The following is a 284,048-nucleotide window of genomic DNA, read 5'->3' as shown; positions in this document are numbered from 1 at the left end:
AGGGATCAAACCCGTGTTCCCTGCACTGGCAGGCAGATTCTTAACCATTGCGCCACCAGGGAAGCCCACCTTCATCATCTTTAAAATAGGAATAATATTAGCTAGCTTCTAGGGTTAAAATGATTAAACGAGTTACTGCATACAAAGAGCTTAGAATAGTGCAAGGCACACAGGTAGTACTCCGTACAAAGTGTTGTTGTTATTATAATCCCTGTTCTCACCATTAGCAATTTCACTACCACCATCTCCACCCTCATCATCACCACCTCCACTGCCTTCCTTAATAGTAATAGCAGCTGTCGCTTACATAGTATTCACCAGGTTCCAGGCACTGTTCTAAGTATTTTATATATATTAATTCAGTTCATCCTTATGACAACTCTATGAGGTAGGCACTATTTTTATCAGATGAGGAAACTGAGGCACAGAAAAGTTAAAATCACTTGCCTAAGGTCACATAGCTAGCAAATGTCAGAAGCAGAAGTCAAATTCAGGTCAAGTTCTTATCTACTGTGCCAAGCTATCTCCCATTAGGGTCTACTCTTTGCCTACAGTATTTGCCACCTTTTGACTGTTGCCAACACCTCCCCATCACCTCCACCATTATCAGCACCCCAGCTCTCTCCCTGACTCCATTATCACAGTAGTACCACCACTACCTCCACAGCTGTCTCCATCTCCAAGAACATCAGCCCCATGCCAATCTCAACCACTACCAGATTCTCAGCACTGTTACTCACAGCCTACCCAGAACAGAGTCTTGCTTCTGCCCTCCCTAGGCTCTGTGCCCTGAGAGGTGTGAATGTTCCCAGTGATTCAGACCTGTTCATCTGGCCAGAGCTGGAAAGGACGGACAAAGAAATTTAAATTGCTACAAAGCTATTCAGGTGCCAGCTAGAATTTAAGGTTGGCTGGAGCCTGCAAGATGTGCTTTGCAAAGCTGACTTCTCAGTTCCCCCAGGAGGCCCAGTATGGTTTAAACACCATTTTAGCATTCTGAGAGCCTCTGATGTGGAAAGACACCTTCTACCTCACAAATAGCTGGGCTGAGAACAGATTTGTCAACACAGACACAATCCCCCCATTTGGCTACTTAGAAGTCTGTCTTCTCAACCTACTGAGAGCCTGGAAGTAGGGGGACACCGTCCCATTCTTCTCCTTGTCCCATTTCTTCTCCAGTCCTCCACCTCCCACCTCCACCCCGCAACACACACCCAACACCAGTGAATAAAAGGACAGGTAAACTCTACTTGGGGCTGGAAGGGGAGGAAGGATCTTGCTGTCCATGGTACTGAGATGGCCTTGCTCTTTAGGGACACACTTGTCCCCTAAAGACACACAAGGTCCCCACTTGTCCTTTACAGATAAGAACTAGTCTTTGATCTTTCCAGGGCCCTTCACAAGTTGCCATTCCCATCTCTGTTCCCCTTTACACACCTTGGGGGTGACTCAAGAGATTGGCGCGTGGAGCCTGATTGGGTTCCAGGCCTGAAGTTCAGTACACGAATGTTTTGCCTGAGCTTGAAGCTTTAGCCCTCTCCTCAATCGTCAGCACCAAGCCACCCCAAACAGGCAAGCAATCTTCATAAAACAGCACACTTGCTGTGCAAACCCAGCAGGCAGGGTCTTGAGCACCCCCCTTCCCTCTTCTTGGCCACCCCTGCAACCCCTATATGGAAATCCTCTGATTCCTGCTGCCAACTCTGGCCCCCCAGGCCAGATCATTGGATGCCTTTCTTGAAAAGATCCCTGCTGGTTTCCAGCTGTGTCGAGGGTACAAAGTAAACAGGAGATGCTTGGGGGCCTTGCGCACAGTAGGTGCAATTAATTATTGAGGCACTGTGGGCCGGGACCCCTTCCTCTTTGCTGGCCCCCACCCTCACCCCAGGGCCCAGCGTGGAACATGCCCAAACTGGAGAAAAGTGAATTGGACTTTGCCTCTTCACCTGGTCAGAGAAAAGACAGCAAGGAGGCCCCAGGCAGACATGGGGTCTCACTCCAATCTTTACCCTGCTCGCCCCTGCCCCCAGCCTCAGATGGGCCATGGGCTTCTCTCTCCAGGAAGGTAATGGCTTCTGGCCTGAAACAACTGAGCCGCTGAGCCACTTCAGATTGGCCTCCCTCTCCCCACCCACTCCTGTTACACTTGTACTTGAGGGCTGGAGGGAGGAGGGTTCAGCCTGCCTCCCCTCAGGGCAGACTGCCCAGACTGGTTCCCCATCCCCTCTGTGCTCTTTTAGGTAATAAACTTGAATGGGGGAGGGGAAATTGTAGTAGATCCCAAGGGGTCTCCCTTCTCCCCAGCCTCCCTCCTGTGGGGGAGGGGGTGTCAGATTTCATTGGCTGTTGGATTTTTTTCTGCAGTCTGCCTCTTCTAATCTAATTATAATAGTGTAGTAACAATAATAGAAGTTCCCACAGCTTGAGCATCTACTCTCTGCTAGCCACTCTGCCCCATGCTTTACATTTCCCTTATATAGATCCTATGAGGAAGGGATTATTTTAGATGTACTCTTTTTTTTTTAAACTTTTGTCTGTGTTGGGTCTTCATTGCTGCATGTGGGCTTTTCTCTAGTTGATGCGAGTGGGGGCTACTCTTGGTTGCGGTGCACGGGCTTCTCGTTGCGGTGGTTTCTCTTGCTGCAGAACACGGGTTCTAGGGCGCTCAGGCTTCAGTAGTTGTGGTGCGTGGGCTTGCTTGGTTGCTCCATGGCATGTGGGATCTTCCCCCACCAGGGATGGAACCCATGTCCCTTTCACTGGCAGGCGGATTCTTAACCACTGCGCCACCAGGGAAGTCCCAAGGAAGGGATTATTTTATCCCCATTTTAAAGATGGGGCCTGAGGCATACAGAGGTGAGGTACCTCACCCAAGGTACCATATCCATCAAGCGTTGCAGCAGGATTTGGACCAAGAAGGCTGGCGGGGAAGGAAGGCCCAACCCACCTAAGGACCACTGAGACCCCACTGAGACCCCACCTGGAGGGCCCCTGGGTGTGTGTAGGGGCTGTTTTTCCCATCCTCATTCCCTTTCATCCTGCAGGCCTCCCAGGTGTACCCCTGAGGTGGGCTCCTGCCTGGGCGGCCCCTCCCCACAGCCTGCTGCTGATTAATTGCGACTCAGCCGCTCCTGCAGCCAACTAATCAGATCTGCCCGACTGGCAGCCAGAGGAATCCTCCCTGAGCATGAAATCAGGCCTGACTGCCCCCTGAGGGGGCCAGACACTCCTATAGGTGTGAGGGGCCAGGCCAACTGGCAGGTCCTCTCCAGTAGGTCAGGATACTCAAGAGAATTTCTTCTTGAGGGTCTGATTCCTCCAGTTTCACCTCCCAGGGATTCAGGATCAGAAAGGCTGCAGGAGGCAAGGCCAATGAGGGAACCAAGCCCAGATAGCAACAGGGCCTGGCTATAGTTACACAGGGAGGGGACTCTGCCCTACATACCCAGCAGCCTGAGACACCAGAGCACATTTTCACCCCACTCTAGAACCACCCTCCCTCACTGACCAGGGTCCAGGGGTCAGCCCAGACCACTTTAAGGTGGATCCCAGATTCTGAAAATAACTCCTTCCCCTACGCCCCCCCACACACCCTCTTCCCAGTGACCACAGTGGTGCACGTGATGGACACAGCCACACATATGCACAGAGCACAGGGGCTGGAGGCAGCAGCCAGTGCCCTGCTTGCTAAAGACTCATTAACCCTGACCCCTTTTCCCCACTGCTCAAGTCAGCCACAGGGTCACTCTATCACTGCTTAGGGCACAGGGTGGGGTGTCCTCCATGCCACAGTAATTGCCCCCTGCCACCTTGGCAGCAGCTGTGGGGACTGAGGAGGTGACTCACGTAGTGCTGTCTGCGCATGCAAAGGATTGGCCTCTCTCAGAGGCACACGGTGTGTTTGTGTGTGTGTGTATGTGTGTGTGCGTGTTAAGAATGCGTGTCCATGGTCATTTTGTGTGTCCAGAATGAGTGCCTGTCTGTGGTCATTGTGTGCCCTCGGCCATTATGTATGGCTGTGATGTTTGTGTGAGGGGTGTGAGGCTAAGGATATACATACCAGCAGCCACAAAGCATACATATTACCACGGACATACACTGAGCATGAAAGTATGTGTGTTCCCTGGACATACCCCAGTCACACACACTGCATATTTTACAGATGAAAAGTGGCTGAGACATTCCTGACAGCCCGCCTTGGTTGTCTTGGAGCTGGGTTCTGTGCCCTTCTCCTAGATGGGTAGGGGAAGCTACCGCCTCTTTCCCCAACCTCCTCCCTGACTCCACCTCAGGGAAGCAGCAGGCCCAGAGGACCTGGTGAGGAAAGTCTTGGACCTCAGCCCTGCAGAGAGGACCTCCAGCCAGAGTCACCAAAGGGACTCAGTGTCATGCCTCAGTCCCTTCCACCTCGTTGCCGAAGCCCAAGCGTGGGCCCAGACTCCAGAGATATGGGCCATCCTGGCAGGCTCACAGTCAAAAAGACACACGCTCACAGACACTGGCACACGTTTGTCCTCAGGGTCCTGCCAGGGAGGACTGGCAGGGAGGTGTGTGAGAGACTGCAGGCCGGGGTGTGCACCTGACCACACGTCTGCATGGGCCATCGTGTGGCCGACATCTCCACCTGCGTCGGGGGTTTCTGCTGGGGCAGCAGGGCGGCAGCACATCTGAATGCACGATGGTGTGTCCGTGAATGGTAGAGGGTCTGCCTGTGTCTGCGAGTGTGTATGGGAACGCTCGTGTGACTGTGAGCCAGCGCTGTGTGAGTGTGAGTGTGTGAACGATCGTAGGTCCAGCTCACATGCGACGCTGAGCCTGGGTGTGCGTGTGTGCGTGCCTCTGTGTGTTCTCACGTGTTTTTGCAACTTGGGAGGGTGATGGCGAGCCAGTGTGTGTGTGGGGGGGGGGGGGGGGGGCTTGTGTACGTAGGGTTATCACGTGTAACTCTTTGCGTGTGAGCGTGTGCCTGGAAAGGCGCCGGCGTCTCGGGCGCGCCCCACCTCGGGCTCCTCGGCGGCCCTGCGGCCTCCACCCACCCGGCGGGGAGCGGTGGGCCGCCCGCCGGGGGGACGCCCCGCCCCCTCCGCCCGAGTAAACGTTCCCCAAATCCCCGAGCCGCTTAGGGCGAAGCCGCCCCCGCGGCCTAATCCGCGCCCCCCGCGGATCTGCATAATCGGGTTAGCGGCCGCGCTCCCTCCCGCTCCCGCCGCCGCCGCCGCCGCGCGCGATTCTCTCGCTGTCACTTAGGGAGGCTCAGCGCGATTTGCGGCCTAATCCCCCGGGATCGCTCGGCCGCCGCTCCCCGAGGGGCCGCCAGATTGTTCCCTTCATAATTGATTGACTCTATTTGCCGGATTGGGACTTCAAAGCGCCGGCGGCGCGGGGGTGCCTGGGAAGGAGCGGGGCCCGCGGCGGGTCGGCCGGCCCGGCCCCGCGAGGCCCCTGCGCCGGCGGGCGCCTTCCAGCCCGCGGCCGGCGGCTGGGGCGGGACATCCGCCCGCGAGGACGGTGGTGGCCACCACGCCGCCGATGAGGCCGATCGCGTCGTGAGCGCCGTCGGCGGCGAGCTCTGGGCCGGCGCGGTGCTCGGCGCTCCCCGAGTCCGGGCTCTAAATCCCCTTCACGACCTGAGAGCCTGCAGGGTGTGACTATCCCCCATCTGGCAGGTGAGGAAGCAGGTTCAGAGAGATCTCTTCCCTCCGGGAACACGTCCTAGGGGCAGCGCCGTTGCAGGTTCTGGGGATCCAGCTAAGAGCCAGACTGCCCTGGCGCTGCCTGCAGGTGCAACGCCGCTCTGGTGAAGGAGGCAGGTGGGCACGCAAGAAACAAGTCAAGACAGACGTGAACAGACAGTAAGGCAGAGCCATGTGACAGTAGCTGGGGGGCGGGGAGGCAGATTAGCCCGAGTGGTCAAGGAAGGCTTCCTGAGGAAGTGATGTGTTCTCAGGAACCTGAGTGGTAGGGGGGAGCATGCTCTGTGAAGAGCGGGGGGGTCCGGGCCACGGGGCAGAGCACCAGCCCTTAGCAAGCGGTGGAGTTGAGCGTGCTACTTGGGCTGCCTGACTCCAAAGCCCAGAGGCTCTCCTCTTCCACCTGCCCAGCCTAGACTGAGCCCCAACCTCAACACGGGCTGAGCCCTTAGCAGAAATGTCCAGACCCACTCGCACAGGCACCTGTCCAGCTCCATGCAGTCCACTGCACTGCTGGCTCCTGGACTGGCAGGTGGGTGCCGGCCCCTGTGTGCTTCGGTGTCCCACTGATCGGAGACTGCTGCAGTGGGCAGCCCTGCCCCCCGGGGCCTTTCTGGAGCTAGCCCACTCCTGAGGAGGCAAGGGCAGGGCACAGGGGAAGCTGGAGCCCCAGTCCTAGCCCCTACCCCTGCATCCTGCCCAGCCAAAGCCGAGCTCCCAGGAATCCCTGGCCCAGACTCGGGAATCCCCAGAAACGCTTAATTAATTCTTGATTACCCACTGTCTCTGCAGCTGCCATTAACCACCTCCCCAGCCTCGGCCCAGTTAGGCCACGTAATTAAATTAGTGCAGGGAGAACACTTCGAGGCAGGAGCAAGGTACTCCTGCCGGGCCTCTTAGAAGTTCTGGGGGACTGAGAAGGAAAGGCTCAGAGACAGCAGGGGAGCATGCGGGGTCACACAGTGGGGCTAGAACTGGGGCTCAAGTGTAACTCCCTCAAATTAGTTCTGGCTCCCTCATCCCACCTCTCTTGAGACCTCTACTCTCAGCACATGTTTTAAACCTTAAATGTCTTTATAATGACAAGAGATTTGCTTGCTGTCCTTAATTAAATTTATGCCAATTCACTGAGCTTTTGAAGGGGTGGATTTGAGGCAGGAGAAGGGAGACCCGGATTTCCATGGGATAGGAAGCAGGAGATGGAGACGAGGGGTGTTCTGCACAGAGGCATTTCCCACCTTCAGGGTCAGGGTGGTGGGGCAGAGGGAGATGATGGCAGCAGGGGCACGAGAAGAGGGAGCACAGTGGAGGACTGAGACTACCACAGGAGCTCCCGGGGCGGGGGGTGGGGGGGGTGGGAGTCACTTTCCTTTTCACAAAAGAAATCAGAGAAAATAGCCTAAAAGAACACCCTGAGGGTGGAAGTATATGCACCGTAAGCCGGGGCAGAAGGGGCTGGGGAATCTGGGCTATAGAGTGAGGAGGGCCTAGCTGGAATCTCCACTGCCACATCCCACGAGCCAGGCCTCCCTCCCTGCATCTTCCCTCCCTCAATCCTGGAGGATGCTGGCTGACAGCCCTCCCTCCCCCAAACCCAGCTCCTTGTCACTTCAGAAAATCAGAAATAAGCCTTAGTGATTAGAGGGAGACGCAAGTGAGATGGGGCTTAGAGGCCCAGGCTCAGGGAGGTGTTAAGAGGCGAGTGGGACTCAGAGTATTAGGGGGGCAGAGCTAATAGCTTCTCTGGATGCCCCTCCCCCCAGGACTGTAGTACCCAGGGGAGGAGGGAGAAGGAGAGGGGGAAGGCAAAGGGATGAGAAGATGTGGAGAAGAGAGTGGAAAGAAGGAGGAGAGGGGAGAAGGAGTCGAGGAAAGAGAGGAGCGAATGGGGGTGGGGAAGAGAGAGAGAAAGAGAGGAAAGGCAAGAGGGATGGGACTGAGGAAGAGGAGACAGTGAGACATGGGGGTAAAGGGGAGGTGAATGGAGATAGTAGATGGGAAGAAGAGATATACAAATTAAATCTCAAGATGTCGTTTTCCCTACTTGATTGAAAAATAATTTTAAAAAGGTAATACCCAGTGTTAATGAGAGCGGAGGAAGTGGAGAATTGAGAGTACAAATTGGCACAATCTTGGAGGTTCTGGAGGTGGAGAGCATCTTGGCAATAATTATCCCCTGGGGCCAAACAGTTCCACGTCGAGGCATCTGTCCCATAGCAACACTGGCCTCTGGCACAGCCATATGAGGACAGAGATGGCTGCTGCAAAGACGCTTGTCATCCCAAACCTCAGAAACAACTCAATGTCCATCAAAAAAGGGCTGACCAAGTACATCACGGGGCAGCCACATCATGGGTTACTATGCACCCAGGAAGAAGGAAGAGCTCTGTGTGCTGACGTGGAGAGATGCAGCTGATATACTGGTCAGTGAATACAGTAGGTTATTAAGCAATATGGGGATTCCCTGGTGGTCCAGAGGTTAAGACTCCGCGCTCCCAACGCCAGGGGCCTGGGTTTGATCCCTGGTCAGGGAACTAGATCCCATATGCTGCAACTAAAGGCCCACATGCCACAACTAAAGATCTCACATGTGGCAATGAAGATCCCACGGTGCAGTCAAATAAATAAATAAATAAATAAATAAATAAATAAATCCAATATGAGTAGTAGGGTCCCAATCTGAAATGTTAAAAAAAAAAAAAACACTTAGATCTACGTGTAGTGTGTATGTGTAAATGTATAGAATCAAATGACAGAAAGGAAAGAGAACTCCCAGTTATTGACCGTGGGATTTATGGGGAGGGGGGGAGGGGGGGGATTTAGCTTTTTACTTTGTACTCTTTTGCATTATGTTTTTACAATAAGGTTTTTTCAAACCTTGTATTAGTTATGTACTAATAATATTTAAGAATACTGCTTTTTTTTAAGAGCGATGTGGAAGGAAGGGAGGCTGGGAGAGAAGAGTAGGCGGGAAGGAGGGAAGAGCAGGAGGGAGCGGGGCGGGGGAGCAGATTGGCCTTGGCCGGGACAGGAGTAGAATGCTTGGAGGCCAGGGGGGGCGGGAAGGAATGGAGGGGAGCTACCATCAGGCAGTGCCCCAAAGTGCCCAAGCACATTCCTTACCCCTGTCCCCATCACAGAAAATCTGGCTGAGGCCTAAGTAATTGAAGGCTAATTGGGTTTTAGGCTTGTTAATGCTGCTGCGAATGTTTGCAATGAGGAGAGCCAGTCGATCCGGATAAATGACTCCCCGTGGGACTCTAGGGTGGAAGAGACACAGGGGAGGAAGGGCCTTATGGATGCTGAACAGGAGCACAGGAGCACAGAGGTTTTACCCCACTGGGTGGGGGGGACGTGCATGGGAAAGTGGAAGGGTCCTAGGATTTCTGTGGGGTGGGGGAAGTGGAAGGGAGAGGCCAGTTCTGGGAGGTTCTGGGGCCAAGCCCTAGTGAGAGCAGGATTCAGGCAGGCAGCAGAGAGGAAACTAGGAGGGAGGCCAGGACTGGAGACCCCAGCCCAAACCCTACAGACTGCAGGGTCGAGGTCTGCTCTCCAAAGGGAGTAAGGAGACAAGTCTGGCCACAGGTAATAGGCAATGGGTGTGCACCAGGGCCTCTGCCCACATCCAGGAGCAGGTTCTCTGGCTCACAAGGGACGGGGTCCCTTTTACAACTACTTCCTGGGCTGGGCTGAAGTGGGCCCTTCATACCCATCAGAGCCTCCTGTAGCTTCAGGCCCACATCACAGCCTTCCCTCCCAAATTCCCCACCACTGAGTCCAGCTCAGGAGCCATCCAGCAAAGAGGCAGCTTGCCCGCTGGGCTGGAGGGTCTCCGAGGCTCCCCGTTCTCTAACCAGTGGGCATTTTTGGCTTCTGACTGTGGAAGCTTAGGGAGGCTCCATGACCCTGGCATAAAAGTATTGACAGCAGAGAAGGGGCCAGAGGAAGGATGGCGCCACTAGTTCCCCCTAAAGAGACCAGCTGATGCCAGAGGAGGCACAGTGAAGGGGAGTCAGGCCCAGGCAGCTAAAGGAGAGAGGGAGACTCTGAGCATGGAAAGGTTTTGTTTTGCAGAGTCGCTGCTGTGTGCCACAGGAGCTGGAAATCCCGACTCCTGAGTCCCGAGGAACCCACGGGTGAGGCCCCTCCGAGGGTAATCCCCACCCTCGATAATCCCCTCTCTTCTCTAGGGGTCAGGAATACAGGATGTGCTTTTAAAGGATCAGCTGCACATTTGTTTCCTTCTCCTCCTCCTCCTCCTCTTCCTCCTCAGGCCTGAGGGACTCAGGCCCCAGTAACAAGGCAGGGAAACGTTTAATGAGTTTGTATTCCCCAAGAGCACGGTGACTGACAGCCGCCCCAGGGGTCACCACTCTTCTTGTCCTGGAAGAGGATGCAGCAGCTGCTGGGCTCTGTGCGGGCTTGTGCGTGCACGCCTGTGCCCCACATATGCACACCTGGGGCTGGGCTGGAAAGGCACTGGCCAGGGACACCGTTCCCATGAACAGAGGCTACTGCGAGTGTCTGGGAAAAGAGAAAGGACGTTAGGACTGCTGTCCCTCCTGGGGGTACCTCTAGCCACATGGCCCAATCCTCCACCTGGTCTCCTCAGGTCACCCCCCACACTCAGCCTGGGCCAGCTTAGTGGGAGGGAGGCGTGAGGCTGCCCGCAGTGGGGTTTGAGGGAATCAGGGGGCATGGTCGATGCGGAGGCCTGTGTCTGCATGGGTAATGAGGCCAGAGACTGGCTTGTCAATAGCATTTAAGTACTTTTCTCCCATTTTCAAGCCAGACTGAATTATTTATTCGTTTCTGGTCAATCGCTGGTAATGTCATTAGCATTTGTCCATCAAAGGTAGGAAACAGGGGAGTGGTCCCCCTCAACTGACCCCCGCGCCCCAAACTGACTCTCAAAGGTCAATCCATCCAGTCCCGTAGCCCTGCTCTCAAGTTACCGAAGGACCAGCATTTCTCAGAGACTTTGTATCCAAGATGTTCTCTGTCCCCATGTGCCACAGCTTCCAACCTAATGGAGCAAGGACCCATAGTGGGCATCCCTCCTATTCTTCTCACTCACACCCAACTTAGAAACCAGTCCTCCCACATTCAGTGACTGGCTGGCCCCCCAGAGAGCAAGCCAAGCCTGGTGATGGAAGACCTGGATGGATCATAGGGTGGAGGGTCCTGGAGAAGACAGTCTGGGTAGGGTCTGCCTCCTCTCTTGGTCCAGAGTCTGGTCTGCTTCCTCAGACTCAGCTCCTAAGAAGGATCCTTCCTTCTCCCACAGACTAGGCTCCCAAAGCAGAATTCTGCTTCTCCTCTCAGACCAGGCTCATAGGAAGTGACCTGCCTCCCCTTCAGATTAAGCTCTCAGACCAGGTGCTTTCTCCTCAATCAGCTCCCCAGACACAATCTGCCTCCCCTTTCAGACCAGGATCCCAGACTGCATCTCCAGGCAGGACCTCCCTCCCCGCTTAGTCCACAGGACTGCCTACACCATGGAAACCAAAGGGGCCAAGGATTAATCCCCAGGGAGAGGACTGCCGGTCTTTACCCGTCTGGGCTACAGGCATCTAGGTCAGGAGCTCCTGAATCCAGGGCCTTCACTGATCAACCTAATCTTCTCTTCCTGACCTTGAGACTTCAAAGGGAAAGTGAAGGGTGAGACTTCTCACAGAGATGGGGGTGGGAGTGTGCAGGGGGCTTATGGGGTATGCTCTGGGAACAATGCCCACCAAGCAGAGGGAGAGGTGAACTGTGATGCAGTTGCAATGGTGGCCTCAGCCAATCCCCCAGGAAGCTCTGGTGCTGGGATGGCCTTGCAGAGTCACCCCGGATGGAGGTAAAGGGGTCAGAGCTCTGTACTCCTGCATGGACCAGTCATCCTGTGGACTGCCTCCGGGGAGAGGGCATAACCTTGGGGGAGGCGGCTGAGGGCAATACCACAGGGAGGAACTTGACCATGAGCCCTCAGCAGCCAAACTCCAACGGCTGCAGGAATGAGTGCCTCAGCCCTCGAGGAGGATCTGGGCAGCACCACAGCATCCACTCGGAGCTCTCTGGGCAGCAGGGGTCGATGGGGCACCAGGAGTCTCAGTGGGATGGCTCAGCTCATGGACATGTGGGTAGCCATGAAAATCAGGGGCCATGGCTAGACAGGGCAGTTCGGGTGGGCACAGCAGGATGAGAAGGTTTGAGGGTTACATGAAGAGCTGGGGTGGTGTTGGGGACATACCACCCGATGTTGGGGGATACCAGTGGACCAAAAAGTTTGGAGGACAGAGAGGGTGGGGGTGGGGGGGTCTTTTGCATGCTGCTCTGGCCTGGGCTCAGGCTGGGCCTGATGGGCTGGGCACGTTTGAGCAGCCTGAGTGGAAGGGAAGAAGCCCCCTCCCTAGCACTGCGGGCTCCTCAGTCCCTAAGCAGGATTAGCCTCCTCTTCCTCAGGAGGAGGGGCTCTGCTCCTGCATCCGCCACCAGCTCTGGCCCTAATCCCCCTCGCTTTCTAATCCACCCACGACTTTCTTAGGCATTAACGTTGGGCTCTCAGCTCCCTAAGCACCACCCTGAAGATGGGAGCCAGGCTCTGAAGGGAATTAGGGCAGCCTCGGAGGATGGCTCTGCAGACAACGGGAGGGAGGCTGAGGACCGCCCCCACCCACCCTGCCTCTCCTCCTCTGCAGCCCACCCCACCCCCAGACAGGGCCCCCGGTCTCATAGGGGTCTCTTCCAGCGAAAGCCAGGCGAGGAGAGGCTGCGGAGAGGGGCCGGAGAGGAAGGGGAGCCCCTAGGGTAGGTGTGGAGTCTGGAGGTGGTGCAGACAAGGATAGGAGGGCCATCACAGCCTGGCGAGGGCAGAGAGACGGGAGAGTTCAGGACACTGTGCCGGGTGAGAGGCAGGAAGGCTGAACGGAAGCCAGATTGTGCGAGGCCTTGAATTCCACCAGCTGAGGAATTTGGATTTTACGCTGGGAAGAGTAAGCAGTCACAGTGGGGACGTGGTAGTATTCAGAGCAACTGCTTTGGTGCCTTTGAAGGACTCGGGGAGAGGGGCAGAAACTGGGTGAGAAGGCTCATGCAATGCCAGCAACAGGCAAGGAGACCCAAAGAGGACACCTGCCCAAGGTCACCCAGCACCGCTCCAGTGCGGCAGGACAGCACAGCGCCCCGTGTGGTGGCAGGTGCAGGTGCAGGTGCAGCCCCAGCCTGGCTCAGGGGCTCCGTGCGCACCTGTGAAGAAACAGCTGGGGGTGCCCTGGGGAGGCTAGATGGAGCCACAGCCCACTGGTTGTTGGTGGCTGCCCTACCAGGCCTCTTAATTGTCTGTTATTGCAGTTATTCAAAACAGGTTGCAGCAGCCTGGCTGCAGCACAGGACAGAAGAAGTGGCTGAGTGAGCAGGACCTTCACCTGCCCCAGGACACCTCCCTCCAGGGGGCGGGAGACCCATCGACTGCACTCCAGGCTGTGAGAGTGACCACACGCAGCCTTCTTTCCTTTGAGAGGGGCCCAGGCAGGGAGCGGAGAAGGCAGGAAAGTGTGCAAGCCCAGGGGTGCCCAGGTCCTGGAAGCCAGGAGAGGCCCATGTCTGCTCATGAGCGGCTTCCTGGGAAAACCCAGCTTCTCTCTCTCCCCTTCACACCCACCTTGCCCACCCCAGCCCAGGCTAAGTTGTCTGCAGGTATTTCTTGGGTGGTTATTAGTATTCATTAAACTAAGTACTTACTAAAATTCTCCTTACCGTATCCCTTGGGCGGGGAAGCTGCTGTTAGCCCATTTTTTACAGATGAGAAAAATGAGACTCAAAAGGAAGTCACTTTTCCTACACTCACACAGCCAGTGGCAGCGCAGAAACCAGGGAAGCAGAGAGGACAGGACACCCATCTACAATCCAGGAAAGCAAAGCCGTGCAGTGGTTACAAGTGTGACTGATGGAGTCTGATGGGTTGGGGTTCGAATCCAAGCACTGACTGCCCATTTCTAGCTGGGTTCCAAGTTTCTCATTTGTAAACGAGTTAATAATTCCAACTCACAGTCCCCCTTCAGCAGATAGACACAGTGTCCCAGAGGGAACCCCGGGCTGGGGGGGTGGGGGGGGAGCGGGAAGACACAATTGCTGTCATCGCCGTTGCCACCGGATCCACTGAGTGGACAGGCAGAGGGCAGAGGCTGGTTCCCGGCTCTGTCTGCCTCCAAAGCGCTCAGATGCACCTGCCCGAAGGTGGTGGCAGGCAGCTGGGGTCCCCAGACTCCTTAAGGAGGGTGGCCATTCGGGCCAGTAAGTATCGAGCGGGTGGTGGGATATTAAGAGGCTGGGAGGCTCATCACGGCGGGTTCGTGAGGCCATCCCGGCGGGCCCCTCTCATTGGGCCCCGCTAATGAGCTTCCGCTGGATTATCCGCTCCCACCTCCGCTCGGTTTACTCTGTCAAATCGAGTTTGCATTTTAAATGGGAATTTGACAAGACGGGCAATTTGTCTGCTGACGAGGTTAATGGGTGTTAGCCCTGCGGACTGAGAAGGGAGAACCCCTGCCTTGGCGCAGCCTGGCCTCTGCCCAGATCAATGACCCCGGCTGCTGCTCCTCCCTCCACTGCTGCCACTCTGGGCCTCCCAGTGGCCAGAGGCTCTTCCTGTGTCCGGCTCACCACCTCCAGGCAGTCTTCCCAAAAGCACCCTGCCCTGGGCCACCGTCTGCTGCTCAGGCTGGGTGACATTCCTTCCGTCTGGACTCAGACTCTGCTCCTGAGGGCTGGGCCATGTCACCTCTCTCAGACTAGGGGCCTCCTCTGTCAGTCCCAGGTTCCCAGGGCAGGGCCAGCTCCGTGCTGGGCTTCCAAGGGCTGCGCAGTGTCTCCTCCCTTCTGCCTCCCTTCCCACCTCCCTCTCCCATATGGGACTTGAAATGGAGCCAAGGGGGCTGGCGTTGCCACATCTGAAGTTTCAGTGCTGGGATATGGCTGCAGTGGTTTCAGAGCCATCACCTCCAAGCTTGAGGCCCCATCTAGACTAAGCCCCGATGTTGGGGCTCTCGGGGGAGACGGGGAACCCTTCTGAGACTTCCTGATGGGGCCTGGCTTCTTCGAGCCACCCCCTCCGAGGCTGAGCAAGAACCCAGGTTTCTGGGACCCCAGCAAAAGCCCAGGAGCAGCACCAAGCCAGGGTGGGCTCGGGCTACGGAAGAAGATGCTTCGGCCTCCCCTCCTCCCAGGGGCCCAGCGCCCTTCTCCGCCCCGGCTAATGTGCCACAATTACCTCCTAAGTGCCCAAACAAATGTGGCTGCTGGGGAAAGTGACACGGGCTCCAGGTGATGGATTCGTGCCATCGGGGAGCCGGGCGGAGCGGGCCCCGAGCGGGGGGGCAACACTAATATTGTATCAGCGTCGGCGCCGGCGCCACGAGCCAGTGATGAATATGTGTCACTTTACACGGCGCACACTCGGGGGCCTGGCTGTGCAGGCATGGAAAATAGAGTGTCTGGGATTAATGATATTGAAAATGATAGAGAGCAGATTGGAAATGGCTTCGCCCGCCCGACCCGCGGAGATGGAAACGTACCTCACAGCTATCTGCCCGGCCCGGCCCCCACCTGCACCCCCCACCCCCACCCGCCACAGAGGCCCACGCACGAGGAGGACCCTGCGTCTCTTTCCCACCAGCAGCTCCTTGGGATGGCACACATGGGGTACACCTCTGTGCAGAGGCGTGGGACATCAAGGAAATCTCAGCCCCTGACTGACCTTTGACCTGGGTCCCAGATGAGCCTGACCACAGTGTGGGTCACTCAGCATAGTGCGCCCCCTGCTGGAGGGCAGCTCAGAGCCCAGCCAGCCGCTCCACGGTGTGGCTGCTTAGTCAGTAAGCGAGGGAACAGGTGTCTTGTCCACTGATGTCATTTTTAACGTTTATGTTGTTTCATGACTGTGTCTGCACACATAAGTACTTGTATTTGTGTGTGTGTATGTGTGTACACCTGTTCACACATATCCCCGTGAGGCTGTCTGACATATGTAGCAATATGGGTACTGTGGTCCCTATGCGTGCCTTGGTGTATGCAGGCATCTATGGGGATTCTCTGTGTGTAAGCGAGTGTGATTTATCTTAGGCCACTTTGTGCAGGGGTCTGAATATGCCTGTGGTAAGGGGGGGTGTGTGGGTGTGTCTATGTATGCCTGTGTATATATGCTTACCCACAGATGGAGGGACTCTGGTATGCGGGCTTCAGTCAAGGAAAACTCTATTATGAGATCTGATCCTAATCACAGGCTAAATTCCCAACCGGGGCAAGATGCCTTTTCCTGTTGGAATGGAATCTGTCCCACTGGGTTTCCAAGTTTGCCAGATGGACGGCAACCCTGAGATCATCAGCCCAGCCCCAACATCAGTCCCAACACACCAAGGTGAGGAGGATTCACGTCCATCAGCCTCATTCATTCATTCATTCATTCTTCAATAAGTACTTCTTGAGGGTTCGTGATGTGGCAGTTACTGTCTTTGATGAAAAGGACAAACGTGGTTCTGACTTCTATCAGAAGAGATAGACACTAAACAAGCAAAGAGATAAGTAGACAAATAATGACAGTGTAAAAAGTGCCACAAAATAAATAGTCAGAAGGCCACGATAGAGTTAATGAGGCGATAGAGCCATCCATCGTTAGATGGAGTTGTCAGGATTGGCCCTTCCATGCAGGTGACATTTGAGCTGAGGGATGAGGAGCCAGCCCTGTGGAAAGAGAACAGTGAGTGCAAAGGCCCTGGCATATCCTAGCCCCTTTCAGGAGAGAGGAGTCAGGAGGCAGGGAGGGTGGGGCCACAACAGAGGGAGACTAGGAAACCAGGGTGAGGAGTTTAGGTTTTATTGTCAGTGGGATGTGGAGCCATTGGAGGGGTGAACCAAGAGACCGGTAAGATCATATCTGCATTTCAAAAGAAACTGGAGGTGTTGAGAGTACAAGCAGGAAACTTCCAGGAGGTTCTGGTATCGGCACCAGGCCCAGGATCCGTGTCCTCCCAGCACTGCCAGCAGCTCCTACATGGACCATCATTAATACCGCCAGCTGGTGTTTCACTGAGGCCCTCCCAGCAGCACCTTGGGCCCTTGGGTCCCCACACTCTCTCCAGTCCTGCTATTGCATCCCTGCCTGGACCCCCCTGCTTCACTCTTCATCCTATAGGGTCTCCTGGAAGTGCTCTCTCCTGAAAACTACCTGAGTCTTCCCAGCCCTGCTCTCTTCTGAAGACCAGTCCCGGGAAATCTAAAAGCTGCTATGAAGATAGCAGGAGGGGAGGAGGGGGCCTCACACCGGCGGTGAGACGTCCAGATCTAGGCAAGCCTCCAGTTCTGCAGGGCGAGGCACAACTCTCAGGCAGCCCACCCTCAGCTGTGGGAACGCTGAACACCACCCCCACTCACAAGTGTCCCCACGGAGTCCCAGCAGATTTGTACCACACAGGGACCAACCCCCAGTCTGTCTGTCCCCTAGGCTGTGAGCTGCTGGAGGGAGGAATACCAGGAGTCTGATTCCCCGGTAGCACAGCGCTGGCACGTGGAGGCCCAAGGGAAACCTGAGTGGAGGGGAAGGACTTGCAGCAAGTCCCACAGGGTGGGGCGGGCAGCAGAGCCCGGTGACCTGACTCCACCCCAGAGCCAGCACCCCTCCTGCTCAGTGCCCCCCCCCATCTCCTCCACAGACACCCCACAGGCTCCCTGCTGGCTGTGACTTTTTTGGAAGAGGCAGTAAGGCCGGCTGAGGTCTCTCAGGGCTGCTTCTCTCCCCTTTCTGCTTCAGTCTCTTGTCTTGCTTTCTCTCTCAAGCTCTCAGTCTCTCCTGGTGTCTCTCAGTCTCTCCCTCCTTCCCTGCCTCTCTCTCCCTGAGTCATTTGCGGAGCGGAGATGGCCTAGCCCATCTGGGAGCGAGAGCGAGGCCGGTGACGGAGGCGCAGGTAATAGCCGAGTGGAGGAGAGAGACGTGGAAATTTATGACATTGAAAATGACTGAGAGAGAGTGTGTGTGTGTGAGTGCGGGAGAAGGAGAGCAGGGGGCGGGGAGGGAGCGCTTGTGCTCTCTCTCAAACACACACGCACACACACACGCACACTCACACTCCCGCCCTACCCCTCCCTCCAACCTTGCAGAGAGGAGAGGACATGGGGGAGAGGGCTGCCAGCCCAGAGATAGACAGACAGACAGACAGACAGTGGGTAGGGGTAGGATGGAGAGGGCAAAGGGAAGGAGGGGGAAGAAGAGCAGGGAGACCAGGAGACAGCGAGGCTGAGGACCTCTGGGGGAGAGACAACCAGAGCATCTGGCTGTGGTACCCACTTATCTCTGTCCTGGTCCCCCCTTCAGGCGCTCTCGTCTGAGGGCAGGCGTGTCCCCATGGCACATGGCAGCAAGGAGTCTGGAGTCCGAGCTGGAGATTATCTAGGGATGAGGCTCAGAAAGGGCCAGAGCATGCTCCAGGTTGCACAGCGGGTCTTCTTCCTCCTACCATGGCTGTTTCCCCCACTCAGGTGCTGGGTTGAGGGGAGCCAGGAAGTGAATGGACTAGCTCTTGTGACCACCTCCAACACCTCCTCCCTGTGGACCATGGGAGGCAGGGGAATGGCCAGAGTGACCTGCCTACAGGGACTTCCCTGGTCCGGTGGTTGAGATTCCATGCTCCCACTGCAGGGGGCGTGGGTCTGATCCCTCCTGGTCTGGTGGTCCAGGAAGTAAGATCCTACATGCCACCGGGTCAAAAAAAAAAAAAAAAAAAAGAATGGCCTGCCCACATCCTTTTGAAGTCGGAGGAGAATCTGTTTCCTTGAGTAAAGTTAAGCCCCTAATCCCCTCTGCCCTTGCCACCCCCTAGACCACCCAGAATGGCACTGCTGGAGATAGAAGTAATTAGACAGCCTTCATAGAACTGAGCCCCCCACCCTACAGCCACCCAGACCCAGCAGGCTACCCTCCAGTCCTGTCCTCAGCTCCATTCTGCTACTCCTGGCTCTAATGCTACTGAATCCCCTCCCGGTCTCCAGACCTTAACCCTGGGCTAAGCTCTGCTCAGATTCCTTCCTTCTCTGGGCCACAGTTTCCCTATAAAATGCCTATACCCATCCTCTTGGGCCAGAGAAGCAGCGTCAAGGCTCAGAGTGGACTTTGGTCTGCCCAAGTCTAGAGATTCTTCTCCATTGGAGGGTGTAGGTCATCTTAGCTCTAGAGGCACTCTCAGCAGTTCTGGCCGAATTTGTGGATGAAGGTGGAGGAGACAGGACTCCCAGGCATCCCCCCACCACACACCCACATAGCCATCTCCCAAGGAAGCCCATATATCACGTAGTCACAGGGCAGAACCCTCCATGCCCAGGACAGGTGCCTTAGGGCTCTGAGAGACCTTGCCTGCCACGGCCACCCCGCCCCCGCCCCTGCCAGCCCCAGCAGCTTGGGGCCTAACTCCGAACAGGGGTCCAGGTTTCCCCAAAGTGAAGATCACTCCCCACTCCACAGCCCTGCCCCCTTCTCCCTGCCAGCCTTACCCTGAGGTCCCTCCCCACCGCCACCCCCCCGCCCTCTCTGCTGGAAAACTGTGCTGGATTAACCCCGCCTAGACCGGGGCATTTGAAGAGATGGTAGAGTGCAGTAGGTGAAAGCATAAGCTTTAGAGCCAGAAAGGCTCTAACTCACCCCTGAATCACCACTCTGTCCTCTGGCTGGGTGACCTTGGGCTCTTTGTTTAATGTCTCTAAGCCTCATTTTCTCGTCTGGCAAATGGAACTGTAAATGCCTGGCCCCAGGATTGTGGTGAGGATCACATGAAATCATAGGTGTAAAGTGACTGGCACAGAGGAGGTGCTAGGCCAGCTGGCACCTGGCCCCCGTACCACATGTAACTGTGTCTCAGCTTTCTGCTGCGCTTAGAGGGATGAGGGTGGGAGCTGAGGGTGGGGAGAGGAGGAGCAACGGCAGAAGCTTCAGAAGCCTCCTGCTCACTTAGAGGTGATGAAGCCAGAGCTACCGTGGGAGCGACTCAGGGTAACCCCAAGAGGGACCTCCCCGTTCTGAGACCCAGGAGAAGGCCACATTTCAAAGGGCCTGCCTGGTCCAGTCTGTTCTGAGGCCGGTGCCCTCATCCTAGAGGCAGCTCCGAGGCAGCGGCGTTGCTCTGTCTGGGGAGCAGTGGGGGAGGTGAGGAGTTCACTAGGCCCACAGGCTGCAGGCCGAGGGCCTCCCACCCAGCCCCCGCCCCCGTGCCCTGGCCCAGCCCACTGTGGCCGCATAAAAGGTGACGGATGGTTAATAGGGGAGATAACGGGATTCATAAGGGAAATTTATCGGTCACTCTGGTGGTATAAATATGTTTATAGCAGACCAAGGGGAAATGAAGAAACCCTAATAAATCACTGCGAAGCCACCAGCCATTAATAGGCGAGCGGCCGCAGGAACCCCAGCGTTGGCGCTTGCAGACAGCCCCTCTGGCTGCCCACTAATGGCGTGGCGGGCCGGCAGACCCATCAGGCCAGAAGCTGGCCCACGCACACCGTGGTGGGAACAAGACCCCAGAGCCCGCCTCTGCTGGACCTAAGCTGTCCCGCCCACCTTGCTGTGGCCCCCTCGGTAGACGTGGGCTCAGTTAGACTGGAAGGGCTGAAGGAGCAGGACAGGGGCACATGTGCCAAGGCCGGGGGTGGGGGTGGGGGGCATGTCACAGGGGTTAAGGAGGCTCTGGAGCCACACCTGCCTTCAAAACTTGATGCTCCACTTCCCAAATCCTGCCCTTCTTTGAATTTCCTTGTCTGCAAAGTGACTTCACAACCTCAGAAAGCGATTGGGAAGAAGAGAAAGCAGCGCTTGGCACTGTAAGCCTCAGCAGATGGCAGCTATTCTTATTCTTCCTTTAGGCAGGGTCTCTCCCTCTGAGGGAAAGTGCTATGCGGATGTGAGAACACATGTGAAAGTGGATTGCACTGTCCCCATTCTATAGGTAAGGTACCTGAGGCTCAGAAGTTAAGAGGCTATCAGGGGCCACACAGCTAGAAGAGAAAGGCTCTGGCTTGATTCCCAAGCCTAGACTTTTCCCTCTGCCCTTTAAACCCTGCTGCTTCCTCCTTCCTGGAGGTTCCCTATCCCCACCCACTGCAGAAGAAGAGGCCCCGAAGCACTTGCTGGTGCTGGGGAGCCAGGCCCCAGCTCCCCACCCCCAACCCCTCCCCTCCCTGCCACTGCTCCTGCCCTTCTCTCACTTACCCTCTGCAGAGCAAGGGCTGGACTCAGTTACTGTGAATTCACCCCAGCACCAAGGTTGCCTGGAGGCTTCCATGTGATCTGCACAAAGTGCTTTACATTTGGCCTTTCCCATCCACACTCTGGGCCTTGGTCACAGCCTCAGTCCAGGCCAAGGTCCCCTCAGACCCAGCTCACTCAGCAAATAATTAGGTCTCCCTCTCCACAGCGCACAATAACCAAGGTCACCTGCCCTTATGGTACTTTCTGATCTCATGGAAAAGTCACAGCTGGATCATGGAATAGAATGGGGTGTGTGCTGAGGCTGAGGCAGGCAGAGCAGCTGGGGAGGCCCAGAGTCAAAGAATGCGCAGGAGCCGAGTAGGAAAAGCATTTCCAGAGAGGGAACCCCTTGGGTGAGAGCCTGGGAGGCAGACAAGACTTCTTGAGCACACTGGGATTAGTTTCACCTGTTCTCTTCCAGTGCTGAGGGGCCGCACAGACACGCCCGCATTAGGCTCTGTCCTCACTTTATCCCTGCTCTTCACCCACCCCTCCTGGTCACCTGACAACACCGCAGCCTGCTCTCCAGTTTCCTGCCAGGACAGGTCCCTCTGCAAACTGTGCTCCCCACCCTATCACTCTCTGGGCCCCGGATCTATCCCCGGGGCCCCAGCCAGCAGCCCAGCCTCCCCCAGCCCAGGAGGACTGGGTCTCGGCAAGGACCCTGGGGGTGGGGGGACGGGCCTTGGCGGTCCTGGGCCTCCACCTCTCCCGCCCCTGCTCAGGGGAGAAGGAACCGGGCTGCCTTTGCCTGTCTGATTCTCTGCGCGTTTCTCTAGACCTCTGTCTCTCGGTCTCGCCCTCCCGTCCTAGTGTTTCTCGCCCTGTCTCTGCGGGTCTCTGGCTGTCTTCCTCCCAGCCTCTCTCCCCGTCGTCGCTCTCTCCCTCCCGGTCTCGGGCTCCGTCTCTCCCGCCTCTCCCTCCCGAGGCCGGGCGGGGGAAATCGCTCCGTAAATAGGCGGATGGCCCCGGGCGCTCCGGGCGCAGACACTCGTTTTTAGAGCCGGTAATTGACTCCTTTCAGTTGATAATTCATGGCTTGCATATGCGCTTTAATGCGGGCGCCCGGGGAGGGCGGCGGGCGGGGCGGCCCGTGCGCGGAGCTGCGAGCGGCGGAGCGGCTGGGGAGCCAGCCGGACTCGGGGCGGGTTGCGTCCGGCCGTCTGTCCGTCAGTGTGCGGGCGAGGAGGGCCGCCTCCGCCGGGTCTGTCTGTCGGCCCACGCGAGACCCGGCGCGGGGATGAAAGCCGAGTGCGGTGGGTGGGGCGGAGAGGCCCGGACAGCCCCTGGGCAGCGAAGCGAGGCTGACCGTCTGAACCTTCGAAATGGATGGGGAGGGGACGGACACCCCTTCCCCTTGCAGCCAAAGGGGAAACTGAGGCCCAGAAGGGAGATAGGTCTTATCTGCATCCCACAGTGCAGAAACAGGACCAGAACTCAAGGCGCCTCCTTCCCAAAGGGTTCTAGTTAGGGGTCTCAGTCCCATCCTTTGTAGAACCAACCACTCCCCAGAAAATTTCCCGTTTCTGAGCTAAACTCCTACCCATGAGTGAACCACCCTCATGCTCTCAGACTGGCTCCCCCAGGAGGAACTGGCTCTTCCCTGGGAATTCTGAACACAGATTTCCAGACCTGAACAGGCCTCTCTCCCTACAGTGACTCCTGGGCTGAGGAGGGGCAGCCCATATCCTCTCCCACGTGGCCTTCACCATCTGTGGATGTCTCATCCTGAGGCCTGGCAGATGTAATCATTATTTCCATCTTACAGAAGAAACTGAGGCTCAGAGAAGCTGGGAGACTTGCCCAAGGCCTCAGAGGAGGCAGAGCCAGAACTTGGACATGTGGGCACCCAGATGAAGCCTTCCACATGGAATAGGAGTGGGAAGGGGAGAGGGAGGTGATGCCCTGTCCCTGGAGGTCCCATATGCACCCATGAAGACCTCAGAGAAACCCCTATGAAGAAAGGCTCTGAGGAAGCCAGTGACCTGCCCACAGTCACACAGACCAGGGAGTGGTTTCCGCTGAAGATGGTGCTGGCAGGAAGTGAGAAATTAGAGGTCAGCTCAGGAGCTGGAGCTGGGGCTGGGGAGGAAGGCAATTGTTGACCCCAAGCATCAGCTCAAGAGAAATGAGAAAAGCCCAGCCTCCAGGGAAGTCTGGTCCAGGATGAGGTTTCTCATTTATTCTGCCCCTTGGGCTGGTATCTGCCACTCCCTTTCCCCAGGCTAATTTCAGCCAAAAATAGGATTCTGCCCCCATCTCCTAAAATCTGCAAATGCACCTGGCTTATTCCTGGTCCTGCTGTCTCATCTATCTCACCACTAGTTTCCTGATCTGTGCAATGGAGTTAAGACTGGGAAAGATCTGATGACAGGGGACTTCCCTGGTAGTCCAGTGGTAAAGAATCCATTCTGCAATGCTGGGGATGCGGTTTCGATCCCTGGTCATGGAACTAAAATCCCACATGCAGCAGGGCAATTAAGCCCACACACCACAATTGCTGAGCCCATGCGCCTCAACTCGAGAGCCCACGTGCTCTGGAGCCTGCACACCACAACTAGAGAAGAGAAAACCCACACACCACAACTAGAGAGAAGACTGCATGGTACAACAAAAATCCTGTGTGCCACAACTAAGACCCAATGCAGCCAAAAATAAAAAAGTTTAAAAATTTGTTTTCAAAAAGAACTGATGACAGAAGGCCAGGTAATGTCCAGACTATATGAAGCTCAATGCTGCCCCCTGGTGCCCAGACTGGTGCAGCCAGGGGGACGCAGGGAAAGGAAGCAGGAGGCACTTAAGATAGAAAATCTCTCTGCCCCCCACTTCTCTGAGGCTCTTAGACCTCCCTCTTATGGGGAAGGAAGGACAGAGCAGGAGCCCTGTAACCCTGACTGAGGGGAAACCATGAGGATCCTTCTCTAGCAGAGGTAGACTCTGTGGTAGAGCCCAGAGAGAGGCAGAGGCCATGGTGAGGTCAGCAATAACCCTGTCCAGCTTGCACCTGGACACCCCAAATGATTCCTTCTATTGTAAGTGGAGTCAGGGCTGCCTTTCTGCTGTGATTCCTGGGGTCTCCATCTTAGTTAAACTCTGGCCCTTTCCTGCCTAAAATTCCATCCTTTGTGTTTCAAGAAGGTACTCAACAAATGTGGGATGGATGGATGGATGGATTCCACTAATCTCCATTGAAATATTATCTCCAGGAGGTCTGGGCTATCAAACACAGGGAGGAATGAGTTCATTAGTTTGCCTAGTTGATTGGAAGTAGGGCTACAAAGAGGAATGGGGTAGGGGAAGTTTTGATGATGTAGAACCTTAAGAGAGTTCAGGTGAAGAGAAGATCATAGGGGAGGGCTCAAATAAGGCTTCCTGGAGGAAGTGGCATTTGAAACAGGGCTTGAAGGGCAGAGAAAACTGTGATGATTCTTAGGTGAAGAGAACTGTATGAGCAGAGGCACAGAGGCAGAAGCACACCTTGTGCTGACAAGAAGGCTCCCTTTGAGGGAATGGGGGGAGGCTGTGCTGTGGTGGAGGCATGCCAGAGGAGGCTGTGGAGGCCCTCAGGAGGTGCTTGATGTCAGGCCAAAAAATTAGCAGCTTGTGGGCAAAGCACTGGGCTGTGAATGGGGGGGGTGGGCGGCGGTATGTCCCAACACCGTGTCTGACTTGCTTTCACTCTCTTGGCCTTGCTCTATGGAACTTTTTCTAGAAAGCAGTGGGAGCCATGGCAAGTTCTTGATCAGAGAAGTGCCTAGGAATCACAGCTCACATCATAGTCAAGTACTGGCAGGCACCAGGTACCATGGACCTTATCAAATCTAACCCCCTCAATTTGTAGATGAGAAAACTGAGGTCCAGAGAGGGGAAGTAACTTGCCTAGCACTGCACAGCAAGCCAGTAGCAGAGCCAAGACTTGGACCCAAGCTCTCATTTTGGGGCTCTTTCCCCTCTGCTGCAATCTAGGACAGCATCTTAGGGACCGAGCTGGAGGAGAGCACCTGGAGGCAGAAGGCCACCAGGAGGCTACAGCCTCGCCTCCCCACCTAGTCCAGAGATCACAAGGCCGGCCAGTCAAAATGTTTATTGAGCACTTCACCCTGCTCCCCATCTTGGGATAATCTGGGGAGTCTGTGTATTGAGCAGCCACACAGAGGGACAACAAAGAAAAACTCTGGTGGGCTTCCTGGAGGAAGAGAAATGAGGCAGCTCTGGTATCCATGAGAAGGAAGGAGAACAGACTTGGATGTGGATGTAGAAAGGCCTCCAAGGAGAAGGCGTGTCTTGTCACTCGGGTTCCCTCTGGTTCTTGACCAAGGTCTCCACCTCCTTCATGAACTGGAGACTCAGTTCCTCTTCCCATGGCAAAATGATGCACTGCACAGCCACCGACAGCCGCCCGGGTCCTCTTACCGCCTGCATAGAGAGAGGGTCTGTGGACTCAGAGCCTGCTTCCTGCTCACAGGCCCATTGCCTGGCCTACCTTAGGTGTGCATTCATCCAAATATCTCACCCCCCACCCACACCCTAACCTCCATCTATATTAAGGTAGAGATGTCCTGGATCTCAGAGTTCCAGGCTTCCTCAGCTCTCAGCAAAACCTGGGAAAACTGTTCTGCTTTGGCTACAATTCTCCAGGATTAAGATATAAAACTTGCTCCCTGTGTAGAGAGCTGACCATAAGGATGAAATGTAAAACCAAGTATCCACCCCAGTGTTCTCAGCAAAGGAAAGAAGAATGTGCAAATCCCTGACTCAGAGTCTGGTTACACTTCTGCAATGAAAGGGGTGCCTTGACCCCAAACACAGGCCCAGGAATATGGGGGCTGAGCCTGAGTCCCCGCCATGAAATCCAAACATACTTGTAGGCATTCAAACATGTTTTCATTGCTTTATGATAATATCATATAAGCCCTTATTTGCCTTTGTCCCTGGAGCCAGGTCACATGGCTTCAAGTCCTGGCTCCTTCACTTCAGCTGGCTGTGTGGCTTTGGTCAAGCCCCTTAACCTGTCTGTGCTTCCATTTCCTCATTTGCAAAACCTCACAGGAACGTTATGGGATTTAATGATTTAATATATATACAGCACTTTTAAACAGCTCTTGGAACAGAGTAAGAGCTCAAGACACATTAGATAGTATCATTATTGTTATTTTCTCAGAATTCAGGTCAGCAGTTCCACTGGGTAACTCTAGCACTAAAATCAATTTCCAGAAAAAATAAGTTACTTAATGTCTGACTCAGACATATGCATACTTTTCAGAGCCAGTCTCTTTCCCTCTCTCTCTTCCTCTCTCTCACCCAAGTCAGTGTTGTTATTTTAGACCATGAATTAAATAGGTCCATGGAAATATTTCCTTTATGAAGCCCTCTCTGAATTAGTAATAGTAGCATTTATTGAACACCTCCTACATACAAGGCATTATGCTAATTGCTTCTCTCTTTTTCGATTTAACCTTTAACACAACCCCGCAAGATAGATGCTTTAAATCCCATTTTCCTGGAGGAGAAACTGAGGCCCAGAGAGGGTCAGTGTCCAGTTCAGTTACACAGTAAGCTCCTAACCATGGACCTTTGCCCTGCTCCACCCTCCCTGCCTCTGGGATGGACTTTCCCTACAGAATTGTCAAGGAAACCACAGTTTTTGCAAAGCATTCTCCCCTGACAAGGACAGAGGCTGACTTGGAGGTCAAATACTGTGTCCTCAGGGATGAGGTGATATCAGTCAAAGTGGTAAAGGGCGAACACCAGGGATGACCGGCCCCACGCTATCCTCACCCATCCCAACACGGGGAGAGGCAGAGAGGGGAACTGACTTCCGGAAATTTTTGTTGAAACTATCTCTGTAGCAGCCCCTGTAGAAGGCCAGTTCCTCCTCGTCCTATAGCATCACAGTGGTGACGGGCACCACCCCGGAAGGAAAGTTCAGGACAATGTACAGGGCCAAGTAGGAAGAGCTGTCCGTAGGAAGATCCAGGTAAGCCCAGGAAATTATCAGCCCAGGAGAGTCTCAGGTGGGAAAGAATGTGGGCGAGCGCCCCCTCGATGTCCTTCTTGGAAGTGCAGCCCTCTGCTTGCAAGAGCCGGTTCAGTGCAGGGAGTCCGCCTGACACTTGCCTCCTGCTCCGCACAGTGGAGGAAAGAAGAAAGTAAGAATATGCTCTGCACAGATGACCAAAAAGCACATGAAAAGATGCTCAACACCACTAATTATTAGAGAAATGCAACTCAAAACTACAATGAGGTATCACCTCACACCAGCCAGAACGGCCATCATCAAAAAATCTACAAAAAATAAATGCTGGAGAGGGTGTGGAGAAGACGGAACCCTGTTGCACTGTTGGTGGGAATGTAAATTGATACAGCCACTATGGAGAACAGGAGGGAGGTTCCTTGAAAAACTAAATGTAGACCTACCATATGACCCAGCAATCTCACTCCTGGGCATGTACCTGCAGAAAACCATAATTCAAAAAGATACATACTCCCCAATGTTCATTGCAGTACTATTTACAATAGCCAGGACATGGAAGCAACCTAAATGTCCAGCAACATAGGAATGGATAAAGAAGATGTGGTACATATATACAATGGAATATTACTCCGCCATAAAAAGCAATGAAATAATACCATCTGCAGGAACATGCATGGACCTAGAGATTCTCATACTGAGTGAAGTAAGTCAGACACCATAAGATAAATATCATATGATATTGCTTATATGTGGAATCTTTAAAAAAGGGTACAAATGACCTTATCTACAAAACAGAAGTTGAGTCAAGAATATAGAAAACAAACTTGTCACCAGGGGATGGGGGTGGGGGGGAGGGATAAATTGGGAGACTGGGATTGACACTACTATATATAAAATAGATAACTAATAGGAACCTGCTGTGCAGCACAGGGAAGTCTGCTCAGTACTCTGTAATGGCCTATATGGGAAAAGAATCTAAAAAAAGAGAGAGAGAGATAATATGTATATGTATAACTGATTGACTTTGCTGTGCACCTGAAACTAACACAACATTGTAAATCAACTATACTCCAGTAAAAATTAAATTAAAAAAAAAGAATCCGCTCTGCAAATCCTTACTCAGTGCCAGTCACTGTGCTCCTCTCTCTACGTTGCTGAGTCCTTGACTCCTCTCCACCCCTGTGAGATGGCAATTACTATTCCCCATATATAAATGGGAAACTGAGGTGGCAAACAGGTACACAGGTACACAGCTAGTGAGTAGCAGAGGATTCAGCCATGCCCTCCAGTACAGGGAGCTCCTAGAGGGCTGGTGTGCACAATGCAATCCTGAGTTGAAAAGGCAGCTCCTCCCAGCAGCCACCTGTGCGCAGGGAGTGAGCATCAAAGCAGAGGGCACTAGAGCAGAGCCAGGTGTGGGACGTGCCATTGGGCAGCCTCCGTGGGGGGAGCCAGAGGAGAGGAATCCAGGCTAGAGGTGGGTTTGCATTCTGCATGACATTCCCTCTGAGACCTGCACCTGCCCTGGGACTGGGTTGCTGCCCTGTGCTGAGGCTTGCATTTGCAGGTGGGCTGGCTGAGGCCACCTTTGGAAGTAAGGCAGCAGAAAGCATGTTAAGAGTGAATGGAGGGCTTCCTAGGTGGCGCATTGGTTAAGAATCCGCCTGCCAATGCAGGGGACATGGATTCGATCCCTGGTCCAGGAAGATCCCATATGCCGTGGAGCAATTAGGCCCATGCACCACAGCAATTGAGCCTGTGCTTTAGAGCCCGTGAGCCACAACTATTGAGCCCATGTGCTGCAACTACTGAAGCCCATGTGCCTAGAGCCTGTGCTCCACAACAAGAGAAGCCACAGCAATGAGGAGCCTGTGCACCACAATGAAGAGTAGCCCCCACTCACAGCAACTAAAGAAAGCCCACGCACAACAAAAAAAGACCCAACACAGACAATAAAATAAATAAATTTATTTTTTTAAAAAAAAGAGTGAATGGAGGGGGCACAGTGGTTAAGAATCTGCCTGCCAATGCAGGGGACACGGGTTCAAGCCCTGGTCTGGGAAGATCCCCCATTCCATGGAGCAATTAAGCCCGTGCACCACAACTACTGGGCCTGCGCTCTAGACCCCACAAGCCACAACTACTGAAGCCCAGGTGCCTAGAATCTGTGCCGCACAAGAGAAGCCACCGCAATGAGAAGCCCACACACAGCAATGAAGACCCAACGCAGCCAAAAATAAATAAAATAAGTAAATTTTAAAAAAAAGAAAAAAAAAGAGTAAATGGAGGGGACTTTCCTGGCAGTCCAGTGGTTAAGACTCTGCGTTTCCACTGCAGGGGGCGTGAGTTCAATCCCTGGTCAAGAAACTAAGATCCTGCATGCCGCACGGCCAAAAAATAAATAAAAATTAAAATGTGACATTAAAAAAAAACAGTGAATGGATATGCTAAGAGAAAGAAGTCAGACCACCAAGCCTCTTACCTATGATTCCATTTATAAGAAATCCTAGAAGAGGCGAAACTATAGTGACAGAAAGTAGACCAGTGGTTGCTGGAGGTAGGGGTGGGGTGAACTGCAACAGGACATGAGGGAAATTTGGCGGGTGATGGAAATAGTCTATGTTTTGATTATGGTGGTGGTCGTACATATATATATATACATTTGTTAAAATTCATCGTTACTCAAAATTGGTGAATTTTATTGCATGTAAATTATACTTCAATAAAGTTCATTTAAAAAGTGAGTGGGGACTTCCCTGGTGGCACAATGGTTAAGAACCTGCCTGCCAATGCAGGGGACACAGGTTCAATCTCTGGCCAGGGAAGATCCCACATGCCACGGAGCAACTAAGCCTATGTGCCACAACTACTGAGCCTGAGCTCTAGAGCCTGTGAGCCACAACTACTGAGCCCACGTGCCACAACTACTGAAGCCCACACCTAGATCCTGTGCTCTGCAACTAGAAAAGCCACTGCAATGAGAAGCCCACACACTGCAATGAAGAGTAGCCCCCTCTCACCGCAACTAGAGAAAGCCCACACAACAAAGACCCAACACAGCTAGTTAATTAATTAAAAAAGAATCCGCCTGTCAATGCAGGGGACACAGGTTCAATCCCTGCTCCGGGAAGATCCCACATGCCGAATAGCAACTAAGCCCATGTGTCACAACTATTGAAACCCGTACACCTAGAGCCTGTGCTCCACAACAAGAGAAGCCACCACAATGAGAAGCCCATGCCCCACAACAAAGAGTAGCCCCCAATTGCCACAACGAAGACCCAATGCAGCCAAAAAATAAAAATAAATTTTAAAAAGTTTTAATAAATAAATAAATAGTGAATGGGGACCTCCCTGGTGGCACAGTGGTTAAGAATTCACTTGCCCTGAGACGAAGCGAGAGAGTAGCACAGACATATATATACTACCAACTGTAAAATAGTCAGTGGGAAGTTGTTGTATAACAAAGGGAGTCCAACTCGAGGATGGAAGATGTCTTAGAGGACTGGGGCAGGGAGGGTGGGGGGGATTCGAGGGGGGGGAGTCAAGGAAGGGAGGGAATACGGGGATATGTGTATAAAAACAGATGATTGAACCTGGTGTACCCCCAAAAAAATAATAAAAAAAAATAAAAAAAGAATTCACTTGCCAATGCAGGGGGCACAGGTTCGATCCCTGGTAGGGGAACTAAAATCCCATAAGCTGTGAGATGTGGCCAAGAAAAAAAAAGTGAATGAAAGCTGGGAATGACTGCTAACAGATATGGGGCTTTTCTTTTTTTTTTAAGATTTTTTATTTTATTTATTTATTTATTTTGGGCTGCCTTGGGTCTTCGTTGCTACATGCGGGCTTTCTCTAGTTGCAGCGAGCAGGGGCTACTCTTTGTTCTGGTGCTCAGGCTTCTCATTGTGGCTTCTCTTGCTGCGGAGTGTGGGCTCTAGGCTCGTGGGCTTCAGCAGTTGTGGCACTCAGGCTCAGTAGTTGTGGCTCACGGCCTCTAGAGCGCAGGGTTAGTAGTTGTAGCACACGGGCATAGTTGCTCCGAGGCATGTGGGATCTTTCAGGCCCAGGAATTGAACCTGTGTCCCCTGCATTGGCAGGCGGATTCTTAACCACTGCACCACCAGGGAAGTCAGGACTTCTTTTTAAGATGATGAGAATGTTCTGGAACTAGATAGTGGTGGTGGTCACACAACATTCTGAATATACAAAAAACCACTGAGTTGAACGCTTTAAATGGTGAATTTATGTTATCTGAATTTTATCTCAATTTAAGAAAATTTTAAAAAATAGTGAAAGCATCAGAGGTCAAGGCCACAGAGGCTGTGGCAGGACTCAGCAGTCCTGGACTCCTAGTCTCCCCACCCCCCACCCCAGCACCCAGTGCCCTCTCACTTGATGCCATGGCAGGATAGCCGATACAGAAGACAGGGTCCAGAGCTGGCACCAGTATCACATCCAGGTCCAGGGATCTCCACTTGGCTATGAACTCTTGCAGATATTCCTGTGGGGATAGTGGTGGGCAGGAGGGTAAGGCCGGCAGAGGTCACTGTTTGTAGGACAAGGTCAGGTGCTGCCAGGCCGAGTGAGGTTAGACACCAGGAAGAATTCCCAGGCCGAGATGGGGGCGGGGTGGGGGAAGTCAGGGTCTTCCCAGGGGCCAAGGTGAAAGGATGGGAAGCGGAGTCTCAAGCTACAGTGATCTGGGGACAACGTATCATCCTGGCCCCAGGGAAGCAGACTATATTAACCTCCTAGGTCACCATCCAGGTGCAGCTGGGCCTCGCCTGCAGGCCAGGACAGATATCTAACCCCTGTTGGGCTAGTCCTGTCATCACCCAGGTGTCTGCTGCCCCTGTTTTGGCAGTCCCTCGAGGTCTCTCTAGGCATACATCACCTCCACTGCTCTGTGCTGCTCCCACAGTTTCTTGGGTGTCCTGCGGAATGGGGAAGACTGAGAAGTCCAAAGGTCAGCATGGGAGGACCCCTTTTTATACAAATGGGGACATGACATCCAGGAGGCAGGGTCTGGCCTCAGTGCCAGCTGCAAATCAGCTGACAGGCTAGGAATGACCCTGTCTCTTGTCCCCTGGCCAAGACACCTTGCCTGTCCAATGTTCCCAAGAGCACACATCCCCTGGTTAGAGCCCTACCACCACCACCAACCACAGGGACCCACAGGCTCCCTCAAAACCACAGGTCCCTTCTCCTAAACTGTGAGACCCCAGGTCCGCCCTCAGGCCGCTCCAGCACCTCAACACCAAGCCCACCAGGCCAAGCCCCAAAGCAAACCCAAGCCCAACCATTCTCCTCTCCCCACCCCAATTCAAACCTTAAGCCCAACTCCAACCCCAACCCAAACCTAACCTCAACTCAGGCCCAACCTTTAACCCAACCTAACCAATTCTAGTGTGCACGCAGAGTTCAACTCCAAATCAAACCCCAGCCCCAAACCAGCCCCAGTCCCAACCCCACCAAAAAGTCTAAATTTAACCCCATGTCAGGCATGACCCTAAAACCCTAATTAGATCCCAAAGTCTACACAGCCCTGCGCCAGTGGACAAGCCCCCCGGCCACATGACCGTCACCCAATTCCCATGGAAAACCTTTGTGAGCTGGACCTGAGGAGACTTGACCACTCACCCCACTCCACCAGTCTCTTCCAAATTCTGGCCAGTCCGGGGCTCCTCGAAGTGGAGAGAAAGGGAAAGACCGACTTCAGAAACCACAGGGCAACACCAGTCTGCCCTGGACAGGGGTCCAGGAAGAACAGCTCTCCTCCGCTCCTCCCCAGGCCCCTTACCACCTCTCCAAGCCCTGAGCCCCAACTAGGCTCCACCCCCTCTCTAAATCCCCTTCCCTCTCACTGAAACTCCCGCTCTCTAAGCCTCTCTGACGCTCCCTCCCTTCTCTGAGAGCACCCCCCTCTTTTGGCTCCATCCCCCCTCTTTCAGTTCCTTTCCCATTGAGCCCTTCTCTGAACAATCACATTCTCTGGGCCTCATCTTCCTCTCTGACCCACCCCACCCCCTGTGGGAGCCCCCTCCCCTTTCTGAGCCTCTGTCCTCTCTCGGCCCCTCCCCCCCCCCCAAATCCCTCCTGCTCTGGGCCCACACGTCCCACGTTCTTCAGGATCTAGGCCAAGAAGTACTTGAGTGGGTCTGGCAGGTGGAGCTGGCTGACCGTGTCCTTCATGCTGGGGTCCACAGTGTCCCCCTTGCTGAGGAACCACGGACACATAGCTGGTCAGTTACAGCCTTTGGCCATAGGCTGGCTCCCACTGCCCAGCTGGCTCCCATCACCCAGCTCCCCTCTACAGATAAGCCACAGAGGGAGGTCAGACCCAAAGAAACACTCTGTTCACACCAGCACCACCCCTGGAACGTGTGCATCCTGAAGACAGGGCCTGAGCGGATAACTTACTACTTAAGGTCACACAATGAGCCACAGGCATCCCAGCAGGCCAGGCCTGCGGCTCCCCTCCCAGGGCTCAAGTTGCCTTCTCCAGAAGGGTGGCCCCTCCAGTGGCGAACAGACCCCCTCTGTACAGGTGTAGGAAGGCATACTCTGCATGGGGGACAGAGAAGGGGATGACCTGGGGAGACAGAGGCCGAGTCAGGGCCTGGAACTCCTCCCACTGTGCCCCGTGTTCTCTCTGCATCAGTACCACACCTCCCTTCATCTCCACCCACCTCAGCTCCTCAACAGGGCCTGGAAAGCCTCTGTGCCCTGCCCGCTCCCTCACCCCGACACGGAGACGTGGGAGGTGTGACAGAATTCGAGCTGCCAAAAAAAAAAAAGAATTCGAGCTGCCTGCTTAACTGTGATCCAGCCCCTTGTCAAGCACTTTACTGTGAGCTCATTTAATCTTCACAGGTGCCCAGTGTGCTAGAAACCTGAGGCTTTCACCTGTGGGGGTGAAGAGACTGGCCCAGCAACTCTCAAAGGGGAGGCAGGGCAGGGATGAGCCACTAGGGCGTGGGAGGTGGGGGAGGAGGGGGAGGGGAATTTTGAGGGCAGAGAGCTCCTTACAGCCAGTTGATGGAGGCAACAGAAACCCCAGCTATAGGAATTACAGGAGTGAGTCCTGGAGTCCCCACCACTGAAGCGGGATGCCTTCCTCACAAGGTGGGGCTCACCCTGCCCCCACCTCCACCCCATCAGTCTTCTCCAAGAAGCTTAGAGGAAACACAGTGCTCTCACTAGCACAAACTCAGATATAACTTCCTTTCTCTCCAAGAACGGACCAGCCCAGCATCCTCACTGGTCTGGCCTCCCTCCCTGGTCTAAGTAAGCCTACCTGGTGTCCTGCATGCTGGAGCAGGCTGGAGGTGAGCCTCACAGCCCTGGCCATGCTAGGAGATGGCTGGGTGAAGCCATCTGATTTGTAGTAGCCAATTCGAAGGGGCCGGTTACTGGAGTACACCTAGGGGCAAGAGGGGCTGGTTGGGGCTCTGAGGGGAGATTTGCCAGAGCACAAGGTGGCCTCACTCCAAGAGCCCTTTGGAGCCTCCCTATATACTTTCCAGGCTTTAGGTTCTCTGAAGAACCCCCTAGAAAAGAATAAATGGATGGGGACATGACTGATTGGGTAGCTGGAGTGGATAGGTAGACAGATGGTAGATAGATTCATGAATGAATGGGCAGGTGTATGAGATGGTAAATGGGCAGGTGGGCAAGGGTTGAATGGATAGGTGGGTGGGTGGATGAATGGATGGTTGGAATTGAGTGGGTGGGCAGGCAAGTAAGTACATGAAGAGACACAAATAACGTGAAGCTAAAGGAAGAAGGTGAGACCAATACAGGCAAATAGTGGATGACAGACAATGAGCACAGGTTGATTGTACCAGGATGTGTGTAGGGAATCAGATGAATAGACTCTGGCTGAATGGTAGACAGAAACTCTCCCTACAGAGCAGATTCTGGAGTCAGATAGGGCTGAGTTCAAAGCTGCTATATGATCATCAGCAAGTCATTTCACTTCCCTTCAGTTTCCTCACCTGTAAATGGGAGGAGCAGTGAGTGTTAAGATGAACTTTTATAAAGAGTTATAAAAGAGCCTTTATAAAGAGCCTGCACATAGTAGGTGCCAATAAAGGCTGTGGAGTGAATTAATGTATAAATGAAGACATTCAGAGCTGGAAGTTTCTGGAGCAATCTTCTGGCCCAAACTCTTCATTGTACTAATGTGGAGACTAAGGCCTAGAGAAGAGGTGTGACTTGGACAGGGTTATCGAGGGGCCTAAAGGCCCAGCTTCACTGGATACCAGGCTCTCTAAACCACACTTGCTGAGTACACCCCCTGTGTGTGTTGGGTATATGATGACGCAGTCTCTCTCTGTGGTAATATCATGTACAGCTCCAAGTGGCAGAAAAGCCAAAGCGGCTGGCATCCAGCAGGGGCGGGGGATGAACAGACTGAGAGCGTGGGCTTCCTGCTTACCGCACCCTGGGCTGGGAAAGGAGGGCTACACGGGGGAGGGTCTGATGGCAGACTGGTCAATGAGGAATGAGGGGTGGGGGGGAGCCCTCCAGGCCTGCTCCCCACCCAGCTCCCCACTTCCCTGAAGGGCAGGGGGAGGACAGTGGGGTCCAGTTGGTGCAGGCACAGCATCAGGCTCTCCACGTCCCAGGCCATGGGGCCAGTCCCTGCGGTCACCACACAGAGGGGGCGGAGGGAGGCAGATACCCCACATGCTTTCTGCTCTGGGGACACCCACTGCCTGGCCCTAGAGGGTGGGGCCCCGCACCATGATCAGGGCAAGAGGAAGAGGCCCTGGGGCCAGCCTGGGTCAGGGGTTGAGGATGGGTGGAGTTGGCAGACAGCTAAAGCACTCTGGTGCTGTAAGGAGATTCTCATCTGGGGCAGAACATCTAGAGACAAGTAGAAGAACAGGAAGCACCTCTCAGTGAGGCAAGAGTCACTGGACTAGGGAGCCACGTAGAACCTTCCCCCGGATTCCTTGATCACCCGTGGGGCCACTCTGTCTGAGATACAGGAAATGTATCTTGGGAGAAATGTCCCTGGGAGAAAGGCAGGCAGGTTTGCCTTTGAATGGATGTGGCCAGACACAGACAAGAGCGTACCTGATTTCTTGCCCTTGACAGCAGAGGCAACTCCAGAGTAGCTGCAAAACCCCACCCACCAGAGCCCAGCTCAGCACCCAAAGGGAAGGACTTGGGTGCCAAAGAGACTTGAGCACCCAGCCAGTGAACTCCCCCAGGGCCCAGCACACAAGAGTAGGAGCTGCTTCAACTCTCCCATGACTCTCTATTGGCCACAGCATAAATCTGAGCCCTATGATTGCCCTTCAAGGCAGTCAAAATAAGGCATTTGTAAAATATCAACTCCTTCCGTAACTTCCCCATCTAGCCCTTCTACACACACATATTGCTCCAGGCAAAATAGGCGGCCTCCTCTAGGAAGCCTTCCCTGCCTTTGATCTGCTTCTGAAAGTTTAAAATCTAGGTCTTTAATAAATCTCTACTGAAGAAAACATCAGCTTCCTCCCTCTCTTTGACCCTCTCTTAGAGCCTCGATCACCTGCTGACTAAGCCATTTAGATGTCTAAGAGCACAGCAGGGCCAGGCGCTGAGTCTGGGAGTATTCTGTGTCCCCAGTACAGGGACCACACAGTGTAGGTACTCAGAGTGGGGTTGAAAGATGGGTGGATGGGTGGATAGATGGAAAGATTAATGGAAATATGGATGGATAGGCGGGTGGATGGATGAATGGAGGCACATGTGGATTGATGGATGGCTAGTCGAGTGGATGGATGATGAATGGACGAATGAATGAATGAAAGGAAGGATGTGAGTAAGTTCTTTGAGGGCTGGGATATTTGTCCATTTTGTTCACTGAGGCGTCCCAAGTACGTAGTACAGTGTCTGGCACAGAGTAAACACTCAATAAATATTTGTCAAATAAATTAAATGGCAAATGAATGGTGAAATTGTTTGATGGATAGAGACTGGGTGGGTGAATGGATGAGAAATTGATATAGATGGATAAACAGATGAATTAATGTATGAGTAAGGGGACGGGTAGGTAGACGGATAGATGTACAGATGAGTGAATTAAATGAAGCAATCAATGAGCAACAGTCTATTCCACCGCCACCTGTACCAAACAGGGTGTGTTCAGCTGTGGCTGAGGCAGGAGTTATTTGAAGCCCTCCTACCTTCACCCACTTCCCCTAGTACTGAGCTAATGCTAGGTGATGTGCGGACCAGACCCCTAGTTCCTCCAGGCTGGGATGAGCCTACGTGCGCCCCTATCACCGAGGACCTGAGATGATATCCTGTGGCCTGGAGGCCACAGACACCACAAAAGCTGGCTGGAATGCAGACGCTGCCACTGGTATCAGTACCCATGCCCAGGATGGAAACCCCTTCTGCCAGCAGAGCTCCCTCATCCCCTGAGGAGCCCTCAGCTGTCTTCTTCAAGTTCAGAGGGTTCAAAGTCTGTCCATATATGGGGTTGCTGCAATCAAAGCTAAGGGAAACAGAAGAAAAGGGGCTGGGCAGGGAAAGTTTAGCTGGAGAAGACTGCCCCACCCATAGAGAGGCTGACCTCCCTCGGAGTCACCACCAGGGCAGGTGAGCTCCTCCCGGAGGACTGGGAACTCCTGGTGTCCCTTCAGCTGAGGTGAGAGGCTGCATCTGCAGGAAAGACCAACCACGACTCCTAAAATAAGGATCAAGGAGCCCACAGCTCTGCTATCAGAACTGGGAATGGGTTACAAAAACAGATAGAAATAGATGCACTCACGACTGAGTGAGGTGGGGGGAGAACAGGAAATGAGAAGAACAATTAGGGAGAAGCTGGAACAGAAACAGGGATGTAACTTTTCAGAACCTTGGAACCTGAGGACCCTTAGAGATGGTAGAATCCACCCACACGTTGTCAGATGAGGAAACGGAGGCTCAGAGGGTAGAAAAGATTTGCCCAAGAACTTGGGTCCCAAGGTCTGCGTGACAGGCCCCCACCTCACCCTCGGCCCTGAGCTTGGACTTTCAGCTGCTGTTTTGTCCTGGGCCCAGCCCTGGCCCCGGCCCCGGCCTGGCCTGCCTGCTGCGGAGACCTGAGGAGTGTCTGGGGGATGTCGGTCTTAATGAAAGGAATATGAAATGTGCTCCCTGGACCTTGAGCACTTTCACAAAGACCCTGTCCTCGGCCGCCAGCTTCCCCAGAAACTGGGCCAGGCCACATGTAGCGTCACGGCCCTGCAGGGAAGTGACATGAGCTCCAGCCCCCAGGGGTCAGGGTGGAATCAGCCGGTGGACACACTCTCACCCCCAGTCCACACCTGCTCACAGGCACCCTCCTGCCCACTGAGACACCAGTGCTGCAGCCTGAGGAGTCACAGGTGGCGGAAGATCAGGGTGGTTAAGAGACTGGGTTTGGGAGCCCAACTCCTGGTTCGGTTCCCGGTTGGCCACTTTCTAACCGTACAGCCTTGATTAAATGACCTGCCCGATGTCACACACTCAGATGCTCACATGTATACATGCATGAGAACCCCCAGGGCTCACTGTGCAGCCATGGGTGTCCTTGAGGCTGGTGGGGACCCCACAGAGAAGGCCTCACTGCCTCTTCTTGAGCTGCTTCAGTGCCTGCCGTTGCTCCTCACCTTCCCCCAGGAAACCCGTCAGGCAGTTCACTTCCTGGTGCACCTTCAGTGCCTGAGCAGCATCGAGGGAGACTAGAGAGCGGCTCAGGGGGCGGCCAAGCACGGGGCACTGAATCGCCCTAGCCCCTCTGCTCACCTTGACTCAGAGCAGAAGTGACGGATGACTGTGGCATAAGCCCCCTCCCAAGCTGGCTGCAGCGCCACAGGGTCACACCTCTCCCCCAGCTCCTCTAAGCAGATCAACGACGGATGACATTCCCCACTTCACCCAGAGCCCCGGGGTTGAGTCCTGACCCTGATCCCTACCTCCTCTAGGTAGCTGCAAAGGCGCTCCCCAGACTCAGCTCAGCAGCCTGAAGCTTCTGGGCCAGCTTCTCCAGGGGCAGCTCCAGAAGGGGCTTGGGGTCCAGCTCTGGCTCCTGCAGAGATGGGGGGCGGGCAGATGTCATACTGCCCCACTCAGGCCCCCGCACACGCAGCATCACACCCACATGCTCCAGGGGACACAGGGTGCTCATCACATGTTCCTGTGCCCCCCTCAGCATTGAAAACATCTGGTCTGTCTCCCGGTGAGCCTGAAAGCCCTACAGGGGCACAGGTGTCCTGTTCTGTGCCTGCTTCCCCAGAGTCCAGCCCAGGGCCTGCTTCCCCCGCCTCCCAACACTTGTGCCGCTATCCAGCGGGGGCACCGATGGAGTGGGAGCGACTCTACATGCACATCTTGGGACGCAGGGGTTATGGAAAGTGAGGCTCAGTTCTGTGAGGTTTGCCTTCAGGGCTCACCCCAGGGCTGACCTTTCCTTCTTTTCTAGTCCTTCCACCCCTGCTGACCTGACCTTGGAGGAGGGCCAGATCCAGTGTGGGTGGCAGGAGTGCTGGGAGCTAGCCTCGACCACAGCACTGGTCAGCTCCCCTCCCATGGCCTAGGTCTCCTCAGAGAGGAAAGGACCAGAGATCAATTACGAGTCAGCCATGCAGGTGAACATAGACAAGCCCCCCAACTGCTCTGAGCCCAGCCCTTCAGTGTGTGAGGGGAGACCTGAACCAGCCCTCAGGACTCCTGTCAAGGGCAAGGGTGACATGACAAGGACCTAGCACACAGCAGGCACTCAAGAAGGTCAAGTTGCTTCCCTTTGTCTTCCATGGTCCCAGCTGAGACCCTGATGCCTGCAAGCTGGAGTGTGGGTTGGGTGGGTCTTTCTTGGTCCTGGAGGGGAGCAGGGGGAGACAAAGGGATTTGCCTGGGAGTTTGGGGGCTCCAAGGCTTCTTGGATTCTTCCTAGTCCTCATCTTACTCTCCTCTGCAGCATCTGACTCTTAGACACTTTCCTTCTGGAAACTCTCCACGCCTTCAACTCCCCGGCCTTCCCCTTGTTCACCAGCAATTCCGCCTCAGTCTCCTCCAGCCCTCTTCCCTCCAGTAAACGTTGGCCTCCTCTCTCCCTACCTGTCCACCTTCCCTGGGGGACTTCCGCAGCCACGTGGGCCCCGCAGCACCCAGATCTCCCCATTTCTCCAGTCCAGGCCTCAGACCCATTTACCCACCCATGGGCCTGCAGTCATTCAGGACTCACCGTTTTGCTGCCAGACCTATTCTTCTTCATGAGATTCCCAACTGATGATGCTCGTGCCACCAGCACAGGGAACCTCAGGGTCACCCTGGACCCTCACACCCGAGCTCTGACCGTGGAAGGATAAATACTAACACGATCACATGTAAGATGTGTTACAACATGTAATACGTGCCAGGCTGCATTCCAAGCCTTTTACATATAATATGAACTACAACAACCCTCAGAGGTAGGTCATGTTATTTCTTCATTTTACAGCAGAAGACACTGAGGCACAGAGAGCAGTTTACCCAAGGCCCTAGATCCACAGCGGACAGTGCAGCCCCAGTGACCATTCTCTTATCCACGCACAGTACCGATCGGTGTTTCTGCCTCCTTCAAATCTCCCACCTCTGACTCCTCGGACTCCTTCCCACCTAGAACCTTCTCTGTCTCTCAGTTTTCTTACAGCCTCCTCACTAGCCTCCCTGCCTCTAGTCTCTACCCCTCCAGCTCAGCCTCTTCACTATAGCCTGGGTGATCCTCTCCAGGCCTTATAAAACCCAAATCTGAACACAAGCCCCAGTTGCCCTCAGAATAAAGTTGCAACACCATCCTCTTCAACATGGTTTACAAGGCTTTCACCATTAAACACATAACGTCACACACAGATATACCTATATTTGCAGTTACCTGGTATTTACTGCACTAGGAACATGTCAAGCACTCTGCCTGTCTCACTTCATTAAATATTCACAAAAACCCTTAGATGGGTGCTTTGATTATCATTTCCACTTCACCAATGAAGGCAACTGTGACACAGAGGTTCACTCTCTTGCCCCAGGTCATAAAGGTGGGGACACTTAAGCCCAGGTCATCTGTAGCTTCACCGCTACCCTCTAATGGCTCTTGGGAGGGGAGCTTTTCTCTTCTTTTAACATAGCAACATTTTACTGAATTCTTTTTTTTCTTTAAGAACTTTTATTGAGATACAATTGACATACCATAAACTGCATATATTTAAAGTATACAATTAGATATTTTTTTTCTTATTAGTAATGTATGTATGGCAATCCCAATCTCCCAATTCATCCCATCCCAACCCCCACCCCCGCTTTCCCCACTTGGTGTCCATATTCTCTACATCTGTGTGTCTATTTCTGCCTTGCAAACTGGTTGATTTGTACCATTTTTCTAGATTCCGCATATATGTGTTAATACACGATATTTGTTTTTCTCTTTCTGACTCACTTCACTCTGTATGACAGTCTCTAGGTCCATCCATGTCTCTACAAATGTCCCAATTTCGCTCCTTTTTACAGCTGTGTAATAGTCCATTGTATATATGCACCACATCTTCTTTATCCATTCATTTGTTGATGGACATTTAGGTTGCTTCCATGCCTTGGCTATTGGAAATAGTGCAGCAGTAAACATTGGAGTGCATGTGTCTTTTTGAATTATGGTGTTCTCTAGGTATATGCCCAGTAGTGGGATTGCTGCGTCAAGGAACCTCCATACTGTTCTCCATAGTGGCTGAATCAATTTACATTCCCACCAACAGTTCTAGAGAGTTCCTTTTTCCCTACACCCACTCCAGCATTTACTGTCTGTAGATTTTCTGATGATGCCCATTCTAACTGGTGTGAGGTGATACCTCATTGTCGTTTTGATTTGCATTTCTCTAATCATTAGTGATGTTGAGCAGCTGGGAGGGGAGCTTCTCTGATGAAGAACTTCCTGGGGGCCAGGCACTGCACCAGGCCCTTTCTGTGCCTGGCTCCTGGTGGGCCCATCTCACCAGCCTCTTCTCGCCTGGTCCCCTCCCATACACTGTTGCCCCATCCCTCTACTCACTAGGCCACTGTGTCATCTCGGTGCCTAGACTCAGAGCTCCCCAGCCTGTTTCCCACAAGGACTTTCAGGAGGGCGCAGACTTGCATCACCCTGGACAGGGCAGGCCTTTGGCTAGAATGCACCTCAACAGCCGCACCCACTGTGTCTAAAATATTGAACTCCTTTGAGTCATGTAGCAGAAGCCACTGCCCTGAGCACTGCGCTACCCCAGCTGCCCTACCCCCACCCCGCCCCCCCCACCCCGCCGGGACTGCACCCACGCTTCACGGCCCAGCCAGTAAAGGGCTCCTCTAGGCACAGCCTCTGGCTCCCTCAGGGAACATGGAGGGCCAAACTATGCTCTTCCCTTGCCCTGCTCTCCCCAGTCCTGAAGAGCCCCACCAGCCTCACCGGAGACCAGCACTCGCCGGTCCACAGGCACTCCACCACGACTGAATGCCAGCCCCAATTCCCGCACAGATACCTGGAGAGGTGGCACCCCGGGCGGCACCCTGTGAGCAAATGCCCGGCATCCACCTGGAGCCCTGAGGCTAGCACTCCCCTGCAGCTGTCCTTACGTGGCCATGGGTGAAAATGGCAGCCTCTCAGGGAGCTGGGGAGAGGTGGGGAGAGCAGGCCAGGGGACACGGGTGGGGGCGCCTCTGCCAGCAGTCCAGTGATGACCTGGCGTGGGGGTCTTTCAAGGGCCCGGCAAAGCTTTTCACCAGCCCTGATGAATGGAATAAATCTATTAGAATAAATTCACTAAAACTCACTAAAAGCTCACTCAGCAAGGACAACATTAGTTTTATTGCTAAAATGAGAACTATCATTTAGATAGTGCTTGCTGTATACCCACTGTAAACATTTAATAACACACTTGCGCACTACAGTTATAACCATCCCCTCACGTAGAGAGGAAGCGCTTAAGGCACAGAGGAATTATTTTAAATGTAAGCATCAGAGTCAAGATTCGAACACAGGCAGCCCAGCACTCTCTGAACTACCGCAGTCTTAACCACCTTGTTACACAACGTCTCCCAAGGCTTGTAAGATCAGGTTCGATGTAATTTATATGACATTCTAATAACAATTTTACGACTTAGTTGACAACAGAGATGCTTGACTATATAAAACCTCAGAGGGTATTTGAAGAGCTAGGAATTGCGTCACTGCTACTGGCTCAGCAGAAGCTGAGTGAGACTCAGCACAAGAAACAACGCATTGGTGTTGAGACTGCAAGTCACCTGAAGACTCAGTTTATTGAGAGAGCTTTGAAAGACAGGGACATCTTCAAAACATGATAGCTACATCCGACAATCCCCACAAGTTTTCTAAAAATTAACAAATTATTTGGAAATTATGAGAATAATTTGATGAAAGAATTGAGCCTCAACTTATATCACTTTTAAGCCATTTTAGTATATAGTTTAGTTTAGAACAAATCACACCCTCCTGTCGAGGCCCACAGCTCCAGGAACACCCGGCCTTCTGCACACTCAGCTGGTGCTGCCTCCACGTGTGGTTTGAAAATCAAAGAAAATATGTTTTTTAAAGTTTTCAGTAAATTGATTTATTATTAATATTTCCAAAGTGGTCGTTAAATATGTCTAATGTCATAAAACCCCTCAACCCTCAGGGTGGCCAGTTTCCACCTGAGGTGACCAGAGCCTCCTAGCCAGCAGCCTTCAGCTGGTAGACCCTATGAATATTGTTTTCTAAGTGTTCTACAGAAATGCTGCCTTATCTCAGGCCTTTCTCTCTCTGGTACTGCCTTTCCTGTTCCTTCCTCCTTTTGGAAAACTCCTACACATCCTGCAAGGCTTAGTTCCAACACCATCTCTCTGTGAAGCCTTCCCCACACAACCCTCTCCAGACAGAGCGGATCACCCCGCCTGCTGAGTCCCACAGCAACCTGGGCATCTGGCCTTCGCCACCCTCAGCTGAGCTGCCTCCCCTCCTGGTTTGCGCAGCTGTTTCCCCCCCACCCCCCACCCCCCAGATTGGGACCCTCTTTAAGGCAAGCCTGGGTCAGATGTCAGATTCATCTGTGTAATGAATCTATCCCCGGGGCCCAGCAGAGGCAAGACCCAGGGGAATCCTTTGTAAAATTTTCCTAAATGGAACTGAATTGAATTGGTTTGAACCCTTGAGGGTTTGACCTGTGTTTCATCCTCCCACCTAACTGGATCAGAAAGCTGGTCACCTGAGACCTTGAAGGTGATGCTGGCAGAGTGACCTGATTGGGAAGGTGCCCGGGACAGACCTGCATAGCTTTGTTGGGAAGAGAATAAGGTGCTGAGAGCCAAGAGGGCTTGAGGGAAGGCTGGAGACGCCATGGGTAACCTCACCCTAAACCCTTAACACTCCTCCAGCCAACCAGACACTCCCCTCCAGGTACCCCCCCAATAACTACCTATCCCGGACACCCACACATACACCGACCAGACGCCCAGACACACACAGAATCAGACGTCCTCACACATCAGACACACAACCATACACGTACACGCTCAACCAAACATGCAGACCCAAACCAGCCACACACGTCTAGACGAATACACAGCAAATAGTAACACATACACACCCAGCCAGGCACACATACCAAGGCAGGTAACCAAACACAAGCAGCACACAGCCAGACCCACACCCAGCCAGCACACAATACAACGCCAGCAGGAGGCACACACAAGTAGACCTGGTGTTTGCAGTAAAGGAACCTAAGCCCAGCACCGCACACAGATGCGGCCTCCCCACGCCCACAGGAATCCTCTCCATCACACAGCTTTGCCGCAGCAACACCATTAGCCCAGATTTCCTCCTCATCAACCAGGGAGGGGCAGCTGCTCTCTGGGGGCAGATTGATTTATCCAACTAATTAGCCCCAATTAATATTAATACACGTTCTCAGGAACTGCAGCAGCTCGGGCACAGAAGCTGCCCGCCGGGGCCATCAATCACCATCCGGGGGACGGCAGAGGACACTCAGGAACTCCAGAGCACAGGGACAGCACCTCAGGCACTACCCCAACCCCCACTCCCCGGGCTCCCAGAGGGAGTCCGCCATTATCACGCAAGATACCTCGAGCCCACCTCTCCTTGGGCAGTTGGGGAGCCCGAGGCCCAGAACGGGACTGTCACATCCTGCAGGCCACACAGCAAACCGCAGGCATGGGGTAAAGTTGTCTCCATGTCTCTCCTTCCCCTCCTCTCTCTGATGCTCTAGGCAGGCTTTGCTGACTTACCCACAGTTCAACCACTTCACTGGAAGGCCCAGCCCAGCCACAGTGACGGCCTCAGTGCCTTGCACTATCCCCAGCCAAGCTGTGCAAGATACGTAGCTTCGTGGGAGGGCCTCATCTCCAGTGGCCCCCTGTGCTTTGCAACCGTCATGTGCTCAGCAAACATTTGCAAAGCCCCATGATGCGCGAAGGGGTGGGGGGTAGGGGAGCGGGAGCAGGGGACAAAAGGCAGAATGTGTAGACCAGGGTCCTGTCCCAGTGGGGTCTGGGGGTGCTCACGGACTGAAAGAGGCCTGGCCTCTTACCTCCAATCACCTCCATCAGTTTATTTTATTTCAATAAATGGCCCAAGTGAACACCCACCATGCTGCTGAGCCCTGTGCCAGGCACCGGGCGAAAGAGAAAACACACTGCCCCCGACCTCAAGGGGCTCAAAGGAGACAGGGACACAAGGAGCCAGTGTGGGGAGCTGGGGGTGGGCGCTCTTCCCTGCCTTCTGACGGAGACGGGGCAACAGGAGGGGCCCTGTCCTGGGGTGGGACCCTCTATTGGGATTGAGGGCTGGGGCCTCAGAGGTCAATGTGCACTCACCTGCTGCCGGAGACGCTGTGCCAGGGCTGCCATCTGCTGCAGCGCCCGTCCCTACACTTCTGCGCCCTGGGGGTCTTGCCCTGGGCTAGAGCCTGCTGCCAGAAACGCAGGGCGGCCCCCAGCAAGGCGGCCTCCAGCAAGGCGGCCCCCAGCAAGGCCAGCAGGAGTAGCACCACCAGCGAGTAAGACAGCCAAGCCACCCAGGCATCATGGGGCGTGTGCGGATGCACCAACTGCTTCCTCAAGGGCACTGCCTTCTTATTTGTCAGCTACACGGCCTGAGCACCCTCTCACGCCTGTTCCCCAAACAGGCAGGAGACACAGCCCCAGCTGTTGGCAGAACCCAACCTCCTCCCAGCTAGTTCCTACTCCCATCTGGACTTAACCCTATCCGGACAAAGTCCCCTGTTCCACAGGCCATGCAGAGGAAGGGGCTTTGGCATAAAATAGCCTGAAGAGGAGCCCAAGACTGCAGGTGACCAGGCTCTGATCGCACCTCCTTCACATCCTCCTCCCCTATCCCACCCTTCAGACACCCCAGCAGCACCCTAATCTGACCCGCACCAATTCTGCATGGCGTTGCCCCTAAGGTTCCCTGTGGCTTGCAAGATAATCACCAACGCCCTTAACATGGCTCACAGGTCACAGGGAGGTGGACTAAAGAGCCCATGGCTGTCCAGAGTTAGCAGCTCACTCTGGGGGCGTCTGGGGCTCAGGCAGAGGAGAACGGAAGGGACACGGGTGGGGCAGGCAGCGCTCAGAAGGCATCCATCCCAGGGGACGTGATGTACGGCGCTGAGGACCAAGGCAGGCAGGCACAGCCCGCGCCGCTGCCCCCGCCAGCCCAGCTGCACTGGCACTCCTGACTCCCAAAGCGAGGCCACACTGCTGCCCCCGAGAGTCTCGCCTCCCTGGTCTTGGTTCTCCCTTCAGGACTCATCTCCCATTTTCTCACTGGACTAGGAGCTCCCTAATAGCAGGGAAAGCGTGCGGAGAAGGAGTCTGTGGGGTTGGGGTGGGGTGGGGTGAGGAGATGGAGGCGACTTCCTGGAGAAGGGGCAGGAAAGACAGGGAAGCAGTGCAGCAGTAGAGCAGGAGGGACTTTGTTTGGGAGCCCTCCAACTCCTGTCTGTTTGGGCCCCGTCCCCTATATCGGGGGGAAGAGGGGAGCAGTCTGTCACATCTGAGGCTGCCAGTCACTGGTGACCAGGAGAATGGTGGCTCGGCCGCCAAGATTGGGAAGTCAGAAGCAGATTTGGTGGGAGGGAGATGGGTTTGTGGTTCATAATGTTGAATCTGAGCACCCAGGGTCGCCCAGGGCCAGATATGGAGTCAGCTGTTGACTGGCTGGTCATGACCTAAAGGGTAACCCCAAGGTCATCCATCCACTAACGCTCTTTGCCGTCTCCAAGGGACCTCCGGAACGAGCCTTCCTCATCGGCAAACTCCCCGTGTCCTTCCTCCTCTTCCCCCACCGTTCCCTTCCCCACACCTACCTGCCTCACTGAACCCTGGCTTCCCCTGACGGCTCAGCTCTCCCAGGCCCTGTGGCAGCCACACCACCCCTGCAGCACCTGGGGCCTCCTTACATCCCCCTTTCCTGGATTGTACCCCTCACCGCATCACCCCATTTTATCTCATCACACTTGCCGTTCACTGATATTATCTTGTTTACTTGTTTCTTGCCTCCCTCCTTAAAAAATAAGTTCCATAATAGCAAGTACCGGGACTTCCCTGGTGGCACAGTGGTTAAGAATCAATGCAGGGGACACAGGTTTGAGCCCTGGTCTGGGAAGATCCCACATGCCGCTGAGCAATTAAGTCCGTGAGCCACAAATACTGAGTGCGAGTGCCACAACTACTGAGCCCACTTGCCACAACTACTGAAGCCCCTGCACCTAGAGCCCGCGCTCTGAAACAAGAGAAGCCACTGCAATGAGAAGCCCATGCACCACAACGAAGAGTAGCCCCCGCTCGCCACAAATAGAGAAAGCCCGCACGCAGCGGCAAAGACTCAATGAAGCCAATAAATTAATTTAATTAAATAAATAAAATTTAAAAAATAGCAAGTACCTTTCAGCCTTTTTCAAAGTACCTGGCACATGGGAGGTGCTCAATAATACTTCTTAAACGGAGGAACGATAGGTGGATGGAGCCCTCCACTCCCGCCTTTGCCTCTATGTATCTCCTCCACTACTTCTATAGCTCCTTTCTAGCAGCATTTAACGTGCTGCAGTCTCTCCCATCTTAAAAAGATAATTTGAAAAACAACTTAAGATCCTCTCAGATCTATATCCTTCATAGCTACCATCCTGACACCTTTCCTCCGTTCCCAGCCAAGTTTCTCAAGTCATCTACACTTGCTGCCTTTACTTCCTCATTTTTCACTCACTCCTCCACCCAATCCAGTCTGGTTTAGGTCAAATCACCCCAACAATCTCCCTGAAGTTAATTCAACAGTATTTGAAGCCATTGCCTCCATCTTTCTCGAAATACATTCATTCCTTGGCTTTTGTGACAAAGCAGCTCTTGGCTGAAATGTCACTTCCTTCAGGAAGCATTCACACACACACACACACACACACACACACACGCACACACACACACGCACACCCAGGATGAACCAGGTACCACTTAGTTTACTCTCATCAAGCAGTGCTTCTGCATTATTGCACTTCTAACAAGTGTTTTTATGTGATTGTGTGTTTGGTGTCTGTTTGCTAGAAGAATGAAAGCTCCATTCAAGCAGGGACTATTGCTGATTGGTTACCCTGTCTCTGTGGTAATTCCTGTGAGAGGAGTTCAATATGTTTATTGGATGGATGGAGATGAAGGGGATGGAGATGGGGGAGTGTTTGGATGAGGACTTGCAGACCAGGAGAAAGTCACAGGTTGAGTATAGACTGGGAGCTATTTGTCCTCATGGGCACAAACCAAGGTCACAGCAGTAGTAAGATAAACGTGCAAAGGGCTGAGCGCAGGGGCCGACCAGGACATCGCTGTTTAGGATGAGAGAAGGAAGTAACAGGAGGGGCCGAGTGGGTTCACTAATAACAAGTCACTCACTCCTCCATTCAACAAGGGCAAACCTCACACAGCCCTGACCCCAGGTGACTTCATCTACCTCAGGTGCCCAGGGCCACCGCCCCCAATCTACATGTGGGAAATCTGGGAGGGCCCGCCAAGGCTGGTTGGGACACTCAGGACTTGGTGAGACTTGATTATGTGGCCATCTCTTATGCCCAGATTGTCCGGGCAGGTGGTCTGGGGTGACACAACCCAGGGCTCTTTCCTTGGCTCTAATCTGATTATTTCTTGGTGACTTCGATGAGGTTGGAGAGGTCCAGTGCTCAGGTTTGAGGATGGACAAAGCTGGGGGGCAGAGCAGAACAAGTGGGCAAGAGAGCCAGGATCCCAAAGGCTCTCAACAAGCTGGAGCTCTGGGACGACCCTAAAAGTTGGTGCCTATTAGGGACAAGTGGCAGGTCCTCTGTGTGTCCTAAACTCCAACATCGCAACCGTTCTGCAAACACCCCCTGTAAACAGACACCAGCAGAGGAGCACGGTGCCTGGACGTGGCTTCTGTCTCCAGGGTCACTTGGCACAGAACCTAGCACCCAGAAGGTGTTAACCACATGTTCTTGGCATGATTGTGCAAACAGTAAGTTTCGAGTCAGGCATGTGGATTCAGGTCTTCTCCGTTCCAGTCTTTGGCCTTGGACAAATCAGCAACCCTTTCTGAACTTTAGTTTCCTCATTTATAAAATGGAAGTAATAATGCCCACTATTTCCGATGAGATAATGTATTATCAACCCCACAGCCTGATCGATGTTGGATTCGATTATTAAGGCACAGTCCCTGCTTTGGAGCGTGAACAGAAGCACCAAGAAGCCCTTTCAACACAGCCTGACAGTTGTAAGAGGATGACCACCCTTACCTTGGATTGGTGGGGCGGGGGTGGGGTGGGGGGGTCTTCAGGTGGAGACATGAGGAAGAGCATTCCAGGCAGAGCAAGCCCAGTGAGCAAAGGGCTTGGAGGTAGGAGGTGTGCAGTGCTCTGAGCACTGCCTGAGGGGCCCAAGGAAGGGGAGGAACCCAGAGTGGTCACCTGCATGGCCAGGTGAAGCATGGCCTTGTGGGTTAGAGCTAGGAGCCTGGACTGGGCACAAGGTTTTAGGCATGATGAGATTTGCTTTTAGAAAGGTCACTCATCTGCCATATGAAAGACAGTTGGAGAAGATCAGTCTGGGGCATGGGGAGGTCAGGCGAGAAGCTGCAGCAGTGGACCAGGGAATAGGGGAAAGGCTGAGACCAGGCAGTAGCCATGTGACTTAGAGGGTCTCGAAGCCGCTGGACTGGTGGTCAGGCAGGAAGAGGCAGCAGGCGGCGTACGCTGTCACTCCTCTGTGCCTCAGCATCACGGGACACCAGGCGGAGGCTCTGACATAGAATCAATCAGATATTGATTCTAATTCCACTGCTTCTAGCTGTGGGATCTTTCTGTAAAATAGGCACACAGATACCCACCACAGGGTTAATAGGATAAAATGACGTGATGACTATAAAGTGCCCAGAAGGTAGATGGCTCATATTCAGAATGTCCTGCTTGTCCCTTGTCCTGATTAGAAGTCACCTTATCACTCCATGCATCAAATACGTAGGTCTTTACTACCTCACTGCCTGCCTCCCTGCCTCCTTTCATTCACCAAATATCCTCCAGAATGCAGCTCTGAGAGGACAAGACCCTAGTCTGCCGCATTCATCACTGAAGTCCCAGCTTCCAGTACAGTGCCTGGTCCCTTGTAGATGCTCACATGACGTCCACTAAATTAACTAAGCACCTTATAGGCACCATTCCACACGCTGCGTATCGTGATGAGCGTGACGAGGCGCAGCTCTCAGGAAGCTTGTTTGAGTGGAGACCAAAAAAAAAAAGTATGATCCCAGATAGTGATAATTCTACAAAGGCATCAGGGGAAACTGTTTTCCAAGTAGGTGATCAGGGAAGGTGACATTGGCGCCAAGCGTTCCAAGCAGAGGGACAGCTAACACAGAAGCTCTGGAGCGGGGACCAGCTTGAGATGATGGAGAGACCAAAGGGTGCTTGTGTGGCTGGAGGACAACGAACAAGAGGAAGAGACCTCTGAGATGAGGCAGGGGAGATGGGCAAGGACCACGTCACGTGGGGCCTCGCAGAACTCAAGGCGGAGACTGGATTTTACTCTCAGATGATTGGGAAGCCATTGCAAGGTCTTAAGGAGAGAGGTGACTCAGTCTGATACACACTTTAACACTGGTTATTAGTGTCCAGATGAGAGGCAGGTGGCTTGGACCAGAGCGTAGCGATGGAGATGGAACGCAGCGGGTACTTGCTTCCCCACTGACGACTTACCCCGCCCTCAGCAGCATTTGGCCCCGTCGTCTACCCTGCCCCCAGCCCTGATCACGAGAGAGCCGATGTGGTGGTGCCAACATCCCCCACCCACACAGGCCCAGGAGCCGCTCAGGGATGGGAGCCAGGCTTGGTGGGGCCCCGGTACCACTGAGCACAGGGCTGGGCACAGCCATGCTGGGGTCCAAGGGTGAAATCAATAAACCAGTGAAGGAATGGAGGAGAGGTGCCCCCACATGACAGCCTCGTGTCTGAAAGTACGAGGCTATCATCAACCAAAGAGAGAAACGGGGCAGGAAGCTGAAGCAGATGGCAAGTGGTTTCATGGAAAGACATGAGGCAAAATGATGTAGCAGTTACGTGACATCAGGGCAAAGTGCAGCAGCTGCTTGGTCATCCCAATCTAGGTGTTCATGTGGGTCAGGCCCTCTAGTCAGCCCTGAGACTTGCCCCACTGAGGCAGGGACACTACTGGCAGAAAGCACAGGTGCCACTGGGCACGTGACTTGGAGGGGAAAGCACCTCTGGAGGAATAGGGAAATCTGGGTGAAGGAAGCCTTCAGAAAGCAGCTTGCCCTGAAAAGAATATGAAGTAAGTCAGATGGGAGCCAGGGGCCCACCCTGCCCAACGGCTCAGGCCAGAAACATCTGTGATAGCAAGCAGTCGAGTTAGGGCTGGAGGCAGGCAGGAGCGAGAAAGCTCTGCCGGCGGACCCAAGAAGCCCCCAGGGTCATCCAGATGAGCTACCCCTCCACCCACCAGGCAATGCAGTCCGGTAAGAAGTGAGCTGGCAGACCGGGAAGAGCTGAGCCCAAGCCAAGACAGCTCACTTCCACCCCAGCTGTCAATTCCCAAACCACCTCTCTCCCTGGGCATGGCCCCAGCTCAGGCCCTGGCCCCTCCCCCACATTAGGAATCATGGTGCAGCCTCCTTACCCTCGCCAGGCTCTGCCCCTCCAGTCTACTCTCCTCACCACACTTGTGTGATCTTTCGATCGTGCCCCATTGCCCTTGAGACTGGATTCAAGTTCCTGACCTGGCCCCCCAAGTCCACCTGGATCGGACCCCCACCTGCTCCTCCCGTGCCCATTCAATGCCTCTGTCTACCAAACCCACCCTGGTCTCTGGACGTACTACTGTTCCTTCTCCCTGGGATGTCCTCGTCCCCTCTCTCAGCCTCTGGGAACCTTCTATACTCAACACAGGTCCTCCTCCTTCAGGAAGCCTTCCCAGAACATTCCTGTGAGCACTCTCTACCAGATCACCTTGTCTTGTGCTCGCCTCCCCAGGCCTGTGGGTTCCTCTCCCCAGCAGCATCCCAGACTCCCCGCTGCCCTATGCCCAGCCCTTTGCTGGCCACTGAGGACAAAGGTGTAGAAATAGTGTCCCTGCCGTCAAGGAGAGCCAGTGTGCTAAGGGAGGCGACCCACCCGCGGCTGCCCACCACACAGTGCAGACCTGGAGGAAACAGTCCACCTACTCCAGGGCTCAGAGGGAGAAAGAGGGCTCTGAGCTGGGCCTCACAGGATTTAATGGTAGAGCAGCAGAAAAGGCATCCTCAGCAGAGGGAAGAAGCAAAGGCCGGAGAGGAGAAAAGACAATGTTTAACAAAGTAGGGCTTAGTCTAAGGGGGAGAGAGGGTGGGGTGAAGGGCTGGGGCCGCATCGCCCGCCCTGAGAAGCCTGTGTCCATCCTGAGAGTGACAGGAACCAGAGGAGGTTCTGAAGCAGGATACTGACGTGCCTGGAGTTGGGTTCTTGAAGGTCGGGTCTCCAACCCCCAGTGCCCTAACGGTGACTGCCAGAAAGTACACAGACCAGGAACAGGTTCCTGACTGTTCGTGGGCCTTCGCCCATGTCATGCCTCCTGGCTGCCACATGGGGGAGGTCAGGACAGAGAGGGGAGCAGGGCGAGGGCCAGACTCAGCGGGTCTGGGCTTCTTGTAGGGGCAAGGAGGGGCAGCAGGGCGGGGTGAGGGGGACCTGGAAGCCTCTGCCCCAGGCTGAACACGTCCTCACAGGGTGGCAGCTGTGCCCTGACGACGCTGCAGCGGGCCTCATGTCCTCTGGGGCCAGGCAGGCAGCCGCCTTTCAGGGCTCATCAGGCGCTCCACCTCGCGCATGAACCGCAGACACAGCTCTTCCTGCCAGGGCAGAGCCACGCACTGCACAGCCACAGGCAGCCCCACACTCTTCCTCGTGGCCTGCAGGAGACACAGGCTTCAGGACAAGAGGGATCGAGGCAGGACCCCACCCCTGGCCCAGGAAGCACCTCAGCTGGAGAGGAGGGGCGGCACAGCAGGGCCAGCCTGCAGTCTTTAGGGGTCTTGCATTAAGAAAGACAGACAAGGGCTACACATGTTTATACTGTTTCCCCCATGGAGAAAGGGGTGCAGGTGTGAGTCCAGGGGAAGAGGGACGCACCTTCTGCAACATCTTATCCCAGGCATCCCCAAAGTAGCCCTTGTAATGCTCCATCTGGGCCTCGTCCTCGGCGGTCACCGTGGTGACAGGCACCACCCCCGCAGGGAAGTCCAGGCAGTTGTAGAGCACAGTATAGCTGATGGCCCCTGAGACACAGCACAAGTGGCTACAGCAGGTCAGGTGACGTTCCGTGACAACTGTCCTTTCCGAGCCTCAGTCTTCCACCCTGTGAAATGGCACCCTGCCTCCACAGACAGGGAGAGGCTCTCTCCTAGGGCTGAGACTTGAGTGAGAGTGACACAGCCCAGGAATCCAGCTTCAGGGCAGGCTGGAGAGGCCACTGATAAGCTTGCCCTGTGCCTTTGTCCTTGTAGCTTCCCCCACCTGGAATGTTGCTGCTGTTTTCTTGGTTTATCTAAATCCCACCTGGACTTCAAACACCACCTCCCAAAACCACAGACTCTGTAACAAGATCTCCAACTTGAATAGTGCTGAGGACAGGGAGCTCATTCCCTCCCAAGGCATCCCACATGACTCCCATCTCTCCAGCCAACCAGATGTGAGCCTCTCAAGGGCAGAGTCCTCGCCCAGAGATGCAACCCACGCCCAGGGATCCTCTTCTTCTACTTCCCACCAGCCCCACCAGGCCCAGGGTTGAACTCATAGAAGAGAAGAGACAGGTGACAGGCGTGTGACGGGGCTGCAAGCCTCACCTGCGGCCTTGCCTGGGCCATTCAAGTCCAGAGCAGGGCCCAGCATGGGGGTGAGCAGCACATCCAGCTCCATTGCTCTCCACTGGGCTATCACGGAGCGCCGGTACACCTGGGGAGGATACCCGTCCACAGGGTGAAGCGCTCAGACCCAGCTCACTTCAGGGACTCTCCCACACAGGCCCTGTGGCTGGGGTGACTCTGGCCCTGCACCTGCCCCAGATCTGAACTGAACCACAACAGGATGGAGGACCTCGGGGTATTCAGACAGGGCTGTTCTCAGGGGATAGCAATTGCTCCACAGAACCATAGATACCACTCTCCCTGCCACGGCAGTGCCACGGAGTGCCGGCTACAGGCAGCACCAGAATGGCAAAGGGACATCCAGGACAGGAGCCTCCAGCTGACCCAGGTTCCTAGGAGCGGCATCCAGGCAAGTGAGGGTCAGATAGCAGGCCCCAAGCGGCCCAGGCCAGGGAGCGGAAGGGGGAATGATGGGTCACTCCAGGGCACCAGTGGGACCAGTGGCCAAGAGACCCCGATGCACGTGCCCTGTCCAACTCCAACCCCCACCCGCCCTACTCTAGTCTAGGGGCTCTGGCCTCACCTCAACCTCGTGATGCAGTTCCCAGAGCTCTCCAGCTGACCTGGACAGAGGGAGTGAGGTCACCGACCGTGAGGGTCACAGCCATGGGGATTAGTAAACATCAGACCCCTCCTCTCAACACCTCCCAGATGCCATTCCTCCTTGGACCCTTCTCAATTCCAGGGCACTCTGAGAAGAAAGTAGTGCAGGGCAGAAGTTCTAATCCCTAAGTTCATGCCCCACTGAGCCCCCAAGAGGGACTTGGGCCTGACTCCTAGCTACCCTTAGGACCCAGGAGAGGCCAGAGCCGCCCAAGGTCCTAAATGCCTGGTAGTAAGAGAAGGAGCAAGTCTGCAAGATGTGAGGGCCTGAGAATGGGGCAATTTATTCCCAGCTTTTCTGGCTGGAGCCACTGAGGGGCAGGCAGAAGTGGGGGGAGTGCAGTTCGACCTCTAAGAGCAGCACCCCTCAGGGGTCCCCAGGATCCCCCACTCCCTGCCGCCTGCCACCTCCTTCCTGGGCCTTTCCACCACTCCCAGCCAGGGCAACCTTCTCCTCACCACCCTCTCCCATTCTGTGCTCTCCCTCAGGCCCTTGCTCTCCAGGCTTTTCCGGACCTTCCTAAGACATCTTCAAGATCCTCCCAAAAGGCCGCAGAGGTTGCCACCCTGCCTGGGCCACTTCCAGCGTCAGAAGTTACTTCTCTTGACTTTTCCTATTGGAAAGCACTTGGACCCAGGTCAGGGGAAAAGGCGGGCTGGCATCTGGGCATGGGAAATATTCTTACCGAGATTTCATGTTCTTGAGAAAGGCTGACAACCTCGGGAGCTGCAGAAGGACAGACACAGTCAGTGACTTGGCTTTGGGCCAGGTGTGGCAATAATCTTCAGACCAAGCTGCCCATGGCTCCTGCCTCTGTCCCCCACCCCAGGTGCCAGGTCAGCAGCCCTTTCAGCACGCAGGCTGGATGAAGACCGAAGGGCATGGGGCGAGAAGAGACTGGGTGGGGAGGAGGGAAAAGCCCCAGAGGCTCCCGCACAGCCCAGCCCACCCCTTCCACTCCTTGTGCCCTTACCAGAGGCCTTAGCAAGAAAGCCAGCAGTCCTTTAAGCCATTGGGGCAGCCTCAGAATTGAGATCAGGTCCTCCAGGCAGGGGTCCACGAAATCACCTTTGCTGGGAGACAAAGGGTCCAGTCCAGACATGTCCACCCCAGGCCATCTTCCTGGCTCACCCCTACCTACTGCATCCCCCAGTCTCTACTCAGTGACTCTGTCCACCTCCCTCCTCACCAGACTCCGGTAACCATGGTCTCCAGCCCCTTCAGCTCAGCCTCTCGTTTCCAATATGTGCCTTGTGTCTGCAGACCCTTTGGGATGCCTGGGCTCCACCCACACCCACTGGAGCTCCCCAAGGCAGCCCTCCCTGTCTCCTTTCCTGGCAAACTCAGCTCAGGGCAATAAGAACTGGCCAGGGTGTGATACTGAGGGCATCCGCCCATGGATGTGGATGCCACTCTGGAGGCACGAGTGGCGCAGTCCTAAGTGGGCGCCGTGATCCTTGTCTCTGAGGCTGTCTCTGGTCTAGATCTCAGGGAGAGGACTCAGACAGCTGATCCTGGAGTCTCATTCCCAGGGCCAGAATGAGGAGCAGTCCCTTCTGCTGAAGGCTGGACCATACTTAGCTACTGGAGGAAGTCCAGTCAGTCTGGGCATGGCCCTAGGAGACACCTTCACAGCCCTGTCCTCTGCCCCTGTCAACTTTTAAGGACTGAAAACGCCCAGGTAGAACCAGCTTCTCTAAATGTAAGCTCTCCAAAGTCCCTTAAAGTGGGTCTGGTCCAACCTACTGACTTTACAGGCAAGAAAACTGAGGTCCTGCTCGAAAGGGAAAGGTGTGGCTCAAGTCAGAAGAGCCCGGAGTCACAACATGTCTACACCCCTGCCCTCCTGCTTGAACCTGCCCTTGTCTCTCAATCTTTCCCAGACAGAGAGGCCACTCCCTGCCTACCTCCTAGCTCCCAACCAGCTCAGCTCAGGGCCAGGCCACGGACACTCAGTCCAGCCTCCCCCCTCAGTGGCACCTTTCCAAAGTCTCCCTGGTGGGCTTCCCTGGTGGTGCAGTGGTTAAGAATCTGCCTGCCAATGCAGGGAACACAGGTTTGATCCCTGCACCAGGAAGATCCCACATGCCATGGAGCAACTAAGCCCCTGTGCCACAACTACTGAGCCTGCACTCTAGAGCCCACAAGCTACAACTACTGAGCCCACATGCCACAACTACTGAAGCCCACGCACCTAGAGCCTGTGCTATGCAATAAGAGAAACCACTGCAATGAGAAGCCCATGCACTGCAACAAAGAGTAGCCCTCGCTTGCCGCAACTAGAGAAAGCCCACGTGCAGCAACAGACAAAACACACCCAATAAATAAACAAATAAATTTTAAATAAATAAATAATAAAATCTTAAAAAAAATTTTAATAAATAAAAATAAAAATAAAAAAATGGTAGAATTTTTAAAAACTCATTAAAAAAAAAGTCTCTTTGGCAAGGTAGCACCAGGCTCAGCCTGCGGTTGAGGGATGACAAGGTCCTTGCCCAGAGTGCTCAGACCTTCTTCACATTCAGCTGAGGCCTGTCCTCCATCTTCCCCCAGCCTGGCCTGCCCCAGGGTCACAGCACCCAGCTGCCCTCCCTGGGTCTACCCATGCCCTGATCTTGCCACAGACCCCCAAAGCCAACATCACTCACAAGTTCTGTAGTAAGCTCTTGCCGCCGTCACTGAACATCCCACCCGCCGACAGGGTCTCCACAGCATGGGGTATGTTCCTGGGCAGGAAGGGAACCAGCTGCAGGGATTGAGAAGTGTACGTCTCACAGTCCTAGAAACCCTTGGGTCCCACTGCCCCCACGCTGCCCAGGCAGCCCCGAGCACGGACTGGACCAACACTGCCCTCACGGTACCCTCACTGGAGCTGCAAAGGTAGCCTTGATGGTCCGTGATAACTTTCTGTAAGATGCACATCAGGAGAGACGTCTGGAGCCACACATAGGCCTGCCTCAGATGAGGGGCCCCGAACCTGCCATCTCAGGGCCTTGGGAACCTCTGATCAGCCATTGACGAGGCCCTTCCGATGCAGCTCACACATCCCCAGCGTAGGGGTGAGTTCACCAGCAATCATGGACCCCGATACTTCTGAGCAGCCCCTTTTTACTGATCCCTCAGGGACTGAATTCCCATCCCCAATCACAAAACAATCAGGGTGCAAGGATGCCAGGGATGGGTGGCAGCCATGGGTACCAGGAATGCTTCCCTGAAGGAGGGGGCGATGCCAGGACTTGCGGGCTCCCACTGCCATACCGTGTGGCCGGCAGCCTCGAGTCTCTGCTTGGTCTCCAGCAGGGCCCGCCTCATGGCCGGGGTGGGCATAGTATAGTTGTCCGTCTCATAATATCCCACACGCAGGGGCTGAGAGCTTGTGTAGACCTGGAGGCGACACACAGGAGTCAGCGTCAAGGCAGGAGAGGGTGGCCCCAAGCAGGGCTCCCAGAGCTCAGAGCAGCTACTCAGCCCCAGACACAGCTTCGAGGCTGTAGCCTAGATCCCCCCAAAAGCTGACTGCCAGCGAGGCCAGCCCCTTCTACCTCTGACTCCGTCACAAAACACCTTCAGAATGACTCTGCAGGTGGGCAGAGCAAGAATGAGGATTCCCACGGGTCCTACGAGGAAACTGAGGCTTCAGGTCTAGACAGGGAGACAGGCCCAGCGTGAGGCCGTGACGCGCCCAAGGCCACTTGTCAGGGCAGAGCAAAAACACTAGGTCAGCAACCCAGGTACCCTGCGTCCTAAGCCGAGGCTCTCCACAGCCTGTTTCGAGAATGCTAGTCCTGGCTCCCGTGGTAGATTGTTCCAGACCCCCTCTTCTCCCTCTCAGGAAGGGGCTCCTGAACGCCTGGGGTCGGTCAGAACATCTCCTCTGCTGAGGAGGGCTAGCTCACTCCCCCCCGCCCCCTCGCCCAGATCTCCTGCCTGCCCAACGGCCCTCGGCCCTTCCAAGGCAGTCTGGGCTGGGTGAGGGCAAGAGGTCTGCAGGGAGACATGCCGGACTGCTGAGAAATGGAGCTTACCTCACACCGCTGCATTAACGTGGCTTTACTATGACGCTGCCCGCGTCGACCTAACTGGACTACTCCTGAACGTGTTGTACGTAAAGTACAGATAGCGTCATCAGTCATTCTCAAAAGACCCGTCAACTCTTCAAGAGAAGCACCAAATGATAGTTTATCCTCCAAGGCTCCTGTTCTGAACCCCTCTCCTCAGAATCCTCACCTTGTTGTGTCCACCAATCCTAACCTGTTACATCACGAGCCATACCCAATCCTAACCAACCCCCCACATGGAAATATCCACCTGAAACCAACGTCAATATCCCAACGTTGCGCCCCTCCCCCATGCTACTAAAGCTCTGTGGAGGCAGCACGTCCCTCCCCACAGAAAGTCAGAAATTCAGCCTTATCTGACCAACAGGCTGTTCTGGTGACATTTTGGGCCGCCAGCATCTGACGTGGCCCACAGATCCCGGCTTTCTCTGGGAGGGAGACATCCTCTTTTAAATGTCCTTAACTCACTCAGCCTCCGCGCCAAGCATCCCACTGGAGGCTGGGGATAGGGACATGAATACGGTGAGAAAGGCTCCTATTTGCCGGGGGTCAAACACAGACAAGGTACAGGAGTTCGCTCTCAAGCTGTTCTCAGCCTCAAGGCCACTCCTGTTCCGCAGTGAGGCCCCCAGGCGGGGCCCGAAGGTGGGCCTTTCCTCAGCTCTAGCTCCCAGCCAGCCAATCTGAAAGCCTCAGGGGTTCCAAATGCAGGCAAGGGCGCCATCTGGTGGCTGTTTGCAGAGGCGCTGCTGCTGGCCTCGGATCCCAGAGGGGTTGATTTTCAGGAGACGGGGCCTCCAAGGCCTGCCTGCAACGCGGGGGCTGCTCTCTGGGCTCAGGAGCACCCGTAAGACCTGAATCCACCCCCATGCCCACCCCACCCCTGCTCACCTCCTCCCTGAAGGGCAGGGGGGGCACGGTGGGGTCCAAGCGGAACATGTCCTCACACAGCAGCGCTCGCAGACACAGCGCCAGGCTCTCCACGTCCCGGGCCATGGGGCCAATTGCGAGCTGTACTGTGGGGCAGGGAGGGGAGGAAAGAGAGATCGCCCGGCCCCAAGGGGCTCTGGGGCCGGGTCCGCGCAAGGGCTGGGCCGTGGCCCAGGAGTGTGAGCGGACACAAGGAGGTAGGAACCCAGACCTAGAGTGGCCTGGGGGCCCAGCACTGCCCCAAGGAGGGGCAGGGGCAGAGGTGGATCAGGCAGACCCCGCTCCTCCAGGGCACAGAGGGAACCACAGACCTCACCTGCTACCTGTCCATAGACACAGCCCTTCAGGCCACTCTTGCTGGATAAGAAACACAAGATGTTGGAAATGGGACATGGCCACCCTCTGCCCAACCCCGCATCCATTCAGCAGCTCGCAACTCTCTCACCACTTTGGAAACTCGGAACCAAGGACTGTGGTGCTGTGACACTACCTCCCAGAGAAACCCCAGTCAGGCAATCCCTGCCTGGATCCCAGAGAGGTGGGAAGCTAGGCCAAGGTCACACAGCAAGAGACTCAGAAGCTCCCTCCACCCACCACCTACACCATACCTGATGCGGTTCCCCGTGGGTTTGAGGCCGCAGATGCCACAGAAGGAGGAGGGGAAGCGGATGCTGCCTCCGACGTCGGTGCCCAAGCCCAGTGGGGAGCCCCCAGCCGCAATGAGGGCCCCTTCACCCCCTGAGGAACCACCTGGGCTCTTGGAAGGCTTCCATGGGTTCATGGACTGGCCGAAGAGGGGGTTACCACAGTCATAGCTGGACGAAGCAGGAAGGGGTCAGCCCATGTCACGCTGGCACCAGTGCCCCTGCCCCCACCCGACACCCCTGAGACCCAACCTGTACATGGACTGGGGGACATTTGTGTGCACGAAAGGCAAGGCGCCCTGTAGCTTCAGCACCTGCACCACCACGCTGTCACACTCTGCGGGCGCCCCCTTGTTCAGGCTCAAGCCCAATGTCGAGTCCTGGCCCTAGAAGGGGGGATGGGCGAGAGGGATGAGGCTGACGAGCTGGGGCGTTTCAGCAGCACGGGGTCTGTTCCCACCAGCACCCCACAGGCCAAGGCCGAGCATACCCAGGGTGCCCTCTCAAGGCCTTTGGACCTGGTACTTCCTCTGAGGGCCTGGGGTGACCCAGGACACAGAGCTGGCTGGCAGGGACAGGGGCAGGGCACACCTTGTAGGTGAAGCACTCCTTGAGGCTCACAGGGACGCCGTAGAGCAGGCCCTGCCTCGGGACCTGGCACAGCTGCGTCTCACAGCCTGCCAGGTAGGTGGTCACACAGTTAGTCCCTTTGTTCACTTCCCAGGCCTGGGGGAGAGAGAAATGGACACAAGAAAAAGTGAGGCTGGCTTTTCTTTTTTTTTTTCAATTGTGGTAAAATCTACATAGCATAAAATTAGCCTTTAATAAAATACCACCCAGGAAAAGGGTAACCAGAAACATGACCCAGAGCCAGAAGCACAGAGGATAACCTAGACCCAGCACCCGCCTCACTGGGGACATGTGACACTAGCCTGACCGTGGCCGTCTCTGGCCATCAAGGACAGAGAGAGAGAGTACTCCCAGGGCTGGGCACAACCAGGGCACTCAAAGTGGACTCCAGAGGCTGAGCTGGGAGGAGGATGACCCTTGGCAACTCCACCCCCTCCTCCAAGCCACACCCTCTGCCCAGTGAGGCTAGGTCCCCATGTCAGGTGGCACTGGGAGTCACTGTAGAGCAGAGCTAGACCCAGACTCCAGCCTCCCAGCACCCAGCACTCCCCTCTGCCCCAGGCCTGGCCCACACCTGCCCAGGCGAAGCTTCCCCTCCCCCAGGAACCCTTGCATCTGACAATCAAGTCTCATGGAGGAGTGGCTGACTAACAGCAACTGATGGGAACGTGGGCGTGACCACTACTGCCACACTCAGGTACGTGAAATCCGTCTCCTGCAGGACGAGGGGAGGGCGATCTGTAGCCAGAATGCTCTCTGTGGAGGACTAAGAGGGGCAGGGGCTTTTTCAGGGACACTGATTTAGAAGAAGCACCCCTATCTGTTGAGATTGTGTGTCCTCTCAGTGCACCCAGCCCAGAGGTGTCCAGTCCTTTCTCCACAGTCCCTCTCTGCCCCCGTCTCAGCTACAGTCACTCCCAGCACTCGCATACACACCCGTCAGTCCCCTGGCACTCAAGTCCGCCAGCTTAGGGGTCATACTCACTGCCACACGCTCTCTTCCAAGAAACCACATCAGATACAAGTCACACTCATAAAGCGCAATTCCTTCTTTCATTTCATTTCCAACACATTTCTTGAGTACTGATTATATAAAAGACATAGTGTTCGGCACTAAGGGGCAAAGACAGATAAGACTCTGTCCACCAAAAGTCCACATTTGCCTTGGGAAAGAGAAAGAGAAAGCAAGCCCTAGAATGTGATGGAAAATGTGCTGTTAGAAAGTGAACACTGAAGAGGAGACCCTAACTTGGGCCGGGAGGGGAAGAGGGTCATGGGAGGCTTCCTGGAAGATGTGACTCCTCTCTGAGCCCTCAAGACTCATCCCAGGGAGCCTGTCTCACTGAGCAGGGCAAGAAGAGAAGAGCCTTGCATGTAAAGGGAACCCCACACGAGCCAGTGCAGAGCACGGCAGGTGCTGGGTGCCAGGGAACTGCCAGCAGCTGAGCTTCTGGTGCCCCAAGCTCCAGAAGGCCTTGGCCAGAGAGGATGCTGGACAGCTGAGAGGGCACCTGGCCAGGAGGCTGGTGCTTGGTCCTGGAGGGAGATGGTGGTGGAGGACCAGAGTGGCTGAAGGAGCACGGCGACAAGGGGATGGACTAGAGAGAGCTATAAGAAGGAAACAGACCAGACTTGGTGACGGATGGGGTGGAGGCGGGAGGGAGAGTCTGGGCTAAAAGCCAGGTTTCTAGCTAAGACAACATGCTCGGTGTCCCCCCACCCCTGGCACACGCATACACACACAGAGTCATTCTCTCTCCCGCTCTCTCTCTCTCTCTCTCTCTCACACACACACACACACACACACACACACACACACACACACAGAGCTCTGGCTCCCTCCCTCCCTCCCTGGCAGCCCTCGGCACTGTGGTCCCACCATGGCCCTCCGTGAGACACAGTCCAGGCCAGGTTTTCCCCCTAGCTTGCAGAGAGAGGGGAGGAAGGAGCAGGAACCACTCCCGCCTTACCTTTCCCACGTAGGTGAAGAGCACGGCCTCAGGAGACAGCTCCCCACCCTGTAACTTCTGTACCAGTTGAGGCAGGGGCAGGGCCAGCAGCTCCTCTGAGTCCAGGTCAGGGTTCTGGGGAGACACCTCGCATCCGTCCCCCACTCCCCGCAGGCTCCATGTGCCTGCAGCAGACACCCGAGGCCCATGCCCCCAGGTCCCCACACCAACCCAGGACACATGTGCCCACCCGCAGCTCTGACACCATACATGTGGTCCAGCCTGGGCAGGCCCTTGCCACCTGTGGACAGTATAGATCTGTCTCTTCAAGAAGCTTACTGGAGGGGGAGCCCAGCGAGAGGCCACACCCAGGCTGATTATTAGACCATTCTGAACAAGCATCACCAGTGGCTACCTACTGTGTGCCAGGCACCATGCCAACGTGCTCCGTGTTTGGGTTAAATCTTCCTGCCATTCCCATGGCACAGCTAAAGAAATTGAGGCTCAGCGAGGGGAAGTACCTCGCCTAGGACTTACAGATACAGTTCTCTGCCCATGCAGCGTGGGCTGCCCCCTGGCTGTCCTCCTGCACCTAACGACTCAACCCCTTGGCGGAGGAGGGCAGAAATAAGCAACCCCCGTCCTGGGTGGCTGGGGTTGGAACTGGAGCCACGTCCAAAAGGGAGGGTTTTCTGGTTCATTCCACAGATATGCATTAGGCACCTGCTCTGGTACCAGGCACCACGCTAGGCAAGAGGACACAGCAGTGAACAAAAAAGTCACAGCCAGGCTTTGGGGGGGCTTACACAAGGTGCAGAGTTGGGGGTGAGCAGATAATTTATAAGTAAACAAATAAGAATTTTAGATACCAAGAAATAAAATAAAATGGATGTGATGAGTGGGCAGCACACAGGTAGAGGGTGGTCAGCGAAAAGCTCTCTGAAGGAGGAGGGACATTTGATCAGACACCCACTGCCAGGCCTTGAAGGCCACCCTGGGTCTCTGGGGTCAGCCCCTGCCTGCAAACACCCGCTGGCTTCCCCCTCGAGGGTATCGGGTTAATTAGTAAACATGGCTAGAGGAAGACACCTGAACTGCAGCTACCATCTCATCTCTACCCTCCTCTGCTCTTGCCAAAGTCACCAGGGACTTCTTTGCTGCTGAATATAACCAACACTTGACTCTGTTCATTCTGCTCCGAGTCTCCCGGAGGCATTCAAAGGGCTCACTTCAGTTTCCTCTGGGCACAGACATTCACTCCTCGCCAGGGTTCCCTCCCACCTCTCCGCTACTTCTGCCATCCACTCATTCAGTCGGTCGAGACAGGTTCTGAGCACCGATTATGTGCCGAGGACTAGTTAGGGCTGTGAATTTAGAGGTAACCAACACAGACAAGTCCCTGCTTTCATAGCTTACTTCAAGAAAACAAGAATTTGAAAAAGAATAAAAGAAAAAAAGTAAATTAAAAAAAAAGTTAACAATAATGGACAGATCACGGTAAGTGAGAAAGGACTTAGAGTCTGTGACCAAAAGAACAGAGGACGGAGTCAGGCGAGTCAGGCAGGTGGAGGTGACACTACCGCGGTGATCTGAAGTGTGAGAAGGAGCCCGGCGCAGGAAGGGACAGAGCCTCCCGGAGCTTCCTCTGCGCACCTCCTCTTCCCTCTGTGATGCTGGGAGACGTCATTCCTTCCCGTGGCTTCCAATCCAGGCCCTCCGCCTACCGCACGGCCTCAAATTGTCCTCTGCCTGACCCCACCGATCCCAAACCCCCTCGCTGGGCTCTTCCCTTTGCTCTCCCTGTCCGTGTCCTCCCCGTGAGCTCGCTGCCTCCCCGCACCCCTTTCCAGCAGCTCCTCTTCACTCAGGAAAGGACGCGACCATCTGTCCTGGACTTCCCCCTCTCCCTCCCACCCACATCCAATCAGTCACCGAGCCCCCTAAGTAGTTCTGGAAAATGGCCACCTCTCTGTCCCTTCTACCAAGACCCTTGCCAGTGCACATCCTTTGTCTCCTTGGTCACACAGGGGCCACCTAACTGGCTGCCCTGCCCAAGCCTTGACACCAGACCGGACAGCACGATGGCCAACCCGGCCTTCCCTCTCCCCTTAAAGTCCCCTTCACACCACAAGCTCCGGGAGATGCATCCAGGCCGTCCTGCATCCCTTCAATGCAACACAGCCTACTCACCCATCACACGCCCAGAGCTGAACGCCTACCACACACACCCACCACACAGCCTTTGAACTCTGGCCTCAATATCAGGAACACTCTACCTCTTCCCTGAATTTGTTAAATGGATACAACTGTTACTTGGGATTTTTTTTTTTTTTAAAATACAGGGAGCTACAAGGAAGAAAAAAAAAAATTCATCCATGAGCTACCCCCCTCCCCCACCCCCAACACACTAGTTAACCCTGGTGACTTTTTTTTTAAGTTATTTATTTACTTATTTTTATTTTTGGCTGCCTTGGGTCTTTGTTGCTGCACGGGGGCTTTCTCAGGTTGCAGAAAGTGGGGGCTACTCTTCGTTGCGATTTGAGGGCTTCTCAGTGCGGTGGCTTCTCTTGTTGCAGAGCACAGGCTCTTGGCAAGCAGGCTCAGTAGTTGTGGAGCACATGCTTAGTTGCTCCCTGGCATGTGGGATCTTCCCCGGCCAGGGATCAAACCCGTGTCCCATGCATTGGCAAGCAGATTCCTAACCACTGTGCCACCACCGACATATTTTTTTAAAGGTAAACAAAATGAAAAGCAAACATTTCCCCCACCTCTAGGACCTCCCTGCCCAGTTCCTCTTCTGAAAAGGAAACCATAGGTAACAGCTTCTGATGAAACCTCACAGGAAAAAAAAAAAACAGTTTGTGGAAAACCCATAATGTATATAGTTGTTTAATATATTCTATTTTCGCACGAAAGGATCATACCATATAACAGTTCTGTGCCTTGCCTTTCTCACCTCACAATGAAAACAGCAAGTTTTTTTTTCTGATTATATAAATATTGCTCATTGTTTTAAAAAAAAAGCCTACCAGTATGGGGAAGAAAGTAAAAATCACCAGAGAGCCCACCACACTGGGATAACGAGGACCAAGAGCCTGGTCGCTGCCGCCGCCCACTCTGCTACAGGATGCTCCAATGTCCCTGTGCATCTCAGCTAGAGGCTATCAGCAAGCTCTCCCCCATTCTCAGCACAACTGTTAATTCTTTCCTCTGCTCTTCTGTGCTGACAGCTGATGACACTGTTGCTAACAGCTATTTTTAAGTCTTCTACTAGTTATCAGGCAACTGAGACATTTTCTCTTTCACAAGACACCAGAGTAAGTCTGCACCTCCAGGAGGCCAATCTGAGAACTCGGGGGAAATTAAATTTGTATGGAGAATGCAGGGAAGTGTACAAATAATGTCTCACCAAGCACATGGCCATCTGTGTGCCTACTTTTTCAAGCAAAGGATACTATAGCTATCACTGAATCACCGCCCCTCCTCCAACTGCTTTTCTCCTTCTGAACCACCTACTGTCCTAATTTCAGGTATCCTAGATTGTTCTCCAAGTCTATTTTAGTTTCGCTCATAGTTTGGGTTTTTTTTTCGTTTTTCTTATCACTTTTGTTCTATTTCAAAATATCTGTTCCATTTGATCATGCAGGCCACCGATACTGATCGAAACAAAAACCACACTGTTCTTCAATACATGCACTGAATTGTTTTGTTTTAAAATCAGCTTCAAGTTGGTCTTGGAGACGCCAAGAGATGGAACTACAGGTCAGATCCAGTCGAAGAAAGTGGCATGTGTAATCCAGTGGGATTTTGACAAAAGGGCTTGTAAGGGATGTGCGGGAAGGGCAATCAGGGTAAAACTACAGGTGCCGAGGCGTGAGCAGCTGTTCTGGGATGGCTCTCCCAGCTGTAATATCCTATCAGTGATGGTCCCTCTCTTCAGCCAAGAAAGGATATTAAAACTCATTCAGGGGGCAAGGTGGAAACAAATGGGCAAAAGCATGTTACAGGTTAAGCCTCACATGGTCAGCAGAGAATACTAGAAACACGCCTCACTCTAAAGTTGCTCTAGAGTCCAGAGAGAGATGAGCCATCTTGTGATGTTCAGGAGGTGCATAGGACTCCCCCTCCTCCAGCAACGCCACGGGACACAGGAGGTACCTGGGTCCCACCTAACTTTCCTGCAGACTATCAGGCAGGAGCTGTGCTACAAGCTGCTGTATTCCCCCAGGGCCCTGCCTACCTCAGGGCCCCTTGCTCAGTGTGGGGCTGGGCTGAGAAAGCCCCAGAAGAAAGACTGCTGAAACAGCCTCAAAACCCAGGAACTCCAGAGCCAACCAGAAAGGAGCCTTAGGGGCGGGAAAGAGAAGGGGCCCCATCCCAAGGCCCTGGCTGAGCTCAGCTAAACCGCCCACCTCCTACTCCTTCCCAAAGCTATCCCCATCAAGATCTCATCCCTTTGCCAATTGCTCAAAACAATGAGGCTCCTGAGATGGTTTTCCCCTTTCTTCTCCCAGCCATTGGGAAACCAAAAGGTAATTTCCCTGCTTTCCCTTCTTTGAGAGCCAAGTTTTGGTATTCTGAGGCCAGGCTCTGCTCCAGGGAGGGTGTTTAAACAGCTTTTGGTATTTCAGGGCCAAAACTTCTACCCCGGAAGAGTCAGTTATCAAAAATACTGAAAGACTGTTGCTCCAGAAGGAAACTGTGTAGATGCTGATGCTTGGAGTTGAAGTGAGGGAAGAACCACCCTTTTACCACCCCACACTCCTGCCAGCTGGTGGGTTCCTTGCAACCAGGAGAGGAGTCCTGTAGGCAGAAACTGTGGGCAGATTCCTTTCCTGCAGCTGCCCCCACACAGCCCTTGGAGCGGGCAGAACTCAGCTAGCTAGCTACACAGGACTAGGAGCCTCGGGAGCAGCCGAGGGTCTCTAGACTGAGCCTGGGATCACTGCAAGGATCTCTGAGCAGGGTACCAAGGAGCTCAGCCAGAGGAAGGGGATGAGACAGTGAAGAATCTGCGCTCAAATCGGGAAAGTGTCCAGTTTGGATTGAATACCTAAAAACTGACTGAGTGTGTACTTTTCAGCCAGCTTGATGAGTGAAGACTGGAACCAGATACATTTTTATTTCAGTAAATAAACAAATACGACATTTCCTGGTCCAGGAATGGTGTGGAGTAAATCCATACCATTACATCCAGCTTAAACCTCACGGCAATCAAGGTCACACCCAGGGCCTGGTGTCTAGGGCCAGGGTCTCCCTTTCTTTCTCCCCTGCTCCTCTCCACTGGAAAGAATGAGGTTGCATCATCCCACCAGGCATCTGGGATCTAGTTCCAGCTCCTGCCTCGTGCTGTCCCATCATCCAGAATGCCTTTCCACGTGTCAGATCCAAATCCTATCAAACACTCTGGGCAAGTTTTCCCTCCCTCAGCACACAGGATATTAACCAGCATTTTGACTCTGAACTGGGTCCAGTGTGTCATACAGGTGGATGGAAAGCCTCCTCTTCTAGGCCCCTCCCCCACTCTCATACACACATGGAGCTGATTCAGAGGAGGGAAAGCTTGTTGACAGATCACCCAGGGAAGGGCTGGAACTAAACTTCTTCATGCAAGTGACTTATACCCCGTCAGACCTGACAGCTTGGTTGGCAGGAATCCAGCTCCACCAGTAACTCCCTGTGGGCTTGGGCAAGTCCCTCCCAGCTCTCTCTTAGCATTCTCAAGCACAGATTAATGAGGTTGAAGTGCAAGCTCTCCGGCTTCCCTTGGCCATCACTTTGTGATTCCAAAGCCCTAAACCCGAGCCTCCTATTGGTTCTCACACTTGCGTTTCAGCGTCCTCCTAGTGACCTTGAGATTCTTTGGCACCGAGCAAAGCTCTTTGACCCAGGGTGGCAACAGCCTGCAACAACCTGCCCTGTCCCTTTCGTTTCTCTTCCTCCCCTAGGCCCCACCTGGCTCAGAAAGGGTACGGAAAGCATTATGGTGAGGGGTTTCGGAAAGTTACAGACCTGCGCTGTCCACACACCTGCGCTGCCCGCCGCCTGCCCCTCCGCGCGCCGGGTTGGCAGAAAGTGCTGCTGCCGCCCCAGGCCCTCCCTCCCTTCCACACACACCGATTCGAACCCCGGCCGTCACCTGAAGCCGGAAGCGCTGCGCCGCCCTGTCCATGCTCTCCAGTGCCGCTTGCTGCCTCTGTCGTGCCCGGGCCGCCGCGCTCCGTGCCGTCCGGCGACTGGACCAGCGCAGGGCCAAGGCCGCCGCCACCAAGCAGCAGGCCAGGGCAGCCCCGGAGGCGCCGGAGAGCGCGGCCCACAGTTCGTCCAGCACCATGATGTCCCGCCGCCGACCGCTGCCGAGCGCAACCGATAAGGAATCAACACGCGCGGACTCCGCGGCAAAACCCGGCCTGGATCGGCCCGGGATCCAGCGCCCGCTGGCGCTGGAGGGGAAGGAGGGGAGGGAGGAGAGGGAGGGGTGGTGGTGCGGCCGCAGGCCCGCGGGGCGGCGCGCTGTTGCCTGGCAACCGACCGGAGGCTGGTAGCGCGCAACCGTCAAGGCCAAGCGAGGCGGCTCGGCTGGGACAGCTACCCCAAGTCCTCGCGCACCGGGCCTGGCGGAGCGGGAGACGGGCCCGCTTCCGGGAGCGCCCTCGGAAGCTCGAGCGCAGCAGCGGTTCGGCGCCCCGGTCCGGCCCGGCCTCTGCCCCGTGCAACTCCCTGCAGATGAGGTCCAGCCAGAGACGCTGCGGGAAAGAGGATGGGGACCAGCGATAGACTGAGCTCCTGGACCTGTTTAATCCCCGCAAGCAGCTTAGCAGCATACTCCCTGGAGAGCCTTCGGTCGGGCCGAGCACTGCAGGGCACCCGCCGCTCCCCTGCGTGGGGCTTCTGGGTGCCAGCCCGAGATGGGCACAGGATGTTCCTCTCAGGGAGCCCACCTGCTCCCCCCTCCCCTCCCTAACCTTGGGACCCGGTGTCTCCCAGCCTGGGCTCTTCTTCATGGCCAGAGCACTCCCCACTTGTCCTTTTGCTCAGCTACCTCCCGCAGACTGGCCTTCCCAGGGTCACTCTTTTCCAGTCCTGGGGCCTCCTGGATTTCACACTCAGGAAACAGAAAGAACTGCTTCTCTCTGGGGACCTGACACCCTTCATTAGGGGGGGTGGGGGGATTATATGTACACACACATGATACTTCTCCCATCTAGGCCTCTCTCACAGGACTTTATATGCTTTATTTCATTTGTCCTACCAGCAGAACTATGAGGAAAGCATTTTTATTATTCTCATGTACAGATGAGGTAACTGAGGACAAGAGGGGTTAAATGACTTCTGTGGGTCACACAGGTGGCTGAATGGGGATTCAAACTCGGGTCTAATCCTAAACCATCGCTCTTAACCATCAAGCAGTACTACCATTACTGCCCCTGGAAGTGAGGCTGTATGGGATGGGATGTGGGAAAGTGCTTTCTGGCTGGAAAATGGTGTCTGCTGAAACACTGCTCTCCATCCAGTTCTGTCTTTACCTCTGAATCCGTGGCTTTTCCTGTAAAAGGCGGGGAATGCCCACCTCGCCAGATTGCTAGGAAGAGTCTGTGAGAGCCTTGCCGTGAGTTGGGGAACCTGAAGGACGTACCAGATCTTCAGTCTGGCCTTATGGAGCTCAAGGTCTGATTGAGAAGGAAAAAAACATGCATAGACCAAGAAACAAAAGACATGCTTTGGTGGAAATGCAGAGATCACATGGCATGAATCCAAAGAGCCTTGGATGCTGACCCGTTGGGCTGAATAGTCCTTGGGAAAAGCCAGATAGCACAGTGGTTTAATGTTTGCCTTTGGAGCTGGCGTGTCTGGTAACCCCTCCTTGTTGTGTGACTGTTCCCCAGTTTTCTTACCTGTAAAATGAGGATAACAGGACCCTCCCTCCCCCAGCCAATTCTCTAGCACTACTGTAAGAATCAAATGAGTCAGTACATGAAAGGCAGCCAGAACTGGGCCCAGCCTCTAGAAAGCAATCCATGAATGTTAATCATTATATTGTTGTTGTTGTTTGTTATTGTTAGACTAGAGACTTACAGAGAGGGGTTTTCTGGCCTGAGAAGCCCAAGCTTGAGAACCAGACTGCCTGAGTTCAAATCCTAACTTTGCCACTTACTGTGTAACCTTCAGTAAGTCACTTTAACCTCTTGTGCCTCAGTTTTCTTATCTGCAAAATGGGAGATAATAATAGTGCCTGCTTCATAGAATTGTGACGATTAAATGAGTTAATGCAAGGGAAGAACTTAGAACAGTGCCTGGTCCCCTGTAAGGGCTCACTAAACGTTAACTCTTTTTTTTTTTTTTAATATTCATTTATTTGTTTATTTATGCTGCACCAGGTCTTAGTTGAGTCATGTGGGATCTTTTTTAGTTGCAGCATGCGGACTTCTTAGTTGAGGCATGCAAGTGGGATCTAGTTCCCCTACCAGGGATTGAACCGGGCCCCCTGAATTGGGAGCGGGGAGTCTTACCCACTGGACCACCAGGGAAGTCCCACTCATTATTATTTTAAGCAGATATGTGATGCAAATATTTCTGGAAAGGCAATGTGGAGGAGGACTGGGAGAGGCAAGCTGGAGGCAGAGAGTGTGGAATGGGAGAGCAGGCGGATGTGAGGATCCAGTGGGGAGGGTTTCCAGGGCTCCACCTGTGTTATCAAAAAAGCATCTGTAATTCAACCCCACAGCATTCCGTGAGCCAAAACAGCAAATACCTGCACTCAGGTGGTGCGTGTAAGGGAGAGTTACTCATATTTGCAATCCCTCAAGCAGGCGCTGGTGGGTTTCCTGAGCAGGATCAGGGTCCTCCCCAACTAGCTGGTGATCTTGAGCAAGTCATCCTTGTGTATCCTCAGCTGTCAAGTGGAAAGACAGGAAAATACCTTGCCAAGTTGGGTTGGAGGTGGGGACAGGGCAGAAAGGATGAGGGGGAGAGCTTGCAGAAGGGAAGGAAGCTTCTCAGATTCCAGAGGGTTTGAAGCCTGTCTTTATTCTAGGAGTGAGAAGAGGGAGTGTGCCCCTGTTCTCAGTAACTGCTCGGCTTTGTTTCCTTTCACTTCTATGAGCCTTTCCTCACAGAAGGGGAGGGCAGGAGCAGCACACAGCCTCGCTCCAAGGAATTCACAGTTCCACAGGCAACACAGGATCCCACACTCAGAAGCACTACCAGTGGGGCACTGGATAATTTTCAAAGCACTGACAGATCTCTGACCTCAGTTAACGAGCCCTCACCACCACAGAGGAACCCTACTATTACACCCTTCTCAGAGGCAGGGCAGAGTTTGTCTCCTATGGCAAATGATTCCAATACCACACCTTTCTATCTCTCTGCTCTTTGCAAAGAGCTCCTCCCTTCAGAAGGGAGCTATTTCCCCAGCCCTGTACATCTGGGCTGAACTTTGTGACTTGCTTTAACGAACAGAATGCAGTGCAAGGGATGTTGTGCTAGTTCTGAGCCTAGGCTGCAAGAGAACTGTTCTCTCTCTCTCTCTCTCCTGGAAACCTGCCACTGCCAGGAGAAGAAGCCCAAACTATTCTTCCAGAGGATGAGGCCACGTGGAGTAGAACCTGCGCAGCCCAGTTGTCCCTGCTCAGGCCCTTACACTAAGGTGAGAGCCCAGCGAAGACAAGCAGAGCCCCCTGAATGCAGATACATAAGTGAGCCTAGCCAACCAATAGACTCAGAATAATAAATGGTTGTTTAAATCACTAGTTCTGGGGTTGGTTTATTACAAAGCAATAGCTAACTGACACACCTCCCAATCCCCATTGCTCCAGGTGAATAACTGAGGCCCACAGACAACCAGGGACTTGCTCAATACTCCATAGTGAGTGGAGGCCCATTGCAAGTCAAACCCGGATCTTAACATATCAGCCACATCTCACCCTTGATCTGTTTTCCTCAACCTGTTTTAACTCATGCCGTGCTTTGGATATACACAAAATGTTTTCTCCCTCCTTAATTTATTTGAAACTGTGGGGTAAGTTTCTTCACCATTCTGCCCCTGAGTTTCCTCATCTGTAAAATGGAGGTATTGTACCACCTCATTGGTTACTGAGAATTAAATGAGTTAATTTTAGTAAAGTGTTTAGAACAGTGCCTGATATATAGCAAGGGCTATATAAAATAAAATAATAGAAAAAAATAATGTGACTAAAAATGAGCCATAGCAATAGCAATTTTATTCGGGAAACGTTTTCATTTTGATCCTGAGAGCTGCATATTTTTCACTTGGCTCTGGTGACATCAGTATGAGTAGTGAGTCAGCTTATATGCCATAAGATTTGTACCCAAGTCAGTGTGGAAGAAAACACCTCATGGGTGGCAAGCCAGTTTTTGAAAATCAGACTTGCAGAAAAGTACATGCCTCCCTTCTTGAGAAGCATCAGTAGGACATCATTACATATTTACCTCGTATTTCACAGAGGGTATATTCTTGGTGGGTTGTATATAAATCAAATCCTAACATAAATCTATCCTTTTTTTAAATATTTATTTTTATTTTTGGCTGTGTGGGGTCTTAGTTGCAGCATTCAGGATCTTTCATGGTATCCCACGGGCTCTTCATTGAGGCGCAGGTTTCTCTCCAGTTGTGGCGCCCAGGTTCCAGAGTGCACAGGCTCAGCAGTTGTGGCACAAGGGCTTAATAGTTGCAGAGCATGGGCTTAGTTGCCCTGCACCATGTGGGATCTTAGTTCACCAACCAGGGATCGAACCCATGGCCCCTGCATTGGAAGGTGAGTCTTAACTATTGGACCACCAGGGAAGTCCTGTAAATCTATCTTATCTAAAGAACTCATCTGAGGAATCATTCTGCAAAGTGAGGATGGCTTTTGTAAAATCAGTATAACTTTGAGGGACATTCAGAATTTTGACTAGCGGTGGACAGAATTTGTGTCTAAAACAAACCTGCCTGCCCAAGTTTCCCTCAGGTGACTAGTCCTTCTCTCTAGGGCTGCCTGCTACTGAACCCTGATACAACCCAAAGAGGCCTCTAGCCCTTGACTCTCTAGGGCTGGAATCTTTGCAATTCCTGGCTCTACCACCGTGAATCCCTTTGAAACCAGAAGGTGTGGGGCCATTGTCCTCAATGACTCTGATGCCACTATGCTGACAGTCTGTATATTCAGCTACCAAGCTCTCTTGACTTCTGCTCAAGCTGGCAACAACCTGCTTACAATTTCCTTAACAAACAGGGGCATCTAAGAGAGAGAGAACCCATATTTCTAGCAGATGCCCTCATCTGGTTCTATGGGTTGGGTGAACATACGGGTAGGGTTAAAATTCAGTATCTAATGACTCTGGCAGGCTGTCAGAATGAGCACAGGTACAAAGGAAGGCCCTAACTCATTTCTCAGCCTTCCTCAAACGCTTTAGGCCCCAGTGTTACTCTGTGCCTTTGAACACACTTCCCTTGGCCTCTAATGCCCAATGTTCCTCCATAATCTTCACCCCAACCCCACAACACACACTTCCTGGCAAACTTCTATTTGTCCTTTAAGACTCAATTCAGAGGCCTCAGGTTCCAGATGGCAGATGAAGCATACGCATTTACCTTCTTCATTAAAATAACAGAAAAACATAGTTTTAAAATAACAGAGGCGTTATTGGTAAACAAACCCCCCAAAAGTAAAATTCTTAGACGGTAGAGAGCAGGTGATATTGAACTGAAGGAAAAGAAGCAGTCTAAGACACCAGAGGGAGCCAAGGTCTTCCCCAAGAAAGACCTGGGGAAGGTCCAAGCAGGAATAGGCCGTGAGGACAGTCTTGGGAATATACAGAGTACTGTTTGGAACTACTATGACTTTGGGGCTGTTCCCTGCCCCCTTCAATAAATAAAGTAACAGTCCATGTTCAAGTCTGAAGAAATACTCTCTAAACAAAGTGCCCCAGTCTGGGAAGGGCAACCACTAAGGATATCAGGGCTTGCAAGGAACAGAACAAAGAGGAACTGAGTGACTCTGGTCCCTAGAACAGACAAGGAAGGGAAAAAAAGAGAAAGGGACAGTGACGTTGTAGGGGTTCCAGCCTACCTGCCTTACTTCTTGGTCACATTCCCTCTCCTGACCGGTCAGCACTCTGGATTAGGAGAAAAGCCTCCTGAGAGGTAAAAGGGACACAGCTCGGGAAGAAAGACATACCACCAGCTACCTTCCCTGACTAATAGTTTGTTCACTCATCCATTCCTCCTACCAGGTGCAGAGGACTGAGTTCATCACACTCCTCAGTTCACAGGCCATTATCATCATTGATCCATCCAAGCCCCTCTCATATTTCATCTATTTATTCTTTTCATCTTTGCTCCCCATTCTCAACCTCCTTCCACCCATAAGCAACTCTTATCATTTGTTTGATGCCTATCTTTTTGTTTGTATGTGATCTTTTAAAATGTGTTGTTTTTATAAAAACAGATGATTGAACTTGGTGTACCCCCCAAAAATAATAAATAAATAAATAAATAAATAAATAAATAAAAATTTTTTTAAAAATTTGTTGTTTTGTATGCATAGCTTTGTTGAGATATAACTGGTGCACAATAAACTGCACATATTTAAAGCATACAGTTTCATGGGTTTTTTACATATGTATACACCTGTAAACCCATTACCACCATTAAGACATCAATCATCCCCAAAAGTTTCCTCATGGTCCTGTGTAATCTAGCCTTCCCTAGGCAACCACTGATCTACTGTCACTATACATTGGTTTGCATCTGATATTTTCTATTCTATTCTCTTTTGTTAAAAAATACATAAAATTGGACTTCCTAGGTGGTGCAGTGGTTAAGAATCCACCTGCCAATGCAGGGGACACGGGTTCGAGCCCTGATCTGGGAAGATTCCACATGCCGCGGAGCAACTAAGCCGGTGCACCACAACTATTGAGCCTGTATGTCACAACTATTGAAGCCCATGTGCCTAGAGCCCATGCTCTGCAACAAGAGAAGCCACTACAACGAGGAGCCTGCACACCACAATGAAGAGAAGCCCCCACTTGCAGCAACTAGAGAAAGCCCGTGTCCAGCAACAAAGACCCAATGCAGCCAATTAAAAATATGAAATAAATAAATTTATTTAAAATATATATATATAATAGATAAGCAATAAAGATTTACTATATAGTACAGGAAACTATATTCAATATCTTGTAATAACCTATAATGGAAAATAATCTAAAAAAAGTATTATGTATATATACATATACACATGTATATATATAATATATATACACATATATATGAATCACTTTGCTTACAGCTGAAACTAACACTGTCATTAATCAACTATACTTCGATTAAAAAAAAAAATCAATGTGGGACTTTCCTGGTGGTTCAGTAGCTAAGACTCCACGCTCCCAATGCAGGGGGCCCAGATTCGATCCCTGGTCAGGGAACTAGATCACACATGCCGCAACTAAGAGTTCGCAAAGTTGCAACTAAAGATTCTGCATGCTGCAACTAAAGATCCTGCATGCCACAACTAAAGATCCACATGCCACAACAAAGATACTGCATGCCACAACTAAAAAAAAAAAAAAAAATCCCGCATGCCACAACTAAGACCAGGTGCAGCCAAATAAATAAATAATAATTTTTTTAAAATCAATGAGAAAAAAATAAGGAGCTGGGCCATGCCTGCTTTATCAGTCAAGAGAAACCAAGTTATACTTCAGTAACAACACAAACTCTCAGAGGCTGAGCACAACAGTTATTTTTCACTCTTGCCCCATGTCTGATGCAGGTCCACGTGGGATTCTGCTCGACATAGTCACTTGGACACTCAGGCTGATGTAGGTTCCATCTCAACATATGTTTCCATGATCACCGTGGTGGGAATGGCATGGCAAATCTGATGCTTTCCTCAATGCTTCCATCCAGAAATGTGGAAGAAAGATACCACTTCCACTAATATTTCATAAAGCAAGTCACATGGCCATGCCCCACTGCAGAGGGAGTGGGGAAGGCAACCCTTCTGAGGAAGAGGAGTAACTGTTCCTTCAGGAGGAGGAGTAACTAGCTATCTCTGAAAAGTCCTAATGCCTATTCCCACAAAATTGATTCCATGACCATGAATGAATCATGGTTTTGAACCATAGTCCAGAAAGCACTAGTTTAAAGGTTTCTTCTGCTGATCTGCAATCCAGATCACTACAACTTTCTTCTACTGACCCCAGCTCTACTGACCCTGGAGACACTCAAAACACACCTGCACCCTCTGCCTCAGCTCAGAGCAGTCCTATGTAGAGGCGGGCATCTCTCTCTTTCTCTCTCTCTGTTTCAGCGACAGAAACATCAGTGATTTAATGGACAGAGAGAGCTTATATCTAAGCAAGGTCCTGGAGTGACACTCCACCACGGCAGGTCAGGACTTGGCGGCAGTCTTTGCTCTGAGGGGTAGGGGTAAGTTACCAGTTATAGGGGGAATTGATGTCAGTTTGGCTCCTTGGTTACCAGGGAAACTAGCAGAGGGCCACACCCCTCACCACCCCTTTGGTAAGCTATCAAAGGGCTAAAGTTAGAACAATCATTAGCTAGGGCCTAGGGCAAGCATGTAGGAAGCTCAGTCAGGTGAATAGGATACAGGTAAAGCAAGCACTGGTCGAGCAGGGGATGTAGAGAGAGCAAGAGAACAAGCCATCTCCTGGCTTAATGTTCTCAGTTCTTCTTCCCAGGATGGAACTTTCAGTTTTCTTTCCATCCTGGTCACTCTCCTAGGTACACCTGACTTTGCCAGTGTGCCTCCTAGTGGGTCACCTCAAACTTCAGTCTGAACAGCAGGGAGTTCAGCAGCTCCCTTACTCAGAGAGGGGGTTGCTGAGGAAGCTTAAGTATTGGACTGACCTTCAGACGGATTTTCTGTTGAGTCAGTTACTTAACTTCCTCATTCAGCAAATACTATTGATAATCATATTCCCAGTGGGAGGCCCATGCAAGTCTAATCAGGTCACTTTCCAGCTTAAAACTCCTGCAATGGCTTCCAATTATTCCAAGTACTCATTCCTTCAGAGCCCACCAGCCCTAGTGCAATTGGCTTCCGCTTGTTCTCTAACCTCATATTTCACAAGCATCCCCTTCTCTCCACGTCACAACATACTAGACCTCTTTCAGGTCCTGGAATATACTCTCTCCTGCCTCAGGAGCTTCAGTCACATGACCTGTTATCTCTGCTGGAGGACACCCCTCACACACACAACATCCCCCTCTGCCTCACTAATTTAACTCCTCCTCATCCCCAGGTCTGCTTGAGCATGTCTTCGTCCAGACTATGTTAGGTCTCCCAGGTATAGCATTCTACACTTCTCTCAGTACTTTGCTCACTTGTAATTTGGTTGTAATCCATTTGTAATTTCTTATCTGTCTTGCTCACTAGATTGTATATCCCTTAAGAACAAGGATTTTGTTCTATTCACCCCTCTCTAGTATCTAGGATTAGGCCTAGCACATATGAGTTACTCATTCTGTGCTGATATGTACCAAACATATTGATGCTGGGGGGTTAGATACTAGCTTCCTGCCCCAAACAATTCTGTTTGGGGATGTGGTGAGGAGAGAAAGCACACAAGGGAAGTGTTATATTCATAATATATACAGAGGGCTGGGGAAGCACAGAAAAGGGAACTGAGTTGTCTGCTTTAGAGGAATCAGAGAAAGCTTCCTGGAGAAGGTGGAAACCTGGGCTAGCAAGATTAGAGAGAAAGGGCATTTAGACAAAAAATGTGTCATGATACAGAGGCACCAGGGGACAGGTTACGCTTGGGGTACACAAAGAACTTGTGAGATAAGGGGATAGCAGAGATAAGACAGAATCAACTGGGGGCCAGGGCAGAGTTTGTACTTGATCTTCCAGGCAACGCAGAGAGAACAAAGGATTGTAAGCAGGTAAATGACAGATATGGGTTTTCTACATGTGTCAGTTATTCATTGCTGTGTAACAAATCACCCACAAAACTTAGTGGTTTAAAAACAACCGTTTTATTTGCTCATGATTCTGGGCATCAGCAAGCTAAGCTGGTCTTGACTGGGGTCACTCATGTAGTTTGGGTCATTTAACCACTTGAGGTTAGAAGGTCTTAGCTTGGTGTCCATCACATGTCTCCAGCCACTAACCTGGGCTTCTTCCCATGGCAGTAGAAAGGTGATAGTGAAAGCTGCAAGGCCTCTTGAGCCCTAAGCCTAGAACTTACACAACAGTCATTCCACCAAATTTAATTCTTCAAAGCAAATCATACAGTCAGCCCAGATTTAAGGGGCGAGGAAACAGACTCTGTGTCTTGGTGAAGGAAGTGGCAAAGCCACATTGCATTGGGACAGCATGTGAAGTTTAAAACTTATAATACCAAGTATTAGCAGGGATGTGAAGGAAAGTACTCTATCCTTGGATTGAATCACCATGATCTGTGTGAGGAATCTTGGCTGTGGGAGAGCTCAAATCAGAAGTTCCCAGTAGGGTTTTCTGTTTCTTTGTTTTTAAATTTATTTGTTGGCTGTGTTGGGTCTTTGTTGCTGCGCGTGGGATTTCTTTAGTTGTGGTGCGCGGGCTCCTCATCGCCGTGGCTTCTCGTTGCAGAGCACGGGCTCTAGGTGCGTGGGCTTCAGTAGCTGCGGCACATGGGCTCAATAGTTGTGGCTCATGGGCCCTACAGCACAGGCTCAATAGTTGTGGCACACTGGCATAGTTGCTCCAAGGCATGTGGGATCTTCCTGGAGCAGGGATCGAACCCGTGTCCCCTGCATTGGCAGGTGGATTCTTAACCACTGCGACACCTAGGAAGCCCCCCAGTAGGGTTTTTATACTACTCTATGTAGTCAAGCCACACACATGTAACCAGTTAGGCCAGTTGTAAACCATCAGTAAAGAAAGTGACCCTGGGAGTCATCAGGGGAGCTTCGGATTTAAATAGCTCATTAGAAATACCAATGCCCTTACCTTGGCCAAGAAAAACCAGACATCCAGATAAAGACAGAGCTTTTGCAAACCTGCTATAAATCAACTCTCTCTTCCATAATATGAAATTCTAGAATAGGCAAAACTATAGTGACAGAAAGCTGATCAGTGATTACCCGGGACCAGAGATGGGGGAAAGGAATTAAGTGCAAAGGAACACAAGGAAACTTAAAAATTAATTAATTTATTAATTTATTAATTTTTATTGGCTGTATTGGGTCTTTGTTGCTGCACACAGGCTTTCTCTAGTTGCAGCAAGCAGGGGGTACTCTTCACTGCAGTGCACAGGCTTCTCATTATGGTGGCTTCTCTTGTCGTGGAGCTTGGGCTCTAGGTACAAGGGCTTCAGTAGTTGTGGCACACAGGCTCAACAGTTGTGGCTCATGGGCTCTAGAGCGCAGAATCAGTAGTTGTGACACACAGGCTTAGTTGTTCCGGGGCATGTGGGATCTTCCCAGACCAGGGGCGAACCCGTGTCCCCTGCATTGGGCAGGTGGATTCTTTTTTTTTTTGAGGAAATATTTTTATTTATTTTTTTTTGGGGGGGTACACCAGGTTCAATCATCTGTTTTTATACACATATCCCCGCATTCCCTCCCTCCCTCGACTCCCTCCCCACCCTGGCAGGTGGATTCTTAACCACTGTGCTACCAGGGAAGCCCAAGGAAACTTTTTAGGAGATGAAATTGTTTTCTGTATCTTGATGGTGATGATGGTTACAATGGTCATCACAATGCATTTAAATAGTACAGTTAAAATTGATAAATTATACTGTATGTAAGTAATAATAAAAAAGAAAGTTGTTTTTTAAGGGCATCATGCTACATTTAATCTTTGGGACTAAACATTTCATTTAATATTTTATTCTAAGAATCATTCATACTGTTATGTCACTGTAGTTCATTTGTTTTGACCCCTGTATACTATTCCTTTGTGTGAATATTCCAGTTTATTTGTCCATTCTCTTGTTTATGGGCATTTGGGTTTGCTTTTGTGACCAGGGCTGCTATGAACATTCTTGTACATGTCTCCTGTGTACACGTAAGAGTTTCTCTTGGATTTATCCCTAGTATTGGAATAACTGAGTAAGTAAATATTCAATTACAGGCGATAAACTGTTTTCCAAAATAGCTCTCTGCTTTTCTTATCTGGGTCTGTCTGTCCCTGAATAGACTGGGACTCCAAGGGCAGGAGACCCTCTCACCTTGAATTATCATTGCTTAGCATTCAATTAGCACCAGGCTGGATACCCAGGAGGCCAAGGCAAGAAACCCAGGCACCTGAGGCCTCCAAGCCTCAGCAAATACTGAGTGCAGAGTAAACAGCAGGCAGAGACCACATACCACACATAGAGGCTAATTAGGGTCCTACTCCCTGGAGCTCTATCTTCCTAGCTTTACTTGATTTTGACTCTAGAAGATCTTCTAGGGCCCTCAGTTACAGTGCAAATACCAAGAAAGGAGGCGGCTTAACCTCATCTAAAATCCTTCTCAGCTGACACCTCTAATACCCAAACAAGGATTAGCAGGAAAGGCATAAAGAACAAAAGGAGTAACAGAAAGAGGAAGAGGAAGGTTAAGGAAAGTGGGAAGAACCCTTTTCTGCACAAGAATCAGTTTTTCCGAAAAAAAAAAATTTTTTTAAATAAAAAAAGCAGTATCTGCAAGTGACCATAAGCAATTTTTAATATCCCTGCCATTAAAGAATTGCCTTCTTTGTGCTAAAGTTACAAAAATAACATAACTAGCAGTCAGGCATTAGATGATGTAATGTTGCCCCAAACACACACCATGTGAGGTGAGACCCTGTGATGCTGGAAGAAGAGCTCTGAGGGATTTGGGGGTTAGCCAGAAAACTTGCAACAGAGCTCAGCCATGGGCCAGGAACAAGAGAAAAACAGAACAACAAAAACAACAAAAAAACCCAAATATAACAAAACAAGACATTAGGAGATTCCTAGGTGCTCGGAAAGTAAAAGGAGGACAACTGCCATTCTGAAAGATGAAGAGGCTTCATTATTTCCCACAATCCCAAATGCTGCATCTCCAGCAGCTCCCTGGCCACCTGTCATACAGGAGCTCAAGGAATACTTGCTAGAGGAGTGAACGATGGAAGAAACACACAAAAGCATACCACAGCCCTGTGGCAAAAGCAGCTTCTCAGCCACATTTGGGCAGCAGTGCTGTTGACAGCAGGAGAAATGGCTGGAATTATTCAGCTCAGGAGAGCTTTCTGAATGTAAATAAGCAGATTATTTTGCACTGGCTTAACATTTTTAGCTACTTGCTCCTTAAATTAGATCACGAGCCATATGGAGAAACTTGGTAGGCTTGTTTAGACCCTTCAGCTGCTCAAGACTTATAATGCAGAACTCACCTCAAGTGTGAAAGGGGCTCTGTAACCAGAGGTCTGTAACCAGGCTGAAGTCCTGGACTTTGGGTACCTGGGAGCTAATGCTCAGTAGCAGCAGCTAGTACAAAAGGAACTAACAATACCTAGACTGACATGAGGCCCCCCAACCACAGCCCCGGCTCCATGGAGCTTCAACAATTTTATTGACTAAATGCTTCTTCCCAAGTTTACAGCTTAAAGAGTGGACCTGCCCACTGGTTCCTCCTCCAAAGCCCCCAATGGGGCAAGAACCTTTAGCACTGGCTCAAAAATGGGGACTGGGGGGTTGGAAGTGGGGGTGTAATAAGTGAATTAGAAACCTGCTGATGCTCCACAATTGGACAGCAGGACAGAAAAACTCCTACTTCCTACTGCTGAAAACTGTCTATAGAAAGACCTGAATGGGACAGAGATAGGCCAGAGTGCATCTCTGCTACTGGTCTCCACGAGAGTACACCCTTTGTCTTCCTATACCAGGACTTCAGGAACAGGGTGATGCTATGTCACTCTACACATTTTGCAAAAGTACATAGGCCCAAAATTGGCCATGAGGTTTGGGATTACTAGCTCCCCAACCTGGCAGGATGGGAAGAAAGAAAATGTGTCCATGAAAAGCTTTCGGAAGTGAGTCAGGTCTTCCACCTGAACCTCGATGCTGTATTGATTGGCCAGGAGCTCGATAGCGCCTTGCACCACATACTCGTTCTGTAAGTGTGAGAGTGAGCAGGTGGAATAGACAACGTGGCCTCCTGGTTTGGTGGCGAGGAGTCCAGCCCTGTAACCAGAAAAAGAGTAGCAGTGACTACTGAGCTTCCCAGAAGCAGAAAGGCAACAGAAGGAGCTGGAAGGATACTATGGGAAGGAGTCTATTGTGGGATAGGTAGCTGTGTACAACCCAACCTTACTCCATGGGCTCTCCTCCAGAAGCCCTCTTGAAATGGTCCCCTGATCTTTGACTCTGGTTATGGACCAAACTCTGATGCTGGCTGTGGACTGAGTCCTTACTCCAGCTCTACACAGCCTTGACCTCAGTAACTATTTTTCAGAATCGTGCTACTCACGGACATGGGGACTGGCATGGAGGTTAAAGTGAATCTGTACAGCCCGTCCTGCCACGTATGTCCTACCACATAGAGTTTTTATGTCCCAGAGAAAGAACACCCATGATGTTTGTCTCCTTCAGGCAGATTCCCAGCCAGAAGACCCTTCTATGGGTGACAGTCTTGGCAACAGCTTCTAGCCCCCCGGCCCCCTCGGTAACCAGACCCCCAGAGCACTCCTGCCCAAAGTCCTGAATTTTTGTAAATCTATTACTCACGCAAGAAGTTGCACCTGCAACAAAGGCAACATCTGCCGCTCCTTCTTCCTTGAACGCTGAAAGATGTTGTTCTCCTCCTCATGAAGGGAGTGCCGGTCTGTGGTACAGGGCACATCCACCAGCACCTGCCCAGGAGTATTAAAGGGTTAAGTATTAGAGCTCCTTACAGGCTCCTCTTCCTTAGGCCCCGACCTGGACAGTTCTGCAGAGTGCTCCCTTGGCCCATCCCCTCACTGCAGAGTATCTGACAAAGCTTCTCACTTTAACCTGGTGGACAACTGTGAAATAATGAGTGGGAAAATAGTAGATCTAGGCATACTCATGGCTGGTCAAAAAACTGAAACCAATATACAAGTAACTGTAATTAAGTAATTGATATCAACCTAAAAAGAAGTCTTCAGTGCTTCAGAACTCTGTCCTTGACTCTGTCCCTAGCTATTTGAATGAAAATATCCAATTTACTGATGATATAATGCCCAAAGGGTAGCTAATATACTGAATAACAGGATTAGGATTAAAAATTATCTCATGCTAGGACAATGTCATATCTAATATGGAAAATTTTAAAGTGAGAGATGTAAAGTCATTCATTTACTAGGGAATTCTCTGGTGGTCCAGTGGTTAGGACTCTGTGCTTTCACTGCCGAGGGCCCAGGTTCAATCCCTGGTTGGGGAACTAAGATCCCACAAGCAGTGCAGCACAGCAATAAATTAATTAATTAATTAATAAAGTCATTCATTTATTTACTAAGTGTCTACTCTGTGATGGGCACTAAAGACCAAAAAAAACCAAAACCAAACCACCACCACCACCCCCCAAAAAAAAAACAATCTTATATTTACGTTTCAAAAAAAGTAAAATCAAATAAAAAAAAGTAAAATCATCTATGGAAAAGATTTGTAAATTTTCAGTTAAGCAGAAATTCTGAGTAAATTAGTAATGACCCAATGGGAAAACAGTGTATCTAGGTATATTCTGATGTAGTCCTAGGATGCATGAATAGACAATGCATAGAGTAAGAGAAATAATGATTACCTTGTATTCTGGTCAGCTCATATTTCAAAGAGTGTGATGGGGCTAGCGTTCATAGGAAAGCGAGACATTAACTAAATAGGAATGCTCAGAGAAGGGCCATTGGGAGTTTAGAAAACACGTGATAGAAGAAATTAATAACTTCTGTTTCTAAGAATGTAGTAAGCTAGATATTTTGTGATACAAGATACCTAAAAAGGCTGGATAAACTATATTTTTGGAAATACTTTAAATGCATAGCTCATAGAAAATTAGAGAAATCCTCAGAAGCCAAAGAAAAACCAGGAGCACAAATCCAGGGAGGCATTCCAGAGCTGAAGCCAATAGCTTTTTTTTTTAATTGAAGTACAGTCGATTTACAATATTGTGTTAGTTTCTAGGGTACAGCAAAGTGATTTGGTAAATACATATATTTACACATATACTATATATATTACTTTTCAGATTCTTTTCCATGCTGGTTTATTACAAGATATTGAATATAGCTCCCTGTGCTACACAATAGGACCTTGTTGTTGTTGTTGTTTTCTCTTTTGGCCACGCCACGTATGGGATCTCAGCTCCCTGACCAGGGATTGAACCCAGGCCATGGCAGTGAAAGCCCAGAATCCTAACCACTAGGTCACCAGGGAACTCCCAGGACCTTGTTGTTTATCTATTTTATATATAGTAGTTTGTATCCACTAATCCAAAACTCCTAATTTATCCCTCCGCCCTTTCCCCTTTGGCAACTATAAATTTGTTTTATATGTCTGTGAGTCTGTTTCTGTTTTGTAAATAAGTTCATTTGTATCTTTTTTTTAGATTCCACATGTGATATATGATATTTGTCTTTCTCTGACTTACTTTACTTAGGATGATAATCTCTAGGTCCATCCATGTTGTTGCAAATTATTTCATTCCTTTTTATGGCTGAGTAATATTCCATTGTATATATGAACCACATCTTCTTTATCAATTCATCTGTCAATAGACATTTAGGTTGCTTCCAAGTCTTGGCTTACAACTTGTAAATAATGCTGCTAGGGACACAGGGGTGCATATATCGCTTTGAATTATAGTTTTGTCTGGACATATGCCCAGGAGTGGGATACCTGGATCACACAGCAACTCTATTTTTAGGGTTTTGAGGAATCTCCATACTGTTTTCCATAGCGGCTGCACCAATTTACATTCCAACCAACTGTGCAGGAGGGTTCTCTTTTCTCCACACCCTCTCCAGTATTTATTATTTGTAGACTATTTGATGATAGCCATTCTGACCAGTGTGAGGTGATACTGCACTGTAGTTTTGATTTGCATTTCTCTAATAATTAGCAATGTTGATGATCTTTTTATGTGCCCATTGGAGGTAGTTTCTATCTTTTATCAATCCCTAGTAACCCAAAGCCTTGGAGGGCAGAACACAGGGCACTTGAGGTACTGAATTGGAATGGAAATCCACAGTAAAGTCAAAATTCTCAAAGGGCTACATGCTCAATCAAAGTATGAATTAGGAGGGAAAAAAAATCAGCCACAATGGGACTTCCCTGGCGATCCAATGGTTAAGACTCTGCACTTCCACTGCAGGGGGCACAGGTTCAATCCCTGGTCGGGGAACTAACATCCTGCATGCCATGTGGTGCAGGCCAAAAAAAAAAAAAAATTAGCCACAATAGAAGACAAGAGAACTTATCTGTTTTGGGTTTGATCCTGGGCAAAAAGAAAAAAAAAGTCTCCCTGAGAATCTGTAACCACTCAGATAGGTTCCAACTCATGATGCCTGCATGATCCAGAAAACCCCCTGTGGAGCAATAAATGATCTTGGATTAATAAATCCCCCAAACTTGGCAAAAGCAAATGCGGGTTCCTTTCTGGAGGAATGAAAATCAACCATTAAACCAGGGTTCTTTAACTAGGCAATGATCATAAGCTGACAAAAAACAAAATCAGGTTTTACACTTCTAGTAAAAGCAGAATAGCTTCTAAACCAATGTTCCTGCTGGAACAATTAGAATGTCTGACAGAATATTTAAAATATCTGTCTGAAATCATTAGAGATCTACTAAGGAACAAAGAACTTGACGGGCTAAGATCCTAGAGAGGAAAAAGTACAGGTAGGTAAGCCAGAAGCATTCAGCTCTACTGACAAATAAGAGGTTGAGAAGTTGAACAGAACTTTCAGCAGTCTTATAGATCAATGGGGACAAAAACTGGAGTTCACAGTCCATACCAAGGAGTAGAGGGTCCTAGTAAAGAGACACCTCATTCCTTGAGCTGGAGCCCTAAAATTAAATACCCTAGGTATGGGACTTCCCTGGTGGCGCAGTGGTTAAGAATCCACCTGCCAATGCTGGGGATACGGGTTCGATCCGTGGTCTGGGAAGATACCACATGCTGCAGAGCAACTAAGCCTGTGTGCCACAACTACTAAGCCCACATGCTGCAATTACTGAAGCCTGCACGCCTAGAGCCTGTGCTCCACAACAAGAGCACTCTAGGGTCCACAAGCCACTACTACTGAGCCCGCGTGCTGCAACTCCTGAAGCTCATGAGCCTAGAGCCCGTGCTCCACAAGAGAAGACACTACACTGAAAAGCCCGCACACCACAAAGAAGAGTAGCCCCCACTCGTTAACAACTAGAGAAAGCCCATGCACAGCAACGAAGACCCAATGCAGCCAAAATAAGTAAATAAATAAATAAATAACAAAAGCGACAAACTTCCAATTATAAAAGAAATAAGTCCTGGGGACATAATGTACAACATGATGACCATAGTCAGCAATACTATATTGTATGTGTGTGTATATATTTAGGGGCGGGGGGGGGGTGCTGTGTTGGGTCTTTGCTGCGGTGGCTTTTCTTGTTGCAGAGCACAGTAGGCATACAGGCTCTAGGGCAAGCGGGCTTCAGCAGTTGTGGCACATGGGTTTAGTTGCTTCGTGGCATGTGGGATCTTCCTGGACCGGGGATCGAACCCGCATCCCCTGCATTGATAGGCAGATTCTTAACCACTGGGCCACCAGGGAAGTCCCTGTATTGTATATTTGAAAGTTGCTAAGAGAGTAGATTTTAAAAGTTCTTGGGAGTTCCCTGGTGGCCCAGTGGTTAGGATTTCAGGCTTTCACTGCCGTGGCCCAGGTTCAATCCCTGGTCAGGGAATGATGTTCCACAAGCCATGTGGCACAGCCAAAAAAGGAAAACAAAAAAGCTCTCATGATAAGAAAAAAATCTGTTAACTATGCATGGTGATAGATGTTACTTAACTAAGCTTATTGTGATAATCATCTCACAATATATACATATATCAAATCATTATGTTGTACACCTAAAACTAATACAATATTAATATGTCAATTATTTCTCTGTTTTTAAAAAGACCTCCATAGATGTATTTAACAGCATATTCGACACAAGTAAGAAAGGACTGGTGAATCAGATGAAATATGATATCCAGATTGAGTCATGATGAAAAAAAGAAAAATATACGAAAGAATATAAAATTTATATGGGATGTGGTGAAAAAGCCTAACATACATGTAATTAAAGTCCCAAAATTATGAGAAAAAAAATGAAGCATAAAAATTATATGAAGAGATAATGACTGAGAATTTTCTAAAACTGATGAGAAAATCAAACCACAGATTCAGGAAGCACTATGAACTCCAGGCAGCAGGAGATATACACACCACCTTTAAAGGAGGTTTTTTTGTTTTGTTTTGTTGTTGTTTTTGTTTTTTTGGCTGCACCACGTGGCTTGTGGGATGTTAGTTCCCCAACCAGGGACTGAACCTAGGCCCCAGCAGTGAAAGCACCGAGTCCTAACCACTGGACCACCAGGGAATTCCCCTCAAAGAGTTTTAATAAGACTTATAGTTGACTTCTCAACAGAAACAATGAATAGCAAAATAAATAAGATCTTCAAAATGCTGAAAGAAAACAATTACCAATGTAGAATTCTATGTCCAGTGAAATTATCTTTCAAATTTGTTCTTTAGACTCAATGTAATCCCCAGCAAAAGCCCTGAAAGTCTTGTTGTGTAAATTGAGAAAATTTATGAAAACCCAAAGGACCAAGTGCCAAGAGAAATTCAAAGATAAAGTTAGAAGATTTAGTATATCAGATATTAAAGACATTATGAAGGCACAGCAATTAAGACAGTATAGGAGACTTCCCTGGTGGTGCAGTGTAAAGAATCCGCCTTCCAATGCAAGGGACGTAGGTTTGATCCCTGGTCAGGGAACTAAGATCCCACATGCCGTGGGGCAACTAAGCCCCTGCACCACAACTACTGAACTTGCATGTCTCAACTCAAGAGAAGCCCGCGCACCACAATGAAAGATCCCACATGCCTCAACTAAGACCCAACACGGCCATAAAAATAAATAAAAATAAATATTAAAAAAAAAAAGACTGTACAGTTTCTTGAAAAGAAAGATAAATAGGCCAATAGAACAGAATAGTGTCCAGAAACAGACCCACACATACGTGGATACTTGACTTATGACAAAGGTGACAAGGCAGAGCTGTGGAAAAGGAACAATCTTTTCAATAATTGATGCTGGGTCAACTAAATACCATTTTTGGTATCCCTAATTTTGTTCACATAAAAATCAGTTCCAAATGGATTGTAAATCTAAGGAGAAAGGTAAAACAAAAATGTTTCTAGAAGGTAATACAAGAATATCTTCATTACCCTAGGGTAGGCAAAGGTATTTTAAATAAGACCCAATGTGAAGAAAAGGGATGTAAATTGGTGCAGCCAGTATGGAAAACAGTATGGTGGTTCCTCAAAAAACTAAAATAAGAGTTGCCATACGATCCAGCTATCCCACTCCTAAGCATATATCCAGACAAAACTATAATTCAAAGAGATACAGGCACCCTTGTGTTCCTAGCAGCATTATTTACAAGAGCCAAGACTTGGAAGCAACCTAAATGTCTACTGACATATGAATGGATAAAGATGTGGTACTTATATATAATGGAATATTACTCAGCCATAAAAAAGGATGAAATGATGCCATTTGCAGCAACATGCATGGACCTAGAGATTATCACACAAAGTGAAGTAAAAAGAGAAAGACAAATACCATACTTATATCACTGATATGCAGAATCTAAAATATGACACAAATGAACTTATCTACAAAACAGAGACTCACAGACATAGAGAACAGACTTGTGGCTGCCAAGGGGGAGAGGGGTTTGGGGGAGGGATGAATTGGGAGTTTGGGATTAGCAGATGCGAACTACTATATATGGGATGGATAAACAAGGTCCTACTGTATAGCACAGGGAACTATATTCAATATCTTATGATAAACTATAATGGAAAAGAATATGAAAAAGACTGCATATATATATGCAGCAGTGCTGAATCACTGTGCTGTACAGCAGAAATTAATACAACATTGTAAATCAACTATACTTCAATAAAATAAATTTAAAAAAATAAGACCCAAAAGCATGTACGATAGCAATAAATTAGACTACATTAAGGACTTCTGTTTCACCCTAAGAGGGTAAACAGATAAGTTACAGAGTAGAAAAAGATATTTATAATACATATATATTCAATAAAGGACTCAATATCCAGAACACATAAAGGAACACTCACACATTAAAAAGAGACAGACATGGGGCTTCCCTGGTGGCGCAGTGGTTAAGAATCCGCCTGCCAATGCAGGGGACATGGGTTCAATCCCTGCTCCAGGAAGATCCCACATGCCATGGAGCAACTAAGCCTGTGCCACACAACTACTGAGCCTGAGCTCTAGAGCCCGCAAGCCACAGCTACTGAGCCCATGTGCCACAACTACTGAAGCCCGCACACCTAGAACCCATGCTCCACAACAAGAGAAGCCACCACACTGAGAAGCTCACGAGCCACAACAAAGAGTAGCCCCCACTTGCCGCAACTAGAGAAAGCCAGCGCACAGCAACAAAGACCCAACACAGCCAAAATAAATTAAATAAAATAAAAATAAAATTTTTAAAAAAAAAGAGAGAGACAGGGAATTTCCTGGCAGTCCAGTGGTTAGGAATCCACACTTTCACTGTGGAAGGCATGGGTTCAATCCCTGGTCAGGGAACTAGGATCCCACAAGCTCTGTAGTACAGCCAAATAAATAAATAAAATAAAAAGTAAAAAGCAAATAAAATTTTAAAATAAAAATAGACACATTAAAAAGAGACAACAGAAAAAAAAGGCAACAGACTTGAATTCTCACTTCAAAAAAACAGCCAATCAACACATGAAGAGGTGTCCAAACTCATTAATCATCAGTGAAATGAAAATTAACATCACAATGCAAATACCATTACACATCCACCAAAATGGCTAAAATGAGGAAAATATATGTTAATGAGGTTGTAGAACACCTGGAATTTTCATGCACTGTAGGCAGGAATGAAAACTCATACAATCACCTGGAAAACTTTGACAGTATTGAATAAAACTGAACATATACATACTCTATGACTCAGAAATTCAACAGAAATGTGTACAAAATGCAACAAAAAGCATTTACAGGAATGTTCACAGCAGTGTTGTTTGTGATAGCCCCAAAGTGGAAATGACCCAAATGTCTACTACGAACACAGCAGTAGAATGGACTATAAGTTGTTATGCATGCACACCATAAGATACAATACAGCAGCAATGAGCAAACCACTGCCGCAGCAACAACATGGATGAATCTTACAAACGTAATGAGAGAAAAAAGTCAGACAAGAGTATGTACTATATGATTACATTTATATAAAGTACATCCATGGTTTTAGAAGTCACAACAGTGATCACCTCTAGGAAGATAGAAAGGGGCATTAGAGTTTCTGGGAAGCTGGTAATATCATATTCCTTGAAAGGGTGGTAATATATTTCACTATAAGATCATTCTTTAAGCGGTATATTGATGATTTGATCACTTCTATGTTATACTCCAACAGAAAAATTATTTGAAAATTATGAAAGGTGATAAAAATGAGCACAACATTTAAAGGCAAACAAGCCTCCTTGCAAGAGTTAGTAGAAACAACAACCAGTAGAATTACACCCCCAAAGTTTTCATATTCAAATTATCTAATGTAGAATTAAAATAAAAACCTTCCTAAATAAAAAAAAATTAAGAGGTTACATATTGAAAGAAATAGTAAGTAAAACAAACACAGTAAATAATTTGACAGAGCTGAAACCAAATACATCAGTGACAACAACTGTTTTAAAAGAATAAAATTTACAGATTGGTTCACAAAGCAAAGCCCAACTCTATGCAGTTTATAAGAGACATATCTAAAAGGAAGTGATTTAACAAGGCTAAATATAAAGAGATGGGAAAAAGTATAACTGCAAGGCATATAAAAAGAAAGCAGTGAGTGGGGAGGCGGGTAGGTATCTTGCCATGAAAATGCAGAGCTCTGGCACTCCAACTGACAGCCAGGTAGAGCTGGGGGAGAGATGGAGTTACTAAGAGTGTATGGAGCCCTGAGATAGTATTTTTCTTTGCATCTAAAGCTCTTAACACTTTTATCTATACAATGGAACATCACTCATCCATAAAAAGATAAAATCTTGCCATTTCTGACAACGTGGATGGACTTGGAGGATATTATACTAAGTGAAATAAGTCAGGGGGAGATAGGCAACTACCATATGATTTCATTCATATGTGGAATAAAAAAAAAAAAAGCCAAAATAAACAAAAAAAAAAACCCCTAACAACAAAATAACCGAACAGCCAAACCAAACAAAAACAAACACACATTCACAATGGACGAGGTAGTGGTCACCAGAGGGAAGGGGGTGAGCAGTATGGTGACGGTGGTGAACACACAGTAGTGTATACTGATGGCAAAACATAATATTATATACAGAAAAATTATATGATGTTATAAACCAATAAAAAATAAATTTAAAAAAGAAAAAAGAAAAAAGAAAGTGCTTAACACCTGCTTGACACATAGTATGTGGTACACAACTATTTGTTCAACAAATCAATTAACAAAGACATCTTCAGGGCATTAAGCTGTTTTCAAATGTCTGAAGCACTTTCATGTGAAATGGAAGGTAGCTCATTGTTCTAGAAGGCATAGCTAGGACCAATAAATGGAAATAATAAAAATAATAAGGACTGTGATTATGACAACGTTATTAAATGCTTTCTATATGCCAGGAGCTATGCTAAGTGCATTCTTATTTAATCTTCACCTATGAAATAGGCACAACTATTATCCTTATTTTACAGATGAAGAAACTGAAAGGTTAACTTGCCCAAACTTCTGTGGCTGGTACATGATGGAGCCAGGATTCCAATCCAAGCAGTCTGACGCTAGAATCCCTGTACAACCATATACCATAAAATCTACAGATTTTAATCCAATAAGAGGAAGAATTTTCCAGCAGCAGAGGTGTTCAACCACCAAACAAACCTCAATGAGCCCATGTCAATGAAAGTGTGCAAGCACAGACTGAACAACAATGATGGCTACTAAATACCTGCCTAACCTTCATGGCCAGTTGCGGTACTAAGCACTTTCCCTGGATATGCTCATTACAAATCCTCATAATAATCTTACATAGCAGTATTTCCTATTTTACAAATGAAGAGGCTGAAGTTCAGCAAGGTCAAGCAGCTTTCCCAAAGTCAGTGAGTGGCAACCTTGTGATACAGAAACAAGTTAGGCCAACAGCAGAGGTCATGCTCTCTCCACTCTGCTGCCTCCATGTCAAAAAGATGAATAGGAGATTCCTACACAGGTGGGAAGCAGGTCTCTCAAGCTATCTATGATTCCATAAGCCTTGGTCTTTCTTCAATTTCTTAGAGTGGCTGAGGCAAGATGGTAAGAACTGGACAGATTAATGTGTCAGATGATAACAGAGACAATAGCTATATACACAGATGAGTCAAAAATCATCTGCACTCTGACTGTAGAATTTATTTTAATTAACTTTTAGAAAAGACAAATACATCCTTTTTCGACACAGTCTCCATACTTTTCAATACACTTTGTCCATCTGTCAACAAGCTTTCGTATTCCCTCATTAAAAAATGTTTTAGGCTGAACTGTGAGCCATGAATGCACCACTGTCTTCACTTCTTCATCAAAAGTGAATCTTTGTCCTCATAGGGCTGCTTTCAGGGGACCAAACAGGTGAAAGTCCAATGGAGCGAGATCAGGACTATACGGAGGATGCTTTAACACCTCAAAACGAAGTTTTTTCAGAGTGTTGACTGTATGGACAGATGTGTGCGAACGTGCATTGTCATGCAAGATTACAACACCTTTCGATACCAGTCCTCTGCATTTATTCCAAAGTTTAGGCTTCAGCTCTTCAATAAGCATCTCACTGTAATGAGCACTGTTGATTGTTGAACATTTTTCCTGATAATGTTCCAATACTGGCCCTTGAGAATCCCAGAAAACTGGAAGTATCAATTTCCCAGTTGATGGTTGACTTTTGAACTTTTTCTTGGTCAGCGACTGAAGATGTTTCCATTCCATAGTCTGCTGTTTACTCTCAGGCTCCTAGTGATGAATCCTTGTCTTGTCACCAGTAATGATTCTCCTTAAGACACTTTCACCTTGTTTAAAGTATCAGTCCAAATTTTGTTTCCATATATCCAAACACTTCTGTTTTATGCTCTTCCGTGAGTTGTTTCAATACCCATCTTGCACAAACTTTTCAAAACCTAAGTCTGTCATGGATTACTTCATTTTGAGCTGTTAAAGCAACCTCCCTATAGTCCTGATCTTGCTCCATTGGACTTTCACCTGTTTGGTCCCCTGAAAAGAGCCCTACAAGGACGCAGATTCGCTTCAGATGAAGAAGTGAAGACAGGGGTGCATTCGTGGGTTTCAGCTCAGCCTGAAACATTTTTTAATGAGGGAATACGAAAGCTTGTTAGACAGATGGACAAAGTGTATTGAGAAGCAAGGAGAGTATGTCGAAAAGGATGTATTTGTCTTTTCTAAAAGTTAATTAAAATAAATTCTACAGCCAGAGTGCGGATAATTTTTGACTCACCCTCCTATTTTTTATATTTTTAGAAGTACATATTTTAAGTAAATATTTTTAGAATGTGCCAATTAAAAGAAAATACAAATAACTTTAAAATATGAAATTACTTTCAACTTCATTCATAACAAAATGTAAATTAGATGCTTCAGTTTGGCAAAAACCAAAAAGTTGAACAACACCAATGGTGGCAGGATATGAGGAAACAGTACTCTTATTCATAACCAGTAGAAGTGAAACTGATTTAGCCTCCACAGGGAGTGATTTAGTAACCTCTATCAACACCCTAAGTATATACAAACTGTTATCCAACAATTATACTCCAAAAACAAAAACAAAAGCTTGAACTTCAGGGCACATTGTTAAGTTAAAAAAATACAAAGTTCAGGGACTTCCCTAGTGGGCCAGTGGTTAAGACTCTGCGTTCCCAATGCAGGTGGCCCAGGTTCGATTCCTGGTAAGAAAACTTGATCCTGCATACCACAACTAAAAGATTCCCACATGCCGCAGCTAAAGAGATCCCTTAGCCACAATGAAGATCCCACACTCAGCAACAAAGATCCTGCATGCCTCAACTAAGACCCTGCATGCCACAACTAAGCAACACAGCCAAGTATATAAAAACTAAAAAAAAAAAGTCAACTGCCTGCAAAGAAGGAAAGAGACAAGCGACTTCCCCAACTTAAAAAAAAAAAAAAATAATAATAATAATAATAATAATAATACAAAGTTTGGAATAGTAAGCATAATATACTACCATTCCTACTTTTTAAAAAAATACACAATTTATATTTGTTTATACACAAAGAAAATATTTCAAGAGGATACAGAAGAAAATATAGACAATAGTCATCTGTAGGGAGAGGAAGGAGGCGGCTGTGAGACAAGAGTAAGAGGAAAACATACTTTTCACTGGATACCATGTTGTGCCGTCTGCATTTTGCACCTGTGTACTATATTAATATTCAAAAATAAATGAGCTTATTCATATTTATTTTACTGAGGATACTGTGTAACAAAGTTGTGAAATAAAAAAATTTTTTTCCAGTCAGACAGGTTCAAACTCTTTTTGCTGCTAACTGCCTCTAATGAAGACAGAAGCCAGTTATCTAAGCTGAACTGACAATTCTGCAGATGGCTGTTTTCACCAACTCACCCATGAGAGTTGGCCAGGCCCACAATTAGCCCTACATCCTCAAATATATATGGCTAGATCCTACCCCCTTAGGGCCTAGAGCCAGGATGGGGATGCCAGATTTGGCTAGCTGGATGTCTCAGGTCAGGGATCACTCACCCGGTCATAGGTATCCCCCTCCAGTTCTCCCCACTTCCTGCCGTCCCATGATGTGACTCGAACTCGATTCCTATCCCTGACATCTTGAGGCACATAGCTGTGAAGGACCTTCAGTAGTCTGCCTGTTCGTGAAGTGGAGAGATCATTGGCAGCAAGATTGCCTGTGGGAGTACACATTTTAGGATTGTTTTTTCTACTTCCGTAAAATATGCCATTGGAATTTTGACAGGGATTGCACAGACTCTATAGACATTTTGGGTAGTGTGAACATGTTACGCCTGTAGGAATAAAGAAACTTCAGAGGCCACAGCACCAGAAAACATCCCACCAGCAATGGTGCTGTTGGAGAGTCAGACCAATTCTCAGGCATAGCCAATCAATGCAGACCCCAGGGGCAGGTGGAGGGGAAACATTATTATACACATAGCACAGTACCAGACACTCTGGAATGCGAGCTACAAAGGCAAACACCTACACAGGCCAGAAAGGTTATGTAAATAAATAAAGCAGACAGGTTAATACATTTATTTCTAAAGAAATACGCTGTCTCCCACTTTTCTTGAAATATGTGTCTCTCTCCATCTTTGGTAGATATTATACATTATTTACCCAAAATTTATTCTCCTCTTATTCCTTAGTAATAGAACTCCAATTTTATTTGAGGAAGTGGGGAGCAATGTTCCCCGAAGACTACATTTCCCAGTCTCCTTTTACAACTAAGTAAGACTATATGACTAAGTTTTGGTCAATGAGTTGCAGGCAGAATTGTTGTGTGGGACTTCTGGGAAGATACAATCAAGAGACATGTCCCTTTTGTCCAGTGTTTTCTTCCTGCCTGTAATTTGAATGTGATGACTGGAGTTCCAACAGTCATATTGGACCACGAGGCAATCCTGAGGATGGAAGTCAGCAATAAAATAGGCTGCAAGAAGAAAGAAGAAGGGACCTTCTTGGTGCTCCAGGGGGTAAGACTGCATGCTCCCAATACAGGGGGCTCAGGTTCCATCCCTGGTCGGGGAACTAGATCCCACATGCATGCTGCAACTAAGAGTCCACGTGCTGCAACTAAAAAAGATCCTGCATGCTGCAACTAAGACCTGGTGCAGCCAAAATAATTAAAGAAAGAAGAAGCCCAGGTCCCCTGATAATTGTGGAACCTCCATACCAGTCCTGGACTGCCTATATCCCAGCTCTCTCACGTAAGAGAGAAATAAACATTTCCTCTTTAAGCCAGTTAGTTTTCTATTGTATACAATCAAACCTAATCCTAAATGATTCACTTTCTTTCATTTTCCCTTCTATGATAGACACGAGTTCAATATCTCACTTTGCTTTTGGCTCTACTATAAGAAAAAAATATTACTGCAAGCTTAATGATAAATGGCAACTGATACCTGGCCTGAGAGTCAAGGAGTGAAAGGGAGCAGTGGGCACTGTGGTGAAGAACTAGAGAGTATGTACCTTATCTAATGGGTGAACCAGCTTAGTCTTCTCACAAAGAAATATGTCCCAATTTTTGAGGGCACTCAAAGAAGTCAAAATTGGATTCTCTGCTCAAGAGAAGTCTGCATCAGGAGATCAACTGAGAAGAGAGAAGCTGGGTTCCAGTTCTGGCTCTACCTCCAACTCATGTAAAAGATTCAAGTTATTTAATCTCTCCAGGGCTCAATTTCCCCCTCCATAAAATAAGAGGGCTGGTCCCTTCTTGCCCTGTAATTCCTGGGATCACAGAGTCATTTGGGAGAGGAGCTGGGATGAGGGTAAGGTGTTGGTAATTCAACATACCTTACAAAAGCAACTCTCAACCACTTGTCTTTGGCCCTTCTTCCGCTTCTTAGTTCCAGTTCCTCCTCACCCAAGTAACCCTACCTTACCCATTCCCCCTTCAGATGGATTCTCACAGCACACAGGCTGGGCTCCCCCACACTGGGCTCTAAGCCATATCAACATTTCTTCTCCATTCCCTCCAGACTTCCAGAAGATAGGGATCAAATGTGGTACCTCTCTGAATCACCTGTAGGGTCTACCTTGAGGCTGGAAGCTAACTCAAACTGTGAAAGTTGGCTGATGAAAACTGGAATAGAAGGGTCCGGCCCAACGAAAAGGCTAGGGCATACGGCAGGTGAAGCCTGGCTAAGCTCCAGGGTCAGTGTGAAAATCACAGTGAGATACCTTTGCGAATATTTCTCAAAATAAAAATACTGCCTATATTAAGGCAGGATGTCGGCCAATGGATGGGTGAAGTGAACACTTACAACGTACAAGGCCCAGGCTGGGCTATACTCCTGAGTAAGACTTGGACCTGTCCTCAAGGAATTCATAATCTTGAGGAGGAAGAAGATGCATACCCAGTAAAGCTCTGAGGCAAGGCTAATGTGCTAACAGTTGCAAGGGTGATGCCCATGGTGTGGAAGCACAGGAGACAGAGGCTGCACTTCTCAACGGTCCAGCAGAGATGATGAGGGAAGACTTCCAGAAGGTGGCACACTTGAGCTGAGGCTGGAAAGCTAAAAGGGCACAGACAGGCCAGCTGTGATAAGGTGGGGGTATTCCAGAGAGAATCCGTAACATGAGCAAAGGTGGAGGTTTATTCAGGCAACAGAGAACAGTAGGTTGTAGCAGAAGCACATAAAGCCTGGGGAAGAATGACATATTAAAGCTATAAAGGGCTGCTACAGCCAGATCATCTCACTTTAGCTGGCAGGCTAAGGAAATGGAATTTAATCTTAGAAACAAAATAAACAGATGCAGAGGAGTGAAAGTATCATGTGGTAGATTAATCAGGGCTCTGCTTTAATCTGCCTTCAGAGACCTTGCTCTGCTCAGCAGTCTTCCTCGGCCAACTGACAGAGAAAGAGAGGAAATTACTGCAAACAGAAAAAGCACACCAGCTTAGCAAGCAAGCACTATCCCACCTGTGCCCTGGAGCAGAGAGCCCATCACATTCAGTGTGCCCCTGACTGGGTGAGGTAGGGAGCCCTCCCTGCCCAAGACACCAGCCCTCTGACTTACGGCAACAGCCAGTCTGAAGCAATGCTAGTGTCTTTCCCCCAGGGGCTGCACACAGGTCAAGCACGGTGTCACCAGGCTGCAGGCCAAGGGCCAGCACAGGCAGCAAGGAGGCAGCATCCATCAGGTAGTAGTCCATGACACCCAGGCTGCCAAGTCTAGAAGAGAAGAGACCACCTTAGAGTCAAATTCCAAGTCAGGAGACCCCATGGAAGTCAAGGTCACAAGTCCATGCCTTCAGCTCTACTCAGCAAAAATTCATTTCTCAGACCCACACTCAGTTATGTACTCACTCACTCAGTCATCCACATAGCAGCCAGAGCAGCCTTTTAAAACCCAGATCAACTCACTCTATTCCAGCCACAACAGCCATCTTGCTATTCCTTAATTAAGCCATGCATACTCCTGCCTCAGGCTTTTGTAGTTGTGCTTTCTGCCTGCAACACTCTTCCTCCAAATATTCATTTGCTTCCTCACTTCTTTCAGGTCCTCCTCAAAAGTTACCCCATCAGAGAGGCACTGGCATTCTCTGACTGCTCTATCTAAAAATAGCAGCCCCCTACTCCCATCTATCTCTCTACCTTGCATTCTTTTTCTTTAAAGTACTTATTATACACATTATATGTATATGTGTGTGTGTATTTTTCCCCTTCTGTCTATTAGAACGAGGGTAGGGACTCTGTCTTGCTTTGTTCATTATAACATCCCCAACACTTGAAACAGTGAAGGGCGTGTAACAGGAAGACAGTTCTATTAGGTTACATACTGAGACACAAAGTGCTCTGTGGGTTCCGAAAACAGTGCTATCCATTGTGCTTGTCAGAGTGAGAGTGACCTGAGTTAGGTCTGATGAAGGAATGGGCCTTCATTAGGTTGGAAAAAAAAAAAAAAAAAAAAAAGACGAGGAGCATTCCAAGCAGAAGAAAACAGAAAAAGCAAAGGCACAGACGCGTGCAAACTCATAACTTCTTTCAGAAACAGTAAGAATTCCGGTGTGTTAGAAATACAAGGTACATGAGACTGAATTTGGAAAGCAGATAGAGGCCAAGGCTGTAAAAGGTCTTAAACCCTATGCTAAGGAGTTTGGACTATAACCTGTAGGCAGTCACCAAAAGTTTTTAAAGAAAATGACATGATTGGCTAGAGTTTTAGAAAGCTAGGTGGGCTAGAAACAGAAATTAGAAATAGAAACACCAATGGGAAAGCTGTTACAAGAGTCCAAGTTAGAGCTAATGAGGCATGGAGAGAGGCAGCAACCATGTGGGTAGAGAGAGGGACAACAGACAACAACCTAACGGTCACAGAAGGACTCCTCACTCCCGACCCAGCTGTCATAAGGGCAACTGTGGTGCAGCCATTCAGCCTGAGACACAGTTCAGCACAGACAGCCTTTGGCAACAGCCTCAAGCACTCAGAAACTTGGTCCCTGCTGCCCTGACAGGAAGGCCCTAGGAGAGATGTGACAAAACATAAGACACGGCACCACTGAGAATCAGCTACAAGAGCTATAGTCCCCAGTCTCAAGGTCATGACACCTCTGGTGTTCACAAATGGGCTCAGGCTGTGATCAGATATTTTCAAAGTCAAATCACACTTGAATTGTCTTTGAAATTGTGTGCCCCCTGCCTCACAAAGAATGACAAGAAATCTGAGAACTCTGAGAAAAGTAAAGAATTGTTATCACACCAGCACTGGCTCAAAAGCCCATTCTCATCAAGTTCCTTCCTTTTGGAAGCATCATTCCTTAACCTTTTCTTTTTTCTTTTTTTGATTTACAGACAGTTTTGAGAATCTACTGAAAGCTATAATCCCTCTTTTCAAAAAAAAAGCACAACAATTTTTCAATTTCAGGAGGTTCCTGGACTCCCTGAATACATCCTTGAACTCCTGACAAGTTAACATCCCCTTGATTTACAGGAAGCCCATCAAGACAAGAAGGAAAAAAACTCAAACATAGAGAGCTGTTTCCCCTACTACGCTCAGGGTATCCTCAGGCAACTTAGGAAACCAAGTGGGTCTTACTCTATGAATCTGCCTAAATCCAGTGTCTCCAAATTGGTCTCTAAGCCTGCTCCAATCTATGCCCTCCTCACAGTGACTAAAATGATCTTCCTGACCTAAATAGACATTTCTCCAAAGAAGACATGCAGATGGCCAACAAACACATGAAAAGATGCTCAACATCAATAATCATTAGAGAAATGCAAGTCAAAGACACAATGAGCTATCACCTCACACCAGTCAGAATAGCCATCATCAAAACATCTAGAAACAATAAATGTTGGAGAGGGTGTGGAGAAAAGGGAACTTTCCTGCACTGTTGGTGGGAATGTAAGCTGGTACAGCCACTATGGAAAACCGTTTGGAGGTTCCTTAAAAAACTAAAAATGGAACTACTATATGATCCAGTAATCCCATTACTGGGCATATACCCAGCGAAAAGCATAACCCAAAAAGAAACATGTAGCATAATGTTCATTGCAGCACTAATTACAATAGCCAGGACATGGAAGCAACCTAAATGTCCATCAACAGATGAATGGATAAAGAAGATGTGGCACATATATACAATGGAATATTACTCAGCCATAAAAAGGAATGAAATGGAGCTATATGTAATGAAGTGGACAGACCTAGAGTCTGTCATACAGAGTGAAGTAAGCCAGAAAGAGAAAAACAAAAACTGTATGCTAACTCATACATACGGAATCTAAAAAACAAAAAAATGGTACTGATGAATCCAGTGACAGGGCAAGAATAAGGATGCAGATGCAGATAATGGACTGGAGGACACGGGGTTAGGGGGGCAGGGGGTGAAGGGGAAGCTGGGATGAAGTGAGAGAGTAGCATAGACATATATACACTACCAAATGTAAAATAGATAGCTAGTGGGAAGTTGCTGTATAACAAAGGGAGATCAACTCGATGATGGGTGATGCCTTGGAGGGCCAGGACAGGGAGGGTGGAAGGGATTCACGGGAAGGAGAAGATATGGGGATATATGTATAAACGCAGCTGATTCATTTTGGTATGCCTCAAAAGCTGGTACAAAAGTGTAAAGCAATTATATTCCAAAAAAGAACCTGAAAAATAAAATAAAATGATCTTCCTGAAGCATAACTTTGATGGGAAAAATAAACAGTAAGAGATACTATTTATAAGTGCTATACTGCAGGTACTATACTAGGTGTTTAATGTGCATCATTTCATTTAGTCCTTACCACAACCCCATGAGGCAGGAGAACCCAGATTCCAGAGCCAGACTGCCTGGATCTCAAATCCAGCCCAGTTGCTCATCAGTTGTGTGACCTTCAGCAAATTACTCAACTTCTCTGTGCCTCAGTTTCCTCATCTGTAATAAAAATACCTACCAGACAGGATTAGTGTGAGGATTAAAGGAATTAACAGAAGTCAAGTGCTTAGAACAGTAGCTGGCACATAGTGAGTTATATTGTCAGCTACTACTACCATTACTTTCCAGATTATTTTCCTGATAAGGAAACCAAGGCTCAGTTATCCAATGCCACATGTCTAATAAGTGGTGAAGACAGGATCCAAACCTAAGTTTTCTTAACTCCAAAGCCTGTGCTTATAACCACTGTACGTTATTACCTTTCCTCTGCTCAGAAACCCTCTTCAGTGGTTCTCTAGAACAGATACTGGCAATTTACAGCAATATGTACTAAAAGGCACATGTCTGAAGCTACCCAGCCCTGGTAATTTCAGCCATTTTATTATAAGCAACCCTGAACCACTAGGAAAATCCCCTTCCCCCAACCTGCAAGCTTCTGGCATTCAAGATTCCCACACGTGGCCCCCCCACGTACTTTTCCAACCTCATCTCCTATTTCTTTTTATTTTTTTTAAATTTTTTTATATTTTTTTTGGGGGGGTACACCAGGTTCAATCATCTGTTTTTATACACATATCCCCGTATTCCCTCCCTTCCTTGACTCCCCCCTCCTCGAGTCCCCCCCACCCTCCCTGCCCCAGTCCTCTAAGGCATCTTCCATCCTCGAGTTGGACTCCCTTTGTTATACAACAATTTTTTTTTTTTTTCCTATTTCTTTTAAGCATACAGCCTTCCCTCAAACCAGCAGCTAGGACAATTGCAAAAGCCTCCTAATTTACAACCCCATTTCTAGCTTTGCCCCTCTCCAATCTATTTTCCACACAGCAGCCAGAATGATATTTTAAAAATTCAAATCTGATCATGTTATTCCTCAGCTTAAAGCCTTTCATGGCTGGGAATTCTCTGGGTCCAGTGGTTAAGATTCTGAGCTTCCACTACAGGGGGCACAGATTCGATTCCTAGTCAGAGAACTAAGATACCTGCATGCCACACGGTGTGGCCAAAAAACAAAAAACCAGCAACAACAAAACAAACAAAGCCTTCACAATCTGGCTCCAGCCTTCTTCTGTAGCCTCACACTCCCATCCCCACCCCCACGCCACCAGCTTTAATTCCTAAATTGTTTTCAGGTCTTATCTTAAATTTCACTTCCTCAGCATTAGATCTCCTAACTATAAGACTTCATAGCATCTTGTACTTTTCTTCTTTAGCACTTATCACAAACATAAATAGTTTTTTAACAGTTATCTCCCTCACTAGGCTCCAAGCTCCATGAGGACTTGTGCACTTAAGAGTGCCTGGCATTTGGCAGACAATAAATATCTGTTGAATGAATGAATTAATCCTTCAAAGATCAATTCCCATATCCTACAACTAACACTAAGCTCTCCTTTTCTCAATTTCTAAAGCACAATTTAGCATTTTATTACAGAGTCTTTTTTTCATTCAAATTCAAACACATCTGAGCATTGGCTAAGACAACTGGGAAGGTCTCCTTTCTTTTTCCCCAGTCTGGTACTAACTTTGTGTCCCTAAGCAAGCCCTATTTCCTAGGCAGGTCCCACTACTTCTTTGGTATCATGAGGTTACTTGTTCTACTCACTCTGATGGGGGCAAAATGAGAAAGCAGTTGTAAATAACACATTTTAACTGCAGAGGGTGCAATAAGTGCTCATGTAAGAAGTGTTTTTGTTTTGGGGGTTTTTTTTTCTTACTTAGACAGTAGAGCAGAGCAGGTTCAAAGTGCAGGTTCTGGGGTCAGACTGCCTGGGTCTAAATGCTAGCTACAAGAGACACGGATGTAGAGAACAAACATATGGACACCAAGTGGGGAAAGCGGGGAGGGTTAGGGGAGAATGAATTCAGAGATTGGGATACCAAACAGTACATTCTAAATATATGCAGTTTCTGTATGTTAACTGTATCTCAATAAAAGTTCTTAAAAAATAAAAATAAAAATAAATAAATACTAGCTACACCACTTACTATCGATAAGGGACCTAAAGCAAGTTAAGTACCTTAACTTCTCTGCATCTCAGTTTCCTCAAATGTAAAAGAAAAACAATAATATTACCCACTTCAGACGGCTGTCGACAGAACAAAAGGAGATAATGCCCAGCATGTATAAGTATTCAGTAAACATCAGCAATATTAGGATCCCTATTAAACAGGACAGGAGCTGCGTCTCTTCCTGTCTACTTCCAGCAGACATTCAGGACAGCCCCAGCCACGGCTCCAAATCCTACCTGGCATTAGGGAAACGGCTGACATCCCCTCTGGCAAAAGTGAAGCATCGAAGGTTTGGACTGCAGGCCGAGGAGGCAGGGGGTGGAACTGCAGTTTGGCCATTCTCAGGTTCTGGGTCCCCGCGGAAGATAGCTTCATTCACAAAATCCTTGGCACTAAGCTGCTCCAGCTCAGCACTCACACAATCCCGGGCAGCAAAGTTATTGACCAGTGCACCATACTTCTGCTCTGAGAGGAGACTGACCCGGATCGATGGCCAAAGATCCCCAAATTGAACACTGTAAGTCATGTCAAAATTCTGCAGAGCCAGTCGAGTGGCAGGAAATTTGGGCTCTGTGGCAGCCTAAAAGAAAGAGAACAGGCCTACTGGTCTTCGAGTCTTGCCTCTATCCCCTTATTGCCTGACCGCACCAGAAACTCAGAGTGCAGGGGCAAACGTGGATCTAGCTAGTGCCCACTCCTGCCTTTGCATCCTGCCTCTGCCTGCCAGAGAAGAGGTGTGTGAAAGAAGAGTAGTGGGGAACCAGCCTTTCTATCTCAGTGTTGTGAAAGTAAGCTATAGCTGCCACAAAAGCATATGGGGGTCACCAGTAAAGAGGGCACTCCTTTGAGGCTTTGAAGCAGACTCTTGAGGAGAGTCTACAGAAGGTTGGTAGAAACTATGTAGGCCCTGGGTGAAGAATCAGGCTTAAAAATAGAAGACGCTTTCTTTCCAAACAGTCCTTCCATTTTCTAAAGCACTTTCATGTCTCCTACTTTAGGTGAGCACCACAAGAGATAGCACAGTGGGATACAAAAAATATCAACCTTCTACATTTGACGGACAGGTGAGGGTAACTTACCTAAGGTCATGCAGTGACTGACACCACAATGCTCAGAATCACAGGGCTGAGGGTCATTTTGGGAAAGTTCCCAGACTCCAGGAAGACGGGATGAGGAAAGCTCACAGAAACCATGAGCTGTGAACCAAAGTGGGGACTTACAGGACGACTGCTATGAGGATAGCAGAGAGGGGCATGAATCAGGCTTGAAGAGCACAGAAGCAGATTGAAAGGGAAAAAAGAGCTCAGCTGATGAGTCCACAAGTTGGTCCTGGTTGCCACAGCTGGGACGCCTGCTATGGCTGGCAGCCCTGTTACTGTCTACGAATTTTGCTTTGGCCTGGATTTCTGGATTGGTCAGACCTCTTTCGCTGCCCTCATTTCTTGTCATGGCGGGGACTCTTGCTCCGACCGTGACTTCTGCCGCGGTGGGGACTCTTGCTCTGGCGCCGACTTTTGCCATGGCTCGGACTCTTGCTCCGGCTCCTGCTGTGGTGGGAACTCTTGCTCTGGCCCCGACTTTTGGTGCGGCTCGGACTCTTGCTTTGGCTCCGACTTCTGTTACGGAGGGCACTCTTGATCGGGACCTGACTTTTGCTTTGTTGGGTACGTTCACTCTGGCCCTGATTTTCAATAAGTTGAGGACTCTCACTCTGATCCTGATTTACACTTTGATGGGTACTACTGCTCCCACTCCGACTTCTGCTAAGATGGAAACTGTCTTCTTGACTCCAATTTGTGCTAGGGCCATGGACACTCTCACTCTGGCTCCAACTTGTGCTTTGGAGGGTGTTCTTGCTCTGGCTGTCACTACTCTGGCATTCACTAGTAACAATAGTCGAACTACAGCTGGCGTTAGTGCTACAGCTGGAACTCTTGGATGAAGGCAAAGGACAGCTGTAGGGGATCTGGGAGGACTTGCGAGAGTCTCGAGAAGCCACAGAGTAGATATGGAGGCTACAGGGCATAGTATCAAGGTGGCCCCGGGCTCGGGGGGCAATGGGTAAATTCTGGGGGTCAAAGGGTGTTCTCAAAGGGATAAAAGAATAGATATGGGTAGAACAAGGAGGCGCCACAGGCTGGCGATGAGGTTGGGGTGGGCCCCTGGGAGTGCTATAGGTGCCACAGGGGGGCACCACAGGTTGGTTATGACACTGAAGGGGACCTGTGGATTGACTGAGGGAACCAGAGAGGAGGCAGGGATTGGGAGTGGGGGAAACCACAGAATACACATGGGTACTGCAGGGGGGTCCTATGTGGGGTCCTCGGGGGCTGGTTGGAGCATAACTATTGGGTAAGACAGGATCACAAGGAAGGCGAAGGGGAAGGGAAGTGGGGATAACTGTTTTGAGGGTTCTAGGGACCACAGTAGGTGCAGTAGTCCCTTGGGGAAGTTCTTTGGGGCAGGCACTTGAGCAAGTTGTGATGGATGTCACCATACAAGAAGGAACAGAGAGACCAGAAGGGCGGGAGGGAGGTGCAGGAGAGGTGCTGGCATTAGGGGATGTGGACTGGTCAGGAGGAATGTGCTGGGTGACCAGGGAGTGACATCTGTGGGGAGCACATGGCTGTTTTAACTCTGAGGATTTGGGGGACTTTGCTTGGGGGCAAACTGCGGTAGGGAGAGGAGGTTCCTTATAGTTTCTGCAGGCGGGCGACTCGGGTGGAGACATAAAATGGTTGCCTGGAGGTGAAGGGAAGAAGGCAGAACAAGGATAGTGGGAGGACGGGGGAAGAGGTGTTTCCTGGAGACAGGGTGGACCAGAAATTGTAGTGCCTGGAGTTATGCAGACATAAGAGCTCCCACCAGTCTCCCAAGAGTAAATGGACTCGATGCAAGGCTTCCTGGAAGCCTGGGACTGGGGTGAGCAAGGAGAGCCAGTACTCCCAGGGGGTAGGTGGATGGCACAGTAAGGGCTCCCAGGGGCAGGTATGTGAGCCTCTGAGGGAAGATGGGAATAGTGGTAAGGGCCCTCCTGAGGTGAGCTGGGACAACCAGATGTGCCTGCCTGAGAAGAGAGTGGGGAGCCACAATAATTTTTCCCAAGAGGTGGGTCAAGCTGTGGTTTAGGTTCACAAGAGTCTGGACGGTTAATGTGGCCATGGTAAAAGCTGCCAGTGGGTGGGGAAGATGCTGGGCAAAGAGGAGGATCATTATAACTTCTCCCTGAGGGCCAGGAAGAGAGCAGAGTGGAGGTCATGGGCCCAGTTTCCAAAACCCTGTGAGAAAGGGGTAAGGAAATTATAGGTCTAGTTTCCATGGGCCGGTGAACAAGAGGAGGTGAAGTTATGAGGCCAGTTCCCAAGGGCCTATGAGTAAGAGCCGGTGAAACAGTGGGGCCAGTTTTCAAAGGCACATGAGTGAGGGGAGGGGAGGTCACCGGGCTGGTTACCCGGGCTGAAGGGTATCCACCACAGTAACAGAGGTAAGTGTGTTGGTCAATGCAAGGGTCTTGGGGACAGGGACGTGGTGTTCTCGGGGGACTGATCCAGCTACAATAAGGGCTCCGCGGAGGGGCAGGGGGTGGCCCCACAAGGCAGAACCGGTCAACACAAGGCCCTGGAGGGGACGAACCCGAGAGGATAGGCTCCCGGCAGCAGGGCCTTCCTAGGAGTGGAGAACAGGGTTCAAAAGAACATCTTCCTGGGCGCAGGGGAGTCCGTGGGGGTGAGGAGGGGGGCGGTGGGGGCGGGGAAGGAATCGGTCGCGGTAGGGAGCGGGGCTGGCCGGTTATGGAAGAAATTCCAGGACTACAAGTGAGGCCAGAGAAAGGATCTCTGGATAAGTGAGCAGAGCCCATGGGGTGAGAGGAGCCGCTGCACCGCTTGCCTGGGTTTGGGGAAAGGCCGGGAGGGTGGTTGCTGTAACCTTTCCTGGGTGCCAGACGCAGCTCGAGGGTGAGGAAGGGGTTGATCCTTCCCGGAGGGCAGCGGAAAGAGGGAAGGGGAAGTCGCTATGTCGCTTTCCGAAGGGTGAGGGCGGCCAGGCTGGAAGATCTGGGAGGAAAAGAGGTCATGCGGGGGGCGGAGGGGGGCGGGAGGGAGGAAGGGGGCGGGGTAGGAAAAGGGGGGGGAGGGGGAGATGGAGGAAGGGAAGTGGAAGGATTAGTGGGGGCCCAGGGGAAGGTAACCAAGAGCCGGGAAACAGGAGACGTGACAGAACTAAAAGAATGAGGGCGGAGGTAATGACGTAACTTAGAGGGACGGAGTCTGGAGTCCGCAGATTTAACAAGAGAGATCGCGGAAGACTCGTGACGAAATAAAAGGGCGGACAGAGGCGATGACGTAACAGACGTGAGAGGGGGACGCCTAGTCACGCCCCCTGAGGGGCGGGTGAAAGGAGGCCGAAGGTGTTCCGGAGGCGCGGGAGAAGCGAAGCTAACTGAGGGTGCGGGGAGTGGGAGGGCTGGGGAACTTTCCCAAAGGGCGCCAGCAGGAGGCTGCTGTCACTGGACCTTACCCATTTCTGCTTATGTCGTTGTCTACGCGGGACCGTCGCGAAGTCCGCATGCTTCAGCATATGCCGCACACCTCGCACTACTAGCGCAGCCATGTCGGCGTGCGCCGCCGGGTAATTCCGACCGGAACCGCAAAGGGAGCCGCACAGGTTCCGGAGAGGCGGTGCGCCCCACTGTGGACGGAAAGGGAAGAGAGTTACGGCTGACTCTCTCCTGGGGCTCCGCCCACCGATACGTCGCAGGTGCAAACCCCGCCCAGCTGGGGATTTTTTGATCCTCTGGAAAAGAGCAGTCATTCGCATAGTCAGTGATAGGAGTAGGTGGGGGTAAGGCAGGGAAATCAGATGAGAGAAGACCATGGTCTGGATTAGTGTGGTGGCAGTGAAGATGGAGAGAAGGTGGGTTCCACTTATAGTTAAGAGAAGTACAAGACTTGTTGACTAATTGGCCCTATCTAAATAGTACGTACTACACCACCAGTTAATAGCTGTCCTCTTACCCTCTTTCATTCTTATGACTTATTATCACCTGATATGTATGTATTTTCTTATAGTCTACTAAATAATAATTTTCAAAAAGTTAAAAACATAAAATATAAAATGAACACATGCCAAAGATTTTATTCATCGTAATAAACTACTTACCCATTATTATCCTAAATAATGAGGGAACCAGTGAGATGGTAAGACTTGTTCAAACGAGAATTTGAGTTTCAGAGATTTAGATTATCAGCCAAAGGAATGCTGAAATGAATTTGCTAATAGTTGCAAAAACATTAATATCCTATTTAACAATAAACTGTAATGTTGCGGATTATCTCTGTTACCAGAGGAAATTAAATTCCATCTCTACTGGACAAAAATTCATTTGCATTTCTATGGATAGGAATTTGCATTGCTCTCAGACAAGATCTGCATTGCCGTCAGTTTTCTACAAGTTAACCTCTACCCCTACAATGTTGTAAGATAGCCTAGTCAATGTAAAATCAAAGGTATACCCCAGCACTACAATAAAAGATCACCCAGTAATCCTCATCTGCCCATTTACAAGTTCTGGACAATTTTTCTGGATTTGCTTCCTCCTACTAGGATGTAGCATTTAAAAGAACAAGGATTTTGTTTAATTCATTGTTAAATTATCAGCACCTAGAACTGTATATGGTACATAGTTGGCTCTCAATAAATATTTATTGAATGAGGGAGTGAAAAATGAGAAAGTAGGGATGTGAGTGTAAACAATTTCTTCAAGAAGTTTGTTATAGGGACCTAGCACTTGTAAGGTGTAGGGAGGTATGTGTATAGAGAAAGGCCCTTTTTTAGAAAGCTCATAGTAATAACCTATATGGGAAAAGAATCTGAAAAAGAATGGATATATGTATATGTATATGTATAACTGAATCACTTTGCTGTACACCTGAAACTAACACAAAATTGTAAATCAACTGTAATATAAAATAAAAAATAAATTTAAAGAAGACATTTAAATCTAGATAAGGATTCAATGAAGAGAGACTCAATACACTAGAGAAGAGATATCCCGACACACCTGTTTTCAAAGGCTTATGCCAAATATGAAGTGTCCGGACCACAGCCACAATCTCCCTGGGAAGGGCCCCTTCCCACTCCAAACCTCAGTTTACCCATCTAGAAATTGGGGAAACGAGAGAGAGGGTTGGACTAGGTCAATGATTCTCAAATGTTTTGGTCTTTGAACCTCTTTAAGATCTTAAAAATTATTGAGATTTTGTCTACCAATATTTATCAGCTTAGAAATTGAAACTGAGAAAATTTTTAAATATTTCTCCATTAAAAATAGCAATAGTAAGCCCATTACATGCTAACATAAATAGCTTTATGAAAAACAATTACATTTTCCTAAAAGAAATTTAGTCAGAAGAGTGGCATTGTTTTGCAAATCTCTTGCAAGTCAGTGTCTGGCTTAATAAAGCTGGATTCTCAGATATTCTTCTTCAATGTGTTGTGATATATTGTTTTAGTTGAAGTATATGTAGAATATCCAGCCTCACACAGATAACGTTGTTAGAGAAGAGAGGGGTAATTTTATAGCCTTTGTAGATAACTGTGAATATTCCTTTATACTACACCAAAATTTGGCAAGTGGTAGTTTCCTTAACTGCCAGTTAGTGGCAGTGTAGAATCTGAAACCATATCAAAGAACTTTTTTTTTAATACTTATTTTATTTATTTATTTGGTTGTGCTAGGTCTTAATTGCAGCAGGCAGGCTCCTTAGTTGCAGCACTCAGGCTCCTTAGCTGTGGTATGCAAACTCTTAGTTGCGGCATGCATGTGGGATCTAGTTCCCTGACCAGAGATAGAACCTGGGCCCCCTGCATTGGGAGTGCCCAGCCTTAACCACTGCACCACCAGGGAAGTCCCTCAAAAAACCTTTCATAGTCTGTTACATTAAGAACTATTAGTCTACAAAGTAACTGACAAAGGATTAATCTCCAAAATATACAAGCAGCTCATGCAGCTCAATATCAAAAAAGCAAATAATCCAATCCAAACTGCATGGAAGACCTAAATAGACATTTCTCCAAAGAAGACATGCAGATGGCTAACAAACACATGAAAAGATGCTCAATATCACTAATCATTAGAGAAATGCAAGTCAAAGCCACAATGAGGTATCACCTTACACCAGTCAAAATGGCCACCATCAAAAAACCTACAAACAATAAATGTTGGAGGGGGTGTGGAGAAAAGGGAACCCTCCTGCACTGTTGGTGGGAAGGTAAATTGGTACATCCACTATGGAAAACAGTATGGAAGGTCCTTAAAAAACTAAAAATAGAACTACCGTATGACCCAGCAATCCCACTACTGGGCGTATACTCTGAGAAAACCATAATCCAAAAAGAAACATAACACAATGTTCACTGCAGCACTATTTACAATAGCCAGGACATGGAAGCAACCTAAATGCCCATAAACAGATGAATGGATAAAGAAGATGTGACACATATATACAAAGGAATATTACTCAGCCATAAAAAGGAATGACATTGAGTTATTTGTAGTGAGGTAGATGGACCTAGAGTCTGTCATACAGAGCGAAGTAAACCAGAAAGAGAAAAACAAATACTGTATGCTAACTCATATGTATGGAATCTAAAAAAATGGTACTGGTGAAACCACTGACAGGGCAAGAATAAAGATGCAGATGTGGAGAACAGACTTGAGGGACACGGGGTGGGGGGCAAAGGGGAAGCTGGGACGAAGTGAAAGAGTAGCATTGATATATATACACTACCAAATGTAAAATAGATAGCTAGCAGGAAGATGCTGCATAACACAGGGAGATCCACTCAATGATTGATGATGACTTAGAGGGGTGGGATGGGGAGGATACGAAGGAGTTGTAGGGGGGTGATATGGGGAATATGTATAAATACAGCTGATTCACTTTGTTGTACAGCAGAAACTGGCACAACAGTGTAAAGCAATTATACTCTAATAAAGAGCTTAAAAAATAAAAATAAAAAGTATCTGCATGTCCAAAAAAAAAAAGAAAGACCATCTTATTCAATGGATGCATGACCCAAATCTTTGGGGAACATTTCTTTGGTGCTGCTGATGTCATCCTGCTTACTGTGATGGCCTACGACTGCTATGTGGCCATCTGCAAGCCCTTGCACTATACAACCATCATGAATCGGCCGCTGTGTGCCCTGCTAGTGGGAGTGTCATGGGTGGGAGGATTTCTTCATGGATTCATACAGATCCTCTTCATCTTCAGGTTACCCTTCTGTGGACCTAATGTCATAGATCACTTTATGTGTGATCTGAACCCTTTGCTCAATCTTGCCTGCACTGATACTTATACTCTAGGGCTCTTTGTTGCTGCCAACAGTGGTTTCATCTGTCTATTGAATTTCCTCCTCTTGATTGGCTTTTATGTGGTCATTCTGCGTTCCCTAAGGACCTACAGCATGGAGGCCAGACGCAAGGCCCTCCACCTGCGTCTCTCACATCACAGTGGTGGTCCTATTCTTTGTGCTCTGCATATTTGTGTGCATCAGACCTGCTGCTACTTTGCCTATTGATAAAGCAGTTGCTGTATTCTACACTATGATAACTCCCATGTTAAATCCCTTAATCTATACCTTGAGAAATGACCAGATGAAAACTGCCATTAGGAAATTGTGCAACAGGAAAGCTATTTCCAGTGATAGGTAAATGTGCTTGGAGCATGACATTGATTCTACAGTTGCAAAGCTGAAAAGGACGTTGTTGATAATCTCAGCAAAGAATGCCTATGAGATAAAGGAAAATATTAACCAAAGAGGGGAGAAGAAATGATTATAAGAAAAGGGAGAAAAACCTAGCCAGAGATTATACTTTGCATATTTGGAAAATTCTACTAAATTGGAGCTTAGTTTTCCTGACTTCATCAATATATGTGGATTAACAAATTTTCATCCTACAGTAATAAAACAACATAAAATTTTTTTAAAAAATCTGTTGGTCTATTTTGTACTTTACTATTATTTTTTAAATTTTATTTTTTTAATTAATTTATTTATTATTGGCTGCGTTGGGTCTTCATTGCTGTGTGCAGGCTTTCTGTAGCTGCGAAGAGCAGGGGCTACTCTTCATTTCAGTGCACAGTCTTGTTGCTGTGGGCTCTAGGCACACAGGCTTCAGTAGTTGTAGCACATAGGCTCAGTAGTTGTGGCTCGAGGGCTCTAGAGTGCAGGCTCTATAGTTGTGGCACACAGGCTTAGTTGCTCCACAGCATGTGGGATCTTCCCCAAACAGGGACCGAACCCGTGTTCCCTGCATTGGCAGGCGGATTCTTAACCGCTGAGCCAGCGGGGAAACCCCCTATCTTGTAGTTTAATTGAATCTTTTGCCCATGCATAATTTTGTCAGAATCTTACAGTGATTATTCGGAAATTGTTGGTTCACTGAGTTATGCAGATCTTGCAAATGTTTTCACATTCATTATACAATATTTTAAAAATCACATTTGTTAATATCACTAGTGATCTCATCAGAAAAGTCTTTAAATGGTAGGAAGATTTTAAGCTTCACAGTGGTGGAAGCAAGTTTTTCAAAATCCTAGTTTTTCATTGAAAGCGCAGAATTTATCTTTGGCAACAAATACTGTCAATTGTTTTCCTCAATGTGGCAGGCTCACTGTTTACTTTTGAAGAAAATGCTAGCATAGTAAAGTACAATTGATTTTTGTCAACTGATCTTGTATCTTGAAACCTTGTTAAATGCAATTATGTTTTGGTAACTTTTTTGGAAACCTTTTCAGATTTTCTGTGCACAAAGTCATGTCTTTTATGACGTCAATTTTACTTCTTTTTTCCAATCTGTATACATTTTTTCCCCTTTGTCTTACTCCATTGGTTATGACTTACAGTACACTGTTGAATACAAATAGCAGTCAGTAGACATCTTACCTTTTTTCCATTCTTAGGGGGAAGGCATTCAGTATTTCACCATTATATATGATGTTAGCTACAGTGTTGTTTCTTTTTAATAGATGTCCTTTACTAGATTAAGGAATTTCCCTTCTATTCCTAGTTTGCTGAGATTTTTTGAAAGTCATGAAATGTTGTTTATGTTTCTTCAAATGCTTTTCCTGCACCTATTGAGATGATCATATGGCTTTTCTTCTTTATTCTGTTAATATGACGAATTATTTTGACTGATTTTTGAATAAGCCAATGTTAAAAACCAACTTTTTGTTTTGGGGGGAGTGTGTGGTAAGGAGAAAGGGAAGATTTTAAATTATGAATTCAATTTCTTTCATTGATATAGGGCAGTGGTTTTCAACCAGAGGTGATTTTCACCCACCCCCGGAGACATTTGGTAACACCTGGAGATGTTTTGGGTTGTTATAGCTGGGTGGTGCTTCTCGCATCTAGTGGGTAGAGGCCAGGATACTATTGAAAACTCTGTAATACACAGAACCATCCCCTCACACAAAAAATTATCCAACCCAAAATGTCAATAGTGCTGAGGTTGAGAAACCCTGATATAGGGCTGTTTGAATTTTCTAATTCTTCTTGTACCAGTTTTGAAAATTTGAGTCTTTTAAAGAATCTGTTCATTTCATCTAGGACATCAAATTTCTACACATAAAGTTGTTCAGAAAATTCTGTTAAGGGACTTCCCTGGTGGTGTACTGGTTAAGAATCCACCTGCCAATGCAGGGGACTCAGGATCAATCCCTGGTCCAGGAAGATCCCACATGTCATAGTAACTAAACTCGTGTGCCACGACTACTGAGCCCACGTGCTGCAACTACTGAAGCCCTCACACCTAAAGCCTGTGCTCCACAACAAAGGAAGCCACTGCAATGAGAAGCCCGGGCACCGCAACGAAGTGTGCCCACCCTTACCACAAGTAGAGAAAGCCCTCTTGCAGCAACAAAGACCCAACGCAGGCAGGCAGGCAGGAAGGAAAGAGAGAAAGAGAGCGAGGGAGGGAGGGAGGGAGGGAAGGAAGGAAGGAAATTATGTTATTATTTTATTATCCAGTGTCTATAAGCAGTGGCTATCAAACTACAGCTACAAGTTAAATTCAGCCTGCAGGCTGTTTTTGAAATACTGTTTTAGCACAGCCACAGCTTGCTTTATTGTTGTTTCTTTGCTACTAAGACAGAGTTGAGTGCTTACGATCTGAATCTTTACAGAGAAAGGTTGCTGGCCCCTGCTTTATAGGAACTACAGTAATGTTATCCTTTTAGTTAATGTAAATTATATGTGTTGTTTGTTGTTTGTTGTTGTTGTTTTGGCAGCGCCACACAGCATGCAGGATCTTAGTTGCCCCACCCATAGACGGAACCCATGCCACCTGTAGTAGAAGCTTGGAGTCTTAACCACTGGATCACCAGGGAAGTACCTGTCTTCTATCTTTTATACTTTATCAGCCTAACTAGAGGTTTATCTATTTTGAGTTTTGTAAAGAACGAGTTTTAGGTTTTGTTGGTTTTCTTCTTTCTTTTCTATTCTTTTCATAGATTTCTGCTCTTTATAATTTCTTTCTTTCTACTTAATTTGTTCTTTTTATTGTTAGCTATCCTTAAACATTTTTAAATTAATTAATTAATTAATTTATTGGCGGCATTGGGTCTTTGTTGCTGCACGCAGACTTTCTCTAGTTGCAGTGAGCAGGGGCTATTCATTGCAGTGCAAGAGCTTCTCATTGTGGTGGCTTCTCTCCTTGCAGAGCATGGGCTCTAGGCTCCTGGGCTTCAGTAGTTGCAGCATGTGGGTTCAATAGTTGCAGCATGTGGGATATTCCCGGACCAGGGAACAAACCTATGTCCCCTGCATTGGTTGGCAGGCAGATTCTTAACCACTGCACCATCAAGGACATCCCAAACATTTTTTTTTTTAATAAATGAAATATCTATTATATTTACCCATAGAGTTACCATTTCTGAGATTATTCATTCCTTCGTGTAGATCGAAGTTTCCATTTAGTATAATTTCCTTCTGAAGTACTTGTTTTAATATTTCTTATAGTCCAAGATCTGCTGACAATGAATTCTCTTGCCTTTTGTTTGTTTAAAACATCTTTGTTATTGAGGTACCATTGGTTTATAACATTATATAAGTTTCCTGTGTACAACATTATATTTCTACTTCTGTATGCACTACAACGTGCTCACCACCAAAAATTTCGTTCCCGTCACCGTAAAGTTGACTCACTTTACCCATTTCACCCTCCCTACCCCTCCCCATCCCTTCCCTTTGGTAACCACTACTGTCTTTAGAACATCTTTATTTTGCTTTCATTTAAGGTATTTTCGCTAGAAACAATTCTTGGGTCAAATTTTACTTCTTTCAGCATTTTAAAGATGAGTTGTTTCTAATGAGAAGTGTGTAGTAATTCTTTGTGCCTTAGTATATTATACATCTCTGTTTAAGATTTTCACCACTGGTTTTCAAAATTTTGAAAATAAGTAACTTGTGATTTCCTTTGTGTTTATTCTACTTGGGGTCTGTTGAGCTTCTGGGAATTGTGAGTTTATAATTTTCATCAAATTTGGAAAATTTTAATCATTACTGCTTCAAATATTTGTTCTCTCCCCTCCATTAACCCCCTGCCCCTCTTTCCCTTTTTCCTAGGCCATTTGATAATGTCCCTCAGTTTACTTTTCCTTTGTTGATTTAATTTTAGTGTTTTTTTCTCTTGTGCTTCAATTTTTATAGTTTCTGTTGCTATGTCTTCAAGAATATTCCAGTACAATAATTTCTCCTTTTTCAATTTCTATTCTTTTGTTAATCTTGTCCAGTGAATATTTTATTTCAGATATTGTATTTTTAAGCTTTAGAAATTCTATTTGATTCATTTTTATATTTTCTATTTCTTTTCTCATTATCTTGATTGCCATTAAATCCTTGAGCATATTTGTAATAGCAATTTCAATGTCCTTGTCTACTATTTTATCATCTCTGTCATTCTGGGTCTGTTTATTTTTTATTGAACTATAGTTGATTTACAAGGTATTAGTTTCAGGTGTACAGCATCATGATTCAGATATATATATATGTATATATATATATATATATATATATATATATATTCTTTTTTAGATTCTTTTCCCTTATAGATTACAAAATATTGAGTATAGTTCCCTGTGCTAGATAATAGGTCCTTGTTGTTTAGCTATTTTATATACAGTAGTGTGTACATGTTAATCCCAAACTCCTAATTTATCCCTCCCCCACTTTGGTCACTTCTCCCCTTTGGTTTTTTTGTTTTCTATGTCTGTGGGTCTATTCCTTTTTTTTTGTAAATTTTGTATCTCTGTCTCTGCTCTTTTTTTTTTTTTTTTTAGATTTCACATATAAGCAATATCATATGATATTTGTCTTTGGCTTACTTCACTTAGTATGATATTTCTAGGTCTATCCACGTTGCTGCAAATGCCATTATTTCATTCTTTTTTGTGGCTAAGTAATATTCTATTGTATATATATACCTCATCTTGTTTATCCATTCACTTGTTGATGGACATTTAGGTTGCTTCCATGTCTTAGCTATTGTAAATAGTGCTGCAATGAACATTGAGGTGCATATATATTTTCGAATTATAGTTTTCTCCAGATATATGCCCAGGAGTTTGTTTATTGACTCTTTTTTTCCTGGTCACATTTACCTGCTTTTTTGCATGTCTAGCAATTTTTTTATTGAGTACTTCGTATTGTGAAGTTTACATTGTTGAATTTGCTGGATTGTGGGTGCTGGGTTTTGTTTAAAATGTCTTGGAGTTTTTTTCTGGCAGGCGGTCAGGGTTTTTGTTTGTGAATCAGCTTGATCCTTTCAATGTTCCCTTTTTAAAGATCTGTTACAGCATATCTTGAGTAGCCTCTCTTTATGATTAGTTTCAGCCCTACTGCTGAGGTATCCCCTTCTGGAGTTCAAGTTCAACAGGAATTCTAGCTGGTCAAAACTCAAACACCTCCTAACCCTCTGCTTACAGATTTGGGAATTACTCAGTTTACAGCTGCCCAGTAGTTCTTTGCCTGGCTACATAGAGTTGTATTCTATTCATTTGCAGCTTGGTATACAGCAACAGACTTTTAAGCATCCTCTAAACAGGATTCAGAGCTTTCTCTCTGGTTATTCCCTCCTCTTTATGATAAAACAAGTATAGTAACACTTTGGTAAACATTCACTAAAATCTGAGTAATGAGTTTAGGGCTGTTTGTTGTAAAATTTCAGCTTTGCTATGTTTGAAAATTTAATAGATGTTTGAAAATGATCAGATTACATACAACAAACATAATATCACCATGTATATAGGTATTTGTGAGGATTATCCATCACCGTGAAATGGGTTCTAAGTCAGAAATGGCTGGAAGATGCTGGCTATCCCTGTAGCTAGGACAATAGCTTGAAAGAGCTTCTAGGTTAAAGTGACCCTTTGCCCCATTTTTACAAACATAATCCTTCAGATTCTCAGAAGATCCATTGCCATGTTTGTCTATGAAGCCTCAGTCCTGCAGGCTATTTTGAGTATTAGCCTGCTCATTACTTCTGAAGCACAAAGCACTCATTTCTGGCATGGCTCCCTTTCTGTGTATGACTGTTTACATACAGGCCTTTCTCATGTGCAACTAGAAGTCACAAACTGGTGAGCCAAAGCCAGCCCATAGGTGTGTTTTACTTGGCCTAATGTTTTCAGAAAGTTAGTCGTCCACATTTAAAAATTGGGAGATTTGGGGCTTCCTAGGTGGCGCAGTGGTTAAGAATCCGCCTGCCAATGCAGAGGTCATGGGTTCGATCCCAGCTCCAGGAAGATCCCACATGCCGCGGAGCAACTAAGCCCATGTGCCCAAAAAAAAAAAAAAAAAAAAAAAAAAAAAAAATTAATTAAAAATTGGGAGATTTCACATAAAACAAGTGATCTGGCAACAGTGGCTGTGCATTTCCACATAGCAACAGTTGACTGCAGTGAAAAGGCAAATTTCCAATGCCTGCAGGGCCTGATCCCCAGTTATTACTCAGGTGGCTGAGTTTGCAACTCCTAGTCCTCTGCTGTCTAATATGGTAACCGCTAGCCACACATGACTATTGAATATAAATTAATTCAAATTTAATTATAATTAAATTTAAAAACTCAGTACCTCAGTCACATTAGCCACATTAGCATATTGGACAATACAGAACTTTGCCATCATCACACAGTGTTCTGTTGGACAGTGCTGACCTACCCTGTCTCCCCAATTGGAACAGGTAACATTTTTCCTATCCCTTGGGCAACATACCTTATTAGTGATACTGCAGAGCCTCATCACTATTTACTGCTTTTATGGGCAAATATGCCAAGTTCTAATAGCAGACATAGGCTTATGGGTGGCTCACAGCACTAGCTGTTGCTTTAAGTCTGAAGTTGGCCTCTATTCTACACATTTGGGACTAATTGCAGTTTTTTTGTTTTTAATAATTTCAAACTTTAACACTGATTTATCACTGACATCTAATATTCAGACTCCATTTAAGTTTTATCAATTGTCTCAATAATGTCCTTAACAACAAAAGGATCCAGTTTAGAATCACGTTGGATGTCATCTCTTTACTCTCCCGAAACAGTTCTGCAGTCTTTCCTTGACTGTCACACCCTTAGCACAAGTAAGGATTATTTTGTACAAACTACAATTTTATAGAAGGTCCCTCAACTTGATTTGGTTGGATTCATCTTATCTATTTCTTGCAGGAATTCCAATGATGCTGTGTTGTTCTCATTGCTGCATATAGGATGTCCATTTATTTGTCCCGTTATTGGTGATGTCAGCTTTCATCGAAGCTACTGTCTGCCAGACTTCTCTGGTGTACTTTCTCTGTTTGCAATTAATATGTATCCCCTTCTCACCAAACTTTCAATTGATTCATTTATTTATAAATAATTAGTATGGTTTGTGGATTTCTATTTTATTCAATGAATTATAATCCAGTACTTTCATGATTTATTTTGATGCTCAAATTGTCCCAGATTTGGCTAGTGGCTTTCGTGTACTCTTGATATGTCCCTATCATTCTTTGAGCACTTCCTTCTTTCTGGAACAAATGTTCAGGCTCATCTTATACTTCCCCCATCCCAGCCCTGGAATCACCCATTTTGCCAAAAAGCCCTTGTTCCTTTTACTGGAGAATGAAGACCTCTTTATGGGCCAAGGCAGGGAATGTGTATGTTCCTTACATAGACACACCAGCATCTATACTTACTTACACTGAAATCTGTATTTAGTTCATAAAAATAACAACACTGCAGGCTTCATTCTGGTTTTATCCTTTTCTATATTTGTAACTCCATTCTCTGCTAACTCTCATTATCTTTAATGTATTTACTAATTGGATCATTTCCCCATGTATTGTATGTATGTAACAAATGTCCCGTTGCCAGCACCCCTAGCCAGGTGCTCTTTTCTCATCCTGCTTAGATTCCAGTACCCATCTCCTCTCCCCCTTAAAAAAAATATTTTTAAAGAAAAGCAACCTTGGGGATTTCCCTGGTGGTCTGGTGGTTAAGATTCCAAGATCCCAATGCAGGGAGAAGAGGTTCGATCCTGGCTGGGGAACTAAGATCCTGCATGCCACATGGTGCAGCCCCAAAATAAACTAAACCATCTATAGATTCCAAATAATAAAAATAAAACAAAATAAAATGAAAGCAATCTTGTTGGACATTAAGACCAAAAACTGTCAAAAGACACTTTTGAGATATAAGAAACTTTCATATGAACTGAGTATTTAATAATATTAAGCAATTACTATTAATTTAAAGTGTGGTAATGGCATCAAGGTAAAATTTTTAAACTCATCATTAAAAGATAATACACTTGCTAGGTAATGGGTACATGGGGGTTGATTATTATTCTGTCTACTCTCATGCTTGAAAATTTTAAATTAAAAAAAAAAAGGACAGAAGGCAAAACTGATCACTGGACTTTATTAAGATGGAATCACTGATAGTTATACAGAAGCTACCAGCCTAGGCCAAAATCCTTGAGGTTCTCATGAACTTAGTTACACAAATAAGAAACAAATGGCATGTTCAAAACCATAAGGAAATATCCTGACGCCCAGGTGATGAAGGCTGGGGTGAATGAATCTGCGCACTTACTTCAAGCTGTTAAAGAGTTTGTGGGCCACCTAGATGGGAAAAAGAAAAGGATGTCATCAACCAGTATCTTTAATATCATGAGTTACAAGGTCCTTCATAACCTGGAACAGCACTGCCTCTTCTCTCACTGCCTGCCTTCTCTTCTTAAGCTCTAGTGAACTCCCTTCAATTACCTGAATATTAACTTCCTTCTAACTGGAACTCTCTTTCTCACTTTTTCATCTTTTAATTTTCCTTCAAAACTTAAACTTACATGTTGTTTCCTGTAAGCTGTCTCTAACAAGCTCCTGTCCCTTCTCCAAAGAAACTTACACCTCCTGTATCACAGTGCTTATTAATTCAACAAATATTTATAGAATATCTACTATATGCCAGATACTGTCCTAGGTGGTGAGTGGGTCACGACAGTAAACAAGGCAATATCTGTCTCCTATGGAATTTAGAGAACAATGAGAGAAATATACATATATTCTGATAGTGATAAATGCTATGAAGAAAAAAAAATAGGGGCAGGGGATAGGGAATAGCAACTTTAAATAGAAGGGTCATAAAGGCCATCCTGAGGTTACACCCAAGAGATTTACCAGTTTACTAACCGTTCTACTTCTGTCTCCTATGCTGGCTTATAACTCAAGTGAAGAACGGGACCATGCCTGTCTCATTCCCAGATCTTAACCCAGTGTTGGCTCATAAAAGTACTTAAGTAACATGACATTTACCATTTTAGCTATTTTAAACTATCATTTCTGTGGCATTAAGTAATTCACATTGTCCTGCAACCATCAATCTCCAGAACTTTTTCATTTTTCCCAAACTAAAACTCCATACCTATTACATAATTCCCCATTTCCCCTTCCCTCCAACCCCTGGCAACTATTATTCAATTTTCTGTCTCAATGAATTTGACTACTCTAGGTACCTCATATAAATGGAATATTTGTTCTTTTGTGTTTGGCTTATTTCACTTAGCATGTTTTCAAGGTTTACCCATGTTATAGCATGTGTTAGTTTCCTTCCATTTTAAGGCTCAATAATATTCCACTGTATGTGTATAACCACATTTTGTTTATCCATCCCACTAATGGACACTTGGGTTGCATAAATATCTAGTCAAGTCTCAATTCTTTTGGGTGTATACCCAGAAGTGGAATTGCTGGATCATATGGTACTATGTTTAATTGAGTAAATTACTTATTTCTTTTTGTTGCCAAATAATATTCCTTTTTATGGATAAAACACATTTTATTTATCCATTTATCAGTCGATGGACATTGTGTTGTTTCCAATTATGGCTATTATGAATAATGCTTCTATGAATATTTGTGTGTAAGTCTGTGTAGAGATGTTTTCATTTCTCTTGGGTATATACCTAGGAGTAGAACTGCTGGGTCATATGTTAACCTTTGAAGAACTGACAGACTTTTCAATAGGGCTGTACCAATTTACATTCCTATAAGCAGTCCCTATATGAGATTTCCAGTTTCTCCATATCACCATCTTTTTTTTTGTCACGATATGGAGAACTGTATATGCATATTTTATATATAAATTTTCCCTCTTTCCACTAAAATCACACTGAAAAAAAAAACTTGTATGAATAATTGTATATAAACCAGACGATGGGTAAAATATGAATATACACCAATGGAAAGGAACATAATGCCACTTCATAATATTTTGTATGTATATGTGTTTATTATGATTTCATTTTTGTTTAAAAATCTGAATGTATATACAAGAAAATGTGTTTATCTCTAGACAGTATAATATCAGTTGGATTTTTGTCTTCATAAAAAAAATTTCCCAGGTAATTCCCTGGTAGCCCAGTGGTTAGGATTCTACGCTTCCACTGCAGGGGTCATGGGTTCGATCCCTGGTCGGGGAACTAAGATCCTGTAAGCCACGTGGCACAGCCAGGAAAAAAAAAATTTTCCCTTAATAGTCAAAATGTACTTAATAGGAGCCTGTGGATGAATATGTGTGCATGTACATTTGTGTGTTTGCACTGTATATTACAAAATTAAAACAAAATTGGGGACTTCCTAGGTGGCATAGTGGTTAAGAATCCACCTGCCAATGCAGGGGACATGGGTTTGAGCCCTGGTCCAGGAAGATACCACATGCCATGGAGCAACAAATCCCATGCGCCACAACTACTGAGCCCATGTGCCGCAACTACTGAAGCCCACACACCTAGAGCCCGTGCTCTACAACAGAAACCAACATAATGAAGAGCCCTCGCACCATAATGAAATGAAGCCCCAGCTCACCGCAGCTAGAGAAAGCCCATGTGCAGCAACGAAGGCCCAACACACCCAATTAAAAAAAAAAAAAAAAAAATGGGGGCACTTTCCTGTTCATTTCATCTAGCATGTCAAATTTTCACACATAAAGTTTTTCAGAAAATTCTGTTAAGGGAATTCCCTGGTGACGCAGTGGTTAAGAATCCACCTGCCAATGCAGGGGACATGGGTTTGATCCCTTGTCCGGGAAGATCCCACATGCCATGGAGCAACTAAGCCTGTGTACCACAACTACTGAGCCTGCACGCCACAACTACTGAAGCTCGTGAGCCCAGAGGCCGTGCTTCACAAGAGAAGCCACTGCGATGTGAAGCCCAGGCACTGCAACGAAGACCCAATGCAGCCAAAATAATAATAAATAAAAATAAATAAATAAATAAAACCCCCAAAAACCTAAATTGGGATTGCTGAAGCATAAATTATGAAAGTTGGCTGAGCGAAGATCATTAACTATTTTAATATTTAAACTATTAAACTATAAACTAGTGGGGAGTTATTTATTGATTTATTGACCCCCTTCACCCATTTCTCCCTATGTCTTTGATTATAGCCACCCTCGTGGTGTGCAGTGATATCTCATCGTGGTGTTTTTTTTTTAATTAATTAATTAATTAGTTTATTGGCTACATTGGGTCTTCATTGCTGCACACAGGCTTTCTCTAGTTGTGGTGAGCGGGGGCTCCTCTTCATTGTGGTGCCTAGGCTCCTCATTGTGGTGGCTTTTCTTTTGCGGAGCATGGGCTCTAGGTTCGTGGGCTTCAGTAGTTGTGGCTCACGGGCTCTAAATCACAGGCTCAATAGTTGTGGCGCACAGGCTTAGTTGCCCCTCAGCATGTGGTATCTTCCCGGACCAGAGCTCGAACCTGTGTCCCCTGCATTGGCAGGCAGATTCTTAACCACTGTGCCACCTAGGAAGTCCCTCTCATTGTGGTTTTGATTTGCATTTCCCTGAGCTAATGGTATTAAGCATCTTTTCATATGCTTGTTAGCCACCCAATCAGTTTTAACATAAACAATCATATCAAACTTTGTCTACCCTATAATTTATTAAAATACCTTACTGTTATATGTAAGGGAGTCAAACACAAGTTTACTTAAAAACAAAACAAAACAAAACCCCCAACTTCTGCACCAACTACTATGTACAAGACACACTGGAGGATATAAATTATTTTAAAGAGCAGCCTTTTGTACTTAAAATTCAAAATCCAGTTTCCCCACTGTTTAGCAGTATAAACTGGACCATCACTTCTCTTCTCTGAGCCTCAGTTTCTTATCTGTAAAATGGGAATATCTTATCTCAAGTGAAAGTGGAAGAATTAGGTAAGATTATGTATGTAAAGTGCCCTGCACTGTCCTGCCCCTAGGATGGAAAAATGGTCAGCACCAAGTCTTCCCTGGCCACTGTAAGTTTTCTCCTTCCTGACTTTAGGCTGACTTACACAGTGGTCCCTTGCATGCAAGAAGTCAAAGAGCTCCTCTGTGCAGTCCTCCTCTGTCTGTGACCTGGAGGATACACGCTCATCACAGAGCTCCAGCCGCTCCCGAGCCTTCACACATTTGTCCAGCTGCTCACATTGCTCTCTCACTGTTGCTAGGGGATCCTTAAGGAGAAATACACACACACACACAACACGAAACCAAAATGAGGGTTTTAGGAAACCCACAAACCATAAGCTTTGATTAATACAACCACCAAACCAAGGTGCTGCCTCTGAATTACCGTGCAGAAGGCCAGCTGGCAGAGTCACACTGCCGCCAGAAATGGCAGAATGGGGTCTCCCATTCAATTCTGATGCTAAGTAGTAGGGGAAAGTTTCACATTCCTGCCTTCCAGGATTGCCAGTATGCACTGAAAGCCTCAGTCCTATCTGAAAAACAAGGTGGTAAAGGAAACCTGGCCAAACTTGACGTAGATCTATAGGAGGCCTTACTTCTTAACACAGCATTTTGGGATATGTAATGTCTGTGAATTTCAATTCCCCTCATCTGACAACCAGGCGTATGCACCCCAGCTGCTCAGCTAGAAAGGCAATGTTAACATTCAGAAGGACCATCTAAGAAAGGTTCCTTCTAGAATTCTTTATTAAACCCATATAGCATATGATTGAGTACCAGGCCTTCAAGATGCTACTCTGCTCCCTGATATCATGACTGGAGAAGACCCAGACCCAGAAAAGAGTCAGCTTCCCAGCACCCGCCCCCACTGCCGACAAACAGGGTACAGGAACTACACAGGAGGTATTAAAGGATTTTTCCACTCCCATTCTCCCCAAGGTGTCAAGATTCCTTAAAATGCCCTTAAGAGTTTCATGAAACTCAAACTTTCTTTTACTGAGATGGTTCCAAACCTGAGACAGCTCTTACCACTAATTCCTCCTCCTCCTCTTCTTCCTACAAAATGAAAACAAAATTAATGTCAGCAGCAATTTTATGACACATATATTCCCAATCATATTGATGTTGTAATCACTGGGGATAGACATTAATCTTTTAAAACTTTCTATATTTTATATTTTGATATTTTAGGAGCCTTGCTAATCACGGAGACAGCCCCTCCCAGGGCTGGCTAATTTCTAGAGTTGGCAAAGAACTTGCCTGGGGGCGTGCATTTCATTCACAAATCAACCAATCCACCTTCTTACCAACTACCCTTATCTAACTCTGCTACACTAAACCAGTTATTGCCCGGGCACTAATCACAACAGGGCTAAGTACAAAACAGGGACCAGCTCAAAGCCCAGAGCCCACCAAGAAATCATCCAATCTTAAACTTGCTAGAGCAAGTCTATCCTGCCTCACCCATTCCTTCTTCCTTCTGCTCCTGACTGGTCCAGGCACTTGCCCATGTGGCCCTGGGTGGTATGGCCTACCCCATTCTCTTGAGCACTAAGAGTAATAAACTCTTCTTTCAAAAACAGTTGTCTCATCTTGGTTATGCTTTGAAGAAGGGTGATAAATATCATTCTAGATAGAGCCACTTATATAAACAACTTTTTACAAATTATACAATTTAAATTATTTTTAAATAAATTGTAAAGTAGTTTAAATAAAAAAAAAAGTTGTCTCCATGCTTGTAACTTTATGCTACCTCATAAAAACAAGTCCTGGGGGACTTCCTAGGCGGCGCAGTGGTAGAGAATCCACCTGCCAATGCAGGGAACACGGGTTCGAGCCCTGCTCTGGGAAGATTCCACATGCCATGGAGCAACTAAGCCCGTGCGCCACAACTATTGAACCTGTGCTCTAGAGCCCGTGAGACACAATTATAGAGCCCATGTGCTGCAACTATTGAAGCCCACGTGCCTAGAGCCCGTGCTCCGCAACAAGAGAAGCCCCTGCAATGAGGAGCTTGTGCACCACAATGAAGAGTAGCCCCCGCTCGCAGCAACTAGAGAAAGTCCGTGTGCAGCAAAGACCCAAAGCAGCCAATAAATAAATAAAATTAATTAATTAAAAAAAAAAAAAACAAAAAAAACAAGTCCTGGGTATATTTCAACAAGGACACACAATCTCATTGTTCATTAGCAACAAACAACTGCACACAACATTCTGAAGTTTATAAGCACTTTCACATCTGTAATGATTTGATTAATCACAACAGTCCCTTAAGAGGCCCCCAGTTTAGGAATAACAAACACTAACTAACTAAACATTTTCTGATATAGATTCAAGCTGTCATACTAAAACTGCCATATCAATTTTAATGTACAGATTTTGCAAATACTATGCTATATGTAACACCTATTTATATCCATAGTGTATATGTAATATATTTATGCTCATTAAATGTTTTAATTCTTTCTGAGAAAACAAAAAGATTCAAGCTGTCAGACGTTCATATGAAATCTGCATAACTTAAGTATTTTATTCTAAATTCTGGTAGGGGGACTTCCCTGGTGGTCCAGTGGTTAAGAATCCATCTTCAAACGCAGGGGACTAGGGTTTGATCCCTGGTCAGGGAACTAAGACCCCACATGCCATGGGGCAACTAAGAGCGCAGCAACTACTGAGCCTGTGTGCCCTGGAGCCCACCAGCTACAAAGAAGAGCCTGCGCACCAAAACTAAGACCCGACGCAGCCAAAAATAAATAATCTTCTTAAATGATTTCTTTAAAAAATAAAATCAAGGGACTTCCTTAGTGGCGCAGTGGTTAAGAATCCGCCTGCCAATGCATGGGACATGGGTTCCATCCCTGGTCCGGGAAGATCCCACATGCCACAGAGCAACTAAGCCCGTGGGCCACAACTACTGAGCCTGCCTGCCCTAGAGCCTCCATGAAGCCCACGCACCAAAATGAAGAGTAGCCCCAAGTAGAGAAAGCCCGCAAGCAGCAACAAAGAGCCAATGCAGCCAAAAATAAATTTAAAAAAAATAAAAAATAAAAAAATCAAATCAAAATAAATTCTGGCAAGTCCTAGTATTACCAGAAATAGCTAATTTTAATCCTTACATCCCAAACCAAGTTAGAAAGAAAGCTAACATTATTTTTTTCGATGCTCTTAACATAAATTGGGAACATGAAAACGGCCAAACCTCACTAGCCAGAACTTAACTAAAGATAGTTTCAGTCATTGCTTTTTGGATTTCTGAACTCCCAGGACACTAAGTAGACGACCAACATAAGTGCACCAAAGGTTTACACAATTCCATTCACAAGCTTTAAAACATCAGGCCCTACCTGTTACTTCTGATTCAGGTGTACAACCTCAGTTTCCTTTCTTCCAAGGGGAGCAGTGTAAAAAAAATTCCCCTTGGGAGCAACAGCATAGGCCTAAATCTGTGGCATAGCAGAGTCTGATCAGTAACTCAATCCATCAAAACTAAGGCATTTGCCTGCCTGTGCATGCATATGTCCACATTTGGGGGAGGGGAAAGAAAAGGTATACATACAGAAAAAGAACTAGCTCAACAATCCCTGTGTTTTCAAAATTCCAATACAATCTGCTCCATTCTCTCCCATGACCTTCAGGGAAAGGTATTTATTCTCACAATTAGCAAAGGTGTCTTCTAAACGTGAAGATGTTACTTAGGATGTAAAATTCTAGTTTTCCATTAAACAAGCTTTCTTAACCTTGCCCTTTAAAAAATTTCATCCTAGAGAAAGTTTTTCCAAAAAACTGAAATCACGATCTGCCTGAGTTAGAAACCAAAAATTAGTATTCTAGAAGCAAGACCTTTATATCCTTTGCCTATGAGCAATGCGACTATACTGATCATTTTTTACATCTTTGATAATTTTTTGTCAAAAGTATCATGGCATGTTTTGGGAAAGCAAATCCAGCACAAGTCTAAATATGGACTACTGCATGTAAAACTTCGTAACAATGAGAAAAACCAAGGTCACTAAATAAAAAGATTCAATCTCCAAGAGGTATAGATTCTTCATAACAAACCTCAGTTTTCTTAATTTTAAGACTGACTACTTATTTACTTTCTTTTCCCTCATCTACTGCTGTGGTGACCCCTACTGAATTTTCTGGTATACTTCCAGCTGAACTTCCTGAGGCTGGCTCCATTTCTTTCTGGTCCTCTTTCTGAAAATAAGACTAGAAAAAATTATGGGATAAACTAGTTTCCAACTATTCTGAACACACAGCTGCCGGGAAGGGGCCGGAGAACAAAGAATAGACAGGAAATGCGATGGGAAACAAAAAACTAGCTGGCTTCTGTAAAACTGTGTTAACACTGTGATTATTCTTGGCTCTAGAACCATGCTGCTTGGGTTCAATTTATGGCTCCATGATTTACTAGCTGTGTGTCCTCGGACAAGATATTCAACCTCTCTATGCTTGTCTCATCTGTAAAACGGCAGCACTAAGAGTACCTAATACTTACCTCGCAAGTCTTAAATGAATTAATATACATAAGGCACATGGAATCGTAAGCAATCAATACATGATTATTACACTGGCATTCTCAGCCTGGGAAAGAGCTCCCTCTTTCATCACAGAATTACACCGCACATCCCCAAACTGTCCCCAAAGACACCTCCCCCCTCCCTCCACTCCCCAAAAAATGAAAACACGTTTTCACAGAAACTAGCGTAAGGCCAGATGCCCGGAACCTCCACAGAAAATATGGCAGGATTCCTGACCCGAGCTGAGGCGAGGGCTGAGTTGGTCCGCTTGCTCCCCAAACCCGGCAAACTAAAAGCTCTGAACACCTGACGGACTAAAAATATAGGCACCATTTTTACAAAAATTTAATCCACACACCATTTTCTCTCTCGTTAAACCTTCACCACACCCAGAGAACGGGGAAGCCAAGGCCCAGAGAAAGCCTAGTCATCTACTTGCCCAAGGTCACTCGACAAACTCCGGGGAGGCGTAGGGGGAACCAGCTCTCCCAACCCTGCAAACTCTAGCGGGGAAACCGGGGCCCAGAGGGCCCCGGCGTGTTTTGGCGGGCTAGGTCCTGAGCCTCAGGGCTATGAAGAGGGTCGAGTCGCTCGCCTGGTCTTACCTCCTTGGGATCTCCGGACCCGGTCAGCATCCTTTGCTCGTCCTCCAGTCCCATGTCCGGCTGCGGGTCTTGACTCAACACGAGCAGCAACAGCGGCACCTATTCCACTTCAGGATCAAGAAGGACTTGTAAGGGTCACTCGGCGGATATCCGGCGACCTGGCCGGAAGTGCGGCAGACTAGTCGTAGTCGCGAACACACGCTCCGATTGGCATGTACTACCGCCCACAGGCAGGGAATAGGGGTAGCTGATATTTGCACCAGAGGAGGATTTGCTAAGGAATATCCCCTTAACCACGCCAGACCCAAATATATTGTCCTAGGAGTTTATTTGAAATATTGGCTTCTAAGAGACTTGGGAAGTATGCAGAAATATTCGATGTTCCTTTAGCGCAATTCCTAGTCTTCCCCACATCACTGATAGAACCGTCCTAACTGCTGACCTTTTCAAGATGGCGGCCCGCGAATGCTACTCTCGGGCTCGCGCACCTCCCCAAGATGGCGGCGCCCGAGGCCTGGCGCGCCCGGAGTTGCTGGTTCTGTGAGGTAGCGGCGGCAACGACCATGGAGGCCACGTCCCGGGAGGCGGCGCCAGCGAAGAGCTCGGCCTCGGGCCCCAGCGCTCCCCCCGCCCTGTTCGAGCTGTGCGGGCGGGCGGTGAGCGCCCATATGGGGGTTCTAGAAAGCGGGGTGTGGGGTAAGTTGCGGGGTGAGGGACTACCTCTGGCAACGAGCGGAGGCGGCCCGGCGGCCGGGGGGCGCGGGGGGCGAGGCCGGGAGGCCTGGGGCAAGGCCCGGCCCGGGGCACTGAAAGCCAGACTGTCGGGTCGGAGGTTGAATTCAGTGACTGACAGGACTGGGCCCTGTAAAGACGGAGACTAAACCGGCAGGTTGGACCCGCACCGCGGCCCGGCCGGGGGGCGCGGGGGGCGAGGCCAGGAGGCCCGGTCTGGGGCGAAGCGGGCAGCGCCTTGGCGACAGAGGCAGGACTGAGTAGCCGGGCCGTGGGCACCGAAGTGACACTCGGGCTGGGCCGGGCTGCGGGGTCTCGGATGTCGAACGGACGGGCAGGGATGGCCCTGCTGCTTGGGGGCGGGGGCCGAAGTTGGGAGGCCCGGCCTAAGGCCAGGAGGCCAGGCCCGGGGCCACCTAACCAGGCCGACGGCGCGGGGCCTCCGGCGTCTGGCTGACAGACGGCGGGGGCCGAGACTCCGGAGGCCAAGCCGCTGGGCAAGGGAAGCCAGTGGACTGGAGAGCGAGGGGATGGAGCTGCGGGAGAGGCCGAAAGGCTCGGGGCGCCGAGGCCTGTCTGACGGCCCGGGGCTGGAGGGAGCGAACTGACGGCCAGGGCCTCGGGTGCCAGACTGAGCGACGGACTGACGGGCAGGGCACGGAGCGCCGGAGGCCGCTCGGATTGGCCGGAGCGGCGAGGAAGGGCCAGAGAGCGGGTGAAGGGAGGCCCGGGTCGGGTCAGCAGTCAACGGAGGCGCGAATGACGGACAGGCGGGAAGGGCCACGGAGGCCCCAGGCGGGGCGACGGCCCGGGGATCCCGAACTGGGTGGGGGCGCGGCGCCGCTAGGAGGCCTGGGTCCGAATGGAGTGAAAGGAGGCCCTGGGCCTGAGAGCGGCCTGGGTTGAGGACGCCCAGGCTGAGCAGCAGAGGCGGGCGGCCTAGGGCGCTGGAATGAGGGCCTGGGAGGATGCGCCGACTAGCCCGGCTGAGGGGCCTGGGAGTACCGTGGAGGGGTGGGCCGAGTAACGGAGGAGGGAGGCCTGCAGGCGGATGGGCACGAGGAGGCCCGGCCGTGGTGTGGGTACCGCTGGTCGCAGCCTGGCAGCTGAGGAAGAAGGCGCAGGTGGGCGACCTGGGCACCGATAGTGAGAGTGAAAGAGAAGAAAGTGAGAGCTCTGGGGGTAGGCCCGCCCGCACGGCCGAGGGAGGCCTTGGGCCTGACAGACTGCTGTTGTGAGGGGGTGGGGCCCGGAGGCCAGGGCTGAAGTTGGGTGAGGAGATCGCAGGCCAGGCCGAGGTCCCGGGGAAGGGGGAGGGGGTGGCAGGAGAGGAGGCCCTGGGCCTTGGGGGTGGGGGGTCTAGAGTAGGCCTCGGGAATGGTTGTGGTGTCTTTGCCAGGAGGAAGGCCCCGATAAGGTCAGGAGTGAGGGCTTGCGGTCCTGGGGTGGAGAGTTCAGGTTGTACTGTGAGGAGGCCAGCGTGGAGAAAAGGCCCTGGAGTTTGGGGGGTTGGGCCTCTAGGAATAAGCCTCAAAGCTGTGGAGTGGTTAAGGAGGTCTAGGGATGTAGAAAGGCCCTTGGTGAGGTGGGGGTGAGGCAGCGATCCTGAAGGGTCTAGTCTGTTAGAAGTCCTCAGGCCTGGTGAGGGGGAGGGGATTGTGGCGGCCCTGCACCAACAGCTAAAAAGAGTAGGGTCAGGCTGAGTCAAGGGGAATGGGAGAAAAGTTTTCGTGGATCTGGGCAGGACGCTCAGAAAAGTCCTGGGGAATGTGGAAGAAGGTACAGTGGATCTGGCTGTGTCAGCCTGGACCTTCTAGAACGCTAAACCTGGCTAGGAGGGAAGAGGACTGGGGGTGGAGGCCTGAAGTTGGGAAGGGGAAGCATTAAAGTTGTGGGCTGGACAGAAGTAAGGAGGAGTCTGGCTTAAGAAGAATGGAGAAAGGTTGAGAGGAGTTTGTGAATAATAGAGCATGAGAACCCCTGTGGTTGTGAGGGGATAGCTAAACAGAGGGGAGCATTATGGAGGGACAGAGGAGGAAGAGCTCCTATGGGCCTAGCCCAGGTGGACAGTCACACAGAATCAAGTTAGGCTTCTTAGAAGAGACAAGTAAGGGGCCTGCTAAGCAATGCTATTTTGGAGGGAGGTCTCAGTGTAGGCTAACAGCCAGCAAAGCCTTCCTGGAAGTAGTGCGCTAGCATTTCTTTGTGCAGGGAGAGAGGAGGGGAAAATGAGTAGAGGCAGCAGAAAAAGATATAATGAGGAATAGAATAGGTATGTTATATACCTTGAATGCCAGGATACAGAACTTGGACTTTATCTTGAATATAGTAGAGAGACTACAGTAGTATAATAGCATAGGGAATTAATGCTTTTCTTCAGCAGGTACATTGAGTACCTACTATGTAGAAAGAATTGTACTAGGCTCTTGGATATCTAGACTCAGTTATTGCATGAGTAAAGCTAAAAGGAGATCCTGGAATGTAAGCTTTGAAAGAATTTTCTTAGGTATCAAGATCTTAAGACTTGTTCTTGGCAGGACAGAGATGCTTTTGACAGGATAAGAAGAATAATAGCTAAAATTTAGTGAGATTATGGCCAGGCATAGTTTTCAAAAGATTACAAGCATGGTCTCCTTTAATTTTCACAATACTCTTAAGAGGTAGTTATTATTATCTCCATTTTAAAATTGAGGGAACTGAGGCCCAAAGATATTAATTTGTTCATGAATTCATAATTAAGTGGTACAATCAGAATTTCACCCAGTTTTGTCCAACTCTAGAGACTAAACCATTTAGCCACAATACTGTAATGCCTCTCAGATCTAGGGAAGTTAGCAAGAGCAAGTTTTGTTTTTAAGATACATTGAATTAAGAGTATGGAGCCTAATTATTTCTATTCTTCATAGGAAAGTGCTAGTTCAGGGTATAGTGGGAGCCCAAAGGGTGTAAGTAGCCAATCTGGAAGAGTGGGAAGGGAATTCAGGAAAGGCTTAATAAAGGGCATGTGATAGTGAAAGAGGAGTAGTTAACATGCTGATAATGGCAAGAACATTCCTGGTGATGAGAACAGCATGACAAAGGCACAGAGGCAGAAAGCAGGGAGTTAGGTAAATGAAAAGTAGTTTAGTATGGCTGAAGTGTAGGAGGCAAAGCAGGGATCTGGAGAAGTTAGTAGGGTCCAGATTAAGATTATTTTTAATCACACATATTGAAAAGGACCTTTTTTTTTTTCTTTTTGGGTGCATTGGGTCTTCCTTGTGGTGCATTTGCTCTTTGCTGCGGTGTGTGGGCTTCTCTCTAGTTGTGGTGCGCCAGCTGTGTAGTTTGTGGTACCTGGGCTCTCTAGTTGAGGCGCACTGGCTAAGTTACTCCCCAGCATGTGGGGGCTTAGTTCCCCAACCAGGGATCGAACCTGCCTACCCTGCATTGCAGGATGGATTCTTTACCACTGGAGCACCAGGGAATCCCTCAAAAGGACCTTTTAAATGCGGAATAGTCCATTATGCTTGGGCAGAAGTGAACTGCCAGCTCCTAAATGAGCCTGTCAGCTTGCTTTGTGGGATTATCTCACCCTTGAAGACATGCATGCTCCTGAAATTCTAGCTGCCAACTAAGTAGCTGAAGATAAGTGGACTAGAGTTTGAATTAAACTTAGGTTAGCTTCTGTAGGTTCCACTTGTCAAATGAGAAGTCTGCCCTTCTCCTTTCCAGTAGGATAAATAATGCTTGCAGCTCTAGGAGAAAAAAGTAAATTTTGTGTTTGGTTTTTGTAGCCCTCCCAGGCCCAATACTTCAAAGCATCTTACCTCTGCTCAATATATATTACTTGGAGAGGATTGAGGAAACTGCCCTCAAGAAAGGTGAGTGTTTTTCTGTCTCTTTCTCAGTCACTGATTGTGAGCAAAGCACCATGATGTTCTTCAGGTAAATATTACACCTGATACCTGCATAGAACTTCATGCTTTTCAAAAAGTACCCTTACACTTATTTTCTTATCTGATTTCTCAGTGTCCTATGGAACACAGAAACAGTATGTGATTCCTATTATAATAAAAATGAAACCACAGGCATACCACAATTAATAGCAAAGCCAGCTAGAATCCAGATCTTTTTGGTGGGGGGCGGGGGGGGGGGGGTTGTGGTTTGGCCATGCCTGGGGCTTGCGAGATCTTAGTTCCCCAACCAGGGATTGAACCCAGGCCGGCCCTGGCAGTGAAAGCACCAAGTCCTAACCACTGGACTGCCAGGGAATTCCTGAACCCAGATCAGTTGAATCTTAGTTTTTCTTTTATCAAGCTGCCTTCCAAACCCCTCACTGGACACGTCTGTTAATAGCTAACATTCATCTAACTAAACCTTGTTCCAAGCACCGTCTTAGGCACTTTACCTGGAGAAACTCATTTAATATTTTCTCAACAACTCTGTGAAATTGCTATTATTCACTACATTTTATAGATAAGGAACCTGAGGTACAGAAAAATTGAGTAACTTGCCCAGGGTCACACAGCTAGACTGCAGTTTGCAGATATTTAAACCCAGGCAGTCTGTCTTTAGAACCATTGCTCTTTACCACTCTGTCATATTGCTCCTGTGAACCTAGAAAAGGACATTAAAAGGATGATGTACTTTGCTCATGGAGACCAAGGAACAGCCAAGTAAACATGATACTTCTCTCTACAGGCCTCTCCACTCAGGCCATTTGGCGCCGCCTATGGGATGAGCTAATGAAGACAAGGCCTTCCAGTTTGGAAGTAAGTTAAGGCACCAGGTAGAACTCTGGCCTGACTTTGCACAGTAAAAGCAGGAATAGCACACAAACACAAGCTGGGTACTGGTAAAGTGCAGGGGCAGGCATGGAATGAATTTGGGAAGAGGGCTCCGATGGCTTTTCACAAAGTTCTTTCCCATTTGACATTTGTCACTGACTTGCTTGCTCACCATGTTTGCAGGTAACACAAAAAACAGGGAAAGGTAGTGATTACAGTGGATGGCAGAACCTGGATTCAGGTCTTGACAGGGCTGGAGCAGTGGTCAAACCTAACAAGATGGGTTAATCAACTCTCCACTTGAGTCTAAAAAATTCCAATTGCATGACCTCAGGGTAGTGGGTTGAGGGGTCTGGCTTAGCAGCAGCTAGTATAAAAAAGATTAAGGGGGTTTAGTCTACAATGTGCTGAAGCTACTCATATAATGACTGTATCCTGAGCTGTGTGAACTAATGTAACTATCATGTAGACTGAAGGACAAAGGGGATGATAGACCTGCTTGACTCTGCAGTGGTCAGGCTATCCCTGGAGTATGGAGAAAGAAGTCAAAGCCACATCATGTGAGTCACATTTGGAAGACTGGAGATATTTTTCCTGAAAAAGAGAAGACTTGGGGAACGTGAACTGTCTTGAAATATTTGAAAGAGGGATTAATAGACTTGCTCTGGGTGGAAGCTAAAGGAGGATAAATTTTTGCTAAACTGTAGAATTTTTAAACTCTGAGCTTATTGGTGATGAAACAGATTAATTCCAGAGATAGTAAGCTTCCCATCACTAAGTGTTTAATAGAATCTGGATAACCACCTGACACAAGGGTATTGTTATCAATAGAAGAAATTCAGCATTGTTGGAGATGCTGGACAAGATGACTTTTAGGGCTCCTGTTAGCCCTGAGATTCTATTATTCATTGGTTCATATATAACTCACTGGAGCTCTCATTTAAGCAGAATTTCTTTTGCTGCTCCATAGTTAGGTGACAGGACAGACTGAGTTCAACAAACATTTACTCAAATTTACCACATACCACATCTTATGCTAAATGTCAGAGGTACAGACACAGTCCCTAATCTTGAGGAACTATCAGTTTAGTGGGGAAATCTGCAAACAAATACATTATGTATGGTAGGGCAAGTGATATGATCAAATGTAGCAAGGAGGTTGAAGGAAAAGGGAGTTAGAAAATCTTTCCTAGGAAGTAGTATTTGAACTGGGCTTTATATGGTGGATGAGGCCAAATGATAAGAGAACAAGCTCTTATCAGGAATTGGAGATCTATTTTGGGGGGATACACTAGGTTCATTAATATTCAGCTCCATATCCTTCAGCTTTTCCACTTCCAGATCTAGATGCAAACCCTGGAGTTCAACATAATGACATTGAGGCCCAACAAAATTATCAGGCATTGTGTACAGGAGTTAGGCCTTATGGGGAAGAGCAGTGGACACAAGAATGTTAAAAAACGGCAACAGCTTCCTGCAACCTTTAAAGAAACATGAGATTCACTTTGACACAGTGTCTCCCAAGTAGTATGGTTGACTAGCAGGTGATGGCGATTGTAATATCTTTCTCTTTCAGAAAGTTTTTTCCACCATTATCTCAAGCTTCTTGGAAAGGAATGTCTGTTTGTTATCTGTTTCCTTGTCTCAGAGTATTTCAGGATATTTAGAAAGCCCCAGGCCCAGTGACCTAACAGTCACCTACACAGAGTTCCTGAATTGGAGCATATCCATTCCAGAGGGTGTCTTCTTCCACTTCCCACTTTTGCATAACATTAACCTTCACTTCATTCATAATTCAAAGTTATTGGTGACTATTCAGTTCCAGGCACTATGCTAGGTTCTAGGTATACAGTGGTGAGCAAGATAGACATAGCTCTCGATTGCTTATAAAGCAATAGTATTTCAGACTGTGTAGTACTAGTGTATGTGTGTATTAAGAGATTTGCAGAATAAAGTAGATATTCTGGAGATAAAGCAATGGAGAAATGAAGGATTATTCAATAAATGGTTCTCTAGTAATTGGTTAACCATTTGGAAAAAAATAAAGTTAGAGCCTCACTTTACAATATACTCAATTTCTATATGGATTAAAGATTACATTGTAAAAAGTAAAAGCACACAACAATTTTTAAAAAGAATAAAGGTGACTGGTTACCTAATCTCAGGGTAGAGAGCGCTAGTAAATGGGCAGAACCAAAAAAGAAAATATGGACACATTTGGCCACATAAAATGCCAACACTATAAACACAGCTTAAAAGGTACATAAATTAGGAATGTTTGCAACAATATTTGCAAAATAAAAGGACACAGAGGATAAGACGTAGGTGAACAGTAGAATAAAATGAATAAAGATTTGGACAAGTCTCAAAATATACAAAAATCTCCAATAAAGTAAAAAATGTTTAATCTCAATAATAAAAAAAAATGGGGAAGTAAAATTATACCTCAAATTAGTGAAGTCTTGTTTTAATTTGGTCTTGTTTTAAAAGGTAATTCCAGGGATGGGTAGAACTTGCATTTTAATATGCTGTTGGTGGAAGCAGAAATGTTGCAACTTTCTTGGTGGGCAATCTGGTGATAATTGTCAGGAGTCTTTAAAGTACTCAAATTCTTCAACTAGAAATTTTAAGCAGTATATATCTTATGGTATATAAAAATTGAGATACTCATGAAGATTTATTTCCAGATGTTCATTACAGCAAAGTTTAATATAAAAAGCTAGAAACAATTTAAGTATTCAATAACATAGAAATTATTAAATATAGTACATCCATATTTTCAAAATATTAATAAAGTCATTTTAAAAATATTTAAGTACGTGGTGGTAAAAATGTTTAATGATGTGGTGGTATAACGTTTTTAAAAAAAAGCCCAGCATTTGAAACTGTTCAGAATTGTCTCAGTGTTATAAACACAAATACCTATAACTTGTCACATATACGTATACATATATACTCCAAAAAGTTGGTTGACACATGATTTTTTATTTGCTTCCTTATAGTTCCATAAACAATATTTCTGTTATCAGAAAAACAGTGGATATATAGCTTATGAGCATTTGCAGGCTCTAACAGTTTAGTACAAGAAAATATTTAGCTCTCCCTAGTTTGTGCACACTTCTTCCTTCCCAACAAGTACCTGAGCTGCCAGCCCATTGTGGATGGGCCAAGGATTGATTGTGTTGGTAAGCAAATGTTATTTCACCTCTTTGGTGGTGCCTTACCTCCCCCACTCTCACCCAAAAGAAAGTATTTAAATCACTTTGTATTGTCTGAGCTTTAGTGTACGAGTCCACAAAATGAGTGGCTTGGACTAGATCTCTCAGGTATTTTTCAGCTTTGAAGTTTTAGCATAGAATCTTCTGCAAGGTGGTGATGGAATAAAATGAATTGCTATCTGCTTATGCGTTAATTCATGAGAAAGAAGCCATTGAGATACCTGCCAACTGATTTTACATACTCATTTAATTTTCACAACAATTCTGTCATGTAGGTATAATTATCTTCCTCAGTTTATAGATGATGAAACTGAGGCAGAAAGAGAAAAATGACTTACCTAAGGTTACAGTTCATGAATGGCAGACCTGGGAATCAAGTTGAGTCAGTCTGGCTCTGGAGTACATGCTCTTAATCACTATGTCATGCTGCTTTCACTGGTTATCACAGGTTGGGATATTCCAATTTCTCCTGTTGTCTTCGTAAGCCAATAAAATGTCTGAAAACCCCAGTTATTTAGTTATCTAAAGTTCATATTGCACACGCCTTATTGTCGGAAACAGCCACAAGATCTTGGTTCGTGTTCACATCTTTGTCCATATTTTAGGCCCAGATCTCATAGTAACCATCTGTTTCACCTGTGAAGTTGAAGCCTTGCTAGGGTTACCTGCAAGTATTCTTCAAGGCTGTGTGGACCAGCAAATGTGTGAAAAAAGTGCTAGAGTGAGGCAGGATTGAAGGATTCAGGAATACCCTCTTTGCTTCCACTTAAGGCTGAATAGAGATTTGGTTGCCCGGTATTTTTCCCTGCTCTCCTCAGGCCCCCACACTACTGCTGGAGGGGCCTTTCTCGCTTCTTGCTGCCATGCAGTTAGCTCAAACATGAAGTCATTCCTAATTATTACCACAGTAGAGTCTTGGGGAATAGCTAGGGCAAAGGGATGACACTTTTGCCTGAGAAGAGGGGCCCAGCTCCTATCAAGAACCTCATATAAACTGAGGGTCAATCTGCTATTAGGGAATGCATGGAGGCAGGGTAGATACCAAAGGAAGTCTTATTTCTAGCCTTGGGCAACCTCAGGCCCCCATTACCTTTGCTTCAGGCTGAATAAGCACCCTGCTTAACAGGCTCTGCCTCCATCAAGTCCATTTCCCATTTCCCATGTGGGGTAATTATCATCATTAACAGCAGCAGAAGTTACATTTTGTATTTTACAGTGTACAGAGTGCTTTAAACTTGCACTGTCTCATCTGATCTTCACAACAAACCTGTGAAGCAGATGATATTATCCACATTTTACAGATGAAGAAAGAGGTTCAAAGAGGTCCAGAGTACAGTGGCAGAGCTGGCACTTTTATCAAAGTCATCAGATTTTCTATGCACCTTGAGAGAATGGGGACTTAAAGAAGTATCAGTATTTGTCTCAGTGTGTCCTTTTGGGGTAGGTAGCAGTAATTCCTAATCTCTAATGTATACATTAGAATCATCTGGGAGAGGTTTAAAAAATAAAGATGCACGGACCTTCCCTCAGATGTAACAACATAATCACCAAGTCTGCATACCTGGCATATGAATTTGGGGAAAAAGCTCCACAGTAAATTCTGATGTATACCAAAGGCTAAAAATCACTTGTGTTCAGAGTTCTAAATGTATTGGAATAGGCTGATGAAATCTTATATCCATCAAAGCAAAGTATTGCCTTGGAGAAAACTAAGACTTGGTCCCTCTCCAGGAATTTCTAATCTGGTTGGGATGAGACATGTACACGGCAGAGAGACTCAACACCATGAGACATAACTACCACTGAATAAGACCTGAGTAGTCAAGAGTATCAGAGTTCCCAAGAGAGGTAGGGGGAGGGGTAGAAAGGGGGACAGACAGACAGTCAATGAGACTAACAGCCTCAGGGAGAAACCAACAGCCTAGAAGAGCAAAATGTTGGAAGGTCATTTCAGGAAGTCTCTTTGATCCAGCAATGGAGAGTATTTCTGGCAGATGTAGGAAAGGACAAAGAAGACAGGTTTGGGTCAGTGAGGTGACCAATTTAGCCAGAGCAGAGCATTCATGAGGGAGATGTGGGAGATAAAGCTTCTTACGTAGGCAGAGGCCATACTGTGAGAGCTTTCCCTGCCAGGCTGAGGAACTGCAAATGTGCTGCAGCCCTGACCCCCTAGGTAGTGGGGAGACAGTGGGGGTTTTAAAGGAGAATGATGTAATCAGAGGTTTTTTTTTTTTTTCCTCTTAATACAAAGATGAATCCAGTGGACTTGTGCAAAAGTTTGGGAAGGGGAACAAGGAATTAGGAAGCTAATGAAGTAGCCAGGTGTTAGGTGATAAGGGTCTGAACAAAGGTGGTAGTGTTAAGAATGGAAAGTTAGGATCAGGTTATAAAAACAAACATGGAAGAATTTACAGGATTGAGTGTTTCACTGGAGAGGCACTACAACAAAACAGTCTCTGGAACCAAATTTCCTGGGTTCTTTTTTTTTTTTTTTTTGCCACATCACTCAGCTCGTGGGATCTTAGTTCCTGGACCAGGGATCAAACCCAGGCCCTCCGCAGTGAGAGCTCAGAGTCCTAACCAGTGGCCTGCCAGGGAATTCCCTCCTGGGTTCAAATCTTAATCCTACCACTTAATTGTGTAACCACAGGAAATAACATTTGTGCCTTGGTTTTCTTTTTTTATTTGTTTATTGGCTGCATTGGGTCTTTGTTGCTGCACACAGCCTTTCTCTAGTTTTGGCGAGTGGGGTCTACTATTCATTGTAGTGCGTGGGCTCCTCATTGCGGTGGCTTCTCTTGTTGTGGAGCACGGGCTCTAGGCGCGTGGGCTTCAATAGTTGCAGCTCACGGGCTCTAGAGCACAGGCTCAATAGTTGTGGGACACGGGCTTAGTTGCTTCGCAGCATGTGGGATCTTCCCAGAGCAGGGCTCGAACGCGGGTCCCTTGCATTGGCAGGCGGATTCTTAACCACTGCGCCACCTAGGAAGTCCCCTGTGCCTTGGTTTTCTTACCTGTAAAATGGATCTAATAGTAATATATACCTCAAAGGTGTGAGGACTAAATGAATTTGCATACACTATTTAGAACGTTACCTGGCTTAGTAAATAGCTAGCTATTGGAAGGAAGGAAACTGGGTTCCATGGGTAGCACCTAGTATCACAGCTGTCTGGAATGTTCTCTGCTTTCAGAGCGTGACCTGTTGGCGAGCCAAGTTTATGGAGGCCTTTTTTTCCCATGTTCTACGTGGGACCATTGATGTGTCTTCTGACAGGCGTCTTTGTGACCAGCGCTTCTCACCTCTCCTGCATAGCTCCCGCCACGTCCGGCAGCTTACCATCTGCAACATGCTGCAGGGTGCCACTGAGCTGGTGGCTGAGCCCAACCGCAGGGTTCTGGAGACCCTAGCCAGTTCCCTGCACACCCTCAAGTTCCGCCACCTGCTGTTCTCTGATGTGGCTGCTCAGCAGTCACTTCGGCAGCTGTTGCATCAGCTTATTCACCACGGGGCTGTCAGCCAGGTGTCGCTGTACTCCTGGCCTGTGCCTGAGTCAGCCCTTTTCATTCTTATCCTCACCATGAGTGCTGGCTTCTGGCAGCCAGGCCCTGGTGGCCCACCCTGCCGCCTCTGTGGAGAGGCCTCCCGAGGCCGGGCCCCATCCCGAGATGAAGGGTCCCTCTTGCTCGGTTCACGCCGGCCTCGCCGGGATGCTGCTGAGCGATGTGCTGCAGCCCTGATGGCCTCCCGGAGGAAGAGTGAAGCCAAGCAGACGGCCAGAGCCGCACCTGCCCCTCGGGTAACACGCCGGAGCACACAGGAGAGCCTGACAGCAGGCGGGACAGACCCTAAGAGGGAGCCGCTCCCTCCAGCCACTTTCCATGAGGTTCCTGGCACCAAACGCCCACCCTCTGCTCCAGCCACCACCTCCTCTGCCTCTGCTTCCTCTTCTTCCACATCCTCATCTAAACGGGCTCCAGCTAGCTCAACCCCACAGCCTAAGCCCCTAAAGCGTTTTAAGCGAGCTGCAGGGAAGAAGGGTGCTCGCACCCGCCAGGGGTCTGGTGCCGAATCTGAAGACCTGTATGACTTTGTTTTCATTGTGGCGGGTGAGAAAGAGGATGGGGAAGAGATGGAGATCGGGGAAGTGGCTTGTGGAGCTTTGGATGGATCAGATCCCAGCTGCCTGGGGCTTCCAGCACTGGAGGCCTCCCAAAGATTCCGCAGCATTTCCACCTTGGAGCTCTTCACAGTTCCACTCTCCACAGAGGCGGCTTTGACACTGTGCCACCTGCTGAGCTCCTGGGTGTCTCTGGAGAGCCTCACACTCTCCTATAATGGTGAGTGCCCTGGAGGGGCAAGGGTTGGGTCTCCCAGCAGCACCAGCTGTGTGCTCAATCCTGTGGAGGGGAATAGGGGGTATGATCAGGAGGCTGGAGATGTGGCCCTACCCGCCTCACAGGGAGGCAGAAGGCACACACATGAAATAGTGGCAGACTGTCAGTGCTAGAGAAGACGAACATAAAGGTCTACAGGCTTGATCTAGTTGGAAGCAGGGGTTCCTGAGGGGCAGTGAGAATCTGAGAGTAAGTCTACTTCAGATATGGTAGGCAAACCAAGGGCAGGTGGGAGAGTATAGTGTATACAGGCCTAACCAGGGCTGAGGTTGGATGTCACCAGTCATATCAAAGCAGCTATAAAAAAGGTGTGGGACACCTTTTAAAAAAAAAAATCAGACCATCAACCTGCAAAATAGTCCTCAGTTCTTTCCCACTTGCTTGTGCCCAGGTCGCCAAACTTCATTTCTGGCTAAATCCAGCAATCTGCCTAGGTTGAACACTGTTAGAGAAAGTTACACAACTGCACATTGGTGCTACTATATACATTGATGGTCCTCAACCTCACATGAACCCTATCTGCAAAGTCAGCTCCATTCCTGCTCTACCACTTCCAAACCCTTCCTTCTCCTTTCTCAGCAGATGACCTCACCTACTTCACAGAGAAAATAGAAGCATCACATATGAACTCCTTCAGGTTGTTAACCAACCTATAAATTCCTACATCTGCACTCTTCCTTTCCTCCATCACAATGGGAGAAACGGCTGTCCCATCTAAGGTTAACTCCTCTGCCTTTGCTCTGGATCCATACCCTCTTACCTCCTTAGGAAAGCTTACTTTTCAAATAACTTAATAAGAGCTAACTTTTATATACTACCTACTATGTGTCTGGCATATTTTAAATATTCTTTGCCCAGGATAAGTCAGTAAATTGTAGAGCTAGAATTCAAACCCAGGTAACCTGGCTCCAGAACTCATGCTTATAAACCACTACTTAATGCTGCTTCGCTTCTCTCAATCAGGTATCCACCAAAAACTACCACACCACCTCTATTCCATTTATTAACTACTGTCCTATTCTCTGTGCCCTTCATGGACAACCTTAAGAGTCATCTGTGCTCTCTTCTCTCATAGCCACTCCAGCCTTGCTTATACCCCCTCTACTGCATTGAGGACCTAGGGGTGACCAAGGTCATCCTTGCTTCTAAGTCCAATATATACTTTTCAGTCCTCATATCTTGGCAGCATCTGTTATTAAGTATTGTCTTCTTCATGAAGCAGTCTCATTTCTACCACCTCAAAACTTTGATTTTTTTTTCTCCTTTTCTGGATGTTACTTATCTCTTAATGTTCAGAGTTCCTCAAAGCTCTCCCACTTTAAACATGCTTCCTGGACTTCGTTTCAAAGGCCAGCTATGCTGAAGACACCCCCATTTTATGACATTAGCCCAGATCTTTCTGCTAAACTCCAGACCTATTTATCCATCTGACAACTAGATACCACAGGATTCGTAAACCACACTCCCCAACCTGAACGCATCTTCTTCCTTCTAAACTGACCTTTCTTCTGTTCTCAGTGACATCATAGATGATTCAGTTGCTCAAAAGAAACTTGGATTCTCTTACTCCACATATATTTGGTTACCAGGTTGTATCTTTACAGTCTGATTCATTTATTTATCTCCGCACCCTTAATTCAGATTACCATTACTTCTCACCTGGATTCATCATTTCAGCAGTTTTTCCTGACTCCATACTCACCATACAGCTCATTGTTTACACCACAACCCAGGCATTTTCAGAAGTGCAAATCCATCATTCAATCATCTAAAAATTCAATGACTTCTTGTCACCATACTTCTTAGTTTTACTTACAAGGTCATTCATGTTCTCACCCTGCTAACCTCTATAGTTGAATCTTGAAGAGTTCCCTCCTGTATACTTTACACACCAGCCACATTTGAGTATTTTTCAGTTCTTGGAACCTACCACATTTGCCTTCAGGTCTTGTATATAACAAGTTCACTCTGCCAGCCACTCTTCCTCCCTTTAGCCTCTTTTGTTTTTTTTGGACTCAGCTGGAAAGTCTTTACTGATGTAAGCTAGACTGGGTGTTAAGTACCCATCCTTTTATTTCCTCAGTAGTCTACTTCCTCACTTCCTATACGTGCTTTTGTTATCAGGCTGTATAGGCAGGAACAAGATTTGATGCTCATGAAATATCTAGCAAAAAAACCTGTTTACCAGGTGCTTACTATGGGTAACATTTAGCTGAATGAATGAATCAACAGGAGGCTGCTCAGTCCAAGGAGAGAGAAAGGTGTGGCTTCCCAGGAATTATTTGCTTTGTGGCATTAAGCAACTGCCCTAACTTTTTTGGGTCCTACTTCCTTCTGTGGGATGTGGTTATCACTTTCTGCCAACGAATCTTTTAAGCTATTCCTTGTTGGATCACTGTCACTCTCCTGCTTAGTTTTTAGATGTTCCCCATGACCTACAGGAAAAGTCCAGAGATGTCTGCTGCTGTCTGGGCCCACCGTTCAGCTAGCAGCCACATGCTGCCCCACCACATCCTATCTTCTGTTTTGTGACTCTGCCCTGACTGATGCTTGAGGGCATGGCCCAGTAGAGTAGACATCAGTAAGCTGGTTACCTGAGGAAAAAGACAATGGATGAATAGTTGAGAATGATTTAAAATAATCTGATTCAAAGCTCAGATTTGGTAGTTATCAACAGAAATATTTGGAGTTGTCTCTGAATGCTACCCCTGCTGAAATTCCCATGACTGACCCAATCTCTTTCCTGCCATAGGCCTGGGCTCTAATATTTTCCGCCTGCTGGACAGCTTGCGGGCCCTGTCAAGCCAGGCTGGATGCCGCCTCCGTGCCCTGCATCTCAGTGACCTGTTCTCACCACTGCCCATCCTGGAGCTGACACGTGCCATCGTGCGAGCCCTGCCCCTGCTACGGGTCCTCTCTATTCGTGTCGACCACCCCAGCCAGAGGGACAACCCTGCAGTGCCAGGGAATGCAGGGCCCCCTAACCACATAATTGGGGATGAGGAGATACCAGGTGACGTACTCTGCGCGTGTATGTCTATCTCCACAGAAATGTGCAGATGTATTTGCATGGGGAAGGCAAAAGATCTCTAATCCAGGCCTGTCACTACACATTCCTGGCTTACCTGTAATTTGTTCCCTTTAGAGCCTGCTGTTCTTAAAGATAACCATGGGTTGGATAGCCCAGTAGGGAGTGACTATGGCAGTTCAGTCTCCAGAAAAGGGTCTGAACCAAGAACAGAACTGACCATTAGACTAGATTGGGCCCCGTGCTGTATGTCCCCTTAGTTCCTGCATGTCTCATATTCCATTCTGTGTACTGTATTATATTTGTGTCTGAGTAGTTGTCTTCTTGGATTAAAAGCACAATGAAGGGCAAGGACTAAATCTTATATTAGCATACTGCTTAGCATATAGTAGGCACTCAAGGACAAGCAGATGAATAAATGATTTTTCAGTGAATCCCTTAAGGACAGGCTGGGACCTGCAATGGGAGTGAAGTAGAGATGACCAGCTGGAATCTTCTCTCCCTACCGTATCCAGAAAACTGCCTGGAACAGCTGGAGATGGGATTTCCGCGGGGAGCCCAGCCAGCCCCACTGCTCTGCTCTGTACTGAAGGCCTCAGGTTCTCTGCAACAGCTGTCCCTGGATAGTGCCACCTTTGCCTCTCCCCAAGATTTTGGGCTTGTGTTGCAGACACTCAAAGGTAGGACCCAGCTAGAATGGTAAAGGGAGGAGAATAGAAGGGGACTTTGCATTGTTCTTTGAGAAAGCTAAGGTCCATAACTTTCCCCCCAAACCAGAGTACAACCTAGCCCTGAAGAGGCTGAGCTTCCATGACATGAATCTTGCTGACTGTCAGAGTGAGGTGCTCTTTTTGCTACAGAATCTGACTCTTCAAGGTAAGTTCTTCATCCAAGAACCTGGGGCACCTATGGGTCCTCAATACAGATCTGCTGTCTCACTGAGAGAGCAAGCCACTGTTCTTGGTCTTATGTCCTCAACTATAAAATGATTATAGAACCTGCATCACCTTCCTTCTAAAAGTTCCCCAACTCAACTCTTCCTATACTAAACATGGGAAGTTACTTACTTGGAGAGTACCTCACCCAAGTTTTTCTTACCTTCCAGCAGCTGACAGAAATGATGGTGGTGGGAAGGGATAAATGTGCTGCCAGGGCTCTCCTCATAGACTTGTTGCTAATGCCTACCCAGCACAGAAGGGAGTGAATGGAGCACTGTCCATGCAGAGAACCTCCCCTGTAGGCTCGAACTCTGGTTTGAATCCTGACTTAGTTGCAGCCTTGCTTGGGGTTTTGAACAAATTATTTTCTCTTTCTGGGACTCTATATAAAAATGTTCATACCCCTCGCTAAGGCCCTGGGGCAGGAAGGGTACCACCAGTTCTCATGCTGCTAATCAGAACGTATTCCAATTTCTCTTGACAGAGATTACCTTCTCCTTCTGCCGTCTGTTTGAGAAGCGCCCAGCCCAATTTCTGCCTGAGATGGTTGCTGCTATGAAGGGCAACTCTACACTGAAGGGCCTCCGGCTGCCAGGGAACCGCCTGGGTGGGGGCAGGGCCCTGAGGAGGGAGAGGGGAAAGGAGCCAGTCCTTTGACCCAGAAACTCAGTGGGTGAAGGCATACACCTCTCCACTGGGAAGAGAGGGGTTTGGATATAGTTGTGCTGGGGCTTTAGGAGGATGGGCTTCTCCCCAGCCAGAATTGGGTTGGGAAACCCTTGTTCCCTTTTCTTGGGTAGAGGTGATAAGCATTTCTCTCCTTCTCTCCAGGGAATGCTGGCCTACTGGCCTTGGCAGATGTTTTCTCCGAAGATTCATCCTCCTCTCTGTGTCAGTTGGATATCAGGTATGTGTGGGGGTGGTGGAAGAGGTGAGGTGGCGGGGACAAGGGATGGAGCTGCAGAGACACAGACCAGGGATTAATTGACTCCTGGGTGTCTAATCCTTTTCACCCCTACCAGTTCCAATTGCATCAAGCCAGATGGGCTTCTGGAGTTCGCCAAGCGGCTGGAGCGCTGGGGCCGTGGGGCCTTTGGTCACCTGCGCCTCTTCCAGAACTGGCTGGACCAGGATGCAGTCACAGCCAGGGAAGCCATCCGACGGCTCCGGGCCACCTGCCATGTGGTTAGCGACTCATGGGACTCATCCCAAGCCTTCGCAGATTATGTCAGCACCATGTGATGGGCCCATGCCTCACAGGCCCATGCTCAGTACCATCAGCTTGCAGGGGCTGAGGCATGGGCTGCCCAGAACTCCCAACCACCAATTCTGTCTTTCTCTTTCTGCCACCTTTTTTCTCTTCTTTTCCTTTTTCCCTTGCACTGAGGTCCTGGAAGCCTTGATGGGGCCCAGCAAAGGCATTCCCACAACTGGGTTTAGAGCCTTTGAGCTCCTTACTCAGCACCCTGGGAACCCTGGGCCAGGAGGTTACAGTGATCACCAATCACTGAGGACAGCCCCCAACCCCTTCCCTGCCCCGGGGTTCCTGCTTTCCTTCAAGCAGGTACCCAGGCTTTAGTGAAGTTTAGGAGTGCCCACTACCAGGCCTCTCCTCTACTGGGCTCACCATGCTGCTCCCAGGCCTCAGTCCCTTTCATACCTTTATTCCTTTCTTTTTTTTAACCAAAAAAGCTTTTTTCTTATAAAATAAATTTTGGGCAAACATCACGCAGCCCTTCTTGATGATTTTTCTCTCAGAGAACAGAATTCAAAAATGCCCTATGGGGCAGGGGGCCCCTTTCCCCATCTCCTTCCTCTAACAGCTACACACCAGACCAGCTGGTTATCAGTGGAGGGCCCGCTGCTCCTCATGGGAACGCTGGTGGAAGACGAAGGTGATGGCAGTGGAGGCAGCATCCCAGGCAGCCTGGAGTACCTCATCCTTGAGCCCCCGCTTATCAGTGCTGTGGTTCCACTGAGCCAGATCTGAGGTGCAGTCAGAACCATCAGGGGGTGGCCAGACCTGGTAGTTGTTGACACAGCGGCGGCAGCGCAACCTGGGGGCAGAGGACAGAGCTGTGGTTACTGCGGATCCCATCTCCATGCTGTGTAGGGTGTTCAGAGGTAATGGCCAGCAGGGGGACTCCACCCACCTGTCATGTGTGTCACTGAGGCTAGCCTCATCCAGGGTAAACAGCTCCTTCAACTCGCCTAGAGAGAAGTGCCGCTCCACATCCTGCTCTTCATCCACCACACAGCTGCTCAGTGCCTTCTTGTGGCTCTGACGCTGAAAGATCTTCTCCTCAATGGTTCCTGCCTGGGGGGCGGGGGTAGGGGTGGAGGCGGGGCCTAAGTCACCTCCATAATAGATGGCAGGAAAACCCAGGGGTTGAAACTATAGCCACTCAAGAGAAGGGGCGATGAATGAGAAGTAACTGTCTTGCAGCAATAACTCTGTTGAGCTAAGCCTGTTCTCCCAGTCTATCTTTTGGGAATATGACTTGTGCATGTCTGCCCACCCAGGATATTTTCTGTACCGATGGAGGGTTTCAGGTCCTGGCTAAATTTGTTCAGGGTGGGCTGAGGTTTGTCTGCAGCAGCCATCACCAGACCTCCACAGCAAGTCCAAGTCCCACTCACTCAAATAAATGTCATTTGGGTATCCTATGCCAGGCCCTGTGCTAATACTAGGATACAAAGAAGAATCAGATATGATCCCTATTCTTAAACTCATACACTAGTGGCAGACAGACATAAACTAATTGGTACAATGACAGAAATCTGTATAGGATAGCCAGGGACCCACAAGAGAAATGGCAGAATGGAATAATGTTGAAAAGCTTGAAAGTAAAGATTATCCTTGAGGTGAATCTTGAAAAATGAATAGATGGTTTACAAGGAAAGAGAGAAGAAAAGGCATTCCAGGCATAAGAACAAAATCAATAAGCCTGGCCTACTGGAGGACTGTGAGGAGTTCAGCCTGTCTAGGGGATGGCAGGAGTGTAGTAAGTAAGAGCTGGGACTGAGAAAGTCCCTATTGGAGAAACTTGCATGCATGGCTAAAGAGCTTGGCCTTGTCCTGGAAGTGAAAAGTAAAATCAGAATTTTTGGAAAGCTTATTCTGGAAGTAGCTGTGAAGAATGGGTTATGATAAGACCAAAGGTAAAGAATAAGGAAGCCACTGCAAAATCCAAGTGAGAGATGACTGTGACTTCAGCATGGGATGGAGAGGAAGGTTAGATTAAGGAAATTTTGAGAAGGTGAAATCAACGGTAATTGGAATCTGGTTAGGAGACAGAGAATGGTCCAGTAGGATGATACCCAGATTTGGGTTGGTGGATAACAGAGCCATTAAATGATGAAATTCAGAAGGGGATACTCATAAGACATTCAAGTAGAAATATACAGTAGGTGATGGAAATATGGGTCTAGAACTCAGGTAAGAGATCTGAGCTAAAAAATTAGAGACTTGTCCATATAATGAGTGCATATAATCACAGAGGTAGGAAAACCAGAGTGAAGTTTCCAAAGAGAAAAGAATTTTAAGATTTGTAGCCAACAGTGTCAGGTACAAAGAAGAAAAATCAAGTCTCGTTTCAGCAATTAGGAAGCCAATACATTGAAAGCAGGTTCAGTGGCATAACTGGTGACATGAGTGAGTAGGAGATGAAATGAAGTAAATCTGTAGGCTTTGGAAAAATCAGACAGTGAATGAATGCAAAGTTACTCAAGGTGGTCACTACAATAGGAGAGACAGTTGAGAAACTTTTGTTTTTCAGGTGAGAGCTACTTGACAATGTTTATAAACTTCAGGGGAATAAAGGAGAAATTGATCAACTAAGAAAGGAAAGGATGAGAACGGGGTCTAGCAGAGCTGGAACGATAAGCCTCGAACAGAGAGGAAGGAAATGATTTACCTTTGAGAATGGAAGGGAAGAGCAGGTGTAGAGACTGACAAGAGGAGAGGAAGGTAGGCAAGAGAATTCCAGCTTGGTAGCCTACATTTTCTCTGTGAAGAAGACAAAGTCTCTGCAGAAAGAAGGAAAAACAGGGTTAGGTAGGAAGCTTGAGGCAACTGGTGAAGGCTTGAAGTGGCTGTTGAAGGAAAAGAGATATGGCCCAGCTCAAAATGGAGAATGTGAATTTGTAGTAGTGCCAACCTGTAAATGCAAGTTTTATCTGATGCAGAAGCTAAAGGGGAGAAGAGCTGTAATGATCCACGTGGAGTAGGTATTAGAGGCAGAGTGGCTGAAAGGATGCACAATGAGGATCAGGCTGAACAGAAAGGGAAGTCAAGCCAGAATGAGAGGAGCTGGGCACATGGGGTAACTAGGGACATTAGGTTGAAACAGACATAAGAGGTACAAGAAAGCTAGAAGGACAGGAAATGAGAGCAGAATGATAGATATTAAAGTTCTAGGTACTGTGTAAAGTTTCGGCACTTTTACAAGTTCTAGAATATGGCCTTGGGAATAAAGGGAGTAAAAAATGAGGGGGAGTTAAGAGGTCATTAGAGATGAAGTCAATGAAACATTTCCAGCCAGAGTGCTGGAAAACTGCATGGTCCTTGAAGTCAGCCAGGATGATAGCTGGATTTGGGGAAGAAATGAAGACTGAGCTGGTGTTCAAAGTTACTGATGAATTAGGTAAATAGCAGAAGGTAGATGACTGGAGCAAAGAAGAAAAGAGGGCAGTCAAGACAACATGAGCTTCAAAAGAGGCACTATAGGATGGATGGTCTGAGTGATCACTGAGAACCTGGAGAATGCCAATACCACTTCTTAGCCCCATGGGAAACAGAGTGTGAGGAGATTACAAGGTAAGAGACACAGAAGAAATCAGGTGTAAGAGAAAGCAAGTGTCCTGTAAAAAGGATGAGGCCACAAGGGAGTTTGTTAACTACTGTACAGGCATCCAGAGAGCACAGTAAGAAGGATTTGAGGAACAGGGTAGAAAGAGGGAGAGAAAAGAATAAAGGGTCCAGAGGATGGGCGGAACAGGTCTTTAGATAGTTAGATGTTTTCAGGAGCTGATTTTATGAGCCCAACCCTTGCATCTCCTCATAGCTAGAAAGAAAACCACTAAATCCCTACTTGGTGACGTCTGCTCCTCATGACTAGCAGAAACCCCCTACAAAAACGTGTTTGATTGCACGTACTCCTCCCTTACCAAGAGTACATACATAGGTCTTCCCTGCCTCTTTGGAAGTTTCTCAGAGCTATCTGGGATGCTGTCTCCCGGGCTGCAGTCCTCATTTTGCCCCAAATAAACTCAACTCGCAAGTCAAAAATAAATAAATAAAGGGTTCAGGTTAAGCCCATAGCCTGGCCACTGCTACGGGCAGAGGGGCCAAGAGGCAATGAGAAACAACTCAAGGTGGCCCTGAAGGTCTAATTCCATGACCCACCCCTACTCTGACCGTTATCACCATCCTTACAGACAGCAGGCGATAGATATAGCAGGTCTTCTTCTGACCATCACGCCAGACCCGGGCCATGGCTTGTTCATCATTGGCTGGGTTCCAGTCAGGGTCAAACATGACCAGTCGGTTAGCCCCAATGAGATTAAGGCCACAGCCCCCAGCTTTGCTGCTCAGCATGAAGACAAAGTCAGGACTCTGGGAAGAGAAGGAGAAAAAGAGCTGCTTACAGCCCAAAGTAAGAATCTTACTCAGCCCAGCCAACTGTTCTTTCACACACAGACCAATTGTGAGGACCACCAGTTTGCCTGCCTACCAACCAATTTACCAGCGTACAAGGTCAGTTCCCAGTAGTAATCACCAACCAACCAGCCTAACTCTACCACACCCACCAGGGGCGGGGCAGGGGATAAAGACAGAACTAAAGCAAAGCCCCTTGATAGATTCTCTAGCAACACTTAGTTCTGATGTTATTGCATTGCTGGTGTGAGGACAGGGGCTGTGCCCTTACCGACGGATTGTTGAAGCGCTCCACAACCTTGGCTCGCTTCTTAATGGACATTGTGCCATCCAAGCGAACATATAAGTACCTGAAGGGGAATCCAAAGATCAAATCAAGAAGGAAGCAGAGGGGACTTCCCTGGCAGTCCAGGCATTAAGACTTTGCCTTTTAACGCGGGGGGTGCAGGTTTGATCCCTGGTCAGGGAGCTAAGACCCCACATGCCTCAGGGTCAAAAAATTAAAACACAAAACAGAAGCAATATTGTAACAAATTCAATAAAGACTTTAAAAATGGTCCACATTAAAAAAAAAAAAAAAGGAAGCAAAGCCCCATTGGAACCACAGCTACTGAAGGGACTGAACCAACCATGCTCGACGGCTATTCATATACAGCCTGAAACCCTAAACTCCCAAAGGGCTAGGACTGTCCTGTGGAGTACCCGAAGGACTAGGGACTATTCTGCTTGGAGATGGAGTTAGGGCCATTGCAGCAATAAGGGAACAGACATCTTCTGGCATCTTGGCCCATATCCACCAATCAAAATACCTACTTTTCCTAGGGGTACAGTAGCAGAGGTACCCCTTTGACAGCTCTTCCCTACCTTCGGGCGCGGCAGAGTTTCTCAAAGAGGTCCAATGTCTGAGTGTAATTGGACACCAGCACTACTTTGTCACTGCTGCGACTTCGGGTCACCGCCAGAATGTAATCAAGGACCATCATCTTACCTGGGGAGATCAACAACCATCAGCCCCCAATAGGCCATCCCAGTGGCCCAGAATTCTTACTCTTAATATCCTGCGGTGAGACAGAATAGATCTAGCACAAAGAGACAACCTCCCACCCCTCTTCCCAAAGGAACCCAAAGACTGGTAGGAAAGGACTCACCTGACAGCTGGGGCTCTAGAGCCTTGGAGCTATAACCAGGGGGAAATAGGTCCAAGGTACCTTCAAAGCCATCCTCTTCCTCCACACACTTGTCATAGATTAGAGCTGGATCTGAAAAAAACTCCAAAATACCAGGTACATTGCTTTCAGCAGTTTCCATTTCAGTGCTCATTAGAACGCGCTCCAGAAGCCTACCCAGAAGACTGTCCTCAGCACCAGACTTGCTTGTTTCCAAATCCCAGTGTGCAATCAGTGCCATCTGGGATCATGAGTGAACAATCTTGCTCACTAGAGTGTTCTGTGTTCTCCCATCAAGAGGGGAGCTATACCAGAGAGGGCAAAGTTTGTTATTTTTCCCCTGTCCAACATTTTATATGCACATGTGTGTATGCACACACTCTCACGCACAGTCCTGTATATTCCAAGCATCAAGCATGGGTCAGACAAAGGATAAGCTAAATTTTCCAAAGCAAAGGGTTTGGTTAAGAGTGCACATCAATGCCTTGTGGAGGGCTACAATTACATGCGGCCTCAATAAGGACTATGGACAAGTTTTCGTGAAGGTGGCTGAACTACCTGCCTTGCTCACTCTCACAGAGGACCCCAGGGCATGGATCCAACTCACGATTACATAGTTTCTTTAGTGAGGTGATGGAAGAAAGGGAAGAAACACTCATCTTGCCCTCACGCAACTCTTCAGCTGGCTTGGCCTGTCTCAAAAACCTCTTGTATAATTCAGTCTGAAGGGGTGTCAGCCTGAAAAAAGAAAACAAAAAAAAGGCAGCTGGGTCAGTGGGGAATGCTGGACCACACCTCTGCCCTCGGAGGATACCTTGAGAGCCCAGCCATACCTCAGGGGCTGAGCTTTTACTCACTCACTCCACACCCCTCAGTTGAGTTCAGTACCTACAACAAACCACCTGCTCGATCTTCACAGGCAGATATTTAGAAAGGATATCAGATGTCCTTCGTATGAGGCACCTGGCAGAACAAGATAAAAAGGCAAGGAGATGATAAAACTGCTATGCTAACTACCAGAATAAAAGCTACCACCCAAAGGACCAAGACTGATTTTCTTCTATAGTATCAAATGTCAAATACCCATCAGCCTTATGGCAAAGATACCTATATCAGGGTTGCAATCATGGGAACAAAGACCCTTTCAAACAGTCTAGCTTAGATGGACAGCTCTCTCTTCCCCTTCAAAAGGTTAGCTCGTCTTCAAGAGAAGGCAGAGGTCTCCTACGAAGCCTGATGCTCTGACAGGGAAAGTAAACTGTAAACCACTGAGTCCTTATAGGAGTTTCTGCTTGCATTTACCCAAATGCCTACTGCCACAAGGCCCAATTCAACGAACTCATGCCCATACTACCTGGCAGACCAGGAAGGACAGGATCAGGCACCTAAGCAGCAGCTCCTAAGAGCACACTGACTCTCCTTCCTGCCATCTTAACCTGGAAGGGAGGTGGCTGTTGGCAAAAGCAAGACTCTTCAGGATGTAAATCATCAAATACATATAACTACAACAGAGGAGTCCAGAATGTACCTGCCCCTTGAGCTATGTGGCCCCCATGGATAAAGCCTTCAGACCTACTACGTGTCACAGAAAGCTATGGACATGGGAAGGGAAGCCTGGTGCTTTAGATCTGAGACTGACTGAGAGGAAACTTCTGAAGTACTAACAATGCTCCAAGGGATATTTTGCTCAGGAAGTGTAGCAACACAAAAAGCTCCCTCAGCAGGATGCTAAGCAGCACCAAACCAGACCACAGGGCCCAAGGCTACGACAAAAGCAGGGAATGGGCCTATAAGACCCCTTCATTTATTCAATGGCTATTGTTACGGCTGGATCCCACTCTCTTCATAGAATCCCAGGCCCTCATAGGCCAAGGCCCTGAAGGATTGGCCTTGGATGGCTAAGGAGGCAATTCTGATGACCTAATGTGAGGGGGGACTCAGAGAGAGGTACTACTGTCTAGCCCGCCCACCCAGCCCCCCATTACCTATTCACAATGCTGGTGAGCTCCCGCAGTCGCTCCTCTCCTAGACGCCTATCTTCCTCACTAGCAGCTGCGTCTCGACCCTTCAAAATTGGCAATTCAAAATGCTTCTTGAACTCCTGGGCAGTTCCTAAGCACAGAAGAAAAGGCATTAAAGAATGTAGAAAAGTAATGACTTTCCCACTGCCTGTAATGGCAGGCTACTTTGTCACAGACCAACCTTCCTGTTTGAGAACAACGAAGCTGAACAAATTATAGGCAATTTCTGTTTGAATGGATCAGAGAGCTACCAAAGTAGCTAAGATTTGAAAGGCCACATAATAAGATAGCAAGTAGATCAAAACCCAAATATATAACTAATTACATTAAATGTAAATGGACCAAATAATCCAATTGTCAGACTGGATTTTCTTTTTATAGCCCACCTATATACTGCTAATAAGAGATGAAGTAGCATGTACAATGAGTATAAGACAGTCCTCTACTGGGACTTCCCTGGCAGTCCAGTGGTTAAGACTCCACGCTTCCACTACAGGGAGCACGGGTTTTGTCCCTGGTCAGGGAACCAAGATCCTACATGCCGCACGGCAGAGCCAAAACAAAAACAAACACAAAAAGACAGTCCCCAACCTATTATGATGGTTTGACTTATGATTTTTCAACTTTATGATTGTGTGGAAGCAATATGCATTCAGTAGAAACTATACTTCACATTTTTAATTTTGATCTTTTCCCAGGCTAGCAATATGCAATACCATACTCTCTCTCCACGATGTTGGGCAGCAACAGTGAGCCACAGCTCCCAGTCAGCCACGTGATCATGAGGGTTACAAACCGATATACTTATAACCTTTCTATGCCCATACAATCATTCTGTTTTTCACTTTCAGTACAGTATTCAATAAATTACATGAGATAGTCAACACTTTATTATAAAATAGGCTTTGTGTGAAATGCTTTTACCCAATTGTAGGCTAATGTAAGTGTTCTGAGCACATTTCAGGTAGGCTAGGCTAAGTTACGATGCTTGGCATTAAATGCTTTTTTATTTTAAGATGTATGATTATTTTATATGCCACATACCATTTTTATGGTTTTTTTTTTGGGGGGGGGGGGGTGCTCCACCACACGGCATGCAGGATCTTAATTCCCCAAGCAGGGATCAAACCTGTGCCCCCTGCAGTGGACGCTCCTAGTCTTAACCACTGGACCACAAGGGAAGTCTCTTAAATGCATTTTTGACTTAAAATATTTTCAACTTACAATGGGTTTAGTGGCACGGAACCCAATCATAAGTTGAGGAAGATCTGTACTGATACATGCTACAATGTGGATGAATCCTGAAAACATTATGCTAAGTATAAGAAGTCAAACACCAAAGGTCCCATATTATATGATTCCATTTATAAGAAACATCCAGAACAGTCAAGTCCATGGAGACAGAAAGCAGACTGGTAGTTGACAGGGGTTGGGGTAAGTGGGGATAGGGAGCGACTGTTTAATGAGTATAGGGTTTTGTTTTGGCCAGGAATTTAAAAGGTCAGGTACCTCAAAAATGTGATCTCCAAATGGCCAATGAACATATTAAAAGGTGCTCAACTTTTATTCAACATTAAATAAATGCAATGAAATATCACTAAACAGCCACCAGAATGACTAAATTTTTTTAAAAAATGTGTTCTAAAGACAAATATTGGTGATGATATAAAGCAGAGGCCAGCAAACCACAGCCATAGGCCAGCCACCTGTTTCTATAAACCGTTTTATTAGAACACATCCATGCTCATTCATTTACATTTTATGGCTGCTTTCATAGTATAATAGCAGAGCTGAGTAGCTGTGATAGAGACAGTATGGCCTACGAGCCTAAAATACTTACTATCTAGCTTTTTTGGTTTTTTTGGCTGTGCTGTGCAGCATGTGGGATCTTAATTCCCGGACCAGGGGTCAAACCCATGGCCCCTGCCTTGGGGACACAGAGTCTTAACCACTGGACCACTAGGGAAGTCCACTATCTAGTCTTTTAAGAAAAAAATTGCTGGCCCCTGATATAGAGACACTGGAATTCTCATATACTGCTGGTACAATCACTTTGGAAAACTGAAGTATCTACTAGGGATAAACACATGCATAACATATGACCCAGCAATTCCATTCTTATGACAGAGAAATGCACGCTATGCTCAGTACAAGAAAGTTCATGGGATCATTATTCAAAATAATAAAAAACTGGAAACAACTCAGTTGTCTATCAACAGTAGAACTAAACTAAATTCTGGTATATTCATAAAATGGAATAGTATACTAAAATGAAAAACAAACTACTGCAATAAGCAACCACACAGATGAATCTCATATATATAATATTGAACGAAAGAATCCAGATGCAAAGGAAAATATACTGCATCATTCTTTAAAGTTCAAAAATGGGCACTAACAAACCCTTCCACAGGTATCTATGCATGAGAACTGCCCAAACTGTGGTTGCCAGGGGCTGGGGGGGAGTGGGAAATGGGAAGTTGCTGCTTAATGCGTAAAGTTTCAGTTTTGCCAGATAAAAGAAGTTCTGGAGATGGATGGTGGTGATGGTTGCACAACAATGTTAATGTACTTAATAACACTACGCTGTACGCTAAAAAATGGTTAAAAACAAAACAAAATTGCCAAGACAGAGTCTGCTCTGAGGCCAAAGTTCTTGTGAGGCAGGTAGGATGCGATCAGCAAAAATGCCTGGAGGTAGCAGTTCCATCCCCAGTTCACAGAGACCATGCCCCGCATAGCCCCTGCCACCTCTGCAGTGTTAAAAAGGACCAGAGTGGGCCTTGCTAAGTTGCCCAGCAGAGCCAAGGTCTCTCAATGGCTTTGCTATTCCTTGACAAGAGAAGTCTTCCTAGAAGAGTGCTTAGTGACCCACATATAATTAGTGGTCTCTCCTCAGCTAGAGTTACATTCCCAAGGCTAAGGCAAGCTCCTCTCCAGTGTAGCAGACAAGGCCAGACTCTTACCAAGGATTCCTGAATTAACAAAATGCACCAAGCTGAAATACTCAAGGAGATCATTCTGGATGGGGGTTCCGGAGATGAGCACCCGTCGGCTGGTGTTCAAGCTGTCTAGGGCCTGGTAAGTCTGATTCTCAGAGTTCTTGAGCCTGTGTCCCTGCAAGGAAATTGTCACTTAGGCCTGGGCACAACGTGGACTCCCTAACAGTAGCAAAGTCCTGTATAGATAGGAAAAGAGGAATCATGCATTATCAGGTCCTGAGGCCTTGGGAACCAGGCAGGGGGCAGCAACAGTGAGAGTTTACCCACTCTCCTGGGGAGAAATGCCAGGCTCAAGAGGCAGACCTTCAGCTTCTAGACCAATGCTACATCTATAAAGCTAAGATTCTTTGTTTCTTCCCTTTCTCTTTCCTGCCCCAACCTCCAGAGTCATAACAGCCTGCCTATCCTCTTCAGAGATCATTTGGACATGTTAGAGACTCACGCTTTCACGGAATCCTCCCTCCCTACTAGCCCAACCATCCCAGAACCTTCTAAGCTAGATGCCTTCTGTGTTAGTCTCCTGGCTGTGTCTGGACTGTCAGTGCTAAGGGGACTTGGTCCAGGCTCTTCCTCCCCTCTTTCCACAGAATCCAGCCAGCTCAGACATCTAGAGAAAGAGCCTCTCTCTGCTTCACTTTGCATCTCTTTTCCAATCCCTATATCACCCACCCCACATACATACCTATTACTTCTCTCTTTTAAGCCTTTTTCAGGAAAATGGTAAAGGACCCTATCATCTTTCCTCTTTCCCCAAGAACCACACAGGCAAGGTTAGCCTGCGCCTTTTCTACCCCCAGCCCCTTTCAGCTCCACACTGGGCAGGGCACACAAAGCACAACCACCAGGCAAAGAATGAACAAATAAGCCAGCCTTTCACAATGCAATTAAACACAGACCCTCCACTGACTCTCCCATTTGTGGGGCCAAGTCCAAGCTCGTTAGCTTAGTACTTCTCATCAAGGACCCAGCTAACTTCTTTGACACTCTCCATAGCTTGTCACAGTCCAGGAAGCCATAACTCACCACTCCTAACACTGGATTTCCTTAGGTCTCTTTGCCTACGCCATTCCTCTGCCCACAATTCTCTTCCACACGCATATTCCTCAAATGTCACCTCCTATGCAAAGCCTTCCTCAACGACCCCAGGCTGTTGGGGCCTCTCACCTTTGGCGTTCGTGGCACTCTGTACATAACAGCTGGGCACGGAATCCTTTTAATGTGCCAGGTACTATACTAAGCACTTCACCTATATTTTCTTCTATAATCCAGACAACAATCAGGTGAGTGGAAATTACAACACCCTTTTGGAGAAAATGGGGCTCAGCGGGGCGAACAGTTATTCAAAATCACGCTGGTATCAAGCAGCAGAACTGAGGTTTGAACTCAGGTGTGTGAGATTCTGAAGTCTGGGCACCACACTACTCTGCCTGGCATCTACGGCTATATATATTAATCACATTCGACTGCACTCTATCAGCTCACCAAGGCAGGAACTTTCAAAGGCAGAAACCACATCAGATTTGCCTTTATAATTCAGTGCACGGGACAGAGCCCCACACAGAGCACTGCTCAGTGAATGTTTGCTGAAGAATGAATGACTAACCAACATTGCTCTTGAAGAATTACATGTAGAATTTTAATTTTTTAAAAAATTACTGGATGTTGTATACCTAAAACGAAAACATTATGTCAGTTATATCTCAATTAAAAAAAAATTAAAGACACCCTAAACAAACAAAATAAATTTAAAAATGACCAGAGGCTCCAAGCACCAGCCCTGAAACAAAAGGTTGAGACTTCTCAGCTGAAGAGGGAAAATGAAACTTGAAACTTGTGAAGAAATTACCCAAAAGGCCCCAGGGAAATGGGCATCAACAATTGGATCCCTCTAAACTGAAGCTCCCTGAGGGGAGGCAATCATAAGATCCCCAGGGCCTGACACTAACAGGTACTGAATAACTCAATTAATGAACTGAATTGAATGAACACACTACCCTGTGTGTCTCTATGGAAGGGAAAGTCAAGCCCAGCTCCTATGGGACCTCCCTGGCTCCAGACCCAGCTCCTGCCACCATGGGCCACAGATTTAAAACCCAAACCCTGGCATCTCAGCAAATCAAATGTTTGAAAAGTTGTCAGAGTTCTTCTTTATAAGCTGCTGCTGAATTTCTGTTCTGGCAGAACTCTCAGCTTATCCTTTTAAAAGCAAAAAATGATACCAAGATTAAATACCACCACCTGTCTCTCTGAAACATAAGCCCCATGAGCAGCTTCTCGGTTTTAATGCACTTTCCAGCATCTGATTTGCTTTGTGTTCTGGCACTTGTAAAAGAACACACATGGGTCTGCATGAGGCATACAGGGACAGTCCTTCCAGAGCCAAGCCAAGCTTTGGTTACACCCAAGGTAGTAAGGGAGAGGAAAGAGCCAGGACTTAAGATCTCAGACCTGGATTCAAGTCCCAGCACTTCTCTGAGCTTCAGTCTCCTAATCTCCAAAACTGAGATGATGACGTCAATCCCTCCCCTGTTCATACACTTCACAAAATGGTTCCTCGTGTCCACTTTCTTGATCTGGATCACGTCCCTTTCAGGTAGACCACGTGCCATCTACTCTGTAGTCTCAGAACAGACTCATCTGCAGCCATGCTTACAAGTGGCAAAGCCAATGCTGATCCCAAGTGCTCTGAATTCTTCTGCCTAACTCAGATAACTATGTGGATCAAAACTTTATACACAGTTATTATGCTATTATTCGATTGTTATTTCTGTGTATTCCAGAGAAAAGCATCAGCTGGGAGGACGCTGGGACCACGAAAGCCTGGGGCAGAATCTTCTCTTTCCAGGATATGAACAGGACAAACTCCTCCTAGAGTAGGCTGACTATCTTTCAGGACTTTGGCTTCCTCAGGTCTCTGACAACACACTGCTGACAAATAAAAGGCAGATGAGTAGAAGGGAGGGCCAGGACCCTGCAGTGTGGCAAGAGGCAGCCTGGTCCCTCATGCCAGTCAGCTCAGAAAAGAGGAGAGATTGAGGAAGAAATGAAACCCTACAGAGCAGAAGAAAACCTAGATGCCCCCCAGTCCTCAACGCCTGCCTCCCCTTCCCTTCACCAATGCCCTGGCCTTTAGACCAGGCTCCTGGGCAGCCCTTCCATGGTGACGAAGCAAATGCCAGGGCCCTGCACAGCAGTCACTGCACACCCCGCCTCAACCTGCTTAATCCCTCACTCCCACCAGGGGCCGGCCCATCAGGGTATCAGAGGTTGGCAGACAAGCTAGATAATGACTCTTCATAAGGACAAAAGCTCAACTGGGAAACAGCTCACTATTAGCAAGCACGGTACCCCAAAATAAGCTTTTCTTCTCTGTCTCCTCCCAAAAGACCCTCAGATACTAACTAAGGTAATCTACAGTCCCCAGAGCACAGTCAAGCCCGCCAATCAGTTGACAGATGGGGCCAAGTCTTTCAGCCACCTCTTCACTAAAGCCCCAGGGGTGACCTTACTTTCCCCAAGAGGTAAACACTGGCAGCAGACTCAGGGTAGCCAAGCCCCCTAAAGACCTGGGAAAGTCTCTATATTAGGAAGCTCCGAGCCACCCTCACTCCTTTCCAAGTAGTAGCATCCCTAGCACCCTTCAAGCACAGTGCTGGAAAAGGCCAGAGAGAAACAACTGCCGTATTTCCCTTAGTCCTAGAGTCAACACAGACTCACAAGGTATATGGACTATCCACACGACTTGCCTATCTCTGCGCTTCTGTTCACATGAGTGTCCCCAGCCTAGAATAAAAACCAGAGCTGACATTTACCAAGGTCTTAGGACATACCAGGCACTGTGATAGAAGCTTTCCTTCATTTAATCCTCATAATAATCCCATAAGGCAGATATCACCCCATTTTACTGACACAGAAAAAGAGGCTTGGGTGGTTAAGTAACTTGTCCAAGGTCATATTACTGCTAAGTGGCAGAGCCAGGATTTGAACAAAGATCTCTCTGACCCTAGAACCTGCTCCCCTAAACACTGTACCATGTCTCTCCACCCATTCAAATCCCTGCCACCCTTCAAAGACCTCTGGTTTAGAAAAACTGTCTAGAGGCAACAAAACCAATCAGCCCACAGCCCCACACTCTCCTTGGCATTCCAAGCTCTGCTCAACCCCTCTTTTGGCAGATTGGTACCACGGGCTCCCCATCTCGTTTGCCTCCTCCAAGGCAGTATGTTCTGTCCTCAGCATCCCCCAGCAAATGGCACAGCCCTTGGATGGCAGTTCTCAGTGAGAAGACGATGACAGACTTTCTTCTACCATCCAGACAGCTGGGCATCAAGTACCTCATCACATATGACCAGTCCAACACTCCCTTTCTGGAGGACTCCAACATGAAGGCGGAAAGTCTCATAGGAAATGATGAGGATGGGAGAAGGCACTCTGGCTCCACGCTGGTTCATAAATCCTTCTACGACAGAAAAGGTGTCAAGGGAACAAATCTGAGAATATCATAAAGGAAAAGCCAGTTTGACGATTCTTTAATTTAGCCTGGAAATAACTATTTCAACTCTTTTCCACGGAAATTCTCTTTTCTGCCACCCCCTCCCTGCCTTTAACCCTGGCCATCAGTAAAGATACACTTAAGAAAGGAGCAGGTTGTATGGAAGAGTGAGGCCATGTTTGTTAAGGCTCCTACCCAGCTTTTGGTCTATCTCGTCCTTAGAGCCTCCGTCGATGGCCAGAGGTTGGATCCTCCCTCCAAGCCATTTCCCAACTTCATTGTACCAGTTCTTCACTAGGCTGGAGGGCGACACCACCACTGCCTTGTCAATTTCTGGCTTGCCCTCTGGACTCTGGCGCAAAAGCGTCCACATCAACGTGATGCACTGCAGTGTCTTGCCCAGGCCCATCTCATCAGCCATGATGCAGCCATGGCTACCAGGGATGCGCCGACTGGTGACACACTCCCACAGGAACTTCACTCCCTGGAGAATAACAGCACTCAGCGCACTTTGGCATCCACACTGCTGCTGCCCCAGGGACGGCAGCCTCTCAGGCCCAGCCGCCCAGCCCCATTTACCTCTCTCTGATGAGGCCTCAAGACCTTACTGAGAACAGGATCAACAACCACATGGACAGGGAGTTTTTCCCTGAGAAAACACAGCAAAGAAAACATGGAGCTCAGACACAGGAAAGGGCACATCCTCAGAAAGTTGTGTCCTGTTGATCCAGGGCAGGTGCCTAAGAGAAGACCTCCTTGGCCTGGTGCAATCAAACCATAGCTAATTCCTCTTCAGGGTGAGAAAGTTAGGAGATGGGGACGGGTTCCCTATATCATCACCTCAACCCTCCCCGCCCCCCTGAGTGAGCTTGGTAGGAATGGATGAGGAAACCCCACCAACTGGACATGTCTACATGCTCTTCCCCAGGCACTCTCCTTCCCCATCTGCTTACTCTCTGGATGGTACAGTAGTCATGACAGCACTCTGAAAACACACGCAGATCCCAAGGTAAAATCACACCAAAATGCCCTCTGCCCTCCAGGTTTGTGCACTTACAGAGGGCCAGAACTGCTCAAGAAATACCAATGCACATACTTGTCAAGCTTCAGCTGGTGGTGGGCGCTCAGTGGGGGAGGCTCATACAGAACCAAGGCACCTTCTTCCAGGGGGTCATGGAGGGCCCGGCGGATCCCAGCCCTTTTGAGGCCCAATGCCCGAGAGCCCAGAGGACCTAGAAACCAACAATTTGTCACCTGACCCTCAAAATTGGGAAGCTCCAGCAGGCCCAGCTCAAATGCCTATCCTTCACATAACCTTTCCTAAGCTTCCATATGACCCCCTCTCCCAAAAACCTCTCCAAACACAGTTTGGGCACCACTACCTGACCATTACCCAAGTCTGCCTCAGATCAGAGTTTTCCCCATATTACTTCTATTAAACTACAAACTTCTGAAGGGCCAGGTCTCATTCATGGTAGATTAAATCAATCCTGAAAAGATCTGAAACCCTAAAGGGGCCTTTCAAGGCTGACAGCTCTTGAGAGTTTGCCTCCTCCCTCCCAGCCCCAGTTTTAGCACAATGCTATGCCCTACATAAGGCAGGGGGAAACCCTATAGACCCTAGGCCTCCGACAGAGTCAGTCTCAGAAAGGAAATGCTACTGAACTCACTTGAACTGAATGTAGCATGGGTCCATCAGCCACCCTGGCCCACCAGGAGCTTCCTGAACACTGACACATGCCCACCAAGAAGAGGAGGGGCAGTTAGTCTTGGCAGACCTTGCTGAAGCTATCAAATACAGACTTCATGCAGGCCCTGGGAGGGTCACCCCATAGTCACCACTGGACTGGTATCTTTAATTCCAAGGTAAGCTTGTACTTACAAAATATAGGTTTTAATCTATCCAGGCATATTCACATGTGACTAATTTAAGAAATAGAAAAGTCTCCATTTTTACCTTGATAATTTGGAATGGGGATTTTGAAAGGCTTTGACAAAATGCTTCGAATAAATGCTTCCTGAAAAGAGAAGAAACAGGAATTCAGGATTGACTGGAGATGTTATGGGATAATATTTTTACAAATGCAGTCTAAAATGCCTATTTAAACACTGCAATACATTCAGAGCATTGTATTTTGAGTACGTCTCATTCAGATGCATCTAGAACAGAAGATGTGCTCCATATTAGATTATTAGGTTTCGCACAATGGCTTTCACCTTTGAGGCTTTGTATAAGGTTCCACAAATCCCCAGGGACACGAGAGTGCCAAAGCAAATACTTAGCCTTAGACAACCACAAGGCTCAGAGCCTTTAGCTCATGAAAGACCATGCCAAGTAAGGCCACCTAACTATTCCCTAGGCTGCAGCGCCTTAAGAAAGCACCACAAACTTACCTAATCCCAGTACTAACAGAACTCCAGTGTCTGGATTCAATCACTGTCCTTTTTGTCCTATCAATTCTGCTTACTGCATCTAATTCCCATATCAATTCTCACATCAGCCTCCTTGGGAACTAAACAGCCCTTCAAAGAGCAGTGGTAGCAGGAGTAAGAGGAGCAGTAGTATTAGTAAAATAATGTTGACAGCAACAGCAAAAATGACAACAATAACAATAACAACGTAAGCCAGATGCAGTGCTAAGCCTTGCATTCATGTTACCATTTAATCCTCATTAATAGCTCTATGAGATCCATATATTACTGGCATCCCCATTTTACAGATGAACAAATTGAGGCTGAGTGGTTTCCCAAGTCACACAGCCATGACATTTGCAGGACTTTCCTGATTCCAAGGCCCTTACTTGTAACCAGTGGGCAATATGGCTTCCTAACCCAACCTGTCTGAGTAGTCATGTGCATCAGCCCAGAGTCAGCAGCTTCCTGCCATGCGAAGGCACAAGAGAGGGAAAAAACACGAGAAAGAGGACATGAGAGAGAGGGCAAGCCAATTACCAAGAAAAAGCTAGGGACAAGGGTGACAGGAAGTCTCTGCGCCATCACTTCAGCCTGGAACCACCACTAGGCTACGGGGGCTGGGGCAGAAGGAGGCAGGGGAGTCCACAGCACCAGCTCCTGAGCTAACTGACAACTCCCATCAAAGTTCTGATCTACTGGGTTGGCCAAAAAGTGCCTTTGGTATTTGAGTAAAAATAAAACACATTTTTATTTTCACCAATGACTTTATTGAACAACTTATCCATCCTATTGTTCCACTACCTTCTGCCATTTTTCAGGCAACTTCATAATTCCATCTTCCCAAAACTTTTAATCTTTTTAAGCGAAGAACTGTTCCAGGTGCCTTTTAAGTCTTCAGGGAATTGAAACTTTTTCTATGAAGAGAACTTTGTAAAGACAGAAATAAATGGAAATCCAAAGGTGCAATGTCTGGTGAATACAGCGGATGAATCCGAACTTCCCAGCTGAGCTGTAACAGTTTTTGCCTGGTCATCAAAGAAACATGTGGTCTTACATTATCCTGATGGAAGATTATGTGTTTTCTGTTGACTAATTCTGGGTGCTTTTCGTCGAGTGCTGCTTTCAGTTGGTCTAATTGGGAGCAGTACTTGTTGGAATTAACTGTTTGGTTTTCCAGAAGGAGCTCATTACAGAGGACTCCCTTCCAGTCTCGCCACATACACAACATCACCTTCTTTGTATGAAGACCGGCCTTTGAAGTGGTTGGTGGTGGTTCATTTCCCTTGCCCCATTTCCCTTGCCCCATGCCCCATGCTCTTCTGTTTCACATTATTATACAGTACCCACTTTTCATCGCCCATCACAATTTGTTTTAAAAATGGAATGTTTTCATTCCATTCTTACGTTTAAGTGAAGAATCACAAGCAGAAATACAGTCAAGGTATTTTTTCACTTATGTGGAAACTAAACATAAAAGCAATTCACATAACCACGCTGGGGCAAATGATTTTCAATGCTTGATTTGGATATCTTGAGTATGTTGACTAATAATGTTGATTATTCTCAATGACTGTCTCGATTTGATCACTGTCAACTTCAACTGGTTTACCTGACTGTGGAGCATCATCCAGCAAGAAATCTCCAGCATGAAACTTTGCAAATCACTTTTGACGTGTTCGATCAGTCACAGCACCTTCTCCATACACTGAACAAATCTTTTTTTGCATCTCAGTTGTGTTTTTATCTTTCTTGAAATAATAAAGCATAATAGGCCAGAAATGTTACTTTTTTCTTCCATCTTCAATATTAAAGTGGCTACACAAAAATTCACCAATTTTGATGTCTTTTTTTAAATGCATGTCGATATGACAGCTGTCATATACAATCTAACAAAATTATTTCAAATGAAGTGAAAGACAATTAAGTATTACTAGAGCCACCTTATGGAAAAAACTGAACAAACCTTTTGGCCAAGCCAATATGTGCACCTGAGCCCTCTGGGGAGTTATAACAGCCTGTGAACCTCAACAAAATAAGAGCTAGAACCCAAGAGAGCAAAGAGAAAACAAGAGCAGAAATCCTAAAGGTAGTCTTAATGGAATACATTAGTGGAAAAAGAAGTCATGAAAAATACTCCCCTCTAGCGAAAAGGTAGTTTCATAAAAAAAAAGCAAGCCTGTCTTGCCCTGAAATTTTCACCTTTTATTCTGACCCACTTCTATATAGATTATATTAAATTCTAGAAACTCAACGTACTGTAAAAAGGAAAAATGCAATGAATATATTTGGTAATGTATTGGAAGATAGAAAAGGGATGTGGAGAACTTAACTTCATCACTACACTAAATAACACGACAAGGCCAGGACTGGAGACAGGCCCAAATTCTTTATTTGCATATTTCTTTGCAGCTGAACAAAATTAATTAACATAGCAATAATGAGAAACTTATATAAAAGATGCTAACAAAAAGCTACCTTTAAGTCAAAAGAGAGGAAAAGAAAGCAGATGAACTCTAATTTCTTTCCTAACATGGTGTCAATTCTGCTTTTAATTCTGAAACTGAGATATTATTTTCAAGATTATTAATATAAGAGGCTAGTGTTGAAGCTCTAAGTCATCAAGAATTTATGCTCCAAATTTTAAAAGACTTTCAGTAAAACCCAGGAACCACAAGTTCTGCAGGTAGAAGTGCAGGCTTGTGCAACTACTGTGGAAGAATGTGAGGACCCCTGGCCAAAAACATCTGCAAGGTTTGCAATGGCCAGCCTCCAAGAATCTGATCTGGTAATACTCACTAGACTCTGACAGAGGCAGGGGAGAAAGCATGCTCTCACTTTGTTCATTTAGTTACTGAAAATTCATACCACCCTTTCCTTCTGATGATAGAAGAGAGAGAAGAACATCCCTCTTCCCCATCAAGGTCAAAGCTTCCCTCTCCCTCTATCAGGTCTGCCTGATCTCTCCTGTATCTCAACTTCTCCCCCTCCACTAGCTCTTTCTCACCAGCATTTACAACATACTTAAATCTCCCCTATCTTAAAAACAAAATGTCCTTTGACCTCTTATCTCCTCCCCTTCAAACTTTTAGAAAGAGTAGTCTGTCTCCCCTTCCTTATCTCCCACTTCTCCTATCTTCTGCGTCTTCCACTCTTCTAAATTATTCTGGCCAAGGTCAGCAATGGCCTACAAGACCTTAACTCCAAGGGATATGTTTCTACCCTCTTACTAGACAAAGCTGGCCACTCCTTCCTCTCAAATATTCTCTGCTTTTGACTTCCATGACACCACTCTTCCACTATTTTGCCTTTCTGGGACCTCATGCTCAGTCCCCTAATGGGCTCTTCTTCCTCTGCCCAATCCTCTTAAAAGTCACTGTTCCTCAGGGCTTGGCCCTCAGCTTTTCCGACTGTACATTCACAGGGACACGCCAATACACTTTGGAGGTGTCAAACTCTATGCCATCACCCCAAATCTATTTCCAGTCCATAACTCCCTCCTAGGTACCACACCCACATTTGCAAACCTAGACATCCTACAGGACTTAAAAATCATTGTGCCCAAGGCTAAAGCCCTCATCTCCAGGGCTGCACTGACATTTGTGGTCCTTAAGCTTTTTTGCCTTTGGGGACCATTCCTCCACAGCTTTCACACAGGCTGTTCCCTCTGTCTAGAACATTTCCTGCTCTCTTCACCTGGCAAAACTCCTCACATCCTTCAGGACTCGACCTAATCAGCATGTCCCTAAGATTCGGGTCTCCACTAGCCTCCAGACTGTTAGGCCCCATCTGCGTACTCCCATCACCCCTGCACCTATGTCATGTAGTTCTACAGGACAACAAAAGGAATACTGAACGAAAACAGTCCCAGAGGACTACACACCACTCATGAAAGCTCAAGGAACAATTAAACAATGGATTACTGTGATTTCCCTGGTGGTCCAGTGGCTAAGACTCCGTGCTTCCATGAAGGGGGCCCGGGTTCGATCCCCAGTCAGGGAACTAGATCATACATGCTGCAACTAAGAGCTCACATGCCGCACCTAAAGATCCCGCACGCAGCAACAAGGATCCTGCATGTAGCAACTAAGACCCAATGCAGCCAATAAATAAATACAAAAAAACCAAAAACAAAAACAATGTATTACTCAGTGAATTATATACATATGGTAAAACTATCACAAAAAGCAAGGGATGTTGAACATAATTCAGGATAGTGGTTACCTCTGGGAATGAGAAAAGGGATTATGACTTTGATGATGTTCTAGTCCTGGATGGTGGGTTCACAGGTGTTTATTTTATTTTATATCTTATGTACACTATACATATTAGATATGCTTTTGTATTCACCAAATATTATGTAAAAATGCTTTTAAATGTTTGCTGAATGCACAAATAACTAACCTCCATTATACAGTGGTCCCATCAACATATTCCCATCTTTCCTTCAAAACATCCCTGTAAAGGAAAAACACGACCGTTTCTCCTCTACTTTCAATACTACACTACTTCTGACATCAGATGTGTGGGTTTTCCACACGTCAAAAAAATCTTCAGCTCCACCTGGGTGCCCTACAACTTAATTCTAATATTGTCTTCCAGGAAAAAGCATCAGATCCTAAAGGGTTCAATCCCACATGACTGCCTTCCCCACTGCTTCAGATGCAGACCTCAAGTCCAGGTGGTTACCTGTGCTTCTGACCACAAGCTGTAAATCAAATGTTCCCATAACCCCCTCCTTGGGTTCGATTAACGCACTAGCGTGGCTCACAGAACTCAGTAAAGTTTACTTACATTACTGGTTTGTCGCAGAGGATATTAAAAGACATGAATGAATAGCTAGATGAAGAGACACACAAGAGTGAGGCCTAGAGAGTGATGAACACAGAAGCTTCTGTTCCAGTGGAGTTTCGGGTGTGCCCTTTCCTGACTTCCTGTTCATCAGCTGGGAAGTTCTCTAAACCTTTTGGGTTTGTAAGGAGGCTTTTTACACAGGCAGGACTGATTAAACATTGGCCATTGATGGGTTGGTTCCCCTGGCAACCAGCCCCAAAGTTACTACAAAGTCATCTCATTAGCAAACTCAGGTGTGGCTGAAGCGGTTTGTTAGGAATAACAGAAGACAGCTTTATCACTCTTATCACTTAAATTCCAAGGATTTTTGGAGCTCAGTGACACTGTGTTCCTCAGAAAGTTTAGAGGAAAAAGCTATCGATGGAGCTAGGCAGATCTGACAACTCTGTAACTTCGAGCCAATTACTGAAACCCTCTGAGACATAGCTTCCTCATTTTAAAAAAATGAGAGTTATATGAGATAATGCACAGAACCTGCCATGGTGATGATTACCTTTGATTTTACTAGAGGATACACATGAAAACTGTAGGACACTCTGACACTCTGGTCTTCTGAAAAGCTATATGCAGGGTCAGAGACAGGTCTCTGACAGGTTCCAACACCCTGCCGTAGCCTTCACCCTCCTGCACCCTCTTGTCCTCAGCAACCTGAGTCACCTGAGATCTGGTGCCCAAGTAGGTTAAACAAGAGGAATTCCTAGTCAGGCACACGATCTCTAAGGAAAGAGGTCAGGCCTTTTCCAGGTCTTGGGAGCTGTAAGCAGGCCCAAAGCCACCACAAAAGTGTCTCCTGGCTACTGTGTGAGGACTGAGGGACCCTCCCCAGACAAAACAGGGCACACAAAGACACTGGCAGGCTGCAGGTCAGGCTTACATGTTGACTGCTGTCCAGACACGGTGGTCGATTCGTTAGCTGAGTCAAAGGTTTCCGAAAAGGAGACAGAAAACACTCCTGGCTCTGGGTCTCACTGTTGGATTTCCGTTTCTTAGGAGTCTAGAAGAGAGAATTGGGGAAGGTGAAGTCTGGATGATAGAGAGTTCACCACAATGGCAACTAACACTTAAAATGTTAATTTTATTAAGTGCCAGGCCCTGTGCTAAACTCTTCACATGTATTATCATGTATTATCTTCACAGTAATCCTAAAATACATGTCTATATCTGGACTTAATAGGTAGAAAACTGGAGCTTAATGAGATTAAAGAACTTGCCTGAGGGGCACTGGAAGAGGTGAATGAAGTGGGTCTGTGAAGGGCAAGTCCATCAGTAGCACAGAGTCTTGCTGCCCGCAAATCTTCACTCCAAAAGCCCCAAGGAATGATTGAGTGACCCATTGCTTCCCTCCCTGAGTTTACCAATGGAGGGCAAGAGCACAGCTGCTCCCAACTTCCAGGCCACTGAGGCCACTCCCGTCAGTCCACACTGTGGCAGTGAGAACACCAGCACTGAAAGCATTTCCTGGGGCAACCAGTAGCAGACAGCACCAAGTGCTGCCCCAAGTTCAAGTCTGAGACCCATGTAAGTGGCAAGGGGCAGCCAATGTGCCTCCCTTACAGGTAGAGGAGCCCCCTGCACACCAGCAGTACGACTACAGAGCAAGCCCCACTGAGCCAACAGGCAAGAACATACTTGTACCAGCTTGCCAGGGTATTTGAAGTTATAAGGTACACCTGAAACAGAAACACCAGGCTCCTTCCGCTCTCTCTACAGGCTTTTACTCACACACTGTCCCTGCCCCAAACTGCCTGTAGACATTCCTTAACTAATCTCTTCCTCCGAAGTTCCAGTGGCCAAGCCATCGCCTCTTGAATTGCTCTCTCTGAAGTACATGCTACATCGTCCTACTGATTTTGGTTGCATAGGTCGTGCTCACAGCCAGGCCCAGAAAGCCTTCAAGGCAGGGCCCAGTTCAAAGTCATACATAGTGCCCTTGAGTATTTACAGGGACTGGATGGGCACCACCCCTCCAATCTAGGCCCAAGTGAGCTCAGGCTCTAAGGTAGGCCCAGTACACTACTGTTCTGTGGCACTGGGCGGGTGACAAAGAGCAAAAGAGCAGGCTGCTAGCTGCTGCTGGGGAATCCCCTCCCCTTTTTTTCCCAAAGGAGCCAAAGGAACTAACCCAATCAGCTCTTTGCTTTGGAATACCCCTTCTTACCAGGAAAACCGAGGCATGTTAGCTTCTAATAAGAACCTTGAGGACAAAGATTTTATTTATCTGGTTCAATGCCTGACACACAGTAAGCACTCATTAAAGTTTACTGAAAGAGGCTTCTGGAGGTGACGGGGTTCATTCCATGTAACCCCAGAAAGCAAGCCTAGAATTCCTTTCTGCCTAAACAGCCCTGCTCCCCCACCTTCCTATCCCCTTACGGGCAGAGTACGCACCACTGCTCCAGGCTGCCAGTCTTCATCATCAGAGGGTCCGCCTTCCGGTTTTCTCTTGCCCAGCTGGCTGGGAGCTAAGCTCCTCCTCTGTAAGGAGAGAACGGAAACAGCCCATTAGACCCAGCCATAGGGCTAGCCACAGTCTCCCCTAGGCCTATACTTACCATTCTGAGCTCAGGAACATAAAATGTCAAGTACCCATCAGCCAAAGCTCAAAGGCACCCAGCAGTTGAGAACGCAGAACCAGCCTGGTAAGGAACGGGCTGCTATATTATTGAGAGCATGGACTAATTAAAGAGGGGCATGGATGGAGGGAATACAGCCAGGGGGCTGAGGTCTGGGCCCAAACTGTGAGAGTGTCGGTCTCCAGTTAGCCGAGGCGGGAGCTAAGGCCAAAAAGGAAGTACCCAAGCAGAAATGAGTTGAGGTCTGAGATGGGGGGAAGAGGCAGGCAGACTGCCAGACTGGGCAGGGTGGAGTCGGGATAATGGTCCCAGGTGGACGTGAAGGCAGGAGGTAGCTGCGGCGGAAAAGGGTAATCACAGGCCAAGAGAGAGGCTAGGGTGAAAATCCGAAGCCTGGGGAGGGCGAGTCCGGAGGAGGGGATTTCCCAAGTTTAAGTGCTGATGCCGGACTGAGGGAGGCCGCGCAGGGGTCCACGCAGGACAAGCAGAAGACCCGGGCTTGGGAGAGGAATCCCAGAGGAGGCTGGAAAGAGCTGCAGAGCCGAATCCCAGCCCAAGCACTACCCCTTAACCTTCCTCTTCCCAAAGCGCGCGTTAACAGCCGCCAGGACTCCAGGGACCCGCCAGGCCCGGTCAATCGAACCTCCCGCGGTGCCGCCGCCGCACCACCCATTGGCTGCGTTCGATGCGTTCGGCGCTCGCAACCCAAAGAGAGGGGCGGGCCTAGCGCTGCGGTTGCGCAGAGGCCGGGGCTCCGGAGGTGGGTAGGCTAAACGGACCGGCGAGGAGGTGGGACTTAGGAGGGGGCGGGGCCCGCAGTGGCGGGAGCGGTTGGGTGAGGTGGGCGGGGCCAGGGGGCCTGTAGGGTTTTTGCAACCGGGCGGGGGTCTCCGGCTGTGCTCCACTGGCGTTTGCGGCAGGCCGGTGACCTACCAGGGCAGCAACTGAAGTGACGGTGTACCTCAGGCGGAGCCGCGGAGGACTTGCCCAGGTGTGCGGAAGGCTGGGAAAGGCAGCATGTGTGTGTGCCAGACCTGGAGCCGAGGTCGGCGTTGGAGTCAGATGTCTCCTCCCCGCCCCCTCTCGCCGCCGAGGGTGGGGGAGTTTTTCCGCCTGGACTCACTACCACGTGGTCGGCAAGGGCACTGAAAACCCCCAGGGGACGTGACTTTAAGGTCTGGGGTGATTTGAAGGAAGCTACTTTCTTTTCCTAGGCAAAACCGTGTTGGTGGTAGTGTGGTTTTGGAGTCAGGCCTAATCCTATACACTCAGGCTACCTGTAGACTCAGTCTCTCAAAACGTCAATTCCTTCATACCGAAGATATGCATTATATTAGTACTTTCGCAATTCTGCGAATTAAATAACGTGCTTCAAGTTCTCAATATAATGCCAGGCCCAACCCAAGTGCTCACTAATGATGATAAGGTTATACACATGGCATTTACTGCAAGGCACTTCTAAGCTTCTTAGTTATTAATTTAATGCTCACAGCTGTGAGGTAGGTTCGTTATTGTCCCTGTTGACTAAAAAATTATTCTTGCTTTTAGTTGAGAGTTATGCTTTATTCAGCAGGAATTTTTAGGACTTTAAGCCTGGGAGGCAGCATCTCAAGTAACCCTGAGAGGACTGCTGTGAGGAGGCAAGGCAGGAGCTAGGATGTATAGGAGTTTTGCAACAAAGGGCAGGTAGTCGGGAACGTTGAAAGATTACTGCTAGTTAAAGAAAACCAGAAATCAGAAGTTAAGGTATTTATGGGACGCTTTTCTGTTTATGGGAAGAGCCAAGATTCTGGGCTCAATGAAATCATTCCTTTGATATGCACCTTAGCTGTCTGGAGCCAGTATCCTGTGCTTTCACATCTTGAGTTTCCTCAGAGCTCACCTTAAGGAGTGGCTGCAGTCTGAAGTCTTCTAGATGGTAGGTATTCTTTGTTTCCTTCCTGAGTTCCCTCAGGGCTCACCACCTTTGGTGGTGGCTGTATGGCTACAATCACTGCTGACTGTCACGTCCTTTGTTTAGTGATATCACAGGCACATCATCCCTATTTTACAGGTGAAGGAACACTTGGAGAGACTAATCTAAAGTCACACACCTAATGAGACTAACCAAGATTTGAATTTAGAATAAATTGTTCTTAGTCACCATGGTTTGGTAAGGAGTGGCTGAGGCAAGTTTTGTGGGGCCTGAAGCTTTTGTAAGTACTTAATTGAGACCTTCTAAAATTAGGCACACGTATTAATATTTATTTAGGATGAGGGAAAAAAAAACAATTATGGACTCTTGGTCCCTTTCTTCTGAAACCTCTAGGCAATTTATCAGAAAGTCTTCCTGTTGCAACCTGGCTTCTCTCCACTTAGAACACTGATTACAAATTCCCCAGCAGCTTAGGGACTCCCAGGGTCTGTGCAGGTGGGCCGTGAAGCTTACCTTTAGTTTTATGGTAAATCTGCCTCTGATGATGACCGTTACTATTTGCCTGGGATGGGGCGAGGGATAATTTCTTACAGATTTTTTTATATTTTTAAATTTTAAGATAATTGCAGATTCACAAGCAATTGTAAGAAATAATTCTGAGAGATCCTATATACCATTTACCCCATTTCCCCTAATGGTAACATTTTGCAGAACAATAGTATGACATCATGACCAGGATATTGACAATAATGCAGTCAAGATACAGAACATTTCCATCACCTCCTGAGAATCCCTCTTGTTGCCCTTTTACAACCACACCCATTTCCTTCCCCCTCTCACTTCTACCCCTTCCTTAATCCCTGGTAACTAGTAATCTGTTCTCCATTTCTATAGCTTTGTCATTTCAAGAATGCTCTATAAATGGAATCATATAATATTTGTGGTGGGAGCTCCCCCAGAACAAAGAAACACTAGGGCCCGGAGGCCATAACTCAACTAGAAAGGAATGCAGTTGGATCCTGCCCTTATCTTTATGTGCACATTAACTCTGAAGCCCCTCTCACATGATTCCTGCATAAATCTGTTGCTATGTAACTCCTGCCTAACTCTGCAACTTAGCAACGGCCCAGAGGCCATAGAAGGGGAAGTACCCAATCAGGTTATATGTGCCTTTGCTTGTTACCTTATTTGGGAGACAAAAAATCCAATGTATAGGAGTTTAACGAAAGTATATAAGGGGGTGCCCTGCTGTGTTCGGGGCTCAGCCTTTGGATATGAATCCACTGAGCCTGTGCCAGTACAAAACATTGCTTCCTGCTTATAGCCTCAGTGTCCTGTCTGCCACTGCCAATTCCTGCTACATAGTAACTTTCTAAAATTGGCTTTTTTCACTCAGCATGATTCTCCAGAGATTCATCTAGATTGTTGGGCATATATGTATCAATGTTTCTTATTATTGCTGAGTAGTATTCTGTAGTGTGGATGTACCTCAGTTTATTTAACTAGTCACGTGTTGAAGGACATCTAGGTTGTTTCCAGCGTTGGCTATTATGAACTGCTACAGGTGTTCATTTGCAGATTTTTGTGTAAAAGTAAGTCTTTATTGTGAGAAGTAAATCCACTTGTCTGATTACCAAAGAAAGGACATGGAAGTCTGGAGTACAAGAAAGCAAGACTTTCATAACAGTCTTGCAAGAGCAGGTGTCTGCTGGTCAGACAGGCACACAAGAGACAATTACAGCAAGCATTTTATCCCCTGGGTTCACAAATCCCTCCCCTGGTTCCTCGTCGGCTGAGTACTACAGGGTTCACATGCTTTCCCCAATGTCGCCTACCAATGAGATTACAATATGTACTTTGTTATTATTTAATTGGAGGGCTTAGACTTTCCTCATGATGACGTGACTGTTACCACACCTCCCTTTGTTCTGTTACTTTTGGCCCAAACTTTTGCCCATTACTTTCTGGTACGAGCCTTTGGTCACGTCAGCAAACTTTACTCTGTTCTTTGGAAATGAATCATCAGACATCTGTTATCTCTCACATTTAGTCTCTGGGATAAATGCCCAGGAGGGCAATTGCTAGGTTATAGAGTATTTGTATGTTTAGTTTTTTTTTAAAAAAAAAAAACTCACAAATTGTTTTCCAGAGTGGCAGTACCATTTTACATTCCCACAGCAATGTATGAGTGATCCAGTTTTTCTCCACAGCCTTACAAATTTGGTATTATCACTATTTTTTACTTTAGCTGTTCTGATAAGTGTCAAGTGATATCTTGTGGTTTTAATTTGCATTTCCCTAATTGCTAATGACATTGAACATGTTTGCATGGACTTATTTGACATCTGTATATCTTAGTGAAATGTGTCCTCATATCTTTTGTCCACTTTGTAATTGGACTGTTTTTTACTGCTGTTTTGAGCATGCTTTATATAGTCTAGATAGTAGTCCTTTCTCAGATATGTGGTTTGCCAATATTTTCGCCCATTCTGTAGCTTATTTTTTCATCCTCTTAACAGAGAATTTCACCAGACAAGCATTCTTAATTTTGATAAAGTACATTTTATCAGTTTTTCCTTTTTATGGATCATGATTTTGGTGTCGACTCTAAAAACACTTGGGAATTCCAAGGTGGTGCAGTGGTTAGGACTTGGTGCTTTCACTGCCAGGTCCCAGGTTCAATCCCTAGTCAGAGAACTAAGATCCTGCAAGTCATGTGGTGCAGCCAAAAAAAAAAAAAGATTAAAAAAAAAATAAGAACACTTGACCTAACCCTAGATCCCCCAAATTTTCTCCTATGTTTTTCCATAAGTGTTTTAAGTTTTATGTTTTGCATTTAAATGTGATCCATTTTGAGTTAATTCTTGTACAATGTGTGATATTTAGGTAGAGACTCATTGCTTTGCCTATCAATGTTCAATTGCTCTAGCACCATGTTAAAAATGATTAAAGAAGATAATTTAGGTGATACAAACTTCATTTAACAATTCATGAAGCAGACAGTAGCCATTCAGAAAACTGCTAAATGGAGCAAAAGACAGGAAACTTTTATAGGATAAAGAATAATGAACAGGAAGAGAAAAATAGAAAATGTCTGATTGACTGGGGCCACATAGTCAACCCTGTTTGGGGTGAGAAGGAACAGGGAATAAGTATAGAGCCCAGAGTTGGCTTGGCATTTGGGGATTGGCTGGTGATATAGTGTGTTTCTGTTGAGTGGAGCATTTACAGAGATATGAAGGTTATCTGTCTGTGTCACCATGAGCAGGATTGACTCCATTTGGGCCTAGACATTTATTTTAACAACCATTTGTTGGAAAAGGCTTTCTTTCCTTCATTGAATTGCTTTTGTACCTCTGTCAAGAATCAACTGGGTGGAACTTCCCTGGTGGTCCAGTGGGTAAGACTCCACATTCCCAATGCTGGGGGCCTGGATTCCTTCCCTGGTTGGGGAACTAGATCCCACATGCATGCTGCAACTAAGAAGTCTGCATGCCGCAAATATGAGCATGCATGCCGCAACTAAAAGATCCCACTTGCCAAAAAAGATCCCACATGCTGCAACTAAGACCCCATGCAGCCAAAACAAATTAATTAATTTTTAAAAAATCAATTGGGCATATTTGTGAGTACATTTCTGGGATCTCTATTCTGTTCCATTGATCTATGTGTCTATCCCTCCACCAGTACTACACAGTCTTGATAACTGTAGGTGTATGTCTTGAAATTGGGTAGACTGATTCCTCCTACTTTATTTTCTTTTTCAAAGTTGTTTTAGCTATTCTAGTTCCTTTGCCTTTCTGTATAAATTTGAGAATAATCTTGCGTATGTTTATTTTAAAAACTCCTGCTGTGATTTTGATAGGAATTTCATTAAACCTATTTATCAGTTTGGAAAGAATTGACATGTTTACTGTGTTGAGTCTACCAATCCATGAACACAGTATGTCTCTCCATTTATTTAGATCTTCTTTTATTTTCATTCACCAGCATTAGGTAGTTTTCAGTATACAAATCCTGTACAGTACATGTTTTTTCAGATTTACACCTAAATTGTTTTTTTTTTTTTTGAGTGATTGTTAATGGTACTGTATTTTTATTTCTGTTTTCCTTGTGTTCATTGCCAGTATATTGAAATGCATTTGATTTTTGTATGCTTATTTTGTATTCTGTGACCTTGGTGAACTCACTTATTAGTTCTAGGAGGCTTCTTGGTAGATTCCTTGGGATTTTCTATGTAGACAATCATGTCATCTGCATATAGGGACACTTTTATTTTTTTTCTAATATGTATGCCTTTATTTTTCTTGCCTTATTGCACTGGCTAGAACTTCCCACACTATGTTGAATAAGAGTGATAAAAGAAGACATCCTGTCTTGTTCCCAGTCATAAGGGGAAAACATTGTCTTTCATCATTATGTATAATGTTAGTAGTAGGATTTTTGTTCATGTTCTTTAAGAAATTGAGGAATTCCCCTCTATTCCCATTTTTCTGGGAAGTTTTATCATGAATAGCTGTTGAATTTTGTCAAAAGCTTTTTCTGTATCAATTGATATGATCATGTGATTTTGCTTCTTTAGCCTGCTAATATGGTGGATTACATTAATTGATTTTTGAATATTGAACTGGCTTTGCATCCCTGAAGTAAACCCTGGTTGGTTATAGTATAAATTCTTTTTATAAATTGTTGAATTCTATTTGCTAATACCTTGCTAAGAATTTTTGAATCTACATTCATGAGGGATATTAATCTATAGTTGTTTTTTTTGTTTTTTTTTACTGTTTTCTCTGGTTTTGGTATCAGGGTAATACTAACTTCATAAAATGAATTAGGAAGTGTTTCCTTCTCTTTTGTTTTCTAGAAGACATTTTGTAGAATTGGTATGAATTTTTCTTTACATGTTTGGTGGAATTCTCTAATGAAATCATCTGTGCCTGGAGATTTCTTTTATGGAATTTTTGAAAGTAGGAGTTCAATTTCCTTCATAGTTCCAGAACTATTCAAATTATCTACTTCATATTGGATAAGTTGTGGTAGTTTGTATTTTTTTGAGGAATTGGTCCATTTTGTTCCAATTGTTAAATTTATGTGTGTAGAGCTTATAGTATCCCGCTACTATATGTCTGGAGCATCTGTAGTGATATTCCTTATTTCATCTTTTTTCTTTGTCAGTTGTGCTAGAGATTTAGCAGATTGATCTTTTCAAAGAACCAGCTCTTTGTTTCACTGATTTTCTCTGTTGCTTTTCTGCTTTTGTTCTTACTATGTTTTCTTAGATTTTGCATTTGTCTGCTTGGCATCCATTAACCGCAGGGCCAAACTAATGATTAAAGTTGTTTACATCTCCCCTGAAAACCAGCTTTTGCAGGCATCTGAAAATCATATTACAAACTCTTCAACCAATCCCAAGTCTATGCCCCAAATACTTCTTATATTTAACCCTCATACTCCAAACCAATATTTTCCCTGCCCTAAATCACCCAGGACCAAGTACCAGGTGACCAGAGACAGACCAAAGCCCACTAGAATTATTCAAATTAGCCAACCCTAAGATGTTTTCCTGCCCTTCCCTGCCTTTCCTGTGGAAACCCCAATAAAGATTGTGCCCCTCACTCCTTTCTGCCTCCTGACCAATACTGGTGCTTCCCGCATGGTCTTGCATAGTGTGCTATGCCTCTCCTTTGTAGGGGAACTGTCAGTAGTAACATTAAACTTTTCTTTCATTGGCATTAACTTCTCTGTATCATCATTCAATCAGTGATCAATTGAGACCTGTTAATCAGTTTTCAACTTCATTGATTTCTGCTCTTGTCTTCCTTATTCCTTGCTTTCACTTGCTTTGGGTTTATTTTGTACTTCTTTTCTAGATTCTTGAGGTAGGAGCTTAGATTATTGATTTGAGATTTTTCCTCTTTTTTTTAAATATGCTATAAATTTTCCTCTCCACACTGCTGTAGCTGTCCCCCACAAATTTTGACATGTATTTTCATTTTCATCCAGTTCAATGTATTTTTTCCCCTTGAAACTTCCTCTTTGACTAATGGATTATTTAAAAGTGTGCTGTTTAGTTCCAAGTATGTTTTTAAAATATTTGTTTATTTATTTATTTTGGCTGGGCCGGGTCTTAGTTGAGGCACATGGGCTCTTAGTTGCCACATGTGGACTTCTTGCTTGTGGCATGCAAGCTTCTTCGTAGTTGCTGCATGTGAACTCTTAGTTGCGGCATGCATGCAGGATCTAGTTCCCCAACTAGAGATCAAACCCAGGCCCCCTGCATTTCAAGCAAGGAGTCTTACCCACTGGAGGACCAGGGAAGTCTCTAGTTCCAAGTACTAAGAAATTTCTTGTTATCTTTCTGTTTTTGATTCCACTGTGGCTAGAGAACACACTCTATATGATTTCAACTCTTTTTTGTTGTTATTGAGATTTGTTTTATTACCAGGATATGCTCTATCTTGGTATATGTTCAGTGAGCATTCAAAAAGAATGTGTATTTTGCTGTTGTTTAAGTGTTATATAACAAATTAATTAGATTTCTTGGTTGATGGTATTATTATATAGTTCTATATTTTTGCTGGTTTTATATCAGGTTGTTCTTTTAATTGCTGTGATAAGGATATTGAGGTCTCCAGCTATAATGGTGGCTATGTTCGGGCTTAAGTGTGCCATTTTGTTTTGTTTTCCTTTGCTTTCTGTTTGTTCTCTGCTTTTCATTTCTCTGTTTCCTTTTGCCTGTATTACTTGCTTCCTATGGGAACATTTTTAGCATTCCATTTTGATTTATTTATAGTGCTTTTTAAAAAATATTTATTTATTTTTGGCTGTGTCAAGTCTTAGTTGTGCAGGATCTTCATTGAGGCATGCAGGATCGTGTTCTCTCATTGCAGTGTGTGGGCTTCTCTCTAGTTGTGACTCTCGTGCTCAGTAGTTGTAGCATATGGTCTTAGTTGCCCCAAGGCATGTGGGATCTTAGTTCCCTGACCAGGGATAGAACCAGCATCCCCTACATTGGAAGGCAGGTTCTTTTTTTCTTTTTTTTTAATATTTATTTTATTTTTGGCTGCATTGGGTCTTTCTTGCTGCACACGGGCTTCCTCTAGTTGTGGCAAGCGGGGGCTACTCTTCACTGCAGTGCACAGGTTTCTCATTGCAGTGGCTTCGCTTTTTGCGGAGCACAGGTTCTAGGTGCTTGGGCTTCGTAGTTGTGATGTGTGGGCTCAGTTGTGGCTCACAGCTCTAGAGTGCAGGCTCAGTAGTTGTGGTGCACAGGCTTAGTTGCTCCACGGCATGTGGGATCTTCCTGGACCAGGACTCGAACCCGTGTCCTCTGCATTGGCAGGCAGGTTCTTAACCACTGTGTCACCAGGGAAGTGCCAGGAAGGCAGATTCTTTACCACTAGACCACTGTAGGAAGCCCCTATTCATAGTGCTTTTGAATGTATGTCTTTGTATAGCTTTTTATTAGTTGCTCTAGATTTTTAAAAAATATTTATTTATTTATTTTGGTTGCTCTGGGTCTTAGTTGCAGCATGCAGGATCTTTGTTGCAGCATGCGGGATCTTTTTAGTTGCAGCATATGGGCCTCTTAGTTGGGGCACGTGGACTTCTTTGTTGCGGCATGCAAACTCTTAGTTGTGGCATACATGCAGGATCTAGTTCCCCAACCAGGGATCAAACCCAAGCCCCCTGCATTGGGAGCACAGAGTCTTACCCACTGGACCACGAGGGAAGTCCCATCGCTCTACATATTACGTTTTATATATATTTGTCCCAGTCTACTGGTGTCATCATTTTACCAGTATAGAATCCTATCCTTGCCTGCTTTGACTCCCCCCTATTTATTATAATTGCCTTAAATATTTCCTCTACAAACATTTAAGATAATGTCAGAAAGTATTGTAAGTTTTGCTTGAACTATCATAATTTAGAAAACTTAAGAGGAGAATGAAATGCTATTGTTTTTACACATATTTTTTCTTACTGTGTTCTTTTTCCTTTCCTGATGTTCTAAGGTTCCTTCTTTTATTGTTTTCTTTCTGCTTAGAGAACTTTCTTTAGCCATTTGTTTAGGTATGTCTGCTGGTGATAAATTTTCTTAGTTTTCCATCATCTGAGAATGTCTTGATGTCCCCTTCATTCCTGAATGATGTTTTTACTGGGTATAAGATTCTGGATTGACAGTTCTTTAAGTACTTGAAAAATTTCTTTCTGACCTCCATGCTTCTGATGAGAAATCCATTGTCATTCTATAAGTAAGGTGGGTTTTTTTTGGGGGGGGAGGGGAAGTTGGTCTGACTGAGTTTTTTTTTTAATATTTATTTATTTGGTCATGCTGGGTCTTAGTTGCGGCTCACAGGATCTTTGTTGCTGTGTGCAAGATCTTTAGTTGCGGCATGCAAACTCTTAGTTGTGGCATGTGGGATCTAGTTCCCTGACCAAGGATCAAACCTGGGCCCCCTGCATTGGTAGGGCAGAGTCTTAGCCACTGGACCACCTGGGAAGTCCCTGGTTGCTTTTTTTTTTTTTTTTAATAAATGCATTTATTTATTTATTTATTTAATTTATTTGGCTGTGTTGGGTCTTTGTTGCTGCACCCGGGCTTTCTCTAGTTGCAGTGAGCAGGGGCTGCTCTTCACTGCAGTACATGGGCTTCTCATGTGGTGGATTCTCTTGTTGTGGAGCACAGGTTCTATGTGCGTGGGCTTCAGTGGTTGTCACTCACAGGCTCTAGAGCACAGGCTCAATAGTTGTGGCACACGGGCTTAGTTGCTCCGAGGCATGTGGGATCTTCCCGGACCAGGGATCGAACCCATGTCCCCTGCATTGGCAGGAGGATTCTATCTATCTATCTATCTATCTATCTATCTATCTATCTATCTATCTATCTATTGGCTGCGTTGGGTCTTTGTTGCTGCGTGCGGGCTTTCTGTAGTGGTAAGTGGGGGCTACTTTTTGTTGTGGTGTGCGGGCTTCTTATTGCAGTAGCTTCTCTTATTGCAGAGCATGGGCTCTAGGCACATGGACTTCAGTAGTTGTGGCACACAGGCATAGCTGCTCCGTGGCATATGGGATCTTCCTGGACCAGGGCTTGAACCCGTGTCCTCTGCATTGGCAGGTGGATTCTTAACCACTGTGCCACCAGGGAAGTCCCCCTGGTTGCTTTTAAGATGTTTTCATTGTCATTGTCAGAAGTTTATGATGTGTCTTGATGTGGATTTCTTTGATTTTATCCTGTTTGGAGTTTGCTCAGTTTCTTGAATTTGTAGGTTTATGTTCCTTGCCAGATTTTGGAGATTTTCATCTATGATTTTTCCCAGTACCTTTTCACCCACTCCCTCTTTCTCTTGTCCTTCTAGGAAACTGACATGAATGTTATGTCTTTTGTTGTAGTCCCATCAGTCCTTGAGGCTTTTTTTTTCTCCCTGTTCAGATTGGATAATGTCTATTGCTCTGTCTTTGAGTTCAGAGATAATTTCCTATGTCCCCTCTGTACATTCTTCCATTGAAACCATCCATTGAGTTTTTTAATATAAATCAAAAGTTACTATATTTTTAGTACCCAAACTTAGAATTTGGTTCTTCATATCTTCTATTGTGCCAGCCAAAAGTTTCATTCTTTTTTTTTCTGTAAGATGGCTCTAGTAGCACTTAGTTATCTTTAACTTCATTCAAAACAATTTTGTTAGATTGTGACAGCTGTCATATCAGTGTGCATTTAAAAGAAGACATCAAAATTGGTGAATTTTTATGTAGCCATTTCAATATTTAATATTGAAGATGAAAAAAAGCAGCATTTTTGACCTATTATGCTTTATTATTTCAAGAAAGGTAAAAATGTAACTGAAACACAAAAGAAGATTCAGTGTGTGGAGAAGGTGCTGTGACTGATCGAACATGTCAAAAGTGGTTTGCGAAGTTTTGTGCTGGAGATTTCTCACTGGAAGATGCTCCCCAGTTGGGTAGAGCAGTTGAAGTTGTTAGCAATCAAATCAAGACATTAATTGAGAACAATCAATATTATACCACGTGGGAGATAACTGACATACTCAAAATATCCAAATCAAGTGTTGAAAATCATTTGCACCAGCTTGGTTATGTTAATTGCTTTGATGTTTGGGTTCCACATAAGTTAAACAAAAGAAAACTTTCTTGACCACATTTAAGCATGCAATTCTCTACTTACATAATGAAAACGTTCCATTTTTAAAATAAATTGTGATGGGTGATGAAAAGTGAATACTGTACAATAATGTGGAACAGAAGAGATCATGGGGCAAGGAAAATGAACCACCAGCGACCACTCCAAAGGCCGGTCTTCATCCAAAGAAAGTGTTGTTGTGTATATGGCAGGATTGGAAGGGAGTCCTCTATTATGAACTCCTTCCGGAAAACCAAACGATTAATTCCAACAAGTACTGCTTGCAATTAGACCAACTGAAAGCAGCACTCGACGAAAAGCACCCAAAATTAGTCAACAGAAAATTCATAATCTTCCTTCAGGATAACACAAGACCGCATGTTTCTTTGATGACCAGGCAAAAACTGTTACAGCTCAGCTGGGAAGTTTGGATTCATCCGCTATATTCACCGGACATTGCACCTTCAAATCTCCATTTATTACTGTCTTTACAAAGTTCTCTGAATAGAAAAAATTTCAACTCCTGGAAGACTGTAAAAGGCATCTGGAACAGTTCCTTTCTCAAAAAGATAAAACGTTTTAGGAAAATGGAATTATGAAGTTGCCTGAAAAATGGCAGAAGGTAGTGGAACAAAAGGGTGAATACATTGGTCAATAAAGTTCTTGGCCTAAATGAAAAATGTGCCTTTTATTTTTACTTAAAAACCAAAGACAGGGGACTTCCTGGTGGCGCAGTGGTTAAGAATCTGCCTGCCAATGCAGGGGACATGGGTTCGAGCCCCGGTCTGGGAAAATCCCACATGCCACGGAGCAACTAAGCCTGTGCGCCACAACTACTGAGCCTGTGCTCTAGAGCCCGTGCTCCGCAGCAAGAGAAGCCACTGTAATGAGAAGCCTGTGCACTGCAACAAAGTGTACCCCCTCTCCTGCAGCGAGAGAAAGCCCGTGCACAGCAACAAAGACCTAACGCAGCCAATTAATTAATTAATTAATGTTTAAAAACCACCAAAGGCACTTTTTGGCCAACCCAATATTTTTTCACTGAACTTTCTGTTTCCTTGCTGAGACTTTCTATTCTTTTGCATTTGTATCAAGCACGTTTGTAATGGCTCACAGGAGAATTTTTATCATGGGTGCTTTAAAATCTTTGCCAGATAATTCAAATATCTCTGTTATTGTGGCATTTGCATCTATTGGATTTCCTTTTCATTAATTTTGAGATCTCGAAACATAGAAAATATGGCAAGTGTTGGGGGTTTTTTTGTTTTTGGAAACCTGGATATTTTCCTTTATGTTACAAGACTTGAGATCTTTTTTTTTTTTTTGCTTTCAAAGAGTTTATTTTCTTTTTATAAATTTATTTTTATTTATTGGCTGTGTTGGGTCTTCGTTGCTGTGTGCGGGCTTTCTCTTGTGGAGAGAGGGGGCTACTCTTTGTTGCAATGCGCAGGCTTCTTAGTGCAGTGGCTTCTCTGGTTGTGGAACACGGGCTCTAGGTGCAAGGGCTTCAGTAGTTGTGGCACACGGGCTCATTAGTTGTGGCTCTCAGGCTCTAGAGCGCAGGCTCAGTACTTGTGGGGCACCAGCTTAGTTGCTCCGCAGCATGTGGGATCTTCCCAGGCCAGGGCTTGAACTCGTGTCCCCTGCATTGGCAGGTGGATTCTTAACCACTGCACCACCAGGGAAGCCCGAGATTCTAGATCTTATTTAAACTTTCTCTTTTAACTGGATTTTTTTTTTTGGTTTTGTTTTTTTTTATACTGTTCTGGCAGGAGAAGTAAGGGCAGTGCCAAGTTACTACCAGGTATAGGTAGAAGATCGTGTTCCTTACACAGCTTCTGTTGATACTTGAGGTGGGATACTCCTTACTGCTGGGCGGAAATGGGAATGCAGCTTCCTACTTGACTTTTTCGATACCTCCCAAGTAGGGGTGTTGGGGTACTCCTAAAAGCAGGAAATCTATGCTGCACACTTGGCCTTTGCTGACATGGGTAGGGTGGAGCTACAGTTTTTTTCTGTGTTGTTTAGCTAGACTAGAGCACTTTTTATTGTCTAGAAGATTTTCTCCTTGCTAGGTTGCCTCTTTTTCTTGGTCCTTTGGCTAGAGAAAGCAGGCTTTTGTTGGGGATTTTTAGGTCTGTACTCATTGGCATTTCTGGTTGCCAGTTTCTTCAGCTTTAAGAAAACTCCCGGAATTCACCACCATGTCATTCCTCAGGTCCTGAGGTCCCTAGCCAGTCTCTCCTCTCTCCATCTTTCAGAGTCTCCATGTTTTTGTTTTATATATAATAAGTGCAGAATTTTTAGTTGTACTTAGTGGGAGAAATAGGGAAAAATACATCTATTCCCATATTCCCAGTAGCAGAAGTTCCTATTATTATTACTTTTAAATGATGTTCGAGCTAGATTGTTAAAAAAAAAAAAAAGGAATAATTAATTAATACAACTGCCAGAAGGCAGAGTCTCAGAGAGAAGGAGCAGAGTGTTAAAACACAGGTGTGTGAAAGAGCAGAATGTGTGTGTCCTGGCAGCACTTGATATGACTGAAAGCTGGGATGCATGACCTTGGTGAGAAGCAGGAGACTGAAGAGTAGGGTGTGGTCACATAGGGGAAAGACTTCCTGTTGAGCTAATGATCTCAGCCTGCTTTGTCTCCTCCATATTCTATCCCCATTCTCTTATCTTGTGTGACTGATCTCCAGTAGAGGCTCTGGGAGATAAAATCTGGCAATGAGGCAGCCAAGTGTAACCTGGATTCTTGAAGGGCTTCCTATCTGCCCTGGACCCAGAAAGGAAGCCTGATGGCGGGTCCTGCCTCCCACTGTCACCCTGAGCCAGGGGACCAGAGCCTAGCCAGAACTGCTGGACTGTGATCTCTCTCCTTCCGCTCTGAAAAGCCTGGTACATCCATATACATACATAAGCCACAAACCTGTGCTTCTTCGTTGCATCTATGGGCTATTGGAAACTAACAGGTAGTCAGAAAACTGCCTATAACTTAATGTGTCACCTTGGGCACATCATTTTCTCTTTCTGGGCCTCAGCTTCCTCCTCTATGAAACAGAAATAATGGTAATTCCTGGGCAACCAGCCTCACAAGGCTATTGTGAGGATTAAAGTTGAATTCACGCCAAATGTCCATCAACCGATGAATGGATGAATAAAATACAATGGAATAGTATTCAGCAGTAAAAAGAAATGAAGTAGTGATGCATGTTACAATGTGGATGAACCTTAAAAACATTATGCTAAGTGAAAGAAGCCAGACACAAAAGATGCACATTTTGTGATTTCCCTGTATGTGAAATAACCAGAATAGGCAAATCTATGGAGACAGAAGGTAGATTAGTGGTTGCCAGGGGTTAGGAGGGAGGTGGGGAAAAGTAGGACTGCTTGTGAATACTGGGTTCATGTTGAGGTGATGAAAGTGTTCTGAGATTGATTGTGATGACGGTGCCCAACTCCAGGAATGTACTAAAAACCATTGGCTTGTTCACTCTGAACAAGTGAATTGTTCGTTATATGAATTATATCCCGATAAAGCCATTTTAAAAAACAAAAAGATGAACTAATAACCAGGATTACGTTAAAATCATAATAATGCTCTTAGCTGACTTTTTGTCAGCATTTACCACGTGCCTGGCACTTCTCCAAGCACTTCCTGCATATTATTTTATTCTTACAAAAACCCTAGTGGTAGGCATCACGTCCACCAAGACAAACGTAGCGATTTGTCAGATGAATAACTGTTAAGAAAATAATGAAAGCATATGCCTTCTATTTTAACAATTAAACCACAATTTAAAGAACTCATTCTAACACTACAAATTTTTTGTTATCAAAGATAGTAAGAAAAATCATATCTAGAATAAGGAGTCATGCCCATTTAAAATTTTGCAATGGTAATGCTTCTTTTGATGAAAAAAGTTCACCCCATCATATATAAAGTAGTTAAGAAGACTTTAAATTATAAACATATATTCAGATTAATTTTTTTTCAGGTTTTTAAAAAAAATTCCAAAGTAATCTGTAAAAAATATTCGACAAACCATAGATAGACATGTTTTAAAAAAGTAATTATGTTTGTGCTAAAATTCTACTGTATTAAAAAATCAAATAATGAGTACTTATTGCTTCATTCCTTAAAAGCAATAATTTATCATGGGTTTCTGCGTAGAAATGTAATTCCTTTAAGTACTGTTAACTCAATAGTCTCAGTTTTCTCAAGTAAACCGTGGACAATGTGATGAATTAAAAAAGAAAAGAAAAAAAAGAAAACCCTATTGGTAGGTATTGTTATCCTTATTTTATGAAGCTCAGAAAGAGACCAGTGCACCTCTTTCACTCAGTGACGTGTCCCAGCACAGAGTAGGGGCAGCCCGGCTGCTGAGACCCCTCTAGGCAGCCCCAGATACTAGAAATGATTGGGCTTCCATCCTCTCTAGCCCCACATAGGGCTTCAGCTCCCTTCAGGCCACAGGTGTGGAAGCCTGGGGATTTCCATTCATTTCACAAGTATTTATTGAATACCTGCTCACTAAACAGGCATCTGTGAGAGGCAGGATGGAGTACTAGACTGCCTGGGGACTTCCCTGGTGGTCCAGTGGTTAAGACTCAGTGCTTCCAATGCAGGGGCTGTGGGTTTGATCCCTGGTTGGGGAACTAAGATCCCACATACCACATGCAGCGCAGCATGGGCACAAAAAAAAAAAAAAAAAAAGCTAGACTTCCTGGTTTCAGATCCCAGCTGTTCACTTATTACCTATATATCCTTGGCATATATTATGTTCCTTAACCTCTCTGAACCTAAATTAACATAGTAATGGAGTAGTAATAGCCACCTCATACCTATAACTCATAATTACATGAGTTATGTATATGAAGCACTTAGGACAATGCCTGATACACATAAAAATGACAGATGTGGTCACTACCATTGTCATGTGCCAGGCACTCGGATGTCAGGCACTGGGGAAAGAGTACTGAGTGAGATACAGTCTCTTGTCTTCATGGATAGTATAACCTACCTTATTTATGAATATATAAATAAATTCTAGTCTCTCAGGGAGAAAGGAGCTATAGTAATTACAATTTTGTTTGGCCATAAGTTATAGAAAATCCAAAATCACAGTAGCTTACAAAAGATAAGTTTATTTTTCCCTCACAGAAAAGGCCAGAGACAGGCAATTCAAGGCTGGTAGTATGGGTTTTACAAAGTTGTCAGGGGCTCAGCAGCTTCTTTCTTCTACCCCATCTTTAGCATGTGACTTCCACATCACAGTCAAAATTGGCTGCTAAATTTCCAGATATTCTGCCTGGCATTTAAACAAACAAGAAAGAGGAAGGGACAAAGGATTGCCTTTTCATCCTTTAAGGAGGCCTGGGTCTTGCCCCTCAAGGTAGACATGGGGATGATATAAGAAATGACTTGCTGCCTGTGATGGTTAATTTTATGTGTCAACCTGACTAGACCACAGGGTGCCCGGATATTTAGTCAGACATCCCAAGTGTATCTATGAGGGTGTTTTGGATGTGATTAACATTCAAATCAGTTGATTGAATAAAGCAGATTGCCCTCCCTAATGTGGGAGGGCCTCATCCAATCAGTTGAAGACCCGACTAGAACCAAAAGGCAGATCCTCCCCTGAATAAGGGAGAATTCATTCTGCCTGACTGCCTTCAAACTGGGACATCTGTTTTTTCCTGCCTTCAGACTCAAACTGAAACATCAGATCTTCCTGGGTCTTGAGCCTGCCAGCCTTCAGATTGGAACTACACCATTGGCTCTCCTGGGTCTCCAGTTTGCCAGTTCATCCTGCAGATCATGGGATTTGTCAGCCTCCATAATAGGGTGAGCCAATTCCTTATAACTCTCTCACTCTCTCTGTGTGTATACACGAGAGTGAGTCAAGAATTATCTGCACTCTGGCTGTAGAATTTATTTTAATTAACTTTTGGAAAATACAGATACATCATTTTTCAACATAATCTCCTGCTTTTTTTTTTTTTTTTTTAATTAATTTATTTATTTATTGGCTACATTGGGTCTTCGTTGCTGCACACGGGCTTTCTCTAGTTGCTGCGAGTGGGGGCTACTCTTCATTGTGGTGCGCAGGCTCCTCATTGTAGTGGTTTCTCTTGTTGTGGAGCTCGGGCTCTAGGCGCATGGGCTTCAATAGTTGTGGCACATGGGCTCAGTAGTCGTGGCTCATGGGCTCTAGAGCACAGGCTCAATAGTTGTGGCACACGGGCTTAGTTGCTCCATGGCATGTGGAATCTTCCCAGGGCAGGGCTCGAACCCGTGTCCCCTGCATTGGCAGGCGGATTCTTTACCACTGCGCCACCTAGGAAGTCCAATCTCCTGCTTTTTAATAATACATTTTGTCCATCTGTCAACAAGCTTTTGTATTCCCTCATTTAAAAATATTTTAGGCTGAGCTGTGAGCTACGAGTGCACTGCTGTATTCACTTCTTCATCAGAAGTGAATCTTCATCCTCATAGGGCTGCTTTTAGGGGACCAAACAGGTGAAAGTCCAATGAAGCAAGATCAGGACTATAGGGAGGATGCTTTCACACCTCAAAATGAAGTTTTTTCAGAGTGCTGACAGTGTGGGCAGAAGTGTGAAGACATGCACACCCTCAGACCACAAAAAATGAATCACTGCACACTGCTTTTATTTCGTGCAAATCACAAGTGGGGCATCCATTTTTGCTTGCACCGCAGTTACAAATGAACTAATGTAACCTGTTCACACCTGCACAGTAGTGACTGGGGAGACAGTAGCCTTGAACAGGAAGCACTGATAAGACAGTGCAGCCAACAGAAGTTTCAGTATAACTGGAGTGTGGATAATTTTTGACCCACCCTCATATATATTCTATTGGTTCTGTTTCTTTGGAGAACCATAACACACTGCTCATCCGTAGGGAATGTGGTTATCAAACAGCCTCTGGCAATTGGCTCCTTCATGCTGCATAGAGCCTCTTTACTTGGGGTCATACCTATCCCAGAGTAGCTTGCATCAGGTGACTGAGAGAGTGGGCCCAACCATTTTGGCCCAACAAGGTACACTCTGACAGGCAATAAGTGATACAGAGCTCCCCACTGAGTTGCCTGGGGCTTCACAATTTGACTTCTTTCTCTGCCCAATCCTGCTTCTACACCCTTCTTCTCACAGCTGTTCATTTGTAATGAGTAGCTAGCACCCCAAATTCCATCTCAGCTTCTGACTCCAAAGAACCCAACCTGAAAAACCTATATTACATTATCTCAGCCACATATAAATGCTGAAGCTGGGAAATATAGTCTTTATTCCAGATGGCCATGTGCCCATTGAAAAACAGGGAGTTCGGGCTTCCTAGGTGGCGCAGTGGTTAAGAATCCGCCTGACAATGCAGAGGTCACGGGTTCGATCCCTCAGCTCCAGGAAGATCCCACATGCCACGGAGCAACTAAGCCCGTGTGCCAAAAAAAAACAGGGAGTTCTACTACTTGTGACAAAGGGGGTGCTGTAGTAGCTCAAGGGGGCCCTGGGGTGCTCAGTGTGGAGTCAAGCCTTGAGGTGTCAGAGATTAGAGTTTGGGGCTGGCAGAACGACCAAAGTTAGAGGAGAAATCCTGGAAAGGGGAGAAGAGTGGGGCAGGGGATCCCCAATATTTGCATAAAATAATCCTCCCCAGTCCTTGTTTGACTGCTAACCTACACATGCATAGGGTTAACACCAGGCAGCCCAGTTTAAAAAAAAAAAAAAGCAGCAGCTAGAAGGTGAAAGAACTGGGTGAGGATTTCAGCTTTTGCCTGCTGGAGAGAGAATTTGGAGTTGAAGTCTAACCAAGTTAGCTTCCTGCAAGAACAAAAACCATTCTTCAAAGGAACATAACAATCTAGAATCCTGGAATGTATCACTTTTAATGTCCAGTACCTAACAAAAAATAGTGGGCAAGTGAAGAAACAGGAAATGTTACTCATAAGTCAGTCAATAAAATCCTCCCCCAAGATGACACAGATGTTAAAATTAGCAGACAAGAATTTTAATGAAGCAGTTATTAATAGTTTCAAAGACATAAATAAAATATATGCAAATGAAATACTACTAGATAGCTACTAAAATAGCTAAAATTAAAAAGACTGGCAATATATTAAGTGTTGGTGGGGATGTAGAGCAACTGGCACTCATATATTGATACATTGTTGGAGTATGAAATGGTATAAACATTTTCAGAAAAGTGTTGGTATTTCCTTATAAAATCATATTTACCATATGACCCATCCATTCCACTCCTGTATTTATCCAAGAGAGCTTTTATTTGAGAAATAATATGTTCACAAAAAACCTTGTATATGAATGTTCACAGAATCTTAATTCATAAGAGCCCCAAACTGAAAACAACGCAAATGTCCATCAATAGGTGAATGGATTAACAAATTGTGGTATATTCATACAATGGAATATACTACTCAGCAACCACAGGTAACAAACTTCTGATACATAAAATATGTATGAACCTGAAAAACATGATGCTGAACAAAAAAAGCCCACACATAAAAAAGTACATGTATTATCCTACTCACATGAAATTCTAAAACAAGAAAATACTAATCTTTATTTATACAAAGCAGAGCTATGGTTGCTTGGGGCTAGGGTAGTAGAGAGACTGGCTGCAAAGGGACATGAGATAAATTTTTGAGGAGCTGAAAATGTTCTATGTATTGATTGTAATGATGATTACATGAGTCTATACGTTTTCAAAACTCATCAAACTGTAATTTAAAATGGGCCCATTTTCTTATATGCAAATTATACCTCAATAAAGTTTATTTTAATGTAAAAAAAGCAAAATAAAGACAATTTCAGATCAATAAAAATAGAGAGTCATCACCACCAGATCTGTACCACAAGAAATGCTAAGCAAAGTTCTTCAGGCTAAAGGAAAAAATCACCAAATGATTCACAGGAAGGGAGATCACCAGAAATAATAAATATGTCCGTGTGGTGGGTAGAATAATGGCCCATCAAAGATGTCCCTGACCTAAACTCCAGAATCTATGAATATGATAGATTACATGGTAAAGAAGAATTAAGGTTGCTAATCAGCTGACCTTGAGATGGAGAGATTTTCCTGGATCATGTGACCCACTATAATCACAAGTGGAGGAGGGAGGCAAAAGTGTCAGTGTCAGAGAACAGATGGCCTCTAGAAGCTGGAAAAGGCAAGGAAACAGTCTCCCCTAGAGGCTCCAGAAAAGAATTCAACCCTTCTGGCACTTTGACTTTAGTCTAATGAGACCCATTTCAGACCTCTGACCTCCAAAACTGTAAGGTAATAAGTTTGTGTTGTTTTACACCACTAAATTTGGTAATAAATTCATGTTGTTTTACACCACTAAATTTGGTAATTTGTTACAGTGGCCACAGGAAACTAATACTGTGGGTTATTATAAAAGTCTGGCTTAAAATTTTGTTTTTTCTTCTCTTAATCTCTTTAAAATGCATATGACATGTTAAAACAAACATTATAAACTATATTCTAGGATTTATAACATACGTAGGTAAAGCACATCTGACAACAGTAGCTCAAAGGATTGGGCCAAAGGGGGAAAATGGAACTATACTGTTGCAAGATTCCTATATTTTATGTGAAATAGTACAATACTTGTTCTATCACCAGTTGTTAAAATCTCTAACTGTGATTGTGGACTTGGTTTTTTTTCCCATTTAGTTCTGCCAATTTTTTCTTCATGTAATTTGAAAGCTCTTTTTTATTAGCTAGGTACACACACATTAAAATTTTTTGCCTCCATATATTAATCCTTTTATCATTATAAAATGTCCCTCTTTGGGACTTCCCTGGTGGTCCAGTCGTTAAGACTCCACACTCCCAAAGCAGGGGGCCCCAGTTCGATCCCTGTTCAAGGAACTAGATCTGCATGCCTCAACTAAAGATCCTGCATGCCACAACTAAATATCCTGCATGGAGCAACTAAGGTCCCACGTGCCACAACTAAGATCCCACGTGCTGCAACTAAGACCTGGTACAGCCAAATAAATAAATAAATAAATATATTTTTTCAAATAAAAAATAAGATGTCCCTCTTTTTCTCTGGTAATACTCATTTTCTTGAAGTTTATTTTGCCTGATATTAATTTCCAACATTCCTTGGATCAGTGTTTGCATGCTATATTTTTCCCAACATTTTACTTTCAACTTATTTTTATCTTTGTATTTAAGTACATCTCTTGTAAGAGCAATAGTTGGATCTTGCTTTTTTATTCAAACTAGACAGTCTCTGTTTTTTCATTGCAGTGTTTAGTCCACTTACATTTAATGTAATTATTGAGAAGTTTGGACTTACAACTGCCATTTGCTATTTGTTTTCCATTTGTCTTATCTGTTGGTAGAAAAAGTGGACAAGAATTCACCAAGGAGATAGAAGACTTGATCAATACTATCATCCACCTTAACCTAATTGACATTTATAGAACATTATACCTACCGACTGCAGAATGCGTGTTATTTTCAAGAGGACATGAAACATTCACCTAGATAGGCCACCTTCAGGCCATAAAACAAGTCTCAATACTTTTTAAAAAACTGAACTCATACAGAGTGTATTATCTGGAATTTAATTTGAGAACAATAAAAATGGCTTTCTAAAAAGCCCCAAATATTTGGTAGTTAAGCAATATACTTCTAATTAACTTCTGGGCCAAAGAGGAAATAGCAAAGGAAATCATAAAACAATTTTAACTGAATAATAATAAAATACAACATATGAAAAATGTATGAGATGGGGGGCAGAGGCAAGATGGCAGCATGGGAAGACATGGAGATCTCATCTCCCCACAAATAGATCAGTTGCTGGAGGCCGGCCAGGGACCTAAGGCACAAGCAGACTGCAGGAACTCTGGAGCAACCGTGTAGGACCTGGGGGAAGTCAGGGGGGCGGGGAAGGGGAAGCCAGAGGGACCAGCACCCCTGGGGGGAGGCTGGGTGAAGGGGGAGGTTCCCGCCTGGAGGGACCATTGGGGGCTGGGGAGATCGGGAAAACACAACTGGGTTTCTCCTGCCCAGGAGGCCAGGAGGCCTGCTGGGCTCCCCAGTGGGGTCCTCCACCCTCCAGGGCCCCCTCCGGGCTGCCTGGGTCCTGGGGGTGTGGGAAGGAGGGAAGAGGGTTGAGGAGGTGGAGAGGTGGACAGGTGGGGGAGGGGGCTTTGAGATTGGGGGACGGGGAGGTGAGAGGGCATTTCATCTGCCCTCTTGGCCAGGGAGGCCGACTGGGCTCCTGGGCCTGGTCCTTCACTCTTCAGGCCCCCCTCTGGCTCGAGGGTCCTGGGGGCGTGGGGGGGGAGGGGGGGAAGGAGAGAGGCAGACAATGGGGGTGGGAAGGGATCTCTCCAGGTCAGAATAGGGGAGGCACCGCCAGGTATTTCTTCTGGGTGGGTCCTCCACCTTCTAAGGCTCCTCCTGGCCGTTGGTCCTAGAAGTACAGGAGGGAAGTGGTGGGGGGAAAAGAAGAGAGGCAGAAGGAGGGAGGGACCCTCTGGGATCAGAGGATCGGGGGAGGAGCAGAAGGCATTTCTGCTGCCCACTGGCCCGGGAAGCCTGCTGGACTCCCGGGCCTGGTCTCCAACTCTCCAGGGTCCCCTCCCAGACGCATTGGTCCCAGGGACATTGGAGCGTGGCAGGGGAAGGGGAAGAGGAAGAGAGGCAGACTGGTGGTGGGACATTCCAGGAGCAGAGGACCAGGGGAGGTGCAGAGGACCTTTCCCCTGCCCACTTGGGCCCGGTGGGCCTGCTGGGCTCCCGAGTCTGGTCCCTGGGTCTCGGCTGAGTGGGTCGTACAGGCGTGGGAGGGAGGGAGGAGAGAAGAGGAAGAGAGGCAGACAGCGGTGGTGGGGACCTTGCAGGACCGGAGGATCAGGGGAGACACTGCAGGAAATCTCCCTACCCACTTGGCACCAGGAGGCCTGTTGCGCCCCCAGGCCTGGTCTTTGGTCCTCCAGGGGCCCCTCTAGGTGTCACTGGTCATAGGGGTGTAGAAGGAAGGCAGGGGAGAAGAGGAGAGGCAGGCAGGGGAAGGGGCCTTCTGGGATTGGAGGATCAAGGGAGATGGGGATGGTATTTCCCCTGCCCACTAGCTCTGGGAAGCCTGCTAGGCTCACAGACCTGGTCTTTCACACTCCAGGGCCCCCTCCAGCTGCTTGGGACCTAGGAGAGTGGGGGACAGGGGAGAGGAACAGAGGCAGACAGGGACCCTACGAGACTGGGAGATCTGGGGAAGTGCCACAGGTGTTACCCTAGCCCAGTTGGCCCTGGGAAGCCTGTTGGGCATCAGAGTCTGGTTTCCTGCCTTCCAGTGCCCCCTGCAGCTGTGAGGGTCCTAGGGGAATAGGAGAGAGGGGGTGAGGAAGAAGAGAACCCAAGGGGGAGGGACCCTCCGAGATTGGAGGACTAGGGGAGGTGCCTAGCATTTCTCCCACCAACTTAGGCCCAGGGAGCCTACTGGGTACCTTGACCTGGTCCTTTGCCCCCAGGACCAAGAGGCATTCCTGGGCCCCTCTGCTTCATTGGGCCTAAGCCCCATTCCCCACCACCCCCAGGGCCTTTTCTAAGCGTAGGCCCTGCCCATTGCCTAACCTCCCCCCCCCCCAGCCTTGTCTAAGCCCCGCCCCCACAACCAAGGCCTTTTCTGGCTTTTTTTCCCCTTTTTTTTCTTCCCACCTCCTCAATTAGGCTATTGCAGTTGTTTTACCTTCCAGTTGTTGCTCCATATTTTTTTTTAAATTTTTCTAACACATCTGTTAGTTTCCTGTTATATTTTTTTATCTTGCTATTGTTCTGCTGTTCTCCTACTTTTTTTTTTTTAATTTTTTTCATTTTCCTGCTCCACACAGCTTGTGAGATATTGATTCACAAGCCCAGGGTCAGGCCTGAGCTCCTGAGGTGGGAGCTCTGAGTCCAAAACATTGGACTAACAGGCAAACCCAGTTCCCAGGGAATATGCATCAGAGTGAGATCTCCCTCAACACCAAGACCCAGCTATACTCAGCAGTCTACAAATTCCAGTGCTTGAAACCTTAGGCCAAACACCCAGTGGGACTGGAACACAATCTTGCCCATCCAAAGTAGGGGGAAGATGAGACAACAAAAAAATATGTCACAGATGAAGGAACAAGGTAAAAATACAAAAGACCAAATAAATGAAGAGGAAATAGGAAAACTGCCTAAAAAAGAATTCAGAGCAATGATAGTAAAGATGATCCAAAATCTCGATAACAAAATAGAGAAAAAACAAGAAACAGTTAATAAGGACTCAGAAGAACTAAAGAGCAAACAACAGTAATAGATAACAAAATAACCAAAATTAAAAATACACTAGATGCTATAAACAGCAGAATAACTGAGGCAGAAGAACGAATAGGTGAGTTGGAAGATAGAATGGGGGAAATAACTGCCACAGAGCAGGAAAAAGAAAAAAGAATAGAAAGAATGGAAGACAGTCTCAGAGACCTTGGTGACAACATTAAGCGTACCAACATTCGAATCACAGGCATCCCAGAAGAAGAAGAAAAAAAGAAAGGGTCTGAGAAAATATTTGTAGAGGTTGTAGTAGAAAATTTCCCCAACATGGAAAAGGAAATAATTAATCAAGTCCAAGAAGTGCAGAGAGTCCCATACAGAATAAACCCAAGGAGAAATACACCGAGGCACATATTAATCAAACTAACGACAATTAAAGAAAAAATATTAAGCAGCAAGAGACAGGGAGAGTGGGAGGGAGTCGCGGGAGGGAGGGGATATGGGGATATATGTCTAAGTACAGCTGATTCACTTTGGTGTACCTCAAAAACTGGTACAAAAGTGTAAAGCAATTATATTCCAATAAAGAGCTTTTAAAAATAAAAGAAAAAAAATGTATGAGATGTAGTAAAGCAATGCTTAGAAATGTACAGCTTAATATTATTTTTTTTATAATTTTTTTTTAATTTTATTTATTTCTTATTTTGGGGGGGGTACACCAAGTTATAAATTTATTTTTATTGGCTGTGTTGGGTCTTTGTTGCTGTGCATTGGCTTTCTCTAGTTGCAGAGAGCCAGGACTACTCTTTGTTGTGGTGCGCACAGGCTTCTCATTGTGGTGGCTTCCCTTGTTGCAGAGCACAGGCTCTAGGCGCACATTGGCTTCAATAGTTGCGGCTTGCAGGCTCTAGAGCGTAGGCTCAATAGTTGTAGCACACAGGCTTAGTTGCTCCATGGCATGTGGGATCTTCCCGGACCAGGAATTGAACCCATGTCCCCTGCACTGGCAGGGGGATTCTTAACCACTGTGCCACCAGGGAAGTCCCAACAGCTTATATTATTAAAAAAAAGAAAAAGAAAAAGGCTTAAAATCAGGGATCTAAGTTTCCACCCAAGAAGCTAGAGAAAAATAAGCAAATTAAACCAAAAGCAGAAGAAAAACATAATAAAGATTAAAGTAAAATGTGATGAAATAGGAAACAAATAATAGAGAAAATTAATAAGGCCAAAATTTGGTTCTTTAAAAAGATTAATAAAATGTATAAATTCTGAGCAAGAGTCTATTAATCAAAAATAAAATGGAGCATCAGAAATTATACATATCAGGAATGAAAGAGAAGATGTCACTACAGATCCTACAGACATCAAAGGATAAAAGTAAGGGAATTCTTGGAAGATGATGGTTATGATGGCACATAGTTTTTCAGTCTCTTCAGATCCCCACATGAAAACTGACATGGCAACTGGAGACTCAAATTTTTAAAAACGCAGGCAACATTTACAGCAAAATTTGGTGACAATTTTCTCCACAACCCCAAATTACAAGCATGTGGGGACAAACCACCAACAGCCACCAGACCTACATGGGTTTAGCATCTGTGCAGGAGAAAGAAGGAACCAGAGGGATGGTATCTGAGAGAATAAGAACAGGAGAACCCCCAAAGAGTCAAGAGGTGCTCACTGGAATCAAGAAAGGCCAATGAGAAGAGTAAATGAAACTTAGGAGGGATCCGCGGTCTAAAATAGCAGGTGAGTGCAAGGGGCCCACAGCGAAAAGCACTAAGGGGCTGGAGCAGGTCTGGCGCCTATGAACTGTCAAAACCAGCTCACCAAGAGTTCCTTCTAGTAACCCCTGAGGAGAAACTGCTGGACGTGGAATAAAAATATAATAGGATAGGGATAACAGAGACGAAGAAAGAGAAGATGGATACCAACATAGAGGAGGGGAACAGAGCCAGGCAATCCCAGGAAGCAAGCCAGACAAAATAACAGAAGATGGAGATCTGTGCAGTTATAAAAGCTTTTCTGAACCCTGACTTGTTTTTTAAGTTCAAGAAAACTAATTTCACACAAAAGGAAAGATCAAGGTCAAATCCCATATAAAGTTATAAAAAACTATAAGAATAACATTACTATACACAGTGAAAGCACATCACAAAGATGTGCCACAAAACAGATCAAAACTGCAACCTACTATCTGAAAGCAAACTAAGAGACAGTAAGAAAATGATATATGAAAGAACAGCATGCATCCCAGTTGGAAAAACTCAGCCCTATCTCAGGCAAATAACATTCAAATTCTTTAACCTGAATCTCTTGCCTCATCCAGCATACTAAAAAATTGACAGTGGTCCTAGTGTCTTTCCTGTCAAATCTAAATCCCAGCGAAAATCAGACCTTCCTTCAATCTTAAAATGTCTTTACTTTGGTGGCCCCATGTTAAGCAAACCGATAAGCTTTTTTTTTTTTTTTTTTTTTTTTTTTTTAAATCTCACCATTCCTGCCTGCTTCCAAGGCCATTTTATATAACCTAAAACATTCCTACACTCTTGGCCAATTGTACCTAACCAAACACACAAATCAGGTCTCACTGAGAAATTCTTTCCAAACTTAACCCCCATCTCATTCAGATGATGTATTTTTGTTTTCAAATGTATGTGTACCTTTTCAGCACCAAACTGTACATTCCTAAGATATATTGGCATCTGCTTATGGGCTCCCTATACTGGACTCAAGCAAAAAAAAAATCAGTTATTATCTAAGCCAGGGGATTCCAATCAACTGGTCAAGTTTAAGGCATGATTTAGTTGAAGCTACTGGTGGTCACACTCTTGAAAATTCATCTCCTTAAACACCTTTCCCTAGTTCTTACACATGAGTTCTCATTTATTCCTCCATTTATCTGTGATATATTATCACATTATTTGTGATGTATTAATATAACTGTGTGCTCAAATAAGTTTGGAAAATAATACTTGCTCTATATCAGGTCCTTTTAAAAATGTCGAGAAATAAAATCTTTCATCTAATTAAAAAAAGAAAAAGAAAAACTAGGAAATGAGGTGACAGAACTCAGGAAAGAATTAGAAATGAAAGAAAAAATCATTTTAGAAATGAAGACCAAACTAGAAAGTACACAAGAGCAAATAAACACAATGGATAAAGCCTTAAATAAAAGGGAAAAGAAAAAGTTTTTAAATCAAAAAGAAATTTAGAAAGAGGTAAAAAAGATTTGAAAGACAATGACAAATATTGAAAATAGTCAAAGAAGATTAAAAAATAGGTAGATAGATAGACAGACAGACAGAGTCCCTGAAGAAGAAAACCAAAACAAGGGAACAGAACAAACACTGAAAACTATTGAAGAAAATTTTCGTAACATAAAGAAAAAGTTGATGCTACACATTTGAGATCATACTGCAAAGCTGAGAATATAGTGCCAAAATGACCAGCACCAAGACATTCTAATAAAATGACTGACCTTTAAAGAAAAAAATTCTTTGGGCATCTAAAAAAAAAAAGTACACAGGGATTCCCTGGTGGCTCAGTGGTTAAAAGAATCCGCCTGCCAATGCAGGGGACACGATTTTGAGCCCTGGTCAGGTAAGATCCCACATGCCACGGAGCTACTAAGTCCGTGCGCCACAACTACTGAGCCTGCACTCTAGAGCCTCGAGCCACAACTATTGAGCCTGTGTGCCACAACTACTGAAGCCCGTGCACCTAGAGCCCTGCTCTGCAACAAGAGAAGCCACCGCATTAGGAAGCCTGTGCACCACAACAAAGAGTAGCCCCCCTCTCTACAACTAGAGAAAGCCCATGTGCAGCAACAAAGACCCAACACAGCCAATAAATTAATTAATTAATTAAAATTTTTTTTTCAATAAAAATTTAAAAAGTATACACACAAGACAGAAGGGAAGATTAGGTTATCATTAGATTTTTCAAATACTTTATGAAGTAACATGTTTAAAAGACTCAAGAAAGTAAAGTGTGAACCTAGCAAAACAGACTTTATGAGTACAAAGGGCACAAACTTATCAACATGTAAGATCTCAGAGAATACTTTTGCAAAGTGCTTTTCCTGGGGAATCTACTAGAAACCAGCTTCGGACAACCAAAATAAGTAGAATGACCTAAGGACTGGAGGTGAATACTACTTATAAGAAGCATATCTTGACTATATGCCCTGACAATGTAGATTCACTACAAAGTTGTTTAATGAGGTGAAGAATGGCAAGTGCATTTGCAAAACACTTTTTTAATGTTTTCAGTAATCATATTGGTGGTAGGGAGAGTGCTTTGTGTATGAGATAAAAGAAATGAGTAATTATGGAATATTCTATCATCTCCTGTGTCCCTTTTTCTTTTTTTTTGGCTGTGCCACGTGGCTTGTGGGATTTTAGTTCCTCGACCAGGGATTTCGGCAGTGACAGCACAGAGCCCTAACCAATGGGCCACCAGGAAATTCCCTCCTGTAGCCTTGAAAACTAGAATTCTTGGTATGGAAAAAAGGAGCTAGAGAAGACAGTAAGTAAAAGTTCTTTTTTTTTTTTTTTAAGTAAAAGTTCTTGAATCTCTGATTTGAATTGAAAGTATCACTATGTACTCATGAATTATTTGTGTGTGTATGTATGTGTACTATATATATAGTCTATCCACTGAATCTATAGTTCTGTCCACTGAAAAGGCCTAGCTGCGGCCTTGAAATTTAATTTCTCACTCGCAAACACTGAAGGCTTCTTAGAGAAATGGTTGATTCCAGTCTGGGGCAAGACGTGTACAAGACGACCCAGGAATATTCTGTCAAACCAAACATTAAGGAAAGCTATTAAAGATTACTAGAGTCATGTCAAAAAAACTAAGGCGCCACCTTCATGAGACTTCCCTGGCCAAAGTTGGGGCACTTTGCCCATAATGACAACATTCTAATTGATTGAAACCCATCAAATCTATATAAATCCACCGGTTCATAATGATATATATATTTTTCACAATGACATTTTTAAAAGTGGTCAACTTTGGAGGATGATAAGCATTCAATTCATTATCTTCCAAGCTGGTGAGTCAAGAATCAAACATTGATTCTGCCTTCCCTATGTGAACTGTACACTCAGAAATCAAAGAGTACATAAGAGGATGTTGCTCTTTATGAAAGTATTTTAATGAATAAACAAAATTATAGAATTAGTGGCACCATTTTGTAGTCCTCAGTGAATTAATGGCTACAGGCAATAAACATCAACACCTGAAAAAAAATCATAAGCACAGGGACTGCATTTATATGTCTCTTAGAGTCTCGCCAAAGTGATCAAATCTGAGTCTGATTCAGCCTGTGGATCCAGGTACCATTTTGCAGGAAATGTTAAAGACAAAAGAACATTCAGAACTGCATTATGAGTATGTAATCAGCAAAATCCAGACTGTGGTAAACTCTACACGTCAAATGGCACAAGTTGTTCAACAAATAAATTGTGAGGAATTAAGAAAGCGATGAAGGGGGTACTTTAGATTAAAAGGTTTTAAAAGGCATCAAATGTACTAAGTGAAGTAAGTCAGACAAGGAAAGACAAATAGCATATATTTCTCATATGTGGAATCTAATTTTTTTTTAAATGACACAAATGAACTTATGTACAAAACAGAAACAGACTTACAAATATCAAAAATAAATTTATGGCTACCAAAGGGGAAACCTTTGGGGGAGGGATAAATCAGGAGCTTGGGATTAACATAACACACACTACTATATATAAGATAGATAACCAACAAGGACAATATTGTATAGCATAGGGAACTCTACTCAATATTCTGTGATAATCTATATGAGAAAAGAATCTGAAAAAGAATGAATATATGTATATGTATAACTGAATCACTTTGCTGTACATCTGAAACTAATACAACATTGTAAATCAACTATACTCCAATAAAAAAAAGACATCAAATGTTTTCAAATGGACAAGACTATAGTATCTATGGATGTACATTTGCATGATAAAACTATAAAAAAGATACAAAGACGTGAATATTGTAGTCAGGAAATAGTTGCTTATGGCCAGAGGAAGTGAATTTATAATTGGGATGGGGCAGACAGACAGGACTTCTGGATGGGTTCTAGTTCTTGATATGGCAGTGGTTATAGGAATGTTTGCCTTAGAATAATTCATTAAGCCTTACATTTGTTTTGTGTGTTTTCCACACTTGTGCTTTATTTTACAGTGAATAATTTTTAAAAGAATAACAAGGCAGTGTTATGAACAACTTTATGCCAATAAATTCAATAACTTAATTGAAACAAGTTTGTTTTTTTTTTTAATTTTTTTTTTTGGGGGGGGTACACCAAGTGAAACAAGTTCTCTGAAAAACACAACTTACCAAAACTAATTCAAAATGAAGTTTAAAGCTGGAATAACTCTATATGTATCGAAGAAATTGAATTTGTTATCAAAAACTCCAAGCCCAGATTATTTCACAGATGAATTCTATCAAATACTGAATAATGCTAGCAATCTTACACAAATGCTTTCAGAAAACAAAGGAGGAAACACTTCCTAACTTCTTTTAAGAGGCCAGCATAACCCTGACACTAAAACTTAAAAAAAAAAGTTTATCAGAAAATTGAACAGTTATATTTTATTATATTGAGGAATTATTAATTTTAGGTGCAATAATGGTAATAAAAGTCCTTATCTTTTAGAGGTACATACTAAAACTTTACAAATGAATTGGAATCATATCTAGTTCTGCTTCAAAATAATCTTGGTTAGGGGGAGAGTAGTTGAGGGAATAAATAAACCAAGATTGGCCAGAGTTAATCATTATTGAAGCTGGGTGATGGATATGTGGAAATTCATACACTACTTTCTCTACTGTTGTTTACACTCCAGATTTTTTATAATATAAAACAAAAATAACTACAGATGATTAAAAGACATTAAATATATAAAAACTATAAGTTCACAACAATAATTTAAAGAGAAAGCAAAACAAAAATCATTTAATACAAAGTTGCTAGGACATCAACTCATTATTTTGAAAGGGATAAGTAAGGGAAAAGATTTAAGCATTTATTTTGCCATTCTGGCATGAAGTTTATTTCAGGGCAACCAGATGGTCCTAGAGGATGTGAAAAGGTTTTTCTGTACAAAATTAGAGCTAATACAAGAAAAAAATAATAGTATTAGAAAATCATCATTTCGTAACTGCTAATGAAATAACCAGTTCATAAAATGGTCATTACTGAATGGTAAAACAATTTGGTGAAAAGCTGACAGTAAATTTTACGATGCAGGATCAGGCTATCATCACATGAAAATGGAAGGAGCCTAGGACCTGAAATGGGCAGTAAAGGAGAGCCGTCCAACCAAGAATACCTGTGCTCCTGTGTAAGTGAAAAATAAATCTTTATTGTGTTAAATCACTGTAATATGGGGCAATTCATTATAAAGGCTGGCTTACTGTAAAAGTATACCATTTATATATATTAAAACACATAAGCACATAATTATTTATATTTTCAAAGGTACATACATATCCACATACATACTGAACACATTAAAGTGTGTGTCTGGGTCAGGGAGAGGAATGAGAATAGGGATCAGGGATTATAAGAAGAAAATCAAACAAAAATAATTGGCCTACAATACCAATTATTATAAAATTGTATTTTAATATATAAGAATAATTAACCTCCATAACTATTTACTTTCAGAATTTTACAGTTATTTTCAAGTTTATTTTATTCCAGGTAAACTTAGTATTATCTTGTCACATTTCAAAAATATACAGTTAGTATTTTAGTTGAGAATAACTTAAATTTACGTTTTAGTAGAGGAAAATTTGATATCTTTAAAATACTGTATTCCTATCTAAAAATAAAGTTCATCTCTTTTTTTTTCAAAAAAAGAAAACAAAAAGGGGCCTAATATCAATAGATGATGGGAGTAGCATGGCTCAACTATTAAAGAATAGAAAAATAATAATTTAAAAGAGAGACAACTAATCTACCCTGTCTAGAGAGAGCCCAGGCTAGTTAGCTGGTAATTACCTTCTGCCTTGAGGAAGAGCACAGAAAGGTTCTGGAGAAGAAACAATGTTGAAGACAGAGCCTGTTGGAACCCTCCACCGTGTTTACCAGGGAAGTCTCTGGCCTGAAAAGGTCCCTAAGCTGAAAATTTCTCCCAAGTCTGACCTTCCCTTTCAGCTCTCTTTGGTAGTGATGATGCAGGAGGCACTTGGCATTCTCCAGACATGGGGTCTGGGCCTGGCTATCTCTGGGCCTTGGCACCGCCTCTCACTGCAGGCTGAAGGAGGCTGGACAAAGCATAGAGGCTCGTTCTGGGCCTGGGTGCATCCTCCTGCCCACCCTCCATCTCTGCTTGTGGAAGGCTGAATAATGGTCCTTCCTCCAAAGATGTTCAAATCCTAATCCCCAGAATCTGGGAATATTTTACCTTATATGGCAAAAGGGACTTGGAAGATACGGTTAAATTAGGGATCTTGACATGGGGAGATGATCCTGGATTATCCCAGTGGGCCCAATGTAAGCACAAGGATATGTAATCACAATGTAATCCTCCTAAGAGGAGACAGGAGAATTGGAGAAAGATATAAGGATAGAAGCAGAGGTCAGAAGAGGAGAAATACTATGCTACTGGCTTTTAAGATGGAAGAAGGGGCCATAAGTCAAAGCACGGAAGCAGCCTCTAGAAGCTGGAAAAGAAAAATGAATGGATTGCCCCCTACAGTCTCTAGAAGAGACTCTCCAGAAGAGGCCTGCCAACACCTTAACTTTAACTTAACCCAATGAAATTGATTTTGGACTCGTGACCCCCAGAACTGTAAGATAACACATGTGTTGTTTTAAGCCATTAAGTTTGTGGTAGTTTGGAAACGTACACTGGCCCTGCTGCTGGGCAGCATAACCTGCTCTCCTAGGAGAGTAAGGTCTGTGAGAAAGGGGAGTGGGGAATCAGAGAAGACTTCCTGGAAGCCCCTGAAGTCATACTGACCTAGGTTAATACCATAGTTCATTTATTACCTATCTGTTAATGATGCATTGTTTATAGTGTTGCTAAGAATTAAATGGAATAATACTTTAAATTACCTATTACCATATAATTGACCACTTTTTAAATTATGAATCACATCTCCTTGTGGGTTTATATACATTCATTTCTCCAATCATTCAACAGGTGTCACTGAACACCCAGTACGTGCCTGGCACCATGCACAGAGTGTGTCCTCTGCAAGCTCCAAGCGTTTCTCACCTAAGCTGCCACTGAGCTTCCAGTTAGTCCAGTGCTCAAGTTCACTGCCCCATCCTAAATGCAGGCTCTTACACTTGCCCATTCACATGGTCTCACATCTCCTTGGTGGACTCATCCCAGCCAGCACCACCCCTTATCCTCGCAGGTGCTGTTTCTGCAGCTGCCAAGAGCACTCTCATCTCTGCCTTTATCCTGAGCCCTGACAAAAGTCCCCAGCCCACTTGGAGGATAGTATGCTCCTTCTGATCATATTTTCAAGACTCCGATTTCATCTCATTCTCTCCTGTCTCTCTGTATCTCTCTCCCTTTTCATCCCTTCTTCTTTGAGCTCCTAAACAGGTCCTCCTCATAACTCAGAAACGTCTAAACTAACAGGAGAGCTAAGCCTTAAACAGCCAGTCCAGAGGCAAGTAGGAGGGATCAAGGATGTGTGTTTACCAGGGTTCCTGGGCTTCTCTGGTAGTGAAATGGAGTCTGAGGTATTGAGACAGGATGTCCAGGCTACCTGGAGTTCCCAGGCAGCCCAATTCACCCACCTCTCCAGCCCCTCAACACCCTCAGATGCCTAAACAATCGAGCTGTAAGCCCCTGGCTTTGGAGCTCCCCAACTCCACAGCACCCATCTGGATTTCTTTATCTCTCATTTCCCACCCTTCTCGCCTGCTTCTACCATCCAGGTCTGGAATGTTGAGTTCTGCCCCCATGATGTCTGGGCCTACTCACCCTAACTTCCCAGAAAAATAGTTGCTCCAGGATTGATTTTCCTTGTATCTGTGGTGCAGATTAATGCACCCTTTACCCAATCCTGGTCCAACGGTCTCTTTCCTCAGAGCCTATGGCTCTTTCTCTAAACACCAAACTGCTTCTCTAGGCTGGGGTCAGAACCTGAGTATTAAAACAGCGAGAAAACTGCTTTCAGATCCTTTGGGTTTGGGTGGTGTTGACAGGGTGAGGTGGGGGAATAGTCTGGCCAAGTGATAGAATTGCGGGTAGACAGGCAGGCAGACAGGCAGGCAGGGGATCTGGGTTCTTTAACCTGAGCATTGTCACAGATTTACCATGGGTAACACTGGGGAAGTCTCTGCCTTCTCTAGGTCTGTCTCTCTAGCCTGTCTGTGCAATGAGAGGGCTGGTCTTCTTTAAGGCTATAGTTGAGCCTGAAGGTTTCACCCAGCTACTCCAGCAATGGTGCATAATGGCCACAAGAGGGCCGACAACCTCTTCAGCTAAGCAGTTTGTAGATTAAATGAACAAGCAAGCTTCAAAAAGGAATACAAGGGTTCCAAGTGGAAAGGTAGTTACCCAAAGTCACCACAAAATGGCAACAGAGTCAGGGTATTGGAAAAGGTATTTGAATTTCCAGCCTGAGGGGAGGTCAGAAGCCTCAAGACCCGGAGGGATGGTAAGGAGAGGGCTGGTGGGCAGCAAAGAAAAGACTTACAAATATTCTTTAGAGATTTCAATTACTTTGAGAGGAGAGGAGGAAAGGCGGTCTTTAGGGGAGAGCCACAGATTAAATGTATTGCCCCAAAAGGATTGGGGTGGGGGTTTGCAGAACAAGACTTGGGGAGTTTAGGGGAACTGGAGATGATCAACTTGGTTTCCATCCCTTCCCCAGCATAGAATAAAAAGTAGAGAAACTGCAAGAGTTATTCTAGGATTTGAGGAAGACTCCTCCAAGTCAGGAGGGCACAACAAATAGGCAACAATCACCTGATACCCTTTTTTCTCCTTTTTGCCTTCCAATAATGTAGTTTCGGGGCCCAGGAAAGACAGGGATCAACATAGGGGCAGTTACCAGGGGTTCGAAGGGTTAATCTCCAAGAATTCATACTCTGGCATCAGCCACAGCCCAGTCCCCACCCTCTCTCTGGGCCTGTCCCCTCCCTGAGCCCCAGGTTGGCAACTTCCCAGAGTCCCTTCTTTGGTGTAATTCACTAGGGCCCTGGGACCCAGGCTCAGCGCCAGTGCCCTGCTCCCTCCGCAGGTCCCAGGAGTCTAGAGCTTGCTCTAAGGAAGGAAGGAAAGCAGCCATTCCCTCCTACTCTCCCCCCTCCCAGGATGTGGGCCCTAAGACCAAAGAGCCTCTGTCTTTCTCTGCCACGCCCCCCACTGTAACCCAGACAAGGGGATTCCTTGTGTCCCAGCCTCAGGCAGGCATCCTAGAGACCAAATGGTGGAAGGTCTGGGGCAGGGCAATCACAGGATCTGAGAAGATACCTCCCTCTTTCGGAGATTCTGGTACACCCCAAGCTTCTCCTCCCTCTGGCTCCCATCAGCGTTGGAGAGAGAAGGCTGAGGGACTCATCTGCATATAAAAGGCCTGAGGCCCAAAGTGGAAACCGAGAAGGTGTGGAGACATACAGGCTGAACCTCCTGGCAGACAGATTTGGAGCCAGAATACAAGAATGGGGGCAACCCAGGGACAGAGTAAGACAGGGGATTGTGGCAGGGTAGGCCACAAAGACTTTTGAGAGCTGTAGGTGGAGGCCCCTGCCAGTTTCCTCCCTAAAAGCACAGATATAGGAGTGCTGGCACCAGACAGGCATGAGAGAGGAAGTGAGGATCCCTAGGATAAAATGAAAACTCCCTCTTCAAATAGTAAGAACCTTTCTGAGAAGAAGTACAAACATCTGACTGAGAAACTTCCCTGCCAGGAGGGTAGTGTGTTCCCATTCATAAGAAGTAATGGTAGGGAGAATAAATGATATGGCCTCACTTTGCTGCAGGGACTCAGACACCCCTATAATGACTATAATGACCTATCATCACTAAAAGACTGGTACAGAGGAAAGGCTAATCCATCCTGGCAGGAAATCACATCACTCACCAGACAGGAAGGGGTGGCCCTACCAACCCCAAAGGCTTCTGGGAGGGCCAATCCATGGAGGGTTGGCCCTGGATGTGCATGTCCCTCCACAATCCTCCATCTTGGCCAAGAGGGGGGCCAAGGCTCCTAGATGTTGGGTGAGGTAATTGCACCCTCATTTCTTCATCAGTGATCTTGCAGGGATGCTAAACCCTCAAATCCCATTTGGGAGGAAAGGGGAAGAGATACCATCACAGCTGGAGCCACAGGTCAAGCCTCTAGAGTCAATGTATCTATGGAAATAGCTCTAGGGACCCAATAATTGAAGGATAAAGGCAGAGCCTCCTCAGGGACCAGAGAGATGGTGAGGCCAGGTTTCCATGGTAACTGATTTCAATGCAGCCTCTTCCTAATCTTAGATTGAGGGAGAATAAATTTGAAGGAAACCAGAACCTAGTAATGAAAGAGCTACAGGTGTACAAAAGGGTGGAAGAGTTGTTACAGGAAGGTTACATCATCCTGGCACTGGCCCCAGTACCAGTGGGTCTCAAAGCCCAGCTTGGCACTCTCATCCTCTGGTGGCTCAGGAGGTCCACCTTGGAGCTCCTCCCCTGGGGGCTTCCACATAGCCCTCAAGCTCCCTAGCCTGGCGGCTGTCAGGTCCACCTCAGTCCTGGCCCTCTCACCACCGGGTACAACCTTTGCCCAGTCCATCTCAGGACGGGGAGCCCCAGGGGGGCCCTGTTCATCCAGCTCGCTGCGGGCCACCGTGTCCAGGAAGCTGCCGATGGAGACACTGTCCAGCCGGTCAGTGGAGCTGGTGTCTGGCAGACTGTCCCAGCTGCCTCGCCTTGAGCGGCCTGGGCTCCCACCTGTCAGGCTATATTGGCTGCTGGTGAGGCTGCTGCAGTGGCTGGTCAACGTCCCCCGCTCCTCCAACAGCCAGCGCACCGCCTCAATGCCCTCGTTCAAGGTCACCAGCTGCTGCAGGATCTTCACGTCGATGGCTCGCAGGTAAGCCTAGGGGAGTGGGAGAAGGCATCAATCCCAGGTTCTGGCCCATGGGTCTCCCCAATGTTTCTAGAGGCCTCTTCCTTGTGATCCAACCAACTATGCTTCAGTTTCAAGAAGCATGGGAGATTGCCATATATACATTACTAATAAGAAGAAAATATCAAATTGTACACTTTAAATATGTGCAGTTGACTGTATGTCAATTATATCTCAAAAGTTCTTGAAAAAAAAAAACATGGAAATAGAATGGTTTGGAGTGTAGGCTTTAGAAGCAGAGAGACTGCTGTCTAAAATCTGAGCTCTGCAACTGATTAGCAGTATCACTGTGGGCAATTCTCTTACCTTCTTTGAGCCTGGGTTTCCTTGTTTGTGAAATAGGGCTAAGTCGCTCACCTCTCAGGGTGGCTGGGAGGATTCTGAGATGTTGTCTATTAAGTACTGAGCACAGAGAAAGGTCTCAGTAGGTGTTAAGTATTAAAATCCAATCCTATGAGATCTGAACTTCACAGCTAGGGTATTAACTACTGAACCAGTTCAGACTGACCAGTAAGACTTACAGGTAGTCATCTAAAGAGTAGCCTGATAGGGGGCCAAGTGTTAACTGGGAAGTAGACTGGACCAAAAGGAGGCAGAAGCTGGCGGGGGGGGCGCGGGGGAGTAAAGAAGGAGCTAACCTGGTCCCCCAGTCCCTTCAGGGTGTTGGTAGCAGCTGCACACGGGGAGGTAAGGGTTGGCTAGAGCTTCAAAGGGTCAGAATCCCATTGGCTGGGGATTTGGGGCTTCCCTCTACTATATACCAGTCTCCCTGTCTGTACTGGGAGTAAGTTTGACTTACTGGTAACCTCTAGGGTCCCTTCTAGCTCAGATGTGCTGAGTTACCTTCCCCAAACACAAGTCTGAACTTGCCCCTCCCTTGCTCAAGAACCTTTATGGGCTTTGCACTGCTCTCAGAGAATAAAATCTAAGCACTTTATTTTATTTTGTTTTTCTTTTCTTTTTTTGTGTATTTGTTTTTTTGGGTTTTTTTTTTTAAGCTCTTTATTGGAATATAATTGCTTTACACTGTTGTGCCAGTTTTTGCTGTACATCAAAGTGAGTCAGTTGTATTTATACATATATCCCCATATCCCCTCCCTCCCACAACTCCCTCCCACCCTCCCTATCCCAGCCCTCTAAGTCATCACCCATCATAGAGTTACTCTCCCTATGTTATGCAGCAACTTCCCACTAGCTAACTATTTTACATTTGGTAGTGTATATATGTCAATGCTACTCTCTCACTTCGTCCCAGCTCCCCCCCCCCCCGCCCCACCCCAAGTCCATTCTCTACCTCTGCATTTTTATTCTTGTCCTGTCACTGGGTTCCTCAATACCATTTTTTAAAAAATCTAAGCACTTTAGCAGCAGGTATTCAAAAGCCTGTCATAATACAGCTCTTGCCCATCCCTCTAACTTCACTTCTAGCATATTTCCGTGGGAACCCCAGGTCCTGCCACACACAAGTTTTTAAATTTCATATTATTTAGCTTTACTTTTTTTTTTGGCTGCACTGCATGGCATGTGGGATCCCAGCTCCTCAATCAGAGACCTAATCCGCACCCCCTGTAGTGGAAGCATGGAGTGTCAACCACTGGACTGCCAGGGAAGTCCTAGCTTCACTTTTAATAAAAGTAATAGATGTACGTAGATTAAAGAAGCAAACAGTTCTGCAAGATTTGTTATGAAAACTAACAGTTCCCCCATCCTAGTCCTAAATCCCACTCCCCTATTAATTTTTTAGCCATTTATTTTGGTACTTACCTTCTAATTTCCAAACAACTACTTACTGATTTTTAAGTTTTAGGTATTTTCTATTGACTTCACACACAATAGAAGGCTAAGGATTTAACTCTTTCATCCTACTCCCTACTACTCTGACATACTGATAACCTTCCCATCTCCCCATATTCCCAATATATGCAATAAAATTAATTATTCAGCATTTATCTTATTAGGATTTGGAAATGCTATTTACAGCTAAGCATGTAAAGCATGTGGTTTACTATGGTTACTTTTCCATTCTTATAACTTTAAATTTTCCTTTTTAGATAATTATCATTATTATTATTACTACTGCTACTATTTTGCTTAGTTTGCTATAATGTTATCAGTAAGTCATCCCTAAACTCTCTCCCAGTTGTCTGAATTTCCCTCTCAAGGCTTTTAAGCACATCATATGTTCTATCTATTCCATCTTCTTAGAGGCAGCTCTTCAGGAGCCTTCTGATCTGATCTAACCTGTCCCTGTTGCACAACTGTCCTCCAGAGATCTCCCTTCACTATGACCTTGGGGATTCCCTTTGCCTCCCTCCTGAGTTGGATCCCCTATTTCCTGGCTCCTACATCTTCTTTATTGATTTACTCCTTCATGTGTGTGTGGTGCTTTTCCTCCAGGAGCTTCCCAAGAAAGTCTGCATAAACTATACCTGCATAAGATGTATATTTGTTGAAGCTTCACATGTTTTAAAAAGTTATTTGCTTCTCACACTGTTGACTGTTTAGCTGAGTATAGAAATATAGGCTGAAAATAATTTTTCTTCAGAATTTAGAGCATTGTTCCACTGTCTTCTGATTTTCAGTGTTACACTTAAAAAGTATGATCCCATTCTGATTTCTGATTCTTTGTATGTGACCACTCTCCCACTCTTTCTAGAAGTTTTTAGGATCTTCTCTTGATTCCCAGTGTTCTAAATTACCACAGTAATTTGCCATGGTGTGATTCTGTTTTCACCCACTGAATTGGTCACTTGTTGAGCCCTTTTAATCTGTAAACTCATGTCCTTCAGTTCTGGAGATTTTCTTTATTTCATTGCTGATTATTTCTCCATCAATATATATTTTTTTGTTCTTCCTGGAAATACCATTATTTGGATAGAGGGCACCCTAAACGGATCCTCTATTTTTTTCCTCTTCCATCTCTTCCTATATGTATTCTAGTTTGTGAAATATTTCAACATTATCAATCCTTCTATTGAGTTTTTCATTTTTTCCTATCATGTTTTTATTTCCAAGAGTTGTTTCTAGTTCTCTGAATGTTTTCTTTTATAACTTCCTGTTTTTGTTCATGGGTACAATATTATCTCATCTCCTTAAGGGTATAATTAATGATTGTTTAAGTTCTTATCTCCCTAAATTATCTCCATTTCATTCAAGTTGCTTTTTTTCTGTTTGTTTAGGTATTGTAGTTAAAGGGTTTCATCAGATGTCTTACAATCTTTAGCTGCTGCTCATACTTCAGAGTGGTCTCTAAAAAGCTGACTGGAAACTCTCTGTGGCTGAGGCTTGCCAACTCTGAACCTCACTAAGGGTTATTTGGCTAGGATGCTTGATTGGGTAAGGCCTGTAGGTAATATCTTTTGTGTGTGTTTGTTTTTTCTTGGGTTCATCAGATTCACTGCATTATACCTATCTTGAGATGGGTCTAATTACAAGCAAAGCTGCCAATATTCTGGGAGCCAAGTAAGGGAAAGGCTGGGAGGGGTATTATATAACATTTAGTATATTTTAATTTAATCCCTCTTGCTCTCAAACTCTGCTTGGTGTCTCCCAATCTGGAGAGCTTTGGTTCTATTATTTTTAAAATATATATTACTTGATAAATGTTTATTGAATTATTCAGGAAATAATTGCTTTACTCATATCTACAATGATAAGGCAGAAATAAGACCAAGTATTTGTATACTGAGAAAAATATTGGCACTGGAATTAAACAGACCTGGATTCAAATTCCAGTTCTGCCATTAATGAACCATATGAAATTGGAATATTTTTTTCCCTTTAAACCATCATTTCTTCATTGTAAAAAGAGGATACTATCTAATTTAAAGGTTTATTTTAAGAAATAGAAGGAGCATCAACAGGCATAGCATACTGCCTGACAAGTATTCACTAATCAATAAATTGTAACTATTTAGCTTTACATATTACTATGATTAATTTACCTACTATGGCATAAGCCCAGAAAATTTTGCACCTGAAATTATCTGTGTTTTTTGAAGAATATCATAACTTGAATTCAATCAAACAAATGATTATTGGGTACCTGGATTTTGTAGTAATTACAAAGCTATTAGAGAAACTCTCCCTGCTTAACAGAAGCTTACAGTTTCAGTACGGAGACGTGGACATAAATAACTGAAGTACCACAGACTGTACAGACTATTAGTGACACAGGATAAAAAAGATTATCTTCAATTATTTCATGATGGGGACAAATATATTGACAGTAAAACCATTTAGCCCATGACCAAACTAAATGTATTAAACAAAACTTAAAACTCATACTAAAAATGCTTCTCCTGCTTTGTTTTCTCCTCCGTCCCTTCCTTTTCCTTCCCTCCTTCCTTCCCTCCCTCCCTCCTTTCCTTCCTGCCTTCCAGCCTTCTTCCCTTCCCCTTCCTCCCTTCCTTCTGTTTTATTCTTTCCAAAACTTACATTTCCAGTCTTCCACGATGATAAAGGAATGGTGGGCACTTGGTTCTCCAGTTGGGGAGGGAATCTTAGAGTATGATTCTTAAACAGACATTCATTAACCCTTTTGTGTTCAGCTCTATTTGTGCCCTCAGTTCCAGAAATATCTGAGACCTCGGAGGTGCAAAATGGATTGCTTTTCAGCTTCTCTCATTGCTAGCTTGGAATTCAGCTTTTTTCCAAGTATACTAAGTTAGTTACTACACTTCCTTTTGCTTTCAGCTTCCAAAATTTTGTTCCTATTATCTCTCCTGTTCTTGTCATAATGGCTTCATGGCTTTAAAAATAACCTTTCTCCTGGCTTTCAGTGGAGTTTCAGGAGGGAGTGGAGGTAAATGCATGTCTTTAATGTGCCATCTTGAACTGGAATTCCCACTGTCTTTATTCAAGTCCCAACTCAAATGCCACCTCCTCTAGGAAGTCTTCCCTGCACTTCCTCAAGATGGAATTAAGCCATTCAGTCATGGAACAATATTTATTGAGTGTTTCTTATAGGCATGGCATTGCGTACATAAAGCAAGAAAAGACACCATTTCTTGCCCTCAAAGAGTTTACAGTCTAGTGGGTAAGACAATGACACAAGCACTTAAAATTCAGTGCAGAAAATGCCACAGTGTGCAAATGCTGCACAGAGAGCTGTGGGTACCTAGAGGACCATAACCTAACCAGGGGAGTAAGGAAATGCTTTCTAGAATAAGGGACATGAGCTGAGACTTGAAGGTCAGGTGGGGCTGAGCCAGACAAAGCAATGGAGAATCATTCCAACCAGAGGAAACAGCTTGTATTCTCCAATTCAGTTATGCCTTTCCAGAGCACAAATCTGACCATGTCACTCTGTAATGAAGACTCTCCCAGGAAGTTCTCCCTGGGTTCCAACAGCACCTGTACCAGAGTGGCTAGTCTGTCTCTCTCTTCCCTAAACCAGACTATGACCTCCCTGAGAGCTGCACCTGCTCCAACAGCACCTGTACCAGAGTGGCTAGTCTTCCCTAAACTAGACTATGAGCTCCCTGAGAGCTGCAGGTCCTGCCCAGTTCATTTATGGTGCTTAGCTTAGGACTGGATAGGTCGGATTCAGTTCTATGATTCTCTTCCCTTTACTGTCCTTGGTCCCTCTGCTGGTCCCAGGGTTCAGGGGGCTGGGTTTTATCATGTTAGCGGGAAGTGAATCTGAGGACCAGATTCTTTGGTCCTGTGACAGTGGGATTCCCTGATTGTGACAGCATCACAGCCCAGAATAGAAGAAAGCAAGGCTTTCTTGCCAGGAAAAGAAACACTCATTTCACACCATCTCTTTGGAAACAAAAAGGGATAAACAGCTCAGGAGAGATGCAGCCTCAGAGGACACTCCATCCCAATTCTCTTCCCAGAGGATTCAGGTTCCCCATTCCTCCCCTTAACACGTACACATCAGACCCTCTGACCAGCCCCAAGGTCACAAGTGTGGCTCACTCATGGCCCAATCTAAATCAAGCCCTGGGATAAAAGCCCAGGGATCTCAGTCCTAGCTCCCTGGTTTTAGATTGAGATTCCCAGACTATTGTTACCCCCTCCCCCTGCCCCCCTCCTCCCAGAGGTAGAAAAACTGAGGCCAAGAGAGTCAGGGCTCTGCTCAAGACAGCAAAATGATTCAGAAGCACAATGAGGACTTGAACCCATGCCTTCTCTCTCCTTGCCTAAAGCTTTTCCTCAAACTGTTCTGTGGGGGTGGGGTGTCATAGCAACAGTTCTCTGGGTGGGCGGATTAAGTAGGGGAGGTTGCCATTGTTTCCCCTTCCCACAGATCCGGGAGTCTCTCTGGTTCACTAGACTTTTGAGTAGGGGAGGGAAGCAGCCTAGAGGCAGGGATGACCTTGGCCTCAAGGGCAGGCCTGCCCCCTCCCTGCAGGAAAGCTGAGCAAGGGACAGTTGAAGGACAGTACTTAGAGAGCTTGGACTAGTTCTGCCGCAAGTGGCTCCAGGGGAAACCCCCTGCCCCACCCCGTGTCCTCCCTGGGTGCAACCCAGTGGGCAGGACAGAGTGCCTAAAGAGACCTAAGACACCTGTGCCAAGGAGGGAGAAAGCAATGGAGTAGGGGTCCATGGGGGCACATAGGGAGCCTCTCCCTGTGCTGGACCCCAGAAGGCTCCCTCCCTTGTGTCCTTCATGTGCAGACTTGGGCCCTAGGCCAGGCCAGGTCAGGAATGCAGAGAGACCCAATCAAAAGTTAAATGTACCCCTTAAAGTTTACAAACAGGTAATCTCCATCAAAGGCAGAAGAGTTACAGCCAGAGAGCCTAGGCATGGCTCCTCCCAGTGTGAGCTCAGGCAAGCCCCTTAACACCTGCAAGCGTGTTTCCTCTGTGCGATGGGAAAATGATGACTGCTTTTCTCACTCCAATGACATAAAAGGCGTTTAATGCATCTGGCACAAAACAGGTCTCAATGGTAAGATGCAAAGTGTAGGCAAATCATCTGGGTTCAAAGCCTGGCTCTGCTTTTTACTTTCTGTATGACTTTGGGCAGTTACTTAGCCTCTCTGTGTCTCAGTTTCTTCATCTATAAAATATCACCTACCTGATAAATTTCTGTGAGGACTAATATCTTGTGAAATTTCAGCATGATACCTGGCACATGCACTTGGTGAAAGTTAGTTTCGAAAGCAAGACATTCTAAGTTAGCTCTTTCTAGGCCCTGAGCTAAAGTTGGTACAGTGAAGCAAAGCCAGACCCCTCCCTTAGGTGGGCACAGTTTCAGCCCTACTCTGGAGAATTTGGCAATAGCTTCCAACCTTCAAGGCCAAGTGCACACATGGCATTCAAATCCTTCCCCCAGGGAGCCTTTCTTGATTGCTTTGCCCACAGATCTCTCCTCCCAGCCTCTCAGGCTCTCAGGAAGCCCCAGTGACCTCCCTCCCAATGCCCCTCCTCCCCCCCTACAGAGCTCAGCCTGGCACAGAGCAGGGCACAGTGGGGCTCCAGGAAGACCTATTAGCTGACTCACTCACTGTGGGCTCCTGGTTCTGGGCCTGAAAGTGGCTGGCAATTCCTCAGTTCCCTAGAATTGGCAGCAAAGTGGTGGCAGGTGTAAGTCACCCCCTTCACCGGAACCAGGGCCCTAGGGAGCCTGGGAGGCCCCAACTGCCCTTTTGGCTCTGAATCTAGACCAGCAGCAACAGGGAACGGGTTGGGTGCCTGTTTCCTCCTCTTCTCCCCAAGGAAGTGCAGATGAGATGCAAATATCCTGTGTACTTGGGGGTTGGCAGGAAGGAGACTGAGTCTGTAGTGATGGGACCAACACTGCAGGTGCTGCTACTCTGTGTCTGCTAAGGTTCTAGGAACTTTCAAATATTTTAAGTGGGTGTGGGGGGATGTTGGGGAAAGAGGATGTTTTTAGTGGCCCTAGTCCAGGCAGTTTTCACCCAAATCTCTTCTGTGCTGAGTCTTGTGGTGGATACTGGAGCCTCAGAGGAACAAATTTTGGGCCCAGTTTGCAGGAGGAGAAAAAACTGGTTGCTCTATAATGGTGGCTGGGGGATAGGTGGCCCCAAAGTGAAGGGGGTTGGGGGAGATCTGTGCTGTGCTAGGTTCTCAGTGCTTCCCAATCCTCACCTCTCCCCTCCCAATTATTAGGCAAAAAAAAATTTTACAAAAACCTGTGCCTCCCACCCCGAGTCTTCAGGGCCCATCAATACTCCACTCACCCTTGGTGGGGAATACAATTAATGGACCGCAGGGCTTAAAGATTGATCTGGTAGGAATCCTGAGGAGTTAGGCGGGGAGTTTTAACTCCCTCCTCTCCAGCCCAACTCTGGGGACGCGAGTCCATCCCTCCCGGCCCCATGCTGGAGATTCCGTCCCCCTGGCCCGTGGAGCCCACACTCACCAGCTCCATCCTCAGCGCCATGATCTTGTCCCCCAGGCTGTGGCCCGTGCTAGGCGCCCCTGGGAGCAGCACGGCTCCAGAGGTTCCCGGCTCCCACTCGCCTCGCAGCCCGCGGAGCAGCCCTTCAGGGGTCTTCCTGCCCACCTTGCCCTCCACGTCTCGCAGGTCAGGCGTCTGGGACTCCGCAATCGCCTCCATGCGGGCCTAAGCCTGAACGGGGCTGGGCGACCAGAGGCCGGGATCCCGCTCCTGGGGGTCCTCCTTTCTCAGCTGCTAGTGCAGAGCGGAACCGGTGGGTCCCCGCCCGCGCAGTGTGGGGGCGGGAGGAAGGCGCCGTAACACTCAGAAAAGCCGCGCAGAGCTCTCTGTGTATGTGTGTGCGTGTGTATATATATATTCGAGTGCTGCGCACACATCTCTGGCTCCGAAATTGGTAAGGCTGGGCGATGCTGGATATGGACCTGAAGGAGCTGAGCGCCTTCTCCCGACTGGCAGTGACTCCAGCCAGGCACTCAGCAGGCGCCCAATGAATGTTTGCTGAATGAAGGTTAAGCATCCTCAGTTAGGGATGTGGGATTTTAAGGAATAGTGGTAACAGAGCTACAGAGGATTTTGGAAGGCTTCCTGAGTAGAGGAGCTGGGTCTAAAACAGTGGTTGGAATTTAGCTAGCCACTGATCCCCCCTGCCCCAGTGTAGCCGCTAAATTTAGACTAAAGGAGCAACCAGTATTGAAGCTGAAGAGGGCTACATCATGCTTTGTCTTGTAAACTGATGCTTCTTAAACTTGACTGTGCATATATGAAATATCTGCGAATCATTAAAATGCAGATTACAATTCTATAAATCTGGGGTGGGGCCTAGAGATTCTGCATCTCTAGCAAGCTCCCTGCTGATGGCCATACTGCTGGTCCAGGGACCACACTTTGAGTAACAAGGTTATAAAGGATGGTTCTAAGGTGCTTGGAGTTTACTCTACGGACAATGGCAATCCATAAAAAAGTTTTCATGCTTTGGCTGGATTTTGGTTTTTAATCCAAGTAATTCCAGCCCATGGTTACAGGATTTATAATGAAAAGATAGTTACCCCGATGTATTCTTTCCCACCTCTAATCCCACTCCCCAGGGCAACCAGTTTTAGCTATTTTTTTCCTAGTGTTTATACTCATAACTCCACAATAGGCTTATACCACTATGTCTTAACTTTAAACATTGTCTACTGACTTCCTGTTATGATAAATAAGATTTACCTCATACTCTGTACTTCCCTTCCTCCACTGGCCCTATACATTCCCATCATTATTTTGTAGCTTGTTACCTATGTAATTTTTTTCTTCTTTTGTTAAATAAATTTATTTATTGGCTGCATTGGGTCTTCGTTGCTGCACACGGGCTTTCTCTAGTTGTGGCGAGTGGGGGCTACTCTTCGTTGTGGTGCATGGGCTTCTCATTGCAATGGCTTCTCTTGTTGAGGAGCATAGGCTCTAGATGCGTGGGCTTCAGTAGTTGTGGCACGTGGGCTCAATAGTTGTGGCTCACAAGCTCTAGACTGCAGGGTCAGTAGTTGTGGTGCACGGGCTTGGTTGCTCCGAGGCATGTGGGATCTTCCTGGACCAGAGATCGAACTGTGTCCCCTGCATTGGCAGGCAGATTCTTAATCACTATGCCACCAGGGAAGTCCCTACCTTTGTGATTTTGAGTAACATACTTTTCCTTGATATGCCTTGATCCATGGAAGGGTTTTAAATCAGAGATTTACAAAACAGATTTACCTTTTTGAAAAAATACTCTGGATTTTGCAAGAAGAAAGAATTAAAGGGGTAAAAATCTGAAGTCAAGGAGACCAGGTAGAAGGCAAGAAACTAAAATGGCCTGGACAGAGGCTGGTAATAAGGTTGGAGAAGAACTAGACCTGAATGGAGGAGGACTCTTTAGGAGGTAAGATTGGCAAAACTTGGTGACTAGTAACATTCATTTATTTATACTGGCATTCAATAAATATTTGTTCAGAAAACAAAGGATTTCAAAAAATATTATGGAGAATCTCCTATGTTCTAACCGTGGTATGTGGTACAAAGACTACAACAGTGAGCAAACAGACCTGGACTGTTGCTGGAGAGAGACAAGGAATCGGGGGTGACTCCCAGCTGTTTGACCTGATGCTATTCACCAAGAAGGGGAACAAAAGACGAGGACTGGGATTGAGAAGAGATGATTCTAGCAGTTGTGTTGAATTGGAGGGGCCTATGAGAATGTCCAGCTGGTAGCTGAACACACGCCTGCCTGGAGCTCAGGAGAAAGGCTAAGTCTGCAGATATGAGTCTAGGAATCTAGATGGTCAGAGAGCTCGTGAAAGTGGATGAGATCTTCTGTGGAGAGTCAGTTTGAGGGGAGAAGAGGATCAGGGAGGACCCTTGAGGGACACCTTTTTAAAAATGTGTTGGGATTTCTTCTAACACATACTTATTAGGAGAAAGCACTGATTGCCTCACTTACTAAGACAAGCACTATTAACATTTTGGGGATACCATCCCACCATTTTAGGAAGTACATGGAATATGGAGAGCTCAAAAAAAATCTATCCGATCTTCTGGCTTCCTCTGTCTTTTCATCCGTTATCCACAAAGCAGTAAATGTTCTCTTAAATTGGATTATGTTGCTTTCCTGCCTAAAACTGTGCCATGGCTACCCACTCACTTCAAATAAGCTTCACCATCACCTAGAAACTTTTCAGAAATGCAGTATTCTGCTCTGCCCCAGACTCCTGAATCAAAAACTCTAAGAATGGGGCCAAGCACTCTGTTTTAACAAGCCCTCGAAGTGATTCTGATGCAGGCTAAAATTTGAGAACCACTGTGTTAAGCTAAGTGCTTTGCATGTGTTAAATTCTGTAAGTGTTATTATTGTCAGTACAATGAGGAGTTAAGAGAGGAATCTGGAGCCAGGCTGCCTGGGTTTGAATTCTAGTTCTACCAACTTTGTGATATTGGGCCTCATGTTCTTTGTCTATAAGATTGGGATAGTAATAGTACCTACCTCATGGAGTTGTTGTGTTACTAAATGAGTTAACATAGTAAGGTGTTTACTTAGAACAGTGACTGCTATGGAGTAAGCGTCATATAAGGACATCCTCATATCAGAGAAGGGAACCTAGGCTGAGACGTGAAGTGACTTGCCCAAGGTCTGGGTGGGTGGTAGAACCAGGTTTTTAATTCCCTGTAATCTTCAATGGCCTCGCATGCTCTAGACCTGGGTGCAGCCTCGCCCAAGCAAGGGGAGGGGTATCTGTGTCCGAGACCCGTAGCCCCTCTGACCCTGGCGCGCCCTGCGGTCTAGCCCAAGGCTCTAGGACTCCGACCCCAATCGGGTCTGCCACCATGCGGTGTTGGGGGCGGGGGAGCTGCTCTCCTACAGATGCCCACCCCGCAAGCCGGCCGCAAGGTAGCCGAGGGACGGAGCACTAGCGGCACTCGCGGGCGGCAGACACCAGCCGCCGCCCTAAGCGCCGCCCGCCGCCCTCTCACCCCGAGGCGGCGGCGGCGGAAGCGGGGAGGCGGGCCGGCCGGGCCGGGGCGGGGCCGCGAGCGGCATGGAGGAGGCGGAGGCCGCGGCGCGCCGGGCCGAGCAGTGCGGGCCCGAGCGGGGCCCGAGGGGGGCCCGGGCCCCCTGAGCCGTGAGTGTCTCTGGGCGGGGCTCCGGGAGGGGTGCGTGGCCGGGGCGGGTCCCCCGAGCGCTCGGGCGGCCCCAAGGCCCGGGAGAAGAGCAGGGCCAGATAAGAGGGGGCGAGGGCGGAAGGGGGTGGAGAATTGGGGGGGCGGGGGGGGGGGTCGCTGCCCTTTGCTCACCCTAGGACTAGGAAGGCCTGCTGGTGTTTTAGGGATTGATGAGGCTTGAGAGCAGATCATTTGGCCTCCACCCCTGGGAGCATGGGCAGCCCTGTCAGTTTCCCCAGCCGCAGGGGAGTTTCCAGGTTATCTGACCCCTCTGAAGGTTTCCTTTCCAGAGAAGTTGAGCCACTTTTCCCAGGTCACACAGCATGGATGCTGCAGGGAAGAGTCACTGGGCGGTCCTCCTTCATCTCCCCAAGAAAGCATCAGACTTTGGGAGGAACATCTTACCCCACGTGACCCTCTGGTCTCCTCAGATTCCTGAAGGCATGGGTTGGCCAGGACAGTGGTGACCCCCCGATCCAGCATGGACGACTGGAAGCCCAGCCCCCTCATCAAGCCCTTTGGGGCTCGGAAAAAGCGGAGCTGGTATCTTACCTGGAAGTATAAACTGACCAACCAGCGGGCCCTTCGGAGATTCTGTCAGGTATAGAGGTGTTCCAAACCTCCCAGGGGCTCCCTCCCAACTTTACCCAGCCTAGACTATGGGCACTGGGACCTACCTTGGCTGCCCCCACCCTGGAAAGAGGCAGCAGCTTCCTAGAGGGGAAACCTCTTTGTCTCATGTCCCTAGCAGGTAATGGTTTGGGCCCAGAGTTCTGGAATCAGAACCCAAGTACAACCTCCTAGGCTTCTGACAAACCTGAAGTTGGATCAGGAAGGCTTTGCCTAGGGCACACACCTGTCAGACAGCCAGGGCTAGGACCCAAGTCTTCTGATCCCCAGCGTGGTTCTCTGGGACTGGCTCCATCTCTAGGAACTAACTGTGGAGGGGACCAGGGAAATCAAGGCCTCAAATGGAAGAACACAGGAGTTCTGGGTAGAGAGCACCCGATGAAGGGGGAAGGGTCAAGGGAGGGTCCCTGAAGGAGGTGGTCATGAAACTGGACCCTGGTCTGGGGGAGTAAAGCTGGTCAGAGGGAAGAGAGGCAGACCCCAGGTTCTCCCTGTGTCATCGCTTCAGCCAGAGCCCTCCTTTCAGGAAGACCCTCAGCGATCTGGAGGGGATGCCCCTCTTTAGTCGTCCCCACCCCTCCCCTCAGACAGGAGCTGTGCTTTTCCTACTGGTGACCGTTGTTGTCAACATCAAGTTGATCCTGGACACGCGGCGAGCAATCAGCGAGGCCAGTGAAGACCTGGAGCCAGGACAAGACTATGGTAGGGCCAGACGGAGGATGGGCTTGGGGGTGGAGGGGGGTCTCCCAGGACACTACAGCTGAAAGGGCAGGCAGATCCCAGGGGATGAGACTCTGCTGCAGGGACTATCTCCATGCCCTGTCACACCCCCACAGATGAGGCCCTGGGCCGATTGGAGCCCGCACGGCGCAGAGGCAGTGGTCCCCGACGGGTCCTCGATGTGGAGGTATACTCAAGCCGCAGCAAAGTGTACGTGGCAGTGGACGGCACTACGGTGAGTGGGCTGATGTCTCGTGTACAGTCACTCCATTCTACTCAGGGTGTGGTCCACTGTCTCTAGGTCCACTGCCTGAGTGGGAACTGCAGCTCTGCCCGTTTCTAGCTGTGTGACTTTGGAGGCCTCAGTTCCACCTCTGTAGACTGGAACTAATGATTTGTACTTGTCTGGATTAAATGTAAAGTATGTGAAATGTTTTATATGTAGTGGGATATTATCAAAAATGATCATTAGTATTAGTAGGCAGTTAAGTTATTGGTTTATTTATTTCCTGGTCCCATTTATTTCCTGGTCCCTTATTTGGCCTTGGCCTTGTCCTGGACACTGGGAGCCTGGAGGTAATCAGACCTGGTCCTACTTTGAGGGACTCAATCTGATAGTGTGATATTTCCAGCATGAAGCAGAGATAGTCAAGAGCTCAAAGAGTCATGAAAGCTGGTGGGGGGCGGGGAGGGTGTAGGAAGATAGGATCTCTTTTGATGGGAGTGCTATGGAGGCTTCCTGGAAGAGGTGACCTTCAGGCTGTGTTGGAAGATGTGAACAGAGGCAGAGGAAGGAGGGGAGATTTTGTTTCATGCAGCTGTTTTTTTTAAATGCCTGTAAGAGAGAGTGACCTTAAATGCCGGAGTGAAGAGTTTAACTTTGTCTCTGCTACCCGGTAGGTGCTGGAGGATGAGGCCCGAGAGCAGGGCCGGGGTATCCATGTCATCGTCCTCAACCAGGCCACGGTGAGGTTATAAGGGTAGGGGACCTAGAGGGCCAAAGCTGGGCCCTCCTTGCTGGTGGCACTAACTCATGAGAGGTGTGTCTCTTGCCAGGGCCATGTGATGGCAAAGCGGGTGTTTGACACGTACTCACCTCATGAGGATGAGGCCATGGTGCTGTTCCTCAACATGGTGGCACCTGGCCGAGTGCTTATCTGCACCGTCAAGGTCAGTGACTCTGCCTTGGCCCCATTCCCCTAGCTCCAGCCCTGCTTATGGCCCTGGGTTCTCTGCCCCTAATATGGCATAGTGGCAAGAGCCTTTGGAGGAAGGTAACCAGGCTCTGGTCCTATCCTTGTCAATGGAGAGCAAGACAGAGTCCCTACCCTTATGGAATTTACACCAGTAGGGCAAGATCAACAAAAAGCAGCCAAAGAAATCTGTAATGTCAGGAAATGATAACTTGTATGAAGAAGAAAATTAAGCAAGGGAGAGAGGGTGATGGGGGTGCATTTTAGAAAGGGAAGGTCTCTGTAAGGAACTGACCTGTGCACAGAAAGCTGGAGGAAGTGAGGAGTGAGCCATGTGACTATCTGGAGGAAGAGCATTCTAGGTAGAAAGAATGGCAAGTGCAAAGGCCCTGAATTGGGAAGGTGCTTGGTGTGCTTGAGGAACAGCAGGGCTGCCAGTGGAGCTGGAGCAGAATAAAGGAAGGGAGGAGAAGGGTGGTGGGGAAAGGGCAGGGAGGTAGCAGGGGACAGAGGTACAGACTGGGATCATGGTAAGGACTGATTAGCCTAGTGACCTTGGGTGATTCTCAGAATCTCTCTAAGCCTTCAGTTTTCTTATCTGTGAAATGATAGTAACCACAGAGGGTTGTTGAGATACTTTAATGAGCTAATTTAAGTAAAAGGTTTTACTGGGGCTTGACATATAGTTAGTGTTCCCTGAGGCAGGTCTCCTGGAGCTGTGCCAGTCAGGCTGACCGCCTTTTCTTGTCTCCCAGGATGAGGGCTCCTTCCACCTCAAGGACACAGCCAAGGCTCTGCTGAGGAGCTTAGGCAGCCAGGCCGGCCCTGCCCTGGGCTGGAGGGACACCTGGGCCTTCGTGGGACGAAAAGGAGGTGCCGGCACCATAGGCCATCCACCCTATAGTATTAAGGGCCTGGGAGAAGCAGAACTCCAGGAGATGGGGTGGCAGGGGGCCAATAGGAGCCAGTGGTGGTAGGCTGGATGAAAGTGGGCAGGGAGATGGGAAGAAGCTCCAAAACTGGAGCCTGGGCCCTCATTGCCCCTCATTTTTGCCCCCTGCCAGGTCCTGTCCTCGGGGAGAAACATTCTAAGTCACCTGCCCTCTCCTCCTGGGGGGATCCAGTCCTACTGAAGACGGATGTGCCGCTGAGCTCAGCTGAAGGTGGGCTTAGTCGGGGCTGGGCCCCAGGGCAGAGCATTTTTGTTCTCTTTATGGGGCTTTATTCTCGACTGGGTGCCTGGTGTTCTCCAAACCACACTGGCCTCATGCCCCCATCCTGTTGCCCTCATCCCTCCCTCAGAGGCAGAGTGCCACTGGGCAGACACAGAGCTGAACCGTCGCCGCCGCCGCTTCTGCAGCAAAGTCGAGGGCTATGGGAGTGTGTGCAGCTGCAAGGACCCCACACCTATCGAGTTCAGCCCTGACCCAGTGAGTGGGGCCTTGGGTGGTGAGGCCTGGACTCCTTCCCAGCTTGGCAAGGAGCTCCAGGAAAAGTCCAGGTTGGGCTTTCCCTACCCCAGCCTGGGAGGGAACCAGGAGCTGAGGATTTATACTGTGCTCTGAAAGATGGGGTGTCCTGGTTGGGGGGAAGGAGCCGGCCATGTGAGCGAAGGCCTGGAGTTGGAGTGGGGCTGAGTGTGTGGAGGGGCCAGGACAAAGAAGACCCTCTGCCTTTTCCCTTGAGTCTCCGTCTCCCTCAAAAGTCTTTCCCAGATGGGGATCCCAGTTTGAAGAGAGAGTGAGGCAAGTGCTGAGCACTGTTTCTCCCTCAGCTCCCAGACAACAAGGTCTTCAACGTACCCGTGGCTGTCATTGCGGGGAACCGGCCCAATTACCTGTACCGGTGAGCCTGGGAGTGGGCTGCACCCAGCACTGAACAGGAGGGTGCTCAGTGGGGGGAGCCCCAGACGCATGTACCTACAGGAGGAACTCTTGAGGTGGGCGGAAAGGCAGCAGATTCTAGGTCCATTCACCTATGTGGGTGAACGTGGGGAATCTGGGCCCATCTGTAAGCACAGGTGAGTCCTGATTTGGGGGGACAGAGAGGCCTGATCCATCCCTGGGCTCCCCAGGATGCTGCGCTCTCTGCTCTCAGCCCAGGGGGTGTCTCCCCAGATGATAACAGTTTTCATCGACGGCTACTATGAGGTGAGTGGGGCTTGGGGGCTTTGGGCGGAGCAGAGGGCAAGGTTACGGGTGCTGGGTAGCAGTGATCATAGAGGGCTGGCAAGGGAGACAGCCCAGGCAAGGGCTGTGAAATATGCAGGGCTTGGCATGTCAGAGCCTGCAGAGGTGGGCGGGGGGCAGGTGGCTCACATGGTGACCGGCGGCCATGCCCCTTAGGAGCCGATGGATGTGGTAGCGCTGTTTGGTCTGAGGGGCATCCAGCACACTCCCATCAGCATCAAGAACGCCCGTGTGTCTCAGGTACTGCCTAGGGAAGGATGGAGGGGGCGGACACCTGGCCCCACGGTCCACCCCAAAGCTCATGTGGCCTATTTCTACTCCCCACCCAGCACTACAAGGCTAGCCTCACTGCCACTTTCAACCTGTTTCCGGTGAGTAGTAAGGACAAAACTCTTGGACTTAGAGAGGGGAAATGTGGGCATAAGTCTGGGCTTATTATAGAGCAAGTGCTTCCTCTCTCTGGGTCTCATCCTCCTGATGTGGAACATGGGGGTAGCGCTGCCTGAGAAGGGGATGAAGGTGGAAGAGACATGGGATGAGAAAGTCCCCCTTGGGAGCATGTTGTCCCCCACCCTCTATAGGAAGCCAAGTTTGCTGTGGTTCTGGAAGAGGACCTGGACATTGCTGTGGATTTTTTCAGGTGAGGGGAGTGCCCCTTCATGCAGCTCCAAGCTGCACAGGGCCTCTGTTTGACTGGCTTTCCAGGGAGGAAGTCAGTGAGGGGTCTTGGAAAGCTTTCTGAGAAAGCAAGCTCCAAAGTGGGGGAAAAGCCTGAGCAAAGGTAGACTGGCAGGTGTTGGGGCTGGAGTAGAGAGTAGAAAGGATGAATGGAGACAGTGGGGACTTGGGGGAAGGTGGAAGGAGGCATGGCTCCTGAGTCCCATCTCCAGCTCTTCCAGCATCACTGTGTGACTGGGTTTGTCCTTGCCCTTCCCTGAACCCCTGGACCCTGCCTCTCAGTTTCCTGAGCCAATCCATCCACCTGCTGGAGGAGGATGACAGCCTGTACTGTATCTCTGCCTGGAATGACCAGGTAGGCTGAGTGGCCAGCGGTCAGCTGCGGAGTTGGTAGAAGCCCCGAGCTAATACCTCCCATCATGGCCCCCCCGTCTGCAGGGGTATGAACACACAGCTGAGGACCCAGCACTGCTGTACCGAGTGGAGACCATGCCTGGACTGGGATGGGTACTCAGGAAGTCCTTGTACAAGGAGGAGCTTGAGCCCAAGTGGCCCACACCAGAAAAGGTGCCCTGGAAGGATGAGGGGAGTAGGCTGGAGCCCCTCCCAGCTCGGAACCTCTTAACTCTCAGCATCTTCCATGCCCCCAGCTCTGGGACTGGGATATGTGGATGCGGATGCCAGAACAACGTCGAGGCCGAGAGTGCATCATCCCTGACGTCTCCCGATCCTACCACTTTGGCATCGTTGGCCTCAACATGAACGGCTACTTCCATGTGAGTGGCAGGCAGTGGTGTTGGGGTGGGGAGGGGCACAGTGTGGTAGATGGGCAAGAACATGGACTCGAGCAGCCCCAGCCCTGCCAATCACTAGTCATGTAGCCTTGGGGAAATCACTTACCATCTTTTGTCTCAGTTTCTTTATTTGTGAAATGAGGATAAAAATACCACCTACCTCATAGGGTTGTGAGGTTATGAGGTTTAAATGAGTTAATATATGTAATATGCTTTGGACTGTAAACATTATGTAAGGATTAGCTGGTATTATTACTATTCTTAGCACTAGACTGTGGGTGTGGGGAGGGTGTTTCTGCCGCCACACACTCATCCAGCCCTGCAAACTGCCCTCTCCCGTCCTTGCAAGTGCTGAGGCCTAAGCCTCAGTCTGAAGTGAACAGGGAGGGCCCACGTCCCCACCCCTTCATGGCTGTGTCCGAAGGGCCACTCCCCAGTTATAACCAGGGAAGCCTTGAGACAACCCATGTGAAAGAACGGACAGCTTCCAGCTTGGAACCTCCTAGAAGCCAGAAGGGCCTTCAGAGGCTGATTACTACAAGATCCCCACTCATCTCTGAGAGGGACAGGGAGTGACCTCATGTCCCTCACCCTTAGTACCTTAGTCATAGCCGTTTCCTCCCTCCCAGTCCAGCCTGTCCCTTTCCAAGGGCCGTTCCTGGCTCCTGTGGCCCTAGAACAGCAGGCCCAGGGAGAACCACTGGGGACAAGGACTAGCTCAGGGGTCAGTAGCATGAGATACCAGTGTGAGCATGAGCTCTCTGGCAGTGGTGGAGCCAGATTAAAGCTAGTAAGAGCCTGCCAAGCATGCTGCCAAGCAGATGAGGAAGACAGAAAGAAATTAGAGGGACCTTCATAGGTCTAGGACTTCATTTGTGGGCCTTGTGCTTATGTGGTGGGTCAGTGGGCAGATGTGGGCCAGTGTAAGGCCCTGATTTTCACCCTCACATCCATTCCAGGAGGCCTACTTCAAGAAGCACAAGTTCAACACAGTTCCAGGTGTCCAGCTCAGGAACGTGGACAGGTGGGGGCTGAGGACGACAAAGGGGAGAGTATCTAGAAGCGTCGATAACCAGTACCTGACAGGCCCTTCCATGGGGCCTGTGTGTTTACTCCAGCCCTGCTGCCCGCCAATCCCCATGTCATCCCTTGAGGGGCTACCTCTCCCCTGATCCATTTCTCTCTCCTTCAGTCTGAAGAAGGAAGCTTATGAAGTGGAAGTTCACAGGCTGCTCAGGTATGGCCTAGGACAATGGGGGTATGTAGAGTAAAGAGTAGGCAAATACTGGGAGTCTTGGCCCACTGCAGAATGAAAACCAGGGTCCCTTGTTCAAAAATTAAGTAGAGCTTCCCTGGTAGTCCAGTGGTTAAGACTTCACAATGCCAATGCAGGGGACATGGGTTTGATCCCTGGTTGGGGAACTAAGATCCCACATGCTGCATGGCACGGCCAAAAAAAAAAATTATTAAGAATTTCAAGACAGCAGCAGTAGGGCATTAAAAAGCACAGGGTCTGTGTGACACACTCACGAGGTGGGCCCTGTCTTGGCCTTTCTCCCCCACCCCCTGCTACAGTGAAGCTGAGGTTCTGGACCACAGCAAGAACCCTTGTGAAGACTCTTTCCTGCCAGACACAGAGGGCCACACCTATGTGGCCTTTATCCGGATGGAGAAAGATGATGACTTCACCACCTGGACCCAGCTTGCCAAGGTGCCCCAGGACCACCCCTTCCCCAGGAACACCCCTCCCCAAGATACAAGGAGCTTTTCTGGAATCTTCTACCCCAGAACCTTCTCTTCATACTCTCAGGGCCTCTTGTCTAACCCCCTTTACAAATCCATATTCTTGAAGATGCTACCTCTTGCAAATTGAGGCTGCTGAGGAGGGGTGGGAGGCCAAGGGCCCCCCTCACAGCTCTCTGACCCATGTCTTTGCCCCACCCCACCCCCAACAGTGCCTCCACATCTGGGACCTCGATGTGCGTGGCAACCACCGGGGCCTATGGAGGTTGTTTCGGAAGAAGAACCACTTCCTGGTGGTGGGGGTCCCAGCCTCCCCCTACTCGTGAGTGACTCCATTCCTTCCTTGGAAATGGAAGACTGGTGGGATTAGGGGACACAGCTAATGACCTCTTCCCTGTGCATTTTCCTATTATCTTCCCAGGATGAAGAAGCCACCATCAATCACCCCAATTTTCTTGGAGCCACCCCCAAAGGAGGAGGGAGCCCCAGGAGCTGCAGAACAGACATGAGACCTTCTCCAGGACCCTGCAGGGCTGGGTACTGTGTACCCCCAGGCAGGCTAGCCCATCACCCAGTCCTGTAGGATTTTGTAGACACTGGCAGGGGCTGGGGCTGGTTTGTTTTTAACATGAGACTTAATTACTAACTCCCAGGGGAGGGTTCCCCTGCTCCAACACCCCTGTTCCTGAGTTGGAGGTCTATTTATTTACTTCCTTGTCGGGAAAGGGCAGGATAGTACCTGGGAATCATTGGGATCCCTGGGCAGCTGATCCTGCCCTTTGTATACTCCCTCCTCCCAGGCCTGGCTCAGAATCTAACCTATTTATTGACTGTCCTGAGGGCCTTGGAAACAGGCTGAAGCCTGGAGGGCCTTGATTTTTTTTTTGGACTGAGGTGCTGCCCTGAGGGTGGGGCAGGCTCTTACTCAGGAAACTGTGTGCCCAACCCATGGACAGGCCCAGCTGGGGCCCACCTGCTGATGCAGACTCACTCAGAGACCCTCAGACACTGAACCAAGCCTCTTCTCAGCCTCCTCTTTGTCCAGGTTTCCAAAGCTGGATAAGGTGGTCATTGATTAAAAAAGGAGAAAAGCTCTGGGGGTGTGTCTTGTGGCTGTGTGTGTGTGTGTGTGTGTGTGTGTGTGTGTGTGTGTGTGTATGTGTAAGAGAGAAATCGGGGCGGGGCGGGTAAGATGAGTAGGGAGAGGATGGGTGAGTTATGATGTGATGATGAGTTCTCTTTACTGTCCTCCGCAGATTTATCTTCCATTTGGGGCCGTTTGGCCACCAGGGGATGCCCAAGTCTCAAACTCCAAGATTTTTCCAAGGCTCCACCCTAGAACAACTGAACCTGACCTTTGTCCCACCCTACTTGGGGCTGAGCTCAGAGCAGCCACCCCACGCCCCATTCCCACTATTTAACCATCAGGCTGTTTCCTGCCTAGCTTATCTGGGCCAGGGCATCTATCCCCAAAAATGGAGCAAGAGAGAAAAAGAGATACTGGTTATGGGGCTGGGGGCGGTGGTGGTGATGGAGAGCACGTGAGTATAGGAGTGTAGTGGAGGTGGGAAGGAAGTGGGTGGGACAGAGCTGAATGGGCATCATTCAGGAAGTGAGGACTGGGCTGTAGATGGAGACACAGGAACAAGGATGTCTTTGGCCCTTAGGGTACTTTGTATGCATATCTGGGCATTTTTCTGGAGAAAATGATTTTCATCAGTTTCTTACCCAACCAGTGATCCAGAGAGGTTAGGAAGATCTAAGTCATGCAAGCACCAGAAAATGGATGAGATTGTCCAGAGGAAGTGGTTGAGATAGCCCAAGGCAGGGGGCATGACATTTAAGGAATCTGTGAAGGGCTTAGGTTCAAGAGAGTGAGTGTAGGACACTTGGAGAAGGGGGCTGCCTGCAGAGCCCTTGCAAAGTGATTCTGATGAGCTCTTTATATAGAGCCTTGGCCAGGGAGGCAGGAGCTGGCTGGAACTCCGCCCTGTCACCAGCTCTATGTCCCTTGCCTCTCCAGCTGGTGCCTGGAGCCCTGCTCGGCGATGGCACGGGTGGTGTGTGGCTCGGCCATTTCTCGCCACCCTGACGCCTTCAGTGTTTGCTGGAGGTAGAGATAGTGCTTGAGGTTCCGCAACAGCCAGGTTGAGGAGCAATTAGCCCATAATGAGGTGGAGGCCTGCCCAGGGCAAACAAATCCCTTATGGCCTCTATATAGGCACCTGGGGTGGGGCAGTGTGAGAGGCATAGAAAGGTGGGAAAGGTGGGATGGGGGGCTGAGTACCTGCCCATCTGCCCAGCAGTCTCCTGGTCTGGGTCTCACAGACTAGCGCTCAGGCACCGTGTGGCACTGGCTAGGTCGCATTTCCTTTTTGGACTCACAGGGGGTGATGGTTCTGGGTTGCCCTAGTAAAACCTGGGAAGGGGGATCCACAGGGAAGCAGGGAGGACTGGTTTGCCAGGCTGGGCTTTGCTTTGAAGTAGACGTACTATCCTCCAGCCACAGCCCCCCACCTTAGTGCTGCCTCTCCTGCAGCAGCCGTCAGATCTGTGTCTGGGACATCCTGGCCTGAAAGCAAATCATGTTGCCATGTCCGCCAGGACCCCACCCGGCTCTGGAGTCAGATGGCCTGGACCAAAATCCAGGCTCAGCTCTTCATGGGAGGTTGTGGGCCTTGAAACAAGTCACGTGGCCTTTCTAGACCCACTTGAGATCAGATCTATAGAGCACCGGGTGACCAAGACGGAGAGTAAGTGAAATTCTTTCTGAAATCCCCAAAGCAGGGCCAGGTGGGGGTCTGTGCCTGCATGGGAAGGGTAGGAAGCTTGGGGTCCCCTGATGGGGGCTTTGGGAGGGCTTTCCAGAGCCTAAGGAATGACCTTCTTCCATTGCCCTGGCAATATTTGTGGTCTCCCTGCCCCCCGTTGGGCACAAGCTTGTTATTTTTATAGCTTTCCAGTCCAGTGCTCCTACCTAGGAGGGGGTAGTTTCAAGGCCAAAGTCCTCCCACATTACAGGACTGCAGACTGGCCCAGCCCCTCAGTGTCCTCTTGGACATCCTTGTTAGGCTTCCTCCGAGGCCTGGAATCCAAATGAAGGTGAGGAGTAGCCACCCACCTCCGCGCTCCTTCTCTTTTGCTACATTTCCAGGAGCCTTCTGAGTCAACAGCCCCACAGGAATTTGAGGCCAGTTTAGGCACGGTGGGTCCCTCTCCCCAAGGATACACAAAAAGAGTCCAAATGGAAACATTTTAATGGGTTTATGAGTTCTGAAGTGCCTTCTACACATCCGCCGGGTGACTGCTGATTTTGCATATGCTCGTGCTATGGGTGCCTTTCTCTAATCCCCACCCCACCCCCTGCCCTTGGAGTACTGGGATCACCAAGAGCACCCCTCCCTGCTTGGCCTGAGAGGTAACCTAGGATTTAAGAGAGACTGGAGGGTCGGCTACCTTAGAGGCTCTGGAATAGGTGAACGGCAACCCCACCAAGGGAAGGAAAAGTCAGGCACAGATGGAAGGCAGTGATGCCTGTTTGGCCCCGAGTCCAGAGGAACAAGGCCAGGCCCACTCTGGCCCAAGTGACACTGTGAGATCTTGTCCCCACCCTGATCACTGCTTCTTGGCAGTGCCAGGGTGCCGCTTCCCAGTTTCTATGTGGCAGCAGCAGCGGCGGAGGCAGCAGCTGACTTATTTCAGATTGCAGTACAGATACATGGACACAATCATGGCAGCCAACTGGTGAGAAAGGGACAGGGAGAGATGAGGAAATGTGACCGCGGGCCTTAAGCTTTAGTCCCCTGCCCTCCAGACACTCGACATGAAGCTTTGTTAGAAGTCTGTCTCTTCCGATGGGGCCTCAGAGATGGGTCAAGCAGCCCTGAGCCAGTGGGGATATCCTGCCCCAACCCCTTCCCCTCCTTACCTCCAAGCCCCCAATTCCAGCTGCCACACCACCCACAGTGACTGCATTGGTTCGGATGTCATGCAGAAGCTGACTGAAGCAACCCTTGGGGGAGGGGAGAGAGCATCTATAGTCAGCAGCTGCCCCCGCTCTCATCCAGCACTCTGAGGCCATCAGAGTAGCCCAACCTCCCAGGCCAACCTCTACCTCTACATCGTGCTTCTGGGCCTCAACATGAGTGCAGGGTTCCACGAATGTGCGATTGACACGGTCAAAGCAACAGTATGGGGGAAAGACTTGGGTTGTTTTTACGTAGGGAGAGTCCTCAAAGTCTGTGTAGTTGTTGAAGCCACAGCACTTGAGCTGGAGATAAGAAGAGGGTGGTCAGTGGGGCCTCGCTTATTTCTCCCCGCCCCCCAAACCTCCCCCAGCCCACCTTACCCCATCCATAGTAGAGTTCCACACTTGGGTGAAGTCTTTTTGGGAACCGTACTCTTTCTTGATGGTGGGCACTACCACCGACGTCAGTAACTGCTCAGCCTGGTTGGGGAAGGTCAGTGTTTAGGGCCTGGTAGGGAGGGTGGCCATGCACAGGGCTTTGCCCAATTGTCCTTCCTTACCCCATCCCCGCTGCTCACCATTGTGGTGTACACCAAGGCAACCACAGCAGCTGCAACCTCAGCAATGAAGATGAGGAGGAGGATGAAGAAGAACTGAGTGGAGAAGAGGGATCTGGGTTTTAGGGAGAGACAGTCCCTCATGCTTTCCTTGCCCTAACCCACCCTCCCATGAAAACAAGGCAGGGGCCCCCTTTGCTGAGGCCCCTGGAGTACAGAGCAGGGTTTGGGGATCCCCAGGGTCCGGTGTGAAGGGTGAGAGGATCCTGGGCCTTGGCGACGGGTCTGTGGTTTGACACACCATCATGAGGGCACACTTGTTCTCAGTCTGGGCACCGTAGCAGCCCAGGAAACCAAGAGCGAAGAGCACAGCACCAGCTGCGATGAGGAAGTAGCCCACGTTGACAAACTGCATGGCAGTGGATGATATTGGCCCGAAGATCTTCAGGAAGGATGGTCCATCGACTGACACCCAGATGCCCACTGCCAACAGGGCCACACCACACAGCTGGAGACAGAGAGGCAGACCTTGAAACAGTGCCTTCACGCAGCTGCCTACCACACAGTTGAGTTAGGGAGATGCGAGACGGGAAACTTGGCTTTATTGGCTACGGAGTCTAGAAACTTATCCTGTAGGGATGAAAAACATCCTTTAGAGCCAGAAAGATGGGAGCTGGGACATCCATCGCCAGCACCAGGCTGCACACCTAGGCAGATATGAATGGAATCAGGGATTCCAGAAATAGCCACAGGAGAGGGGGAGGGGCAAGGCTCTCCCTCACTGCTGCCAGGGTCCTGCCACATAGCTGGGAATGAAAACAAGCAGGTGAACATCCCTCCCCCAGAACTCCCGCCCCACCCCCATTTCCTTTCTGGGCTATAGTTGCCTGGAACACCTCTGTCCTCTGATAGGTGGAAACGGGGGTGGTAGCATTGAGCAGGCTCAACAGTCACCATAGCAACAGAGGTGTGGCTGAGATTTACACCTGCTCCCAACCTCGGAGAGGGCGGTGGTGAGAAGGGATACCCACCCCAAGGCCCCATTTGGCTCCCCTCCAGGACCAGCCTAGATCTCTCCTTGTCACACAAGTGGAAACTGAGGCACCAGAGAGGGAGTACAGCCAGAACTCTTAGAGGCTCTCTGGCTCAATCCCCCAGCTCACAGGGAATCCTGAGGCCTAGACTGGGGAAGAGGGCACTGCCCAGTTCCCACAGCTCTTAGAGCAAAGCCTTGCTGATCCATAGCTTCAGTGGATCAGTCAGCCTGACACCACCTAGGCGTTCAGTCCCCACTTTCCGGCTATGGAAACTGAGGCTAGAACCAGGGGTGAGGTGGCAGATTGTGGGTGGATCTCAGGCATGTTTGCCCAAGGACAGAAAGCTGGGCTTTTAGCCTACGGGGTCAAATTTCAAGGAGTCTGAGGCCTGCCCTGCCCACTCTGGCAAGGCATGGGCAACAGAGGCCAGAAACCAAACCGGATTTGCCTTTAACCCCCTCAGGCCAGAGCCCCTGCTCTCCAAATCCCTGCAATCCTGTTGCTTTCTTCAGATACGTGGATAAAGGCTAGTTCCCTGAAACCAGAGGAAGCCCAAGGCATAGACCACATTGGAGTCAGAGAGTTTATTCACCCTAGCCCAATTCCTCCAAATTCATCTACACTGCATGTCTCCATTTGCTCACATTTTACTCACTCTAACCCACTCATGTGGCTCCAAAGTCTCTGGTGACATCCTGTGCTCAGTCATAGGCGTATCCTCCTTTTTTTTTTTAATATTTATATGGTTGCGCAGGGTCTTAGTTGGGGTGGACAAGCTCCTTATTTTCAGCCCGCAGGCTTCTTAGTTGTGGCATGCAGACTCAGTTGCAGCATGCATGTGGGCTCTAGTTCCCTGACCAAGGATCGAACCCAGGCCCCCTGCATTGGGAGCGCAGAGTCTTATCCATTGCACCTCCAGAGAGGTCCTGGCAGATCCTCCTTGACCTCTCTGATACCTCCCGCACCTGGTTTGCTTCCTGCTGCTCTTTTTTCATTTGCTTCCTGGTGGCCATTTCTCTGTTTATAAGTTGAGTTTCCTGGAGTTCACTCTCCCTGAGTGCTCACACCCCTCCCATGGCTGAATGACTACCTACGGGTACAGAACATTCAAATATCCTGAGCTGCAACCCCATTGGGTATACAGCTGATGTGGGATATCCCCCAGGTTGTTCTTGTCAGAGACATGGTCATCATCCAAGACCTCTGTCTCTCTTGCCCCTTCTTCCACCCCTCAGCCACCATCCAAGGGCTTTATGCTTTGTCCACTTTGTCCATTTCTTCCCATCTCTACCACCATCTCTAGGGTTCATGGCCCCTTGCTCAGCTTTCTCCAACGTGCCCTATACAATCTGTTCCTGGCTTTCTGAACAATATCTAATTTCATTGCCTCTGGGCCTTTCTGCATGCTTTACCAACCCCCTCACTCAGTGCAAATTCCTAGCTTCAGCTATTTTCTCCTAGAATTCTTCTCTGACCAGGCAGGGTTCAAGCCCCTCCTATGGGCCCCTGTGCTAAGACCATATATACTATGTTGAAACTGTCTGCCTATCTGGCCTGCTGGACCTGAGATCCCTGAGGGCAGAGAAAGGGCTTGCTCACCTGTCACCCCAGCACTTAGCACAGAGTCTTAAGCAATGTGCTTGTTGAATGAATAAGGGCTGCTTGCCGCTGACACTCTGCTCTGATGTCTCTGGGCCTTCTCTGCTTTTGGCTCCCCATCACACAGACGCTACTGAATTTTCTTCTACACGAAGTGACCTTGGGCAAACCCCCTTCCCCTCACTGGGACCGCAGCCTGTTAGCCTACCCTGCTCTGCTCTAAGCCTGAGTTGAAGCTTCCTGGAAGGGAGAGGAATACCCTTAAGCTTCTCCACCCCAATTTGCATGGCAGCCAGGCTGCCACTGGGACCAGGACTCAGCATCTGGGGACACTTCCGCATCTCATCAACTTACAGGAAGATTCTGGGCACAGCACTCTCCTATTCCCCAGTTCGGGCTCTGCTCAGGTTAAGAGCCACTCCCGTAGGGAACCCCAAAGAGCCCATAACCCCCGTACTTACAAAGATGAGCATATTGAAGAGGATCATCATGGTCTTAATGAAGCTGAAGCACTGCATGGTGGCTCCTGGGAGACAGATGTGTGTGAGTCAGGACCTCACTCCCTGCCCCCACCCCCAACCTGGGTGGACACACGACCTCCAGCATCCTGGACTCATATACTCGCCAAGCTTCTCCTGCATCTGGACTCTGACACCTCAGGACGTTTCCCAGTTCCCATCCCGACACCCCTGTCCCTCTGTACTGCCCAGGCCCTCTACCAACACCTGACGCTCTGAAATCCTAACATCCCGGGTTCCTCCCCTGGCACCCCAAGCCTGGCTCCTACACTACAGGGTCTCTCCATGCCCTTCCCTGGCACCTGTATATTTGGCACGTTCCACTCGCCCCAGACCAATCCTAGATTCTCCCAAGACCCTTCCCATGGCCCCTCCAGCTCCCCAGACCTATTTCCAGATTGGTTTCAAATCACAGGATAGTCTCTGTCCTGTGCCGTCACCTGTTCAGGGTTCCTGGTGGTGAGTTCTGAAAGAGGGACCTGCTGAGGCTCCAGAGGGGACCGCAGCTCCAGGCGGGGAGACAGAGCTGGCTCTCACACAGCACGGCTCACCTGTGGGCGGGCAGGCGCTTTAAAGGCCTCCTTCTGCCCGCCCGCCCCACCCACAGCCAGTCAGCCTCCTCCTGCCCCTGCTGCCCCCTGCTGCCTGGCGCTCCGTCCCCACAGCCCCAGCAGCCTCGGGCCTCCGCCTGGCAACGCCAACCACCGGCAACGCCCCTCCTGATCCAAAGAAGAGAGAGGTCCGGGGGTGGGGCAGGTGGCCCCCCCAGAACTGTGTGCCCGCCACCACAGCAGCGCACAGGTGCTTCCCACCCTGTGTCTGCGGATACGTTTGTACACACCCTATGTGCTCGCAGGCACACACATCTGTCCAAGCTGTATACACACACACAGATACACACGTAAACACCTCCTCGTGCTCTCGAATGCACACTCACACGCGCGCACACACACTCTGAACTCTGTGTGGACTGGATCCCAGCAACAATCAACAAAGTAACATCTGAGGTACATACTGAAACACTCTCTCTCTCCCGTGTACACACACACACACACACTCTCACGCAGGCATGTCCACACATGCTTTCAGGGAAATGACCAAGGCTTGGTGTTTTTGGCCCCCTCCTCTGAGTGACAAAAGAGTCTTTTTCCCTCCACAAAACTTCAACCCATCTTTCTCCTCCCTGCGTCTCTCCTCCTCACTTTTCTCCCTTCCCACACTTTTTCTCTCCTCAGTCGTCTCTTAGCACTGTGCATACACCTCTTCCATTCCTGCCAGCAGGGGGCACCATGGTCCCACAAAAGCACTGCAACCCCCCCACCCCCCGGCCACATCCCCTCCACCCTCTGCCCCAAAGTTCTACAGCTCTGTAATCCCCATCATCTCAGTCCTTCCGGGGCTGCTGGTCCTGATGTTGAGGTGCTGGGAAAGTTCTGGCTTTTAAGTCACTCAGACCAAGTGCTCGAACGAATCCTGGTTCTGTTGCTTATTAGCTGTGTGACCCTGGGGGCATTTCTTAGACTTGGGTTTAAGCCTCTGTTTCCTGGTCTGTATAACAGGGTAGTTATGGGGTTTTAAAACGGGATTTAAAATGAGATTTTTCTTCCCTTTCTGGGACATAAGAGAATGACCAGAGAGTGGAAAGGTCAGAATAAGGAGAGTCACAGCCAGAGGGGGTGTGGGATGGAAGATTTTTAAACCTGTTTTGTTTTTATAATGGGAGGAGGCAGTTGAAGAGACAGGAGAGAGAGGAAAGGTGTTAACACTAATATTTGTACAAATCATGTTTTAAATGCATAACTTATATAGTAAGTCTTTTTTTCCCGTTCTCAGCAATCCTGTAAGATTGTTTTTTCATCTGCTTTTTAAATATGGGGAAAGTGAAGCACAGAGGGTTAAGTGCACATTTCTGCATGACTGACTGATTAAATGACTGTGGAATAGCAGGGGTTAAATGTCTGGGCTTTGGACCTTGACCATCCCAGATTTGGATCCCTGCCTGCCTCTAATTGTGTGACTTCACCTAACTGAGCCTCAGTTTCCTTGTACAGTTGATCCTCATTATTCATGGATTCCATGTCTGTGAATTTACCCACTCACTAAAAATGATTTGTAACTCCGAACCAATACTCTCGGCACCTTTGTGGTCATTCATGGACATGCGCAGAGCTGTAAAAAATTCCAGTTGTCCAACATGCTCGTTCTCAGCTGAGGTCGAACAAGGGAACGCTCTGCCTTCTTGTTTCAGCTCTCACACTGTAAACAAGGTTCTTTTTGTGGCCTATTTAGTGTCTGCTTTTTGCATTGCTGTGCTTTTTGTTGGTGACTTTGCTATTAAAGACCCCCTCCAGCATAATGCTGAAGTGCTCTCTAGTGTTCCTAAGTGCAAGAAGACTGTGGTGTACCTTATGGAGAAAATACATGTGTTAGATAAACTTCATTCAGGCACACGTTACAGTGCTGTTGGCCGTGAGTTCAATGTTATTGACATCAATATATTTTAAATGAAGTGCCTTTAACAGAAACACACATAAACTAGGCTATTGTTCAGCTGACAAAATGTTGTGACCAGAGGTTAGTATGTATCTAATCCTGTATTTCTCCTGGGAGCACTGGCTCAATATTTGCTAATACAGTGTTTGTGGTAACTTAATTAGAACATAACTACCACGAATAACGAGAATTGACTGTATATGAAATAGGAATGACGATAGAATCTCGTTATAGGGTTGTTGTGGGATTAGATGAAATTATGTGTGTAAGGGACTCAGCACTGTGTTTGGCACATAGTAAGTACTCAGGAAACGTTAATATTGTTAATGTGGATGAGTGAGAAAGTGAGGGAGTGATATTCCCACTCAGAGTTTCCCAAGGGGCCAAGCTGAGGTTTTCTGGCTCTTGGGCTGGACCCATGGAGAGAACTGTGAGGAAGCTTGACCCCTAGGGAGGGGCTGGGGACCAGGACCTGTAATAAACAGCATCACTCTTACACAGGCTCTCTATGTCATAGAGGCCTCAACTGGCCTGGCCAGTAGCACTGTCAGGCACATTACAGAAGCTGCCTGCACCCATGGGGCCTCCTCAGCTTGTCCGTGCCCCTCGGCCCCGGGGCTTCAACTTCCGCTACCACAGGCCAGGTGTGGGCTGGCCTCGGCCCCGGTTTCCCAGGATGTTCAAGTGTAGCCGCAGAAGGTACCGGCAGAAACGCCAAGGCCCAGCTGCCACCACTGCAGCCACCAATGTTGCCACCATGGCCACGGATACCAACAACACCCTCACTGCCACCACCAGGGTGTGGATCCTTCCACGGCAAGGTTAGCCGAGGGCCCTGAGCCAGGGTAGGTGTGGGGAAAACAGGGCCACGCAAGTCCCCACCCCCTTAGCCCTGCACAGGCACTCTAGGGGACACACCTTCTGTGAATTATCACCCCAAAGGCATGGTGGGGTTTTGATGGCAGGCAGCCCAAAGGCGGAGAGCCTTAATGGAGGATGTATTGGCCGGAAGTGGAGGGCTGGGGGAAATGGGAGAATCTGAGAGCAGTGGAGCTTCCAGAACTTCTGCCTTCCTCACCCTCTTTCCTCTCCTTCCTCTCCTCAGTTCTCAGACAACTTTGTCAACCTGGCAGCCTTCTGATCCTCTAGACATGCTCAGAAACTAGCCCAGAAGCTTGGCTGGCTCTGGACCTGCGTCTCCTAAGGGCCACGGGTGGTGAACAGCAGACAAATACAATCCTTCCTGCTCCAACTGCTTTACTCCACTCCAAGGTGTTTCCAGATGACTCTGTAGGGTATGAGGGCAGGGTTGGGACTGCATCCTCCCAGGGATAGGCTTCAGGGACAGCAGCAGGCATCACAGTAAGACAGTGGAAGGACAGAACAAGGGCCTCATCTTTGGCCTCAGCTTTTGATCTGCCCTCCGAGGTGGGGGACTTTCCTACCTTGCACTGACATCTGTGCAGGGAAAAGGATCTCCACAGGCATCTTGGAAGGTATAAAGAGCCAGATCCTTGGAGAGGGAGGTAGAGGCACAGATCCGAAAAGGAGGGCATGAAAGACAGATTGCACTGCTCCAGCGTAAACCGCGAGTGCCTGAGGCTGAGGAGTATGCGGCTGTGTGTGCCCGTGATGGTCAGTGTGTGTGAGACCAAGAGAACGGGCGTCTAAGCAGACATGTGGCCAAAGGAGCCTTTGCAAAGAATGTGCCTCTGTGGCCAGCTGTACGTGTCAAGGTGTGTTTGGGAGGGTACGCGTGGGCCAGAGAGAGAGCCGTCAGCTCCACGGAGAGGAATGAAGGTCAGGAGGGGGGTGGGGGCAGCCGGCAGGAGGCGAGTGTCAGCTTCTGAGGGGGGAGGTACCACCTTCAGCCCCCCAGCCAGTCTCTGAGGTGGGGATTTTTCAGGACTAGCGGTGGAGCTGGGGCGTTGGAGGTGGGGCGGGGCTGAGTTAGAGTCCAGAAAGGGGGAGGGTGCTCAGCGCTCAGGCCTGGGGATTTTCCACTTGGATTTCTGCGTGTGCGCCTGTGTGTCATCGGGTGTAACTGGGTTTCTGTGGGGTGTGTCTCCATGGAGTTGTGTCTCAGTGGCAGGAAGCATTGTGAGGGACTCTGTCTCTAAATGTGTCACTTTAATCACAAGTTAGTGAGTGTCCTAGTGTCCTGAGGTCTGGTCCCCGGGCTCCCTTTCTTGAGGGTTAGAGGTGGGAGTGAACCCTGAGACCTTTGGCCTGGCCCCCTGGGAAGCCCATGAGAAGAAAATGAATTGTGTCTGCTTTCATCCGCTCCAGGGCTTGCCTGAGACTGGGACTCTGAGATGAGGAGGGGGCAGAGAATTCACCAACACATCGTGCCCAGACAGCACTGGTGGAGGATGAGACTTCTCAGTGTTTGGGGGGAAGGTGCTGAACCCCAGTCAGAGCTGGATGCTAGCTAGGCTAGTGCCCAAGGCCCACAAGGGGGCCCACACATATAGACACGTGACACAGTCCAGAAACACATGCAGACATGTAAATATAACTGGACTCACAGATATACAGCGTAACAAATTCACACATGCATACAACTACATGCCTATAAACAGATACATGCACTGACACAAATGCAACATGACATGTGTAACAACACACACACATGCCTACAAATGAGAACACACAGACACAAACATGCACCTAGACACAGCACACAAGCATATAGACAGACACTTACAATCACACTCATGCAAACCCAGGCACACAGAGACACACACACATGTAAACACACTCACCAGACTTCCCTGCCCCTGCAGCCCTTGAACCCAGAAAAGCCTCCCTGCCCTATATAAGAGAGAGAGAGAGAGAGAGTGTGTGCGTGTGTGTGTGTGTGTGTATGCCCACTCTTGCGTCTGTGTGTATCTGGGTCTGTGAGAGTGTGTGTGCATTTGTGTGTGTGTGTGAGTGAGGGGGATGCTGAGCTGTGGGAACACGATGACATCATCTCTTCTGGCTATTTTTAGCTTCTTCTGCAATGAGGGCTCCTCCCCCTCCCAGATTCCCAACTCTCCTCCCCCTTCAGGCTCCCAGAGGCAGCCGCAGCCAGTGGGCACCCACCATTCCAGTCTAGGTGACCCCCTGAGTGACTAAACGCAGTTCACTCTCTCCCATCCCAGCCATAGCTCCCTGGAAGCTGAGAACACAAGGCTTCCAGGCCAGAGGAGGAGGCTTGGTCAGTATGGCAGCCCAAAGAAAGGGCCTGAGTTAGGTGAGCTGACTTGGCTGGTCTCCAGCCCCTAGGGTGCCTCTCCTTCTGCTTTTCAATCTGAAACTGTGTCTGAAAGTGTGTCTTGGTCCGTAGTGCCTGCTCTGTTGCCAGGGAGGATGCCAATTTCTGGGGACAGAGCAGTGAGTAAGACAGTGGGCGTTCTTCCTGGTGGGAGTCACAGCTCGGGGGGAGACAGACACTAAACAGAGTACACAGGTACTGCACTGAACTGCGGTGAGGGCTCTGCACGCTGGTAACGAGGGGACTTGGTCTGGGATGACGGTCTCCATCTTTCATAGAGGTGACCTGAGGAAACCAGAGGGGCACACTTCCTTTACCGTGCACCTCTCACCCTAACAACCACACCTCCAGAATCCCGCAGAGTACTGCTTCCTTCTCACACCCCATGCTCTGCTCCCAACACTGCACCCGCCCACCATCCAAATGCTGACCCGCTGCTACTTGTGTCTCCCTTTTCTCTGGAGCTTCCCCACAGTTGATCCCTGGGAGACACTCCAGTGTTTCCCATCTATAGATGAGCAAATTGAGGACCAGAGAGGGGTAGTGCTGGACCACCCCTCCCAATGCCCAGGGAGCAGGCCAGGGGAGATGACAGGCAGGTAGAGGAGGAAGTGGTGGCGGCACTGGTGTAGAAGGAACAGGGGATGAGGTCAGGAGGTGGGGGAGGGGAGGACTGCGGCCTGAGGGGCTCATGCCTGGAGGAGGGCTTCCTGCTCTGCCCAGCCTAGGGCAACCACTGGAAAATCGAGTTTGGCAGCTTCAGCCAAACCACAGGGCTGGAGGAGTGGTCCAGACCGCACCTGGAAGGTAGCCTGGAGGCGGGCCCATCCTCTAGCCTGGAGTCTGGCCAAATGGTCTCGTTGGGGGAGCATTTTACAATCCTGGGGCCCTTTGACGTGTGGGTAAAATAGCTCTGGGCTGAAGTCAGGAGCCCAGAGTTTCGGTCCTTGTTCTGCCCCAGACCCCAGTGTGCTCCTTAGAAAGTCCTGCTCCCTTTCTTGGCCTCAGTGGGCCCTCCTGGGGGCACTGCCCTCCCGTGTTTTCCTGGGAGTCTGACTCAGGAACAGGAACACAAAGCCAAGTGGGTAGGGGCTGACCAGACAGCCTCTAGGGCGCCAAATTGGAGGTCTCTTGTTACCAATGGGTCAATGGCCGGAAGCCCAGCTCCAGCCCCACAATGCAATACCGGTCACCCCACCCTTACCAGTGCCCTCACCCACACACCGGCTTCCGGCCTCTGTTCCTTCCTCACCTTCAGGGAAAGCTGCAGGGCTCCCTAGGGAATTTCCCATATCTCCTCCACTGGCTCCCTGCCCTGTGCTTAACCCTCCCCCTCGGCCCATTTGACAGGCCAGTCTCCAAGTCAACTTTCTTTTCCTAGACCTGAAGGCAGGCCAGGGAGGAAAGGAAGCTGGGTGGGAGGGCTTAAAGGAGCCTGCTTTTCCTGCTACCCTCAGATATTGGGACCTAAATAAGGGGCTTGGGGGAGGCAGGTGGACTGAGTGCATGGGCCTAAGACTGGGCTGCCCTGGGCATGTCCCACCCCCAGCAGCCCCAGGGGAGGTAGGAATGCTACCCTTCATTTTATCGAGCCATCTTCTTCCTCTGCCTTCAGTGAATTCAGAGAAAAGAGCCTAAAGCCAAGACTTGCATCCTCTGGAGAACAAACACAGAAACCTAGGCCAAGTGAATCCTGGCTGTTGTCACCATGTCAATGACAAATTCATGAAACAGAAAAATCATAAAATTCTGGATGCATAGAATCTGTAGTCACAGAATCTTGGCATCACAGAATTCTAGCATGGTGGAATCTGAGTTACAGAATCTTAGAAATACAGAATTCTGGCATCATTGAATCCCAGATGACAAGGTTAGAGTATCCTTGAGATGGAAGTCTTAAGTCAATTAGTAAAGGGTGGCTGTCTAAATCAGGGGTTCCCCACTGGGGGTGAGCACAGGAGTTCTCATATGAACGTGAAGGAGGAGGCAGAGCCTGGGATACAGGAGCTTAGTCAGGGTGAGGTAACACACCTGCAATAAACCAGACAGAAGACAGACCTCTTTCATGAGGCCACATTCCTGGTTCCTGAGGATGAGGGGAGGGGGGTGCCAGTGAGGAGAGAGAGGGGAACTATATAAATAAAGAAAATATAACCCCTAAAGGAAGAATCATCAAGTTGCACGATACACTGGTCCTAATGCACCCAACTTCCCCAGGATTGGGGTTAACATCGGCCCAGGACATTTTTAAAGGTAAGACTCTTTATCACATTGGAATGGTGGCCCATGGCTGGGTTGATTGACTGATTGATTGATTGGTCAGAAAGGTACCAAACAGAAAATAGTCCTTATACTACACTTTCCTTGGGGCTGCTGGCAGGAGCAGCCTTTCTCCAAAGGGATGCCGAACCTGAAGCAACATGGTATACACCAAAGCCAGCTTGTGGGGTGGGGTTCAGAGCCCCCAGCAAGGCCCTGGTAGGGGACTTTGTGGAGGGCATCTGTCTGGCGTGGTGCCTGCTGGGGGCAGGCATCACTACAGAAGGAGCCAACTTTGAGGCAGCACTTTGTATGGGGACCCTTGTCTGATTATGGGGTTGGTTACTCAGTAAACAACAGGGATATTTACCTAGCATTTCTGGGAAACTACTGCAAACTCAGGATCCCAGAAGGAGCATCTCCAAAGAAAGGCAAATGCCAGGCCCTGCTGGGCATGGGAGACGGGGCAGTGGCAGCTGGAGGTCCTCTTGCTCAGCTGCCTGTCCTTGGACTCAGCTCAAAACCTCAGCCTCAGCCTCTACCCACACCCCCATCTGCCTCACGCTCTCCGCTTGCCTGCTGCTCTACCTACCTGTACCTGCTGTGTGACCTTTGGCAAATGCTGTCCCCTCTCTAGTCCCCAAATCTCCTTTGCTCTTTTTTGAAGTCTATAATTGGGTCCTAAGTGCAGTTTCTAGTATTTTATAGTCCTGCTTTTGTCCAGAGCAATTTCAACTTCAGATATCTCCATTCTCAGCTTCCATAGAAAGTGTCTGGCAGCTTCAGGGGAGAATGCAAGGAATAAGGAATAGAAATAATGCTCACATTTGACATGCTATATATGTCAGTGCCCATGATGAGTGGGTTTTGTTTTATTTATTTATTTATTTATTTATTTATTTATTTATTTATTGCTGTGTTGGGTCTTCATTGCTGCACATAGGCTTTGTCTAGTTGTGGTGAGCAGGGGCTACTCTTCGTTGTGGTGCGCCGGCTCCTCATTGCTGTGGCTTCTCTTGTTGAGGAGCACAGGCTCTAGGCACATGGGCTTCGGTAGTTGTGGCACACAGGCTCAGTAGTTGTGGCTCACGGGCTCTAAAGCACAGGCTCAGTAGTTGTGGTACACAGGCTTAGTTGCTCTGTGGCATGTGGGATCTTCCTGGAGCAGGGATCAAACCCATGTCCCCTGCATTGGCAGGCGGATTCTTAACCACTGTGCCACCTAGGAAGTCCATGAGGAGTGTTTTTATAAATCTTATACAATGCCCACAACCACCTTGTGTATATAAATCATCGATCCCATTTTATAGATGAAGGAACTGAGGTTCAGGGAGGGTAGATAACATGCCTCAAATCATTCAGCTAGGGAGCAATAGAAGTGGAAAGTCAACCAGGTCTGTCTTAATTCTGAGTGCTGTGGTTTCAGATTATTTCATGTGGCTTTAATAGCTAAAATGAAAGCCCATTGATGGGAGTTTCAGGGAGAATGGTCTCTGCCCGGCTCTGAAAGGTGATGGGTTCCGCTTATAAAAGTTGACAGTAAGGACTGACAGCTCATGCTGTTAAAAAGCTGAACTGAGTCTCCTTCTCTTGGGAACTCTGGGTATTCTCAGCTCACATTGGAGATAGCTGGCTGGGTTGAGTGCTAGGAGGTTGGTTGGAGAGTGGGGTGGTCCTGGTCTGATCTTTCGGGTGCTGTCACTGTTACTAGAGATTGTGTGAATATGTGGGGAGGGGCTTTTTCACTTTCTGGGATGGGCTAGCCTCTGCCCCTTGAAGCTGGAGCTGGTTGACAGCCCTCCGGGGCCTGGGGCAGGGGACGTTCCAGCTGGGATAGTATCATGGTGTGTGGGCACTAGTCTCACTGCCTTGAGGGCCCCAGCACCTCTTGGATCCCTAAGACTCAGCAACCTTGCACAACTGCCCCAGTCAACTGACTCAAAGGAGGGGAAGGATTTCAGATGGACACCTAACCCCTGCCCTGTCCAAGGTTGGGTCATCACAGGGGGCTGGGAAATCAAGAAGTCCTGACTCACAGGATGACTTGGGTGTGTGTGTGTGTGTGTGTGTGTGTGTGTGTGTGTGGCGGGAGGGGGGGGGGCGTGCAGTCATCCCTTCCAGATCCTTCACTGTAAGGGTGAGGAAAGTTTGAAGTCCAGAAAGGGAAAGGGACTTGCCAAAGATCGCTTGGTGGATACACCAAGAGAGATGTCAGGGCTAAGAGAGAGGTTCAGACTTTGTACACTGGTAGCTTAGAGAGGCAGGGGCACAGACCCCTCAGGACTTCATGGAAAATGTACAGGTGGTTTTAAAGCTGGATTTAAAGAAAGGACAACGTTTTAGCTGAGGCAAAGGGGTAAAAGACTTTCCTGGCTGAGACACAGCATGAATAGCGGCCCAGAGGGGGCACGGATTGGCTATGTGGGATGAGTAACTTGTCCTACAAGGCTGGCCTGTGTGGTTGGAATGGAAGTCTGATGTGCAATAGTATAAGTCAGGGTCAGGACTTGAGGTCAGGGCTGTCTGTGCTCTGCAAGTAGTCGCAGAGGTGGAGGCCGCAGGGATACGGTGCCCAGAGGTGGCTAGTACAGCAATCTGAGGAGACCAGGGCTGGGAGATTCTTAGCAGTAGGCGTGGGGGCTGCTGGACTCTCACCACCCCAGGGCCGGGCTGTTTCCTCTAATCCTAGCCTCTGCCCTCACCTCCCGCGATGGGACCCAGGCCCAGCCTGGGGTGGGGTCCACCTAAGAGGAGGAGATTACACCCCGCTAGCTGCCTTCCCGCCCCAGGCCCCCCGCCTCGGCCAGGGCGCACCCCTCGTCCCTTCAGCGGCGCGCTTCCCACTCCCCGACAGCCCCCGATCCCGCCCCTGGGCGGGGACGCGAGAGGGATGTCCTCGGCTTTAGGGCTTTGGCAGCTGTGAGCCCTCCCAGCGCTGCTGTGATGCAAATCCGCTCCGGATTTATTCCCGGACGTTCTTCCGTAAAGAGGGACGCACCCGGCGCCAGAGCTTGGCTGGACGTGCCTCGAGCGGCCCTGACCCAAGGGCGCCAGGGCCGAGAACGGGAAGGGGCTGGGGGGTGCCTTCCCCGCTAGCCCGGGGACAGGGGTGGTGTTGGGAGTACGGGGGCTGGGCAGCTCCGCCTCCGGCCTGGGGGCAGGGCTGGAAGTAACCCGCCCGAGCGCCTGATGTGGAGCTGGAAGCGGTGGTCTGGAAGACCACCAAGAACCCAACCAGGAGTGTGAGGGGTGGGGTGCAGCTTGGGCACGCGGACCTCAGGTCCAGGGCTGAGGTTTTGGTGGAGGGATCTGAAGGTTTAGGGCCGGGGAGCATGTGCAGCACTGGAGATCGTGGGGTGGAAGACGAGGGGGAATACCCGGGCCTGGGAGGGGCAGCCCCGAGCCTGAGCGTGGCTTGGTCTTTGTTCAGACGTGGTTTGGACACCACGAATGAGTTCGAATGATCACTGTCTGGCCGGGAAGCCAATGCTGGAGTTACACGTCGGAGGCCTGAGAGCCTGACATTACTAGGGAGAGGGTGGAGCAGAGGACAAGCGGGAGTAGGGGTGCTGGGGCTCTAGCTTCAGGAAACAGACCTGCAGGAATGGTGTGAGCAGTTTATAGGAAATGCTATCTAAATCAGCGTGTATGTATAGGCATAGAGCGATGGCATTTATTGAGTGCCTACTGCATGCCAGACCAAGGATATTCAACACATTGATAATGAGAGGAGTGCATCTTTGCTTTTTTCTTGTTACTTTTATAATCAGAAATGGATGCTGCAGCTCTTTTTATTAAACAAACAAACAAACAGACCTAGTTTTCAGCCCTGCTAAGCCACTTACTATTTGGCCTTGGAAAATTTAACTTCTACAAGCCTCAGTTTTCTTATCTGTAAAATAATAATAGGAGAACCTAGGCTTAGGGTCTGTGGATTTGCTAGAGGAGTAAATGAGTTAGGACAGCAAAGGTGCTTGGAACCGTGTTCAGCAAGTGGTAGCAAAGAAAGCACTTAGCCTAGTTTGGGGGTGCGGGTGGGTGCAGGGAGCAAAAAGTCTTCTGGAAGAGTGGAAATTGGAGCTGAGTCTTAGAATATGAGTGGCAGCTTGTCAGTGGAAGAGGGAGAAGGGAAGACTGTGAATGACGGAGAGGACAGCATGAGTGAAAACAGGCAGGTGAGAAACAGGACAGTGAATCTGGGGGAAACGAGGAGGTGGCCATGAGGCAGAGAGTGGAAAGAGATGAGATTAGAAAGGTAAGCTGGGGCCAGACTCGGGCAATGTAGGGGCTCGATGTTCCTGAGGCTGGTTTCCTTTCTGAGAGTTGTTGAGGGGTTTTCAGCGGAGGCAGGATGAGATAGGCTCCCAGTGGGGCAGTGTGGGGGCCAGGAGACCTGTGAGGAGGAGGGTAACGACACAAACTATGCAGCGGCCACGGGGTGGGAAGAAGTGGATGCGTTTGGGAGAGGTAGGAGTGACAGGACTTGGTGACAGATTGAATAAGGGGCATATCTTGATTTCTAACTTGCCTTCCCAAGGTGCTGCTCTTCTCTGAGACAGGAATCGGGAAGAGTAACGCATTTGAGGGGAAGCTGAGTTCAGTTTTGGACATGCCTTTGACCACACCCCTGGACAGACCCTCAAGAATTGGGGTCCTGTGGTCCCACCTGGCAATCACTCTGTCCCTAAGATGGGAGGGGTATCGTTAGCACTGCTGGCTGGCTGTTCCCTGACTGCGGCTGGCTGGAGGTCTGGGTGGGGAGGCTGGGCTGGGGGTGCTGCTACCACTGGGCCAGGCCTGGCCAGTGTTCGTTTGTGGTTCTGCACTGCTACAGGGTTTCTTTGGGCACAACCATGTTATAAGAGCTCGAGGACTGAGTTGTCAGATTATTCCCAAATTGAGTCCCTGGTGAGGGCCAGTGCTCCGTGCTGTGGAGATTACTGTGTCCATTTTATATCTTAGGAAACTGAGGCTCAGGAGTTAAATGGAAGGGAGGCTGGAAGTGAACAAAGGTCTGTGTGATGTCTTCTCACAGTTGCAGCTGCCTCATCATCAATGGTGACATTTGTTCTAATAGGGGCAGGGAAAGCACCAGAGCCATGGCTCCTTGGGGGAGAAATGCAATCTAGAGGGGGTAGTGGGGACTGGGGAAGGAGGCAGGGAAAGCTTCCTGGAGGTGGTGCAATTTGTGAGATCATAGTAGCATACTCTTGTTGTCTGTCGTCCCAGCCAGCAATCACTGGCAATCCGCCATTGCCTGCGGTGAGGGAGACCTTGTCATCTGAGGGGCCTCTAGGCAGAGTATGTCCACAGAGCCCAAAAAGTGGCAGTCTGGAATTCCTGCGGGCATTTCAGGCCTGAAATGGAGGCACTTCTACCTTGGTCTCTGGCATCTGTCAGCCTGAGCATCCCTTTTGCCCTGGCACTTCACTGGCAGCTGGAATCCCAGTGCCTATTCATTTTCATATCAAGATTCAGCACAAGTTTCTGTTATTCCCAGGTTTTGTCCTACTTAAAGAAAAAAAAAATTGTGTGATGAAGTGATGGATTCTTTCTAAGGGAGGACTAACAATTACAAGAAAAACTGATTGAGGAAAAGTTTTAAGACACAAAAAAATGATGCTACCCTTCATCTGTCACTCATCAAGTGTTTTTTTCCCAGGTGTCCAAATAACTGCCATGGTAAGGGGGTGACTGCATTTTAAGAGCTGAGAAGGGGTAACTGTCAAAAAAATGTTTAAATAATGTTTGATCATTGTAGAAAATACAAGCAAGTAAAAGGAAAAAATAAAGTATCCATTAAGAGAGAAATACTGCTAACATTTTAAAGTATTTCCTTTTTTTCATTTCTGGGCATATGTGGTTTTCTTTTACATGGTTAATATACTGCATAGACAATTTTGTGCCTTGCTTTCTTATTCAATAAAATTATAAGAACTATCTCATATGATTTAAAACTGTTAAAAATTTTTTAATAACTGCATAATCTTCTAGTGTATGGAGTTACCATGTTTTATTTTATCACTCCCCCATCCTTAGACATACAGGCCCTTCTCCCTCTTTCTTTCTCTCTTTCTTCCTTCCTTCCTTCCTTCCTTCCTTCCTTCCTTCCTTCCTTCCTTCCTTTCATTCTCCTTCTGAAACAGGAGGGACGAGGGCAGGGCACAACCTTTGAAAGAATGACAAAGCCTAAGGACATAACATAAACTGATTAGAACCAAATGAGTCAGGCTTCCTAGGTGGTGCAGTGGTTGAGAATTCACCTGCCAATGCAGGGGACACGGGTTCGAGCCCTGCCCCAGGAAGATCCCACATGCCGCAGAGCAACTAAGCCTGTGTGTCACAACTATTGAGCCTACGCTTTGGAGCCCGTGAGCCACAACTATTGAGCCCATGTGCTGCAACTACTGAAGCCCACGTGCCTAGAGCCCGTGCTCCGCAACAAGAGAAGCCACAGCAATGAGGAGCCCGCGCACCACAATGAAGAGTAGGCCCCACTCACCACAACTAAAAAGAAAGCCCACGCACAGCAAAAAAAGACCCAACACAGCCAATAAAATAAATAAATAAATTTATAAAAAAAAAAAGAGAGAACCAAATGGGTCCAAGATGGCAGACAAGTCAACTTTTAGGCGGACAAGTTCCGAGACTGACCATGAGGATCAACAAGTGGGCGGTGGCCCAGTTCTGGAATATTCCACCCACTCATTAGCTGACTAAATTACCCACCCTTACAAACACTGACAACCCCCATACCCTGGTGCCTTTCTCACCTTCTGAGATGGACCACACTCTGTGGAGTGTGTTTCTCTCAAAATAAATCTCTAAATAAACTTCTTACCTATTACTTTGTCTCTCACTGAATTCTTTCTGTGATGAGACATCAAGAACCTGTGCTTCATTAAGTCCTGAAACCAGGTGTGTGATCTCAGTTGGAAGATCTTCGATTTTGGCTGGGTTCGAGTTCTGGCACATGGATTCAAATCCCAATCTGAGGTCCATGGTTTGACTTCCTTTCTTTCTTCCTTCCTTCCTGCCTGCCTGCCTGCCTGCTTTCTTTCTTTCTTTCTTTCTTTCTTTCTTTCTTTCTTTCTTTCTTTCTTTCTTTCTTTCTTTCTTTCTTTCTATAAAAATGCTGTGATGAAAGTCTTTGTACATATATTTTTGTCCATATTTTGGGTTGTTTTCTTATAGATTTTTTTCTGGCAGTGGAATTACTGGGTCAGAGGATTAAAATATTTTTAAGGATTTTTTTAAATTGAAGTATAATTGATTTACAATGCGTTAGTTTCTGGTGTATGGCATAGTGATTCAGTTATACATATATACATATTCTTTTTCATATTCTTTTCCATTATGTTTTATTACAGGATATTAAATATAGTTCCCTGTGCTGTACTAAGGATCTTGATATATATTGCCAAAACGTTTTCCAGAAAGTTTGTGCCAATTACATTCCCTCACCCTGATATAAATGTACCTGTCTTGTGGCATAGCACTGAGTATTACTATAAGAAAAATTCTTGCTAATTTGATAAGTAAAAACTGGAACCTCATTTTTGTTTTGTTGTTGCTGTACAGCTTCTTGGAGGCCAGAGTGGCAGGGGTCTACTAAGTCAAAGATTTGGTCCAATCTGACTGGTAAATTCTTCTACTGATCAGACTGCCGAGACTTCACTGAATCGGTGGGGGTTGGCCATTGTTGTGCACATCTGTTGTTTTTACCTGCCTGGAATTCTCTCCTCCTTTTGGTTACAGTCTCCCAATTTTCTTTTGGGAAATTTCCTCCTCTATTTTGGTCCATGTTGAAACCGTGCAACTCGATTGGGACTTGAACCCACGTGCCAGGACTCAAGCACAGCCTAAACCCAGATTGGGACTTGAACCCACACTCTTTTAAGATCGCACACCTGGTCTCAGGACTTAGTGAAGCTCAGGTTCTTGATGTTTTGTAGCAGAAAGAATTCAGTAAGAAATGGATTTATTTAGAGAGAAACACACTCCACAGATAGAGTGTGGGCCATCTCAGAAGGCGAGAGGCCCCCAAATATGGCATGGTTAGTTTTTATGTGCTGAGTAATTTCATAGGCTAATGAGGGAGAGGATTATTCCAACTATTTGGGTGGGGGGATGGAGATTTCCAGGAATTGGGCCACCGCCGACTTTTTGGTCTTTGATGGTTTGGCCTTGGAACTGTCATGGCGCTGGTGGATGTGTCATTTAGCTTATACTAATGTATTACAATGAGCATATAATGAGGCTTAAGGTTCACTGGGTGTCAAATCTTCCATCATCTTGGACCTAGTTGGTTCTAACCAGTTTTCGTCATGTCCCATGGCAGTGTCATTCTTTTAAAGATTGTGCCCTGTCCCCTTTCCTCCTGTTTCAAAGTGATTCAAGTGGGCCTTCTCCACCCCTGAATTCCAGGGACAGGCATTGAGACTCTGGCCTGGCCAGTCATCACAGTGATTGATTTAGTGATGGGCATTTCACTCAAGTGGAACAATGACAGACTTTTGCTGGAGCAACTTGGGGACATCTCTCCTGTTAGGGGATTGGGGATAGAGAGAGTGAAGCTAAAGAATGCAGGCCTGGAACTGGCTGGTGGCTGTCTTTGTCACTCAAGGGGCAAGCCACCCGCCTAAGACAGAAGCCAACACTAGATAAGTGGTGCCAAGAAATGGAGAAAATATACCTGGAGACTTTGTCTGAGCCCCTGGATTCAGATGCCTGGATTTTCATTTACATGAGGCAACAAATCCCCCCCTCCGCCCCTTCAAAGTCAGTTTGAGCTAGGTCTCTGTTATATGCAATTGAAAAAGTTCTATGGTTTTGTAGGGTGTTCAGAAAAGGCAAAAGTGCCTGAATTGTTATAGAATCGTAGGTTCTGAAGGTTGAAGGATCTTCACTGTGTTCATGCATATTCTATATACAAATCTCCAAGTATTTTAGTCAGGTATTAATCCAGGCTTTGCTTGCATAATTCCAAGGATGGGGTACTCACTGCCTTAAGAGGTAATCTGTCCCATTGAGTCAGGAGATAGACGGGCCTCAGGCTGAGCAGCTGAAGTCTGTCCCCTTTAGGAAGATACTTCAAGATAAGATAATGGCAGGAGCAGGGAGGAGCTGAGCCCTGCCCAGATAAGAGGTAAAGAGACCACATATTTCTCATAATCAAGGTCAAGGAGAACTTCCTGACTACAGGTGCACACAGAAAGACTCCTCGGGGGGCCAAAAAGGGAGGGGGCACCACCCCATAGTAGGTGATGTCAGCCTTCCCATAGGCCTCTGTGCTAGAATCCATCTTGGCTAAGAGATGCGCGCGCATACAGGGAAGGACCTTGAGTTCTACCAAATACAGACTCAGCCAGGCAAAGCAAGAGGATTGGCTGGAGGAAATCTAGAAGAACTGCCCCATGTAAGTGGTTTAAACTACCACAAAGGCACGACTCTCTCTCTGAGCCCACCCATGGGTGTCTATTCCCACATACTTTTTTCCTCCTAATAAACCTTTTACTTGTTCCATCACTTTTCATCTCTTTGTTGAAATTTATTTCTACAAAGCAGACAAGCCAGGGCCTTGTTACTGGCCACTGGCCCTTGTGGTCCAGTGGCTAGGATATAGCACTCTCAGTGCTGTGGCCTGACTTCAGTCTCTGGCTGGGGAACTGAGATCCTGCTTCAAGCCGCTGCAGCTCAAGGCCACCATAGATTACCATCATTGGAGAGGCAACATCGAAGGAAAGTTGTTTTTCTCATGAGCTGGAAGAACTAAATTACTCCCTATGACTGAAACTAAGGCAAAAGATGAGAAGAATCTAATCTGATGACCCAAGTATTTTGACCAAATCCTTGGCTTTAGAAAGCAAGCGGTTAAAGAAAGCTGAGTTTGGGGGCATGAAAGAGCTTAAATGATTTGAATAAGATAATGGGTGTTTTGTTTGTCTGTTTGTTTTTGCTTTTGAGAATTTGGGGGCCAGGAAGGGAGGGCTGGAGAGAAAGAAGAAGAGAAAGTCAAATAATATGGCAGAGTAGCAGAAAGTCTTTTTAAGAATAATAATGTCTAATACTGAATATCAGAGATTTTCTGTAGTTATAGTAAGTTCTCTCTGTCCCGTGAATCTTCAGTAAAGTTTGATAACAAAACTTTTGGGTAAGCGATTGTTTTTGATGATGAAGGATTGAGGACCAGGTGCAGGACAGGGATAACACACAGGGGATGTGAGGCAATCCATAAGTTAAATTCAGATAGTGGAAGCAGGGATGCAGAGACAGAGGTTATTATGACAATGTAATTGCCCTGGGGATTTTCAATATTCTTTGGGAATGTTTCTGGGAACTTGGGGGGATGGGGGTTTGACCAACATTATCTGGCTTTTGTTTTGTTTGTTTTCATTTTTTGTTTTTGTTGTTTGTTTTGTTTTGGCTGCACTGCATGGCTTGTGCAATCCTAGTTCCACAACCAGGGATCAAACCCAGGCCGTCAGCAGTCCTAACCACTGGGCTGCCAAGGAATTCCTTATTGGGTTCTTAAGAGGCAGAGAGAAATCTAGCTAAAAACTATATTGTACATATAAAGATGAAATCAGCCTCCTTAATGCTTCCCCTGTGATCAAAGGCATTTGCCTTCGGGGGCCATGAAGACCAAGGCTATGTGCTTTGCCCCATAAGACTAGAACTTTGTCATCTGGCTTTGGAGTCAGATCTGGGCTTTGCCCCTGACCAGCTGTGTGACTGTGAAATTTATAATCTAGTGGGAAGAGATTGAAAATAAACAAATAAATAAAATATTTAGGGACTTCTCTTGTGGTCCAGTGGTTAAGACTCCACACTTCCACTCCAGGGGGCATGGGTTCAATCCCTGGTCAGGGAAATAAGATCCCGCATGCCACGAGGTGTGGCAAATAAAATAAAATGAATAAAATAAGATAAAATAAAATAAAATATGTAGTATGAGGGACAGAGATAAGTGATATGGAGATAAAGCAAATGAAAAGGAGATGAAATGCCAGGGGGTTGGTTATTTGCCACTTTTTGTAAGGTGGACAGAAGAGCCCTAATTGATAATGTGATATTTGATTAGAGACCTACAAGAAGGGAGGTAGCAAGCCCTGCCTATACTTGGGGGAAGAATGTTTCAGGCGAGGGAAGAGAAAGTGTAAAGGCTCTAAGGTGGGAGTATGTGAGATGTGTTTATAGACCAACAAGGAGGCCAGTGGCTGAAACAATGAAATTGCCCTCTCCAAGCCTCAATTTCTCATCTAAATAATACAGATGATAATAGTACCAATATCACAGAGTGGATAGGATGAGTAAATGTGACAACGCTTAGCACAAGGCACAGGCGGTGCAGGCTGTTGTCATTAAGATGACAACTAGGTCTTTGACCTTGTTGACCTTTCTTTTTTGATAATGATTTGTGATTCTCCCTCCATCCCAGTTCTCTTCCTCTGATTCATGCTCTTGTTAGTCTATAATCTGTCTGCTACAGTTTGTGTATCAGTTACTAATGATTACCAGCACCTACTGTATGCTGCACACTAGATTATAGGACTTTCTTAAGATGCCTACTGTCCCATGGGGGAGAATACATCTGTACATTAACAGCCATCATAAAAAGCAGAGCAGGCCCGAGAGAATAACTAGCAAAGTGCTCCTGGAGTTCAAAGGTGAGCTCATGGAGAGCTTCCTGGAGGAGGTGGCATTTAGGCTGATTTTTGATGAAAGGCTTTTCAAGGATGGAGATGAAGTGGAGAGACCATTCCAGGAGGGAAAAAAGGTGTGAGCATGGGTACAGAGGCTGGCATGCTCAAGTCACAGGTGAGGAAGGGGAAATTGCCTGGTATGGGGCAAGCATAATGTGTTGGAAGTAGGGATAAGATTTTGAAGGGACTTGATTGTCAAGTTGTGGATTTGGGACCTACTCTGTAACTTATAGAGAGCCATCAAATACTTTTAGGAAACGATATAGTCACAATTGTGGTTTTTTTTTTAATAAATTTATTTATTTATTTGTTGGCTGTGTTGGGTCTTTGTTGCTGTGCGCGGAGTTTCTTTCGTTGTGGTGAGCAGGGGCTACTCTTCGTTGTGGTGAGTGGACTCCTCACTGCGGTGGCTTCTCTTGTTGCAGAGCACAGGCTCTAGGCACGTGGCCTTCAGTAGTTGTGGCACATGGGCTCGATAGTTGTGGCTCACGGGCTCTAGAGCACAGGCTCAATAGTTGTGGTGCATGGGCTTGGTTGTTCCATGGCATGTGGGATCTTCCTGGAGCAGGGATTGAACCCGTGTTCCCTGCATTGGCAGGCAGATTCTTAACCACTGTGCCACCTAGGAAGCCCCACAATTGTGTTTTTGAATGATCTGTCAGGCTACAGAGGAGGAGAGTTGAGGGTCAGAAGGGAGGGACAAAGGGGGTGATGGGGATACCAAGAGAGGAGGCTGTAACAACTGCCCTGATGAGTACTGATGAGACTTTTAGGAATGGAGATGGAGAGGATGGATGATAGAGTTGCAGGGTGAAACAAGATCTCTAACTGCTCTCTAAGGATCATCAGGGAACATATAGGAAGTACCCAAATACGACTACAATGAAACTGGGCCCTCAACTCTTCAGAAATTGGGCTTTGGGAGATTGAGGTCAGCTATTTTCAGTCCCACTCCACGGAAATACCTTTCAGAAAGGGGAGATGGACAGGAGTAACATGTGTCTGCGCTGGGCACCTTCGTGTTTTGGCATTTGATAACTGCACAAAACTTCAGTAGCTTGGGGTACTCTAGCCATCACACTGTCCGTAGGGATCAACTTTATGAACAGGGATTTCTCCTGGCTCCCAGAGTGGCTTGAACTGAGAGATGGAGAATTGAGGTTTGGCCCTGGGAATGTCAGGTTTAAAGCTCAGTGATCTTGGAGCAAATAATGCTGTGATTCCCACATGATACTTTCGAAAGGCTGTTTTGACTTTCTAAATGGTCTATCTAGCTGAAGAAAGGAATCAAAGATAACTAAAAATTAATAATTTGGGGGAAAAAATAATTTGGGGATACCCAGATCTGCCATGCTGCCAGTTCCTCTAAAAGAAAAAAGCCAATCCAGACCCTGGGCTTCAAGATTCACAATACTAGTTAGCTGAATCCATAGCATCAATATTAGGAGACTGGGGCGGGGGGGGGGGCTCTGGTCTTGAACATGAACGACCACTCAGCCACCTCCTATGGAACTTTCCCATCGACAGGCAGCAAGGAGTCTTGTGCACTGACTTTGGAGGGGAGGGAATTGGAGGGAGGGGGCCCAGCGGATGGTTATTGTATCAGCCCAGCAGAGCATTTTTAAGCTTCAAACATTTTTACCCACATTAGCTAATTAACTGACAGTTTTTCCAAGTAGAAATGAAGGATGGTAGGCGACGGGGAGCTGATGCCTGATCACGCTTTCAGGGTCTGGAGGGGACTAATAACATGACTGCAGTACTAGAGCCAGGGCATTTGAGGGTTTGGACAGGGGCTAATGGACAGGAGCTAATTGACAGGCTCTTGGGCCCATGTGCATGATGGTCAGCTGGCTTATCCGAGACAGTGTGATAAATGCCCCATTCAGTCCAGGGGCAGTCAGGGTCAGAGAAACCCAGTCAGACCCCGTTACTGATCTGATGACAAGTGCACGGGGTATTAGCTGCTTCACCTCAGATGTCTTCTCCAGAGAACCGTCTCTGTGTCCAGGACACTGAATGAGATTCTTCACGGTCAGAGATGTCGTATATGATTTTTTTAAACAGGAAACTTTCACATCAGCACCCAGCCAGTGATGAATTCCTATTATTTACTGTTTATCTTCTATAAGGAAAACCAGATTAGACAAGCACAGTTACAGAAATGAGTGTGTTAGCACAGCTTGTAGTAATTCAGTGTAGGCATCTATAATTTCACATTTTAAAATTCACCTTAGGGACTTCCCTGGTGGTTCAGTGGTTAAGACTCTGTGCTTCCATTGCAGGGTACGCGGATTCGATCCCTGGTTGGGGAACTAAGATCCTGCGTGCCTCGGGAGGCAGCTAAAATAAAAAAATAAAATAAAATTCAACTTAAAATTTTTAAGTAAGTAAAATATACTATTTTTTGGTGTACATTTCTATGGGTTTAGACTTAACTGTAAAGAACTAGGTAGGAAATATTTTAGGCTTGGTGGACATACAGTCTGTTATAAATACTCAGCTCTGCTTTGGGAGCACCAGAACATCCACAGGTAATGCATAAATGAATGTGCGTGACTTTATTTATGAACACTGAAATTTGACTTACATAATTTTCATGGAATATTCTTTTTCTTTTGGTGTTTTTCTGCAATCATGGAAAAAATATAAAAAACATGCTTAGCTTGTGGGAAATACAAAGATAAATGATAAGCTGAATTTGGCCCTTGGGCTATAGTTTTCTGACCTCTGGTTTAGACCAGGGTTTCTCAACCTTGGCACTATTGACATTTTGGGGCAGGTAATTCTTTGCTGCTGTGGGGGCTGTCCTGTGGCACTGTAAAATGTTTAGCAGCATCCCTGGCCGCTACCCACTAGATGCAAATGACACTCCCTCCTCCTTTGTGTTGTGATAATCAAAAATGTCTCCAGACATTGTCCAGTATCTTTTTTTTTTGTAGATATGGAAATAGAGGCTTTGAGAAGTTACTAATAATTAGTCAAATAGACAGTAAGTGAAAAAGCTGGGTTTCAAACCCTGTTGCATCTGATGCTAGAGGCCCTGAGGTGTGGACGATGTTTTATATAGAGAGAAATGAAAGATAATCTCTGGTCTCAAGCAACTTAGAGTAGCTTTTTTTTTTTTAATAAATAAATTTATTTATTTGTTTGTTTATTTGCTGCATTGGGTCTTTGCTGCTGCACACGGGCTTTCTCTAGTTGCACTGAGCAGTGGCTACTCTTCATTGTGGTGCACAGGCTCCTCATTATGGTGGCTTCTCTTGTAATGGAGCACGGGCTCTAGGCGTGTGGACTTCCATAGTTGCAGCACACAGGCTCAACAGTTGTGGCTCACGGGCTCTAGAGCGCAGGGTCAATAGTTGTGGCACATGGGCTTAGTTGCTCCGTGGCGTGTGGTATCTTCCTGGGGCAGGGATCAAACCCACGTCCCCTGCATTGGCAGGAGGACTCCCAACCACTGCGCCACCTAGGAAGTCCCTGTCCAGTATCTTTTAGGGAGCAAAATCACCCCCTGTTGAGAACCACTGGTTTAGACAAATGCGAACAGTCATTTAACTATGACAATCAAGATACAAAATAGTTCAATTATCCTAAAAAAAATTCCCTCATCCTGCAGCTTTGTAGTCAACACCCCCCTCCAACCCAATCTCTGGCAGTCACTGTTTTCTGTTTCTATAATTTTGTCTTTTGCAGAATAATACGTAAATAGAGTTATAAGGCAGGTAGTCTTTTGAGTTTGACTTCTTTCACTTAGCATAATGCATTTGAGATTCATTTATTCTGTTGAGTGTATCAGTAATTCATTCCTTTTTATTACTGAGTAGTGTTTGATTTTATGGACATACCATAGTTTATCCATCCATCAGTTAAAAGATATTTGTGTTGTTTCCAGTTTTTTGTAATTATGGATGAAATTGCTTTGAACATTTGTGTGCAGCTTTTTGTCTGAACATAAATCTTCATTTTTCTTAGGTAAATACCTAGGAGTAGAATTTAGGGATCATATGGTAATTGTATGTTTAATTTTAAATTGTACAGTTTTGGGTTACAGAAATGTGAGGGGCAGATGGTGACACTCTTCTCCTGCTGGGTGCCTCTAGGGTCTTCACCACAGACACTCAGTTCCGCTAACCTTTTATTTTATCAGTTGTGAATTGTTTGCAAAATTCCAAGGAACTTGTAGGAAATTCAGAAAAGCTCAGCAGCTAGAAAAGAAGCCAGTTTCATTTTCCAGCCCAGCTCATTTCTGAAATGTAACACCATGTAGGGCTTTAAAGTACGCTCACTTCCTGTGGTCATTATTTCAATAGTTTGGAACAATTTCTAGTTCATGTCTCCTTTCTCAATGTACAATAATCTCCCTGTAATTCCAGGGTCTCAAATCTAAAAACTGTCTTATATGTTTCATTGTTAGAGGGCAAAATCAGTCCAGTTCCCATATTGGACAATCTTGGTTTAAGAAAAAAAGCTAATAGCGTTTTTCATTGCTTCTAATGAACAATAAAATCACAAATATCCTTTAGAAATATTCTATAAAACCTGTGTGTTAAAAGAAAAGGCGGGGACTTCCCTGGTGGTCCAGTGGTAAAGAATCTGCCCCGCAATGCGGGGGATATGGGTTCGATCCCTGGTTGGGGAACTAAGATCCCCCACCACAACTACTGAGCCCGTGTGCCACAAAGTACAGAGCCCACATGCCCAAATTTTTTCCAAAGTGGCTGTACGATTTTAAATTCCCACCAGCTGTGTATGAGGATTCCATTTGCTCCACATTCTTACCAGCACTTGGTATTGACAGAGTTTGTTTTTTTAAACCATTCTTATAGGTGTGTAGTGGTGTTGCATTGTGTGTTTTTAATTAATTAATTAATTGGCTGCGTTAGGTCTTTGTTGCTGCACACAGGCTTTCTCTAGTTGCAGCGAGCAGGGGCTACTCTTTGTTGCAGTGTGCAGGCTTCTCAGTGCGGTGGCTTCTCTTGTTGCAGAACACAGGCTCTAGGTGCACAGGCTTCAGTAGTTGCGGCACACAGGCTTTAGAGCGTAGGCTCAGTAGTTGTGGCATACGGGCTTAGTTGCTCTGTGGCATGTGGAATCTTCCTGGCCTAGGGATTGAACCCAAGTCCCCTGCATTGGCAGGTGGATTCTTTTTTTTTTTTTATAAATTTATTTATTTATTTACTTTATTGGCTGTGTTGGGTCTTCGTTGCTGCACACAGGCTTTCTCTAGTTGCGGCAAGCAGGGGCTACTCTTCCTTGTGGTGCATGGGCTTCTCATTGCGGTGGCCTCTCTCGTTGCAGAGGATGGGCTCCAGGCACATTGGTTTCAGCAGTTGTGGCACATGGGCTCAATAGTTGTGGCGCACGGGCTCAGCCACTCTGCGGCATGTGGTATCCTCCTGGGACAGGGATCGAACCCGTGTCCTCTGCATTGGCAAGTGGACTCTTACCCACTGCGCCACCTAGGAAGTCCGGCAGGTGGATTCTTAACCACTGTGCCACTGGAAAGTCCTCATTGTGGTTTTAATTTGCATTTCCCTATGGATTAATGGTGTTAAACATGTTTTAATGTGCTATATGTATCTTTGTTGGTGAAGTGTTCATATCTCTTGCCCATTTTTTATGAGGTGATTTGTTTTCTTACTACTAAGTTCTTTATATATTCTGGATATATGTCCTTTGTTGGATATGTGATTTGCAAATATTTTCTCTTAGTCTACACCTTTCTTTTATTCTCTTAACAGGATCTTTCACAAGCAGATGTTTTTAATTTTAAGGAAGTCCAGTTTATCAATTTTTTTCTTTTATGGATTGCTCTATGTCATATCTAAGAAATCTTTGCCTAACCCAAGGTCACAAAGATTTTTTCCTGTTTTCTTCTAGAAGTTTAATAGTTTTAGGTTTTACATTTAGCCCTATGATCCATTTTGAATTAATTTTTGTATAAGATGAGAAGTATGTTGTGTTGTTGTTTTCTTTTTTTGCATGTGGGTATCTAATTGTTTCAGCACTATTTGTTGAAAAGACTATACTTTCTCCCTTGAACTGCCTTTGCACTTTTGTCAAAAAGTTAGCTGAGGGGGCTTCCTAGGTGACGCAGTGGTTAAGAATCCACCTGCCGATGCAGGGGACACGTGTTTGATCCCTGCTCCAGGAAGATCCCACATGCTGCGGAGCAACTAAGCCTGTGAGCCACAGCTATTGAGCCCATGTGCTGCAACTACTGAAGCCCACGTGCCTAGGGCCCGTGCTCCGCAACAAGAGAAGTCACGGCAATGAGGAGCCCGCGCACCACAACGAAGAGTAGCCCCTGCTCACCGCAACTAAAGAAATCCGCGCACAGCAAAAAGGACCCAACACAGCCAATAGAATAAATAAGTAAAAAAAAAAAAAAGTCAGCTGAAGGTATATGTGTGGGACTATTTCTGGGCTCTCTATTCTGTTCCACTGATCTATGTGTCTACTTTTTTGCTAACATCACACTGTTCAATCTCACATTTTATAAAATTCCTAAAGATGAATTCTTTTGAAACAATTATGTGTCTAATAAGTGTTCTATCATGTTGAACACATTCAGAATTGTGAAATATTTAAAACCCAAAGCTAATGTTTTGGTGAAAATCTTGGATCAAAGTTGGAGGGTGACAGACTCAGATAGTGTGAAGGTGCTGAAAGAATACTGAAACATCTGTGGTTTTGGGGAAATCCCACAGCCCAATTAAAGCTCCTGGGAGAGTCATCTGACACAAGTTGAAAGAGTAGTATGGTGGCAAGATGACCAGCCATTGAAGGACTTATTTTTGAGGAATAAGGAGGCCCTGGAGAGAGTCTCCGAAATAGCTGAGGTGGGGTTAATTCCTACAAGTAGGGAAGTGGGTGTTCATGCTAGAATAACTTAGGTATAAAAGGTTTTTAAATAATATAATCTCATTTGGTAGTTGGTGGCAAATGAGGCTGAGGATATGTGGGTTATATTTTGGGGTTTTCACGTGGAATTTTTATGAATCTTACTGAAGTTCATATTCGTACCAGAAGTTTATATCCATACCATGAACTAATCATTACTTCTAGAAATAAAGTCAATAAATGTTCAGGATAATGGCCAAGATAACATTAGAAAATTTGGGCATGGTGGTAGATGTAGACTTCCAGAAATCTCTATAAATTGTGGGACTCAAAATAACTGTGGAAAACCTGAAATTGAAGAGGTGTGCAAACTTCTGTTATGTCCCTGGGCCCAGCAAGGTCTTCAGGAGGAGAGAGAACACACAGCCTTACTCAAGTTTCTAGAGATGTTAACTAATCTGCAGTCCCAGGGAGATACCAAGGAACAGACTTTCACTGTTGTATATCGTCAGAAGTTCTCCTACGTGAAAATGGATAGTTTCAACTGCCACCAGAATCTTTGGTCTAGTTACCAGGGGGCAGGGGAAAGGAAAAGCCATTCAATTAGAGATTTATGAGATCCAAAAGTTGAGAGTATCTGGGGGGAAGGCCACCCCTGGCATGAGGAAAGTGTGCTCTTGGTTGGGCACTCTACTGAGATACTCTAAGTGATGGATACCAGTAGTGGAGAAGTGAGAGCAGAACCTCTGAGTCTGACAAAGGCGGTTTTCAAGGCTATCAAGTTCTCAGTGTCAGTTGCTTGAGTGGCAAATACTCTGACCACTTTAGCAACTGGGAGGATTTATAACCATAGTGTTGTTCAGATATTTTTCTCTGCTCTATCAGAGGGTGTGAGAAAAGATGCCTACTTTTTTTTTTTAAGATGCCTATTTTTCAAAAAAAAATTTTTTTTTTTCAAAAAAAATTTTTATTGGAGTGTAGTTGCTTTACAATGTTGTGTTAGTTTCTGCTATACAGCAAAGTGAATCAGTTATACATATACATATATCTCCTCTTTTTCGTATTTCCTTCCCATTTAGGTCACCACAGAGCAGTGAGTAGAGTTCCTTGTGCTATATAGTAGATTCTCATTAGTTACCTATTTTATACATAGTAGTGTACATATGTCGATCCCAATCTCCCAATTCATCCCACCTCTCTTCCCGCCTTGGTATTCGTAAGTTTTGTCTCTACACCTTTGTCTTTATTTCTGCTTTGCAGATAAGTTCATTTGTACCATTTTTCTAGATTCTATATATAAACAATATTATACAATATTTGTTTTTCTCTTTCTGACTTAGTTCACTCTGCATGACAGTCTCTAGGTCTATCCACAACTCTGCAAATGGCACTATTTTGTTCCTTTTAATGGCTGAGTAATATTCCATTGTATATATGTACCACATCTTCTTTACCCACTCCTCTCTTGATGGATATTTAGGTTGCTTCCATGTCCTGACTATTGTAAATAGTGCTGCAATGAACACTGGGGCACATGTGTCTTTTTGAATTATGGTTTTCTCCAGGTATACACCCAGGAGTGGCATTGCTGGTTCATATGGTAGTTTTATTTTTAGTTTTTTTGAGGAACCTCCATACTGTTCTCCATAGTGGCTGTACCAATTTACATTCCTACCAATAATGTAGAAGGGCTCCCTTTTCTCCGCATCCTATCCAGCATTTATTGTTTATAGATTTTTTGGTGATGGCCATTCTGACTGATGTGATACCTCCTTGTAGTTTTGATTTGCATTTCTCTAATAATTAGTGATGCTGAAAAGATGCCTACTTAAAAAAAATTATTTATTTATTTATTGGCTGCATTGGATCTTTGTTGCTGCATGCAGGCTTTTTCTAGTTGTGGTGAGCGGGGGCTATCTTCGTTGTGGTGCGCAGGCTTCTCATTGTGGTGGCTTCTCTTTTTGCAGAGCACGGGCTCTCGGTGAGCAGGCTTCAGTAGTTGCAGCATGTGGGCTCAATAGTTGTGGCCCATGGGATCTAGAGCACAGGCTCAGTAGTTGTGGTTCACGGGCTCAGTTGCTCAGCGGCATGTGGGATCTTCCTAGACCAAGGATTGAACCTTGTCCCCTGTATTGGCAGGTGGATTCTTAACCACTGCACCACCAGGGAAGTCCCAGGATGCCTACTTTTGAACTGGGGCTGGAGATCCACTTATCAGAGGGAGAGGAAACAGGAGCCAAAGTTCTAGACACTGTGAATCAAGTTCCCCGTGTAACAGACAAGGACTAGGGCTATTCTAAATTAAGGCTTTGGGGAAAATTTCAGCTGCCAGACCCAAAGTACTCTTTCACATTCCTCTAATTATTGAAATTAACACAGGAAAAGGAGGAAGGGAGGCAGCTCAAGCCATGGAATGAAGGAAACTCCATCAATTGAGGTGATTGTAGATATGCAATAAGGACCCCAATGACTACTATACATAAAGACTTCATGGTACAGATGAAAGCCCTAATGATGGCCTTATAGGTTTGGGGAAAGAGCTATGAGGCTGGATACTTCAGAGCCCCTAAAAGACAGAAGTCTGGAGGAAGTAGGGGGTAAGGAGGCTAAGAAGAAATCCTAGCTATAACATTCCTAAGGTTGAAGAGCACCAGGGAAAAGGGGGGGAGTTTGAACTGTCTTCGACCCTTGCAAGAGGATTCCGTGCCAAGCGAAGAGGCTATTTTTGTCTTGTGGAGGGAGAATCCTAGGAAGAGGAGCAGCCAAGAAAACACCAAGTACTAAGCGCGGCTTGATGGTGAATTCACAAGCAGCAAGCACCCAAGTCATTCCCCATGATAAAAATAGAATGGGTCGGAAGTGGTTTTGTTTTAGTACTGATTGTGAAGCTTGAGTTTCCTACAGGACTTGTGGAAATAATGGAAGAGGTGAAAAATCTGTGGTTATACACTGGACCTTGGAAGTGGTCAGGAAAGGTAGGTACACTATAGCGATCAAGTCCAGACTCTTTTAAAGTGTTTACTGGGGGACTTCCCTGGTGGCACAGTGGTTAAGAATCCGCCTGCCAATGCAGAGCACATGGATTCCAGCCCTGGTCCGGGAAGATCCCACATGCCACAGAGCAACTGAGCCAATGAGCCACAACTACTGAAGCCCACACACCTAGAGACCGTGCTCCGCAACAAGAGAAGCCAAAGCAATGGGAAGCCCATGCACCACAACGAAGAGTAGCCCCCACTTGCCACAACTAGAGAAAGCCTGTGCACAGCAACAAAGACCTAACAGAGCCAAAAATAAATAAAATAAATAAATTAAAAAAAATAAAGTGTTTACCAGAAGCATGTAGCAGTGTTCCACCCTCATGCAGGAATGGAAGCCACAGAAAAATCAAGGCAAGGAAGAGCCTGTAACTCCCATCCTCCCTGTTTCCATTCTGCGTCCTCTATGTTAAAGCTTTAATTTGGGGGATTCCTAAAATTCAAAAGGTGGAAGTAGAAGGTGTCAGGGAAGGACGAAAACCAGGAACAGTTTTCTCTCTCTAAGAATGGGCTGTGACTGGGCTTAAGGTAAGTAACATAAGCTTGAAGTTGGAAACCCAGACCTTTTAGAAAATAGTGCAGGAAGTCTATACTGTCTGAGAGGAATGATTTTTTAGATCATCTCAAAGACATACTGATTAACTGCATCATCTCTGGGTTCCATATCCCACAGATTCCCTTTTGTGATAGTGAAGGAAAAAAATCAGGTAAATTCTGGGTTTGTGTGGATTTCCTGGCTCTGAATAGACAGTCTAAAATAGTTCAGCACACTGTGTTCCTTATACAGGATGACTTAGCCACTTCCTATGGAGTCAGTTGTTTCCAGAATTGGATGTCAGAGGAGGTATTATAAAATCCCTATGACTGCAGAATACATTAACAGGGTAGGTTTTATCTGTCTTGTGTTGGTATACCAATATGAAGGGATTGGGGTTTCAGGAACCCCTGTTACTGTTCAGAGGTTACTGGAGGAAGTGATTGGTCATTTGAATTTATCTGGAAGTGTTTATTTATTCATTTATATGTAATATTTATTTATTTTAAAGTTTATTTCCCGCATCGGCTCTTTTTTTTTTAATAAATTTATTTCTTTATTTTATTTATTTATTAGCTGCGTTGGGTCTTTGCTGCTGCACACGGGCTTTCTCTAGTTGCTGAGAGCGGGGGCTACTCTTCATTGTGGTGCGCCAGGCCCCTCATTGTAGTGGCTTCTCCAGTTGTGGAGCACAGGCCTTAGAGCACAGGCTCAATAGTTGTGGCGCACGGGCTTAGCTGCTCCGTGGCATGTGGAATCCTCCCAGAGCAGGGCTCGAACCTGTGTCCCCTGCATTGGCAGGCAGACTCCTAACCACTGCACCACCTAGGAAGTCCCCGTGTTGGGTCTTTGTTGCTCTGTTTGGGCTTTCTCTAGTTGCGGCTAGTGGGGGCTACTCTTCATTGTGCGAGCTTCTTATTGGGCTGTAGGTGCTCGAGCTTCAGTAATTGTGGCACACGGGCTCAGTAGTTGTGGTGTATGGGCTTAGTTGCCCCGCGGCATACGGGATCTTCCTGGACAAGGGCTCGAACCCATGTGCCCTGCTTTGGCAGGTGGATTCTTAACCACTGCGCCACCTGGGAAGTCCCTATATGTAACATTTATACATTCATTATTTAAATATACACACATATATTCATATTCTCCAAAACCTTGGAAAGGCATGAACAATGGCTCTTCAAGAGTAATGAACATTTCTTTTTTTGTCAGCCCAGATTTTTTTGAGAAACTGCCCTCCCCAATCCTCAATCTATGTACTGTGGGTGCACCAGACCCCATATTCTGCTTCCAGGAGTGCCACATGACCTAGAACTATGCAATTAAGACCTTCCATCTAACTAGGCTCAGTGATTGGTTCAGGAGTGAGCATGTGATCCAAGCTAGACCAAAGAGACTCAACCCCCAGAATTTTTCTGTAACTATATGGAGAAACTTGAACTTTGCTAGATGGAGTTGCTTAGCATGTGGAGTGTAGGCCTAGGGCTGCTGGAAGCTTTCCTTGGCACCATTTGGGGGAAAATCAGAGGGAAGGCGAACTGAGAATGAATCTGGTTCCTGCTAGCATTATTTGAGCACCTCTACTTAGGTATGTTTATTTGTCTTAAGCTAGTTTTCTGTCACTTAGATCCAAAAAAGTCATGCTAATACAATAGTGATACTAGACCACATGGGAGACTTTACAACTCAAGTAATTTTGCTTAATCTCAGTAAAAGAGGATGACACGTAATGTCACATGGGGGTAAGAACAGGTCACAAGATGATCTCTATTCTTAACAACTAGTCTTACCCCATCAACTATGAAAACCCAGAAATATTCATAATGTTCATGAAATCTCTTCCAAGATTGCAGAATTCACTTGCGTTCTAACTTGGCATTATCTGGACAAACCCAGAGCACCAATTTGTAAGTCAGCTTAAAATCCAGAAGGAAGTCAAATCCTTTGTTCCCTCTGGGGAGTTCAAGGCCTTGGTAACTTTGCTGATCTCCTTAGCTGAAGAATGTCCTAGCAATTGCTGACCCACACTGATGTCAGTTTTGCAAACATCCAAGTAAGTACTATGTTTTAAAAATGAAGAAGAGAGAAGGTTTATAGTTTTTGTTATCAAATCTATCTGATAGGGACTTCCTAGCTGGCACAGTGGTTAAGAATCTGTCTGCCAGTGCAGGGGACATGGGTTTGATCCCTGCTCCAGGAAGATCCCACATGCTGTTGAGCAATTAAGACTGTGTGCCACAACTATTGAGCCTGTGTGCCGCAACTACTGAAGCCCATGCACCTAGAGCCTGTGCTCTGCCACAAGAGAAGCCACCACAATGAGGAGCCCATGCTTGCTACAACTAGAGAAAGTCCATGTGCAGCAACGAAGACCCAATGCAGCCAATAAATAAATAAATAAATTAATTAATTAAAAAAATCTTTCTGATAGTGAGATGAAGCTATTTAAAAAACAGAGTTCCTGGATCAAAAGTGGGAACCCACTGGTAAATTCTGAGAGAGAGGGCAGATGTATCAGGTGCTAGACTATATCTCATTTGCCCACGTGTTTCCCAGTGCTAGGCTGGTTGCTTCTGGTACCTGGCTATCATCAATCTGTAAGCATGCCAATGGTTTTTCTTCACCAGCTATATTCATGGGCCACTGAGAATCAGGCTCTGACACAGGTCTAGTAGGAAGCCTTGGATACCATGATCATGGTGGCATTTGACTGTGTGGTCCAGGGCAGACCATTACTATCCTAAATGTGAGTTAGAGTTGGAGAGAGGAATGATGGGCAGGACCCAAGCTGAGTGTATGTGTGTGTGGGTTCTCTCCAAAGAAAATACTCAAAACTTCCCAAGGGAGAGGACCAGAGCATCCTCCAAGAGAGATGGCTTCCAGACCTGATTAATGGTGTAGTACCAAACATTTGACATTTTTGGCTGCCTAGCATCTGAACACCCTTCCGTTTTGGAGGACTCCCAAATCAGGTGGGAGGCGGGGCCCATGAATTCTGATATGATGTTGAGTATGCTGCCAGAAGATGCAAGAATGAAATATAAAATGCTATTTTAGGATTTGGGCCTGCCCATTAAGCTCAAAGTAGCTAATTGGAGGTATAACATATAGCCTGAGAATGGGAGAGGAAAGTCACAGTGATTGACCAAAATAACTTACCACTGATGGGGGAATCCTCCTTTTTTCTGACCCCCTTGCTAGGCATTAGGGTTCATGAGGAAGCCCAACCCATGCACTACTAGAGGCCCCATGGGGAACAGAGAGAGAAAATTGGACAGTGATTCAGAGGGTAAAGACAGCAGCCTTATTTAGGATTCTTGGGTTGCAAGCAAAAGAATCTAGTTGGAGCTGACTTAAATCAAAAAGGAATTCATATAAGCAGCCCCTATTAGACCCAAGAAAGAGGGGCCCAGGACAGGGTCTATTGGGTCCTGAGCCCACCTCTCCTCATAGGATGAAAAATCTAAGTTCCCTAGAGCCAAGGGAACTTACCCACCCAGAGGCTTTGCTTCCTTCTTCTAGGCCATGCTCTTGGAGTTCTTCACCCAAATGGTCTCAAGCCTGTTTCCAGGACTGCAGTGGGCCTTTTCCCTGGATCTGTTCTCCTAAGGACAGATAGCGTTGTCATTGTCAGTACCTTTAGACCCAAGGGGAGATCAAGGGATAGCTATTTGTAGCAGAATGGATGGAAGGGGCTTGGACATGTGTGCAAGGATCCCCTTCACAGAGCAGGATGAAGCCAAGTGTGAAAAGAGGGGGAAGTCAGAACTCTAAGAATCCATGATTTCTAAATTTGAACCTAGTCTTCCAGGTTTGCGTGAAGGTATATATTTGACAAGGTAGGAGGATTGAATATATTTTACTTAATGGTTTGTTCCTTTGATAACTTTTAAGTATTTTGACATATGGTATGTGTGCTTCTATTTGTATTATTGCCCTGGGCTCTGCAAGTGTTAGATGTGGGCCTGATCTTAGAACATGGACAAAGCTGGGCATTAGGAGACTATAGACTTAAGAAACCGACTACTGGAACTTCCCTGGTGGTCCAGTGGGTAAGACTCCTAATGGTGCGGGGCCGGGGTTGATCCCTGGTTGGGGAACTAGATCCGGCATGCATGCCACAACTAAGTCCACATGCCACAACTAAGACCTAGTGCAACCTAAATAAATAAACAAACAAATAAATAAATAAAAGGAATCGACTACTGGGGGACTTACGTGGCTGTCCAGTGTTTAAGACTCCACGTTTCCACTGAAGGGGGCACAGGTTCGATCCCTGGTCAGGAAAGTAAGATTCCCACATGCCATGTTGAGTGGCCAAAAAAAAAAAAAAGAAATTGACTACTGCTTGAGTCCTTTCCATTCTTCCATTCTTCATTCCTGCTCCTTTCAGAGAGTTTCTTTCATCCTTCTTTGGCTTTCTGAACACTGGCCAGTTCCAGAGATTCCATGCTACAGATCCAACCCCCCTGGAGAGACCAGTTCTTGTTTTGGCTTCTTTTTGCAAATATTTGTGAAAGAAAATTTAACTCAGCTTGTGTCCCATTAACTATGGCCAGCGGCAAGATTGTGTACAAATTGAGAAGTGTCACAGTGAACTGGCCAGAGGTATTAAAAGGTGTCTACTACAATGGGACAACTGACCAACCAGTCTGGGTCATCAGTCCACTCACACCCCCAAGCCTTAACCCATAAACAGTATTCTTGAGGCTGGTTAATCCACCCAGTGAGGTCCCAGAAGGGAGTGTATCACCTGGCAAAGCAGAGAAAGAAAATACTACCAATAAAGAGAAAGATTCTCAACCAGAAAAGCTGTAATATCATTTTGCAGTGAGACTTTTTTTTAGGGTGGGAATGTGCTGGTTACCTAATCCTACCAGGTGTGGCCTTTTCTACCTCCTAAACATCTCTCAAATCTACCCAGGGCTCTCCATCTTTTGCCTACATTGTTTTAACAATGTTTTGTCTTCAAACAGTCTTCAGTTTGTCCCTTCAATTCACTCTGCAATCTGTAATGGTTCTCAAATACAAATCTGCCCTCATTGCTCTGAGCATAAAGAATGCATTCCTGGGAATTCCCTGGCAGTCCAGTGGTTAGGACTCCACACTTTCACTGCTGAGGGCCTGGGTTCAATCCCTCGTCAGGGAACTAAGATCCCGCAAGCTGCGCAGTGCGGTCCAAAAGAAAAAAAAAAAAAAGGAGTGCATTCCTTATCTTGGCTTACAAGGCTCTTCATGTTTACATTGCAGCTTCATCCCTCACCATCCTCTACCTCCTTTCATGGCACTATGAGACAGCGCCCCCAAGAGACATATGCTCTCCTCTGGGCCTTTGCACATGCTCTTCTCCCTATGGGCCTATATTCCCATCTGACCCTGTCACCCAACTAGAAAAGGAATCAGCTTAGATATGATGATACTGAGGTGTTTTGGGGCTATCTGTAGGCATTTGGGTAGACAGGAGAAGGGACGCTATTAGGAGGCTGATGAGGGTGCTACCCAGAGGTCAGAATGGGTAGTCGGCTTTCAATTGGAGGAAAGAAGTGCTTCCTTAGAGAGGAAGGCAAACAAGCAAGGGTGGTACAAGTTTATAGGATCTCAAGGAGATGTAAGCAGGGGGGCGTTATGCATGATGGGCTCTGTGAAGTAAAAGGCCAGGTTATATTTACTGATCTGCCGGTGGAGGGTAGTCATTTGAGATAAGTGGAAAAGGTTTGGAATGTCAGAGAGAGCACACTGGGGATAAGTAAAAGGAACCCCAGTTATGGCCAGAGACCAGCCCAGAACGAACTTGGTAAACTTGGTTTTTCTTCACCTAAGCCCAGCTGCCTGAGTGTAAGAGCAGAAACAAGACCCTTGTTTTGGTCTGGGATTTGCGTTTGGCAGGATGACTTTTTTGGAAGGACACAGGGGAGACACAATTGAAGGTATTGTGAGAAAATTGTTAAAAAGATACACCTTGGGTTAGGCCTGTGGTTCCTAGTACTGGGGCTAGTCTATGACAACGTTTCATCAGTTTGAATACCATATTTAAAGTGACTTACAGCCATTTCTTGGGAAGGATGATCCTTTAGTTTTTTTTTAATATAAATTTATTTATTTATTTATTGGCTGTGTTGGGTCTTTTTTGCTGTGCACAGGCTTTCTTTTAGTTGCGGTGAGTGGGGCTACTCTTTGTTGTGGTGCATGGGCTCTAGGCGCGTGGGCTTCAGTAGTTGCAGCACATGGGCTCAATTGTTGTGGCTCACGGGCTTAGTTGCTCCGAGGCATGTGGGATCTTTCTGGAGTAGGGATCCAACCCATGTCCCCTGAATTGGCAGGCGGATTCTTAACCACTGTGCCACCTAGGAAGCCCAGTCCCTTAGTTTGAAGTTATATTCTTTCCATATCTTGATATTAAAACATCTTTAAAAATTAAATTATGGGGCGATGTATTAGTTTCCTAGGGCTAGCATAATGAATTGCCACAAACTGGGTGAATTAAAACAACAAAAATTTATTTTTTCACAATTTTGGAGGTTAGATATCTGAAATCAAGTTGTTGGCATGACTGATTCTTTCTAAAGACTGAAGGAGAATCTGTTCTATGCCTCTCTCCTAGCTTTTGGTGGTTGTAGGCAATTTTTCATGTTCCTTGGCTCAGACATGCATTACTCCAATTTCTGTGTCTGCTTCACATTGCTGTTCTCTCTGTGTCTGTGTTTCAAATCTCCCTGTACCTTTTTCCATATGGACACCTGCATTTGGATCTAGGACTCACCCTAAATCCAGGATGATCTCATTTTAAGATCTTTATATCTGCAAAGACCCTTTGTCCAAATAAGGTCACGTTCAGAGCTTCAGAAGGGTTAGGACTTAGACATATCTTTTTTGGGGACCATTATTCACTACAGTGGTATTAGATGGTAATCATTTTCCCTCAATGCTTATGCTTGCAAAAAAAAAAAAAAAGAAAGAAAGAAAAAGAAGAGGTCATGGAGGGTTGGAGTGAGCTGTCTATTTGAACAGAGATTTCAGAGAAGGAGAAATTCATGGGTATAGTGTTGTCTGGTTCTTGTTTGCAGGATCCTGGGACAACTCAGGAGAAATACCAATCACAAGGCCCTATATCAGGGTAGGACACGGGGCTACAGTCCTCATTGCCCTGAAAAAGAAGACAAGGAACACATTTGAGCTGTGGTTAGGGAACACAGCCAGAAGTCAGTGCTGCAAGAACAGCATCGGTGAGGAGTGTGAGGTTAAGATAACAGTCAAGGAGTTGAGGAAGAGGCTAAGAAACAGTAAAGCTATTGGAGAAGATGGAGAGGGAAAGTAGAGGGTGCTGTCTTGCCCTGATCTTTTGGCCTCAGGAGAATTAGCCAGTTTAAAAGCACAAGGGTTGGTGGGGAAGGATAAATTGGGAATCTGGGATTAACAGAGACACACTACTATGTATAAAATAGACAAACAACAAGGACCTATTGTGTAGCACAGGGAACTATATTCAACATCATGTGATAACCTATAGTGGAAAAGAATCTGAAAAAGAATTTATAACTGAATCACTTTGCTGTACACCTGAAATATTGTACATCAACTATACTTCAATTAAAAAAAAAAGCACAAGTGTCAGTGAAACTATTATTTCTTGTTCACATGTGTCTCCCTTACTAGATGATGGGCTCATCCAGGACAGAAATAGTGTCTTACTGAGCACTTGGCATAAACTCTAGATCACGAAAGGGGTTTAGTTGAACTGAAAGCTGGTCGTTTTGCATTGTTCTTCCCTTCCACCTGTAACATTTAATAAATCTACTTTAGGTGCAATTATCGTATTACATATTTGATATATGTGATGACCAATTAAATTTTTTTGCTCACTATATGAAAATATATTGCTTTAGAACTCCAAGTTCCTTATACTGGGAGTACCTAAGGTGCTTTACTTCTACTACCAGGACCTTAGGTGCCTTTACTTAGCCCTAACATTGCATAATTTAGAAGTTCACACATTGGGACTGAGAGGGGAGAAACAAGATCCTGGATTAAGTTTAGGGAATAATAGTGATCTTTGTAGTGTGCTTCCTTTGCAAGAAGCATAAGATGAGCAGAATACAAGGTAGTCTCTACCATTGAACTAAGAGAAAGTCACATGGGTGTATCATTCTTTCAATCACCTTCTCAGATCTGAAGACACAAATGACCAGGCCTTTTGCAGTCCATGCTTGTACTTTCCTTACTCAAATGGTAATCTTTAAGCCCTAGAGGTTGCATCATTTCCCCAGATTTCAAGGATGCCCATACAGAGGTGGCTGGGGAGGCTGCAAGAGGCCTTTTCATTGATTTATTTACATATTGACCATGCCCTGTGGCATGCAGGATCTTAGTTCCCTACCAGGGATCAAATCTGTACCCCCTGCATTGGAAGCTCGGAGTCTTAACCACTGGACCACCAGGCAAGTTCTGCCTTTTATTTATTTATTTATTTTAAAAAATATTTATTTTATTTAATTTATTTGTATTTATTTATTTATTTATTTATTGGCTGCATCTGGCCTTTGTTGTGGCATGCAGGATCTTTCCTTGAAGAGCATGGGATCTTTCCTTGTAGCACGTGGGCGTCTCCCTAGTTGTGGTTTGCGGGTTTTTCTCTCCTCCAGTTGTGGCGCGCAGGCTCCAGGGCGTGTGGGCTCTGTAGTTTGCGGCACGCGGGCTCAGTAGTTGTGGTGAGGGGGCTTAGATGCCCTGCATCATGGGGGATCTTAGTTCCCTGACCAGGGATCGAACCTACATCCCCTGCATTGCAGCACGAATTCTTTACCACTGGACCACCAGGGAAGTCCCCGCCTTTTCTTTTAACACACAGGTTTTATAGAATATTTCTAAAGGATATTTGTGATATTATTGTTCATTAGAAGCAATGAAAAACACTATTAGCTTTTTTTCTTAAACCAAGATTGTCCAATATGGGAACTGGACTGATTTTGCCCTCTAACAATGAAACATATAAGACAGTTTTTAGATTTGAGACCCTGGAATTACAGGGAGATTATTGTACATTGAGAAAGGAGACATGAACTAGAAATTGTTCCAAACTATTGAAATAATGACCACAGGAAGTGAGCGTACTTTAAAGCCCTACATGGTGTTACATTTCAGAAATGAGCTGGGCTGGTAAAATGAAACCGGCTTCTCTTCTAGCTGCTGAGCTTTTCTGAATTTCCTACAAGTTGCTTGGAGTTTTGTAAACAATTCACAACTGATAAAAATAAAAGGTTAGCGGAACTGAGTGTCTGTGGTGAAGACCCTAGAGGCACCCAGCAGGAGAAGAGTGTCACCATCTGCCCCTCACACTTCTGTAACCCAAAACTGTACAATTTAAATTTTTTCTTTAGTCCTTTTAAATAAATGGGAATCAAAGGGAACCGCAGAAAGGATTATGAGGGTAACCTGAACTTAGACTGCCCCAGAACCTTCTTGGACAGTTTCATTTCTTCTTGTGACTTTTGTTTATTCACCCAAAGAACATTCATTGGGGACTTCCCTGGTGGCGCAGTGATTAAGAATCCACCTGCCAATGCAGGGGACACAGATTCGAGCCCTGGTCCAGGAAGATCCCACATGCCTTGGAGCAACGAAGCCTGTGCGCCACAACTATTGAGCCTGTGCTCTAGAGCCCGTGAGCCACAACTACTGAGCCCACGCGCCTCAGCTACTGAAGCCCGTGTGCCTAGAGCCCGTGCTCCACAACAAGAGAAGCCAGTGCAATAAGAAGCCTGCACACCACAATGAAGAATAGCCCCCGCTCTCCGCAACTAGAGAAAGCCCGTATGCAGCAACAAAGACCCAATGCAGCCAAAAATAAATAAATAAATTTAAAAAAACCTCAAAAACACCATTCATCGGCTACCCTCTGCACACCAGGCCTGATGCTGGGCACTGATGATTAGAGGACATGCTCTCCATCCATGAGGAATGCCAAGAGAAGGAGGGGAATGTTAGACCTGGAAACAGACACTTTGAACATGGTGTGTTCAGGGCTGTACAGAGGCCAGTGCAGGGGGCTGAGTGAGCACATTCTTCAAAATCAGCTGCACATAAGTGGGAGTTTGCAAGTTTCTAGCGGAGGGCGTTGTGCGGAGGAGAAATTTTCTACTGTTCTGAGAACTGCAGTACTTCAGTATAGCTAGTTTTTAGGAGTTAACAGGAAGAAATGTGTGAGAAGACTGGAGAGGGAGGCAGGGGTTAGACCATCAAAGCCTTGAATGCCAGGCTAAGAGACTGAAACTTTACCCTGAGGGCAAATGGAATTACTGTGCAGTTTCTGCAAGGGAGCGACATGTCCAGATTTTTTATTTGGAGCAATCACTCTAACTTTGTAGAGTATGAATTGGAAAAAGCAAGGCAGGGAGATCATGAGGAGGCTGTTGCAGTCCAATCAAAGATAATGAGAGACTCTGGTGATTTGATCTTTGGGTCGGCTTTCAGTGAAACTTTTTCAGGCCTGGAGCTAATCATATGATTGGACGAACTGAGAAGTAAAGAGACCACATGTTTAAAATAGGTGCATACAAGTTTGGAGCAGGCCAAATATCACCTCCTCTAGAAAGACTTTACTCAGCTGCCTGTGGGCAGAGATCATCACTGTTTTGGGGGCTTGTATGGCACTTTGTCAGTTCCTCTATTGTAGCATAGTTCTATAATCACGGGTATATAATTAGACTCCTCCTCTATGGACTCTGGACTCAATGTGAGGCACTTTGTCTCGTTCATTTTTGTATCTCCAGTGTTTGGAAGCATCAATAAACATTCCCTAAGTGAATGAAGAGGGGAGGGAAGCTGTGTGGTGTTGTGGGCAAGGCACTGAGCCGGCTGTTGGGACCTGGGGCTCTAAGCCTGGCTCTGCTACTAAGTGGCTGCGTGACTTTGAACAAGTCTCCTCGCTGCTCTGGGTCTCAATTTCCTCACCTGTAAAATGAGAATAAAAATACAACATTCCTCAGGGTTATGGAGATTAAAAGAGGTTATAGAGCTCACCAGCTGCCTGCCCTGTTTGTGCCTTGCCCTTGTGAAACAGCCTGGACTATTGTCCCTTTCATTTGGATCTCATTTGCTCTCTCTTCTCCCGGTGAGAGCTGTTGCCTTGATGGAGGGGAAGTTTGCATAACATACCATCCAGGTGGCCCTTGTGTTGCTAGAAGAGCAGACACCAAAAAGAGGGGAGCATGTTAGTCTAGAGCGAGACCTGTTTTTTCTAGGGATCCCCAAAGCTGAAGGAGAACCCAAAGTGGGGAGAAGATCTACATCATGTGCTGACGGGTCTGAGGAAGCCCTCAAACAGAGTCCTATAAGCCCAGGAATTTAGCAGCATCTGGAGACATGCCACTCCTATGAAAACCGCTCATTCATCTAATGTCGTAATTTCTCAGTGCCTTGGGCTGATAGGATTAACACTACCATGGCTTTCCAAGTTTCAAGAAAGATGTAGAGGAGAGATAAAAAATTGCAAGTGCCAAATAAAAGGGGTATCATTTTGAAAAAATGGAAAACCAAGATGTTAGACACTGCTATCTCGAGAGAGGACTATCAATCCCCAGGAGAGGACTTTCTAGAAGATCCACTAACATTGCTTTTTTTACATTGTAAAGGCAAACTTTTCAATAAAAACTTGATATACCCCCAACTTATAAGGCATGTGGCTGGGGAGGTCCTGAAATATGCAACTGATAATTTGTAGAGTTTTCTTGGAATCCCATTTATTGAGTTTATTTGGCTGCATGGACTTGGCCTTATCACAAGTGGTCAAGGGAAGATAATAAGAAAGGAAAAAGAGAGGGGGATTGAATCCAGTGATCCTTCCCCAAAGGCTAAAGCCAGTCCTGTATTAAAGCCAGCGACCTTAAAAAAATAATAAAAATACGTTTCCATTTTGCAAGGCTTTAAAAAAATATTTTGTGCTCAGATGGCACCTTTAATCACGAAGAACTTTTGGATGAGTTCCAGGCTGATTCTGCTGGCACAGAGAGGTCTGAGATCATACCCTATATTCAGTGCACAGGAGAAATATTTCACCCATCTTTGAAATAAAGAGGGGGAAACAGAGCATATTTGAACTGTTTTATAGCAAGACCAGACCAGGGTGAAAAGTGAAGGACACCCTGTCCATTTGGAGTTACAGAAAGGTACTATTAATTCTAAGTACTTAAGTGGCCTTCTTTTTTTTTTTTTTTTTCATTCTCAGAGTATTTCACAATAAACTAAGCTTGCATAAATCTGAAGGTAATCTCCAATTTCACAGATATATAAATGAAGGCAGATTTTGTGATTTACCTAAGACTACTTTAAATTTAAAAAAGAAAGGCAGGAGCCAAAGGGGAAAAAAACAACTCCCAAAGTAGCAGGTTGTGACACAGGAGTTTGAGCTCTTAGAGCTGAATTTAATCCACACCCAGGCCAAATATAATTCTCTAGGATGGAAATGGTCCAGGGCACCAGAGCTAACATTGTCTACCTTTGCCAAAGAGCCTGAGGCATTTTGGTGACAAGTAGTCAGAACCTCACTTCTATTTCTCAACTGAAAGAAAGTTAAGCCAGCATCATATGACAGGCGCTTCCCACCATGGCAGGGCACTGGTTCAGGCCCATCCGAAGGAAGTGTGCTTTCCCTTGATTCATCGTTGCCTCTTGCATCACTGTTATTCTTTGGAGGCCTCCTATTCAAAGGTTTATTTGTTGGACAGTTGGGTCATATGATTTTAGGTGGCAAGATTGAATCACACAGCTTTACCCCATGTGTCAGTTTTGAGCACACATCACATACTGTGCTGCTTGCTTCTTCACTGCACCTCCCAAATCCTTAACTGTAGGGAAGGCCAGGGTGATTTCTCTGTGTATTGGAAATTCAGCCCCCACCACTACATCATGATAAGTGGTCCAGGCAAAAACTGCTATGGAAATCTGAAAGCCATTATCTTTTCCACACTTCCTCTCTTCACCTTCGTTTTGTTTGTGAATGCACAGGGACACCCATGAACAAAAATAAACCAACTTGCCCTTGACTGATTGTTCTGCTTTTTGAGTTATCCAATGTGAGTCCTTCTGGCTCCCAGATACAGTGAAGTAAAGAGCTTGCTGGGAAGCCAGCCACAAATTACAGTTGATCTTCCAACATCTCCTACCTAGAGGAATGGTTCAGGACATTCAAATCAATATGACCTGTCCCAGGTTGATTTGGCTCCTGAATCACATTTGGATTTCAAAAATGTAAGAAAGCAAGCCTATAAGAATCTTGGCATGTTTTCTCAGCTCAAGTGTGTCCATTTCATTCTTCCTGGCTCTTTTTAACCCATGACTTTATACCCAGTCCATACACATTTTAACTGTCTGTTCCCAGGAACTCTCTCAACTCAGAGCACCTTTAAAGAAGGCAGAACCACTTTAGGAGGTTGAGGGTGAAACGTGGCAACTTTTCCACAGGCATGTCAATATAGCAGAGCCACTCATGGTAGGAGGTTTTGCTAGGGCTTAAATCAGGTTGTCAACCCAAACACAATGGGCTTTGTTACTCCTGTGTAAAGAGGAAATGGAGCAGTTTTTGGCCTCCCCAGACTGTATTGCAGGGTACACAGAATGGCAATTCCAGGCACAGCCTTCACGAGACACAAATCTGCTTTTGGCTATTCATTGTCCCCCCAGCAAGTTAATTAGCAGTTTCTGAAATGTGTGGAAATATTCAGCATTTTATACTTTAAGAATGGGGGTAGGGATTGGGTGTATGTGGAACGGGGTCTGTCGGGGAAACAGAATAGAGCCCTTTTGGCGAGGGATTCCAACACCTGTGATTTATCTCAAAAAATCACACACGCACTGTAACTGCAAGGCTTCCCCCCCCCGGCTTGAGCACTCGAGCTGAGGGGCCTGCTGTGGCGCTCCATTATCTATTTCAGGTGTGGGCAGTTCCCTCTGGGTTCAAAAGTCCTGGGGTGGAAAGCGCAGAGGAACTCCGAAATGCCTCCTT

General features: G+C 47.1%; 9 protein-coding genes and 1 long non-coding RNA gene across 19 annotated transcripts; 4 read left to right on the top strand and 6 right to left on the bottom strand.

Moving 5' to 3' along the window:
* Positions 1 to 47,803: 47,803 nt before the first annotated feature.
* On the bottom strand, positions 47,804 to 69,834 carry FAAH (fatty acid amide hydrolase). 7 transcript variants are annotated; one of them, XM_057709721.1, is made up of 15 exons: positions 69,350 to 69,834; positions 63,232 to 63,345; positions 61,223 to 61,357; positions 60,884 to 61,017; positions 60,596 to 60,802; positions 60,304 to 60,344; positions 59,949 to 60,073; positions 58,258 to 58,383; positions 57,648 to 57,745; positions 55,973 to 56,072; positions 55,685 to 55,725; positions 54,919 to 54,958; positions 54,315 to 54,423; positions 53,602 to 53,747; positions 47,804 to 53,381 (listed from the first exon to the last, which is right to left on the bottom strand). In XM_057709721.1, the coding sequence occupies exons 1-15, from the start codon at positions 69,542 to 69,544 to the stop codon at positions 53,235 to 53,237; spliced, it is 1,758 nt and encodes a 585-aa protein (XP_057565704.1). In that variant the 5' UTR covers positions 69,545 to 69,834; the 3' UTR covers positions 47,804 to 53,234. The 7 variants fall into 7 exon arrangements, 5 of the variants coding, with proteins under 5 accessions (XP_057565704.1, XP_057565693.1, XP_057565712.1 ...); XM_057709710.1 differs by lacking the exon at positions 69,350 to 69,834 and having other exon boundaries at positions 63,232 to 69,331; XM_057709729.1 differs by lacking the exons at positions 53,602 to 53,747; positions 69,350 to 69,834 and having other exon boundaries at positions 63,232 to 69,332.
* Positions 69,835 to 81,854: 12,020 nt separating this feature from the next.
* NSUN4 (NOP2/Sun RNA methyltransferase 4) lies at positions 81,855 to 109,267 on the bottom strand. The gene is made up of 6 exons (XM_057709695.1): positions 109,118 to 109,267; positions 104,836 to 105,179; positions 99,241 to 99,395; positions 96,229 to 96,389; positions 83,902 to 84,026; positions 81,855 to 83,358 (listed from the first exon to the last, which is right to left on the bottom strand). The coding sequence occupies exons 1-6, from the start codon at positions 109,208 to 109,210 to the stop codon at positions 83,082 to 83,084; spliced, it is 1,155 nt and encodes a 384-aa protein (XP_057565678.1). The 5' UTR covers positions 109,211 to 109,267; the 3' UTR covers positions 81,855 to 83,081.
* A 12,275-nt stretch (positions 109,268 to 121,542) lies between these two features.
* LOC130836969 (cytochrome b-c1 complex subunit 6, mitochondrial) lies at positions 121,543 to 130,965 on the bottom strand. 2 transcript variants are annotated; one of them, XM_057709665.1, is made up of 4 exons: positions 130,501 to 130,965; positions 126,402 to 126,428; positions 125,477 to 125,638; positions 121,543 to 121,760 (listed from the first exon to the last, which is right to left on the bottom strand). In XM_057709665.1, the coding sequence occupies exons 1-4, from the start codon at positions 130,552 to 130,554 to the stop codon at positions 121,728 to 121,730; spliced, it is 276 nt and encodes a 91-aa protein (XP_057565648.1). In that variant the 5' UTR covers positions 130,555 to 130,965; the 3' UTR covers positions 121,543 to 121,727. The 2 variants fall into 2 exon arrangements, with proteins under 2 accessions (XP_057565648.1, XP_057565656.1); XM_057709673.1 differs by lacking the exon at positions 121,543 to 121,760 and adding an exon at positions 125,758 to 125,905 and having other exon boundaries at positions 125,507 to 125,638; positions 130,501 to 130,663.
* On the top strand, positions 130,955 to 149,305 carry LRRC41 (leucine rich repeat containing 41). Its single transcript, XM_057709537.1, has 10 exons — positions 130,955 to 131,196; positions 135,006 to 135,092; positions 135,913 to 135,983; positions 142,408 to 143,554; positions 146,364 to 146,624; positions 147,155 to 147,319; positions 147,417 to 147,515; positions 148,062 to 148,184; positions 148,409 to 148,484; positions 148,600 to 149,305. The coding sequence occupies exons 1-10, from the start codon at positions 130,998 to 131,000 to the stop codon at positions 148,817 to 148,819; spliced, it is 2,448 nt and encodes an 815-aa protein (XP_057565520.1). The 5' UTR covers positions 130,955 to 130,997; the 3' UTR covers positions 148,820 to 149,305.
* On the bottom strand, positions 149,289 to 174,310 carry RAD54L (RAD54 like). Its single transcript, XM_057709548.1, has 18 exons — positions 173,736 to 174,310; positions 173,572 to 173,658; positions 172,058 to 172,177; positions 165,875 to 165,935; positions 165,014 to 165,149; positions 164,497 to 164,566; positions 164,113 to 164,401; positions 163,760 to 163,884; positions 159,390 to 159,540; positions 156,388 to 156,514; positions 155,291 to 155,365; positions 155,010 to 155,140; positions 154,385 to 154,495; positions 154,101 to 154,224; positions 153,508 to 153,586; positions 153,015 to 153,194; positions 149,731 to 149,894; positions 149,289 to 149,634 (listed from the first exon to the last, which is right to left on the bottom strand). Exons 1-18 carry the CDS (start codon positions 173,736 to 173,738, stop codon positions 149,424 to 149,426), a joined length of 2,244 nt encoding a protein of 747 aa, XP_057565531.1. The 5' UTR covers positions 173,739 to 174,310; the 3' UTR covers positions 149,289 to 149,423.
* A 297-nt stretch (positions 174,311 to 174,607) lies between these two features.
* LOC130836979 (uncharacterized) lies at positions 174,608 to 206,524 on the top strand. 2 transcript variants are annotated; one of them, XR_009049241.1, is made up of 5 exons: positions 174,613 to 174,747; positions 175,585 to 175,674; positions 191,526 to 191,663; positions 203,522 to 203,645; positions 206,410 to 206,524. It is a non-coding gene; the product is annotated as an uncharacterized LOC130836979 (long non-coding RNA). The 2 variants fall into 2 exon arrangements; XR_009049242.1 differs by lacking the exon at positions 175,585 to 175,674 and having other exon boundaries at positions 174,608 to 174,747.
* A 5,141-nt stretch (positions 206,525 to 211,665) lies between these two features.
* Positions 211,666 to 220,782, bottom strand: LURAP1 (leucine rich adaptor protein 1). Its single transcript, XM_057709633.1, has 2 exons — positions 220,585 to 220,782; positions 211,666 to 212,216 (listed from the first exon to the last, which is right to left on the bottom strand). The coding sequence occupies exons 1-2, from the start codon at positions 220,780 to 220,782 to the stop codon at positions 211,695 to 211,697; spliced, it is 720 nt and encodes a 239-aa protein (XP_057565616.1). The 3' UTR covers positions 211,666 to 211,694.
* Positions 220,783 to 224,137: 3,355 nt separating this feature from the next.
* POMGNT1 (protein O-linked mannose N-acetylglucosaminyltransferase 1 (beta 1,2-)) lies at positions 224,138 to 233,337 on the top strand. 2 transcript variants are annotated; one of them, XM_057709567.1, is made up of 22 exons: positions 224,138 to 224,255; positions 224,727 to 224,896; positions 225,561 to 225,627; positions 225,762 to 225,880; positions 226,546 to 226,611; positions 226,702 to 226,815; positions 227,594 to 227,711; positions 227,903 to 228,001; positions 228,141 to 228,268; positions 228,613 to 228,683; positions 228,913 to 228,988; positions 229,184 to 229,267; positions 229,357 to 229,398; positions 229,609 to 229,667; positions 229,988 to 230,060; positions 230,144 to 230,272; positions 230,356 to 230,481; positions 231,459 to 231,523; positions 231,692 to 231,736; positions 232,075 to 232,210; positions 232,455 to 232,564; positions 232,664 to 233,337. In XM_057709567.1, the coding sequence occupies exons 2-22, from the start codon at positions 224,777 to 224,779 to the stop codon at positions 232,749 to 232,751; spliced, it is 1,935 nt and encodes a 644-aa protein (XP_057565550.1). In that variant the 5' UTR covers positions 224,138 to 224,255; positions 224,727 to 224,776; the 3' UTR covers positions 232,752 to 233,337. The 2 variants fall into 2 exon arrangements, with proteins under 2 accessions (XP_057565550.1, XP_057565542.1); XM_057709559.1 differs by having other exon boundaries at positions 225,513 to 225,627.
* Positions 233,338 to 235,507: 2,170 nt separating this feature from the next.
* Positions 235,508 to 240,457, bottom strand: TSPAN1 (tetraspanin 1). The gene is made up of 8 exons (XM_057709620.1): positions 240,361 to 240,457; positions 239,864 to 239,928; positions 237,068 to 237,274; positions 236,788 to 236,862; positions 236,591 to 236,689; positions 236,357 to 236,512; positions 236,171 to 236,254; positions 235,508 to 235,983 (listed from the first exon to the last, which is right to left on the bottom strand). The coding sequence occupies exons 2-8, from the start codon at positions 239,918 to 239,920 to the stop codon at positions 235,936 to 235,938; spliced, it is 726 nt and encodes a 241-aa protein (XP_057565603.1). The 5' UTR covers positions 239,921 to 239,928; positions 240,361 to 240,457; the 3' UTR covers positions 235,508 to 235,935.
* A 2,489-nt stretch (positions 240,458 to 242,946) lies between these two features.
* On the top strand, positions 242,947 to 243,665 carry P3R3URF (PIK3R3 upstream open reading frame). Its single transcript, XM_057709652.1, has 2 exons — positions 242,947 to 243,234; positions 243,519 to 243,665. Exons 1-2 carry the CDS (start codon positions 242,991 to 242,993, stop codon positions 243,560 to 243,562), a joined length of 288 nt encoding a protein of 95 aa, XP_057565635.1. The 5' UTR covers positions 242,947 to 242,990; the 3' UTR covers positions 243,563 to 243,665.
* The last annotated feature ends 40,383 nt before the right edge of the window (positions 243,666 to 284,048 follow it).

This window comes from Hippopotamus amphibius, chromosome 1 (assembly GCF_030028045.1).
Source record: "Hippopotamus amphibius kiboko isolate mHipAmp2 chromosome 1, mHipAmp2.hap2, whole genome shotgun sequence".
Lineage (NCBI taxonomy): Eukaryota > Metazoa > Chordata > Mammalia > Artiodactyla > Hippopotamidae > Hippopotamus > Hippopotamus amphibius.
The sequence above is the reverse complement of the archived record's forward strand: the minus strand, read 5'-3'. Positions and strand labels throughout refer to the sequence as shown.

Bases quoted from the DNA above. Each gene is read 5' to 3' on its own strand.
- NSUN4 (XM_057709695.1), bottom strand. From the start codon at position 109,210: ATGGCTGCGCTAGTAGTGCGAGGTGTGCGGCATATGCTGAAGCATGCG. The intron at 105,180-109,117 runs GTAAGGTCCAGT...TCTTTCTTTTAG, and splicing joins AACGACATAAGCAGAAATGG to GCTGCCACAGAGCCCAAATT. The intron at 83,359-83,901 runs GTGAGTAATAGA...TTCTGGTTACAG, and splicing joins TTGCAGGTGCAACTTCTTGC to GGCTGGACTCCTCGCCACCA.
- LURAP1 (XM_057709633.1), bottom strand. From the start codon at position 220,782: ATGGAGGCGATTGCGGAGTCCCAGACGCCTGACCTGCGAGACGTGGAG. The intron at 212,217-220,584 runs GTGAGTGTGGGC...CCACTCCCCTAG, and splicing joins TGGCGCTGAGGATGGAGCTG to GCTTACCTGCGAGCCATCGA.
- POMGNT1 (XM_057709559.1), top strand. From the start codon at position 224,777: ATGGACGACTGGAAGCCCAGCCCCCTCATCAAGCCCTTTGGGGCTCGG. The intron at 227,712-227,902 runs GTGCCGGCACCA...GCCCCCTGCCAG, and splicing joins CTTCGTGGGACGAAAAGGAG to GTCCTGTCCTCGGGGAGAAA. The intron at 229,668-229,987 runs GTGAGGGGAGTG...CCTGCCTCTCAG, and splicing joins ATTGCTGTGGATTTTTTCAG to TTTCCTGAGCCAATCCATCC.
- TSPAN1 (XM_057709620.1), bottom strand. From the start codon at position 239,920: ATGCAGTGCTTCAGCTTCATTAAGACCATGATGATCCTCTTCAATATG. The intron at 237,275-239,863 runs GTAAGTACGGGG...CTCTGTCTCCAG, and splicing joins TCTTCAATATGCTCATCTTT to CTGTGTGGTGTGGCCCTGTT. The intron at 235,984-236,170 runs GTAAGGAGGGGA...CTTTCTCACCAG, and splicing joins CTGGAATTGGGGGCTTGGAG to TTGGCTGCCATGATTGTGTC.
- P3R3URF (XM_057709652.1), top strand. From the start codon at position 242,991: ATGGGGCCTCCTCAGCTTGTCCGTGCCCCTCGGCCCCGGGGCTTCAAC. The intron at 243,235-243,518 runs GTTAGCCGAGGG...TCCTCTCCTCAG, and splicing joins GTGGATCCTTCCACGGCAAG to TTCTCAGACAACTTTGTCAA.
- LRRC41 (XM_057709537.1), top strand. From the start codon at position 130,998: ATGGCGGCGCCCGAGGCCTGGCGCGCCCGGAGTTGCTGGTTCTGTGAG. The intron at 135,984-142,407 runs GTAAGTTAAGGC...CTCTGCTTTCAG, and splicing joins CAAGGCCTTCCAGTTTGGAA to AGCGTGACCTGTTGGCGAGC. The intron at 143,555-146,363 runs GTGAGTGCCCTG...TTCCTGCCATAG, and splicing joins CCTCACACTCTCCTATAATG to GCCTGGGCTCTAATATTTTC.
- LOC130836969 (XM_057709665.1), bottom strand. From the start codon at position 130,554: ATGGGACTGGAGGACGAGCAAAGGATGCTGACCGGGTCCGGAGATCCC. The intron at 126,429-130,500 runs GTAAGACCAGGC...TTCATTTTGTAG, and splicing joins GGTCCGGAGATCCCAAGGAG to GAAGAAGAGGAGGAGGAGGA. The intron at 121,761-125,476 runs GTAAGTCAGCCT...TTTCCCATCTAG, and splicing joins TGCATGCAAGGGACCACTGT to GTGGCCCACAAACTCTTTAA.
- FAAH (XM_057709710.1), bottom strand. From the start codon at position 63,612: ATGCTTGTTCAGAATGGTCTAATAATCAGCCTGGGTGTGGCCTCTCGC. The intron at 57,746-58,257 runs GTATGGCAGTGG...CAATCCCTGCAG, and splicing joins TCGAGGCTGCCGGCCACACG to CTGGTTCCCTTCCTGCCCAG. The intron at 53,382-53,601 runs GTGCGTCCCTCT...TGTCTCCTGCAG, and splicing joins GGGATAAGATGTTGCAGAAG to GCCACGAGGAAGAGTGTGGG.
- RAD54L (XM_057709548.1), bottom strand. The intron at 159,541-163,759 runs GTACTTGATGCC...ATTTCCTTGCAG, and splicing joins GACTGGTCATATGTGATGAG to GGACACAGGCTCAAGAACTC. The intron at 155,366-156,387 runs GTAATGGGGGGC...TTGTTCTGCCAG, and splicing joins CTCACCAGCATTGTGAATAG to GTGCCTCATACGAAGGACAT.